The sequence below is a fragment of the Anguilla anguilla genome, chromosome 16, assembly GCF_013347855.1.
Source record: "Anguilla anguilla isolate fAngAng1 chromosome 16, fAngAng1.pri, whole genome shotgun sequence".
Taxonomy (NCBI): Eukaryota; Metazoa; Chordata; class Actinopteri; order Anguilliformes; family Anguillidae; genus Anguilla; species Anguilla anguilla.
Window position 1 is genome coordinate 16,158,127 of NC_049216.1, and position 288,358 is coordinate 16,446,484.

General features: G+C 45.1%; 7 protein-coding genes and 1 long non-coding RNA gene across 29 annotated transcripts in view; 6 read left to right on the forward strand and 2 right to left on the reverse strand.

The window, feature by feature from the left end:
• Positions 1–30,513: 30,513 nt before the first annotated feature.
• LOC118215300 (C2 calcium-dependent domain-containing protein 4C-like) lies at positions 30,514–32,332 on the reverse strand. The gene is made up of 2 exons (XM_035395943.1): positions 32,194–32,332; positions 30,514–31,977 (listed from the first exon to the last, which is right to left on the reverse strand). Exon 2 carries the CDS (start codon positions 31,954–31,956, stop codon positions 30,625–30,627), a length of 1,332 nt encoding a protein of 443 aa, XP_035251834.1. The 5' UTR covers positions 31,957–31,977; positions 32,194–32,332; the 3' UTR covers positions 30,514–30,624.
• A 4,981-nt stretch (positions 32,333–37,313) lies between these two features.
• LOC118215298 (talin-2-like) lies at positions 37,314–164,559 on the forward strand. Of its 3 annotated transcripts, XR_004762803.1 has the most exons (60): positions 37,314–37,426; positions 72,418–72,464; positions 95,419–95,571; positions 97,153–97,250; positions 97,769–97,898; positions 98,587–98,739; positions 100,557–100,699; positions 102,717–102,844; positions 103,345–103,408; positions 104,579–104,683; positions 106,165–106,320; positions 108,650–108,751; positions 109,223–109,299; positions 111,026–111,206; positions 111,810–111,923; positions 112,514–112,622; positions 113,529–113,737; positions 114,677–114,775; positions 114,892–115,059; positions 115,431–115,725; positions 119,493–119,659; positions 122,101–122,229; positions 123,998–124,111; positions 124,612–124,725; positions 124,904–125,038; positions 125,378–125,506; positions 126,895–126,997; positions 129,285–129,493; positions 130,655–130,774; positions 131,352–131,549; positions 132,924–133,063; positions 133,462–133,555; positions 134,702–134,791; positions 134,898–135,020; positions 135,292–135,435; positions 135,706–135,867; positions 136,038–136,178; positions 137,527–137,708; positions 137,876–138,008; positions 138,585–138,686; positions 138,931–139,101; positions 139,374–139,520; positions 140,919–141,020; positions 141,841–141,960; positions 143,324–143,470; positions 144,694–144,860; positions 145,306–145,489; positions 146,018–146,143; positions 149,586–149,702; positions 150,339–150,524; positions 151,072–151,179; positions 151,353–151,458; positions 151,931–151,936; positions 153,735–153,859; positions 157,911–158,036; positions 158,374–158,436; positions 158,779–158,961; positions 159,354–159,479; positions 159,951–161,061; positions 161,220–164,559. XR_004762803.1 is itself a non-coding variant. In XM_035395941.1 (59 exons), the coding sequence occupies exons 3-59, from the start codon at positions 95,436–95,438 to the stop codon at positions 160,077–160,079; spliced, it is 7,635 nt and encodes a 2,544-aa protein (XP_035251832.1). In that variant the 5' UTR covers positions 37,314–37,426; positions 72,418–72,464; positions 95,419–95,435; the 3' UTR covers positions 160,080–164,559. The 3 variants fall into 3 exon arrangements, 2 of the variants coding, with proteins under 2 accessions (XP_035251832.1, XP_035251833.1); XM_035395941.1 differs by having other exon boundaries at positions 159,951–164,559; XM_035395942.1 differs by lacking the exon at positions 151,931–151,936 and having other exon boundaries at positions 159,951–164,559.
• Positions 164,560–178,755: 14,196 nt separating this feature from the next.
• LOC118214796 lies at positions 178,756–180,362 on the forward strand. The gene is made up of 3 exons (XR_004762684.1): positions 178,756–178,971; positions 179,349–179,435; positions 179,727–180,362. It is a non-coding gene; the product is annotated as an uncharacterized LOC118214796 (long non-coding RNA).
• Positions 180,363–188,189: 7,827 nt separating this feature from the next.
• tpm1 (tropomyosin 1 (alpha)) lies at positions 188,190–205,668 on the forward strand. 17 transcript variants are annotated; one of them, XM_035395459.1, is made up of 10 exons: positions 188,190–188,413; positions 188,951–189,076; positions 189,238–189,363; positions 194,194–194,327; positions 195,583–195,700; positions 196,460–196,530; positions 197,925–198,000; positions 198,907–198,969; positions 199,074–199,143; positions 204,466–205,668. In XM_035395459.1, the coding sequence occupies exons 1-10, from the start codon at positions 188,300–188,302 to the stop codon at positions 204,546–204,548; spliced, it is 981 nt and encodes a 326-aa protein (XP_035251350.1). In that variant the 5' UTR covers positions 188,190–188,299; the 3' UTR covers positions 204,549–205,668. The 17 variants fall into 17 exon arrangements, with proteins under 17 accessions (XP_035251350.1, XP_035251335.1, XP_035251338.1 ...); XM_035395444.1 differs by lacking the exons at positions 189,238–189,363; positions 204,466–205,668 and adding exons at positions 200,165–200,243; positions 201,292–202,017; XM_035395447.1 differs by lacking the exons at positions 189,238–189,363; positions 197,925–198,000 and adding an exon at positions 196,970–197,045.
• Positions 205,669–210,815: 5,147 nt separating this feature from the next.
• On the forward strand, positions 210,816–215,070 carry lactb (lactamase, beta). 2 transcript variants are annotated; one of them, XM_035395882.1, is made up of 6 exons: positions 210,816–211,502; positions 212,601–212,667; positions 212,762–212,952; positions 213,441–213,753; positions 213,931–214,096; positions 214,362–215,070. In XM_035395882.1, the coding sequence occupies exons 1-6, from the start codon at positions 211,125–211,127 to the stop codon at positions 214,882–214,884; spliced, it is 1,638 nt and encodes a 545-aa protein (XP_035251773.1). In that variant the 5' UTR covers positions 210,816–211,124; the 3' UTR covers positions 214,885–215,070. The 2 variants fall into 2 exon arrangements, with proteins under 2 accessions (XP_035251773.1, XP_035251774.1); XM_035395883.1 differs by having other exon boundaries at positions 210,817–211,496.
• Positions 215,071–215,366: 296 nt separating this feature from the next.
• fbxo22 (F-box protein 22) lies at positions 215,367–224,374 on the forward strand. Of its 2 annotated transcripts, XM_035395884.1 has the most exons (8): positions 215,367–215,552; positions 217,043–217,175; positions 217,398–217,485; positions 217,756–217,776; positions 217,941–218,036; positions 220,737–220,889; positions 221,412–221,577; positions 221,973–224,374. In XM_035395884.1, exons 1-8 carry the CDS (start codon positions 215,422–215,424, stop codon positions 222,364–222,366), a joined length of 1,182 nt encoding a protein of 393 aa, XP_035251775.1. In that variant the 5' UTR covers positions 215,367–215,421; the 3' UTR covers positions 222,367–224,374. The 2 variants fall into 2 exon arrangements, with proteins under 2 accessions (XP_035251775.1, XP_035251776.1); XM_035395885.1 differs by lacking the exon at positions 217,756–217,776 and having other exon boundaries at positions 215,368–215,552.
• A 2,582-nt stretch (positions 224,375–226,956) lies between these two features.
• LOC118214986 (pro-neuregulin-4, membrane-bound isoform-like) lies at positions 226,957–231,817 on the reverse strand. The gene is made up of 5 exons (XM_035395304.1): positions 230,762–231,817; positions 229,939–230,006; positions 229,251–229,344; positions 228,583–228,735; positions 226,957–227,964 (listed from the first exon to the last, which is right to left on the reverse strand). The coding sequence occupies exons 2-5, from the start codon at positions 229,946–229,948 to the stop codon at positions 227,895–227,897; spliced, it is 327 nt and encodes a 108-aa protein (XP_035251195.1). The 5' UTR covers positions 229,949–230,006; positions 230,762–231,817; the 3' UTR covers positions 226,957–227,894.
• A 5,012-nt stretch (positions 231,818–236,829) lies between these two features.
• Positions 236,830–288,358, forward strand: part of LOC118215483 (transmembrane protein 266-like) — a 61,961-nt gene continuing 10,432 nt past the window's right edge. Inside the window, exons 1-7 of one of the 2 annotated variants that reach the window (XM_035396343.1) lie at positions 236,830–237,764; positions 240,712–240,868; positions 257,056–257,244; positions 277,772–277,926; positions 280,725–280,798; positions 282,792–282,848; positions 283,423–283,561. In XM_035396343.1, the coding sequence (XP_035252234.1) occupies positions 240,855–240,868; positions 257,056–257,244; positions 277,772–277,926; positions 280,725–280,798; positions 282,792–282,848; positions 283,423–283,561 (628 nt within the window). In that variant the 5' untranslated portion in view covers positions 236,830–237,764; positions 240,712–240,854. Of the gene's footprint in view, positions 237,765–238,115; positions 238,515–240,711; positions 240,869–257,055; positions 257,245–277,771; positions 277,927–280,724; positions 280,799–282,791; positions 282,849–283,422; positions 283,562–288,358 lie in introns of those variants that run through there. The other variant, XM_035396344.1, reaches the window with a different exon arrangement.

A 288,358-nucleotide genomic window follows, 5' to 3' on the forward strand; every position in this document is an offset into this window, starting at 1 on the left:
CCATATAGCTGTATTACCGGTTGCTGACAGCAGAGGAAGCATGTATTGCATTTTCCATGAGTACCTCACTCTCACTTTCTTATGGCCACTTACCGGTCCTGGGGAGGAGTGAACAAGGCGGAGATCACCCTGTCTTGACCTGATCCTGGACATGGTGAGGTGAGATGAAATGCTAGATGCTAATGCAGTCTAGAAACAAATTACATGGTTCATCACTTTTTTATTTTCTGTAAGTCCAACAGGGGCCAGACTTATTTCCTGTTTTTACTCACTGTGGGGCAATACTTGCACCCATTTCCACCAGTACAGATTCCAAATGATAACTATATTGTGTCTATCCAGTGCACCATTGTTGTATGGATATGCATGAGTGTGCATGAGCACAGGTGTGTAGGTGTCTATGCATTTGTGTTTGCATAGCTGTCAATCTCTCTGTATTTCTGCACAACAGAAGCCTGTTTCTAGAAGTGCCGTTCCAGCAGGCATTCTTTAGTCTTCACATATCACACGGGAGTCTGGCTGTACTCTGTTTATTTTTCCATTTTCTGCTCTCGACATTCCTTTGATTGGAACCCCTCCATTACTACAGCAAACACTGGGGTCACACTGAGCCATGTTTACACCAGGTTATCACAGCAGATTTGGTCCACTTCATTCCCTGATGGCAATGTGTGGTGCACACTGCAGACAGGGAGTGTTATTATTATTATTATTATTATTATTATTCAGTTATTTTCTGAGTAACAGTGGACCTTGTGGCTCTGAACCGCTGTACCCCACCTATACCCTTGGGGAGTTTTGGCCTCTACTTCTGTGTCTGTGACTCATTTGTTTGACATACTTCTGGATATCGGGCAGCACGTCAAGGTGGCACAGCACTCAGAAAAGTGCTTCTATCTTTAGATCAAACTGATGGAAATAGAAGAAGCCTTTCCATCTGTAAGAGTACGGCAGTACGAATGCCAATCCCATCAGATTTGGCAGCTCTTTAGTGATTCATCTGCTTGGGTATTCCTACCTGTACAAATGTGATTGTGAGAAATTAACTTTGCTTCTCAAACAAACAAGTGAAAGTGAAACTCATAGAGAAAGATCGCATGTGTGGTGCTGTAATTTTGTGTTTGCCATCACAACAGCTTGGCCTTGCATGCGAGGCAGCTGTAAGGTAGAACGCCAAGGCCCAAAATGGCTTTGAAGAGCTGATCTCTCGCCCCGTTTTAATTAAAACAAGATAAAACATTGTGCTCGGTGATCTGAGGTATGCCAGCCTTCAGCTTATCGTTCAGTGCAATAAAGCCAGGTCAAGGTCTTCTGTGTTTGCATGCAAATTCAATTTAGCCTTACTGACATTTGATAGTGTTTGATGTTCTGAGCTGCTGTATGCGCTCAGCGCCATATTACAATATTCTTTTTTGTGGTGAGGGCATCTTCATTTCAGCTGCAGTGAACATGTTGATAGCTCTTAAAACGCTGTGATGTTTGCAGTGCCATCTGAAAACAGCTACAGGCCTACACTACACTATATTCTTTACTGTACTTATTGGTGTCTTACACAGCATTTTTAAGTCATCGGTTTATACAGCTGTATGCTTCATGATGCAGTGCAGGTTAAGCAGCCTTGTTTGACGTGACGGCAGAGATGCAGCTTCAGCTGATTGGCTGATCTTCTGCTATTGCGTACCTGAAAGTATGCCCCTTGGTAGGTCCAGGAATGGGGAACATTGTCTGGGTTGGGGGGGACAGGTGGTGCATGATCAACCGTACCATCTCCAGACCAAAGCCCCTCCCCCTCTGAGGATTCATTTGTGCCACCCCCACAGCAAGCCACTCCCCCAAAGTTAACAGACACATTACACTGCAGTTAGACCCCGCAGCCTCTCACCTGTGTGCACATGGACACTCGCACGCAGATACACAAACACGCACGTACAGACACGCAATCTATTCGCAAAGACACGGACACAGGTACACACACACGCACACACAACAGCTAAGTGAATCTGTTCGGCTGGCTGCTCACACTGGGTAAACCTTAATGGCTTTGGAGGGGGGGTACTAATAATGGATGCGGAAACCTCAAATTATGTAACCTCGGTGCTAACGAGCGTGAGCACCAGCAGGTCCCAGGAGATTGTTGTCGCCCTCAGACATTAGCCCAGGGTTCGGAGAGCGTGGGCGTGGCAAATACAGCAAATGACTGCGATTACATCAGCAAGCCATGGACCTTACCTGGCTCAGCAGGGGCACATGGGGGCGACTCGGTCACTTCCTGCTCTCCATCCTGCTTCAGCCAGCCTATCAGGACCGGACCCTGACTGCGCCTCCTGCCCATGCCTCACCAGCATGACAGCACACCTCAGTGACCTTCTCAAACACTGTTCAGCAGACGCTCTTACAAGTGTAGGAAAACATGTTTTATGATGTAACAGGAGGACATATGAAAATCTTGGGGGGGGGGGTATTTTCTAAAGGCACCACAGTTTTCTTTTTGGCTATTCCACATCATGTATACAAAACGCACGAACATGGATGCACACACACACTTACTGAAGCATACAGACACAGAAACAACACCTGCCCCTCCCCACACACACACACACACACACACACAGAGTACCTCAAACATATCCACTCACACACGCACGCGCGCATGCACGCACTATCCAGGAGACCCGAGCCTCTTGCCCTTTGTCGGTGAGTAGCAGCAAGTTTATTTCTGCCACCAAATATAAAATGCATTGAACAGCCTAGAAAGGCTGAAATTAGATACTGTGGAAAGAGCACTGAAAATACGAGAGGCAGGACCTTTGTGGCTCAAACACAAATGAGCAGAGAAACTGAATCCAACATTTATATAAAGCTCTCCTTACATCAGTATCAGACTCAGCCTGGCTAAGATCATTTTATTACAAGTGCTCCAAGGGCAGGAATGGGTAGACTTTTGGCATAATGATAATAGCAGCAAAGAGGTGCCAAAAAGCTGATTATGTATGAACAGGGGTCGTATAGAAATGAAAACAGAGCCCCTATTTCATGCAATAGATTTCAGGGTTGGTTGAGTATTCTGCGTTGCTAACAGGCAACACTGAACTAAACAACATTGAATAGGTGAGTAGGGTGCCAGTCCATGGGTACTTTTGACAAACTGTGTGCAGTCTTTCATAACCTCTAAAGAAGGTGTTATCAAGTTGGGATGCATCACTGATAAAACTTTAAAGCCGTAAAGCCTCAGTCCTTCCTGCTGTTCGTACCACTTATGTACCACAAGTTACATATTCTATGGGCTAATGCATCCATGTGCAAATGCCTTCATAGGCTGGAGAGTATTTGGGCTACATCCCATTCTGCTTGGCATTCCGTCCTCCCAAACTTCACTTCATTGGAGGGAATTCCTTTCGAAACTCAGATGTACATTCAGTGTCAAATGTCTCCTTCTAATAGAAAACCACACCGCACAGAGGAAATACCACAGGATCAGTTCACTCACCTCAAACTAGAGGAGAAGCAGAAAAACCTAAAAAATGGTAGTAGACTGAGACTGCTAAGACCAATGGGGAAATCATGTCATTGGATATTAAAAACAGCAACACAAAAACGCAGTTGCAGTTCTGTAAACAGTCATTTCATTTTAAAATTGCACTAAAATGCCATAGGCTCCTAATATAACAACTAACACTAGAGAAGCGCTAATAAAAGACACAAAGGGTCTGAACACGCTAGACTGAATAGCTACTGCTTGTCCTCATTTGCGCAAGGGTGTTAATTGGATACAACAATGCAAACGTCCCACAGTGGAATCGCTGATGGTTAAGATGTAGTTTTAGAAGCACTCTCCTCCACCTCTTTGCCATTTCACCAGCGCCTATACAACAAGACTGTGTTAGTATTCCCTAAGAACTGCTGCCACATTTTGATGATCTGAGCCTTTCATTTCCATTTCACACCCACACACATAACTGACCTTTAATCAAAAGAAACGGTGTTGTTGTCAATCAAAGGCCACAGCAGATATGAGGACACAAATATGAATGAGGATTTTCAAATATGCAAACTAAGATCAACAAGCAGGGTGACCTGTACAGACATGCTTCTTTTATCCATTTAGGAAATCAATTAAAGGGCTCCAGTGTTTTATTATGGGCCAAGCACCAATGGTGTATAGGCACCTATTATAACTGTTATAATTTTTCACTATTATAGTTTCTACCATGGGAGTCTATGAACTGAACTGCTTGGCGGATTTTTTTTAAATTTCCCACATTAATTGAGGAAGGGCCAAGATATCAATGCGCCAAGTTTGGGGTCAGTTAATCCACCTATCTAGCACCACCAACACGCCAAATTTGATGTGAGATTTATGCCTATAACTGTTTGGAATAGAGTCATGATTGTTTTTTCTCAATGATTGTTAGGTCCTCCTGCGTTGAACACACCCAACCCCATCATTATTGGACTGCCATACTGGATTTTCCACAATTTTGTTGCTGACATTTTGAAAACAAGGCAATAAAATAATCACAGGGATCGTTGCACAGTCTATAAGCTCACTTGCACTCATAAGGAAGACTCAAGCAATCCATAAACACACAAATCAGTGGCTGGACTTGGCCGCTTTAATGCACAGTCATGCCCTGCATACACTGTCATTAGTACCAGGAGATGCAGTAATAAACACTATAAAATCTGCCCAATGATGTGGCACTTGCTGTCGATATGCTCAAAACACATCTCGCCATATTGCATTCTCCAAACAGAGGCAGGGATCCAGCTGTTCAGAATTAGAGAACAACCAACCAGAAGCCAGCCATTCATTCACTCATAGGATCAGTTGTCATCAGTACCCAGGACAAATGCAAAGGAAAACCTGTACAGGCATGCTGCATCTCAAACATTGTAAAGTCCTAAATCATACTGGATACATCTGTAAACTCAGCGCTGCATCTCCTCCACCACATCCATAATAAAAGCTTGGATAAAATGGTTTAATTGGTTTACTACGCATGTTACCTTACGTGCAATTCTCACCGATTCAGTCTGGCAAAGTATACCCCAGTGACTGTACAGTACAATATGTTAAAATACAACAGTAGACATTAGTTGTGCAAAGAAGGCCAAAGAGTTAAACCATTAACTGCTGAAATATGAAAAAGGGTAAATGGGATGTCTTCTCATTCTACCCATGCATATTAATTTTTAAAATGGTGGACCTTCTTGGAACACTTAGGGCCAGTTCTCTGAACACAGGTTAAGCTTAGTTCCAGACTAAATAGTTTTGCATGGATAATCTCCATTCAAAATAGACTAAATTCTATACTTTGTTTCTAGAAAACTGGCCCTTAGAACAAATTTGCTGAGGCCCATGGAGTGATAAAGCATATAGGCCTAGTTATTAAAGATATGGCCGGACAATACAACAGGAAAGCTCTTAAAGATTTATAATGGGGAGTACAGGAAGCCTCCTCCCCACAAAAACGGAAATAATAGCCATTAGTACAATGTACAGTGTAAAATCGAGTGGTTTATTTTAATCTTGGTATAATGTTGAGTAGCATAGGCTGGGGAAAAAGCCATCTGCCATCATTACTTCTGTGACATTCAACTAGCTATTAACCTTAATAAAAATCAATGTGTACTTTATGGAGTCAGACTACAGTTGAGTTCATAATTTACAATTACAGCCCTCTATCAATGGGATAACTCAGCAGACTAAAGAAAGGGCTATTTGTGGTTACGAAAACCAATTGACCAAAATTCAGGCCTTGTGTAACTCAACCCACATTTCACCAATAGGAATACACAGTAACTTACACTTTAGGGGAAGTTTTGTACTACTTGGAAAATGGCCATGAAACAGTTCAGCAACTTTCCAATGGAAAATTACTTTATCTCTCTGGAAGTTGTTAGCATTTGTAGGGCATCAGAAAGGAAAGCTCGCTGACCCACAAGGAGATAGGTAAAGAACATTTGCCAGCAAAAAACAAACCGCTAGACTGCAATCTAGTTCAGTGGTGTGTCCACAGTTACTATGGAGACCAGAGTAAAACACTACCACATTTCCCTTTGTTTGTTCAGTGTTATCAGAGTTTGAAAGCTTGACCCAGTCTGCTCAGCCAAAAAGAACAAATGACAATGCATTTAATAATACTGTACACTTACCATTTGAAATGTGCACGCAACGTTAACACAGAATGTGAAACTGTTTGTGCACAACCTGTACTTACACATTACATAATTATAATACAAATACAAATAATGATACACAATGATATGACATCTAGTTAAAAATTGCTCATGAATTCCAAACTGTCATGTAATCTAGCCTGAGTTCAAAGAAAGCAGAGTAGACTGGTGGTTAGAACTGAAAAAGTGCCAACCTGCTCCACGTGCAGCAAGGTCACATTACTGATCCGCTGGCCTTTTTGTTTTAATCAACAGGCCAGTCTCTTTAACATTTCCATAGCGTTTGTCTACAGCGTGCAAAATCTTTAATCTTGCAATCGAATAAGCTTTCATGCATATTACAAATGAAAGAGCCCAGATTACACAGCACTCACAAGCATTTTAAATGAGGCTGACCTTTGGACAGTACCAGGATGCTATGTTTTCCAGCAGCCCTGAACAGCTACAAACAGTGCATCACGTTTTAAAACAGACCTTTGATTAGTGATGCACACAAGATTTTGTGAGATATTTTTGTTAGCTATTATTATTATTGTTGTTGTTATTATTATTGGCTATTCAACAAGTTTATAAGCTGTTCTACAGCCAGTATTTTCATTACATAGTTGCCGATATAGATCGCTAATCATCAGTAAATTATCCCAATTATTGATGCTTGAAAGAGACGTTGGTGCCAAGCCTACCGTTTACTACTCCACTATGCTGCTGTAACCTCTACTAAACACTACAACCCTGGTCACTGCTCCACACCAATGCTCTACAATGCTGCTCAGATCTTTAAAAAAACTCTCTGCAAAAACTGAGTGCAGAAACATATTGTACGCCTTCCACCATGTTTAATTCACATTCCATGTCTGATTCTTACCCTCAGTCAGACATTTACATTCTGTGTCCTGCATTAAATTAGTTTCTTTGATAATTTCTCTTCCTGAGAACTTTTATAGTAACACTTTATATTAAGATCCCATGAATTAACCAAAGAAACACTTTGAACTTAAAAAAAAACATCTTATTTTATTAACATTCATTTAGTAACTTCATTTAGTTAGTAACCAGATAATAAATTGTGTGGTGGTAAAATAGACCTGACCGTCTATTTTTGTTTTTTTACATTAGCTTTGAGTTGTAATAATATTTACCACGTGTGATGGTACCCTTAAACCAGGTACTAGTTGATACTACCTGTTCGCTTGCTGCACTCCTATTCATTTCTGGACTTTCTGAAGGTGTCATTAATCATAAGCAGATCTTAAGGCGGTGTGTCCCATCAAAAAAACAGAGGAACCCTTCATGATGTAACAACCGGTTTTCTGCATGATACACAGCAAATGCAGGAATTCCAGCTGAATAGAAGCACCAGGCAGAGTGTAATTCTGATTATGTAAGGTTTCCTGGGGGAGACTAAGCAATGGGCCACTCAATCTCTGCCAACGCTACAAAAACAAAAAAAAAACATGAAAACAAAAAAATTCAAAGAAGCGAAGCCGGCTTTGGGCCTTTAATCATGAGCTGAAGCCTGTGAATCTTTATCGGGGCCTAATGGCTTTTCAAAGCTTTAAATCAGGCTCTGTAGCATTCAGAATCTCCACAGAAACCACGCTCAGGAAAGTTCAAGATTGATTCAATTTCAAATTCAAATACAGTATTTAAAATTGAAATGTCACGCTCAGACATTATACAATGGAGCACGCTGGTTTTACTTTCCATGTGAGCACCACTACAGCCACTGTCAGATTCACTGCACAAACCCATCCAGGCCCCACGGTAGCTGGGCAGTAATAATGTACATTTCCTCATGTCACAGCTACCGTAGCTGGTTCTAATGTATTATGATAATCCAAATATTGACAATCAATTTTATAGACAGGTACTGAAAAAGACAATCGCTCACAGAATGTTTCGAACCTGATAAAGATTTTCCCTACATCTTCACTAATTTATGCTTTCCTCAGACCTCCTGGGTCTTTGCTTTCTGAATTTCAACAGATAATCCCGTCCTGCAATTTTGGGGAGTCCATCTGACAGTTGGAACTGGCAAAGCCAATTGAATGGCAAGTGTAAAATGTCACATTGTGTCCCCGAGACTGTGAACCTGTGCTTTGCAGAAGGAAAGAAGACGGCAGGTACGGAGGCTATGACACACAGACAGTGAAGCGAGGCCTATTTTCCTCTCCCGTGCACAATGGTGCAGGTTCACGCATCAGATTCATATTCACCGTGCTCCCACTTCATTTCCATTCAAGACTTGATTGTTTGAATGCAAATCTCAAGAGCTGATTCACAGGAGACCAAGGACAGACTGGGACCGCTCCAAGAAAAGACCGCACTAATACCAGTGAAAAGCAAAACGAACGTCACAGAAAGGCTGCAGCACACGCAGATATATACCGCATGCTTTTTATTTGAGTATCACTCGTTTCAACAGCTTTCGGAACGCTGCTGTTGATTCTCTAACATAAACTTCATCCGTTCACTGTGCATTATTCAGCATGCATGTCGTGGTTTTTTCATGAAATGCATTAAAAATACATTGGTCGCTACAGATTACCGTTGTTTCTCTTTACAATTAATGCTCACTTCTCCTACTAAACTCACCTAACAAGCATCTGAATACAATTATTCAATTTCCAGTGGAAAACTGCTTTATCTCTGGCCTTGTGAAAGTTTTCATATATAATAATAGGTTTTAATTATAATAATAGTTATAAAATATATACTAGTTAAAAATTGCTCACAAATTTCAAACTGAGGTGTAATCTAGCCTCAGTTCAAAGAAAGCAGAGTAGACTGGTCAGACACCGTGCAGCTGGGTCACATTACTGATCCGCTGGCCCTTTCTGTTTTAATCAACAGGCTAGTCTCTTTAACGCTGCCATACTGTTTGTCTACAGCGTGCACTTGAAAACATGCTAAATGAGGCAGGCTTGAGGACAGTGCCTGGATTGCACATTTTCCAGCAGCCATAAACAGCTACAAACAGTGCTTCACATTTGAAAACAGACTTTCAACTAGTAGTGCACACAACAATCATCACACATGTTGAAATTTCAAATCAGTCCTGAGTTTATCATTTTTGTGAAAAAACAAAACAAACAAAAAAAAACTTTCTCTTGTGTTTAGCCTGGATGAGAATTTTATTTATTGATTTATTTATTTTAAAGCAGTTCTTCTTTTCTCCTGCAGAGGTAGCTATTGGATTGTAATGACTGTTTTCAAAACATGTGCAATGCTTAATATTCTGTGCTTGTGTTGATTAGTATTTGCAACTTACAGTAAACATCAATTGACAGCTGACATTGGAGTAAATTTTAAAAAGTGAATATAGATGAAAATAATTTGTGGTTTAGTGTGTCCATTTCCTCCGGGATGGTTAAAAGTTATAGGTTAATGGTTCAAACTCAGAGTCACTGACAAACTCATTACAAGTAAATTATCATTTACAGACGGAGCCGTTGAACCATACTGATTCTCTGATTACTGCTCTTTAATGATCTGACCACTGCTAAGCGCTGCTACCCTGATCGGTGCTCCACACCATTACCCAGATCACTGCCGCTCTGAACACTCCTAAACATTATTGCCCTGATCACTGCCGCTCTGAACACTCCTAAACATTATTGCCCTGATCACTGCCGCTCTGAACACTCTTAAACATTATTGCCCTGATCACTGCCGCTCTGAACACTCCTAAACATTACTGCCCTGATCACTGCCGCTCGGAACACTCCTAAACATTACTGCCCTGATCACTGCCGCTCGGAACACTCCTAAACATTATTGCCCTGATCACTGCCGCTCGGAACACTCCTAAACATTATTACCCTGATCACTGCCGCTCTGAACACTCCTAAACATTATTACCCTGATCACTGCCGCTCTGAACACTCCTAAACATTACTGCCCTGATCACTGCCGCTCTGAACACTCCTAAACATTATTGCCCTGATCACTGCCGCTCTGAACACTCCTAAACATTATTGCCCTGATCACTGCCGCTCTGAACACTCCTAAACATTATTGCCCTGATCACTGCCGCTCTGAACACTCCTAAACATTATTGCCCTGATCACTGCCGCTCTGAACACTCCTAAACATTATTGCCCTGATCACTGCCGCTCTGAACACTCCTAAACATTATTACCCTGATCACTGCCGCTCTGAACACTCCTGAACATTATTGCCCTGATCACTGCCGCTCTGAACACTCCTAAACATTATTGCCCTGATCATTAGCATGGTATGAGGCCTGATGGGTCACGTATGCTAGTCATGGTTTTCGTTTTTCATGAGATGCATTAAAACACACGTTTCATCATGTAGAACAAATTGTCACAACCTACTAAAGAAATTAGTCACATGCTCGTTTCTTTCCACACCTTTTCTGTCACCTGTGCACCTTCGGGTGGTGACCCTGCTACCCACAACACACTGGGCTTATACAAGAAAGCAGTTATTTAATTATTTATTTATTCTATCAGTCAATCAATGCAATAAAAAGGGCAATTGCTTGACATAAACAGGTCAGAAAGAATTGGCCTATTAATACCTGTGCCTTTATCTACCTCAGTGGTAACAGGCCTCAAGTCACAAACATCAGATGAGAAACTCACACACTGAGGCCCACTCCCACTCATGCCCAGCTCAATAAAACTGATGCATATCAGTGGTTGAGATGGTGATTTTTATTTTTTAAATGGAAAAGTGTTATGCAGACATAATGAAACTTAATGGAAGTTTAAAGATGTCATGCTTGAATGGATTATAAGCTTTGCTTCAAAAGCCACTTGGCATCCATATTTCCTGACATACTTCACGATCATAATTTCCTGTGAAAAGCACAAGCCCATTTCCAAAAGGACAAAATGGAAATAACTGCAAGCATGTCTTACACCAATAGTACCCATTAACTATGAGGCAAATAATGTTTAATGGCTTAATTTTCAAACTATAGTAAAACTGCCAAGCAAAAATTGGTGGCAATTGCACAAGATATTTTTGCAGGTGCATTGGGTCTGAGATATAAGACAACGGTGTCTGAATGCGATGGTACATAAAGGAGCACTCACTGGAGTTAGAGTAGGTGTGAAGATGAAAGTCCGTCGTAGATGAAAGGGAGGATTTCCATGGTTTCCCTTGTAGCTTGGCTTGGTTGCCACAGAGACAGCAAGGGAGAGAGGGAGGGAGCGAGGGAGAGAGAACGAGGTAAAGAGAATGAGTGCAAGAGAGAAAGACAGAAAAAGATGCAGAAAGATCGTGTCCCCCATTCTTGTGCTAATTTCAAGTGACTTTGTGTTCTGATCATTTTAATAGCCTTTGAGCTATTGGTCTTTGGTGCTGATTGCTGCTTTAAGCTCAGCTAGTGAAAAAAGGGATCAGAACATTTAACTGTACCTTTCAGAGCCCCGGGACAGAAGCAAGCAAGATTTTGTTTCTGCTGTTTCTTCTTCATTTTTAGAGCTATAGTAAACCCTGGTTCATGAGGATTTTAGATCACACATTTTTAGATATATTCAGCGTTTGCACGTGGTTGTGTTTGTTGAGCAGCCTTAATATGATTGTTCAATTCTGATTGAGGTGTTTATCCAGGGGGCATTTTATTCCAATCAGGCTATTAGTCCAACAACATAGGCTAATACTAGGCTGTACTTGAATGCAACCAGTCACTGTATAGCATTGTTTCCCAAGAAGCACTGATCCACTGCTCTGTTTTCTAAGGTAAGTTAGCAGAATGAAAGGCTCCTCAACTGAGTAAAATTTGTGTAGCAAGCGTTGTGCGTGCAATGTATCAAATCATTTACAGTAGTTGAACTTAATAATAAAAAAGTAATCCCATTTGCTAAGCAGCTGTTGTATTGCTAACCATGTAAAATAAACTACATCTCAATTAGCAACTGAGTCAACTAGCTTATCTAGTCAGTCAATTAGCTCTGTCACCTTCATCATGACTCGAAATGTAGGCCTATCCATCTTAATTCTTAATGTGTTTATTTGAGGACAGATTTCATAGCTTTAGTTAATAAATAATTTTATTTGGCTATGTTGCTTACGATTTTGAATAGTATCATCCAGTGAGCTCCATAATATCTGAGACATAGATAGATTTCCAATCAAGTAATTCACGTGTGGTTAAAGTGCACATTCTCAGATTTTATTGAAGGGTACTTTTCTACATTTTGGTTTCACTGTGTAGAAATTACAGCACTTTTTATACACAGCCCCTCAATTTCAGGGTACCATAATATTGGGACAAATGTATTTCTGATTAGTCAGGTGTGTTCAGTTGCTTCTTTGGTGTGTGTGTATAAGACAGTCTTTAGTATCTAGCCTTGATTCTTGACTTTTGATTGCCTTTGCCGTCTGTCATTGGCATTTGTTGACATGAGGATGACAGCTGTGCTAATGAAAGTCAAGGAATCCATTATTACATTACATTACATTACAGGCATTTAGCAGACGCTCTTATCCAGAGCGACTTACACAACTTTTTACATAGCATTTTACATTGTATCCATTTATACAGCTGAATATATACTGAAGCAATGCAGGTTAAGTACCTTGCTCAAGGGTACAACGGCAGTGTCCTTACCTGGGAATCGAACCTGCGACCTTTCGGTTACAAGCGCAGTTCCTTACCCACTGTGCCACACTCCGTCCATTATGAGGCAGAGAAATAAGAAAAAACAGTCGCCAACTTAGGCAACAGTTTGGAACTTCATTAAAAGAAGAAAGAGCACTCTGCGAAATGATGAAGGGTCTGGTAGACGCAGGAAGATCTACTCAGTTGATGACCAAAGAATTCTTTCTTCACCATAATGAAGAAAAACCTCCAAAGCACTTGTCTGACAGATCAGAAACACTCTTCAGGAGGAAGGTGTGGATGTGACAGTGACTACTGTCTGCAGAAGACTTCACAAACAGAACTACAGAGGCTACACTGCAAGATGCAAACAGCTAGTTATCTCCAAAAATAGGACGGCCTGGTTACAGTTAGCTAAGAAATACCTAAAACAACCCACAGAGTTCTAGAAAAATGTCCTGTGAACAGTGGACACCAAGGTTCACTTGCATCCGAATGATGACAAGAGCTAAGTGTGGCAGCCAAAAGGACCCCCCCCCCCCAATATCTCTGGAACATAATGGTGGGGCTGTTATGGTTTGGGCATGCATGGCTGCCACAGGCACTGGCTCACTAGTCTTCTATGTACAAGCATGTTCATATATGGGAAAAGCCGAAGAGGAAATGCTGAAGTCTAGCATTTGTAACAAGAATTCAGGCAACCCTCTGTAGACTTGCACTGTATTAGGAGCTGTAGCATATGACAGATTGCTCTGTTGCTGTATTAGTTTACAATTTAAACCTAATACATTCAGTTAATCTATAATATGGGCATGCATAATAAGGAACCCTTTCATGTGGATAAGAAATTGAGCAGATTCTGAAATCAAGTAACTTGATGAAGGCTGACTGAAGACGAATGTTGTCCAGAAATCAATTAATTCATACTTTGTGCTTGTGTTGTTTTTTATTTAATATTTTTAAAAATGCATAATGTAGGCCTAAATCTGCCATTAATATCTTGTAAAATTCACCTTTGAGTTTCTAGCAGGAAAACGTTTCGTTTACATCCCTAATTAATAAGACGTGTGGGTGACCTATTGTGCATCATATATACCAGATTTAAGCTGTGCAAACAGTCTTGATCCAAGTTTCTTCCCTCATTCTGACGGTTCCAAACAACCTGACAACTCACACCAAGCAGGAAAAAATCATAGAATATGTGGTGTCAAAGGCATCACTGTTTGTAATGGATTACTTATTTTAATAAAGCGGTCGAAATTTGGAACTGACATACGGTCAGGTTCTCCCTTTTATTTGACAATCTGAGCCCAACCCTTATCCCTACCCCCCACCCCACCCCTCCATGTGGCCGTAGCAGGCATGCATTTCAGCTACGTCAGAGACTTCTGCCATCGACAAATGGGCTCTGTGTACCCCCCTGGTTAATAGCTATTAGGACAATATTGCATAACCTCCTGTAGTGCAATTAAGCCGGGTTATCTGCACACACCGGCATTCATAAATCTCGCATCTGACGCAGGCCGAGGCACAGTGCACACCAGTGCCGCTGTAGGCCTGCTGCTTTTATTAGCCGCCAGCACGCTGAAACTCACTTCTCACCGGGCTGAAATTAAAAGCAAATCCGCTGAACAACGGCTGATGTCCCAGTTGGGAAGCAGAGGCAGATGGCCTGGAGGCCGTCGTGACACAGTTGCCGTTAGGTAAGAGAGTGCAGCACATCCCACGTTACCAGATCAAGGAATATTTCTGGCCTGATGATTGGAAACGAGGCCAGAGCAGAATTGTCAACTTTGCCGGTGAGGTGGGTCAGGAATTGTCTACTGAATGAGAAGCAGGGGTTCTGAATGAAAGCTTTTCCCAGCTTAGTGGATAGATACCCAACTTCTTGCGCTATACATGGTGTCCTCCTATGCCACATAGTACATTGTGCATGGTACACCATTTTTAAACTGGTGATTTCTTCTTCAAAGTTGCCCAAATAGATTGGAAAACCATGGACCTAGCAACACTGAGCAGCGAGCATGTCCTCCTTATCAGCTGGAAACAACGTGCTTACAGTAAAAGTCAGAGGAAATCATGCAATAGCCCATTCAGGAGTGTCCAAGACGCCTACACCGATAACATCTGAGAACTCCTCTTGGTGTCTCCCTTATATTGCTTTAGTTCAAACAGGATGGCCTCAGCCCTTAATAATATCTTGCACGTATAAGATGAATTGGATGAATACTCTATTCAGAATCACAGCACTGGGTGCTGTCAGTTGTAACTTAAAATACTGAAGGCGATTGAATGCTGTTTAGCCAATGAGGAGAAGCTGACAAACCTTGAAGGGAGAGTTGATTCCCTCAGCAGCTTCCAGTTAACCACTGGTCCCAGTATTTGTGGTTGACCATAGGGCTGGCTGTTAAACTTCTCCATATACTCTAATGAATGTTTCAAGCAGTTTTTTTCAGCTGGGAGGCTTCCTTCAACAACATTACCCTGATTAACATTAAATCCTTCTTTCCTGTTAATGTCAAACGTATAATGTTACCTGACGGTAGGCGAGCGATTACAGTCATTGCATTTTACAGTAAAACGTGGCCATTTTCAAATGTCACCTCTCTTTAAAAGCAATGAATGCAGCACGTGCACTATTTAAGCTACCCTAGTGTGATTAATTATTAAGTAGCTTCACACACTTTTTTTGTCACGCTGGGCTAGGTTCTCTTTTATTTGTAGTAGTAATAATAACAATAACAATATTTACTATGGTAATTCATGAAGTATACTGATTATAATATTTGTATTTTTGAATTGTTTGTGTCCACATATAATGCCTAGCTGGTAGGAACCAACAGCAGACATATGTAACGGTACAATGCTAGTGAAAGGAATACTTTATCATAATTAGTTACTGTTTCCTTAAACAAATTGTCCCATTTTGTGCACAAATTGTAGTTTCTTAGTTTTTTAATCAATTCACCTCTAGTCTTGTTCAGTGATGGGAGAGAGGTCCTGTCTGTGATTATATCACACAGCATTCTGCTAACACACCCACCTTATTACGTTCCTGGCTGCAACATTTTGCTTTAGATCAGAGGTCCCCAACACTAGTCCTAAGACACCACAGCATGCTGCTTCTCAGTCTTACTCAGCCCTTTTGCCTGAATGAGTTCTTTACACAGTTAGGTCACCACCAAGATTCTTGGGTCTGAGCTGGTGGCTGATTTTAAGGTTTACAGTTAAACCCAAACTGAAGGGCTGCAATATGTCTTACTTGATGGAATTACTGTGAGGTCGTTGGGTACAGCACAGAGCAGAGATGAGGCTGACGTCAGGCCACGTGTGAAATGTCAGGTGGCTGCTGTGGCTGCAGGTGGGAGGGTTTCAGACCGGTCTGGTACGTGCCAGTCGAGCACGCTTCCTGCTCTCTGCCACGTCGTCACCCGCTGGCTCCCACAATGCTTTGCAGCCCCGAGGGGGATGGGGACCAACTCTATTTACAGAAGCTGAATAGATGCCAGTATAGCCTGAGGAAAAGCAAGCGGTGCTGAGATTCTCCTGAGCATCTGTGTCAGTCCTCCCCACGACAGTCTGTGATTACCAGCGCCATGCTGGCCAAAGGAAGTACGCTGTCAGCCACACTTTCTATAAGTGTGCTGTGTACATATAGCATAGACTGACATGCTTGGATGTGCACTCGGATGTATAGACCAACTGTACACTGCCAGGATCATTATTTTAGTGATTTCTCTACTTATTTCAATAAACAAAATGAGTTGTGCAGAATTTGCTGACTATGCACACATCCAAGTTTTGAGTTTTTATTTTGAGTTTTTTTTTTCTTTCGAAAAATGAAGAACTGTGATGTACACGGGTCAGTGCTTCTTCAGTTTTCAGTAACATGACTCAAGAGGGTCATTATGTACGGTTAATAAAATGGACGATCATAACAGCAGCAGCTTAGAAGGAAACCAGAAAAAGACTTTATTTGCCTATTAGCTATCCATTTATGTATGGGGCGGCCTGACTCAGAGGTTGAAAACATTATTAGTCACATCTCTGAACCTTGGTCACATGTACTTTCCATGAGCAAATTTGTTCCAGAAAAGCATTTGGTATAAGAGGTTAAGAGGATTGCATGAGCATGTAGTGTGCTTGGAAGCTGAGCCACGGGTCTTTTTCGGAAATGAGTGAAAAATGGTGACCATTTCCCCCCGAAACCCGTCCATCTGCTCCCAGGTATATTTTACGGAAAACCAACACCTGTTGTGGAGTGAAGCCAAAAATGATATGTGTATCGTTTATCAGATTAAGTAAAATGCATTATTATTATGTTAGCATTGTATCATTAGCGAATAGCAGATGGCTATAAATATCCAGACCCACTCAGCTGCCATTTTATCAATGTTTAAATATATTTTCACGTTCCTACACGTCTTTTGGCTAGAGAATGATTCTATTTCAAATGAATTAAAAATCTGAATACCCCATTTGGTAGATTAAATTTCTTGCACACGTGCACACATAAATTGATAATTGTGTACTGAGGGGATTTCATTTTGGCCTATCAGGAAAAAAGAACAATATGCAATCACAGGGCTATGTGGAGACTTAGCTGCCCAATTATTTAAACAGAACAGCTCGATATAGGAAATAGTATTCTTTTATTGTAGTTTTGTTTCTTGCAGAAAGATCCCACAATGTCTGTCCCATTTTTTCTTTCTCTTTGTGTTTTGCCTACTTGAAACCTAAAGTGAAAAATATATCAAGAATGAATGGTCAGTTCTTGAGAGGGACGGTGCAGTTATGTTTTTTGTGTGCAGGAAGTCCGGTACATAGCCCCATGAGGCATTCTCAGGATTGGTGAGGTAACTCAGACTCTCGGTTACAGGAGGCTGTGTGGAACCATGAGGACTTTTCAGAATAAACAAGGGTTTGGAGCAATGGTGACATCACCCCATCCAGACTTGTGGACATCAGAGTGGAGGTGAGATGTGCTCATCGGAGGAGATGCGTTGGATGGTTGATCCAAGCCTTAATTACATGCATTTTAATATTTACACTCTGCCTCTGCTTCCGGTAACTGAAAATGAAACACAGGGCCGTAGAGATATCAGCATTGTACGGAAGGCCGCTGAATGTACTGTAAACAGAGGGCTGGTGTGATGATGGCGCAGTTCAAATCAGGACAACTATGACTCATGCGAACTCTAAGGACTGAGGTCATGCCGTTTTGTTGGTCAATGAGGACTTATTTTGCACCCAGTGTCCAGTTATTTTAGTTCAAAAAGGTTGCCAGTTTAAATGTTGCGACCAACTGATAGCCCTATTCACTGGCTTGCTCCGGGTCAGATCAGAGTTTGCTGCATGCAATCAGTGTTCAGTCCCACAATTAGAATTAACTTCAACTGGAAACACAAGGAACAGTGTTGGTTGGGAAAGCCAGCGGCCAGCTAGCAGGTAGCTGAAGGCTATCCACCCTGAGAGGGTGATAACAGGATTCCCCCTTCCTTTGCATTAGTTTCTGTTGTCCTCAGCAAACCTCAATAACACTTGGGAATTACCATGGGGCCAACAGCCAAAGGTGGTAGCCTGGCATAGGGAGATGCCAGAGAGCATCGTGTGCAGTCGAAGTCCCTCACAGTCTGTTCCTGGGATCAGGTCACAACTGTTCCAAAGGAGCTGGCAAGTTTTCAGGCCTACCTGGATGCAATTGGTCCATCCAAATATCACATGTTTGGCTGCGTCGCGGTTGATGTACCATGGTCAGAATTCAACATTCTTTCTGGTTAATTTCATCATTGCCCTGTCGTGTGGAAGCATTATCTTGGTTATCACTGGATTAACATTACTTTTCAGATGAATACTTTTGCAGAAAGACTCGTGAACTTGTGCCAGGATATTGTCATCTTTATGATCGATACTAATTTAGCACACGCAATCACACAAAATGCATCCATTGCAATTGTGTGATGAACCTGATGAAGACTTTAGGGTGGGGATGAATAATTGTCGGCATTGTAGTTATAGAAATTATATAAAGATACAATAAATAACGTTTCCAACAGATTTTCAGTTTTTAACTGAAATTGAGACTCTGGTAGGGTTTGGACTCTGTGCAGGTGACAATAGGCTGGAGAAAGGAATAGGCTCCCTTTGACATCATCATGTTGTGCCTCAGTATTGAGGGTGTAATAATGACGCAGTTGCACAGTTAAATATTGGAAGCCTCTGTATTTCTGTGGGTTCTGGTAGGAGAGGACAAGGGGAAGCCTAGTGAGTCATATTAGATAAGGTTGGGTAAGGTACTGTCCAGGGCTTATACAAGGTCAAGCTGAATAAACAAGTTCTTCCTGGAGTTCCACACAAATCACTCCTGGAATACATTGCACAAACCCATTTGTGTCCATAGCCACAATAGTGTTGGTTTCCCAAGGACCAGGGTATTTTCCCTTTGTTGGGGGTGGGGGGGTATTGTCAACTGTAATATTATGTTTGGGCTGTCCAGATGGCGATAACGAACAGGCTGTGTCACTGTAAATCTAACGTGCGGGGGGACTCCAAACAGCCCAACAAAGAGGGGAGTGTAGGCGGAGGAAAGTGGAGGTTGGTGTTGGCTCACTTTTAATTGAACACTCAGTGCTCATTGAAGGGCAAGCCTACATCCTGACCTGAAAAGTATCTCAGGCCCACACATGGCTACCTGCCATGTGTTTGACTGAGAATGTGCCACGAGTGAAGAGACGAACAAGCAAAGCCATATTATGGATAAAAACAAGGCGGTATCCATGACTGCAGAATCAGGATTCATATTCATGGGGCCCACCTCATTGTAAGCTGATATAAGGGACGGAGGGTGAATAACATTTAATATTTCATTCTGCAGTTTTGCTGTCGGTTGCTCAACAGCGGCCTCTCAGCCCGCCCTGTTTGGATGAATTGTTCTGCCTTGTCTCCCTGCATCTGGACATCCGAATGGTAAACATAGCCAGATGGCTTTCACTAGGAAAAACAGCCTCCCTGTTCTCCGCCACTTTCCAAAGCCTGCTTCAGCCACCGCAGTGCACATTGCATCATACTGCTATTTCTCTTTTTCAGCAGGGCCTGTTGGAATGCGCTCATACTTTGACTAAAATTTAATTTGAAATAAATTATTTAGCACCCAATTTTCATGTAAGTTACAATGATATTATTATTTGCAATTTGATCTTTTTTCTTTGAGAGCGTCTTCTCAACGTTCGCTATTTTAGCATAAGTAGCCTGTGCTAATGTTGTTTGTTACTCATGTCTCTTCCCACTTAAGCCTATTTTTGTTGGCGTTTTAGGACCTCTTAGTCTCTCCACACATGCCCCCTGGGCTCTGTGCTTGGTTCCCTCCCTTGCTTTTGGCATTTCTAAAAATGGCTTGTTTATTGACTCTCAAACATCAATCTCCTTACCTCTGTCTGATGCCAAAGCACTAATCTCAGTTTGCCAGAAAGAAGGTCTGAAGCCAGTTGTTAGATCGGGCTGTAGTGTTTAATCAGTCTTCTGCCATGGCTGGACTGATTTGGGATATAGATTCCGGTGTTTCCAATACACCGACTTTACTTGGGCGGCCTGCCCAAAAAGATTGTATTTAGTTGTTTACTTCTGTAAGCAACGCCCACTACTCACCGTCCCCTTCGCCAACAGTGTTTAGTTTACAGCAATGCAAATGCGCTTCAAAATGAAAATGCATAGAATCAGTGGTTTTTGAGAGAATAATCTGAAGCCCTCCTGTTGTTATTTGTCCATGAAATGCAACTTTATATCATAATAAATCCACCCAGAGATTGTTGTTACTATTGATAGCTTGGATGTCACCTCTGGTCATGTTGTTCACCTGACTGCAGTGGACAGCTGAACATGGTGTTTTAAATTCAATATTCTTTTTCTCTGAAGCCAGCTTTACATTCCACATAATTTAACAGCTAGTTCAGGCCAAAGATTCATGACGCGAGGAACTGCCGAAAACTCAAGGTTGGCAACATTGTAAAACTGACCTGTTCACATCAAAGCATCAAGATTGGATGTTACATCCTTGTTGGTTGCAGAAGTCGCTCATCTGGTGAATAGCATGGATCAGCATTATGTAAATCTTGGGTTCCCCATAATAGTGTAATCATGTTTGGCGTCGTTGGTAAGCCGATGTCATTGAAATTAAATTGCACAATTGTATACTGCCATTATTGATCACACTGTAAAATGAACTGCATTCCCTTTAACCTGGTATTCCTTTTTGACTGTTACCGCTGCACACCTCTCAGTTTCAGAGTCCTAACACAAGCATAGAACTCTTTATGCCGCTGTCTTTATGCAGGCTAGTCAGGCCAGAGGCACATCCGCGTCTGCCAAGATAGATAGCAATCCATTTACAGCCTCACTGCTGGCGGATCACTTGCAGTCTCCTTCTATGCATAACTGTTTGCACAGAGGAAAGGTTATAACATTATTTGTCAGATAACAGAGATAACATTAAATTAATCCCGTTCCAGTAGCACTGGGTAAGACTGGGTAATGTGTTCCTCCACCACTCAGATACTTCGCCATTGCTGTTTGGTGTATTTGAGGGGTTTTTTACACTTCTGTCAAAGTGCAAAACGATATTGCAGCTATTGAATATGCCATGTTCAATACTCGCCTGTAGAAGTTTATACATGCCGCTGAAAATGTGAAATTAGAGTGGCACATTCTTGTGGTGTCCTTATATTCAGTTAAATGGACTGCACTGAGAAATGCTGCAGGCTGTATAAAATATATCTCAGCCTAATGAATTTCGTTGATGGGAAGTTTGCTGAATATATCATTAGACAAGTGTTAGCTGCATATACATGCCATAATATTTATTTAACTTTGGCTGAAAATATAAATGTGATTGCATATGAAATGATAATCCATGCAAACATGATTTCTGTGAATCAAATGTACTCATGCTGGGATGCATGCCCCTAATGGAAGAGGAAGGAACTATGCTCTGCATGTTGCCATTAAGGGGCAAGATGGGAAAACAGGAAAGGGCAAGTGACAAAAGGATGGAAACGCTGTACTGTAGAGACCAGTGGCACTGAATTTCCCACATCCTTCCTCCTCTCTTTCATGCAAACAGCTGACTGCATGCGGTCGAGGCCAGGTCCACAGGCCAGGTCCAACAAGGGCAGAATATAGAATATAGATATGAATGATGAAAATGATTCAATACACTTTCAAAATGCAGTCACCTTAACACAGTACTGATACGATATCAATTTAGAAGAAAACTAGATATCAAAGTTATAAATGATGATAAGCATCGTCAAAAAAGGTTACAGAATTTAAAATTGAACCATGTCATTAATGAAAGCTAATCGTTTACATAATCAATAATATTATTTTCGTGCTACATAACGTGTTTATGACCACCGAGCTAAATGGGTTCTGGTCCACGGGTCAAGCCAGGAAAAGCAAGATGCGTCAGATAAAAACAAACTTGGCTCTGGATGCCGCTGATTAAGTGCTAAATTTATTCGCCGCTCTGTTTGCCAAGCCTTTATTGATTCCACGGTATATCTTTCCAACTGTGGAATAAGCATTGTAAAAGTAAAAGGACATGGTTGCTACGTGACTGGCACCTTCGACATGCATCGATGGCCATTTTGGGCTGGGGCATAATAGTAATGCATTTGCCTCAACAAACCTCACAGGAATTCAGTTCTGGGTACACTGGGCATGCACAAAGCTGCAAGACAAACACCTTTGGAACACCCAGATCCCAGGAGTTGTGCCCCTACCCCATTAATGTCTGTTACGTAAGCAGCAGCCCCTACTTTAAAGTAAACAGCTCGTCGGCTTTTGGAACAAAGGGGGATATTATTGGTCACAATCAAAGCCACGAGGAAGCCGTCTGCCGCTGGAACAGTCTTCAAATGAACCGTGAACATGAGACGGCACTGCGCTGTTCATGAGCACTTGTTTTGATATTCACAGTGAATTGTGTGTGTGTGTGTGTGCGTGCGTGCGCCTGTGTGCACCTGTGTGTGTGTGTTTTGCAATGGAGGCATGTGCTATGTAACCTGCAATGTTTCCCTGTATTTGCTTTATGGTTAAAGATGACTGGCATTCATCCACGGCCAAAGTGGACACACTGTGGCCGACTGTTCTGACACAGATGGAAAACGGCATGGAATCTAATGAAAATGTGACGGAGCTTGTGTTGAAATACTACTGGGTGGTTTGGAAGGCCTTTTCTTAGTTTTTATGCAGGACAGTGCAACTTTCAGCTTGCGTTCCCCAATGCAGTATCAAATAGCACCCTGCATTACGCACAATGTGCCAGTGAGGGGCATCACTAAACTGAGAATCGGTACTTTAGGAGGACTGGCCACCTGACATTTGAAAGAATTCTGGTCTAGCAACTCGCCCTGTCCACAGCTAGCAAACTTGACCCCTATCAGTTTTCAGAGAATGCGGCAGTTATGTTAACACGCCTGATTGTGAAACATCTTGAAAAACCTAGAACATTTACTGGGGCTCTCTTTGAATTTTTCATAAGCATTTAATACTATACAGCCAGATGTCCTGCTTACAAAGATTATTCAACTACAGGTCAGAGGTGGGTAACCCGGCTTCAAAGAGTAAAAAGACTGACCATGTATTTGCTCCACCAACATGAACTAAACCAGCTTATTACAATAATTAGTTCTCCTATCATGCTGAAGAGTTATGCTAATTAGAATCAGCTGGTTTAGTGCATGGTGATGGAGCAAATACATGGTCAGTCTTTTTACTCTTTGAAACCGGGTTACCCACCTCTGCTACAGGTCAACCCCTGCCGATTCAGTGGTGTCATTCATTTCTCACGAATAGACTGCAAGTGGTTAGGGTCAACCAAACCTTTTCAGACCATATTATTACCAACTCAGGGACGCCCCAGGGCGTGGGTGCTCACCCCTGCTCTTTGCACTTTATACAGATAATTGCACAACCAATAATTCAAACGCATTCATAATTAAGTTCTCTTATGACACAACATTACTGTTCCTGCTTGAGAGAAAAGATTATCCCATTCGTCATCAGTGCAGCGTTAACAGATTAGTGGAGTGGTGTGACCAAAATTCTCTTATTATTAATTTAGAGAAAATAGAGGAAATTATTTTTGGTATTCCATTTAAATCTTATCCTCCACCAGTCACGATTCATAATATGCAGATTAAACAAGTTACTTTCTATAAATATTTAGATATATATGTGGATGCTATCTTGTCTTGGAAGATGCATGTAGATGACATCTGCAGCAAGGTACAGCAGCACATCTGTTTTCTTAGAGGGTTAAGGTCATTTGGGGCAAACAGGCAGATTTTATTTTTATTTTTTTCATCCATAATACAGAATATCATGCAATATGGGTTCACTGTTTGATAATGTACAGCTGTCTTTCTGTACAGCTTAAAGTTAGGTTGTCCAGACTTTTACGAGTATGCTTAAATATTGTCGGTCAAACACTTCAGCCAATATTTCAAGCTGCATACATAAAAAGAATGTTAAGTGTAGCTGGTGGTATTTCATTGGAGCCTTCCCATGTTTTATTTGGAGAATATATCTTATGCCGTTTAAGAGATGCTATAGGGTCCCACAGGTTAGACCTAGACTGAGGAATGAATGAGTTCCACTATCAAGCTACTGAACAAACGCATGGGCTCAGGATAGGCCATGGGCAAGTGCATTTTGTTGGGGAATGGCTATGAATGGCTTACCTGTGTATGTTTTATAATGATCTATTATCAATTAAATGTGCTACTGTACAGCTGTTTGTATTGTTTGTCTTATTTTACTGTATCAATGTATGTCTGTTCCTCTGTACGTGAGAAGGAGTGCGGCTTGTGACGCAAGACACATTTCAGAGAAATCTAACAATAAATTATAATCTAATCTAATCCAATCTAATGTAACCCAATGGCTGGCTTTCCAAGCAACTCTTAAGTCCATGGAAATGAGAAAAAGGAAACTGAGTGAGGAAGGCTTTGGCTGCCAGGCATTCATTTACAAATGGAAAAAGTGACATTGTGATGATTACACATTGTGGCGCTCCTTGAATTTATTAAAACACGATATTTGTTGCTATAACGAACAGTAAACTAAGCCATGTCATGGAATATTTGCATAAATCAAATACAGCACTCAGCAAGTAAAACTCATCAGAGCACTAGAGTATGTCCAGACAAAGTATGGAGCTAAACAGAACAGTAAATTTGTTTCAGTGCTCTACACAAATTGTACGAAGCCGTATTGAATAGTGAGAGACATCAGTGCTGTAGAATACTGGGAGGCGCACTGTATGTATACTACACAGTGAAAGTGATCAGTGCCGTATGAGGAAACGCTGTGGCCCGGCCTGCCACCACCTGCCACGGACGAGAGGGATTATCGTCCAGGTGTCGCTGAATACAGGCAGTCAGCTACACAGGCACTTACCAGCCCGGTACAGGGTAACTAGAAGCCACAGGGTAAGCCATCTTTCCCCACCCTTTCGACCGTGGAAAACGATTTTAACAGCAGCTCTATATTAGCCATGCCAAATTCGGCTTCTGGGGACACTGAAGGCCAATCAATGACTTCTGAGCGAGGGCACATTACCATGCTAGCAGTGAAGCCAGTGAGCGGGGTTTTGCTTACTGTGGTTTTCACTTACCCGTGTGGGTTGTTATCATTTAATGCTAAGCGCTACTAGACTGTTTTCCAGTCCAATCTGTATTCTAGCAAAATACTTTAAAGAGCCTGGGGCATGATGGACCCATACAGTGTGGCAGAGACATGCTGTTAAGGTTCACCCTTATGGCTTCAATCTGATATAAAGAAATAAAAAATGATTAAAGGCTATCTTCTCTGAAACCAGTTTGTCTCATAAAAAATTGGGGGGTTGATATTGCAATTGTGGACCGGAGGGAGGGATTTCTGATCAAGGACCCCCTTTCAGCCGCTAAGTCCGCCCCCCAAATCTCCACCAATGGTCTAGATGTGCAGTACCTCTAGTACTCAGTGGATGAGAGTCACACCAGACATTCCCCTTTAAATCTATGAAAATTCCCATGGGCTGGAATGAAAAGGGTGCATGTGTCACTTGTTAGTTGAGAATAGAGCCAGACATCAGAAAGAGCCATTCATTCTGTGTATGTGAGTACAGAGAAACCGGATTAAGGCAGCACCTGTGTGAGGGGGAAGCATTCACAAGCACAGAAAAAAGGGATTAACGGAGAATGGCTGTTTATGGGAATCATTCACCTGTCGCGTTGTTGTCAATGACGTGGCCTGGCGGTCTGACCGCTTTGTCACCGCGGTCACATCGATGCGCAAACTACGACACGTCACGTGCTGTGGTTTCCGTTGACAGCTTTTACTTTTCACCTGGGCTGCCTTATTATCCATAATGCTTGACACGTGGTCTGATTCATTTGTGATGTCATCAGACTGTGTCAATGACTGATGAAACTTCATAAGACCTGGCTTCATGCTGATCTGTCATGGCAGAGCGTTCTGTTTCTGGTGTATCCAGACAAGCATACCGTGTGAAATTGTACACATGATACTGTCAGCAGCAGAATCATAGAGCTACGGATGGTGGGGCCATGTTCTCTGCCGTTGCCTTTCCTTGCAGCTCTCAAGGTAAGCATGAGTTGCTTTCTCCAGGTGAGTACAGTTCCTAATGACATGATAGGAAAGGCCATATGAGGCAGCAGAGAACAAGGGCTCCCAGGTACTGTAACTGGGGTGAACATACTACCCCTCCTCCGCTAACCAAAGCAATAGTAACATCGATCCTGGTGTCCTGAATGTTTTTACAAAGTAATCAGTTATATAATTTGGACTTATATGGACTCTCAGAAAAATGGAAAAATCAATAGTGTAGGCAATCAGCATTAGGCAATGTAAGCTTACAGAAAATGAGTGGAGATTTGGGTGTAGGGATGATTAAAGCATCACTCAATCAATACAGAGGTTGGAAACACCTAATAATATATGAATATCAAGTAACTAAAGAGTAGGGCCACCCTTCACTTTCAGAACAGCTTCCTTCTTGGAATGCTGTTGTACAAGTTCTGAACTGTGTGCAGTGGGATATTGAACCATTCTCCAAGAAAAAGGGCCTCAATTTCTTTGAGGTGGAAATCTTCCTCACACTCTCCAAAAATTCTCAAAAAGGATGAGTGATTTTTAGATCTGGTTCTTGTTTGAGCCCTGGGTGATGCTTGACTTCATCCTGCTCATCATGAAACAACTCTTGAATTTGTTTAGCTGTGTGTATGGGTTATCATCTTTAAATACGGGGGCAGCATGAGGGAACAGTGTTTGTACAATAGTCTTTTGTAAAATGGCTTTATATTTCTTGGCCATTAAGCGACCATACAGAGCAATCATCAGGCCCACCGATTCACAAAAGATGGCAGCCCACTCCATTACAGTTTCACCACCATGTTTAACAATTGGCAACAGACATTGTGGGCTGAAGGCTTCTTTGGATTCATCCAAACATAAACCTGTCCAGATGAAGGAAAAACTATAAAAGATGACCGTATAATTTTTTCCCATTACTTCAGATTTTGTGCTCCTTATAAAAAAAATAGCTTTGGAGACCGTTATGACCCTTGTCGTAAGTTTGTGTCTACTGTTGTCTCTGCGTGCGTTTCATCTTTCTGGTTCGTGATCTGATTGAACGTTTCTGTCTCTGGTTATTTGGATTGAAAAAGACACCATTTGCCATTACCAGTGGGGACTATCTCTTTGAACTTGTGCTTGTGTGTTGTGCATAGTGATTGCTTCAACCCTATTTTTGTTTGTTTTTTCTTCTGGTTTGTTTGCTGATTAGATCTTGTGTATGTCCACTGACTTATTCCCTTCGACTCTGATTCTTGCCTTAGCCCATGATTTTGTGTGTTGGGGTAGCTTTGAACACTGAGCCGAAGCTCAGTGTTCAAAGCTGCCCCCTGCCCAGTAACCTTCGAAGACTAGCCAGCTTTCAATTAGATTTGCATAGGCAGATAGGGACCGGAGTTACATTTCCCTTACCCATTCCCCACTCATTTCCCTTATCATTCACCCTGTTACTGTCTGGCCCTAGACTGGGTCTTAGCAATAAAAGTGGTTTCTGAATGGCAGCCTTGCTCTAAATTGCAGCTTTGTGAAGCTCAGTTTTATGTTGAACAATTCCTAGCAAATGCACAAGATCACAAAAGAACACTTTGTTGGCTTGAACTAGATGTAATGCCACACATCTGGATTACACACCTTCGCTTATGCAACTCTCGGCTCATGATTACATTTCATGAATAAATTGTTCAGCCTGCAGTACATCAATATTCACAAGAGAAAATTAATTTCTAGGCAACCTGTAGCATCCATTAGCTCCTCCACACCCTGGTGCTCGGGCTTGTCCTATTAGCCAGATCTGAATAAGTAAGAAGCGGTAGCTATGGTATCAAACTAATCCTTTCAGATTATGTACTAATTTTGGTTGCAACCTTCTTCTTTATTGCAGAGGCCAGTGGAGGGAACACTTAATTTGCCTTTACATCCATGCAAACAGCAGATTGCTACAGGCCCGGTCAAATTTGTAAACTATGGCACGTCCAGCCCCTGGGCCTGACCAAAATGAATGGGGTTGCTTGGCAACCACACGGCCTGGCTCTCCCAGAGACCTAGGTTTAAGAGTTTTATCTAGTCGCTATGTTGCAGCTGAACAAATGTACTCATTGCTGTTTAATGTTTCTGAGGTACTGCGAGTGCTGCTTCAGCCTTGCTCTGAGAGGCCTTCTGTACACGTGCAGCTGCAAACAGGCCCACTGGACCTGACGGCAAACCTAAGCGAATTTGGCCTTTGAGGATCCCTGGGTTACATTTTCCCAACATAAAATGGAGGGTGACCATCAGGGGTGTAGCACAAAATTCTGGACCCTATGCATAAGCTGTCTCTGTGGGCCCCCTTCCTCTCTTGATCCATGTCTCTCACGCATCATTCCAGGCTTTTCGAGGGCCCTCCCCCTGTTTGGGCCCTGGGTAGAGTATTTGCTCTTCCTGGAAATATCTCTTTTTTCAGACATTACGAGGCAACACCAATGCATCGTTCTTTCACTCAGAGGTCTTTCGACCACAGAGACAAGCTAATAAACAATGTGCAGCTGTAGCCAGAAAATTGCTACTCTGCGCCAAAAATAATTTTCTTAAGTTTATAGTTAGGTTTCCTGCCCTTTGCAGATGTAACATGTACAGCAGCTCGCGCTCAGAAAACTACTTTTAGCGGCATCTCCCAGCGCTGGTTTCCCGGGAGAGCGCACGCAGTACCGCCGCGCGCGATTACGCAAGCATCATTAAACCGGTACAGACACGCACCACAGAGAGGAGCTCCTAGCCTCCCGCCAGCCCGTTTCAGAGAAGAAGAGAAGTCTGTCCTCGCGGATGAGTGGAGGGCTACATTTACAGGTAAATTAGTTTAGAAAAGCACGGGGACAACAATTATTTATCCGGGTGGTTGGCTGTTTGTTTTAGCGCTTCTGACCTGCAGGTGTGAAGCTCCGAGATAGGCATTATGGAAAGACCATGGCTTGCATTCAATTCACACCTTAATTCAGGTTCGTTTGATGATTAAATACAAGTGTTAGTTTTTTTCCATCACAACGTGTGGTGTACATTTTAGCCATTTTAACTATAGCCCAAAGCTATACACTTTAATTTAACTGTGAGACAAATGTTGATTGAACACATGGGATTGCTTCCCACATTGATTTTTGCCTTGGCACTGATGAGAGGCCAGTGACTTGGATAAAAGACAACAGAAGACAGTGCATAACATTTTCCATGAACTAATTGCACCCAATATATAATACATGTATATTATTATATATTATATATATATTATTAAATGAGTCTTCTCAGGACGACAACAGAGGAAGCTAGAAACACCCTGGTCAGCACAGAACATTGTGAGGGTGCATCAAAAATAAATGCACTCATTATTTATCAGATTAGGCCTTTATTTGGGTCAGTGGATAGCCAGCTGGCTGGGACATTTTAATGGACCCGTGCTTCTCCTCAAGCAGTCTACTGTAACAAATTTCAGGATTTGATATTTAATTTAGAGTGTAACTGTGTTGTGACACTGTCACAGGGATATTGTTGCTTAGTAAGTGAATAGCTCTAAATTTGAAAACATAGAACGGCTTGTAACAAGCTGCATAAATGTACAAGTATAACAGGTTTAAATGTGCATTGTACCTGGGCCACTGTGCCTGCAGTCCTGTGTCTCCCAGATGGTGACTAACACTGTGAGAGTAAAACAGGAAATGGGGCACTCTGGCGTTCAAGGGAAACGGTCCATTATCGAACATGTTCTTGCAGACGTGCTGCTTTTTTATTGTGTGTGACTTTCAGAAGATCTTACATAAGATCCGCGTGGTCGTGAGTATTTCTTGAGGCATAAAATAAGCCTGCTGCGTCTGTGCACCTTCTTCACTAGAGGTTGACATTGCTGACATTTACCCTACGTAAACCCATTTGATTTGAGGTGAAGGGCATGGGATCCCCTTACATGAAACACTCTGGTCTACAAAGAGCACAGTACACAAGATGCTCCAATTAAATGAAAGGGCCAACATTTGTTCTGACCCTGGCACCTATGGCACCAATCTTTATGGATGCACTATGATTCTGAAAATATTTAAATCAGTTTTAAGTTGGATCCATTATTTTCCTTATTAGGAACAAAACACCAGGGAACAAGGGAGTTTCTGTCATGATTTAATCAACAAGAAAAGGCAGTATAAAAGTACAAACAAAACAAGTTTACATATTTACAGGGTCAAATAAATAAAGGGAAAAGTCCTGAATCCTGAAGATTACATGGACAGTATGCTCGTCAGAGGAACTTCACAGTCTCCCAGAGTGTAGTCTCTCTTCATGGCGGACATCTTGTTGACCACTTTGAAGTGCAGCGTCCTGAAGCAGAGGTCGTCCTCCGAGACGCCGTCGAAGAAGAAGTCCTCGTTGAAGATGGGGTTGCGGCTCTTGCGGATGACCGTGCTCCGCTGCTTCTGCGCCTTGCCGGGCGCCATGGCGACGCTCACGCTGCAGTTGATGCCCTTGGGGTCCACGCCGGGCGCGTACAGCCCCTCGGCGCTGATCAGCCGGACCCGCAGCCTCTGGTTCTCCGGGCAGTACTCGGCGGAGAGCCGCAGGGTCCCGTCCTGCCCCAGGGGCACCCGGTTCTCCCTCAGGACGCGGTCGCGGTAGGGCACCAGGTCCATGGGGAAGATGGCGGGCGGGGCCAGGCGGGAGCCGCAGGGCGGGGGCTCCAGCAGGTCCGCGGAGGCCCTCCTCAGCACGTTGGGGCTGCTGTCCGTGGAGCTGCCCTCGTCGGTGGACAGCGAGTTGTTGCGGGACACGGCCGTTTTGCGGGCGCCCCGGGACAGCAGCTTCTCGTGGCTCAGCGCCTTGAACAGTGAGGACCTGGGGGGCGAGCGGGCCAGGAGCGGGGAGCTGAAGGGGGACGACTCTGCGGAGGAGGTGGTGTCGCTGTCCAGGGTGCCCTGCCGGCTGAGTGGCAGACCCCTGTGGGAGAGCCGGGAGCTGAACGCGTGGAGGCTGAAGGAGGGCGAGGAGGGCGAGGGGGGCAAGGAGGACCTGGAGCAGGTGTTGGACCTGCTCCGCGGGACGAGCAGCGGGGTGGAGCAGGAGGCGGGGTCGCTGTGGAAGATGGACTCCTTCCTCCGGGTGTTGGGGCTCTCCAGCAGCGTGCAGAAGCCGTAGCAGGTCTGGGCCTTGGCCAGGTGGGGCAGGGAGAGGGCGGCCTGGCTCTGCGGGTCGGCATTGGTGCTCTCCTCATCACTGAAGCCGCTCTCCGAGGGCCCGTCGTCCACGCTCTCCACCTGGATGATGTGGCTGCTCCCCAGCTCCCCCGCCGAAGCCTCGCCCCTGGGGAGGGGGTGGGGGTGGGGGGCGGCGGTGGCGGGCCTGCCGGGGTCCTGCAGGGCGGTGACCCGGGACGGGATGCAGAACTCTGGGATGGTGTCCGGGGTGATGATGTTGGGACAGAGGGAGGCCCTCTTGCTTTTTCCGCAGGCAGTTTTATCCCCGAACATGATGTCTGCGATTTTGAAGCTGTATTCTGCCACGGGGAGGGGCAGGTTTGTCCTCTCCACCGACACGCGGATCTTCTCCACCACCCACATGCCAGATGCCGATTAAGATACCTTCAGAACAACAGTGGAGGGAAATGCAGTTTAGGATCACATACAAAACTATACCATCATCTCCAAAGCAAAGAATCTAAGTGCACTGTATCCACTGTAGTGTTCAAGGCAATGCATTTGAGATTAACATAAAGTGAACAAAAATTCTATGAAGAGACGACAGAAAATGAAATGAGTAAAGATCTTGTCTCTAGTCTGGACAGCACATATGCTTACCTTGTGTGCTGGGCTTTTGCAAATCCAGCCCTATGTCCTTGGAGACAGGACTGTGTGGCAGGAGACGGAAAGTTTCCAGGATGTTCCGGGGATAGCGGAGCTCTCTCAGTGACAGGCTTAGCCTCTCCTCTCGCAGAACCAGTACAGTCTGAGAGCACTGCACAAGCCACTCACCGTTTAAATAGGGCCTGAGAGCCCTGTGGGGGCGGAGCCAATCCGGCGCTCTGTTAGGAGGCCCCGCCTCTCCTAGGAAGGTCTGCTTCCATGGAAGCAGCCAAGCCACAACACTGCACTCTGGGGTCAGTCAGCGAAAACACACGTGTCAGCAAACTCAGGTGCGAAAGATGACTCAGATAAAAACCTTGGGACAAAGGGAGAGTGAACTTATTTGGCTATTTGTTTTTCCATTCGTGTATGTGGACAAGGCCTTGCTTATCTGGCTAAGCTTCAGCTTGAGCAAAGCAGCCGGCAGAAGGGCAACTGCTGTTTGGTTTCCAATTCAATCATGTTCCCTTTTACAACTTTTAATGCAACGCTGCCAAATCTGATTGTGTGAAAGGGACTTGATGAACTTTGGTTCATGTCAGTGTTCACAAAAAGTTCTAATAACAGTAATCAGTCAACAGTGTGAATTAATAAACTTAAATTACCTTTGATGTAAATAAATATTCTTGAACTGAGGTTGATAATGAACAGTTTTTACGATTGTCAGTACTCTTTTTTTACTATATTTATTGAATGATGCAGAACATATACTTTTTTAACTTTAGTTTATAACGCAGAACTGTATGGAATTCAGTACTATATTCACCATAGAATGAGCATGGCACCCTCGTGTGGAAAGAAAAGGTAAATTATCATTTTCTGGGTCTCAGGGTCTGCACAAAGTTCCTCAGATGCACTTGGGTGTCAGCCAAGCATAAACAACACTTTATTAGCAATACCACATTGTCAATGCAACAGTGCTTAAATGGGTATGCATGTTCTTAATATGTACACAACAACACCTCAACTGAAAAATATTAATATTCTTTTCAAGAATAGAAACAGATCACTGAATATTTGTTTTTTTGGCAGCGTCGGTCAAATGGGGGACTGGAGAGTGACAAGTGGCTATGAAAGCATCCTTGCCTGTCCCAGCAAAATGGCAACTTATACTCCCTTTAAGGAAGATTTTGTATGTACTTCCATGATTCACAAATTTACATATTTAAGTCTCACAGTAAAATAAGAAATTTGTTTTATACATCATTGGTAATGTTGTTATCTTTATTTTCTATTTTCATTATTATCTATACTGTACTAAGAGGTTGTGTGCCTTAAGTTATATGTGATCTAAGACATGATCCCACCTTCTAGTATGTTTGATAGGCACTGCATTATAGCCTGTTGAGGGTGCTGGATGAAGGTGTCTTAAACATGTCAAAAATCAAAGGTATCTGCATAACACTTCCCACAATCCACTGCAGTAAAACAGGTTGGTGGTCACAGGCACTTCAATAGACGTCTGGCGGAATCATGATTGATGGCTTCCGTTATGAACTAAAAAAAATAAAATAAACTGCTGTTTTCTGAGAAGTGGACTCTGCACTAAGTCAAAATGGTTGGCTGGCAGTTTGTTATCAACAGCAAAGGGGGTGGGGGGGTGTGCTTGTAAAGGGTTTGTTATTTTCAGAGGTTGCACAGACAGAGGCAATTACCAGAGGCAAAGAGGATACCTAGGAGATGAAAACACGGCAATAAGGCTTAAGATCACAGCGATGACTCAATCTGCTCACTCATTTCTGCTCTGCAGCCTGCCAGCCGTGCTACTTTTAAAATGCAAAACACATGCTGTACTTCAAAAGTAATTATCAGGAAAATGGTCAAATGATGCTGAAAAGCCTTCTTAAAACACTTTTATTTGCTAGGCAGGAGCCCATAGAACTTGAACCATAGAACCTGATGCTCACCTGGCTTTGCACTCTTTGCATCTATAATAATAATAATAATAATAATAATAATAATAATAATAAATAATAATATGAAGAAGAAGAGGAAGAAGAAGCCTAACATTGTAATTCAATGTTGTCATTGCAGAAAATTATTCACTAAATGACTCTTGGATCTTGAATGTCACTGTTGGGTCAGTTGTGGCTGAGCTCCTGCACACCTATTTTAAAAATTTAAATTATATTGTAATATCATATTAATTTTTAATAATGCTTCAAATTTCTGTGTCATACAGACTGCCCAGTCAACAGAAGGAAGTGTCCTGTTTTCTGCAGTGGAACATTTTAATTGCAGTGCTGGACTTCTTTTTAAACAGGTGAAGTTTATTGTTTGCAAGATATCTGTAGTCTCCTCTAAAATCCACAAGAGGGCAGCATTTGCTAAGTTTAAGAATACAAATTCATCTCACTTAGGCAGCAAACGCCGAAAACGTCATCTAAAAAAATGAAATAAAAGCTGCCTATAAATATTTAGACACTTGCATTGTTAAATACACGTTTGCATCTAGCGATTGCAGCATGGTTGTCTTTGTGTGGCTGTTATGAGCCAGAAAATTATTTCCAAATAGAACGATTTAAACTACAGGAAGCCTTCAGTCAGATTTCCCACTGAGCACTAAACGAGGATCTGTTAACCCAGTCTTGCTCCAAACATGCAAAAAGCTGATAATAACCTCCAAAAAACAACAAAACAAAAAAAAACACAAAATTCCAAAAAAATTATTTTGTAATCTATTTAAAAATGGTCAGACTGGCTGAAAGTCAGTAGAAAGCCGCAACTGCTCACCTGATCTAATTTTATTGGACACCTGTGTTACTGCTTGCATCAAGTTTAAAACCTTGGTACATTGTAAGTCTCTCTGGATAAGAGCATCTCCTAAATTAATGTTATGTAATGCCTTTACAAAAGTGAAGAAACTCTATGGACACGCTTGACTTGATTTAAGGCCTGTTTTTATGGAAAGTGCCTCTATCCTTATCTTATTATTATAATTATCAGTTTGTTTGTTTGTTTGTTTGTTTAATACCTACCATTATTCGCAATTTTTTAAGAGACTATCTAATTCATGACAATGAGAAACAGAGAGGAAAAACAAATGCTTAAATTCATTACCAAAGTAACAAGTTGGACTGAAAATAGGCCACATATACACTAGCCACATACCAGCACTATAGGCACTGCTACACTGTGACTATGACATGATTAGGGTTCCAAGACTGAAGAGGTACAAAATATTATGTGTTATGATAGCTTTTTTCTCAAATAATGTTGTCAGTGATTGCACAGGCTTAACACTGTCAGTCCATTGGAAGACTTATTTTCAAATTGCAAAAGAATAAAAAATGTGCCTGCTCTTTGAAGGCCACCCCCCTAATGTGCATACAGCGTTGAAAATCGAGGCTGTTCCATGCCTCCCTCCAACGCACAAGCCTCCTATGGAAAAAATCACAGGGCTATGCTTAAACAACACCAGGGTTCCCAACCCTGGTCCTGGAGAAGCCACATTTATGTTGGTGTTCTTTCCACTCTGATGTATAAAGAGCTGTTCATTGGTTTTAGTGAGAAATTGTATGTATATTGAGCAATGATTTACTCTTAATGCCACATTATAGCAGAAACAGATAGACAATGAACTTATGGACTTAATGAGTCAGATCAATCCTCAGACAATTGCTTGAATTAAATGTTCTGCAATGTACTGTCATGTAATGTACTCATTTTAAAAGATGTTACATGTTGTATTGCTTGATTGGGGGGATCTGCAGCTGAGAATAGTGAACTAAATGCTGAAAATGTGGACAGCTGATCCCTGAAGCTAAACTGTTTGTGGAAAGTGAAGAAAAAACAATCGGTAACAACCCAAACCTGCACAAATGTATGAATCTCAAGCCCCCGTTTTCAATAGCCTTAATTAAGAGATTGGTTGGAATGAAAAGCAGCCGACACAGGGATTTCTCAGACCGGGCTTGGGTAACCCCTGGGCTACATGTATGGGCCCACTTAAATTCCTCAGTGTTAGTTTGCATCTCCCACAATCACCCTGTCATGAAACTCTTTGTATGCCACTTTGGTTATTACATACCCCAAACCACATATTTTTAGCTATTGCAAGCCTTCATAAACATACGATAGATCACAGAGTTGTGTAATAACATGATACAAGCACCTTATGTAGTGAGCTATTGGAATTGCAATGGCGTATTCCATGCCAGCTTCAACCCCTAATGTTTGCCATGCAAAGGCATGAATGTTAATTGTTTCCTTAATTTTTCTGGAATCCACCCTGTCCCAGTAAAATGTTGCGTGCTGATATGGCACCAAACGTGTCAAACTTGTCTTAATATTAATGCTTGTTTATTATCCCTTATTCATAAACTAATTATTTTTTAAGCACAGTTATTTGCAAAGAATTTAATCTAAAAAAGAAAGAAAAGGAATGGTAATGAAGTGAAAAGGAACTGGACAGCAGCCAAATAAACAAGCACCTGCACACGCAGTAAAATTAAACATTAATTAGAAGGTGGCAAAACTATAATATCTACCAGCTAGGCCTGTTTAGGGGGGTCGTATGTTTTACATGCCAGAAATAAGAAACCCGCATTAACCTGTTTTTCGAAGGTGGGCAGCTATGATAAAACCCCGCATCCTCGAGTTTTTAACCTCCACATTTATGCAACAGACATCTTTCTCCATCTGTGGCTCATTTCGTGGTTGACAGGCACCCTGGGATACTCAGGAGCATTGCAATCCTCTCACATGACAACAAGAGCCTAGCCAAAGATTAGGCTAAACTCAAAATTACTGTACCCCTTTTAGTTTCAGTTAAGTGCACAAGGTGCAATTGGAATTGACAACTAGAATGTAGGTGCTGCTAGAATGTAGGCTCCATATATTCGTTGATCTTGAGGGCATTTGTAGAATAAATGTATGCAAACTGGAGGATCCCATATATAAACGAGTCTATGACCCAGTCACATACCGGGCACATTTATGTTACAGTGAATCGGAATTCGGCACTCAGCTGTAAACCGTAATGGACTACAATGTGTGTCCCTGGATTATGACGCGTTTCCTATATTCCCAGCTCAGGAATCCGTTCCTTTTTTCATTTCTCTCTCACCATTAAGGTTGAGAATCTCTCGGCGAGGAGGGGTTTGACAGTGGAAAGGCAGGACTGCATCTCGGCTACGCTACACATCCAAGCCTGGCAGCTTGCAATGAAACACTAGCGGATTGTCAGGTAGGATTCCATGTTTATCCAAATTTTTTACTGATTAATTCCAGGTAGACGCCGATTGTTGCATGCGCCCTGACAGGGATATTTGCAAATCATGCATTTAATGGGTGTCTTAAGTATGTGCGAACGTAGGTAGCTTAATGGCTTTCAGATGAATGAGCGCAGCAGATAATACCATGTTTTGCAAGCCATCTAAAATGGTTTGAGTTGCACGTTTGGTCAGCATTTAATTATCTGCAGCTGATTCTAGATGCGAGTTACCATCCATCTAACGGTCTTCCGCCAGTGAAACAGAGACGTTTAATTTTTGTTTCTGACATGTTATTAGCACGTACATGTTGCCTGTTGATTCATTCCGGCAATGACGGATAGCGCATAAATAAGAATAATTGCTATTCGTACTGAACATGCTGGGGGAAAGTAGGTGAGCTCAGAAAAGTGCTGGGGTATTTGACTTGGATATTGACTTGGAATCTAGGTGGAACTGCAAATACACGAGCGTTGAGTTGCTTGATTTTTACATGCTGGATTATGGCACACAGCATAATTGCTACAGCGATTCCTAACTTGCTTAGCCATAATTAAATGTGCCTTTTTGTTATTGCTAATAATTAAATGTACAGTTCTCACGGGTGAGTCGCTACATGGGAGGGCGAGATGTGAAGCCGCCATATTTTAACATTATACTACTTCCATTAACACGGGATATCACGACCCAAATTCGTCTTAACACTTGTTATATTAACAGACATATATCGCCAGATGTCCTTACATATTTCAGTTGAAATGCGTGGCTGCGATGGGGTTTTTCTTTTACAACATCGCGCAACGTGCATCACTAAATCTACTCCGTACCGGTGGTCACATGCATTTCTTAATTAATAACTGCACATTAGGTACTGGAGGCTTTCGTCGGATAACAGATCTGGGTACTAGCTGTGTTTGGAGATGATCCATTTTAAAACAATAGCATGATGAATCTCATCAATGTATATTGTTTAATTTCGTTTCATTGATAATTTCATGTTAATTCTTGAAATGTAAACTTTTGCGACACTGCGTGAACTCCGCGCTGTTTAAAGTAACATTGCATGTTCGGTAGAAACGCTGTGATCAACCGTACTCTCTCAACTTTTAACAGTACCAATTCTTGTCCACTGTAAAGTGTTTGTTATTAAGGAGCTTTGAAGCTACGCGACGATTCCCGTGGCTGACATCAATATTTGAATCCACACAGCTGTTAGTGAGAGGAAACGTATACATTGTATCTAAATAGCCGTTTAAATTGTGTAAATATTGCGTGCTGCATTCCGGTTGTAGTAGTAAAGTGGCAGGCATTTACAATGTTATTGCTGGCGGACCATGCCACACCCCTCGAGAAATAGTAGATCGCATGCATTTCGAAAAGATCCGGAGATGACTGTACTGATGTGGATACGGTGGGGCAATTTGTCCACGGACGAATTTAACGTCGAGGGAAATCCGAAAGACGAACCATACTGTAGTGAACATGTGTAATAAGGGATGTCGTCGCTGATAACTGTGATCTACCGTCTGGGAGGAGTTGTTGCTGAAACCGCTTACCTCTATATCACCCCTGAGTGGAATGGTTACATATTGATGAAGGCAAAGGACAGGTTATCATCTGAGTATCAAGGCGAATGTTGGCCAATGCTTCAATCAGTTGGGAAGAACGTCCTGTGCGGTGATATTTGAAAGGTAGTAATGTTTCTCGTAATGGCGTCCTTTAAATAATGATTGTATGACAGTATACCAAATGATATACAAATAAGATTGAAAACCTGTCGTGCATGTGTTTTAAAGACTCAATTAAACATTTCACTGAATGTTATAAGTGATGTTTGGTTAAGAATTTGTTTGCTTCTGGGCCATTCCATGAAACCTCAATCATAAGTTGATTACACCCTCTGTTATGATCATAACTCCAATGTCCTTAACATATTTCTGAATACAAAGAAATAATGCTAATGGAAAAACAAATCAATAATAGAGAATAACAATCAGCGTTTGACATCATTTGCGCAATTATAGAAATCTTATGTTAATATGTGATGTGTCCCAGCTTGCATGAGGTGAACAGGCTGGAACTGCAGGTCTCCCCAAGGTCCCGAATCCATTGTAGGAGCAGTGCCAAAATCTTTTCAGAGAGTGTTTCTCTGTAGTGTCACCCAGGGAGGGATCCAGTCAGCAGGGTTACTCCTTGTGGTATTGGGAGGGGGGGTTGCTCTAAACAGCCAGTCTGAGGACGATGATCAATAAAGAATTAATAAAGAATTTCCTTAACCAGGCAACTTTTCCAGTGGGTGAGACTAGCTGAGTAAAAGCTGCACTCAAAAAATAGTTACACATATAATAGGAACATGGACCAAAATAAGTCCAACATATAAATCCAAAGTGCCTCCCTTCACAGTAATTTATCCACCAAATCACCACCCCTGGCAGACAGAGTGACCTTCTACTGTAAGTGCCTCAGAATTTAAGGGTAGCTGCGGAACCGCGATTGGTAAGATGGCAGTCACATGAATCGCAGCACTCCTGTTGCTGATGGTGGTCGTATGTTCAGCAATGCAGCTTTAAGGTTCTGTTTGTCTGTCCAACATTACAAGGCCACATGGACATTTAGTAATGCAGCCAATTGTATGTATATTTTTGCCTGACACTGGGTAGTGGGAAAAGTTTATGCTGCTTGTATTGGAGCAATGTACACAATGGCCGCAGCGGTAGAAGTCTGTTGGGAGGAGTGACAGGTAACTAGGTTGTGAGTGTGGGTGTGGGATGTACACAATGCACAGCTCTGTTTCTACTGTTGCAGGGTCTCCTGAAAAGTACAGGGGTGACATACGCAAGACGGGTCACTTTGTAGCACATGCTAATGTTTCTTAAGCTGTATACATGCAATTGTGTTTTGAATGCTCCAGTTTTTCTCAGCTGGTCGCACCCTTTTGAGAAGTTTCCTGAGTAAGGAAATTCTCGAAGTGTTGTCCTCTGTTGCCATGGCCACACTGCTCAGTGAGTGAGCCGCAGAGCAAAAAGAAGCGGCAACAGGCTGCACGTGTTTTGGAGGTTGTGCATGCTTGCCTGTGCACTCTCAAATCGAGAGAAGCCATAACAGCAATCTGATGGACCTACAAGTACAGATGGGCCTGCGAGTATTTGGAATTTCAAATTGTGAGAAGCCTTAAAAACACAAGGGTGATAAGAAGGTGTTTCTAAAAATAAAGTAAAATGTATTTGTATATATTTGACATCTTCCGAGTTGCTAGGGAGATGACGGAGGGTCAAATGACAGTTCTCCAATGATGATGTAATTTACTGTATGTGTTGGTCTCAGTGACATACCTGAGGACAGCAAGCACAGTTTAACTTACGGTAGTCAGTGCATGACTAATGAAAACCTACCAGTGCGTGACTGAACTGCATATCTGCAATCTACAGCCCCGAGTTCAGTCTCATGTCAGTAGGTCTGCATCAGTCATACTGTAATCGAAAGGGCTGCAGGTTCATCTGTGTTTGCTGTCCTCTGGTATGTCAATGAGACCTTCACGCACAGTAAATCATTCTGTAATTACAGAATACAGACAGGGCCGTCATTTGATCCTTCGTCATCTCCTTGGCAACTCAAAAGATACAAAATATACACAGACCCACGCATGACACGTTACTGTATTTTTTGGAACACGTATTTGCAAGTTGCTCTGGATAAGTGTGTGTCCTAAATGGCAGTAGAGTATATTGAATGCGCCTTAAAATAAACTGAAACAGCACAAGTGAATGACATTGATGGATATGAAGTATCTGTCAGCATATCTTGAATAACGAGTGCATTTCCAAGTGAGGAATTGATATAAATGATATGAAACTGATATGAGAATATGCTGGTGTACATACTGGTTACATGCAAATTCAAGTTATAGTACTTAATTATGTCTTGCATTCACGTATTGATGCTGATATAAGCCAAGTCTGCCTGAAGTAATAGGTTTTAACCTCAACAGGGATGATGAATGCAGAGAAGGGACTGGATTCCTATAGCAGTGTTCTGAGGCTTCGGTGGGCATGTGAACATCCACTGCAGAAGATGACATCATCGGCCAAAACTTTAGTAAAAGTGCTAAGTTCCCTTGGCTGGGTACCTTGGTCTTAAGCATAGCAAAGTAATAATACTGCTTGCCATGAAATGTTGCCAGTGAGTGCTGTAGTTTGAAACCTGCAGTAGACCTGGCCCAATGTACTGTGTTCATATATTTTTGATAATAAAACAGAGGAGACCTGCTCGCTGAATGTAGTGTACATTTTCCCAGTTAGTGGCCTTGATTGTTTAACATAGTTTGGGATGGTTTGTACTTTTTAAATTTGTCTTCCATTGCAGTCAGTGGTGCTTTCCACCATATTTATATTTCAGCAGAATCACTTGGCAACTTTCACTCCTCAACAGTAGGAAATCCATTGGTACCAACCCACGGATCAACCCAAATGTTTTTTCCGCTTGGCATTTCTCGTAGGTGCGGGCTGTGCAGAAATCATGGCCGTGCCAATGAAATTGTCACAATTTGGTTTTGGGTGCCAGGTTTTGCGTAAACTCCTGCGTGTGGATGTGGAGGCATCCCTCAGTGAGATGGATGAGCTGTACCGTGTGAGAGATGAGGTAAGTAGGAAGCTGACACCGTTATGTGGCAGCAAGCGACGGTTTGTGCGAAATTGCCCCGCTGGAGTTTTGGCATTTTTATGAGGAAAAGTAAATCGCCCCCCAAACTTGGTGCCGTGCGGTCCTTGGCGTGTCAGAGGGAGACGCATGGCCCTCGTAGCGCGGGGATCCTTGATGCGATGCGAGCGAAGATGCACCGCTCTGTCCCGACGCGCGTCTCACTCAAGACGAGTTTGCTTTGGCCCGTGATGCTCCCGGCTCTGTCGGACCGCCGGCGTGATTTGTGCGGGGAGGAAGGAGACCGCTCTCCGCCTCGCCGGTCCGCTGCTCCTGCTTCCCCACTCCCTGCTGCGTGGCGCACGCGGCCTGGCAAAGAGACAAACCTCACGCATGCTAAATGCTAATGTAAATAAAAACACTTGCAATATAAATGGGAAGAAACGAAAGGTGCAGATGAATTTATGTTGTTTCTTCAATTCATAGTGGTTTACCAGAAACGACAGTGGTGATCTAAGTGCATTTCAGTTGATTTTGCTATGAAGTGTTTTGTGGCTTGCCAGGTTGAATTTTCAAACGATTAAACTCCTCTGCAAGGAGACCTGCATTGATGTACTCTTTCGGGCAGAAAAATTAATATCAATTACTTACCTCTTATTTCATGCCGCTATTGTGCAGGCTCCCCTTTATGAAAATTAATTACAGGGAATATGACTGACTTTTTTCATTAATTGAATGTCATTTTAATTCAGATCAAAGTAAATTATATATAATCTCATTGTTGCAATATGGCCTGAATTGTGAGAATATTTGTAGCTTATCTTTACCTTTTAACCGATTGTTTCCCTGGAACTCACAATCCATCCGTGGCATGTATTACATTAACAGTACTGATATGGAGAATATGTACATAGAAACAGAGTCAGTCTTTAATGATAAGAAGCCATTGTTATTATCAGGATCTCTTTTGACCTTTCAAAGCATGTCTGGCTGTGCATTGTGCTGTTAGTTGTTTGAGTGGCATCTCTAATAGTATGATAGAATATTATGCTTTGTACTGCTTCAGTGAATCTGGATTGAATTCTCAGTGTTTGGACTGGTACTGTACCATGAAAAAAGTGAGAGTTCAGAATTACAAATGATCCTTCTCAGCCACCATAGAGAGATTCACTTTATTAAATGAAGACCATTGAGTTTGGCTATTTTCCATAAATGTTAGTTGAATGGGAAAAACTGAATTGACACAATGAAGCATGGAAATAGCACATTATCATATTGTGGGAAAGTTAGGAATAAATGTGGATTGCTTTAGGGGCTGTTGGGAGCTATTCAGGAGCCATGTATGGGAGCTCAAGCAGTGAATTTTGAATGAGGAAACATTTATTTCTGCTTTTGTTTTCACGGAAAGAAGTCAGTTCCACAGCATCTCAAGGGCCCGTTAAATTCACTGTGCCTCCCAAGGCCCGGCTGACGAATCACACCTGATCGCTGAGGAGTGGCACTGTGTCTCTAAAGACACGGCTGACCAATCACACACACCTGATCGCTGAAGAGTGGCACTGTGTCTCTAAAGACACGGCTGACCAATCACACCTGATCCCTCAGGAGTGGCACTGTGCCTCTAAAGGCCCGGCTGACCAATCACACCTGATCCCTCAGGAGTGGCACTGTGCCTCTAAAGGCCTGGCTGACCAATCACACCTGATCCCTCAGGAGTGGCACTGTGCCTCTAAAGGCCTGGCTGACCAATCACACCTGATCCCTCAGGAGTGGCACTGTGCCTATAAATGCCCGGCTGACCAATCACACCTGATCCCTCAGGAGTGGCACTGTGCCTCTAAACGCCCGGCTGACCAATCACACCTGATCCCTCAGGAGTGGCACTGTGCCTCTAAAGGCCTGGCTGACCAATCACACCTGATCCCTCAGGAGTGGCACTGTGCCTCTAAAGGCCCGGCTGACCAATCACACCTGATCCCTCAGGAGTGGCACTGTGCCTATAAATGCCCGGCTGACCAATCACACCTGATCCCTCAGGAGTGCCACTGTGCCTCTAAAGGCCTGGCTGACCAATCACACCTGATCCCTCAGGAGTGGCACTGTGCAGCTCATGGGCAGGCAACTGCATGGGAGGACCGAGGGGGTGAATCCAGCCAAAGATTCTATACACCCACCAGATATTTGGCTCCATGATCATAACAGTAAAATTTATGTCTCCCTACAGTTGAAGCCTCAATATTTAATGAATCTTATGAATATTCATGAACAGGTGCGACCAATGACAGTACGGCAGCCATAGATTCTTGAGCATGCCTTTTCATGAATATTCAGAACTAGTTATGCAGCACCAGAAATTCAATTGGCTCTGTTGCCAAATCAGAACCTCCTGTAATTAGGAAAAAGACAGGATAGAAGGAATGTGTGACATGACCCATTTGGTTGTTGTTAACTTTGGTTAACTTTTTTAATTTTTATGAGGTAGTTTGCCAGATTAAAGGAATGACATTGACTAAGTAGCCTAATTGGTTTTTAAAAGTCTCTTTTTTGCTGTCATAGAAGAAACCTCAGTGAATCAGCATGGCTAATGCTGGATGTGTTATAGTCCAATTAAAATAAATTCAAACTCAATTAAAATAACCAATTAAAACTAAATTGAGCTCATTAAAAACTACTCAGATGGTCCAAATAGGACTGTGAGGTATGCCGGTATCAGTTCTCCAAGCATCACATTTCACAAGCACACATAATGGCCCTTTTAATATCCATTTCATTTTTGGAGGTTGGATTATGTCATCCAAGGGATGTCATTCTAGCATGACAGTCCAGAAGAGTCAACATAGCGACTGGCCCCTCCCCTCCCTCGCGCAGTGTCGCATTGTGAATGCTCGTGTCCTCATACATCAGGGTCACAGATGTCCTGCGTAGCGCAGGTGGTCCGCCAGCCCGCGGCAAGCCATAACTCGAGGGCAGATTTTACGCTCGCGACATTAACCCTCACGTCCTTATCCAGTCAGAGAAAGTGCGCCTTCAACCCACTGACCGCCCCCTACCCAGGCTCCGCATTCTTCACAGCTCCTCGTACGTTATAATTAGCGGCAATTCGTCCAACAAGTTCACCGTGCGTTTGCCACAGACTCAGATCGTGTGTGCCAACACCAACTGCTAAAACTTTACACCGCAGGCATGAATGGTATCTGAAATTTCAAGGCTCTATGCCAAAAAACCTTTGAGTCCTTGTGATTCCAAGGCTGTTTTTGGTGTGTTTGTTTTGTGAAGTGGGCAGCTGGGTGAACAGTATCGCTGTACCAGTTGTGCGACCGGTCCGCGAGCGCGCAAGGAGACGGAATATCTCTGGCTTCTCTGGTCCATAGTGATTCGGACCGTGGCCGGCTGCCAGACTATCGTATTGTTGTTTCTGCTCGGGTAGCCTCCGAAAACATTTTTGCTCAGGTACTCCACTCAGGACAGGTTAGACGGTGGGCCGGTACCCTGCCACTGTTTTGATATGACGGGGCCGGTAATTAACGAGGAGCGAGCTCGAAATAGGAATTCTTTCAGCTTCGCTCTAATTGCCTCTTCAGAGCGCGAGGCGCGTGCTCTCCGCTGAACTGCCCGCGCAGCGCTTTCGCAGTAATGTGAGACAGTTGCCCTTCATTTCCACTCTTTGTGCACCGTCTATAATCACGGGTGCTTAATAATTTAGACTAGCAGCATCATAAGCGACAGAATCCGAAGCATACGACCTGGGTAATTATAACGTGTATAAATAGTTGCAATTGTTTTGGTAAACAAACCAGGCTGAACATCAGTTGAAAAACCCGAACCAGCTGGCAATATGTAAGTGTTTATTTAAGCATGAAAAAACCTTTATGGTCTTCATTGTTTTAAAGTGTTTATCTCTCTTATGGAGAGTGGAAAGTAGTATATTTAGAACTCATTCCCTGCTAATTATCTAAAGCACCTCTTGGCATTAGGTTGTGGTGGATGGAATGAATGAGTGAGTATTAATATGAATTTGAATGGTCGGATAAAATGAACTTAACCAGGACTCATCACTTGCTGTGGTGGGCATTTCTATTCCTTAAATATGCTATGGGACTGACTGGTGCTCCTGTTTCACTTTTTTGCTGGGAATTACTTCAAGTTTATATTGGCTGAGCGTTCAGTGTCTCCAGCGGGTTATGTACTTATGCCTGAAGTGCAGCAAGCAGTTTGATCAAAGTGAATTGTCGTCCAATTACACCAATCTCCCTCTTGCTCTAATTTTCCCAAAATCTGTCTTTGTTATGCTTGGTTAATTTCAATGTAGCCAAGTTTCACCATTTTCCAGTATTTCTCATTTTATAGAGCTTGCATTAAAATGCTCCATTAGCTAAATTACAGTTGACAATATAAAGCTATAAAGAAACAATTTTGCCTAACTAAATTCAGTTTGTGTCTTCCCCTTTATAGTTACTTTAGTTATATTTTTTAAAATAGTGGACGGGGAGTAAAAAATATCAGATGTACTTCAATGCATAGTATATGCCAGGAACCTACGTGCAAATGCATTAACTCTGACCTACCCTTTGATAAATGGTAGACTAACCTATTCATATTTGGAATGAATAGGGTTTTTTTTCTAACACATTGCACTGTATCACACAGTGCAGGGTTTATTTTATTGGTGCGAATGGTTATTTTTGCTCGAGGTTCCCCCCAGGCCTAACCGCAGTCAGCTGGGCAGAGGGGGAACATTCTGAACGCGTTCTGAACGCGTCAGACAGAACCGTTAAGGAGGATCCTGCCCGCGCCGCTGCTGCTGTTTGGCTGCACACCTCTCCCACTTCCCGCCTTAACCGCCAGGGCAGAAAGGCGAGCGCGTCTTTTTCGATGCAGACGGGCGCCGAATGATCCTGAGGAGAGACCCGTGCCCTCATACCTTCATTCATGGGTTTACCTGGATATTTATTTATTAATATGCATCTGTTTAATGTGAACCCAGTTAGCATCTACCGTGCACTGCTAGCAACCTGGGACTGTCCAGCAGACTGTAATATTACCGGGGTTTGCCAAACCAGGAAACCATTGGCAGGTAATGCACAGCCTGTTGGGATACGGTATAGCGGGGTTAAAAACCAGGTTCACCCGCTGTGGACTGGAGTGTGGCCTGCATTGCTTGGGCTTTGGGTCTTCCGTCAGTAGCACGTGCTCACAGATACCCAGTTACCCACTGGATTCCCTGGGAGGCCTGAGACTGACACAGAGTTTTCTGTGTTGCTTCCTTCCGGTTATCACTGAAAAAGGACAGAGATGGGAATTCGGGGCCTTCCATTAGTTGAGGGCTCCATTAGTTATTCACAAGCTACATTATTTACCAGCTACTTCCAGCATCACAGATGTTGAGCCTGTCTCTGAGAGAGGAGGATGCAATTACGCCATCGTCCATTAAAAAGTGATTTTCTTCTTTGTCCGTGCAGTTGTTGCTACACCAGAAATAACATTCCTGCTTGGAATTCCCCAGGAAGCAGACAGCCGGAGAGCTTGAGAGCAAGGCTTCTCCGGTCGCCAGAGACTGGTCGTATTGAGCGGTGCTGTTTGTGGGTGTATTGGAATGGGAAAATGGCGGGGGGGGGGGGGGGGGGGGGGGGTGGATGGATGGATTGAAAAGCAGCCTTTAGCTCTACCCCTTCCTGTATCCCTCCCTTCAGGCTTTTCTATTCTCGGTTTTCCCAGTAGGAGAGTTTTTTTTTTTTTTTGGGACACGCGTTGCTCAGCGTTGCGTTCTGGGCCTCCATTAGCCCTGAAGCCAGGTCTCCATGGCAGTTATTAATATCATTATGATTATTATTCATGTTGCTGACACTTTCTGTGCTAACCCATATTCTTACATTATTATCCATTTATAAGGTTTCACATATCCCGAAGCTGTTCAGGTTAAGCGCTTGGCTTAATGGTACAATGGCAGTGCTGTTCTGACCAAGCGGGATTGAACCGGAAAATCTTAGGCTCACAAGCACGGTTCATAGGCCTACCAGCACCGCTCTTACAATAATAATAATAATAATAATAATAATAATAATTGCATTCATGTAATGCCTTTGTGGATTTGAAACACACAACCACCGCTAATGTGCGATGCGCAGCAGCCATTAATTGAGGTGCAGAGGGAGGGGAGTAGCAATAAGAAGAGGGACAAATCTTTATGTCCAAAGACTGATTGTGGGCCTACTGGAGGTATGCAGTGTGAATTCCAGTTTAACTCTCCAGAGTATTCAAAGGGCATCAAACAAGTGATTTTCACCACATGGTTGAAAAGCTTTCCTGCTTGTGCAAGGAGAAAAGTCAGTAGTATACTGTAACACACATTTTAGCTATTTGTCCATCCTGTCTCAAGGACTCATGTAAGTAATCTTACAAGTTTCCACTATAAGATGATTGAATATCACCGTAGCACATATTTAGAAATTAATAAATGGGTATTTTTATAAATTAATTAATTGAACTGGAATTAATATCCTGAACTGAAGCAAAATGGAGTGGGCGTCAGTCCTGCCGGCATGTACTCTCATGACTGTGTCCTGCGAGCGGAGCTGAAGGCACGAAGTCTCGCTGTTTAGATGCGTTCCGGTTTGCTAAAATTTCCCAGCCCTCAGTCCTGTGCTCTGACAGCTTGTCCGGGGAAATTTACTGCGGGTGTGGGAAAGCAGGTAGCGAGTCTGTGATGCGTAAATGCCAAGCCGAGGGGATGTTTGGCTGCGTGATGAAGCGCTCCCCGTTTGGGGGGGGGCTCTACTTTCCTGCCTCGGTCTGTGACTGGAGCTTTATCTCTTCTGGCTCAGTCTGGAGGTAAACGGCCCATTCTCTGTATTTCGTGGGAGGGGGCGAGTTGTTAATAAAAGTGTTCATTTGACCGAAAGGTGTAAATGAATGGACGGAAACATTTTTATCTCCTTCAAAGGTTTTTTTTAACGCTCTGAGCTGTAGAGCCTTTCGGTTGTTTATCTTGGCCTTGAGTAAAATTAATGATCTTTGTAAACCTTTAAATTGGCATGCAAATGGGGAAAAAAGGCAATTGTTTGGATTTCTACTCAGTAACCCCGTTTTCACTCAAGGTTAATTAAGGGCCCGGTGCCGGGCTGTGCTTATTGAGATGGCGGTGGAGGAAAAGGAGGGTAATGTGTGGCCTTCTGCCTGCTCTACTTCAGATGCTATCATACCAGAGCAGTTTTCTGCATTGATCTTCTGACAGCACCGCCGTCAAGACCGCTGCCATAACCCTGATGAATGACATTGTTGAATGATGTCATTTAAAAACAATGAAGGACTACTGATTTATTTATTCAATGGCGCTATTGAAAGGGCACCTTGGGTTGTTCAATAAAACATTGATGCCTGACCTGTCATAGTATTCTATTGCCAAGCTGTCTTTAGTAAAAGGAGAGAGACTTGAACATTGACCTTACACTGTAGAATATCCAGTGTTAAATAAACTGATGGACGCAGATCAACTCCTTAAGGGTTACATTAACAATGATGAGTTTACTGTGTAGGCGCACCACTGAGTGGCTTGTCCTTCTGAAACACTGGGGTTCAGTGCAGCGGTATGCTCCATGGCCTGGACTCTGAACCGTGCCAATGCAGACTGTTTAACAGTAACACTCAGCCAGGAAGGGAACAGCTCTTTTTACCATGTTCCAGATTTGGGGTGGTTCCAGGTTTTACTCAGTGCAGTTATCCAGCTAGCTGAGTAATCCTGCTTCCTGAAGCAGGGCCCTGTATACCTGCACTTAGTCTGAATTGACTGCGCGTGCGTGTTGTGTACTCCTCCGGTGTGGTGAGCTCAGCTGGTGAAAAGAAAGAAAAAGACCTTAGAGCTTTTTTACAGGGAGCTTGGCATGGCCGTTAGTCTTAAGGGTCGTCCAAACAAACACGGTTTGCATTTTTTTTATTCTCATAGAACCAGCGACGGTGGCTTCTATACAGATTTCAGTCCTGTACAACCTCAGACACTGACCCAGTGAGTGAAAGGCTAATTTTATTACTGCTGTGAACCACACTTAGCTATTCAGGGCCATGTTCCTGTAGCAGCACTACTTGTACGGCTAAGCCTGTTTGGGTGAAATGTCCACTCTGCGTGTTTCTGAAAGAGGCCATATCACATTCTGTAATGTATGCATTTTCAAAGTTATCTCTGTATCTACAATGGAGTTTTTATGAGAGAATGTGCACTTTGTGTATTAAAGAGGGGACAGTGGATGGGAGAGAGGCCAAGCTATAGGGAGATAGGGAGGGAGGAAGAGAGGGAGGGAGAATGTGAACCTGCCCCTGAAGCTTGGCAGCTGGATTGCATTACACGCGCACGGCTCAGCGCTAATCGAATGTCCAGGAATAACCTTTTATTCATACGGCGTGCGATGAACACGGCTTTGCTGATGCAGCCAGATGGGCGAAGTGTGGCTAAGCGAATGCTACGGACAGAGGCGCACCTGTCACCTGCACAGAGGCGGGGAGGGGGGGGGAGGATGGGGGGGGGCACCGCAGCGTCCACGCCAGTCTCTGAGTCTGCTTTAAAGTCACTGTCTGTTACAGTCAATGGTGGTCCCCCCAGCTGTCAATCATCCAGTTGGGTTTTAATTTTGTTTCATCACCGGGTGAGATTTTTCATATTTGCCTAGAAATCCTTTCATACTCATGGACAGACGGACGCCCGCCTGTTCAGTAGCCACCTGTGAAATCACTAGTGTTTAAACCGATTCTGGGCTGGATGCACTATGTGGTAACTGGCAGTTAAATAGATATGTTGCAGGTGACCAGAGCAGAGATTTCATGGAGAGTGCAGCACCTTAGTACACTACAGCCTACCCAGATCAATACTGCGCACTGTACTGTGGGTTTAGTCTGTGTCTGTTCATGTAACCGGACAGGTCCCTGCTGCTGAAATGCAGTGTGCTTCGGCAGACACAGCTGCCCTTTTCATCTTTGTAAACACAAATAAAGAGCCTGTTTTTTACTTTTGAGGAAAAAAAATGTATGTATTTATTTTTATTGAAACTGTCGACATGACATAACATAATGAATGCAAATGCCGTCCTGTTTTGTGTCCCCCGTGTCCCATCTGCACTTGAAATAGCTCCGCAACCAGGTGCATGCTAAGTCACTCTTAAATTGCGCCAGGTTATGAAGCGCAGTGTCTACCAGAGCAGAGCCATGTGATTGGGGATTGTGCCCAGGGTGTGTGGTACCCCCCCCCCCCCACCCCAAACTCCTGCTGCTTCTCTCTCAGTCACAGCTTTTTCCCATGGACATGAAGTGCCACCCTCCGGGAAGTTCTTGGCATCTGCTCTCCCTCCATAAAAACTTCTCCCTCCTCAGGGAAAGAAGAGGAAGTCACATTATTCAGGCCTAAATCATGACAATGCGATGCTGCTTCTCGGTGAATTAACTGCAACTTGCTTTTTGCACAAGGCCAAAAAGATGACTCAAAAAGTAAAAAATGTCCAGAAGTTGTGTGGCACTGTATATTTTCTGTTGAATTGCTCAAGAAATTCTTATATTTGAAAGTGCATTTCATTAATTTTCTTGATTAATTGCATGTTACGCTTGTAGCGTATGATTCATAGTGCGTTGTACATTGAGCAATTAACTTTTTTTTTTTTTTGCCTCAATTTGGATTAAGCTATTATAAAACATGGCCTGCACAGGAGTGAAAGTAAATAATTTACAATAACTTAATTGAACATGTGTTTTATGGTTTAAATATATTTGTACTGTGACTTGCTGAAATTGTAGTTATTTGATGCAATGAAATAGCATATTTCCTAATCCAGCTGACTCCTAATCAAAGAAAACGCAGATTTCTCATTATATTAGCTTCAAACAGACTCAGCTTTTGACTTACACCACTTAGATTGCTGCTTACCACTAGATTTTGTTAGTCATTGAACACGCTATTCATGTTTTGATTGGCATGAATATTAAGCATGACATTTTCTTCACTGATTATCATTTTATTTTACAGATGCTGATTTAAATGCACGCATTGGTATTTCTCCGAAAATTGGGCTGAATCTCAAACCATTTGCGAATCCCTGGGGGTTTGATCCCCTACCATGGTACTTTCTGCCCTGAAATCACTTTTCTATCTGTTACCCTCTCTGCTTTCCCCCGTCTCAGAAATATGAGGTTGGCACTCCTTTAAAAACATAATAAATATATATATTTTTAAATGATGGTCATCTAAAGATATCCTGAGTGTGCCTTTTCTGGCTGGGCTGGAGCTGCAGGGCAGTGTGTGATTGGAGGACAGAGAGTGTGGGAGTGTCCTTGTGTCACTGCACTCCTACCGTAAGCCCGAAGTTGGCCTGAGCCAGGTGCAAGTGCAGTGCGCATGAATCAACGTGGTGTGCCCCCTAGTGTTCAAGCAGTGATCTTGCAGAGTAGTAAGACTTATTGGGATGAGAACTTCAGCCCTTTGTCTGGAGAGACAGTTCATCCTACCATCTTGATTTTCAATTACAGTAGTTTTGAGTTCTCTCATTGTTTCAGACACCTGGCCTCTGAAGCCCCTTCAGCCACTGACCCTGATAGCTTTGTGCTTCTACTCCATGTCACCACCCCCCCCCCCCGCCAGAGGCTTGTCTTGCATGGTGCATTCATTACATTCATTACTCGTGCCCTTGGGAAACTTTGGGTGGTGTTTCCCCCCACCAGTGTGCTGGTATTCAAGGGCAATGCGTGAGTGAAAATAGAAATGGAAGAACATGAAACATTCAGCATTTGTCATGCCAGACCCCTCCCCATGCTAGAAGAGGATCATGCAAATGGTGGAAAGCTCTAACGGGTAGTGGAGTGATGAGCTGAACAGGTGACAGCTGGGATTGCACATCGCTTTAATGAAAGTAGAGAGAGAAGGAGGGAGATGGATGTGATGAGGGCCACGTCACATCTGCTGCTGGGTGTGTCCCCTTCGGCTTCTGCCGCCGAGTGGATCTCGGGGGCATCTCGGCGCACATGTCCCGGGGCCTCGGACCCCGCGGGACTCTGTGGGAACCCTCGGTGGCAGAACCCGAAACCCGGACTTGAGGTTGGCATTGCTGGCCTGGTGGCAGGTGGCAGGGACGTGCTAAATAAATCCCTGCAGATGCTGCTCTTATGGAGCTGCTGAGCTAATTGCTTGGGAGGGTGATGGGTGGCGTTTCCCATGTTGCATTTGACAGAGCTGTTAAGGTGGAATGCAGTTCTTCCTCCAGGCAGTCTCCTCTTCCTCAGCTTTTATCGCAGCTGAGCTGACTGTGGTCCGCGCCAGGTGAGGTACGCGGTCATTGCATAGGACTAAAGGCGGCAGTGCAGTATAATGGGTGAGGAGCTGGTCTTGTAACCTAAAGGTCATGGGATCAATTCCCTGATAGGAGACTGCTGTTAACCTGCATTGCTTCAGTATATATCCAGCTGTATAAATGGATGCAATGTAAATGCTATGTAAAAAGTTGTTTAAGTCACTCTGCTAAATGCCTGTAATGTAATGTAATGTAATGGACTACACATCATACATGGCTGTCTCAGCTGCAGGTTCGCTGTTGGTGTAAGGTAGGAGGAATGGTCTGCAAACTTTTTTTGTTTTGTGCCAACCAATTGCGTTACTTTTAGTGTTCTGACAACTCTAAAGTATGCAAGTTCTCTCCTGTACTTGAGCGCGGAAAATCTTTTGGACACACTTGCAGAATGTGCCTGTAGCTGGAGCTCATACAATTGTCTTATCAAGATACTGGATAAATGAGCTAGTTAAATAATTAAGAGCAGAAGTTGGCACAAAATCCTGAAACGGATTGGCTCTTGGTATAAGGAGTGCAAAGACACTCCCACAAACTGAAACCATCGCTGTCCTCCAATCACATGCTGCCCTGCGGGGGTGCCGGCCACAGTCGGCACCGGTTCGGTCATGATTAGTCACAACACTGAAATCCAAGGGCTCCATTTCTTTTTTTCAGAAAAGGCTTAGCCTTAGACCGCTGGCAAAGTCCAATCTGTCTTGATCTGGCCAGAACTGGATCTCGTCATATCTAGAAAGCATTGACTGTGACAGCAAGTCCAACAGTCATAGGGGTGTGGGCAGCCTTGACGGGCCAGGCTTTTTAAAGAACTTGGTTGCGGATATGAGACCGGGCTGTAAAAGCACTGTGTTTGGCGTTTAGTTTGCCCATATTACAGTTCATCCCCTCTTGTCAATGATCTAATATGATGAATCACAATCTCTTACTTCATCCGGGGGTGGTAAGTTCAGAGCTGTTACACTGGTAGTCAGTGCCAAACCATTGTGACCATTAACTGCAGATGCTTTACAAGTTTACCAAATCTTTTAAAGACGTGTTGAATTTGTGGGGAAAGTTTTAATAAAAACAAAAAAAAAAACAATTTGCTCTAGGGTAAATACTTATCTGGGAAGCCTGACTTCATATTTACTCTGGAGGAATTAACATTACTCACATTAACATTGCAGAGGGAGAGGACCTTCTGAAGACTGTGTTTACCTCTGCAGAAATATTTTTCCTTCTCGAGCCCGATAGCACAGTGCTGGGTTTGCGGCTGACCTCAGATTTATTGTGCTTTGTAGTGTTGAATGGGATTTAAGGATGTGCTGGAATTAATGCTGATGACAAACAAATGGCTAACAACTGAGGTTTTCAGATTCATCTCTCGTGTAGGGTGGCGATAATCCGGCTCATTAGAGCGGAGAACACCAATGAGCTTTCGGCTGAGACGCAGGAGGAGGGGCTTAGCGGTCTGGTGCTTGGGTTAGAAATGAGGCCTGAGCCCGCCTAAGCCCAACGTCTGTATGTCCCGACCCGGACCAGCAGAACAAGCTTGAGCCAGATCCTAAGCCCAAACCCAACGTCTGTATGTCCCGACCCGGACCAGCAGAACAAGCTTGAGCCAGATCCTAAGCCCAAACCCAACGTCTGTACGTCCCGACCCGAACCAGCAGAACAAGCTTGAGCCAGACCCTAAGCCCAAACCCAATGTCTGTATGTCCCGACCCGGACCAGCAGAACAAGCTTGAGCCAGATCCTAAGCCCAAACCCAACGTCTGTATGTCCCGACCCGGACCAGCAGAACAAGCTTGAGCCAGATCCTAAGCCCAAACCCAACGTCTGTACGTCCCGACCCGAACCAGCAGAACAAGCTTGAGCCAGACCCTAAGCCCAAACCCAATGTCTGTATGTCCCGACCCGGACCAGCAGAACAAGCTTGAGCCAGATCCTAAGCCCAAACCCAATAGAGCTCGATTGCTTAATTAACAAGCCATCAGTGTCATACAGCACAGCAGAATGTAATGCAGTATTTCTCACAGGAAAGCTGCTCTCTCTCTCTCTCTCTCTCTCTCTCTCTCTCTCTCTCTCTCTCTCTCTCTCTCCCCCCCTCTCTCTCCCTCTCTCTCTACCTCTCTACCTCTCTCTCTCTCTCTCTCTACCTCTCTCTCTCTCTCTACCTCTCTCTCTCTCTCTCTCCCTCTCTCTCTCTCTCTCTCTCTCGCTCTCACACACACACACTTATTAATCTTGAATAAGTTGCTGTGCTGAAATTGACTGTTTGTTGTTCAATAAAATAATTCATTCATTTGAATTCATTACAAGACGCCTGTTGTGTGTGTAGCTTGTAAACTGTTTGTTTTTTATTTCTGTTTAATTTGAACATAAAAATGTTAATAAGGCTTACAAATATTTATAGAGACCTCACTGGAGTAAGTAAACAGGCCTTTTCAATGTCTCCTGGAGCATTGACCAAAAAGTGCCCCACAATACCTGAATTCACCCTGTGTGTTTGCATACAGCATGTTTGTAAAATGGAGGAATAATTTGTATATTTTTTGTGACCATATTTTTATTTTATTAGGCTATTATAGCAGGGAGGACAGGATAAAATATTCATTATTCATCAAAAAGAAATTATATAAAGGCCCATCAATCAAAGTGAACGCCAAGAAAAGAAAAAGGAAACTATAACATCCTCTTCCTCTCCCACTCCCACTCCCCCACACCCCACTGCACTTACTGAAGGACCCTGCGGGAACCCACACACTTCCAAGACATCAAAACAATCATCTTAACTCAGCAGCAATATCAGTCCACATCCTGACGCTCTTCCCTGAAGCACCATGAGCACGAGCAGTAGATGACTCCATATGCAAGACATCCTAAAAGGAAAGAGTTCATTGGAGAAGAGAGAGAGAGTCTGACGGCTTCCATTGCAGAGCGGAAGCCATTTTCTTTGGCAAAGTCATTCCGGCAAGAAAACATACGTAACTGACACATTTACAAACCAATGGACGAGATCGAATTTAACAGCAAAACCTCAGGTGTAAGTGGAATGGTTATGGAGAGAATTGTAGAGTGGCTTCCTGCAACGCGTTCCCAAAACTTAAATACATGTGGGCACTGCCACACCATATGGAAAAGGGTGCCAAGGGTGCCATACAGTAAGTGGACAAGCTGTTATCTTCATGGTAAATTATGAGGGGTCAGGTTATTGTAAATTATAATGAATCACCCTGTGATTAGGGTTTCTCGAAATGAGGATTGTCAGACCAAACTGTGTCCCAGTCAACAGCAGGATTTCAGTGTTGGGATGTCCCTGCCCCAGATTATGCTGAAGGCCAGAGGCTTGTACCAAAACCTAAGTAACAGCAGTCTAAAGGGATAATTAATATTTTAATGTTTGTAATGATAAGAACAGGCTAGCCTGTTAGCTTTAGTGCCATTTTTCTTTCTGTAAAACGTGACATTAATACATTTGCTGCTGTTCATATTGATCAGAACAGGCTAGCCATTTAGTGCCATTTTTCCTTCTGTTGAATGTTCTATTAAGAAGTTAATCACACCGGTACTGTCTAATATGGCTGGTTTAATGTGCTAGTTGAGCATAACGGTACGCCAGAAAAACTGGAAGCTTTGTGCCATTGTTGTCAATCATTGTTAACAGCTGGCGGAAGTGTTGCTATGCTCAACTTTCGTGTTGGCAGTGGGCCTGTACCCGATCTGACCCAAAGTTACAGAGCTAAAAATAGGCCCAGTGCCCGGCCCGTTCGCAGCACACCTTTGGGCCCTCGTCAGGTTTGGGGCAGGATGCGGACCTCTACAGCCAGCCAATGAAAAGTACTTCAGAAGTCCTGAAGCGGGAAACGAAAGCCATCGGCCTTTTCTCCATTTAATCAGACCAGAAGCCGTGAGCCTGGGTCAGGGCAATGCGGCAGATAAACGGGTCCGGAGAGCGCGGTGCTTTCCCAGCTCTGTGGGGAAAGGGATCGGCGGTACGAGGGGGGGCGCTCTGCTCTAGAGAGGCTGGGGCTCTGTCGTGCACAGAGGGGATCTGACTGGCTTTAGCGGCGCTGCTGTCTGTTTACGGTGGGAAGTGGGGGTCCTCAGGGTGCGTCTGCTGTTCTGTCACAGCCTTCCGTTTTTCCACCCCCCCCCCCCCCCGTTGCTCCTCTCGGCCCCTCCCTGGCGGCCGCTCTGCTTTGGCGTTTGACTGCATCCCGCGCAGGTAAACCCACCACGGCCGACAGCCCGGCCCAGGATTCCCCCGCTTTATAAAACCTTGCTTTGACAGATGGGATCTGATGCTAATCTGTATTAATTGGTTATTTAGTAGCTATACATTCACCCCCCCCACCCCCTTCTCCAAATGGAAATGAATTTGCTCAGCTGCCTGTCTTAATCTTATTAGTTGGTGGATGAAACCTGCCTGCAATCTGCGCTCACTTGTTCTATTTGGTCATTTGTAAAGTGTGGCACCAATAAAAACGTGGTTGTGTTTAACATGTGGTGGGGTGGGGTGGGGTGGGGTTGAGTCAGAGGACAGGTAGGCGGGGCCAGCCCTGCCTCTTTCTCTGTGTAGGGGAGGACTGGTGTGCTGTTTTTCTTTGAGGATTGAGGAAACCTAGTAGAAATGTGCCAATATCTTAAAATCTCTCTCTCTCTTTCTCTCTGTCTCTCTCTCTCTCTCTCTCTCTCTTCATTTCTTTCATGTCCATGCCTGTGCAGTACCAGGGCTTCTTTTTTTTCCGCCTGACGCCTGATTTCCACCCTCAGTCCTTGGCGAGGGGACCTGATGCAGCATTCATGAGCAGGACGAGCCACCGTGCCTCTGAGCTCTCTGGTTGTGAAATATGAAATGAGAGATTCCTCTTTGTTGTCTGTTTTCTTGCTGTCAGAGCAGTGGTGCGTCTCAGGCTGCTTACGGAGCTGGATGCTGACGAGCTAGCGGAGGGTGTGTGCTTTTGCACGGTTGCCAGTGTTATGTCATGTGACTAGCACATCAAAAAGTCACAACTGGTTCTGGTCAAGAGGCAAATTATAGTAGGAGAAATATCCCTGACACTGTTTAATGCTACCCAGTAAAAGTACCTGCTGAAGACCTACCTGGTCACAGTGTCTTTTGTATGCAGCCCATGCAACTGTCTTCCTTTTAAGGATTTGGGAGCCCTCAGCAAAAATAATCCTGTCTCAAGACGTGATTGGCTGTTTAATTTGTCTCTTCAGTCCCCAACGGTGTTTGCACAAAGGTGCTGTGGCTTGTGGTGACATCGCTGTGCTTGTTGTGTATTCCTGTAGTGCCATTACTTTGTAATTTACCCTTGTTTGTGTGCCCTGAGAAGCACATAATGTACGCCAATTGCACTTTAAAAAATTAGCTGTATGAAAAAGCTGATAAAAGCCTTTCAGTATTGCAATTACAGCTGTGCCTGTCTCAATGTCTGTCTCAGGATCTCTCTCTCACTCGCTCTTCCCACACACACACACACACACACACACATACTCACACACACGCACACATGCACACGCACGCACACACGCATATGCAAACGCACTCACATAGGCTATATCTCAATATGCTGTATATATGTGCTCTCTCCATCTCTCTCTCTTTCTGATCCTGAAGATGTGCCATGTCGCCTTTTCAAATTTTGAATGCCATTTGTTGAAGGTTACTTGGGAACCTCTCCCTTCTGGATAAAGCCCTATTTCTGCAGTCTGCTCGTATCTCTGTGCTTTGGACGATGACACAGAGCGACTTTCCACGCAGAAAGACTGACAGCTTCGGAAATGCGCCGTGCAGAATCGGATTCCTTCCGACGCGACGCGAGAGCCGAAGAGTATTCGAAAGCACGAGAAGCAAGCGCTGTCGCAGTGCCCAATCTAATTTTAAAGGTTCCTTAGTGTGTCGCATCATCCTATGAAAGGAAATGCCAAGCACTTCTTCAACCGGTTAGCCTTGGCACAGCGAGCGCGTTAAACGGTGCCCTGCTACCCGGAGAGCGGGCTGGCTCTGCCCAACACGGCTGTGCCCTCCAGCCGCTGCGGGTTCTGAGGAGCCGCTGGGCTTCTGTGTCACGGCGGGTACTTCCCGAGGGCGGGGCTCCAACGGTGGCGGGGGGGGCCAGCGCGCGCGGGTCCGAGGGCGGGACCTAGACCGGCAGGCCCCATCACCCCCGATGGTGCGGTGCCAAACCATTTTTAATTTCATGTCTGAAGAGTCTGGCTATGCTCTACTGTAGGGCAAAGCTCCCATGAGCGTGTCCTTTTCCCCTGATGCACCTTTCAGGTGATCCGCCGCTCTGACCCCAGCGCCGACCGTGAGTGGAGGTTATGGTGTGTGTGTGTGTCACGAGGCTCCCCCGTGCGGCTGCCTGGCCTTATCTGTCAGCGTGTTCCTCGCGGGCAGGCCTGCGAAGCCGTTTGGAAACCGTAGCCGTGTTTACGGCTTGATTCGATTTGGCCGTGCCCCGGAAAGAGCCGGAAATGAATTAGAATTACAGCAGGCCGAGACATGAGAGCCGCTGTTGTGACTGCGTATGAGGGCAGGGGAGTGGGGGTGGGGGAAGTGGTGCCAGCTGATTGGAGGTGTGGGTGGGGGGTGGGGTGGGCAATAGGGCTCTGTTGTTTTTATGCTACGACCTGATTGAATGAAGTCATGAGGGGATATTCCTCTCAGACAGACTAGAGTCTGTTATTTCCCAGAATCGGAGATGAGAGAAGAGAGGTGGGGAAGGAGTTTTGAGGGGGGGGGGGAGATGGGAGAGGGGGTCTGTCATTCAAGTACCAGAAAGCCTCAGAACTTCAGATCTGCTGGGTGCTTTTTACCTGAGGTACCTGCCTCGGTGTCCTCCAGGCGCGTGCGTGACTCGGCAGCGGAGCGTACCGTGACTCGCGAGGCTGCCTGGGAGCCATGAACGCAGCGCAGGAGAACACCGCTGTTCTGGACGTTTCCTGGGGAGTCTCAGTCCTGCGTGCAGCCCCCTCTCGTGCTCCAGTCAGGCAGACTTTAGCATGCGGCGCCCCCTCCTACGTGCTTGTGTAACACTCCAGTGCCGCCGTTCCCTCAGACAAATAGGTTTTATTCCTCTCTGTGGGTCTGCTTTGGAGGAGTGCTTGAAGGGACTAATTGAATTAAAGGGCCGAGCTTCCCCCCCCTCCACCCCTACAGGATGGCTTGACAAATCACCCCCCCCCCCCCCCAGAAAGGGGGTGAGGCAGGCTGGTTTATTGTAACCACGGCGGTGGATTAATCTTCGCAGATCGGATTAAACAGTGCGTACCCCCCTCCCCGAACCCCTCCAAAGGGGCTGCCTGACCCACTGGCCTCCGGGGGGGGGGGGGGGGGGGGGCATCAACAGCTGCTGTGCAGATGTTGAGAAATGCACAGGAACTCACACTGAGGGCTGCATTGTGTAACACGGGATTTTGCATATTTCGAAGCTTTGAACGCAACTGTGTTTGCAGTGGTGCGTCTTACCCATTATCACGTCACAAATTCCTGTCCGCATACCTGTACTGGAACGTGAGATGGCTTTGAATCTTACTGTAGCCTGCATTCAATCAACGTCTGTCCTTAACTTTAGATTTAAGATTTAGCTATGCTTTTTTTTCAATGAACGCCATTTGGCAAGTTCATTTTAGTGATTATTGAACTATGAACAGAAAAAGTCTTGTTTTTAATTGTTAGTCAAAGTTAAGGACAAAAGTTCATTTAATCCTAGCCTGTGTGTTTGTGCATGTGTGTGTATTTATCTTCATACTGGTATGTGATGTGGCTTTGAATGAGCAGGTTGCATGTGTGTGTGTGTGTACATGTGTATGTGTGTGTGTGTGCGCGTGTGTGTGTATGTGTGTGTGTGCATGGGTGTGTGTGTTATGTGTGTGTGTGTGTGTGTGCATGGGTGTGTGTGTTATGTGTGTGTGTGTGTGTGCATGGGTGTGTGTGTATGTGTGTGTGTGTGCATGCATGGGTGTGTGTGTATGTGCGTGTGTGTGTGTGTGCATGGGTGTGTGTGTAGTCCTTGTAATGTGTGTGCATGTAGTGTGTGTGTGTAGTGCTTTAGTGTGTGTGCATGTAGTGTGTGTTGTGTGTGTGTGTGTGTGTATGGGTGTGTGTGTGTGTATGTGTTTGCATGGGTGTGTGTGTATGTGTGTGTTTGCGTGGGTGTGTGTGTATGTGCGTGTGTGTGTGTGTGTGTTTGCATGGGTGTGTGTGTGTGTGTGTGTTTGCGCACACATGCATATGTATGCGTTTTCTGAGGCTCTTTATTTTCATACTGGAATGGGATATGCTTTTGAGTGATCAGGTTATGTGTGTGCGTGTGTTTGTGTGCGTGTGTTTTATGGTGTGCATAGCGTGCTTCCAGCAGTTGTTTACTGTTCTCATTCTGGTTATGTGCAAACAAAAGGCCTAAAGGTTTAATTTATGTGGTGGCACAAATCTTACCTGGAGGATCCCTGCTCACTGAAGTGTATTAATTTCCTCCTAATTTATTCATTTGTGTTTTTGTGTGACAGAAGCCCTTAGCCAGCGTGACTTACTGCAATAATAACCCCTCCGTACAGCTGCAGTTTTACCGGAGCTGTTGTTGGCCTCGACCCACGGTTTTGATCCGGTGACCTTCCGGTGCCCTGTATATTGTGACCGACCCCACCGGTTTGTAACCGGACACCTGTAAGACCATTAGCATGCACTGGGGCACGAGAGCATCGCTCACTCGGCGGACCTGGCCTTGTTTTTTCCGCTGGCTTTTGATAAACGACGGCCGAGTTACGGCAGGGAAGGAGCTGAGATCGAGTCTTTCTGGAGTTCTCTATTAGTCAGGGGCTTTTTTTATTTCTGGTGCTGCCGTAAATCACTTTTACGGCGAGGCCTCGGAGCCCACACTAATAAAGCGGGAGCGCCCGGCCGCTCGAGAGGAGGAGCGCGCGCTGATTTCATCTCCTCGCCCGCTGCATCGCTCTTCCTGGAACCCGAGGGGCCCGATCGCGCACGTTTGTCGCCTCCCAAAACGCAGAGAATGAAGGAATTTGGCTCTGGAGGAGAGAGGGTCTTTTTTTTCCGGTCTGCGTCGTCGGACGACGTGCGGGGCCCGGGGCGGAGGGGGGCGGTTCGTCGCCCTCATACGGGCGCGCTACAGAAGACCCGGCCGTTACGGCGTGGGCCGTGGGGCATTGAAGGCGTTCTTCTGCTTCTGGTCTCTGGAGTAAAAATGGACGTCCTTTCATGTAACGTGCATCAGGGCAGTTAACCTGCTCCTGCGACCTTCGTTTTGGCAAAGCCTCGCTCAAGACTAGCTCCCCGACCATCAGTCTCTCACTGTGAGTTTTGCAGAGCGCGACGCCCTCAGACATGAGCGACATTATCCCTGCCTGTGCCGCTACGGGTCGTTGGTTCAGTGGGGGCCTCTTAGTCGGTTGCTGTGTAAGGGTAGCTGGCAGCTATCCTCTAATTGTGCCCAGTGGTAATGCCTGGTTCCAGTGCTACAGCTGTTGCAGTTAGTCATGGTATAAATGACTATGGTATATGGTACAAGTCAGTAGACCAAATGACATGGCATTACATGATAGTTAAATTCAAGTGAAGTGCTATAATCCGGGCTGCCTTTGCCTTTCAAGAATGTCACATGAAAAGTTTTGCTTAAAATAATTCACTAATTCTTTAACGTACAATTTTCTCCCAGCTCACTGTGTTTCTGGGATAAAGGCTTTCCTGTATATTCTGTTTTATTCTTCACCTCAGTTGTGGTTTTTAATGTGAAAGCAGGTGTGTAACGAACCTGGCCCTCTTGACCCCTCCCCCTGTTCCATATTACCGTCATGCATGCTGTGGATGTGTTTCGTAGCGGAATCCGTCCCTCAGAAATCAGAAGAATGGAGAGGAGATGCTCTCTTTACGTTGTCGCCCTGTGTGACTGTACCCACCGATGAATGTCGCAAATTCCTGTCCTGCGGTTTGCATTGGAGGGGAAATAAGCACGCTTATCGTCTCTGCGTCCTTATGTGGAGCAGGGGATGGCGGACGGGCCTTGTCCAGTTTTTCATTTCCTGTTTACTACAGTGAGCAGACTACAGCAGGGCACCTTCACCTCTCTCTCTCTCTCTGTCTCTGTTTCTCTCCTTCTCTCTCTCTGCCTCTGCCTCTGTCTCTCTCTCTCTCTCTTTCTCTCTCTCGCTCGGTTTCGCTTCCAGTCAGCTTTAAGCAGAGTGATGAGGTATGGCACTTGTCTGATGAGGTATGTCATTAAGCGAGGACGTCCTGCATTCTCCTGATGATTTAAAGCATCTCATTTAATTGAATGTATGTTTTCAGCCTCAGCAGTGGCCGAAATGGCTCATTTGGATGAACCTGTTTTGCAGGTTCCTCCCATTGAAGTGTTTAAACAGAGAATGTAAATGGTGGCCACGTGAGCATCGTCTAATAGTTTAAACTGTAAACACGTAGGCCTCTATCTCCCGAGCAGACGGTTAATGGCCAGTTCACTGAGCCTACACACTGTACAGAGCACCCCATTTACTGCGTCTTATCATACAGCTGTCTCAGCATTATTGAATTGGGAAGTTCAACCGGGCCTGGTGATCTACAGCAGCAGGCCTCGTAATGGCAGATGAATGGGAGAACGCCCGAAGCCGGATCGAATGACGAGCATCGTGGAGCCATCATGGTGCTCTTTCCTCCATTGTCTCAAATGGCCATAATCTGTGGACACAGAAGCCTAGCATCTTCGATAACTCTGTTCTGTAATTTTACTGTTATGTTTCTTTGTTCCTTTCTCCGGTAGGAACCCCAGTTTAATCTAAAACAGAGCATCAGGCTTGAGCCCAGAGGATGGCAGGCTCAGAGGGATATTCCTTCTTTCTGATTTCTTTTCCATTATCTTCCCGACGAGAAGGCTTAGTTCGCCCAGCCCAGAGGGCTGAGATGATTAGGTTACCCTTGCGAGGAATCAAGGACGTATGGAGAGCTCGTGCCGCTCGGATGAAGCCGTGTTCGCCTGCGTTTGAGTCCTCCCTAACGCGGACTAATCAGATCACGTGCGGAGCGGCCGCCTGCGATACCTGCACATTCATCCCAGAGTCTCCCAGTAGGCCCGTGTGGGATCTAGGCTAGACCCGCAGTTTCATCTTACTTCCACTGAAGGTGTTCTTAATATCTCTGATGTGCTAAAGGGGATTTTTGCTTTGTACCTCATACTGGAGGATTTGTAATCACGGGGCGGGTGCAATCGCAGATGTACCGGCTAATGAGAGCCACTCTTTTGAGTTCTCTGTTAAATCCCCTCTACCTAGCCGCCTCAGTCAAATCTGAAACCATCAAAGCGTCACACAAAGCAGCTTTTTTAAAAACATACGTATACCATAGAAGGCTCTAGCAGTAATTCTGTCTCCGATAGACGAGTTCGGTTCAAACGTAATTACCGTGGCGCGGCGGTGATTATCGGCGGGCCGTCGCGGGCCTGAGCGGCGGCTCAGCCCGTAGCTGGTCGGCGCTCGCTGCATCGCCTTCCTCGTAATTCCTTAATTGGGGTTGAGTGAAGGAAGCGAGCGCTCGGGCGAGGGGGGGACGGCGTGGGGGGGGGGGGGCCCGCCGCGGTTAATTGGCAGCTGCAGATCCAGCTGGCACCGAGCCGTCTGAACGACGCCGTTCTCCCATCCCCCGGCTGTGCAGGGGAGCGGTACAATAGGTTAACGATGGACACAGCAGAACCCCACGCAGACCGTTGTGTTCCTGAGCCGTGTTCCTACTGTAATATCCAACCATACATAAATATTTAATGAATGTCAATGAATATCTTAAAATGACTGCCTGACAAGCAAATGCTAGTATATTATTATTTTTATTTTTATTAACTCGACTCAGACTTACAGCTGAGCTCAGAGATCGCAGAGGAGAGCTGACTGAATGAGTGTATCTCAGCAGTAATGGCTGTGTCATGCTGACCCAGCGCCAGGCTCACACAGAGGTTCCCCCCCTTCCCCTCGCCCCCGAATCTGCTCTCTGGAACCGCGCGCACCGTACCCGCGCCGCATGTGGCCTGCACCTGAGCCGGAGACCTCTGCCTCCGAGACGAGGTCGCGCTCCGGAAAACGTGAATGAGCCGCCCCCCCTAAACAAGCTCCTCTCCCTGCTCCTGTCTCCCAGCGAACGTCCCTATGCCTGAGTCTGTGAGCTAATGCAACCCAGAAAACGTGTGTGATTGGACACACGGCGCCAGGCTTTTACGAATCTACATCATTTGATTGGTTCATTGGCCTCCTCCGTCACACTTAGCATGCTCTCTCTCATTCTCCCTGTTTGTTCTAATATAATCATGTCCTTCTTCTACAAAACAAATTACAAGCTCTAAATTAGAGCTTGGAATAACTGAAATACTGCAAATGATAAGTGTTTGGTTATCTACTGGCTATATTTAATGCATATGTTTTAGATTTCAGGCTTTCGAATGACATGTTAAAGATGTCCTGCAGTATTCCAAAAATTGACTGCAAATGCTAATGCAAAACGCCAGCATTCAGAATGAATGGGTTTTTAATGACCGGATGGGGTATTCCGGGTTATCTCACTCCGCGTCTAATGAAACCCTTTTTAAACAGGCTAATAGAATGTGTGCCTTCATAATCGAAGGGTCTTGTCTGAGTTAAAATCAGTCTGAACTGCATGCTAATTTTGTAAGCTTCATGATTGAACATGGACCAGTAGCTGTTCCCTTCAGTCTGCCATTAGTCACCGGCAAATATTGCTGTAAACACAAAATACAGTAATCATAGCAGAATCATATTTCAGCCGTTTCTACTCTAAAATCCAGAAATAGGCCTCAATTTTTTAACATCTTCCAGGTGCATTTCTCCTACTCTGCCTTCTTTTTTTGAAAGGTCATAAAAATTAATTCAGGATATTTATTGACAGGATAGAGCATTTTTTGACAGCGAACCCTAATTGAAACTGTTTGTCAAAGTGAGGGGGAAAAAAAGATTCATGGCGCTTGATAATTTTTATTTTATTGTATTTTTGTTGATTGCTGCGAGAATTTCAGAGCTGGTGAGTGTAACGCTTTGAAGATGCACGGCAGTAATGATGGATTCTTTTATCCATGCCGGGGTGGATCACTGAGAGTAATGAGAGTAATACAATGGTGCAGGCGATTGAACTCTCTCTCGCTCCGGGTTACCCTGCGCTGCTTATGCGAGTTTCTCATATGTTAGCAATCCCCAAACCTGCGCCGTTATTGTTAATGTTGTGTTTTATTGCTTAAGTGTCGGCTCTCCTCCAGGTAATGTCAGTAGCTCCTCCCCTGTTTTAAGGCTGGATAAAGATGATATGGAGGAGCCCCTGTAACGCAAAATAAGCGTTGTGATTGAGTTGTGCATGCCATGGACATCCTGCTTGCGTTGCCTTGAGCGGTGAGAGAGAGCGCGATCAAAAGCCTTGTTGGCTCATGCTGTGAAGTGTCTGATCGGGGTGTGTGTGATTTTAAAGTTTGCGGCAGAGGGGAGCAAAGCCGTGGGGAAAGGCTGGCGCTCAAACTTCATGGGCGGGGAAGTGATGAGCACAGGGAAGGGGGCGTGGCCTGTCTGGAGGATTTGTTGCACTTGTTGTAGAGAATTCCCCCTAAAAAATGGCAAGCTTTTCCCATTAAAAGTTGCCACTCATTTGCTGAGGGTTAAACTCCTCCCCCACAAAGATGCTGTCAATATCTGAGGTTTAATCTCCTCCCCCTCAGTCTTTAGAACTGTCTTCCACTAAAACATCTCTTGTGTTACTGTACCTATGTGGATACACTTTCAGATTAAATTCCTAATGTGTTTAACTGAAGAGTTTAAATCATGATGTGATGAAATCTGTATGTCAAGTCTGTGTATTTGTAGCTGCAAGAGTGTATAGATCTCAAAGTTGGCAATGCCACGAAACTCTGCGCATCTCATTACAGAAGTGGGAACGATTCCACTGTTATTCTTCACTCCACGGGTTGTTCTCCGAGCTTCAAAGGCCACAGTGTAATTATCTTGAACATTAATATGGGCAGTGTAGCAGATGAGAGGTTTAAGACTGTAAGGTAATCTCACTAAAAGGTGAAATGAGCATAAATGTGTTCGCCAGTAGAATTTTCACATGCTGATTTTGTCGCGTTTTCTTTTGGATTAAAAGTTTCACTTAAAGTAGGCTAACTTTAACTTTATGTCTTGAGCTTTGATAGCAGCCCCTGGGCTGTGTACAGGGTGGCTTTTACTGATTTGTAACGGATTTCATAAGAAGCATGTTATACATAAAAATTATATGCCGAAGTAGCCGTTAGAGGACCTCAGCTGGAAACGGTGGTCGTTTTTCCGGAAATGTTTGAGCTTAATGTGCTGTTATTCTTCTATATGCATCATCAATTCCCTGTTATGGTCATTGAACACTTTTTTCATGGGGTTTGCTTTCTGTTAGCTCTGGGAATTCTATGAACTGCTGTGTGATGGCTTATGATTCGCACTATGCAACATAAAGATTGATTGATTTGATTGGCTGACATTCAGCTGTCAATGAAACAAGGCTCGCAAAGTATGTTCAGTCAGATGCCCATTAGACAGGACCTCCCCAAAAAGATTCACGATTCACGCTCCCCTGCTACGTCGCTATCGTCAACCCTGCCCTGATGATGTCATTATGTTTACGTTATCCTTCCTTTGTTTCAGCAGTTATGAGGGCTTCACATCTGCCCTCCTGTTAAAAATAGCACTTCCCTAAAAGGTGGTCTCCACTCTTCCTTCCAAGCACAGGGCCTCAGGCCAAATTGTGTTTTAGGAGGCATCTCCAGGGGAACCTTCCGCGGCCCTTTGTGGGAGCTGCCTGGTTCCGGGCGGCTCGGTCGTTCGTCATTTCGTGTTCATACAGTGTTCAGAGCCTGTGTGAGTGAACTGTGCGCGCAGTGTTAGGCCTACAGCCTGGCTTTCCTGTGAACTGGTGATCTCAGACCCTCTATACTGTATGTTCCCATGGAGACACAGCAGGGGCAAGGCAATAAGAACTCCAATGAGCGCTCCACAGTCAACACTCCGGTTCGCATTCCAAGTTCAGAGAGCCGAAGTATCGAATGACTGAAGGTTAGAAACAACTGCGGAAAGTCAGGAACTGAAGTTTCTTACACTTTGACTAGATTTGTTCCAAGTGGAGTATCAGATATCTTGGATGTTTTGAATGTTGCTTAATTTAGCTTTTTTGAATACAACAGCGCCTCACAGCAGGAAGGTTCTGGTTTTTGATCCTGGCCTGGGCCTGTCTGTGTGGAGTTTGCATGTTTTGGATTTGTAGTAGGACTACATTACATGACTCCCCATTCACCCTTAATAATATAGTAGTATTGGGCACGACAGAGTAAAATGGACAACCACTGAACAAGAGAGCATCCATGTATGAGGCTATACCTATATCCCACATTTAGCATCTATGCATATGGCTATATCCATATCCCACAGTTATCTACCCTGTCCACGAGACCTATGGGGGGTTTTGTGGAAATGCCTGAATGCGTGCCTATGTACACCTGTGATAGTGTGTGTTTATGTGTTAATGTTTGTGTATGTGTGTTTGGGGAGGTATTTTCCCTTCACAGACTGTGTGTGTGGTGCTGAAGACCCTTAGATCTGGCTAAGGGGATGGGCTGTTTTTTTACCCTCTCCCAGTGTGCACAGCTGGTTTGTAAGCTTGAATAATATAAAATATGAGAATAAAATTCAGCGGCGAAGCCCTCAGTATATTGGCCTGGAGGCTGTGGCCTGAGCCTGCTGGAGAGGAGTGGTTTTCTGTGTGTGGGACGACCTGCTGCGTGGGCAGAGCATAACTCTCTAAACATATCAGTAAATAAGTAAAGAGGGCAGCCTCCTCTTCACTCCTGTCTCCCCCCACACTTAACCTCCTGAACTCTCCCCAGAGGAGCTGTGATTGAAGTGGGCGGGGGCGGTGCTTGGGGGGTTCCCAGAGGCGGCTCCGGTTGTTCTTAAGGAAAACTTGATGTGCTGGGGGATGGTGACTGAAGGAAAGGAGGACCCGGGTCTCTACAGGTCAAATCTGTGCAATTTCCGATGCAGTGGCATTAGAAATGCAAACCCCGGTGTCGGCCTTTTTCCCTGCCGTAGGAAGCACTGAATTTCAACAGCACCGATCCATCCTATTACCAATCCTACAAGGTCGTCTTCTGTCTGAAATATAAATGATTCATTTTTCCTTGGCAAGGTCCAAATTTTGATTTTGTTCCTTTCACGCTTGTCACAGAGGTCCCATGCCCTGGCTCACGGTGTGATGGGCAGAGGGGGCGGGGGTCCCAGCGGGAGCGAGGGCCGGGCCGTTTCTGTCCCGTGTGGACACACACGCGGAGCGTGCCGGTGCAGGCAGGCCTGCGTGCGCACGTTAGCATTGTGCGCTCTGCCTCGGGGCTCATTACCGTAATTGGGTTAAAGACGGGGGTCTCGGGGAATCCATCTCCTCCGCCTTCCTCTGCGAGTCTGCTGATATCTGCCTCCGCTGCTCTGCAGTTCAGCGGCTGCTCAAATTACCAACAGGCCCGATTCTTTATGTGAGGGGGGTGTGGGGTGGGGGGGGGGGGGAGATTTTCCTCTGTGCCCCCCCCCCCCCCCCCCCCAGACCTGACCGCTTCCAGTGATCTCTGTGAATGACGTAAGCGGGCGTGCGGCTCGCTGTGGATTTTAATTGCAAACATGCCGTCGTAAGGACTCGCCTCTAATTAATGTCTGGGCCCCCTGCCGTTAGGCGCTCTTTCACATGCCTGTTTGTTTTTCAGGCTCTCTTTCTTAAATAGAAAAAGATTTACTTTCAGATTTACTGCTCAAATAACACAGGCCTTAACTAGACTTTCATGTAATTTAACGGGTGAAATTCAATCACGCTGAGTTTTTTATGCATTTATTTGTTTCTGTTTCTCAGGGCGGTGATAAAAGACTCGAATGCTGATGAAAAATTAGCCTTGTTTTTTTCTGGGGGACGGGTCATTTTCTCAAATTTAGAATCACCATTGCTATCCTCTTAGTTCACAGCTATGTTACCTGTACCTAAGCAGTGAGCACTGCAGTTGAAAGAGTGCAGTCTCTTCCAGTACGCTCCCCAGGTGGCACCCTACAGGCCACACGGTGTACTGCAGGAGAGCAGCATCTCTCACTGGTGACTATTGGTCAGGCACCTGCAGGTGCCTGGTGAATGGACAGGAGGTGCTTGTGCAGTCATAAACTGATGAACCGTGGCCAAATGAAGCCTACTGTACCCTGGCAAGGCAATGCCAGTCAAATCGCACTTCTACACACCCCCGGCCATAGATAATTAAAAACATAAAGTAGTCTAATTTGAACCTGTGATGTCTAAGCAGTAGGGCTCCAACGGTGCTTATTTAAAGTGCCTTTACTCTCTCAGGAGCTCACAGAAATTTACTGTTATCCTCCCACCCACCAGTGTCACCAGAAATGATTCAGCAAAGATGGTAACAGGAGAAGATTGGAAGATTGAATATCTTCTCTGGGCTTTGTGTTTTGAAAGAGATTGCAAGGCATGACTGCTGTTTCTGTATATATATATATATATTACATGCAGCATGTGTGGTACTGGAGCGGGGAGAGAAAATGGTCGACAGCTTGGAATGCAGTCTGTGGGATGCAGAGCTCAGACTTATCCATAATTAAATTCTATGTCAAGTCTCCCGATACCTTGTCCGTCTCAGTTATATATGCTTAAGATGGGAACGGCATCCACAGCTGCCCCACCCCTCCGTGTCGACAAATTCTTCCAGCTAAACGGATGACGGTCAACTGCTTAACCCAGCCCAAATAATGTTGCCTAAACAAGGCAGTCACCGCCCATATAACCAGTGATTCGTCAAAATGCTCAGTACTCACTGAGAGTTGTTGCTGTTTTTTTGTATATTTTTTGGAGTAAAATACAAGTGGATAAATATTATATGAGTGATATGCACCAGCATGGGGGTCTTGTCCTTGTGTGACTCATCTGCGGTACATCCAGGCTCATTTTTGCTCTTTCACCCTGCTTGCTGTGACCTGTGGGGACGACCTGTCTTTCTGCTGACCAGCTACCATCTAGATAAGAATGGCTGAAGTGGTTGCTCATTTCTATTTCCTAACAAATCGGAAGGGCTCTGTAGTCATTTTGGGCAATGTACAACATATATGACATTCTTAATCATCATGGTAAATTGTATTTCTATTTTTGATATGAAAGGATGGAGGGTGAAATTGGCAACATAAAGTTTCAGATGTTTGAGCTCAGAAATGCATTCCACTCTCACAGGCAAGCTATCCAGATATATGGAGGGCTGTGTTGTCTACAGTCAGGAATACTCAACCCTGATCCTGAACATCTGCAGTGTCTACAGGGCTACTCAACCCTGATTCTGAATATACAGTGCCTACAGGGCTACTCAACCCTGATTCTGAATATACAGTGCCTACAGGGCTACTCAACCCTGATTCTGAATATACAGTGCCTACAGGGCTACTCAACCCTGATTTTGAATATACAGTGCCTACAGGGCTACTCAACCCTGATTCGGAATATACAGTGCCTACAGGGCTACTCAACCCTGATTCTGAATATACAGTGCCTACAGGGCTACTCAACCCTGATTCGGAATAGACACAGTATATACAAGGCTATTCAATACTACTTTAAACGGGCCCCACTTTCTGAAATGTATAATTCCCCCAGTCCTTTCTCAAACACAGTGATGAAATATTTGTGGTGAATCACACTGTACAATTATAAAGGGCATGAAAGGTGTACAGTATATTCACATCTCTTCCACTGCCCCAGCACATTTTAAATTATTCAATATTTTCTTGGCTGACTGAGCATCTTTGATAGGGCTGCTTAAATGCATTTAGAGGCTTTTGCTCTGTATTTGTCACCGAAATAAGCTGTAAAGTTGAAACCATAATGGCCTCTTCCCTTGCAAACCCCGATTAAATGTCGTGATTGCAGAAATTTCCCGCACCTCCATTCATTGCTATTCTAAATGGGCTCCTTTGTCTTTTTGCAGCTGAAAGTATCTGCAGATATCCCAGGCTGCTTCACCCCAGCAGAAAGGTAAGACTATTCTTTCCCTTATTCATGGCTTCTCATTGGAAATCTTTAAGTGCTGCCGTTGCAAGGTTGCATTGCCTTATTTGGAGATAGAGTTATAAAAAAAAACAATAACAGTACGATTGTGCTGATTTAACCTGTTTAGTCAGTGCAGCGCATTTGGGTTATATTTTCATACAGCTGGGGTTTGTGTGCCCTTTCAAACGATGTGCCGTGACGTTGCAGTGTGTTCAGCTAATGAGGCCTGTGTCTGCAGTGAAGTGCGATGGTACCCCACAGCTGGTGACCACTGGCTTCAGCCAGAGCCTCTAATGAAATTCAGGACTCTTTGTCGTACTTAACACCGTGTCGGTACTCTCTGATGGCGTTCCTCTGCGCAGAGAGGTGGGGTGGGGGTGGGGGTGGGGTGGAGCCTGAAGTGTCACATCAGAGCTGACAGAGGCGTTTGGGGGCCGCTATTGGCCCGAGCGGCGGTTGCCGGGGAGACCCGTGGAAGTGGAGCGTGTAATACCGAGGCCGGAAAAAGGCCTTAGCAAAGCGCGGCGGAATCCTTCGCACGCTCCGGCCCCTAATCCCGCCGTCCCGCTCTCACGGCTCTCCGGGGGAGGTGAGGTGTGCTAACGGCCACCGGTCCGGCACACCGGCTCTCTAAGCCCCCTCTGGCTCCGGGCCCCGCTGGTCCGGCACACCGGCTCTCTAAGCCCCCTCTGGCTCCGGGCCCCGCTGGTCCGGCACACCGGCTCTCTAAGCCCCCTCTGGCTCCGGGCCCCGCTGGTCCGGCACACCGGCTCTCTAAGCCCCCTCTGGCTCCGGGCCCCGCTGGTCCGGCACACCGGCTCTCTAAGCCCCCTCCGGCTCTGGGCCCCGCCGGTTCGCCGTAGCGCAGGGTCCCGGCGGCTCCGGCGGCAGCTGTAATCGGGCCGCTGGCTTCTCCTCGCGGGGCTGTAATGCCTCGCTGATGTGATCAATTTCATCTGAGGCTGTGCGCTACATTTCAATCTGTGCACAAAGAATAAAGATCAAGGGAACAGCAATATCAAGCTATTATTGATTTAAATGTGACATTGCTTGCTTTGTGTGTGTGTGTGTGTGTGCGCGCACATGTGTGTGTGTGTGTGTGCGTGTGTGTTGTCTTACATATAGAAACAAGGTTGTTTACTTTTGACTTTTTCAATAAATATTTCTGGTTGGCTGTGGGAATATTGCTCACATAGGATTCATTAGTTATACTTAAAGAGAGCAAGACTTGGTTCTCAGCTGAAAGGCATTGTTGCCCTACTTTATTGAAGAATGTGCCAGTGTAGCCCATATTGATTTTCTGTTAAAGTGAAGTTTCACACCTGTATTGTCTGTTGAGGTAATAATCTCTGCTACAATGACCTCTACCTGCCTGTTTGTGTCACACGTAAAAAACGTTCTGGATTGTACTGGTGTCAGGCTGTTTCCAAAAAATGTTCTGTTTAATGAAACCGGGCTCGTGTGTATATTTAGTCATCTAGCCCAGAGGAACAGAACATGTCTGATTTCACCTGAGCTCTCAATTAGCAAATTAAATCAAATGGTGGCTTAATGAGGTGGAAAACTCTACGTCTCTGATTGCACAATAATTTTTGTTCTCGCTTGGGGGTTCTTTAAGCATCTGGGGACTTGAAGAGGGTTTAAAAACATGCTTGGAGAACGCCTTGCTGTCTGTGGCCTTGCGCCAGGTTCTGTGAGAACCATTTAGGGGCGCGTATGAGAAAAGGTGATGCGTATGAGAGGCGGGTGGAGTTTTACAGCGTGACTCTGCCCACTTTGACCCACGTCACTGTTACCTAATGGAACCTGATGTTTTTCATGTGCTTTTTCTGCATGGAAATCCTTGTGGCTGTCTGCTCACACTGCTTTTTGAGTTATTGGGTCATGTCTCCTTCGCCACTACAGGAAGCATGATCTACCGCACCGCCCCCCCCCCCCACCTCACCTAACCCCACCCCGACAGAATTATTGGATACCAGCGTCTCTCCAGTTACCGACCACCAGAACTCCCTCATCTCCCACGCTTTGGAAATAAGCCCTACACCACCTCTCCTCCTCCACCCTCGAGGGTGCAGAACCACGGGCGATGTCCTTTTCATCACTGCATGCAGTCGGCCTCCGCCTGCAGGTCCGATCGCTCAGCGGGTGCTCAGCGCAAAGATAAAAACCTCGGAGAGAAAGATACACAGCTTGATACCCTCGGATCGCGCCGTAGACGCAGGAACGGTGTTTCAGAAACAGCGCAGTCGTTTTGTTCTGTCAGGCCGGAGGGGCCCAGGCGAGGGAGTGGATGTAGAGGTGTGGGGCTCTGGCTGTGACGGGGTCCAACACAGGGGAGGTTAGGCTGGGGGCACAGCTGGATCAGTGGGCGTTTTGGTAAAAAACCAAGAGGCCCGTTTTCAACATGCACAGAAACTATTTGCAAAATTTCTCCCTGCATTCACTGATGCACTGGTTGAGTAATGTAGATCTGATAATTGAAATCATGTGCGAGTAAATGCCGTTTATTGTGACTGATAGTGCATGGAGCCTTTCTTTGATTTCAGTCTTCCAGCATGATTGGTGTTAGGGTGGCCCTGGGGAATGCAAAGACTGGAATCCATGCACAGCTTGTGCTGGCAGAATTCTATGTTGTCTCTTGAGTATTTGTGCTCATGCTGTGTGTGTGTGTGTGTGTGTGTGTGTGTGTGTGTGTGTGGGTGGGAGGGGGGGTGCGCACACACACACACACACAGCATGGTCAGAAATGCTCATTTGACAGCGCTGAATTCTGCCGTGCGTATCCCCGTCTGTTGACAGGCCTCCGATGAGATTTTGGAGGGAGAAGCTGATGTTTATGGCTTTCCTTGCCACCGTCCATGAACATTTGGAACCTTAGCTGTTCCAGTTTGCATTGTAGAGAAAACAAACCCCCACCAAACAACAGAGAAAGCAGACTGTCTGTTCTCATACGCCTCACAGTACCACTCTCTCAGGCCACTTGTGCCCGCTGCAGGAGCCGGGCGTCTCCCTCTCTGGAGCTGGGCGCAGGGCCAGCGCCGGTCACCCGCGGTGGGGCTGCGGGGCGACCGATTGGGTGCGCAGGCATGGAGTCCTGCTGGCCGCCTCGCCTGCTGGCCGCCCGGCCGCCTGGGTGCTGCTGCGCTGTGCGGTTTCGCCCAGACCGGCCGGGTCTGGTTCAGGAGCCCCTAATTGGGAGTTCTCCGCGGCTAGCGTCTGTAGCAGACCCTGAGACGGCTCCGCTGCTCCCGGATCAGAGCGGTGTGAACCTCGCGGCCGATTGGCCGTGCGTTCCCGAGACGGCCCTCTCTGTGAGGCAGCCCGTAGCGTCCGCTGCACTCGCTGAGAGAGCGCACACGTATGGGCGTGGGGCTTCCTAACCTCTGCTTGTTGCTTGCCTCACAAATGGTATTGAAACTATGGGATGATTATGAATTCTTAATATAGCATCATTTACTGCATTACAAATCCTTAAAATTATTTTTATTTTTTTTAGTACTGTTGTTATTGCATGCTCATAACTGAAATATTTTGTTTCAGAAAGTTACAAAATATGCTTTTTAGCTGTGCCTCAGACAGAATGCAGCTGCCTCCCTGCATCCTTAGAAGTGAGCTCCCTCTGTAGGTAGCGTCCTGACGGAAAAGGTACCTCAAAAGGCAACAGATTTGAGATGCACTTTGAAAGCAGGATGACGTAACGGGAAAGTAACGCGATTACTAGTGATGTGGCACAGCAGAGCAGAAGGCATCAGTGAGATCACCTTTAAAAAGAGCCAATAATCCAATCCAAGGATGAACAAAGGGCAAGAACAACAACAAACAACAACCCCCAGATACCGGATTGCAACAGCTAGCTAAATCAAGAAGTTTGAAGTCCAAACACATGAACGCTGATCATCATACTTACTCAAACTTTGTACTGACCATTGACTGAACTCAACACTCATTGGCTATCAGGGAGCACAGATCAGCAGGCTGGCTTCTGCAGGTAGCATTTCCAGGGCCCTGTTATGCTGGTATATAATGCCTTGTGTTTTACATCCTTCCTTCAGTCTTTATTTCCATTATGCTAGCAAGTTAGCTGGCTAGTCCATGGAAAGCTCACTGGGGATTAAAAACATTACATACATTATTATAGTGGATTAAATAATTAACATGTATTTTTAGATATACAGTAACTACAACACATTACCAAGTTCACACTCACACTTGTAACCAAACTTCTCCACTGCCATTGCAACTGCTACTAGCCATCTTATCTTAAACATTTTCTTGAATTATTACAAAAACACATAATTTGATTATTCATTATTTGTTAATCATTTATAACTGAAGTTGTAAGTGACAATTCAAACAAAACAGAAGTCAGGTTACTAGCTGAGAAGTGCAGGGAATATGCTGACTATATCATGTACACTGCAAGTAAATTTTGGTTTTCTATTTGGATTCAGTCCTGGTTCACTTGCAGGAGCATACCATACAGAACTGCAATCTTTGCAGTAATCATTCTTTGGGCCTTTCCAAGTACTGTACAGAAAACACCACTTCTATCTCACAATCCTGTTTGGGGTTGAATGCCCTCAGGATGCCCTCTTACCACGAGGGTGACCCCAAGCAGGACTGTGTTTCAGGACTGAAAACTGAAATAACTGACAGAAATCCTCACACATCTCTTTTGTTCTCTCTTCCTGTCTCTTTTAAGTCCTTACAGGTGCCGTGTAAATGTGATCTTTTGGCTTTTGTATTTTCCTTTTTGGCCATTTTGAATTCCTGTCATGCTTCCGGGGCTTCGAGGCGAGGCTGTAGATACTCTGGTCTGGATTACCGCTGGACAGGGTCGGCCAAGAACGCTCGCTGAGGGTGACCCGGCCCGTTTACCGCTCGTTACGGCTGGGGGAAGCCCGTACGCCGTGTCGCGGTCTTGGCAAATCTACTGAGACCCGCCGTATGGAAATACGGAAACATGAGGCCAGAAACGTCAATTCAATCTCCGCTGAATGTCTTAACCTTTTTCAAATCCCCTATCAGAGGAGGGAGGATTAAGGTGAAAGTGTACGGAAGATGCTGAGATGGGGCTTGCGTGGGAGAGCCCGCTGTTGCTCAGTGAACGGGGTCCATCTTGAAAGGGCTTCTATGACTGCTTTTATAAGCATTCCAGGGTGACACTGGGAGGACTTATATGTGCAGCCTTTTGACACCATTTGCCCCTTCATCCTTTGGTAGAAATGAATTGAAAATGTTCTAACGAGAATCTTCCATATATTTTCAAACTGACCTAAATGCTTTACAGGTAATTTCTCACAACAGATTTCTAGAATTTTCTTCTTCGTAAATAAGGACATTTAGACAGATCTTTCGATTAGCCCGTGGGGTAGACTCTGCACACAAAGGAGCACACACAGCAGACTTTGGGGGAGAAAAAGGAATATAAAAATATGTTGACTTAAGGACTTGTAAAAAAATATAATAAATGGGGAAAAAATCCTTTAAATTCAAATTCCTCTTCATATTTTATGGATGTCACACAGCTCCCACAGTGTTTCGCAAGGTGACACAGAGCAACATCACTTTGACACCTGACTCCTCGCAGCTGCTTTCCAATTTACAGCTAGCGCCTTTTTTTTTATTGGCCACCGATGTATGAAGGAGCTTTACTGCCTGGAGAGCAGCCCGGTTCTGGTCATGGAGGTTCCAGTCACCTGTTTAATCAGACCAGGAATACTCGGCTTGGCATTATGATTAGCACTCGCAGAACTGAGTGTTTCTTGTTTGTGCATCTGTGAATTTACGGCAGGCGAACCCTGTCTTTCCGACAAAGATTCCTCTGTGGGTTGGGCACAACAAGCTTCCCTTTGTCAAGCACGGTAGTCATGTGAGAAGTTGGTGTCTACTTATGTGCATTTTATCAGTCTGATGCTTTTCTGTGAATTTTTGAATAAATGAACCCGGATGCAGGCCTATGTGTGTGGGGAAAATACTCACTTTAAAGATCTGCAATCAGTCACACTTTCAGCCAGGAAATTGAATATAATGATGTTAAATGTTGTTTTGTTCTGGTATTTTGGTATTCCCTAAATGTGTATTAATGCAGACAATTTTCAGTATTTTTCATCAATTAAGAAGCATTGGAATTTTTTGCCCAAGCAATCGAATACCACTTATACAGTTGCATACTGGAATTATAGATTATTCAGTCTCATCCATGTGTTACTGAGTAAATTTTTTAAACTGAGTCTTGATTAGCTTATTTTACCTGCTGTATGTGTACATTTCTATGTATTTATGTGACTGTGTGTGTGTACATGTGTATGTGTGAGTGTGTGGCATGCGTCTGGGCATGCGTGGGTGTGTGTGTGTGTGTGTGAGCATGCATGTGTGCATATGTGTGTGTGTGTGTGTGTATGTGTTTCTACAGTATGCATGCGTGTATGTGTTTGGAGAGTCAGCTGTGCCTCTGTGTCATGCTGAATGCATCTGTTAGGGCAAGACTGCTAACTGTGCTTGAAAGGCAGTGATGTGTGCCATATGGAAACCCCCTTCCACCCCCCTATTCCTCTAATCACTTATTCATTAACACATCTCAGAAACCCTCTCTACCTTCTCCACACTCGCTATTAGAATCTCACTCGGGAGAGTTTATACATTCCCCATTCCTCCTGGGGAAGCACTCTTAATATAATTAGAAACATATCTATTTCGTGCATTTATTTGATAGCTTTACTCTGTTTTGGCCCGTGTTTTTAGAATGGCACATTGAAAAATCAAGACAGACACATTGAAGCGTTTCATTTTCGGCGCCACGGTACTTTTGTTTCAGACACCCCCCCCGCTCCCCACCCCCCCACCCACACATGGAAGTCACCGCTGTCCCCGAGAGGTCCTGAGTGGAGAGGCCGGAGACAGAGACCATACGTTTTTTATGTCTCTAACCCTCACAGTCACAGCAGCCACAGTAAGCTCCTGTCACAGATCATCATCTTAGTTATTCTGCGCCCCTCTGGCCCCCCCGCCCCCCTGACATTTGATGCTGAAACAAAGTATTGCAATTATAACCCCAACCACACTGCAGGTTCCCCTACCAGTCAGAATCACTGGAGGTGGAGGAAAGGAGAACTGGGACTGCACTGCTGTAGCACAATCTGGTGCACAATCGTCTGTGGTGGGAGCGAACAGGAAATGGGGCAAATCAGAACTGTGGATAGAGGTTCTTTCTACATCGCTTGATTCCTCATAGACTATGTGTTTTTGGGTACGGTTTCCCCCTTAATGATAAATGGGTCGTCCTTGACTGGTGAAGCTCCTCATAGTTGATGACCGGAGCTCTTCAGCACGAGTCCGGCCTCCTCTTCCTCGCGGAGAGCGGTGTGCCCGCCCCGCGTTGGTAACCGCTGGCGTCGTCAGGCAGCTGCCGGGGTAACGTGGGCCATGATGCGTGGCGCAGACGAACTCCGAGCCCAATTTGCTGTTCCATTTGCATCCAGGCCGCCGGGTGTGCTTTTTTAGTGCAGCGGAGATGGAAAAGCTCTCCTGGTGCATTAGCACTGAGTCAGCGCAGGGCTTATGAGCAAGCTAGCGCACTCTTCTGTGACGCCTGTCCTGATTCTGCTAAGGGACTGATATGCACCAGCGGCGTTATTTCCACCCCGTGTTACGTTTTACCCGCTGGGGTTGTGGGGTTTGTAGACGCTGCGGGTTGTGTGGGTTGGGTCATTTTGTGTGACCTGGGAAAAGGGTGCAGGCTCTGGCTCCTGCTTCTCTACTCCTACTCTGTTCCCTCTGATAATCTGGGAGAACTCGGAGGACTGCAAATGTGTGTGTTTGTGTGTGTGTCCACGCTTACGTGCGCACGCACATTTGTTAGTGTGAGTTTTTGTGATAGGCCAAGTGTGTAACAGATAACATCTGTAATGCTACTTTTCAGTTTTGCAGGGGATATTTACCGCAAATTTTGTCAGTGTTGAGAAGTCCTTCGCTGCTTTTATTGATCACACAAGCTCATTTTTAACTATTTTGTAGTTTCAAAACTTATTTCAGGCTATCCAATCCTAATATGTGGCACTAAATGAACAGGAAAGACACAGCCAGCTAGTTTAGCAATAGTTTTGTTTTATTTGATAGCACTATAAAAGGTTATATTCACAAACGTGAGAAGAAGCCAAATGCTTGTGAAATTTCATTGAAATAATTTAAATGGATTATAGACACACTCTCAGAAACACCATGCATCATTTTGAAGCCACTTCGTTATCTTTCAGAACATCCACTTGTAAACTGTTAGGAACAATAAATCTATTTTGATGTAAGTCCTTCTTTAAGAACCTTGACCATGAGACGGACTTCCTGCTGTATAGAAAGCGAGGCCTTGGTGAAGTTATCTCAAAATGCTGCTGTTTTTGTGCGCTCTGTAATCGGCAGCCTGCTCCTACACGGGCCTTCAGTTCCTCTGGATGGACTCCGCCCGTTACCATGGTGAACCCCAGCGGTGTTAGAGCACCTGCAGGTGCATGGGTCAAGCTTTGATCTTCTTTGGCCCCCCATCACAGCACCAGCTTTTGTAAAAGCATGTGGAGGGACGTGGAATGTGTTCTGAAGCAGATTTCAGGGACAAACACACTGTCATGAGTTAATCAGATATCAGGGCTGTGGACAGGATTTGGGGAGTTTGTAGTTAGAACTGGGTACAGCGCTTAGAACAGAATTGGGGGTACAGTCCTGGGTCAGAGCAGTAGACAGGGTTGTGGGGTCGTGGGGTACAGTCCTGGGTCAGAGCAGTAGACTGGGTTGTGGGGTACAGTCGTGGGTAAGGGCAGTAGACTGGGTCGTGGGGTACAGTCCTGGGTCAGAGCAGTAGACTGGGTTTGTGGGGTACAATGAGAGCATCACAGCCATACTGACAGAGAGACTACAGCCCAGCTCTCCTCTGCAGTGCTGAAAAGCACATCACCGCACAGCTTACAGCAGGATAATAATACCCAGCTTGACATATAAACCCTCTTCAAATCCTGCACACACAAGCACACGTCAGTGCATAGACATACGCACATCCACAGAGGCTGATATACTGCTGTAGTGTATGCATACACACATATGCGCCTGCTTACTTACAGAGGCGCACACAGACACACACACACGCACACACACACACACACACACACACACACACACAGGCCTCAAAGTGAGAAGACCCCAATGAAAGGAGCATGTGAAAATGGACACACGGAGCTCTATTCTTTCATTATGTTTCAGAGGAATGTGGCGGCGGAGGCTAATGTAGAGCTGTTGGTGTTTATGATGGCTGGATTGCAGGGCAGGGGCAAAGCCAGTCTGCCCCCAGCTTACTGCCTCTGAGGGTCCCCTGAACTGTGCGCTGGGGCCTGAGAACTCCAGCCCGGCTGTGTGCCTGTGAGCCTGGCTCTGAACCACATCGGAGATCACCTGCACCAGCAAAGCCCCTTCTGTGGGGTTTTGTATTTTTATTTTTTGGTTGGGGTGGGTAGGTGAGCCGTCATGTCTCGCTTCACTTCCGGGTTATAGGGCATCTGTGAAATTCATTTATGAATAGTTTGTCCATGGCAAGACAGCAAGATATACCAGCTGTTATGTCTGGAGAGGGGTCTGTGAGTTTGCCATGGTAGATGTGTGCTATAGTAAGGTAGAAATCCCCAGGAGATTTTACCTGAGCTGACTTTTGCGCTGGCATAGCATGGAGCGTCAGGAGAGAGGATCTGGTAGGTAAAGCTTGGCTGCAGTGGAATGCAGTTCTTTTTTGTTTGTTTGTGTGTGTTTCTCTAAACCCTGTGCAAATTGGTCATTGGTGTTCCAGCAGCCCTGACAGGAATTTTGAGGCTCATTCTGCTGAATTGTTTTCTCTTCTCGAAAAGTATATATTTTTTAATGATCTGAAAATTGTTTTTAATATAATACTGCATGTTTTCAAAATGGATCATTTTTCAGTTCTTTGAAACAGGGGCTCCGGAGTGTGCATGTTTTGGGGAGGGGGAGGTTAGGGGAGGGGGAGACAGAAAGCTGTACAAACTAAAAGATTCCTCCTAATGAGTTGCATGTGATTCTAATTAGTTACAGAGCTGCAGAGAAGGGGAAACTTCCCATCCGTGTGAGTGTGAGTGTGAGTGTGTGTGTGTGTGTGTGTGTGTGTGTGTGTGTGTGTGTGTGTGTGTGCAAGCAAGGACATAGATTTTATTTTAACTTTGGGGGAGGACAACAAACAGGAAGTTTTCTTCAGGTTTTTTTTTTTTTGGAGGGGGAGGAGCACTAATAATACAAACCTGTACAACTGTGTCCCCTATCCCCCTGGGATCAATGTGTGTGTGTGTGTTGGCAGACCAGTGGGTCTTGATTTTGTATGAGTAGACAGAATTTGGTGTTACAGTCCTTTGGTTGGTGCAGTAGACAGGATTTGGGGGTACAGTCTTTTGGTTGGTGCAGTAGACAGGATTTGGGGGTACAGTCCTTTGGTTGGTGCAGTAGACAGGATTTGGGGGTACAGTCCTTTGGTTGGTGCAGTAGTCAGGATTTGGGGGTACAGTCCTTTGGTTGGTGTAGTAGACAGGATTTGGGGGTACAGTCCTTTGGTTGGTGTAGTAGACAGGATTTGGGGGTACAGTCCTTTGGTTGGTGCAGTAGACAGGATTTGGGGGTATTGTCCTTTGGATAGGGTAGTGGACAAGATTGTGGGGTATGATCCTTGGTCATAACATACCTGGGTAATATCATGGGATAATATAATGGAGCCTAATATACAAACAGTCTTTTTTGGCCCTTTTCTGTTGAAACTACCATTTTCCATCTTCTAACCTTCAAATCCTATATCAGTTGTTACTGTATTTTTTGCATAATTCAACCAGAGTTTCAATGAAACAGTAATACTACAGTTATTACTGTTTGCGTTTCAATATAAGTTATTCTACATTGTAAAGTATGTCATATTTTGTTTGTACACAGGAACATGTGCCTGTGGGGCAGGAGGACATATCCCAAGGGCTTTAAGCGGTTTTTGTATGACATCATGGGAAAGCAGAAAACTTGATTAACATCCCAACCCACTTTAATTATCCAGATTAGTCTGTAATACAATGGGATCCTAAGGGAGAGTTCATCTTTACCACAATCAGAAAAGACATTTTTTTTAATCCTAATGACTTTTAAAAAATAAATAAATAAAAAACCTAAAGTGTATACTTAAGTTTATTTCCATGAGTATAGCGTTTAGTCGGGGCTCTACAGGGGGGACTTGGGGATTTGAATTGGAATTTCCCACCTAACTCAAAATGTTGTCACAATGTTACTGGAACGTTTTGTCAGTGTAATAACATTGCCACTACGTGGCGGCAACATTGTGAGTACGTTTTGCGTTGGCTGGGTTTCGCTTAAAAATCAGCACGGGGAACTGGAGCACGGGACGGCGAGGTGGCGAAGCGCTTCCTGGCGAAGGGGCGGGGGATAAAAAGCGCGGTCTATTTATCGCCCGCGCCGCATCTCAGAGGAGCCGCGCAGAGCTCCGGTGGAGGACGCTCTACTTTGCCGGGTATTTTTGGAGCGACCTGAAGGCTGATACACCCCCCCCCCCCCCGCCCCCCCGCCCCAGCCCCGCAAAGGAGGAGAGGATTGATAATTTGTGTCAGGAAATGGAGCGCAGCGCAGCGCGTGCAGGAGTGAAGGTCACAGGTTTGGAGGCCCGAGCCTCTCTCTGTACTCACTCAGACCCGGCCTTTATGATGCTGCTCTGTGCTTTACAGCCGTTGTGCTCATTCTGCTCACCGGTGGTGGACCACGGGCTGTGGGCTCCAGGAAAGGGTGTTTGGAGATCTGGCTCTTTATGTTCATCTAGGCAGACCTGAGATGGATTATGGGATGGAAGGGGTCACAGGCCATCAATTAGCCTGACTGTACCACCACCTCAATTAGCCTGATGTACCTGTAGACCGATCCTTAGCTGAGTTACTTCAGGAGGACTAGCACATTTATTAGGGTGCCTGGCATTTCAATGTCTGAAATGTGTTTCTCGAACTTAATAGAAAATATTTGGTACCTGCCCTGTGTTTGGTGCACTTGACTATTGCAGGTGCTGATGATTTATGCACACACTGCATCAGTCCAGACCAGGTTAAAACAATTAATTGCAAGATATTATTTTAAAATAAACACCTACCTTGTTTCACCAGTACTGAGATCAAAACTCTTTCCTATGATTGTATGCTTTTGTTAGTAACATTTAGTTGAATATTTTAACAGATCTGCAGCATTGCCAGAATGTAACGAGTTAAAGCGTTTAAGTGTATATTTGATCCAGGTCTTATTAGCTGTCTTTTCCCTGCCGCGTCCCCCTGTTATTAGTTACTGCTTCCTTTTTGCCACCACAGTGCTTTCAAAGAAGTGAAACTCACCACATTGCTTCTCTGTGGTATTGTCCACTGCATTAGGAAATGAGTCTGATACTTAAAACTGAGCAGTGATGCGTGACGAGAGAGAACCGCCTCCTCTTTTTCTTTCTCAACATTGTGTGCGCGTGTGTGTGTGTCTGTGTGTTTGTATGCGTGTGCACATATGTGTGTGTGTGTGTGTGTTTGTATGCGTGTGCACATACGTGTGCATGTGTGTGTGTTTGTGTGTGCACGTGTTCATCCATTTGTATGTGTGTCACTGTATGTGTGTTCATGTGCGTGCGTGTGTGCGCGCGTGCGTGTGTGCGTGTGTGTGTGTGTGTGTGTGTGTGCACGTGTTCATCCATTTGTATGTGTGTCACTGTATGTGTGTGTTCATGTGGGTGCGTGTGCGTGTGTGCGTGCGTGTGTGCGTGCGCGTGTGCGTGTGTGTGCGTGCGTGCGCGTGTGTGTGTGTGCATGTGTCCCTGAGTGTATATGTGCATGCCTGTGTGTGCCTGTCGTCACTCACGTGTGTGTGTGTTTATCTCAGTGTGTTTCCCCGCAGCATGCTAATTTGTAAATTGGCTGGATCGTGCACTTCCTCTGGAGCTCCTTCCATGGTGCTTTTTATCTCCACCATTTGCTGCAACACCGTTTCGACCACTCAGGCGCTTCTGTAATGGTCCTAATGAAATAATCAATGTGAATATACGCTTATAAGTTAGTTGAATATGCCATTTCCCACAAAACGGTCATGAAATGAGGATTCCAAATGGGTGTACAGTCGTTTATTTTGTACATGTAATGCAGCTATGCGTAGGCACCGTGACACAGGGTTCAGCCGGGTTCAGTCCACAGAACTTTTACTCGTGTGATGATTTCCTCACATTACCTCACAGGACTGACACCTACTGTCTCAGAACCAGCAGTGCACATCAGGAGATAATCTCGCAGTTATATTGGAAATGTTCCACGGTAACATTTCTTTTCAGTTGTGCCCTAGATACTCATTTGTGAGATTCACAGCTTCTACTTTTTTAATATCGTTTATTATATGTAATGTTTAACGATGTTATTAATGATAAATAAGTATGGTATTTCAAATCCATGTAGGTGCCTTTTTATGAGCATATTTGGCTAATGGACCCAAAATCTAATTTTGAAAATGGTGACCTATAGTGCATGACAGATTAATTAATAGTGTTTTGCTTTTTTATTGAATTAATTAATTGTTCGTTTAAATTGTGTGTGACCGTGAGCTAAGAATCTTTCACTGAATTCTGCTGGTGAGTGAATCGTTTTCACATTACCAGATGATTGACTGCAGTCAACCTGTCAATCATTCCCTCCCTGACTGGCATATCTCCTTGCACACTCGGTCAAAAGACACTGCACTCTTTCCTCGTTTTAAAACCTTTTTTTCACAGAATGAAAAGCTGTATTACATCTCTGTGAAAGCGGCCGTCACTCGTTCTGGGTGTTCGATGAGTTCGGATTCGGATCCCTGCTGATGTTTCCATAGCGATGCCGAGGGGTGGCTGGTTCTCTGTAGAAGCGGGTCGTTCTGCGGCACTGTGAGTGGTTCCAGGTGTCCCGAACGAGGCCCTTCACAAAGGATTGTTTCTGCGGCGCACTTCCTGACCGGAAGGCCGACCGCGCGGACCGACGCCAGTGTGCCCAACGCTGGCACCGCCACTCTGTGACCATGGGCAGGACAGGAGGAAACGGGGAGAGAAGCTATCTGATGAATGGCGTATTATTCGAAGCCCTCTTATCAATTTGGGGCCTATTCACAGGCCTGTGGCCTTCATGAAAGGAGTCAGGCAGACCCTTAGCGCAAGGACGCCCTGGACAGGAAGGACCCCCGGGGCCTCGTGTCTGATCCCGCGTTCACCCCTGGCCCCAAAACAGGCCATTAGGACGTTGTTTTCCCTAAACAGAATGGCAGCCCTTATCTGGGCACTGCTCATATACGTGCCCATGTTCAAGATTGAGGTTGCATTGTCTTCGGCTGGTTGGTTTTAATGTTGGTATATCTGAGTTAGTGGAAGTGGTTCTCTTTGTAGTTCACGTCAAAGCTCTTACTGTGGACTTCTTTAATGGTTCCCCTTCAGTAGGGTAAAGTCCATTTCTGGTTTCCCTCTAATCTGGTTGTTTCCACCAACATGTATGTCCCTCCATACAAGAGCATCTGCTACGTAAGAATGTAAATGAGCACGACAGAGTTCATTTCAGCAGGTGTTCACGTCCCGCAGACATTAACGTCATCATTCCTTTTAACGTCCACGACGTCGTTCCTTTTCACCTTTGCGCATTCTGCATTTTTTTCTTCACGTTCTCATCCACCACCAACCTGTCAGGCCTGAATGTATGCGTTTGGGAGGCCGGTGTCAAGCAGAATATCATCTAATGCGACTTCGCCAGCGGTGATGTCATCTATTTTCCGTGGCTGGTGTTAAGGCTGTCACATCTGCGTCGTTGGCTTAGCGCTCCTAAAACTGATGTATCGCTCCTTCCTCATTCCTATTCAGCTGCCGTTCGTGTAAAATAGATGGAGAATAATCTGTTACTCCTTCCTGGAAGGAATAAATGATACCTCTTTTTTTCCCCCAGGAATGTAGTTGTGATAGGTTGGCGCCAGGAATTCAGGTGCTTTTTGATCGATTTAGTTTTTCAATCAGATGGGTATTCGTCTGAAATTTGCGACGTGCGTGTAATTAGATCCTAATTATTGCCGCCGCTTATAATGAAGTATGAAATCGGAGAAATGGGAACGGAATTATCGTATTTGCTGATTTTGCTGTGGCAAATTAATTTGACATATTGTATATGTTGTTAATATGAGCGGTGTGCACTTATATGGGCACAATAGAAATAATGGCAATACTTTATTACCCATGCCTTATAAGGCGAATGCATAAATCTACATCATGGTTGTGTGAATTCACAGGTTTCCTGGCCAGGCTTGTTCATTTTTTATTTTCTCTCACTGCTGTAAACAGGGACATGTGGTAAGAGTTAAGGGCTCTCTTTTGTTAAAAGTTGTGTAAGTCGCTCTGGATAAGAGCATCTGCTAAATGCCTGTAATGTAATGTAATGTTACCTTTATCTCTTTTCTCGTTAATGCGAACCTGTGACTTTAAGAAAGTCAGTATTTTTCCTTCAGGGGACCACCAATCAGTGGCTGTCTTTCTCACACTTGCGAGGGCTCTGCTCTTTTTATGCAGGGCTCACGTGCGTTTGTTACGTCCTTTATTGACTATCCAGCCGCTGCTGCCAATCCAGGTCTGTTTTGTAGTGCTCCAGTGGGTCTGTGACTGCTTTACTGAACCGAACACCTGCGAATTCCCAGCAGATTGACCCGGTCATATATCGCACCTCCCCTTGGCTATTGCCAATAAGAACCTCTATGTGGATTTTAGTAATCCAATAAATAAATGGTTGTCTTTCTTTCTTCTTTTTAAATGATGGATCATTGCTTGGTAAATGACACGTGGGGTAATTTTTTGTAAGCGCGCTCAGATACTCAGATGCTGGAGATTCACCCCTTCCTCCACTTAGGTGCAATGCTCACGTGATAACTGCACATGTGTACCCATGCTGTGAAGGGTTGCTTAGGAACGACATGCAGCCACACCAGGGTGAAGTGGATGCACTGAGACTCTGTGGAGAGGCGTTCTCTCTGTACGGTGGGCAGTTATTAAAGAGTAGAAGCATAGGGGCGGAAGAGGGGGAAGAGTGATGGGAAGGCTCTGCAGGATGTGTAGTCCTGGGGCTGTCTCTGTCAGACAGCTCATGTGACCTGATCACATGACGGCCAGCCATTGGTCTTGCACACAGAGGGGGCGGGCTTTGCACATGCTGTTCACTGAAAAAGTATCGGAACGAGTGATACAATTTTTATTCTCCGTACTCCAGAATAACCATTTTTGTTATTTTGGCTCTGTACTGCAGCTCATTGGATTTGAAATAATATAATATGTGCTGGAGTACCGAGGCAAAACAACAAAAATGTTCTGTGTCCCACACTTTTGCATTTATGTGCACATACACAAAAGACTGGAGAGGCGTTTTGTATGTGTGTGTCTATGTGCATGTGAATGAGTTTATGTACGAGTCTACAGCATGTTTCTATCAGTGCACGCCCTATGTGTTTGTTTATATCTGCTTGTTTATTTGTTTTCTGTGTGTGTGTGTGTGTGTGTGAGAAGCCAGGAGTGACCTTGAGAGAGGCGGAGCTGGGAAAGCACTGTCACGTGTGGCTGCATGTGCGCCCCCCCCCCCCCATCCCACACTGGGGGCTGCTAATTGAATCAATAAGGGCTGGAGGGAGGCGCTGCAGATGACAGGTGGATTTAGGTGTGACTGAGGAGACGCGTAAATAATGGAGGCGGTAGCCACGGAGACGGGGGAGTGGCTGTGGCCGGCTCCACTCGGCTCTCTCAATCCCTCACCGTGACTCACACAAATGAGAACTCAAGCTTTCCCACGGACTGCTTGGTTCAGTCTGCCTGCTTCGCCACGATAGTTAAGCGAAAATCTGCCCCTGTATGTATTAGTAATGGTAAAAATTCTGTTTTACACACAACCTGTGCTCCAGCTTCGGATTTGCATATGCAGAGATTAGTTCAGTCGTATTAAATCTCTTTCCTTTTTTTTGCCCTAGGGTAACGTAAGAGAATGGGGAGATGGTGCATTAATCTGTTTTCAGTCATGAAGTGGTGTAATTTTGCTTAAACCATCGGTCTTCCAAGAGGCCTGCTTCACTGTAGTCAGCCAATAAAGCCAAAAAGCAAGCTAATTCTGGAACGCTGCGGTTTTAATTTTTTGAAGGCCGCACTGGGTTTGATTGAGAGCTTCGTAAGGGGGATGCTGAGTCATGCTCATCAGGCTCTTTCCGCCTCGGTTATGCTGTTGTTTTCTCCTATTTAACCTTGTCCAATGGCCAGTTAGAGTGGAGAGAGAGATTCGCCGATGCGTCCCCCTGAGGGGCTCGGAGCGAAGAGGGAGCCTTGGAATCGATACATCATACCTCCATTATCATCTACAGTACCTCACGAGCCCTCCGCTTTATATCAGCACTTTTTCCTGCTGCTCTTCCTCAGATTTATAGTCATCACTGATGCCAATAATAATGTGGAGGTAATATACTCGTTTTTATTGCTATGTATAATGTTAAAATATTTATTTTGAGTGTAATTAGTGCTGCGGGGCAGCATCAGCTCTCTGGCGCGGGTTGGAAAAGTGAGCTTTCGTTTTGATATTAGCGGTGAAGTGCGTGTGTGCGTGCGTCGTATCGGGGAGGCCGTAATTACTGCTTGTGTCCCCACATGTGAGAGAAATGAGAGGAATGTGTGGCATTCGGACTGAGAGGGGGTCTGTGATGGAGTGCTTCAGGATTAGAGCCTCCTCACGCTACGCCTCCGTGCCGACAGTCAGCACCTCCTGCTGCTGCTGGTCGCCTCTCTGGGAGCTGCTTGTGCGCCCCTGCTCCTCCGGGGAGCGCTTTATTCCACGAAGGGCGAAACTGGATTTGGAAAGGTTATAGCTGTTGTTATGAAAGGATAATATGAGCATAGGCTGTACATTTAACATATTTGCTGTAAATGGTCTGAATTTGGGTTCTGTGTCTGGCCCAGGCCCACGTAATTAGCGTTAGCGTGCAGGAAGTGGCCGACGTCCGTGTACCACTTCAGTGGCCCCCCCACCGCGGGCAGCGTTTGCATTTCACAGCGAGTAGCTCAGTGTTCCCTTAACGATTCTGAAAAGCAGTGTTTCAAGGTGTGTGTGTCTGTGTGTGTGTGTGTTCGTTCTGTAGGAATGGCCTTTGAACACTCTGCTTGTAGACTCAGAGCATGGCTTTGGTCTACACTGTGCTCTTAGAAGTATTGCAGAAATTTACCAGCACTGAATTCCTTGTAGATTGTTAAACATCTATTCTCTTCAGTCGGGGAAGTGTGAAAGACCTCGGCTCATAACCCAGATGTGCCAGGTTGAAGTCCTGCAGTTGTGCTAGGTCTTACAGTTTTAATGGCCCAAGACCACAGAACAAAGAGACTGTTGCCTGTAAATGGTATAAATGACATGATGCACTTGTTCATTTTTCCTTAACAAGATATCTCAGAAAAAGAAACCGCTGACAGGTTTTTGCTTTTCTTTACTGTTCGAAGACATCTTTCAGACAGTGTCTAAAACATCCCTCTGGTTGTGCTACTTGGCTCCCTGTAAACGGAGTTTGATCTCTGCCTGAAGTAGGCTGAGCCTCCAAGATGAATAAAGTTCTCTGTGATCTGCGTCACTGCTGTCTGGGGCTCAGGATCAGCTGTGTTTCGTATTGTACGGTTGGCTGGCCCTGTCGACCATGGTGCACATTTTTAGAGCTGGTGAGGAATCTGGTGGCTTTGAAGCATGCTGGCCCCCCGGTGCACATGGACGGGGTTCCCACGGGTCCATGACGACTGGAAAGTTCATGTTCAAATGCATTGTTCTGTTGGTTTTGAACATGGAAGATTCAAGGGATGTAAATTTCTTCAATTGTTTGAATTTTTTGTACGAATGTGCTTGATTTTCTGTTGGTCTATCCATTTTACAAAAACTCCCCCGGTATTTGCCATAGACACACAGTCACATGACCTGTATAATGAAAATCAAAACCGATGTGAATGCAGGGACTCAAGAGTTCTGCTTTCAAAGCATCTAACATCCTGTAAATACTAAACTAGTGACTATGTGAGGGAATAATTTAAATTTGAAAAGCTTAACCTTCTAAGCCCATCATACTGTAAATCCTTGCATAGGCAGTACAGTCTGCAGGACACAGCATAGACAAAGAGTCTCTTTGAAACCTGACGTCCCCCTGGATCCCAGACCACTCTCTGTGCTGCTGGGGAAGGCCATAAAACAAAACCACTCCTACCTTTCATCTGACAGAGCCATCCTGATTAAGCACTTAAATTTGTGTGTGTGTGTGTGTGTGCGTGTGTGTATATACGTGTGTGTGTATGTGCATGCATGCATGCATGCGTGTAGGTTTGTGTGTATGTATGTGTGTGTGTGTGTTTGTGTGTGTGTGAGTGCGTATGTGCATGTGTGTATGCTACATGCACCCCTAGATTGCAGTGACCAAAGGCTGTTAGCACAGAAGAGTCTGTTAGCAGCGCATGTAATGTGTGAAAGCCACTGAGAGCCTGGCTGTGCTGAGCGCATAGGCACATCTGGGCCTGACAGGGCCTGACAGGGCCCAGCAGGGCACAGCGGGCACAGCGGGCACCGGCCCTCCTGATGGCTGTGGGACGTACAGGAGCACGCACCAGTCGTTACCGCCGAGCGGAGACTGGCCTCGGCTAGCCGGGGGACGGCCGATTCCGCAGGGGCGCGCTTCCCCAGCCCCTCAGCAGGGGGCGCCGCCCTTCTGTTTTCAGCTTTGTGTTAATCGCTCGGAGGGTCGTGGCGAAGGTAACGCTCGTTCTGTGCATTTGTTCCGCCGTCCAGCTTTCAGAGCGGCTGATCTTGCCGTGGTCGAGTGGCGCATGGGTTGGACGTCAGCTTGAGTGGCGTACGGGTTGGAGGTCAGCTTGAGTGGCGTACGGGTTGGAGGTCAGCTTGAGTGGCGTACGGGTTGCACGTCTTCGCCTGGTTCGTCTGCGCAAAATGAAGAGACATGTGATTCGGTTTATTCTCCCCGCCATTTTTTTTTTCCTTTTTAGATTTCTTAGGCTGGAGATTATTGTATCGATCCCCTGGAGTGCTTGCGTTGGCAGTCGATATGAAGAGTCTACCCTTTTCTTCTTCTGTCTGTCCTGTTCAGAAACGGAGCGCTGAGAAGAACCGCTCCATCGATACCTTCGATGGAACATTAAAGGCAACAGAACTACTCATAAAATCTCTCATTTATAATGGATGCCGAATATCAAGTGCTGATGGTGCTTCTCTGTTTATCCTCTGCTGCCCTTTGCAGGCATGAGACCTGGGAGGGCCTGCTACAATGTGTGCTCTCGTGAAGCTTTGTCATTAAAATCACGTGCAAATGGGATGCATTTGCAAATTCATTTCGGAGTTATACTTCTTGGTAGCCTAAGTGAGGTCATCACTAATAGTCCTGTACAAGCTCCTGATTCTGTCACCATCCCTTAGAATACCTGACTCCTCCCCCTATTTGAAGTGACAGAGATCCAGCCAATCATTCATTTGTATATGTAACATGGCTGGCGGTTGCAGCCTGATGTCTGCATGGTGTGCTTCAAGCCCACAGTGGTTGCTGTGCTGCCCACAGTTTTCAGAGGTGGGGCTCACAATAATGACATCATTTACATGGGCCAGGCCAGTGGGTAAGGCTCCCTGGCCTTCAGCTTGGCTCTGCATCAGCAACCTACTTACCTTCATTTTCCCACCTGCTTCTCAATTTGCATACTTGTTTCGGCCAATTTGCAAATAATTGTCAATTTAAAAAACCGACATGAAAATACATCAGGCCAATTCTTTTCTTCCTTGTATTGGCAGGAACATAAATGGGCTTTATTAATTTGCGAATGAAGGTGCAAATTCATAGGTTAAGAACCACTGGTGTAGAGCCTTCCTGTTAACAGCGTTTTGACTAGCTTTGTGTCCATGTTTTATGCACATTTTGCTCTAAGAAACTGATTCTGGATCAGAATTCACATTCTCATCAAAATTGTTTGGGTTTGGATTGTGGTTGTGATTGCTGATCCTAGGGCAACGTAAATTTTTTGTGATGATGAAGACACTGCTCAGTTGCTTCATTGATGGTCTGGTAATATAGCCCTCTCTATAGTTAATAGGGGACTTAACATTTAGGGAACATCAGTGAGCTTGGATTTTGAATGGTAAGCATAGGTCAGTTTAGGAGCCCTTTGTCAGGTTCGAAATCCCAGGTGAAGCATTTGCTGTTAGACCATGTTAACGGGAGGCCATGTGTTCAAATACTGAAACAGAATACTGATCTCCTTTACATTATGGGCAGTCACTGAGTGGTGATGGCACTATTGTATTGATGTGGCACAATGTGAGGCTGTCTAATATGCTGCTTCGGTAATGATCTTCTAATTGGTAGGACTCTGTTATGTTATGCCCTGCTCTGACAGCTCCTCTGTCTAATGTAATCTAAACTGTGGCTTTGTAATTGCCCGTATCCCCGTGTTAAGTTATGCTAAATTATTCTCTGATTTGCGTAATAATGGCGGACGCGGTTACACTGTCATGCGCGCCCTCTCTCGCCGGAGAGCCGCCCGTGGGACCGCAAATCATCTATTACAGATTGTGTTTGCTGTAAGCTCACGGGCTACAGCCGGGGAATTAATGCGTCCCCTTGTAGCTGCCTCGACCTTCTGTCACGGGCCGAGCTCGGTCGCCGCCGGCGATGAAGACGTGCGCGCTCAGCCCGCCCGTTACCGTCGGCTCGCTGACGGTGCCTTCGTCGTCTCCCGGGAAAGGGAACCGGGAGAACGCGCTTCGGCGAAGAGCATACGTCTTGACCACGCGGTTCAGAACAGGACACTTCTGAAGGATCTGCCATTTCGATTGATTCACAAAGAAGGCATTGGTGGTATGGAATGTTGGGACACTAGCAGCTTGGTGCTACTGTAGGGGAGCATTCAGTGTGAATGAAAAAGCCTGGCTGGTCTCTTTTTATTTGCTGCTGGCGGTAGGGTAAATGCATGTGAACCATAACAGGGTAGGGTTGCAGTCAAAAAAGAGTGCAACTCAGAATCACCAGCGCACTACCAATAGGTCACAGTGAATGGCCCTGCTGTTGACCAAATGAATACCTGGCTTCCGACCCATTTTGAAAAATGATCTTTGCCTCTTTGCTTGAATGCACATGCACCTTGTGCCCCAGTAACCCTCACGTGCTGGAAATCGCATTAGATGATAAACAGCCCAGTGACTGGCCTAACCGGAAAACCAACATTACAGTACGGGCAGCATCCTGGGCTGCTGGCTGGTTACCGTAAATGGTCGCAGGGGCTTTGGATTTTCCCCTGTAGAGGTTACCCCTCTGGCATCGGCCTTCTGCAGAGAGTGTCCCAGCTAATGCTTCTCGTCTGCTGACAGACGGAAGATCATTTTTCCACCGTCTTCATCTTTAAAGGCCTATACCTGCGGTCTTCAAAGGTGGCGATTGTTTAGATTCTTTATGCTTTGTAGACATTGGCTTACTGCATTTCACTTCTTTCAAGCTGCAACAGATGATGCTCGACGCCAATTCTTAGAAGCGTGGAACAGCATGGAATTCATTTCCAGATCTCATTGCGTTTATTCACGGTTCAGAGCATATTAAAACATTTGGAGATCTGTCTGCTGGTGCTTTTGAAGAAGGGGGTAGCCTGTCTCAATACACTTGAAAGAGAAACCCTTTCAAAGCAAGCCCTGCTCCTAAAAAGAAATGTGTGTAATATATTTAAATGGTTGCAAGAGAGCAATTGAGATAAATGCAGCGTCTTACGCCACACGCTCTCTGTTTTTCGCCCTGGTCTCCAGTGTTGTTCAGGTGCGGTAGAAGACTGATGGCTCTCTGCTCTCTTTCCCTCTCCCCGCAGGTGTAGACGTCAGTGAGATGGTGGCCCTGTCGCTGAAGATATGCGTGCGCCAGTGCAACGTGGTGAAGACCATGCAGTTCGAACCCTCGACTGCGGTCTACGACGCCTGCCGGATCATCAGAGAGAGGGTACCAGAGGCACAGACTGGACAGGGTGAGTGAGTGAGTGAGTGAGTGTGCAAGTGAGTGTGCGAGTGTGCGAATGTGTGAGTGAGTGAATGTGCAAGTTTTCAAGTGTGCGAGTGAGTGTACTAGTGTGTGAGTGTGTGAGTGAGTGAGCGATTAGGGAGACAGTTAAACCAAAAGAAAAGGACAACATGAGCTTGGGAGGGAGGGAAGAGATGGAGAGCAAAGATGAGTGAGGGAGATGGGGAGAAAGAGCAAGGGAAACCCAGAGGAAGAACGGGAAATATAATAGAAATATAATAGAGTCAGAGCAGGTAAAAAGAGGGATTGAGACTGGTGGAGGGAGAGGGAGATGGAAAATAACACTGAAAAAATGAAAGTGTGAGGGGGACAGAGAAAAAAAGAAAGAGATACCCCTCCCCCCACGATTTCAAAACCTGAAACTGGGGTTAGTTAGAAAGATGGGCCCTCATTATTTAATTTTTTTGCTTCAGTGAGGCGCAGACCACAGCGTTTGAAATCCATTTTCGCAGAGACGAAGGGCAGCTGTTATTTGTTACGAGCTGATTGCCTTTCCCCCTTCATCCTCAGCAGTCACACGCCTCAGAATCTTTATACTCTGAAGTATATTTGCATTTTATTTTTATATGACCACATTGAAGACTCGGGCGTGCTGGCTGAATAGACGCTGGTCTGTGCACGGTTCCGCACCAGGCTGTCCCTTCATTGCTGTCAGTCAGTTTCTTATCTCCTTGACTCTTTTCTCTCAAATCCCCTGCCTTTAAGTCCACGGCGAGGGGAGAAATGTACTGGGTTCCCGAGGCCCAGCGGTGGCTGGAGCTCTGTCACAGAGCGCGTGCGAGCTGCTGAATAATGCTCACGCCGGCGGGGCAGAGAACAGATCTGCATCGCGCTCGCCTCCACGCTCCTCTCTGACCGAAGTCTCCAGAATGCACTGAAGTCAAAGACCTGACACTCCCTGTTTTGTTAAACTCTTCCGCTTTCGGATGCGTTGTTTTCTCCATGCAGAGGTTGTCATTCAGACCGTTGTGGGTCCTCTGCGGGTTTCACCGTTACTTGTCCCACATTAGATCAGACTTTAACCCATCGCACGCATCAGATTTACGACTGTAGTTTGTAGAAAGGAAGCGATGGCTGTTTCACTGGACAGACAGGAAGTGGACATGATGAATGGATGTTAGGATACAAAAGGTCTCTTCTCTTGCAGGAATGAATGGCATGTCTTGTATTTGAAAGATTCATTTTCCTTCTTTTTTCTGTGAATGAATAAGTGTATCTGTTAATAATGGCATGCTGTATTCATGCATTTATGATAGAAAGAATAAGATGTTACTGTAAGAATAAAAATGATGTTGTGACCGACTTGAGACCAAGTTGTGCAAGAAGGAGTGTGTGGCTGTTTACATTATTGATGCCACTGACAATTCTGGAAGACTCTTTTGGAACTTTTTATCGGTAAGATTAATGTGAGACTTCTGTTTATAGTCTGTTGCTTAGCACGGTCACCATTTGTGTTTGTGTTCCTGAGTTGGTTACCTCATAAGATAAAGTAAATTAAAAAACAAAAAAACATTTCATCCTGCTGCAGCCTCTGACTATGGCCTCTTCCTTTCGGATGACGACCCCAGGAAAGGAATCTGGTTGGAGTCGGGAAGAACCCTGGATTACTACATGCTCCGGAACGGGGTAAAGAAATCACAGTCCGGTTCCGTGACCACCCGCACGACCGTGGGCCCTCCTCTCTGGCTGTAGCCATGGCGATGACACGGATCCCTTTGGGCCGAATGCTCGTCATATTAGCACGTCCCATAATTCCTTGCTTTCCTGTCATTGAAAGTCAGCCTGATGTGATGACTGATGCCACTCGCAGGTCAGGTCCAGGCAGGCTGCGTGCTCCGTAGTGATGTTCAGAAGGAATGTTTCCAGTGGGCAGAAATGTTAGCGCATAATGCTAAGTTACCCACAATGCCATGTGCACAAAGAGACTGACATGTAGCAAATGACGAGAGAGGTCTAATGAGGCATTGATGCTGGAAATTAGCTCTTTGGGCGTACTTCAGTGTGTTTGTACTTCCTGTAAGCGAGCATGTGTGTGTGTGGGCGTGCATGTGCATGTATGTTTGTCTATGCATGTCATACGCAATCAAAGTTAACCGCTCCTTTACCCCTCCTCCCTCCCTCCCCCCCCCACCCTCTTCTCTCAGGACATTCTCGAGTACAAGAAGAAGCAGAGACCGCAGCGCATCAGAATGCTGGACGGCGCCATTAAGACCATCATGGTGGACGACTCCAAAACCGTGGGCGAGCTGCTGGTCACCATATGCAGTAGAATAGGTGCGTGTGAACCCCCCACCCCTGTGGTCAGGATTCACTGTCAATTTCTGCTTAAAAAAACACAACGGCTCTAAATAAATCCGCCATTTTCCTCAGCTCTGAATTATTCATGCTTCTCCTTTTAAGTCTTGTTTAATGATTTTTTTCAGGGACTGAGCAGTCGAAACTGTTCATCCTGAGTCGATGTTTAAATCACAGTGTGTCTCCCCCCTCCCCGAAAAACAACAAAGGGTTTTTAAAAGCTAATAATGATCGAAAACGGTATAAAATAGACGATCTTAAGCGGTAAAAATGGGAGGTTTTTCTGCGCTGAGGGCTCATGCGGCGCGAATCCTCGAGCGGCTGCCATTTCCCGCTGTCGCCACGGTGATGCGGGAGCGATACATCTCAATTACGGCGGACGGAAGCCCGAGTGAAACTGAGCGAGGGCGCAGGACGGGTACCTGGCAGATCTCCGCGCAGGCGGGCGGACGGGCCGACGCAGGGCTTCCAGACTCCTGCCCGCTCTCTCTCCCCTTCAGTTGAATTCCAGTTTCCTCTTGTTGGCTCCTGGGAGCTGGAGGGATGGGGCTACGCGGCCCTGACGGCTGTTCTGAGATCAGCTCTTCCTCCCTCACCATTCAGGGACTGATAAGGCACAGAGCCAACTGTTCTGAGGTCAGCTCTCATCCTCCCCCTTCCCATTCAGGAATCACCAACTATGAGGAGTACTCGCTGATCCAGGAGCAGGTGGAGGACAGGCGGGAGGAAGGCTCGGGGACATTGAGGAAGGACAGGTCCCTGCTGAGAGACGAGAGGAAGATGGAGAAGCTGAAGGCCAAGCTGCACACGGATGACGATCGTGAGTTCCCGTCTGCCTCGCCCTGTGCTCCACGGTATTATCCTGCTGTTACACCTCCGTGCCACTAGAGGGCATGAAAAAGTGGTACGCTGTAACATCTGTGGCTGCAGTATGGTATAAAATAGTGGCATCAGGGCTGTGAGGAAATAACTGCATAGTAACGGGCACCCAGGCCCCCTCTCCAGCAAAGGATATCACAACCCCTCTTTGAGTCAAAGTAAGGGGGGGGGGGTGGACAAATCACAGTTGTCTCGGTGGTTGGTCATCTAGGGAGTGAGTTTTCGATCGTCTCAGTAGTATTCATCTGTAAGGCCTTGAACCCTCAGAGCCCTCACCTCGAGGCCATCTCTCCTGCCTTGAAACCCCTTTGATAGATAAACCAAAAAAAAAATGTAATTTAATTTTTCACCCCTGGAGCACGAAGCAGAAGTAATAGTCATAGGCCCTTTGACAGCGTGAAATATTTACTGGTCGCACCCCGGAGGCGACGTCCAAGGTGAGCCGTCCGTTTGTTTTTCCGGCCTGACCTGGAGACGCATTGTTTCCTGTTGTGTAAGCGCGCAGATGTTTGTCAGAAGCTCGCTGATCTCCGTTGCCATGGATTTTAAGGGAAGGTTGATTGGCCGGAGAGGACCTCTGGTGAGAGGGAACTTTCGCTTCTTGCTTTCCCTCAGTGGAGCTGTGAAGCAGTGCTGCCACCAACTGACCCCGACATCGGCATCAGTTTTGCCACAGTATCACAATGAACGGGAGTGTGGCAGCGAAGCGTTTAGAATCAGAAGTTGACCAGACGACGCCATTTGAATCAGTTGACCTCAAATATTACACACCTTGGAAATTGTCCAGCCGGATTTTTGTTCTTATACACGTGTTTTTTCATCAGCTGGTTTGCATGTCACATATGTAAAACAGCATTGTCTGCTTATCTGCTTCTGAAAGTTCTTGCAAAGCGCGATTTGGTGTTCAGTGGGCTTTTAGGAGGTCGTGGCACGTAACCTGCCCCCCTGAGTTTATTCGCGCGTCAATTTAATAAAGAGCCAAAACTCATTTCCCTAATGATTTGGGCGGGGGCGGCCCCCCCCCTTTGTCAGCCGCTTGTGTTCTCCACCAGGGTTAATTATGTAAGGACACACGACAGGAAATTTTAATTAGTTGAGTCAAGAGGAGTTCATGAGTATCAAACTGATTCCCAGTGGTGTAATGCTGTTAACCTTATTATCTACAGCCTAGGGACTAAGGGGAGCAATAACCTTCAAAGCATTATCGCTAAACGGATTCATTTCGACTCCTTTATCTGCATAAATTTTGTATCAACTGCCAATACTTAAAAACTATTCACCATATGCGGCAAAAAAAAGGATGAAGGCACAAAAATATTTCAGGTGCCGTAAATGATGTTTTCACACGGACTGAATTTGTACCATTTGTTTGTCAGCTTTCCCGTTGGTAGCTTTGAGTGCATGGTTTGAGGTTGCAGGCCGTAATTCGGAGGCATGGCAGTCGAATGAGTGAGCATTTCAGAGGTGTTGTACAGCCCTGGTCGAGAGGTCCAAACTTCTGCGTGTGAAGGGGACACGTTTTTCCCTGCAGAGAAGCAGGTTTCCTCTGGGCCTGTAGAAATGGCCACTGTGGACTCCTTCCTGTGGGGGTAGCCCACCTTTGATCGGAATGTGTGTGCTGTCTCAGTTCTTTCTCTCAAATTCAATTCAATATATGTAATTTTTCTCCCTCTACTTTTCTCTGTCTCCCTCTATTTTTCTTTCTCCCTCTAATATTCTCTTTCTCTGCTTATCTCTCTCTCCGTCTCTGTCTCTCAGTGAACTGGCTGGATCACAGTCGGACATTTCGGGAGCAGGGCGTGGAGGAGAGCGAGACGCTGCTGCTCAGGCGTAAGTTCTTCTACTCGGATCAGAACGTGGACTCCAGGGACCCCGTACAGCTCAACCTTCTGTATGTGCAGGTCAGCAGGTTCCCTTCATACAGCTCGCTATATTCACCTTTACACACAGCACATCACCTGGACCTCTAATATTTACCTTTATACACAACACAGCAACCGAACCTCTAATATTTACCATTATACACAACACAGCACCTGAACCTCTAATATTTACCATTATACACAACACAGCAACCGAACCTCTAATATTTACCATTATACACAACACAGCACCTGAACCTCTAATATTTACCATTATACACAACACAGCACCTGAACCTCTAATATTTGCCATTATACACAACACAGCACCTGCACCTGTAATATTTACCTTTATACACAACACTGCACATGAAGCTCTTATATTTACCATTAAACAGCAACACAGTACCTGAACCTATGTGATATTTTCTTTTATATGTGCAAGACAGCTAGCCTTTCTTACCCGTTTTATGGACCTGCACGGGAAGAGTTGTGCAAATGCACCATTGTTCTCTTAAAGGACTTGTGCTGTCTATGAAGAAGTACTTGAGTAATCAGGACTCTGGGCATTGTGTCTGCAGCATAATGAAAATGGAGAACGGGTGCATGTTTAGTGGCGAGGAGCGATTAATCACACCTGACGCAGCGTGCGGCTGTGTGGGGGTCTGAGTCTCTGGATGAGTGTGAGGTTTGGGCGCTGAGAGATCTGTCTTTAAGCTGCCATAACCCCGCCCACTGCCGCTCCCTCATTGGCCGCTGCGCCCTGAAGTCAGAGCTTTCACCTCATTTGGCTCCGCGTTTTCCTGCTCTGCTGATCTCGCTTTATCACTGTGGTCATTAGAGTAGGGCTAAGAGTGCCAGCAGAGCTGTGTGTGTGTGTGTGTGTGTGTGTGTGTGGTGTGCGTGTGTTTGTGTGTGTGTGTGTGCGTGTGTGTGTGTGTGTGTGTGTGTGCGTGTGTGTGTGTGTGTGTGTGTGTGTGCGTGTATGTGTGCATACGTGCGTGCGTGTGTGTGTGTGTGTGTGTCTGTGCGCGTGTGTGTGTGTGCTGTGAGTGTGTGTGTGTCTGTGCGCGTGTGTGTGTGTGCTGTGAGTGTAAGTGGATTTGATGTGTTTTTGTGAGCTGCTGAGAGAGAGGCTCTATTAGAATAACATGGGCGCGTATAATTAATGTGCCTTACATCACTCAGGAGAAGCAGGCCAACCCGGGGACTTCATCAGCTTCATCTTCATCATCATTACTTCCAGTACCTTTCCCAATATTATTGTCAATATCACAGAACAAAATGATGGCCTGTTGCATAGCTCTGTTATTGATTTGTGTGTGTGTGTGTGTGTGTGCTGAGGGCGGTTGATGTTGCCCTGACACTTATGTGCGTTTGTTTAATTTTCTGACCTGTCTGATGCACGCAGTAGAAGCACGGGATTATTTATGGAGCGGTTTGCGCAGGTCTCCAGCGTTGCTACAGGTGTCTTGCCTGGAAGCACGGTCTCTTCATCTCCACCGCAGAGGACAGCCCTGTCAGATGTGCTGTCTAATTGCGCGGAGATTAATATCTCCCCCTGGGAAAGGCCAACTGTCTCTAAGTGCAGGAGAAGGGATGACATCATGTCCAAATGCGCGAAACGCTCTCCATCAGGGGGCCCTCCAAGAGTCATTAGCAGCCTGTCTTCCCCTCTAATACCCCCCCTCTCCCCCCTCGCCCCTCCTGCCTCCTGCCTCCTGCCTCCTCCTCCTCCCCATCCAAGGACACATGCTGTTTCAATTCAGAGCCTGCGCTCTCTTTTTAGAGCCTAGCCAAGGTGAGCGAGCCCGCGTTCTATTTAAAGTTACCTCATCGCCAAAAGCCCAGCGCTGCGTTAACGCTTTAGTGCCGCGCAGGTGTGGAATCAAGCGCTGCGCAGGTGTGGAATTAACCCTGTAGGCGGCGCTGTTATAATGCGTCACCAAGGTACATGCAAAAGAAATGCATATTATCCCGTTTCCTCATTGTATTGTGTGGCAGGAGTTTGCATTGTATATGCTTCGAAATCATCGAAGCCCCCCCTCTCCCTCAGGCGCGGGACGACATCCTGAACGGATCCCACCCCGTGTCTTTCGACAAGGCCGGCGAGTTTGGCGGGATCCAGGCCCAGATCCAGTTCGGACCGCACGTGGAGCACAAACACAAGCCGGGCTTCCTGGAGTAAGTGGGTCTTCGTTGTACCAGAGCGGCTGCCCGGGCACATGACATCCTGGCTGAGCCTCAAATGGTCCACTAGTTCCCTGTACTGTTGACTAACAAGGGTGTCAGCCATTTTCTGGAAATCGGCTGACACCCCCATTAGTCCAGTATACAGGGAACTAGTGGACCATTTGAGACTCAGCCCCTGTGTTTTGCAGTAACAGAAGCGAAAGGAAATTCCTGGCTACGAGATGGAACAAATTGCTCAGCAGCTAGAAAAATATATTCAACAGTTAGAATGTGGTTCCAAGCCTGAGATTCATCATGTGAAATGTCAGTTACAGAGCAGAATTATTTATCCGTAAATGTTTGGTTGAATTATTTAAAATTCCAGAAATGATTACCACTGTCAGTTGAGAGTGATTTTTTTTTCTTCCCAATAACATAAAATTGAATGTGTTTTTGCTTTGCGAATGCGAATGCATAATGTTTCATTGCATAATGTTGCTTTGTTTTTCCAGCCTGAAGGAATTTCTGCCCAAAGAGTACATTAAACAGAGGGGGTCTGAAAAAAAGATCTTTCAGGTACAGCTTATCTCGTATATTTTTAGACCGCGGAGTTAAGTTCGAGTTCAAGTATTGTCGAGCCTCCCCCTGCTTGTGACTCATTGGTGGATGTGTGTTTTTGCGTACAGTAGAGTGCATTGTTTTAGCGCTCTGACGATCCCTGTCCCTTCGAGCTTCATGTTTTATCCTCGACCGCAGGACAGGGTTCCCACGGGTTCGTGAAACACTTGAAATGTCTTTACTTGAATATGGAAAGTTCAAGGTTGTGTAAGCGCTTTGGGTTTTGCTCAGTGCTTGAATGTGCTTTCTGTTGAGTGCATTTTATAAAACCCCTTCATTCTTTGGAGCTACTCATATCTACAGTTCAAGATGGTGTGAATTCGGTGACATTGGGGATGAGTTTATAAAAGCAGGCAGAATAAAATGGTTATTCTGGGATAGAATTTTCCATTAAAAACTGTTTTACCCTTTTAGAGAAATGGTAAGTCAGTTGTAGGGTCATTCACTTGAATAAGGTCTTTGAAAATTATGAAAAGGTTCCTTGGGGTTTATTGAATCTTGCATTAGAAGTGCACAGTGTTTGGAGAAAATCAGGTAACCTGATACTAATTACAAATTCCATGACAATATCTATTTAGTATCTTAATCTGTTGGAGTACTCAAAACATGCTATGTAATCTGATTACTTTTGATTTACTTAAAATTTAATTAGCTAAGTAAATGTTAGAATTATTTAATTATTTTTTTTAGCAATATACATTAGTTTGTGTTTCTATCAAGACTTTGGTTTCATACATTTTCTTTAAATGTGCAGATACAAACATACACCCACTTCCTGCTCATCCTCTTGTATGTACATGTGGTTTGTGTAGTTGCGTGTGTGTGTGTGAGATTGATGTCTGTGGTGTTAGTGTGTGTGTATGCATTGTGCTTTTGTGTGTTTGCATGTGTTTGTACAGGTTGTTTGTGTATGTGTGTACATGTGTGCGTGCATTGCATTGTAAAGCAATCCAAAATGTTATCTTCAGAAAAATCACTGCAATCAGATTGTGCACATTTTACAAAATCTCATGTGCTGATTGCAGGTACTTCGTTTTTTGTAATCTGATTGCGTAATGCAGATTACATGTAATCCATTGCTACCCCTGAGCGGGCCGGACTCGGAGTGTGTGTTTCTGTGATCTGCAGGAACACAAGAGCTGCGGGGAGATGAGCGAGATCGAGGCCAAAGTGAAGTATGTGAAGCTGGCGAGGTCCCTGCGCACGTACGGCGTGTCTTTCTTCCTGGTGAAGGTAAGCGGTGAGCCGCCGGAGAAGGGCCGAGGGAGGCGCGGCAGAATGTACGCCTCAGCGCCCGGGCGATCAGCGAGCGCGCGCGGCGTCGTGAAGAAAGGACGCGGTTCGGCTTTCCACCGCAAGCCAGAATTGATGAGACGTTTTAGTGCCGCGTGTCGCTGCACCTTCTGCTGCTGCAACAAGTGGACACGCTAACGGATTAGCCGCTCAGCGCCGTTCCTTTATTCGTTTATTTTTGTCATTTGATGTGGACCCACTGTATATCAAATTTCCTAATGGCCTCCATAAACAGCCCGCAGATATTACAATTTCTGCTTCTTTTAGGATGGGTCTGGAGACACGGCAAAGAAAGCTTCTCAAAAGAGCTTAAACTCCACCTGAGCGGTGAATTTAAGACCGCCAGATGTCCCAGATGTCTTCTTCTGGCGTGTGCGGCAGGGCTGAGAAACGTGCATACCTGAGTCCTTAGATTTAGGTCTTTTTTTTCCCCCTGACCACATTATCTATTATCTCGCTGATTAAAACGCCGATGAAGTGTTTAATTAATTACAGCCGAGCGTGCAGCAGTTCATATCCCAATTGCTTCTCCTCGGCTGGTTCACCCGGTGAGGAAATGAACTTGATTCATGACGGTGAACTTGATGAATGGAGATTTCATCGGAAGGCTCTGAGTAATGAATCGGACATGTTTCAGGCCCCGCGTGATGAGCTTTGTGCGGCAAGCGCGCTGTTATTTTCCTTCTCTGCTGTTTAAACCCTGGGCCATTTAACGGTTTGCTGAAGTCACTTCAGAACGTTATAAAAAGCGTGTAAGGCAGGCCCTTGTATTTAATGCCTGCTGAAAACAGTGATTGATGGCGAGCCGAGCGTATTAAAGATAAATTTGATGGAAAGAGCTGGTCTCATTAGCCTGGCATTTATGCTTGAACAGTAACGAGCGCTGCTCAAATATTTATTCTTTGCTCAGATGAGAAGCCACTCTTTCGCCGAAACACTGATAATCACAGACAGCTTGGTGGACCAAGAGATTAGAAGTTTGTTTTGTTGTTTTCTGATCCCAGTGGATGGGAGGGGGTGTCTTTTATCTAAATCTGGAATATGAAATACTTCTATTTTTAAAGTATTTTTAACCGGGCACCCCCCTCCCCTCCCCCCCACCAATGTCCGTACCCCACCTTGCATCTCACCACCTCACCACTCTCTGAGGTCTCCCTTGAGATAGCCAACTGTTAGGATGAGGGAGTTAGGGGCTTTGCATGGGAGGAATGCTGCAGACATGTTAAGTGAGTCTTGGTATCTAAGATGCAGAGATACATCCGCTGAAGTGCGTTTTGCTTTTCTGCTGTGATTGATAGATTATTTTGTGGCTGTAAGAAAAAAAACAACCAGGCTTTTAAGAGCAGGTTTTTCCCATATTAAAAATGAGCAGTTTCCTCATGAATCACATAAATGTGTTATGCTGCATTTTTTTTTTTCAGGAAAAAATGAAAAGCAAGAATAAGCTCGTCCCGCGGTTGCTGGGCATTACCAAAGAGTCCGTCATGCGCGTGGAGGAGAAGACCAAAGACGTGGTCCAGGAGTGGCCGCTCACCACCGTGAAGAGATGGGCCGCCTCCCCCAAGAGCTTCACCCTGGTAGGGTCCGCCTACACACCTCCGCCCTCCTCGCCCACCCATCCGAACATACAGCAGAAGCAGGCACGGACTGAATCTCTGTCCGGTGGCTGCACCCCCCATTCTCAGTACAGGGACATTCCCTGCCATTTAGTCAGGGAGTCCACACTATAGGCTGCAGTAGAGAGCACAGGAGAGCTGGCAGAAGTCGCGGGAGAAACGCATCGCTCGCTGGTTGTTTTACTTCCTTACTCTGTTATTTTATGGTAATTTCAGCAAATGGCCTGACTCTACATAAATACCAGAGTAACGAGGAACACCTGAGTTGTAAATTATTTTGTGCCATGTTTTTACTTTGTTAGCTACTCCTCTCATCTCCTGTGAGTTTTCTTTGAGCCCTCTTTATTGATAGAGTGCTCATTAGCGGTGTCTCACAACGCCAGTGTGATTCTTTATGCAGTCATTGTTAGCTAACGAGCATAAGGAAATCTTGCCAATAAGAGCAGTAGCTTCATTCCGAATTATGTATTCGGCCTTTTTTTCAATGAACCCGGCTTTGAAGTTCAGATTTTGGTATTTTTTTGCACTCTGTAGCCTCTTTTATATTTTATCTGAACTTCTCTGTGAAGTCTGTCTTTTGAAGAACACAAAAGTTGTAACGGAAATGTAATATATATTTTTTTTCCTCCCAAAACTAATGAGTAGAGAGGGTGCCATCTTGTTATCTTCTAAAAAAAAAATATTTATCCCTACATTTAACAAACCAGCAAACACAGGGATCATTTTTCAGAGCTCTATGTCTGGTCTGTGTCTTGCCTATAGCATACAGTTCTTTCCAGTACAGAACTCCTGCTAATCCTATCTTGGCTGTATGTACTGAGGGTTTGAGAAGCCTTGCGTAGTTTGGCTCTCATCTCCAGTCATGCAGTGACGCCTCGGCCTCTCTGTCTGCACAGCAAGACCAGAGACCCCGCTGCCTCTCCTCGCCGAGCTAAAGACCAAGGTGTCCGGCTCGGGCAGCCAATCACACTCCTGCACACGCTCAGTGGGCCTCCGTCTCTCTCTTTGGCACCACCGCGGGTCTCGGCTGCACCGGCAGAGCGCTCGCGGCCGTGGAGAGAGAGAGAGAGAGAGAGCGTAATGGGTCTTGATCTTTGGTGTGTGAGTGGGGCTATTTAGCAATTCCCCCGGCACCCGCTCGTTCACAGACGACCCTCTTAGCCGACGCCCAGCGTGGTGACTACAAAGGCCTGGCTCTCTCGATGAGCCTGACGTATCAGGTCCTTTCAGTGTCTTTCCTTTTTTTGAGTTTCACAAGGCCTGACATTCAGCAGTGTAGGTCTTCTGCAGCCCAATCAACTCTCTGACTGAAGGCTCATGAACAGATGTTGCGCTTCTGAAACTTTCAAAGCCAACTCAAGCCACAAATTATCGTCTCATGAGCAATTCAGTTATCTGCATGGATACTAGTTTTAGAAAATAAAAACCTGAATGGTGTAATTTAAAAAGTGTAATGTCAGGGCTTGAGAATGGAGAGAGAGTTTTTTAAACAAACAGCACAGCCAGAATGTGCATTGGGTACTGGGAAGTCACATGGCACTGCAAAGCACTGTGGGTTCTTATGGCACATCCACAAGAACAATTATACACAATCACTGCTTTCTCATTAAACAGCAGTTACATCATGACATTTATGCTGATACGCTCCTGACATACACACACATAGCTAGTTTGTCTTCAGGATCGTTGTTAGGCTCTCTATTTTCTACACATTTTAAGCTAGGGTAATAACAGCTGTTATATCCTGTGCTGTCCATATGTATTTTTGCTGTTTTGGCTCTGTACTCCAGCACATATGAAGTACATGAACTAATGATGCAACAACACACAACTGGCCAAAAAACAGTAGGAAACCAATTGTGCATTTACTTTTTGCTCCCTAACATGTGGGAACTATGTATAAAAAGGGCTGTAATTCCAACACAGATTACCCAATATGGATGTAAATGCCCTCATAATTAAGCTCATATTCATTGTTTCATTTCAAACCCAATGTGCTGGAGTACAGAGCCGAAACACAAAATAGTGTACTTACGCACTGCACTGTATTTGTTATTTTTCAGTCTTTCGCTTTTTCTCCATGTGCCACTTGTTCTGTAGCCGTGCCCTTGGTCTTAACTGATGTTATGATACATGCTATATTTACTTAGCCCTGACAGCCTGGTAATTTAAGTCACTCTGGAGAACAGTCTGTCAAATAAATAAGCGACAAAAAGCAATGATTTGTGAAACTCACCCTTTGATCGAGTGTGTGATGCAAACTTCCCCTAATTGACCCTGCTTTACGTAGGATTTCGGGGAGTACCAGGAGAGCTACTATTCTGTCCAAACCACCGAAGGGGAGCAGATCTCCCAGCTCATTGCGGGGTACATCGACATAATCCTGAAGAAGGTGAGAGGGACAGTTCTGTGGAGGGCTGGAGTGCCCGTGTCCTGGTCGGTGCGTAGGGAGGAGAGGGAAAGTGTGATTGAATGATAAAATGTAGTAACTCTCAGAAGAGTGTTTCTGATTGTTTGGCTCGGCCATGCAGTAAATGATTCTGTTTATAATTACAACATCAGAAATGAGTGAAGTCATCAAAATGCAATGAGAGCCATTTCCATTGTCTTGTGCTTAAGTGTCTTGGTGCATCTCTGGCTCTCTCTCTCTCTCTCTTTCTCTCTCTCTCTCTTTTGCCTCTCTCACTGTCTCTTCTTATTTGTCTATCTCTCACACAAACGCTCACTCTCCACACACACACTTTGTGTCTGTCTATTTTTTTCTGACTATCTATTTATCTATCTGTGTGTCGGTCTGTCTATCTATCTATCTATCTATCTAAATCATTCTCTCTCTTTCTCTCTCTCTCTCTTTTTTCTGCAGAAGCAAAGCAAGGATCGTTTTGGCTTAGAGGGCGATGAAGAATCTACAATGCTGGAAGAATCAGTCTCGCCCAAAAAGTACGGGGTGTTTGTATTGTATGCTAATGTTCATCATAGGGTGCAGAGCAGTAGGCAATGCAGACAGTGTAAATGGGTATTTGCATTACAGTCTAATATTCTCTCTAATGTCTCTGTGGAGACAGTGCCTTCTGTCACAAATTGGAACTGGCACAATTGAGAGCAAGTGCATGTACAGTAAATATGCATCTGAGGACTGGTTTTGCATATCATAATACTTGTGTGTGTGTTTGTGTGTGTGTGTGTGTGTGTGTGTGTGTGTGTGTGTGTGCTCGTCTGCACTTGGAGGGTAGGGAATGTGGAAATAGCGAAGGCACATCTCGAGAAGAAAAAAAAGAGGACATCCTTAACTCGATTGGTGTTTTTTCTTTTTTCACCCTTCTCTACTTGCAGCGATCATGATATAATGAAAACGGTTTGTGTGCAGGGTGAAACCATTCTCTTCATATTGGTTCTCCCGAGCAAAATGTAATTTTTTCCATCTCTGCTAAAATATGCAGCTCGAGGACAGAAACAGAGACATTATTACATCTTGAAAAATATCCAGGTCATTAAAAATCTTATGATCTAAGAAACACCCCCCCCCACCCACCCCCCATCCGTCCCCCCACCCTCCCTTTTTCTTCTGCTTCAGTGGTCATTACCTCTCATTGAATCAAATAGGAGCCAGACCATAATACTACAGGACTGCATTTCACCCCAGTAGTGCATAGCAACAAGTTGCTAGTTGGTATATATAAACCCTCTGATAAATATTGAGTATCACAGCTGTGCTGTTTATACAGTAATTATCTCTTTGTCTTTGCTCAAAGACACGAGACAGAAGCGAAAGCGCTGCCTCGTGTTTGGCAGCTTTAATTATCAATCGGATGCTGAAAAGGCTCTTGTTTTGGACTCTCCTGAAGTGGCGCGCTCATTGCCTGCTGTAATTTCGAGGGCAGCGGAGCGGCGGACACGGAATAGGAAGGAGGCGCCGCGACACGATTTCACAGCGGCCTGTAATCAAACAATCATCACAACAATGCAATCATCAGAAAATAAAACGGCTCTGTGCGGAGAACGGGTTGTTTAGTCCGTCGAGGCACACCGTTTTTCCGTCTGTCTGGAGTTCGTTAAGTGCTGTGTGAAGCCTGGTTTTGAACGGAGAAGAAGGGTCTGCTTCAAGTACGTGGCAAGCTAACCCATGAATTACCTTAATTTATTTTCACAACTGTGTGGGGGAAAAAAAAATTTGTGATATTAGTGTGATATTCACCCCACTGATTTCCACTTGTGTTCCTTGTTCTGCTATCATAAATCATCTGAAATACATTCTGCACCCCACTATAAAATCTCATGACTCTATTAATCCCTTATGAAATCACACCACTCTACTAATCCCTTATAAAATCATACCACTCTACTAATCCCTTATAAAATCATACCACTCTACAAATCCCTTATAAAATCACACCACTCCATTAATCCCTTATAATATCAAATGACTCTATTAATCCCTTATAATATCACACCACTCTATTAATCCCTTATAATATCACATGACTCTATATCCCTGTTTCTGTGAATATTATCCCCAGTTGTGTGATTATAACCCGTGGCTGTGCTAGTACCACCCCTGGCTGAGTTATTATTGCCCCAGGGTGTGTGATTATTGCCTCAGGGTGTGTGGTTACCGTCTGTCTGTGTGCAGGGCACGTATGTATTTCTCTCCTCCTTTTTCCGGCAGGTCCACCATCTTGCAGCAGCAGTTTAACCGGGTGGGGCGGGTGGAGCACGGCTTGGTGGCGCTGCCCGCCGTCATGCGCTCGGGTTCGGTCGGCCCCGAGTCCTTCAACACGGGCACCATGCCCACCGCCCAGCAGCAGGTCACCACGGGCCAGATGCACAGAGGACACATGGCACCGCTGGTGAGCGAGTCTCCTCGCCCCCCTCACCCCCACAGCAGGACGTCCTGGCAGCAGAGACAGCACTGCCCCCCCCCTGTGACTCAAACTGTAGGCCCTTTAAAGGACTTTTATATCTGAAATAACACCCCAGTCAACATGTTTGGTTGAATCATGTGCTGGTTTATTTTCAACTGCTTACTGAGCTTGACACTGTGCAGAAAAACCTGTATTCATTTCAAGGCCCAGTCTGATACACATGTTTAATGATAATTGTTATGGTAAAGCATGGGTTTTGGCTTTTCACAGGGGCCATTTCAGATAGAAGCCCTTCGTCATTAGCACCATTAGTAACACGGTGCTTACCTCTCAAAATGGCTTCCTGTCACGCTGGTGCCAAGCTGTTGTGTTTGTAACGTACCTGTCGGCTGTGCATTGCTCTTTCTTCGGGAGGTTTTTCATTCCGGAATGACTGTCTCTGAGACGCTGTGCCCTTGGGATGAACCTCTTTCTCTGCTCCCCGTCCCTCCCCATCTCTCCCTGTCTCCCTACATCACCCCTCCCCTTCCTCCCATTCTTATTCTCCCTGTCTTTCCCCCCCTCCTTTGCGCTCTCTCGCTCTCTCAGAGTTCAGCTCAGCAGGCTCTGATGGGCACCATTAACACCAGCATGCAGGCCGTCCAGCAAGCACAGACCGACCTGGGGGAGCTGGACACCCTCCCCCCTCTGGGACAGGACATGGTGAGCACGCCTCCCTCCCAGCAGGCCTGCACCACCCCCACCCCCCCCCACCCCCCCCCCCCCCGGGCTTGTGTAGTCTGATATCTAACCTTCCTCCATCCATCCTGGAGTCCATATGCAGCTTTTATTGTGGTCTTCATTTACGTTCATGTTTTCATTATGTTCAAGTTCCTGGATGGACTGAATGTGGTAAGAACAGGTATGTTAAGGCATGTTCTTCAAAGATATCTTTTTTTATCTGTAAAAAACTGACAGACCCTGTTTAAGATCATTGATCATTGTCTGAGCACAAATATAACCAATCCATGTTTTAATTCATTTAAGTTTTGTGCGTGAGAATATATATTGTATATTTATACATCTATGTATGTAGGTGTTTGCATGCATGCTGTATATAGTTATATAGCGGTGTGAGTTTAGCAGGTTTCCGTTGGTGTGGGAGCATCGGCTGTAAGCGCAGCAGCAGGCCGTAGAGCAGGCATAATGAGACAGTAGATGGGCTCTGGGGTTGAAGTGCTTAAGTCACGGCTATTCAATCCCCGCTGCGGAAGTGTGACTCATCGCGTTTGGGCCTCCCCCCTCTCCGACAGGCGTCCCGGGTCTGGGTCCAGAACAAAGTTGACGAGTCCAAGCACGAAATCCACTCCCAGGTGGATGCCATCACCGCCGGCACGGCGTCCGTCGTCAACCTCACCGCAGGTGGGCGTTTCCCGCGGCGACGGGGGAGTGGCCCGGCGCCGCGGTTAGACGGTGAAGATGATACAAACCGACGTTTTCCGCGGACGGAACTCAGATATGAGTCATTGTGTGCACCTACATAATTTGGGCCTGCCATTTGCTTCTGGAATCATTGTGTTGTGGAAAGAACGAACAACATTGAGGAAAAAGAACAAACAAGCTACTTTGGTCCCTTTAATTACTACGAATGGTTTAGGCTGCAGATAATGTGTCTGGTGAGGTTTTAAGTAGGTCTGGTTTCTCCTTTTAGATAGTTGAAAGCTCCTACTTTGTCATAACCCTTGTTTCCGTTAACAAATATTCAACTTTTTGTTCTGGAGCAGAACTGGTGTGTTTTCTAGTTAAGTTTCACTTGGGTGATGCCGTACAGGACACAGCAGCCAGAAGTGAATAGCCTCAGCCATCTGCTGTACAGCACAGTCAGCTTCACAGCCGCCCTGTTATTGTCGAGCTGAAACCGCGCTCCTTTTTTATCGAACCGTTGTTGTCCTGGTTTAGCCCCTGAGTCACTCTCTTTGTGGAGACGTAGCGAGAAGCAGATTTAGGCTGTTCGCCTCCAGGTAACTAAGCACGCTCAAGGCCACAAACCGAGCGGAAATGCAAATGGAGGCTCTGGGGAGAAACGAGTCTCTTTTCCGTGAGCAATGGCCCCATCCGGCAGTCTGACACCTCGTAGGAAAACACAAGTCTTACATTAACTCAATTATTATTATTATTATTATTATTATTATTCAGAATTTAAAAAAAAAATTTTCATCCTCCTGATGGATTTTGCTTGCATACATAGAATGTTAAATGGTGAATAAGGCTGACTGATACTGTATAATTGTATAATTTTGTTTCTCTGGGTGCTCTCTGGCCCTCCAGGGGACCCCACAGACACTGACTACACGGCAGTGGGCTGCGCCATCTCCACCATCTCCTCCAACCTGACGGAGATGTCCAAGGGCGTCAAGCTGCTGGCGGCCCTGGTGGAGGACGAGGCGGGCAGCGGGCAGGACCTCATGAGGGCGGCCAGGACCCTGGCGGGGGCCGTGTCCGACCTGCTGAAGGCCGTGGAGCCGGCGTCCGGCGAGGTGAGAGGCGCCACCCCCCCCCCCCCCACCCCTCGCTGCCCTGACAACCCCTCAACCCCCCTGCCGGTCGAGGGACTGCGCGTACCCTTGCCAAGAAGAATGTCCCGCGGTTTCTGCAGGCTCGGTCTCTCGATGTGGGGGGTCGACGGCCTGACCGGATTCCCACTTACATGCTTGATTTGATTAGCTAACGAAGCGGCAGAGAGCGGGGCGCGCGTCGATTCTGTAGTGGAATTAAAGATGGCTGCCGGCTTCTGACAACATCTTTCTTTTTCAAGAAAATCTAGTTTTCCTCCATCTTAATTAGCCAGCCTTTTTTATAAAACAAGTGTTGCAGCATTGCACTTATCCCAGGAATGTGGGGATTATTCAGTGAATACATTGCTTGCGGTTTCTGAAAGGGGGTGTCACACTGTGGGTGTATGTTCTACCACAGAACCACAAAGTTATGGACTGCACAGTCAACTGATAAGATGTAAACCTGAAAGTAGAAAGTGCAGTCAGCCCTCATCTAGGTCCTTATTGACAATGATGCAGAAATAGGAGCAGTACAGAAACGAGTCACAATTTCTATTGACACAAACCGGAAACTTGACAAAGTAGGTCTTAATGCTATTACTAAAGAGTACAGCGTAGGAAGGCCATCAGAGTATGATATTAAGAACTGAGAACTAAATCAATCAAAAGAGCTTACAAATGAGGCCAAAGGTTGGTAAAAAATCCATTGAGCAAAAAAATGTTTGCTCAGTGGATTCATTCAGTAGTTTGAAAAATGTTCTAATAGTTTATGTCCTGCTAAAGTGATAGTTCTGGCCTGTGGTTAAGTGGTGATAAGACCAAAGTGAATAGTGTTGTGACTCGTCACCAGTGAAGCTACAGTGATCGTGCAGTGTCCCTCCCCTATGGTTGTTGAGTAAATGCAGTGCTATTGCTCTGTAGCCTCGACAGACGGTGTTGACTGCAGCAGGCAGCATCGGCCAGGCCAGCGGCGACCTCCTGCGGCAAATCGGGGAGAGCGAGACGGACGAACGCTTTCAGGTGCGAGCCTCTCTTCTGCTCCATGGGCATGACGTCAGCACTGTTGGAATCTGGTCTTTGATTTCATCCGTTTATCCCTCTATGAAATGCTCAGTGCTTACGTTTGAATTTCTCAGGACGTCCTGATGACCCTGGCCAAAGCGGTGGCCAACGCCGCCGCCATGCTGGTGCTGAAGGCCAAGAACGTGGCGCAGGTGGCGGAGGACGCGGCGCTGCAGAACAGGGTGATCTCAGCTGCTACCCAGTGCGCCCTCTCCACCTCCCAGCTGGTGGCCTGTGCCAAGGTACCGTTCCACCCGCCTGGCACAGCTCTCTGGGGCGCTGCTCTGTGGCACAGCTAGAGGGCGCTGTGAGGTCATGAGAAGTTAACAGTAATACACATTGTGTCCACTCATTGGTCTTGTTTCGTGATGCATTTTGGGATATATTACACCTGAAGGCACAGAGGCCCATTTATAATCAGTTAGTCTAATATAAATCTAATAGACAACTATTGTAACAAAAGGTATGACTAGACATATATCCTATCTTTGCTCAGTTATACCAAGAAAGGCAGTATGGCATACGGTAGAAGTGACAGTATGATGTATGTGCCCTGAGGGATATGACTTGGAAGATGTTTCCTGGTGCATTGTGGGATTTGGTGTTCCTGCAGGTGGTGAGTCCCACCATCAGCTCCCCGGTGTGCCAGGAGCAGCTGGTGGAGGCGGGGAAGCTGGTGGACCGCTCGGTGGAGGGCTGCGTGAAGGCCTGCCACTTGGCCACCGAGGAGGCGGAGCTTCTGCGGCAGGTGGGCGCGGCCGCCAGCGTGGTGAGCCAGGCGCTCAGCGACCTCCTCCAGCACGTCCGCCACTACGCCAGTCGAGGGGAGCCCATCGGCCGCTACGACCAGGCCACCGACACCATCATGACCGTCACCGAGAGCATCTTCTGCTCTATGGGGGATGCTGGTGAGTGGCGGGAGAGGTAAGGGGAGTTGGGGGGGGGGGGGCAGAGATTTGGCGGCGTAGGCGCAACAGTGGACCTCGTGCGGCACTGCTGCCTTTCTTACACCGCTGACCAAGCTCTGGCCGAGTCTGACCCCACTTTGATTGATGTGCATCATTGTCCGCTGGCTCAATGGAGATTTGTCTCCATGGTGACAGCTGAGGTTGTGAGTGAGGATGTAAACTGTGTTAACTCTCATGTTGTGGCACCCCTGACAGTTAACTGCACAGTGTTTAAGAGATAAAATCTTGAATTAAAAAATGAAAAATTTAAATAATCAAAAAGTATAACCAGGAGACGTACAAAAGATTTTATAAAGGATTTTTCCAATATAGGAAATACAGTAGATTTTAGATTGGCAAAGGATTATAATGTCCCGTTTCTTTTACATTTCTTCTACATTTCTTTTATAATAGGCCAAGTAAAACATAGCTACAGTGTATATGAACATCCATAAAACTGCTCATGTGCTGGACAACTTCACAACCTCTATGAACCTTCCAAACTCAGTTCATAGAAAGCTGTGTAAGAATTAACCAACGCTCACGCCAGCGCATGGAATGGAGCATCTTTGAAATCTTTCAAAATCTGAGTTTGACACTATTTCACTTAGGTTGTGATAAAACTATTTTTGCCATAATATGTCAGATCACAATAATTACCCAATATATGTATGCTGTTCATAATTTTATTATCAGACTGATAATATTGAAAAACCCGTAGGAGCGAGTTTTATTTTATTTTCTCATATTGAGCAAGCTAGCTCAATGAGTGCGACATCTTGTTTTCATCTCCCCATTCAAATTAAGCGCTTTCTTTTTGAATTTCGTAATGGTAGCAATGGATGTGTAAATATTATGATCAATAAATGATGCAAATGTCAGACACCAGAAGATGATCAAAGAAACATTTTTTCTGCATAAAAATGCAGAATCCTGTTACTGTATGCGACCACTAAACATATTATTGCCTGCAACGTGATGCCATAAATAGTAGTCCCATTTTCCTTTGTTTTGGTATTAATTGCTGTAAAGGTAGTCTGTTCGTAGTTCTGCCAGTCTTTGTGTACAAGAAAAATGACAAGTTTTATTCAATTCTACGTAGAGCTAATGTAAGCATGTATGGTAATTTAAGCTGCAGGGTAATTTTTCAAGAAGGCAGAAATAAATAAGCTAAATTCCGGATTTCACTGACTGCTCTGTGAAACTTTCACATGGAGGAAAGAGGCTGAGGAAATATAATCAAGGGAACCTGATTAACCATCCGGAGATACATCAGCTCTGCCTGTCAATCCTGCCGCATCTTTAAACACTGACTAAAGGAGAAAGCTTACCTACCTGTTCACAGAAGAGACTGAACTGCATAACAGATGTGTCTATGCAGTAACCACAGTAGAATTTTCATAAATTACACTGTAGCAATAACAGGATGATAGCAATAACATAAAAGTGGAATTTATTGCATTGCATGAGCGGTAAATTTCTTTCCTTTTTTTCTTTTTGGGAAAAGCCTTTTATTTATACTTGTCATTTTTGCTACATTTAGAATGCCCAAACATAGCTGTAGACCTGTCACGTCACTACAGTGCCCTGTATTAAATTGGGCAGGTGTGCCACTGCTCGACTGTGCTCCGAGGACTGTAGTTCTCCTCGCTCTGCAGCCCGGAGGCTAAGCTGCGCGGCTGTCGCTGACCGCAGGTGCTCGGTCAGCCAGGGGAGGCGCTGTTGCGCGCTGAGATGGCCAAAACCCTCCTGACCGAAACCCTCCCTCCCTGGGAGACGCAGCGGCCGTTAACGCGTCGGCCCGCAGGGTTCCGAGCCGCAACCGCCGCCGGTGCAGTCGGGGTTCTAGTTCGTAAACACGGGGCCCATCGATTCGCAGACTGCTGCTTTTGCAGGGCGTACCACCCAGGAACCAAAATCCATTTCCATTGTACGTTTCGGCTTATTGAATTATTTGATTTAGTGCCGCCTCTATCAAATTCAATGAACCCCTGCGCGCTCCGTAGCTGGACGGCTGTCTCAGAGCGCGCTTCCCCCTTCGCGAGCACGTCGCCTCCCCGCAGACCCATCCAATAGCAGATATCTGAGGCTCCGGCGCTGAGCTTTAGCTACAGAAACAGTTTGGAGCGCGGACGCGCGGCCGCGCCGGGCCGAACCGCGCGCTCGAGTGGTGCTGATTCCAGTTTGCAGGACGTCTGCTTTCTTTGCCTGGAAGTTCAGCGGCTGTCACACAGCCCCGGCCCGTTCCACCCTTTCACATTTCACAGCGTGCTTGAGATCCCGGAGCTGGAAGCTCTGCTTTTACTGCTTTTTAATTACCAACGAGTCGTTGATTCGTTAATGATTCAAGTTCTAAATTGCAAAGATAATGTCACAAAGTGAGCACGATATGTGTGCTATTAACTATGTGTTTATTTGGCTGACATTATTCTCCTGTTTTGTTTGAAAATATGCAATATGTTAAGTTAACTGGAATTTTCTTTTTGTTTTTCCGTGGGTTTCCTGGCAATATGTTGCTTGAACAGGTGCATCTTCTGGCTTGTATTTTGCCAACTAATCCTTAAATGGATTTTTAAAAGATTATATAACAGAAGGACATACATATTCCAAAAATGTTTTTCACATCAGGTCTAAGCTTTTTCTCAGGAATATCTACCCTGACCATGTGTGTGTTCTGTTTACTGACACTATAGTCAGGGAATGGACATTTACCCAAAACTTACATTAGAAAAACAAGCTTTATGTTGTGCATCCTGCTAAATCACTCTCAGGCAACAATCTGGATAAAATTCAGACCATACCAGTGCCAAATGTGGCACTGCAGAATGGTCTAAGGTACTGTCACCCAGAGGTATTTTTGGTTAGTTGCAAGTTTTTATTACTGTAAGTGACCTACTGATATTTAATTTCGGAAAGTGCTGAAAGCCAGAAGGTCTTTGTTGTGATCCTGCTTTGAGTCAGAAGAGTTAAGCCTGGCTGTCGACAGAGGAAAGGTAGCAAAAATGTCACCTGAAACCTCTACAAGAGCAGGGAAATCTGCTCCTCATCAAGACCGGCCCTCCTTTGACTCTGAAAGAAATCATCTGGCATGAAGCTTTAGCTAAAGCATTTAGAAAGCAGGAACCTATCACTGTGTAAACTGAACAAATGTGTTGTTTTAAGGAGCATTGACGAGTCTTCTTGATTTTCATGTGAATTCCTTTGTAGTTTTCAAAGCGTATAGAAGGTAGATAGAAAAAAGGAGTGCATTTCCTTAGATGAGCCCGGCGGTGAAACCGCTCTGCGCTGCGTGTAGGTGTTTCATGTTTTTTATTGAAGAATGTGGGCGCTCTCCCAGCTCAAAAATGCCTGCTGCCGGGAAGGAATACGGGGTATTTTTTTTCATCGGCCCTTTTGATTTGGACTGAGAGCCAGAATAGATTGCAGAAAGGTTGATTCTCTGTTCAAACCTTGGGGGGGTTGGAGGGTGTGGGGGGGGAGAGGCGGGGAGAGAGGGTGTGCTGGCCAACTGTCTCCCAGAACAGAGGAATGCTGTAAGGAGGTATGACTCCAGCTGTTTATGAAATGTCCAGCATCCACTGTTAATGGAGAGCTCCTGTAATGAACTGATGGCCTGTAGTTCATTAGCTGCTTTAATGTTGTTAAGGTGAGAGAGACCGGGGAGCTGGCGTCTCCCAGCTTCGCTAACACGTCCGTGTCGTGATCATATACGTCTCTCTCCCGTGCAGGTGAGATGGTCCGCCAGGCCAGGGTTCTGGCCCAGGCCACCTCCGACCTGGTGAACGCCATGAGGTCGGACGCCGAGGCGGAGATCGACGTGGACAACTCCAAGAAGCTGCTCGCCGCCGCCAAACTGCTGGCCGACGCCACCGCCAGGATGGTGGAGGCCGCGAAGGTACAGAGGCCAGACGAGTCTCGGGTGTTGTTGTAACAAGCGTAATGGACCTGCTCAACTGCGGTTGTATCCGGGACTTCTGCTCATAGCAAGTAGCTTAAAGTCCAGGTGCTTCATATATCTAACACTAACACGACCAATCTATATTGTGCCTGTCCAAAAAAATTTCTTTAGTTGGACTCATATCTCCTTCTTTTCAGTACAGGCAGGGCAGGGAAGGTTTGGAGGTTATCTCCCAAATTCTAAGGAAGAGTTTTTAATCTCCCTGCAGGTGCTGTAGTGTCGAATTTCCATAGTTTTTGTGTAAAGTGTCTTTGCCCTGGTCTTGTCCCGTGTTTGAAGGACAAGGCCAGGGCAGATCTATATCATAGAGCATGTGTTGTGCTGGCTGCGTTTATGATCACCTGAGTGTTAGATTGATGCTGACCACATGTGACCACTGTGGACCATACATGACCACTTTTGACTGCACACAGCTGCTATTGCCCACATGTAACTGCTGTCCAGGGCTGTCTTAGGTTCGTGCTACTTGTATTTGAATGCCTCTGTGATCATCGCCGGTGTCTATTTCATTTGAATTTCACTGACCGTTGACAGAAAAATGCTTTTTTCTGAAGAACATACAGAAATCATTTGAGATGGGGCTTTGAAATAGGTTTGACTTAATATCAGGCAGTGACACAGATATATGAATGTATATATGTGTCTGTGTGTGTTTCTCTGTGTCAGACAAAATAGCAGTGTAATAATTTTAGAAGTTCCCATTTAATTAAATTGTAGTCTGATTCATTTAGAAAGAATGCATTATGTTTATCGGTTGCCTTGTGGGTCAAGACGTATGGACATCATTCAGTTGGAGTGAAAATTGAAAGTCTTTGATTTATAGCTTAGAGCTTTCCGATTCCTCTCTTGGAGAGAGGAATATGCCTCCTCTTCCTGCACTTATTGGTGGTGTCTTATTAGAGCAACAGAAAGTGCTTCTAAATCTTCTCTCTGCACGGCACACAAATAAAATAATGAGGGAATTATTCATTCGAAATATCCAGGCAAATGAAACGATAGCCGATAGCTTGTTAGATGCTTTTGATCTGTGACATATTAATCATGCTATCGCTGCCTTCATCAAGGAGAAGTGGGAATCCTGCCCTGGTGGTTACCTTGGCAACTGTCAAAAAAAAGCAGACTGCACTCCATGCCTGTAAGTGTAAAGCACATTGCTTTGTGGTGCGTTCGGCGTGATGCTAAAGGAGGGTTTATTGTCTGCATATGACAGCTAATCCCCGCAGTGCAATAAGAGGAAACATTGTCGTTTTCAAGTATGAAGGGAGATCTGGCTGGAGCCTGTAATTTCTGCATGTGGGAAGTTTCCAGTCAATGGCTGCTTGAGAAGGCGCAGAACGCTAATGAACCAAGTAAGCCATAACATGGCTTTAATTTCTTTCTAGCTGTCTTGAGTGCCGTTTCATCGTATGGAACTGCACACTGCCATTACAGCCCAACTCTTCTTATGTTCATTTTGAGCCAATTTCGCTTTTCCTTTTTTCCTCCCAAACCCGCTCTCCCAATACAGGGGACCCTATTAGATGAGCAGGCGTCTGTGTTTCTCGTACACAATTTGCAAATGGCCGCTTCAACACAGTACCAGGCTGTGTCACTTATAAAATCTCAAGTGATTTTCGGATATGAAATTGTGAAATTGGAGGCCTTCGAATTACCTGCCAGAACCGCTAGGACGGAAGCAAAGTTTTTCATGAAGCAACTTTAATGTGAGGAACTCTTTTAAATATTGAACCTAAACAGCCCAAAGAGTTGCTGTAGCACCTGAATAAGGAGGCTGCTTTAGTGGAGAAACAAGTAATTTGGTATTTTAATGTATGCGAATGTGAGGCATGCCCGGATATTAAATGCTCTAATTAACATTTGTCAGTTTATATGCATCACCTGAAAGCATTGGTGGTATTAGATTCATGCAGAATGTTTTTTTGGTTTCTCTCTTTAGTTGATAAGATCGGGGCTGTTTTGCCAGTTAGTTACACAGCTGCCAGTTAATTAAGTGAATGGGATGGGGCTTAGCCTCAATGAATGCCAGCTAAAACAGAAACAATGGGCAGGGGAGCCTGCTGATGCCATTGGCTCGGGCGGATTTGTCAAGGCGTGGGGCCTGGCAGAGGGCTCTGGGCGACTCCCGCTGAGATGTAATTGCGGCTTTCGGAAGGGAAGAGAGGAGAGCGCTGTGTGCAACAGGCGGAGGTTAAAGAGCGGCGGAAGAGGTTTCTCAATACGAGGAGCGTAGATACCCGGGAAACAGGACAAAAGGGAAGGGGAAAACGTGGGTGTGGCACCATAAACGTTCAGGTCGCGCAGGATGCCGCTCGTGCTCTGCGACGCCCCCTGTCGGCGTGTCCGCCTTCTGCTGTTGACGCGTGTTTCCGTCCGCCAAGGGCGCCGCGGCCTACCCGGAGAACGAGGACCAGCAGCAGAGGCTGCGGGAGGCGGCCGAGGGGCTGCGCGTGGCCACCAACGCCGCCGCCCAGAACGCCATCAAGAAGAAGCTCGTCAACCGGCTGGAGGTGAGCGCGTCTACCTGCCTGACTGACTGACTGCCTGACTGACAGCCTGACTGCCTGACTGACTGCCTGACTGACAGCCTGACTGACAGCCGTCCCAGCTGCTGCAGCACTGAGGGGGACCCCTATCTCAGTTTAACGCTGCCCGGCACCAGATGGGTCTGTTCAGGCTGTAATATTGCCTACAGAGATCCCATAATATTTCCAGAACCTAGGTCACAACATGGTATAATGAGAGATACTGCCTCTGGGCTGAATCTCATCAGAGGTTTTAAGAGCTTGGAATATTTTTACATCACTAACATTTATCCGGCACTCTTATCTACATCCGACTTACACAGCTTTTTCTTTTTTTTATAGCATTTTTATGTAGTTTCCATTTATGCGGCTGGGTATATGCTGGAGCCAGACAGGTTAAATACCTTGCTCAAGGGCGCAACAACAACGTCCTACCTGGGAATCAAACTCGCGACCTTTAAATAACAAGCCTCGTTCCCTGACCATTATACCGCCGTTAAAAGCCGGTGCGCTTTCGCCGAGCGCTCCTGTTTTCGCCCTCGACGGCGGGAAGCCCCGCTGCTGCGGCGCATTGGCTGCGCGGAGGAGGAGCCGGCGTAGCTGTGAAAAGCGCTCTGGAACCACTCAGAGACGCGCTCCGGGTTCAGCCTGTCTCCACCAGGGGGATCTGGGCTCCTGCTTTGATCGCGCGCTGTCCTCGTCCGCCACGCAGCCCAGGGGGCGGGAGCGCTCGTGTGGGGAGACGCCACGAGCGCAGCCGACGTGCGTGCGTGCGCGAGGCTCCTCGGCGAAGGGGGGCAGAGCGGCGCGAACCTTTAATCAATGAGGAACCAAACAAAGGCTGCTGACTCGTCCGTTCCTTTTCACAGAGAATTACCTTCGGTTGTTTTTAAAAGAATATTTAATGCGCTGTTTGTTGTTGAAGCAAAGCTCTCTCTCTCTCTTTCTCTCTCTATCTCACTCTCTCTCTCTGTCTCTCTCTATCTCACTCTCTCTCTCTGTCTCTCCCCCATGCTCTCTCTCTCTCTTTCTCTATCTCACTCTCTATCTCTGTCTCTTTCTCTCTGTTTCTCTCTCTCTCTCTCCCCCATGCTGTCTCTCTCTCCCTCTCCCTTTCTCTCTCTCTCCCTCTCTCTCTCTCCCCCCCATCGTGAGATCACTGGCGGAGTACTGATGTGTGTTTTGCTTTCTGAAGACAAAGATATTTCTGTTATTCAGGGTTTTTTTCCCCTTCCCCCAGAGCCTGTCCACCCACAGAACATGGAATGTCTTTTTTTGCCCCCCACTTGAAAAGAATGCTGTTGGCCTGTCAGTGGAAATGTAATTGTGGGAGGGGGGCTTGCATTTCAAATTTCACATTCATTTTTTGGTGTTATTAACGATTAGGGGGTGAGAGGTCTCCATGTTCAGTCCCCCTTTGAAGAACAGGGTCATTTTGGGTTCTGTGGTTTTATTAGCAATGCAGGAATGTGAGTGAACTTCTGCCCAATTTGTAAAAATTCATTTTTCTTGGTTAAATTCATGAATAATAGCTGGGCCTTGTGATGTCTGTCACAAACTCTTCTAATGGCCCAGTCCAGCTGTCAGACAAGCGGGTGCCGTCTAGGTCACAAAGCCACTCTTTGTTTCTTCTTTCGCCTGAAGATCTGCGAACATCAGCTCTAGAATGTTCTACACACAAATTCATTAGTATTTATTCTGTGATCCATCTATTCGCTAAGTGCCCGGTGTGCCGTTTGTTTACTTCCTGCAGAATGCCGCCAGGCAGGCCGCGGCCGCAACCACGCAGACCATCGCCGCTTCCCAGAATGCAGCTGCCTCCAACAAGAACACCGCGGCGCACCAGCAGCTGGTGCAGAGCTGCAAGGTAGAGAGCTGTGGGAGGCCGTGTTCATCCTCTGAGCTTTCTGTCTGCAGTGGTGATGCTTTATGAACCGGTCCTTACTAACATATACCTTCGCTGTTTTTTACATTTTTTATTGATATTGGACCAGAACATGGCATTTGGATGACGGTTGTGTTTTCTTTGGTCGAAGTGTTATTTTATGCATGCTGAGTAGTTTCTTTTGTTTTGCATTTAAAGCTACACAGGGAATGGTGTAGGTTAGTGGTCCTGAACGCAGGTTATGGAGAGCGATAGGTCTGCTAGTTCTCATTGCGACTCAGCGTTTAATCGATCAGGTTAAAGAAGTTGAGTGTACAGTTCGCTCGCTTCTGTCAATTTCTTGGGGCTGAACAGTGGCAGCTCGTGAGCTGAAAATAGACGAGGCCAAAACTTCCACCCCGTCAGTTCTCAGCTCAGCAGCTGCCGCTGGGTCTGAAGCAAGAAAAATAGCTTTATGCGTGTGTGCGTTCGTGTGTTTTCAGGTAGTGGCAGACCACATTCCTCAGCTGGTCCAGGGAGTCCGCAGCAGCCAGGCCCAGCCTGAGGACCTGAGTGCCCAGCTCACGCTCATCATTGCCAGCCAGAACTTCCTCCAGGTAACAGCTCAGGGGGAGCCCTCCACTGTTAAAGGCACTGAATGAACATTGGCTTCAGTTCAAATTCACCACCTCCGTCACGATACGGCTGTGACTGTTTTTTACCAGTACTTTTCATTTCTGTGCGCTCGTAAATATTTCTAAATCCTGTTGCTAATCGTGTCGATTCCTCTGAAAGCCTGGAAGTAAAATGGTGACGTCGGCGAAGTCGGCAGTCCCCACGGTGAACGACCAGGCGGCGGCCATGCAGCTGGGCCAGTGTGCCAAAAACCTGGCCACCTGCCTGGCGGAGCTCAGGACCGCTGCGCAGAAGGTATTCCCGCCTCCCTTTGTGGCCGTGATCTATGTGCCATGGAACAGCGTGAGCCCTTTGTGCAGTTTAGCACTTCCCTGTAAATGCAGATGTTCTTTGAAGAGCGCGAGTCTAGTCTGCCGCATACGGTATTGTGGTCACTGGTCCTTATATTTGTGAATCGTGGAAACTCAAGCCAAACATGGCTGCCCTTTCTTGGTTTTTTTTTCTTTTTGTTTGTTTGTTTTTTTCAGCTACGACTATTCATTACAGCTCTCAGCTAGGATGTACTTTTTTTCTCAGATTCAAAGAGTCTGCCAAAAGAGTGGAATGAGTATGCGGTTTCTTTTTACCTTTTAGGCCCACGAAGCCTGCGGTCCCATGGAAATAGACTCTGCCCTTACTTCGGTACAGACTCTGAAGAGTGAACTTCAGGATGCCAAGATGGCCGCCGCTGACGGGCAGCTTAAACCACTGCCTGGAGAATCGGTTAGTGCTGTATTTCCATAGGTGCGAGGAGAAGGTCTTCAGGAACAGCGAAATTTAAAACAAGTATGCTCCATCTTTGACACTTTGGTAGTAAAACTAAAGAGCTGAAATTAAAATTAAAGGTCCAGGAATCTGAAAGCTGTAAATTCTTTGCTGATGTGTTGTTTTAAACCTTTTTTGCATTAACAAATGGGCCAGAAATATTTCAAAATGATTCTTGCAAAAAAATATGTAAAAGCCTGCGCCGAGATTGGCTTGTTTTCATCCTTGGCTAAATGGCAGGTTTTCAGTGGGTGGGGATTGCTGGGCACAATGTACCTCACTAAAATGCTGACCAGTGAAATCCTTTCTACTTGTAATATGGAAATGATGCTCTTGCCACTTTTGTGTGGGCAAGTTGGAAATGCCTTGTACCTTCACTGGATGCCGAAAAACAATTTTTATCAAAAATGATGGAACCCACAAGAAAGTATTTCATTTCTGGAGGCCCCTGGGCACAGCAATATTGTAATAACCCCATCAGTTTATATTTGTAGTGCACATTTTTGTGAGGACTTCACCATCTATCTGCAAAAACAGTGTGGCTTTGCTAGATGGCTAGTGCTGGTGCATGTTGCAGTGCCTTTCCTCCCTTCCCTCCCAACTGTTGCTGCTAAGTACTCTCCCCGTTTTCACAGAATAGACACATGATGGATCATAAGTAGGCCTACCTTTAGCTAGAGATAATTAAATAGCATTCAAGCTCAGATACGTGGAATCAAAGCCTTTTTTATTCAGGTGTAATGTCCAGAGTTTGAGACTGCTGTTGAGTATAATGTGTACACTAGCTTGATGTTACAGCATTATTACTGTACACATATTACACATAGAATGATATGCAGGTTTAACTATACGGTATTGCCTAGCTTATGTTGATTTCTTTCATATTGTCTGGTAGTCTAATGTTACTGCTCGGGACAACCTGCTCTAACCTAGCTAGCGATGAAGAATGGTTTACGTATGACATGTCTTACAGATATGAATATTAATTAGTGCAGGATATACGCCTACCCTGTCTTCATCTGCTGAACAGGTCACGATAATCTAATACTGTTTATTACAATTTAATGGTTAAAATTAGGTTAAAAACTTAAAAGAAATATTAAGAAGGCAATCGATTATCACTTCTAGTGAATATAACCACAATTTGAATCCTGTTTCCTGGACCTTTAAAGTACTTAAAAAACGAAAGCAAAATATGTTTTACAAGAAATCAATTCAATGCGTAATTTACATGGTTTGTATTTGGTCTGCCATTGATGGAGGTAATTACTATTGCTTACTGCATGCTACACTTTATGCTGTAGGGTTTTTAAATGTTACTTTGTTTACCTGTATTTCTCCTTCAGCTTGAAAAGTGTGCTCAAGACCTGGGAAGCACATCCAAGGCAGTGGGCTCCTCCATGGCCCAGCTGCTCACCTGTGCTGCACAAGGCAATGAGCACTACACAGGTACTGTACTATACTGGGACCTACACAATTACTGTACTGCACTGGGCCCTACACAGGTACTGTACTACACTGGGCCCTACACAGGTACTATACTACACTGGGCCCTGCACAGTACTGTACTACACTGGGCCCTACACAGGTACTGTACTACACTGGGCCCTACACAGGTACTGTACTACACTGGTCCTTACACAGGTACTATACCACACTGTTCAATACACAGGTACCGTACTATACTGGGCCCTACACAGGTACTGTACTACACTGGGCCCTACACAGGTACTGTACTATACTGGGCCCTGCGCAGGTACTGTACGACACTGGGCTCTGCACAGGTACTGTTCTTCAAGGCAATGAATACAAAAGAAACCCAATATATTATAAATTATTTGCTGTAAATGAATGATTCAGAATCTGCACTCGGGAGATGCACTTTACATTACATTACTGGCATTTGGGAGATGCTCTTATCCAGAGCAACTTACAATGAAATTTATTATGTATTATTTTTATATTTTTGGGATGGATTTCATTCTTTCTTTGAAAGGGAAACACCCTTGATGTTTATTCAGTTTTTTCTGATTGTGTGTGGGATGTTTTGTTGTAGTTAATGTTTCTGTTGCTCTGTATAAATTTGCAAAGGCTCGTTCACAGAAATTACAGCACCCACCTAAAAATCATTCAGAGCCCATTTTTATTCTCATTTCGGGCGGTGTGTGCCTCCTGTGGGTGAGCTGTGTTGGATCCATTTCCGAAAGGCAGGGCGTGGGTGGGAGTAGGTGGACGTGGACTGAGGTCTCGATGAATGGGTCTTATTGTTCACAGCTGAGCAGTTCCCTGGTAGGGGACTCCAGAACATCGGAAAGCACCGCAGCTCTCTTTGAAGCGAGCCGTCGGATGGCGGCCGGCAGAGGTGGTAAATTTGGGAACTGACACCTCCGCAGTGGGTACTTCTCCTGCTGAGCTTGCAGAGGAAGTTAGGAAATCCCACTCTAGAGGGCGAAACGGCATCAGCCACTTAGTGCTAACCGCCAGCCAGTACTGACATTGACTCATTTGTTCACCGGTAGCAAAGTTTAATAGAAAGTCAGTCGTACCCATTTTCGTTCTGGCAATATTGTCATCTGTGGATGTAGAATGATGACAGAGAGTGCGGGTGCTAATGATTTCAGTGCCCTGCCCTGGCTGATTAGAGTCTCTCAGAGGAATGGACGAAGATAGATTTGAATATTTTATTCTTCGTAAAAGAGCACCACTGATTCATCAGCTGACCTGGGTGCAGTTTTTTCTGCCCATTAATCTTGTTTTCAGTAGATTAGCGGGTAAATGCAATTTGACGCCATTTTCCAAATCCCCTCCTTGCACTGTGTGTAAAAATGAAAGGTCAGATTCCCTGTGGTGCCTAATTTGATCTATCCAATTCATTTGAATGACATGGTGGGTGCTCTTTGATATGTCGTACCTTGATCTTCTTATCGAGTCTTCGTGTAAAGCCTAAGGGGGAACTATGTTGTTCTTTTTTCAGACATTTCCTCCCACTGCTCAGATCATGAAGGAGAGAATTTGTGTCTTCTGTTCTTAAGTGTTGGCTGCTTGATTTCTCACTACACTACTATTCATGTGGGAAAATTTATTCAATTTATGGATCCCCTGACGTTATTATCAAATATAACCCGACCAGCCGTCTTGAATCTGGTTGTCCATTATTGAAGATGACAGAGAGGATGATTCTAAAGCAGAACATATTCTCCCCACAGTGAACTGTGAGATCACTGTGAAAGAAACTATTCCTTCTTTAATTTTTTTTTTTTATTTCACCAATGTCAAATGAACCACTATTGCTGATTCTGGAGCGCCGAAGACATGCATGTAACATGTCTCCACAGCTCCATTCCACAGTATGGTTGATAAGTCAGGTTTGTACAGACGAGCCACTTAATATGCAGATCAGTAGGCAAACCGACCAGCAGGGGTCACTGGTGTGCAATGAGACATGCTAAAACGGTCCCTCTCTGGGTGAGGCTAGCATCAGTTATGCATGGCTGGCTGACATCTGCAATGGCATGGTAGGAATTCAATACCGGACTGCGGGGTCCATCTATGCACTGGATCAGTGCCACAAAAGAATGAGTCACCTAGCAGTTCCTTTTCCAGAAAATGTAAAAATAAATGATTGCTGCTTTTTGATTTTTCATGCACTCCATTACAGTAAAACTTCTGGGAAGTTTTTCAGTAAATGACATTACGGACCTGCCTCATTTCCTCCAACCCCTACTCTTTTGCACAGGTGTGGCTGCCAGGGAGACCGCCCAGGCCCTGAAGACCCTGGCCCAGTCCGCCCGGGGTGTGGCTGCCTCCACCACCGACCCCCAGTCAGCGGCGGCCATGTTGGATTCAGCCCGCGATGTCATGGAGGGCTCCGCCTTGCTGATCCACGAGGCCAAGCAGGCCCTGGTTGCCCCCGGCGATGCAGAGAGTCAGCAGAGGTTGGCGCAGGTGAGGAGGTGTGCTGTCCTGCCTCCAGCAGCCAAGATGGCTGACATGGGCTCCAGTCCAAGATCTTTCAGTTACCAAGCCATATCCCCACTTACTGTATGCCTCTGCTGCTTCTCTAGTGTAGTCCCATTGTTTCTGCTACTTCTCGTATGTCCAACAATTGCCCCCCGCCTTATTCTCATTTCATTTTTATAAACCACAGCTTCCCAGACTCTGTGCTGGAACCTTCCGCATGCTGATTTTCATTCCATTCTATCAATCGATAAATGTTGTCTAAAACAAATAGCTTTACTCCTTATAGATTCATTTTTAACATAAGTCAGGGTTGGCTCATTGTCATTTGCTTTGTTTTTGAACTTCTCGCTCTCCATTATCATTGATGACCTGTCCGAACTGCGAACGTTTACTGTAACTCTGAATACATATGTCACTATCAATTCGTCACACAAGGGCAATGTCTTTCTGAAGCAATGATTTGCCTCAGAGTAAATCACATAAAATGAATGCATTAGTTGAATTAATCTGCCTGATTAATTCTCAGATGAGTTTAGGATATTAATTCTTCATGGCGCGTGTTTCTCTTTCTGACATGTTTGTAGCCTGAGGGGGTTAATCATCATAACTGTGTCATTCAGAATGCCAAACAGCATGTTACACTGGGGGAATCGTGATTACAGTTCAGTTAGAATGGAAACAAGCATCCACAGAGGGGTACAAGGACCGGGGGTTTTTGAGAACCTGTTTAACATGTTCCTGTTTCGCTCCCCTCTAGTCCAGGGGTGTCCAGTGCTGCTCGTTGAGAGCCGTGGCATCTCCTGTGTGTGAGTTAATTGTTATATTCCTGCAGACCCTGTGGCTCTCCAGGGCCGGAGTTAGACATCCGTGCTGTAGTCTCCTCAGGTGCTCGGTGTTGAGCGTTATTCCAGAATGTTATTACCGAATGTTATTCCATACCACTACAGCGTTCCCATTTCTTCCCGCAGCCCTCAACCCCGTTATGGATTTGACAGAAGCGAACGTTAGCCGTTTCAGTTACTGTACTTGATTGATTTTCCTCTCCTCGGCTGATTTGTATTTGAAATGTGACAACACCCCTAGAGGCCCGAGGCGGAAGTGCAGCGGGGTGAGCCGGCTCACGTTCCCCTGCCCTCTGGGTTACAGGTCGCCAAGGCCGTGTCTCACTCGCTGAATAACTGCGTGAACTGCCTGCCGGGACAGAAGGACGTGGACATGGCCCTGAAGAGCATCGGGGAGTCCAGCAAGAAGCTGCTGGTGGATACTGTGAGTGAAGGAGATGGGGCGGGGCTCGAGCGCTGCTCCGTTCAAAAACTCAGCATGAAAAATTCACGTGATGGAGAAAACCTGGATATTATATCGTTATCGTTATCCAACTTTATGAATCCAGTTTACGGAACCGTTTTGTCATATTTCAAATATGTTTCCCATCAGACTCAGCCTGTCGGTCTTGTATCCAAGTAAAGTGCTATTCCATGGAGCGAAGATTAGTATCAAATTCTAACCGTGCTAGTACCGTCTGTAGCAGGCAGTCGCAGAGTGCAACGGATAATTGTGTAAAATGGTGTCCCAGATGGAGAGGTTTCATTTCGCAGGATATCCCCGCTGCTCACATAATCGGGATCTTCTGGTCAGTCACACACCTGCAGCCTTCTGCTCTAAAAAAGGACTGCACAGCTCAGTAGGATAGCGGACAAAAAAATCATGGTTCTGCAACTTTGTGGATCAGCAAATAAAATGTACATTCCAAATCAGATGACAGAGGAGAACACTACAAAGTCCATATAACCTAATGAATCTGCTGGCACTGATGTAACGCGGGCCCGCCTTTTTCTGTGTCTAGCTCCCCCCCTCCACCAAGTCCTTCCAGGAGGCCCAAGGCGACCTCAACCAGACGGCCGCCGACCTCAACCATTCAGCCGGGGAGGTGGTCCACGCGTCCCGGGGCACCAGCAGCCAGTTGGCCGTGGCCTCTGGGAAATTTGGGGAGCACTTCGACGAGTTCGTTGACGCTGGCATCGAGATGGCGGGCCACACCCAGGTGAGAGCGTTCCTCCACCCTTCTGGGCTCTAGGTCTGTTGCCTGCTGTGCCATCCAGTGGATTGTATTTATTTCTGCTTGGACTAAGCTCCTGCTCACATCTCTATCTGGGTGGTGTTTTTCATTCAAGCTCCCACACCCCTCCCCCCAACCTTTCTTTAGATGGTCTTTGTGTTGATGGCACGACTCAGCAACACATGACTGCATCTTGGATGGTATTTGGGGTCAATACCTTGTGCATATCTGTACCAGAAGGTGTTTGGGTTCAAGTCCCCTTAAATATTCACGTCCAGATGGCCTTTCTGACTGCTGTGGGCCAAGTTGTGATGGCTGTGTTTATGTGCCTTTCTAAGCCCGTGGCGGAGCAGCTTGCTTCTTTTGAGCATTCATAATTCATGATTATGAACGTGAAGAAGCAGGGGATTACAAAGTCTTCATATCGTCGACGCTTTTCTGGTTTCTGATTCACTGGATCGTCGGACGTTTTTTGGTGTAATTGACTTAGACGTCTGCGAGTCCCTTGGAGCATGAGAAAAGTGGGTTATAATAAGATCGCTGATGAAGTTCCCCTCATGGCTGGTTGCTAATTTGGGATGAGCGTCTGGGAGGAAAGCAGATGTGGAGTGACACACTGATCAGCAGATCAGTCATCGGTGACTCCTACTGGCAGCACTGCTCCATTAGAGCAGTAATATGGACTGAGTGATGGAGGCACCAGGCATTGGCACAGTCCTGATATATAACCCTACACCAGCATTAAAGGGGCTAATGCATTAGCCTACAACAGCATTAAAGGGCCTGTGCAGCATTATAGGGCCTGTTTCAGATGACATCACTCCTCAAATACTTTCTCTGCTGTTCTCTTTTACCTTGAATTAGGTGGTGAATTGGGGGGGGGGGGGGGGGGGGGGCGTGTTCTATAATGAATGGCTAGCCTGGGTGTCTTGAATAAATATGTCTCCTGGTTAACCCCAGCCTCATGTTGATAGGGCATCTTGGTATTAGAGTACGTTCATATGGGCGAAGTGTATGTGCATTATTGTGGTTTTTTTCCAATAATAACTATCAAAATAATGAATGAAAAACATTTTGCAAAGCGAAGCCAAATGGTTCGCCCAAAGTGTTTGTTGCAACCCAGTTAGCCGAAATCAAGCAAGAAAATGATGAAGTGACAGCCATACCTCTGAGAAACACACGCAATATCCTAATACCGACTGACCTGCTTTGATTTTCGCCATGAAAATGCTCTGTTCTAATGTCTGTAGATCTGTTAGACTGTAGGCTAATAGCAGTGAAACAGCCCATGGGCTATGTGTGTGTGTCTTCAGTGCCCCTGTGCCGTCGGTAAATGCTGGTTGTGGTTTACCTTGGTAGAGCACAGAGGACCAGATCCAGGTGATTGGGAACCTAAAAAGCATCTCCATGGCCTCCAGCAAGCTGCTCCTGGCTGCCAAGTCGCTTTCAGTGGACCCTGGGGCAGCCAACGCCAAAAACCTGCTGGCAGCTGCTGCCAGGTGAGACGCTGGGCAAGCCATGACCCCTGACTGACCCCTGTCTGGCCCCCGTGTGGCCCTATATGGCCCTGCATGGACCTGTATCAGTTATAATTCAGAGGTTAAGTCTCACCTGTTAATGATAGTGGGATGAAGTTGGTAAGAAATCTATTTGCCCAAACTAAATTTACATTTGCCTCGGTATGACAAAGTTAACTGTGATATGAAGTGTGTAAAATTTTTTTAAAAACCATAGCATTTAACTTATTATCTTGTATTGTCAGAAATCATTTTACTAAGCATTGGATTAAGATTCAGTTAGATGTGTGAGCGAGTGTGATGCAGATATAATGTGATATAATATGTGATGCTGGTTCAGTAGACAGTAGCTGATCAGTGCTGCTGTGTTTGTGTTTCAGAGCAGTGACAGAGAGCATTAACCAGCTCATCACACTGTGTACCCAGCAGGCCCCGGGGCAAAAGGAGTGTGACAACGCCCTGCGAGAGCTGGAGGTACGGTACAAACACGTTAAAGATGAACGTCACATGCATGCAACATGAAGCTAACGCGCGACTCTACATGTGCTCACAGCCACACGCACACACAAGATGCATAAAATACAGTGTGTCTCTTATACCCACACACATACAGTAACATACACACACATTCCCTGAGCTCAGAATAGCTTCTTCCCACACCCTGCGTACGCAGGCTGTTTTCTCCTGTGAAGAGAAGCTTTCATCCGGGAAGAGTCACAGGACTGATCCGGCGTAATGAAAAAGATTTTGAGCAGACGTGAGAATTTCCTGTTCAGACGGCGCAGGGCTCTGATTTCCCAGCTCTGGGCTCACAAGTTTATTTTCTGTGTTTATTTGGATCCCCATTATCTGTTCCACATGCGGCAGGTACTCTTCCTGGGGTCCCCGGGAAACATAAGAACACACAACATTTTACAGAACACAACAGTAATAGCCTGCAGATATGTGATGATGTGGGACTCGGTTATATTAAAGCAGACCAGGTTAAAACATTGTGTAATTTGTCATGGGTTGTGTGTGTTTGCTTTGCTTTCCTGTTTGTGGACAGTGGGGCTTTAGCCACTTTCCAGGCCAGTGGGTGAAAGCTGCTTTGTAGGCTGGCCTTTAATAAATGGTAAATAGGCCTGGGAATGTAGTCAGCTACCATTCTCAAAAGCTTCCTATTGAGGTTGTCAATACTTGGCTGTTTATAATTTTAATGGACAACAATGAAAATAGTAACTTTTATCCATTACATTTTTTAATGTAGGGCTCAGATGATTCACTCTGCTGTTTTATGAATGTATTGCCTTGGTTTATGTTATTAGTGAAAAGAAGCCATTGAATTGATTATTGGTGTCAAAAGGTTTTGTATTGAATGAGCCATCAATGAAGATTTCAGTTTGTGAGATTCAATGAAATGGCAGTCTGTCACACATTGACAGTGAAATGGTTACAATGAGGGGCCACAACAGTTTTTAGTGAGTGTTAAGTGTCAGTGATAAGTATTAGTAGTCCGTCCTCACCATGGTAGGTGTTTCAAATTGAAGCGGGAAAAGAGCCAGTCTGCTAGTCTTCACACATTTCTCATTGTCTCCTTCCTCCACTCTCTCATTCGTCCCCCTCTCCTCCTTTCGGCAGGCAGTGAAAGGGATGCTGGAGAACCCCAACGAGCCGGTCAGCGACCTGTCCTACTTCGACTGCATCGAGAGCGTGATGGAGAACTCCAAGGTACGGGCGCCGAGGCCGAGCGTGTGCCCCGTCCCCGAACGAGGCACGGTCGGGGGGGGCGCCTGGCCCGTGAGCTGACCCTGTCCCGTTCCGTTTCGCCCGCCAGGTGCTGGGGGAGTCCATGGCGGGCATGTCCCAGAACTGCAAGACGGGCGACGTGCCCGCGTTCGGGGAGTGCGTGTCCGGAGCTTCCAAAGCGCTGTGCGGACTGACCGAGGCCGCCGGGCAGGTGAGGCCCGCGTCCCGCGCCCGTTTGCCGCGGCAGCGCCGGATACGGCGAGCCCTGTGGCTGCCATGAAGCTGAAACGCGTAGCCATCGTTTCTGGTCAAGTTCCCCGGCTGTGTTATGTTCCCAAGCTCCGCCTTTCATTTGCGGTTTATTTTTAAGACGAGCCTTGTTTGTGCAGTAGCTCGCCGTATCCCCACATGCGACAGCTTCTCTCTCTGATTGGTTTGCTCCACCTAACCTCTCTCTCCTCCGTCCCCCCAACCCCTCTCAGGCCTCTTATCTGGTGGGCGTGTCTGACCCCAACAGCCAGGCGGGTCACCAGGGGCTGGTGGATCCCATCCAGTTTGCGAGAGCCAATCAGGCCATCCAGATGGCCTGCCAGAACTTGGTGGACCCCGGCAGCAGCCCGTCCCAAGTGAGTGCGCACTGGCAAAATGGCAACAGCTGCAATTTACAGGTTCCCCGTGCACTGTCCCTCTGAAAAGCTGGGACCGGGCTGCCTCATTATGTCCCCTCATTACGGCAGTCATGCAGTGCGGTCTGCCTAGCGCTCCAGCCCTGCTGTAGGGAAGTGAAGTCGCAGCGCGTGGCGGCCCATCTCCCCTGTTATCCCGCTGTCCGCACGAGCTGGAAGCCTCTCGTTAGCGCTGCATTACGGGAACGGCGCTTTTGTCTGTGCTCTCAGGTGCTCTCCGCGGCCACCATCGTCGCCAAGCACACCTCGGCCCTGTGCAACGCCTGCCGCCTGGCCTCCTCCAAAACCACCAACCCCGTGGCTAAGAGGCACTTTGTCCAGTCCGCCAAGGAGGTGGCCAACAGCACCGCTAACCTCGTCAAAACCATAAAGGTCAGAGTCCTGCCCAAATGCTGCCGTCGCCATGGTTTCCCGCTTCTATCAATGTTTCAGGATGTTTCAGTGGTAATGAAATGGGCACTGTGTGTGTGTGTGTGTGTCTGCGCGCGCAGGTGTGTGTGTGTGTGAAATCTGTGTGGCTCATACTTGTGTGTCTTCTCCAGGCGCTTGATGGGGACTTCTCAGAAGAAAACAGGGACAGGTGTCGAGTTGCCACGGCACCACTCATCGAGGCTGTGGAGAACCTGACGGCTTTCTCCTCCAACCCAGAGTTCGCCAGCATTCCTGCACAGATCAGCAATGAGGTAGGTGCCCTATTTGTGTGTGTCTGTGTGTGTCTGTCTTTCTGTCTATAAACATGCATGCGAGTGTGTATGTGTGTCTGTACATATTTCGCCTAAATGCGGTCATACAGTATGTATGTGTGTGTGTGTGTGTGTGTGTGTCTGTCTGTCTGTCTGTCTGTCTGTCTGTCTGTCTGTCTATCTATAAGCGTGCATGCGTGCCTCCGTGTGTGTGTGTGTATTTTGCCTAAATGCGGTCATACAGTATGTATGTGTATGTGTGTGTGTGTGTGTGTGTAGGTTGCCTAAATGCGGTCATACAGTATGTAAGTATGTGTATGTGTGTGTGTGTGTATGACAGATATCCAGGCCCAGTGCTAAAGGGAATTTATGCCCTGCCTTTCCCGTTCATCGTCACAGTTAGTGGCTGTTTGCCTTTATTAGCTGCTGCTGTTTGTCTCAGGATTAGTTATCAGGCTTGTTTGTATTCGTAATGCTTTGTTGACACTGTACCATAAAACAGACTCTCAAGCAGCTACCAGGGGTTTCCTTCATGCACTGGAGCCTTGCGAGCATCCTTTGAAGTGGGGATTCTGATACAGAGCCAAAGTAAATGAACTTGTCGTCTCATTTTGAAAGTAAACTGAGGAATAAGTTTGTCCTCTTAAGTTGGTTGTAAGTGAAATGTGTATAGTAAGGCAGGACTGAGGCAGATTTTGCAGAGCAGTGTATCTTAGGTATTCCCGTAAAAAAAGGTTTAGCACCTTCTTTTAATTATTGGCCTGTGTATACGTGCGGCGGCTTTTTCTCTCCTGCTGCTCGTATTGCGCTTGTTAGCGTAACCGTTTGGCGAGTCTAAGTTCATCACCCCGGCAGGTCTGGCGTGGGGAGCTGGGTTTTTAGCGTAGCTCTGTGCATTGAGTTGCCCGTTATGTTCCAGTTTTGTGTTGCTTTGGCACATTTAGGGGAGTGCTGAGAGAAGCAGTCCCCAATCTTTCACTAGCTAAGTTAATTAGACGTGTGCACCTAGCTTTGGCCAGTGAGCCCATAAATCACATGTTGTTCAGGAGAACGATTTCTTTTTCTGGCCCAGGAAGTTGAGTTCAACTCTGTAAATGTGATGGAAGCTGTTGATGCATATTCTTTCAGCCAGTAGTGCTCTGCTCATTACTGCACAGATCAGGAAGGAGGTAGTGGGTAGGATGTGTGAGCGTGCCTGCTTACGTGCATGCGTGCGTGCGTGTGTGTTAGCGTACATGTGTGTTAGTTTGAGTGTATATGCATATGTGTACATGTGCATGTGTGTTTTGTTTCTGCTGCAGTGCTACACAGTGTGTGTCCTGTCCCCCCCCCCCCCACACCCACCCAGGGTTCAGCTGCTCAGGAGCCCATCCTGCGGTCGGCGTGTGCCATGCTGGACAGCTCCACCCAGCTGCTCGACACTGCCCGCTCGCTCGTCATCAACCCCAAGGACCCGCCTACCTGGTCCGTCTTGGCCGGCCACTCCCGCACCGTGTCCGACTCCATCAAGAGCCTCATCACCGCCATCAGGTATGCACAGCGCCCCTAGTGGCCGCCTGGTCTCCCTGCATTTGTCTCTCCTGTTAAACTTGGAGATATGGTTTGGACAGGGAACCTAGTGTTATATAAACACACTCTCACTCTCACACACACACACACACACACAGCCCATAATATCCCCATCCTCCTGCTCCCAGGGACAAAGCCCCAGGTCAGAGGGAGTGCGACTACTCCATCGACAGCATTAACAAGTGCATCCGGGACATCGAGCATGCCTCTCTGGCTGCTGTCAGCCAGAGTCTGCCCACACGAGATGACATCTCGCTGGAGGTAAATCTCTCTCTCTCTCTCTCTCTCTCTCTCTCTCTCTCTCTCTCTTTCTCTCGGTCTCTTTCTCTCTCTCTCTCTCTCTCTCTCTCTCTCTCTCTCTCTCTCTCTCTCTCTCTCTCTCTCTCTCTCTCTCTCTCTCTCTCTCTCTCTGTCTTTCTCTGTTTTTCTCTCTCGCTCCCTCTCTCTCTCTCTGTCGCACAAACCAGCAGCTGCTGTGAAAAGCAGCTTTCACAATAAGCTTCATCATCGAGGAGCCGTTGGCACTCGGACATGTCTGTGAGCCATGAGTGCATGGTGTTCATTTCTTAAGCGGTATAAAACATGACAGCTCAATATTCGTAACCAGACAACATCTGCATGCCGGAGAGAGGCTCCGTGTTTCCGCCAGCGTCCAAATAATGGCCGTGTCAGTCATCCCACCCTAAGCCTCACTTCCTCGGGCACCAGCCAAGGCGGGAGTGCAAACACCTTCATATTTCCTGTCATAGGAACTTCCGTTCCCTTTAATCTGCTCTGGCGATATGTAGCGCTGCAGAAAGGGGGTTCTCTTTCTTTAACACCAAGCTATCCCATAAGGCTTTGCAGGACCAGCTGACATCTGCAGTGCAGGAGATCGGCCATCTCATTGACCCCATCATGACAGCCGCAAGGGGCGAGGCCGCCCAGCTGGGGCACAAGGTAAACACGGTGTTTTACGTTAAAATAGAGTGAGAGGGTGTATATGTGTCTGTGTGTCTGTTTGTGTGTGTGTGTGTCTGTGTGTCTGTGTGACTGTGTGTGTCTGTATGTAACACTCAGCTGATGCACAGCAGCCATTTTGTAACACTGTGGTTGGGGTGAAATGTTAAGCACTGCCTGGTGTCCGGCTGCAGCACATATCAGTGTGCTGGGTGATTGATTGGCGGGTGTCATTGCGCCCCAGGTGACTCAGCTGGCCAGTTACTTTGAGCCCCTGGTTGTGGCCTCGGTGGGCATGGCCTCTAAGCTCCTGGACCACCAGCAGCAGATGATCGTGTTGGACCAGACCAAGACCCTGGCAGAGTCCTCCCTTCAGATGCTGTACGCTGCCAAGGAAGGAGGGGGTAACCCAAAAGTACGGCTGCCACCCTCACCTTACTTACCTTATCTTAAAAACTACTGTCTGCAACTGACATTAGTCTCAGTGTTCAGTAACTAACGCTCAATCATGTGCAGGCATTGCGTAACCTACATTCAGTCTCAGTGTTGAGTTACAGACACTGAGTCCCAGTCTTCTGCAGATGTGGAGCAACAGACATTACGTCTTAATCATGTGCAGGTGTTCAGTAACTGCCATTAAGTCTCAGTGATGCACAGGTGTTCAGTGACGCCCTTCTCCCCGTCCAGGCGTGCCACACTCACGACGCCATCGCCGAGGCTGCCCAGCTGATGAGGGAGGCGGTCGATGACATCATGGTAACCCTGAACGAGGCGGCCAGCGAGGGCGGCATGGTGGGAGGGATGGTGGAGTCCATCGCAGAAGCCATGGGCAGGGTATGTATCCAGCCCTGAGAATCACTGAGCCTATCTGGACCCACTAAAGCTGGTGGGATGCAGAGAAGATGAACACAGCCAGTTTCAGTGTGTAGCGCCCTCAAGAATGAACATGGCTCACTTGGCCGGTGTGCAGACAGAGTACTGTGCAGGCCGATGTACTGCACTACATGTTCCCTGAAAATTCTCACATTTGGAAAAAAATCTATATCAGGGTTTCAAAATTCTTGAAAAATAGCATAGTATTTTCAGGTGTTTTACAGCGTTTTAATAGACGTTATTGGCAAATTTTGGTCATTATCTTGAAAAGCTTTCTCTGTGTGAATTATATTAATCATGAAACTGGTCCTGGGTTAGAATACTCTTTCTGCTGAAATGTGGTTTGGATTGCTGGGGGGCAGCATTTGTTTTCAGGAATACTGAGGAATTTTGGATTGCTCTATTTGTGAACTGCAATACTTGTGATGTACCCTATTGTAGTTTTCACTCATCCTTGAATTTGTAGGGGGGGGGGGAATTGGACCTTGAAAGAATTAGATTTTGTGCTGTTGGTAAGATTGTTTAACCCAAGACTATTTGATGCATTTGATAAGCCTCATCATGCCAGGAGGAGTTCCTGTTAGTGGTCAGTCAAGCAGAGGGACACTGGCAAAGCATGTTTTTGAATGAGGCTAAATTAATAGCCAATTCAAAGAGCGCACGCAAGCCTGAACGCTTAATTTCAGTCAAATTTAGACATTTTCTCTTTAGCTCCCTTCTGAGGTACATCAGGCACAAATCAAAATATTCAAAAATGAAAGAAGTCATTAAATAACTAATTGCTTGTAAAAGGACTTCAGCAGCTCCCACTGGTTCGTTTCCTGTATTAGTGAAGGACATTTGTCCCGTGTTTAAAACACAGTTATCTGATTTACATTAAGAGAATTTCTGATGCATGCTTCACTGATGTTCATTTTGAAAATTAGGTGAAGAGGAGAGTAAAATTCAGTTTCATTAATTTGAGTAATCGCCCTACAAATCAGACCTCAATAATGCATCACACATCTAATTTAGCCTCCTTCCTGCTAATAGCTACTCATAGGCTAGTTCATATTAAGCCAATGGTGCAGCTCTAACTGAGTGATACATATTTACCAGCATGCATTTCACCAGGAGAGGAGCTGAGAGACATGTTCAATCATAATTTGGTCGGTTATTTAGTTTATGAATGTGCTGTTCTTCTGCTGTGCTTCCCTTCTTTTTCCACGTTACCCCTCGAGGGGGGGTCGGGGAATGAATTTCCAGTCGCGCGACGACCTGGTTGTGAAACGGCACTGTAGAAATTAAAGATTGATTGGTCGGGCGGCCGGTTTATTGATTGGTCAATTAGCCGATTGATTGAACGTCTCTCCTCCCCAGCTGGACGAAGGCACGCCCCCGGAGCCGGAGGGCTCCTTTGTGGACTACCAGACGACGATGGTGAAGTACTCCAAAGCCATCGCAGTCACCGCCCAGGAGATGGTGAGGGGGGGGGGCGAGGAGAAAGCGAAGCACATAAACACACAGCTGAGCTAGTCTCAGGCGCACGGGGAGTAAGTCATCTGTGAGGAAACGGTGCCTCCTCTCTGCTGCTCCTCCCTGGAGACAGAGCCTTCTGCTCGACTCAATCACTGAGAGCGTGCGCGCGTGCATTCAGGAACTGTGTTTCGGTTCTGTGCTTCACACGGGTAATTTACGGGTTGTATTTACCTCTAATGATATTGAGTTACATATCTGCTCGCTGCTCAGGAAATGATGTTGGCCAGGTCTGCCACTATTACTCATATAAATCAGGTGAACGCACGTATTTTCTCAGAGAAGATCTGCTAAATAAATGTAGTGTAAGTGCGGGGGGACTGAGGACACGTTTGTACCAAGTTCTACTTCAACCCGTGATAGTCTTTATTCGTGGTGGCTTACAACAAAGGTTCCCACATTTTAATCTCATGGCCTTCTGAAGCAACCTGGTCACATAGCTCACTCAACCTAAAATGTTTAGCATTCTACACCTTTACCTAATCCCCACTACAGGCTGCAGTGCACTGATTATTTAACACTCTAGCACATGGAAACATGTCTGTATTGTGATAATTACATTGTGGGCCTATAGAAGATATACAGCTTCGTTTAGTTTGTATACCTGCATTTCAAGTACAATTTCAATTAAAAGTTTAATTTAAAAAGTCCTAAATTAATGTTTGAAAAATTTAACATGGAATTAATGAGTGCAATCATATTATTATTAGCAAAGTTGTGTAAACCAAATTTCGCAGTAATGTTTTGCGCTTTTGACTTGGCGAAGATGGCGAAGTCCGTGACCAGCCCGGAGGAGCTGGGCAGCCTGGCCTCTCAGGTGACCGCAGACTACGGCCAGCTGGCCCTGCAGGGACGAATGGCGGCCGCCACAGCAGAGCCAGAGGAGGTGAGCGTCAACGCATCAGCTCGGCCTCGCTACAGGAAATCTGTCTTATTTAGCTAACGGGTAAAAAGCACACCCCCTGTGCAGACTCCTAGGGGCAGTGGTGCACACTAGACGTTTGTTCTATTTATTGGAATGTAGATACATTACAAAGCTGTTTAAATACAGATTGCCAGATTTGAAGATGCAGCATGTGAATACCTTTCACACTTTTTCACATGCTTTTTTCACATGTACAGCAAGGGAGATAATTATTTTTATTTTTATTTTTTTTTGCGGGACCAGAGGAACTGAGAATCATTCACTGATATTAGGTGACTGTGACAAACCATCACCACGTGGCTAGCATGCTCCAATATTCAACATGGCCTTGGCAGCGTAGTGTAATTAGTGGCAGTATTGCATAGTGGTTACGGGACTGGGCTTGTAACTCCAAGGTTGCAGGTTTGATTCCCAGATGGCGAGAGATTCCTCTGCTCTTGCACTCTGGAGCAAAGTTCTGAACTTGAATTGCTTCAGTAAGTATCCAGCTGTAAATGGATTGCATATAAAGATCGTAAGCTGTGTTAGTCGCTCTGGATAAGTGTAAGTGCGTCCGCTAAATGCCTTAAATGTAAAAAATAAATAAATAAAATGGCCAGAAATTCCAGTGGGCTTTATAAAAGTAAAAAAAATCCCCAAAAGACACATCCATTTCCACTTTAATGAGCAGCGCTTCTGTGCTCATGCACTCCCAGCTGTGGTCTACATACCTTATGCAAGTACCCAGGGGGGTGCCATACGCTTCCATTTCATGGAACTGCCACTTACTGATTTGTTAATAAGAAGGTTTGTCTCACCGCGAGCAACTGCAAAAAAGCGTATTTGACGGAACATTGTGCCCAAGTCTGTTCCAACACCCCCGCAGTCTGCGCTGTAGGTGAAGAGGGGGTGGGGGGTGGGAGGGGGGGCGAATGCGCGCGTGGAGAAAGCTGTCTGATAGTCACAAGCCTTTAGCAAAAGGCTTTTACATAAGACTGCTTTAAAGACCCTGTTACCATAGCGACTCCATATTCCAAACCTAGACTGTCTATAGTAGCGTTCGCGGCGAAGAGACACCTCACCCACGATGCCTCTGTATGTAAATGCGTGATGTGGTGGCGTCAGTCCCCTCTTATGAAATGCTGGAAATACATTTCGTGAAGTACGCTTCTTGCTGCTGATGAGGTGCTGTTGATGAGGTGTGGAGGGCTTGTGAATCAGGTGCGGGCTGGTCGCAGGTCGGGAAGAGAGATTCTGAACGTGTGTGAAGGTGAACGGTGAGTGGAGGAGTACATTCTGATTGGGTGAATGGACTCAGACCCCGGTCGCTGGCTCCATTTTGCAGATCGGGTTCCAGATAAAGACTCGGGTCCAGGAGCTGGGCCACGGCTGCATCTTCCTGGTCCAGAAGGCGGGCGCCCTGCAGGTGACCCCCACGGACAGCTTCACCAAGAGGGAGCTCATTGAGTGCGCACGCGCCGTCACCGAAAAGGTAGGCCTGCCAGAGCGCCCCCTTGGAGAGTGGAGGACTGATGACGAAACGCGTTAAAAAATAAAGAAGTCATTTTTCTCTCGTTAAGATTAGCTAAATGCCTACCACTGGAGTCTCAACTGATACGTGTAATTGGGATACGCAGCCTGATGAAGCTACAAGATGTACTGAACAACCGGCAGCAAGCTGAACGGTGCTCCACTTCAATTACTTGAGCAATTACTGTAAAAAGTATGTTTATTCATGGCTTTTTTGTGTTCATTTCTGAGGATGCTTGCGCGCCGGAACCTTCCGGGTTTCTGCCGTCCATGGCCTGCCGGCTTTCAGCGCTTTTCCGGGTCTCCGTGGGCCCCATTAGCATTTCCCTGGCTCAGTCGCGCCCGGTGCTTCATTTGATTTGGGGCTTGTTTCAGACGTGAATAATTTGTAGGATGGCGTGTAAGGAGAGCTGAACCCTGAAGCTCTGCTGAATGCTTTTCTCCTTGCCCCTCGTGGGCTTTTAGAGATGGCAGATGTCGGCTCTTTGTACGTTTGCTTAGCCCTCATCCTGGAGGACTTGCGTAGCATTGCGTGTTATCCTTTTACGCAGACAGATATGTCCTAATGCAGTTAAGGTTAACTGTCTCACTTAAGAGCTGCTCAGGTGGCACATCCAGCTAGAGTGATTAGAGTATTAAACCCTGACCATGGCAGCGTGGACCTGGAACAGGTGTCCCGCTAACTGGCTCTAGCGTCGCTCCGTAAGGGAGCGGTTCAGTCGGCCGGTTAACTCCAGCTCATCTCGCGCTGCCTGCACCAGCCGCACAGATTCAGTGATTACACAGCTCAGCGGGTGCCCTGCAGTTTGGATAGAACCTGTGGAAAGGCTCATTAGGTGACACACAAAATTCTGGAAAAAATAGGGGTTAACTACTAAAAGTATACAACATAACCTGTGAGCTGAACCTACTTGAACTTTTACATCATAATGGACAGTACATGTTACTTTTTCAATGTTTATTGTTCTTGTTTATTGAAGTATTTTCATGGCTTCAGTCTGTTAAATATAACTGCTAGTGCAGTGAAATTTATTCAGGTTGTTCCAAAATGGAGCTATTAGATTAAAGAGGAGAGTGTGGGCTATGAATTTGGTCTGGAAAGTAATGGGGCCCATTTGGAAATGACAGAGAGGCAGTTACAAAAAGAGCGCGCTCCATTGTGACATCACCGCACCCCGCCCCCAGGTCTCCATGGTGCTGTCGGCCCTGCAGGCAGGGAACAAGGGGACGCAGGCCTGCATCACGGCCGCCGGCGCCGTCACCGGGATCATCGCGGACCTGGACACCACCATCATGTTCGCCTCGGCCGGCACGCTCAACGCCGAGAACAACGAGTCCTTCGCCGACCACAGGTGACGGGACAGAGAGTTTGAGTGTGTGTTCGGGGAAGGGGGTCACCATGTCACAACTTACCTCAGAGGGGTATGGCAGGAATTATTTGACAGTGAATTGTGACAAAAATTAGTTGTAGGGAAAGATAGGAATTTTCAACATACACAGTGTCCCTATCACCACAACAGTTTTTTTGCACAGAAAAAAGGCTGCCCCCTGCTGGTCCATCAACATAATTTCCAACTACCTCATTCATAATGTCTAGCCTCATTTATAATGCCCAATAAAATAAATAATGTTATGAAAATATCTCCCCCTAGCTCTAGCATTTGTGCTGGCCACAGGTTGGCTTGGGTAGCAGTGTGGCTGGAATGAAAGGTGGAGGAGGTGTTCATGTCTGGGTTCATGCGGCCGTTTCCTGTGGAAGGTTTTTCTTTAGGGAATTCAGAGCCTCCTTTCCCACAGGGAGAACATCCTGAAGACTGCCAAGTCCTTGGTGGAGGACACCAAGATGCTGGTGGCGGGGGCGGCCTCCAGCCCGGACAAGCTGGCCCAGGCGGCCCAGTCCTCCGCCAAGACCATCACCCAGCTGACCGACGTGGTGAAGCTGGGCTCGGCCAGCATCGGGTCCGACGACCCGGAGACGCAGGTGAGCGCGCTCGCTCGGAGGACTAGCCGCGCTGGGACAGGGGGCGTAACGGGTTTTGGGATCCCCCCTGTCATTCATACTGTTTTTCAAACCCAGCTCCACGTGCCTGCCCTTCCCAATCACATCTCTGGCCCACTGGTGGAGAAATCTTTCCATGGCACGGACCCTGTCCATCTTCTGATGCAGACTGAAGACTCACCTCTTCAGACTGTACCCTGGCTCTCCTGGCCATCTTTAGCTCACCTCTGTCTTTTCTCTTTTCAATCTGTGATAGCATTTCTATCGGTATAGCTATGTACAGATAGATTAACTACAGCGGTATCGGTATTTTCTTTTGTTTACAGCCGCTAAGTGTTGGTTTGTTCGGCCAAAGTCGCACCTATTAATTATAAATAAGGCCTTCAGTGTCTGTTATATCGCACGTCTGCACTAATGCTCCCCACTTTTGTAAGTGCCTCTGGATAAGAGTGTGTGCTAAGTGAACGCACTCTGAGGCGCTGATGTGAGTGTTTTATTCCGTGTGTCCAGGTGGTGCTGATAAACGCGGTGAAGGACGTGGCGAAGGCGCTGGCCGAGCTGATCGGGGCCACCAAATGCGCGGCGGGAAAACCGGCCGACGACCCGTCCATGTACCAGCTGAAGAGCGCCGCCAAGGTAGGGGGGGTCCCAGACAGCGCTGTGGGGTACGGCAGGAGGGGTCCCAGACAGCGCTGTGGGGTACGGCAGGAGGGGTCCCAGACAGCGCTGAGGGGTATAGCAGGAGGGGTCTCAGACAGCGCTGAGGGGTACGGCAGGAGGGGTCTCAGACAGTGCTGTGGGGTACGGCAGGAGGGGTCCCAGACAGCGCTGAGGGGTACGGCAGGAGGGGTCCCAGACAGCGCTGAGGGGGTACGGCAGGAGGGGTCCCAGACAGCGCTGAGGGGTACGGCAGGAGGGGTCCCAGACAGCGCTGTGGGGTACGGCAGGAGGGGTCCCAGACAGCGCTGTGGGGTACGGCAGGAGGGGTCTCAGACAGCGCTGTGGGGTACGGCAGGAGGGGTCCCAGACAGCGCTGTGGGGTACGGCAGGAGGGGTCCCAGACAGCGCTGAGGGGTACGGCAGGAGGGGTCCCAGACAGCGCTGTGGGGTACGGCAGGAGGGGTCCCAGACAGCGCTGTGGGGTACGGCAGGAGGGGTCCCAGACAGCGCTGTGGGGTACGGCAGGAGGGGTCCCAGACAGCGCTGAGGGGTACGGCAGGAGGGGTCCCAGACAGCGCTGAGGGGTACGGCAGGAGGGGTCCCAGACAGCGCTGAGGGGTACGGCAGGAGGGGTCCCAGACAGCGCTGTGGGGTACGGCAGGAGGGGTCCCAGACAGCGCTGTGGGGTACGGCAGGAGGGGTCCCAGACAGCGCTGAGGGGTACGGCAGGAGGGGTCCCAGACAGCGCTGAGGGGTACGGCAGGAGGGGTCCCAGACAGCGCTGAGGGGTACGGCAGGAGGGGTCCCAGACAGCGCTGTGGGGTACGGCAGGAGGGGTCCCAGACAGCGCTGTGGGGTACGGCAGGAGGGGTCCCAGACAGCGCTGAGGGGTACGGCAGGAGGGGTCCCAGACAGCGCTGTGGGGTACGGCAGGAGGGGTCCCAGACAGCGCTGAGGGGTACGGCAGGAGGGGTCCCAGACAGCGCTGTGGGGTACGGCAGGAGGGGTCCCAGACAGCGCTGTGGGGTACGGCAGGAGGGGTCCCAGACAGCGCTGAGGGGTACGGCAGGAGGGGTCCCAGACAGCGTCTCGCGGCTATGCATTCAGAACCATACTGTAGCTGTCTGACGTGAGAAAGGTACGGCACCGTGGCTGTCTCACAGTTATGACTGCGGTACTGACAGGGTCATAGCCGTGAGCATGGCGCTACTGCAGCCTCTTTGGTACTCTGCTCTTACAGCAGCCACCGGAGTTAGTGGTGAATGGCAGCCCGAGCGCTCTGTGACCGCAGCGACGTGACCGTAGTGCCATGACCGCAACGGTCTGAAGCCCCCAGTCTCAGGACCAATCGGGCTGATTTAGGGTTCCCTCTCTCCTCCATCTTTTTCCGCTCCATCCGTACTCATACTCTGGGCGTCAGCATAGTCACAGCGCTGTTAAAATGAAAAAACGAGGACATTCAAAAACAGTCCGGCCAATATATTTATATCACTGTTTGCTGTAACTTTTGTGTGCCCCATTTTCATTATAAGGCCGTGGTCCTGTCGTCCGTCCTGATTGGCTCCCGGCAGCGGAGCCGGCGGCGTTGGGAGAGCCGAGCGCCGCGTCTGCGCTCGACGGCGCAGAGAGCTGATTACGCTCGCCGGCTCCATTCCGCACACAAAGCCCTTCTGGGCACGAGCGTTTCGAACGGTCCCGGGCCGTGCAGTCTACGCGCGATGCATCACAGTCTGTTTTTAACAGCGTGTCAGTGTTTCTCCCTGCTTGTTCCCAACAGATAAGCTAATGGATGAATAAATGTGCCCCGTTTTCCTTCACAAAGGCAGGCGGATGTGCGCTGTGTTCAGCCATTAGTTTTTTTTGGTTATCAGATCCCTTTTAGAGAAAGTTAAACTCCGGAAAGGAAAAGATAAGAAACCCATTCAGCCATCCATACCCAGAGGGACCAACAGAAAAAGAACTCGATTTGTTAGAGCTGATCCAAAAAACATACTTTTTTTTACCTTTTTATTCTCATAGCTATATATTTTCTGATACAGTTTTGGTGCAGTATATCGCCTGAGAGCATCTGAACCTGCGAACTGCCGGTGTTTGCCTCCCTCTGCACTTCTCATGTTGAACTGCTAATGCTATGCAGCTTTGAACTTGGTTAGAATGGGTTTTGATGGGAGACAATGGAATACTAGGTTGCTGCTGGTAGAGGTGTCATTGAGCCAGTAGGGGGCGCACTTCTCGCTGGGCCAGATAGAATTCCATTGCCCAGCTACATTACTGTAGATGGAGCCATGTTTCAGATGAGATGTTTCGCTGAGGCCCTGATTCACTGTGGCCATGACAGGTCCCATGGCACTTTTCAGTATAGTCGAGGTGTTAATGTTAGTGTCCCTGTCAGCGAAACTTTCCAATCACCGAATCATCCCCCTAAAATCTGATTGTCTGCATAATCCCTTGTGTTCCCAACCCACTTTTAATTTTCCAGGTCATCAATGCAAAAGAACTCTTTGACCTGCCTGGTTAAAATCAAAATGGCAGCAAATAAGCTTTTTAAAAATCCTGTACCCAAATCCATATTACTCTGTGTAGACCTGGAAGAATTTTATGACACCACCATCTTCCCCTACATTTAATGTCACAGCAGGATATGGGATTTTTTATTTCAGACATGAGTGATAACAATAACGTTTTAGTCAGTGGTTTTATGAAAGCATTTATATTCTGTTATGTCCAGAACAGAATATAAATAACATTTATATTCTGTTATGTCCGGGTTTTAAACAGCTTTCTTTGATGCATTTTATCTGATTATACTGGATGTACAGAGAAGCAATTCAGGTTAAATATCTTCCCATGGGCATTGAACCTGCAACCTTCTGGATAAAAACCCAGCTCGACATGCACGTCCGTCCCTTCCACACTAAGCAGTGCCTTGGTGCAGCTTGAGGGCGGGTCACGTGACTGGGTGATGTAACCTGTTTTCTCACCCTCTCGAGCCCCGTGAAGGAGCTGTGGTTTCCTGGATGGGTCCTTGGTGCTCTCTCCTCGTTTGCACATCTCCGAGTGGGCACCAGCCCGCCCCGGCCCCTCGAGTGCCTCCTGGCTGAGTGCCTTTCAGCCCTGTGGAGTGGGCCACCGCTTCAGGCGCCACACAAAAGCGCCGCGCTCGCCAGCTCCCCGGCTTTCAGTCCCGAGGGCCCTCGTCCGTACTTCAGCGCTGCGGCGGGCTCCCCGCCTGAACCGGGGACCCCTCTGTATCTGCACCCTTAGCTCTGCTGGCAGCGGCTGTATTTGCCTTGGAGCTCTCCCCATTACAGCTGGTAGGCGCAGACAGCGCCCTCTGGTGGCAGCTGTCTCTGTGCTCCGCTGGCGGTTTTTTAAAGTGCCCTCTTCCTCACGCCGTCTCTCCTCCTCCTCGGCGCAGGTGATGGTGACGAACGTGACGTCGCTCCTGAAGACGGTGAAGGCGGTGGAGGACGAGGCCACTCGCGGGACGAGGGCGCTGGAGGCCACCATAGAGTGCATCAAGCAGGAGCTAACGGTAACTGTCTGTAGCCATGACGAGAGGGGGAGGGATGTGGGTGGGGCTTGAGGAGGAGGAGGGGCGTGGGGCGTTACAGGGGAGTGGGTGGGGACAGGTGTTTGAGAAATGTAAATGACTAACATGGTCGGGCTTAACAACACACAGTACCCCCCCCCCCCCCCCCCCCCCCGTAGTTTCCCGTGATCCTCTAGTTTTTCTCCTCTGCCCTAATAAGATGCTCTGTGGTAGTTACAGTGAATGGCACAAATCTTCATTAGTTTTATTTTTATTGCAAATTGCTCTAATCCTTATCAGCGTCCTCTCAGGAAGATATCGAGATCTGAATCGCCGGCGTACTGCGCACAATTAAAAGGGGTTGGATAACACAAACACGGGCTGCACTTGATAACAGGAGTCACTGCGCTTGTAAAACCATTCTCCACTTGTTTCATTAAATAAGCGCTGTTAAATGCTGTCTGTGCTAGCTACCTAATTTGGAAATGTACTGCATGAGCCTTATCTACTTTTCTGTGAAACAGAAACCGTTGTGTGTCCGTAGGTCATATTGCTAATTGGCTAGGCTTTAGCTAGTTAATTTTCAGTATCTAAGAGATGGCCTCCTGTCTTTCTTCCTTTGGGTTCTCTGCCGGGCAGTTGTTCCAGTCCAAGGACGTTCCGGAGAAGTCCACCACCCCTGAAGAGTTCATCCGCATGACCAAGGGCATCACCACGGCGACAGCCAAAGCCGTGGCGGCGGGCAACTCCGCCCAGCAGGAGGACGTGATCTCGACGGCCAACCTGAGCCGCAAGGCCATCTCCGACATGCTGACCGCGTGCAAGGTGCCGGCCCGTCGCCACGGCCCTCTTGTGCCGGGGGGTCACTTCGTCACGCTCCGCTACGGAAGCGCATAGCATCGGCAGGCTCGGGGCGGAAACCTTCTGCAAAGCCTGCTTCTTATTTTTCACATTTCAATTTGCCAGATCAGTCCTGTCAGAGAGCAATATGATCTGTATCTCCCATCGCCATGGAGACGTGTCACCGCAATACTGTTCCTATTTGCGGCAGAACCCTCCAGGGACTTGTTTTACATAATCTCTACGGAGTGCCCGAACGACACACTGATAATAACATCTATAACAGTAATATAGTAACTGTGAATAGACAGTTCAGGAGTTCAGCATATTGGATTTTTTTTTACACGTGCGTTTGCCTCGTGTGTGTTTACCCCTGGTTGTGCATGTGAGTGTGTGTGTGAGTGTGTGTGTGTGTGTGTGTGAGCCAGAGAGTGATTGTGTTTGCAAATGTGTGTGCATGGGTGTGTGTGTGTGTGTGTGTGCATTCGTCCTGCTCTGCATTAAGAGGCTGTGATGTGTGTGTGTCCTCCAGCAAGCTGCGTACCACCAGGAGGTGAGTGAGGACGTGCGGGACAGAGCCCTGGTCCTGGGGACTGAGTGTACAGCAGGGTACCTGCGCCTGCTGGAGCACGTGCTGCAGGTGAGACTGGAAAACCTTCACCTGTGTCCCCTTAGAACAGTACCTTTCTGTGTGTGTGTGTGGGTGTGCATGTGTGAGGGTGTGTGTGTGTGTGTGTGGGTATGTGCAGGTGTTTGCATATGTGTTAATGCATGTGCTAACGTGCTAATGTGCGCTCTCTCCTCCGCTCTCAGGTTGTGCAGAAGCCCACGCCGGAGCAGAAGCAGCAGCTCCCGCCGTTCTCTAAGCGCGTGGCCAGCGCCGTCACCGAGCTCATCCAAACGGCGGAGGCCATGAAAGGTGAGGACGCTCACGGCTCCACGCTTCTGCCCAAGGATGGGCTTATTTCAGCTTCCTGTGACATCACTCTGCGTGAGTTCAGTCTGTGCCCACTTCAGGGAACACACAGTATGTTTGCTTTAATAGGGTCAATGCGGGTTCGTAGTTCTTTTCACTTTTTTATAGGACCACAATTCCATGGAAACCTCTTTCAAAACCCCTTTATATGTCTATCTACAGAAACATGCAGGATTTCTATACTTTCTACATTTTATTACTCTGCAAATAGACTGCATGTGATGTCACCATAATGCTGTATGACTATAAGTGGAAGAAAGTAGTGATTCAGCCCGTTGGATCTGCTGTTGAGCACATGATGCTGCGTTATACAGTGTAGATGTGTAGAGACTGCAGGTCATTGGTCTCTATGGGAATTTAACTGTGGTGCTAAATCCTATAACGCCCTCCTCCCTTCTTCCCTGTCCTGCCTCAGATGGAGGTAAGTAGAACACTTATTGTGTGGATCATGCAGGCCACCTTTCATGGAAACGGAAGTAGTGAGAGTGGAGACACAGCGAGGACGAGAGAGAGAGAGTGAGACAAGGAGAGAGAAAGAATAAACGAGAGAGACAGGGAGAAAGGGAAAACAGAGAGGGAGCTTGAGTACATTTCCCCAGAGTTCCCTATAATCAGTTTAAAAAAATATATTATAGATATATATATATATATATATATCACTCCATCTGTTTTGCAGGCTCTTCCAAATGCACACACTTTATAGGCACTTTAAATCTCTATAAAGAGAAGGCGAGCCATCAGGATGCGCTCTTACTAAAACACTGAGGCCACAAGGGCGCCCGGTCTCTGTGTACCCCTCACACTGAAGGCGTGGTGTTTCTGCACGCTGTACCTTTATGGCGTACTTGTTAATTGTACAAAATAGCCAAATACGGTTCCTGGGTGATTTATATAAATTGTCTGCTGTTAATGCTTGGGTGGTTCAAGTACTAATTGCTTGTTAATAATCTTAATTTGCTCTAGTGCACTTACTGTGGGTTGTGCCTATGGATAAGCATTATGCTGTGGTGCATTGTGGGTCCTTTTTGTGCCTGTTAATAAGCACGAGGTTGTGGTGCTTTGTAGGTACTCTTTGTACCTTTTAATATTTGAATAAGCATGATTTGGTGCATTGTGTGTGCTCATTGTGCATGTTAATAAGCATAATATTGTGATGCATTGTGGGTACTCGTGTCTGTTGATAAGCAGTGGTCATTTTAATGCAGGATTCTGTGTTTTTTACTCAGAAAAAAGCCAAAATGAATGAAAAAATACACTGTATTCTATAAACACAGGTATTACTATGTCTTTTATAAGGCCACAACAAAAGAATTACGTCTGTTTTTTTCTTTTTGAGCCAGTTGTCTTTTGGCGTATGACATTTGTGTTGTTCATTGACCATAATATTTACATAGCCATTGGTAGCATTGCAAAAGTCAAAGAGAAAGCGTTTAATTTGAATGAAAAGTCAAAAACAAGATTCCCAAGTCACACTACCTAGCTTGTTCAACATGAGTGAAGTAAAACCGAAACCACTCCTAGGTTTCTAAAATATTATTAGCCTGTGTGGCAAAAATTTGTTTTGATCAGAATGCTATAGAATTATTTGCCAAAGCTTATTTCATTCCACTAACCACACTATTTCATCAATTTAATTATGAACAACAGGCAAATAGTTATGTTTATCAGAATGCAAGTGAATTAGTGTAAAATGCAGATTTTTAAATGTCCTACATTCCTAAGACACAGAATTCCTTGGGCTAGCGCGACCACTGAGTCAATAAGCATGATGCTATTTTGCATGGTGGATGCTTACTATGTCTGCTGATAAGCATGATACTGTGGTGGATTTTGGGTACTCAATGTGCTTGCTACTGTAATAAGCATGATTAAGGCTGGGTGCTTTTCACTGAAAATACTGGTTGAAGTTGTGGGGCAGTCAAGCTTTATTTAAATCACAGAGAACTGAAAAAAGCAGAAGAAATGACAGATTGGCTACGCTAATGTTGACAGTTACCATCCAGAACTGCCAAAAAAATCACAGAGGGCACTAAAACTAAAGGAAATTTCGAAATGGCAAAAATGGGGAAAGTCACTTAATCCATGGCACCTGCAACTTCCGTGACAAACACCTTGCCGTAAGCAGGACTCTGTGGTGCATTGTGGGTACTCGCTGTGCCTGTTAATAAGCAGCATGCTGAGGTGTGCTGTAGGTTCTCAGTGTGTTGGGGTTGTTTCAGGCTCGGAGTGGGTGGACCCAGAAGACCCCACTGTGGTTGCGGAGACGGAGCTCCTGGGGGCGGCGGCGTCCATTGAGGCCGCAGCCAAGAAACTCGAACAGCTCAAGCCAAGAGGCAAGCCCAAGGTACGATGCCTGCCCTCCACCTATGTACCCCCGAGAAGCACCCAGCACCCTATGCCCGTAACCTTTATACACCTAAAAGCACCCTTCAGCTGTCACTCTTACACCACCAAAACAAAGCTACACCTATGACCCTGCTACCCCCTAAACCTCACCTCTGACCTGCTATCCCCTAAACCTCAACTCTAACCAGCTATCCCCTAAACCTAATCTAGCAATGTACCTCACTACCTTTCTACCTCCAAAAGCTGCTCCCTTCTGCTACCTTCAAACCGACCCCAGTATCCTCTGAACACCCCCACACACGGAATTAGAGTCTCCCTAGCTCCAGCTCAGTACCCAGTGTGTTCCCCAAAGATATCTTACATTTGCCACCTGTCATATATACTCAGAAACGTCACTTATCCTGACTTACTGCTTGACTTATTCTGCATCTGAGCTGAGACTTGTCAAAGATTCAGTAACTTAATCAGAGCTTCAATTACATATTTTGAGTCTGACTGGCTCATTCTGGGCACAACTTATTTTTTGTTTGGGTGATTTATTCTGTGATTTATTGACATATTGCAAGCTTTGGTGACTCATTTTAACAGGGATCTATATTTAGGGACAGCGACTTATTCTGCACTTCAGTGACTTATACTAAGCTCATGGCTCAGTACATAATTTTGGTGGCCTGGACCATCTGTATGTCTGATATAATGTTAGTCAAGCTGTTTTTATACATAATTCTGTCAGTCTACAAATCTCTGCACCTGTTTGTAGAGATTAAGTAGTCAAGCCAGGAAACCATTGTGCATGACACATCTGTGCTGTGCATGGACTGTTAATGTTGGTAGGTTTTATTGTGTGATTATGTCATGAATTTATTGTGGCCATTTTGTTTATGGGAGATCCGGTTATATTTGCATGGTACTCTTGAGGTTTATCTTGGAAAAGGTTCATTTTGGAGGTTAATTATCTGAAACTCATGACAAAAAAGTGTACTGATGCGTATAAATGGGAATACTGTATTTAATTTTCTATGAAAATTATTTACATTAGGGTTTTGCCAAAAAGCAGCTCTATTTTCCAATTTAGAAGACGTGTGTCTGTGTGTTTGAATATAGGTGTTTTATGTGTGTACGTGAGCATGTATTTCCATGTTCACACATTATGTGCGCTACGGAGTATGTATGATTGCATATTGCATATTATAAGTTTGTGTGGCTACATTTCAGCTGTTTGTGTGTGTGTGCGCGCGTGTGTGTGTGTGTGTTCCATTTGGGGCTCAGGACTTCTCTGTTTCCATGGCCCCAGCATTGGCAGAGGTCTTTTTTAATACTGCGGAGATGTCCTCATGTTTCTGAAGGGTGGAATTGGCCTGTCAGATTGCAGTACAGCTCATCTCTTTGGGTGTACAGTGCCTTGACTCCACCCCTGCCTTCAGCTGACCTGCCAATCTCGCTCCTGTAAGGAGTGGCTCTGTCCACCGCACAGGGAATTCTGTCATTATAACCGCTGGACTAGACCGTGTGCATGCGTTTGGGTATGTGCGTGTATACACGTGCATGCATGGGTACCTGTGCACCTGTATGCTCATGTGTATGTATGTGTGTGTGTGTTCAGATTGAATGCCTGTTTTTTTACGGTGGAGCTATAACCTGTGGTAGAGCCTGCAGATGTCTTGTCTTTGTCAGTCAAACAAAGCACACAGTTACAGCAGCCTCTGTCTTTTTCCCCCTCTCCACTCTTCTTCCTTCACCTGCTCCCTCCCTCTGTAACCTCCACACACACACACACACACATGCACACAGACACACACGTATGCACACACTCACACAAACACACACAGACACACACACACGCACTCATCACACGCACAAAAACACAAACACGCACACACTGACACACACACAGAAGCACACACAGTCACACATACACACACACACACACACACAAGTGATCACAGTTACACATATGATAAGATACACACACAAGCACACAGTCACACAAACACACACACACACACCCGGTAGACATCCCTGGTCCATCCCAGCATGGCTCACCGCAGTTCTCTTAAGCCGATTTAAACCTGGAAGCCTTCTTTGCAGGGCTCTGTCTGATATGTTTGATATATTAGGTTGTTATTCAATCCAACTATATATCAAACATATTCCTACAGTGTCCCGCTCTGTCTCCAGACTCATGTGATATGTGTGTGCTGTTGTGTGCTGGAGAACTTTGTGATGAGGGACCTTTATGTGTGTCTGTGTGTGAGCCTTTGTGCATGTGTGGGTGTATGCGTGTGTGTGTGTGTGTGTTTGCGTGTTTGCATGTATGTGTGTCTGTGTGAGCACGTGTGCGTTGGAGCTGATGTCTTGTTTTCATTTATTTTTGTTTGCATTGTCACTTTGCAACTGAGTTGCTTGAATCTGCTCCAGTGTGGCAGGATAATTGGAGTCTATCAACCAAGGCATTTTGGGATGAAATATTTTGTTGGCTGAAGGCTACAATGCAAACCAGTTTTGAGTGGTGTTTATTGTGTAGGAGGGCTTGCATGCAGTTCCATTCTATCGCCATGAGAGGGCATTCTATCACTCGTGAAGTGTTGTCTAAGGATATTTTCATCTGGTCAGCTTCACTGCTCAGTGCGCATCTATGTTTTATAATATGCACTTGTAAGAAGACTGACTTGTTAACAATGCAAAAGCTTTGCTACTCCTTGAGCTGTCCCCGATGAGCTCTATACATAAAACATCTGTGCTTTGCATTTAACATGATACAAAATCTGTGGCAATGACATGCAGTATATATTATATAATGTGGAAATTACATATATTATATGCTATATATTAATTGATTGTGTTTATTTAACAATTTATTAATTTGACAAGTCCAGTGTACAAATACCAGTGTGGGAGTTTGTTCCTATTGTACTCCGATCAAAGGCCTGTCTGTGTCTGTTGCCCTGGGCTGGTCTGAGCAGTGCCACAGAAATGCAAAGCAAACTCAAACCGAATGCAAATACCGTTCATAGTTTACCTTCTAAATTTCTGTTATGCAAACATTTTCCTTTACAGAGTGTTTTGTTTCCCGGGTTTATTTATTTATTTGTTTGAAATGGCCCTGAGTGGCGCTGAGTTTGATCTGTGCGGCGGTGCACATGCGCTGGTTCCTGTTTTCCCGTGCAGAGTAGCTTATTAGCACGCGGTGGAGTTTACCCATTCCGTTCGGTTAGGGTTAGGGTTAGGGTTAGCGTTAGGTCTGCTTTTGCTCTCCCGGTGGGCTGAGCCGCTCTTCGAGCTGTGTGACGGGCGTGAGGTTTCACCGCTGCGGGGCGTGTCTGAAGCCGCATCACTGTGCCACGTTGTCGTCATGGCAGGGTTTCCGCTGACGGCGGCCCCAAATTGCGAGCGTCTCTCGGCTCAGCGGTCGGCCTTCAGAGAGAGAGAGAGAGAGCTGCGCAGGGTTCCCTCACTACCTTAAATACCTTGAATATCAACTTCAGAAAAAATAACATCTGTCACCTGAAATGTCCTTGAAATCACAGCTGTCAGAAGTACTTTAAAGTGCTTAAGTTATTTAAGGGATAATTCCAAAATGCTAAAGATCAACGTTTTATACAAATTGTGCCGTTTTGAAACAACATATTTGGAATCAGAATCCATACTCTGCTAAAATAGATTGTGATTAAAAGCTGATCCTTGGACAGTATTTGTTTTTAAAGGTATATAGATGGGTATATGGGCACTCATGACGTAGCCTGGTTGTAGTTTTGATGGATCCTTGAATTTTGGGCAACGGGACATTGAATGGGCATGAATTTGCGGTATTGGTAAATGTAGAAACTGTCTGATGACAGTAATGACAGTGTGGGGGGGACCTCTGTACCAGAACACATACCACAGCTTCTCCTCTACGCGTTCACAGGTATTACAGTCTGTCACATTAGCCGTTAGCTGTTGCCCTTTCATTAAATATGGTTTCTTGTGTTCATGCTCATGTGTTGGTTTTGAAGGGTGATGCGGGTTAGTGTTATATCTCCTTTCTCGCTGACTCTGTTGCTTTTCAGCAAGCAGACGAGACCTTGGACTTTGAGGAGCAGATCTTGGAGGCGGCCAAATCCATCGCCGCAGCGACCAGTGCCCTGGTGAAGTCGGCTTCGGCGGCACAGAGGGAGCTGGTGGCGCAGGGCAAGGTACGGACTGACGGGCACAGAGGAGATGGAGAGGGAGAGTGGCTCACAGAAACTGCCACTGTCAGGAAGAGTCAGAGAGGCACACTGAAGATAATATCATAGCGCTGAGGAAGATGCCTGAAGAAATGTTATTACTGTGCGGAAGACTGACAGAGGCCATATTTACTGTGATGAGGAGTCGCACACAGAGGCAGTATTATTGAAGAAGAAGAATAGAATCCTGACAGTGAGATGGAAATTCTGAAGCTCAGTCCCAAGCTGCTGGTCATTTTCAGTTTCAGATTCCTGTTTGTAATTACATTACTCTGTGTGTGTAATACCTGCCTCTCTCCTGTAGGTGGGGTCTATCCCTGCTAATGCCGTGGATGATGGCCAGTGGTCCCAAGGCCTCATCTCTGCTGTGAGTCATACACACAACCTGTCAACACACATACAAATATACACACAAACATGCGCTTGCGTGCACATACACATACACACACACACACACACACACGCACACAAACAGAAACACAGACACACACAGAAGCCAGATATGCAAAACACACACACAATCACACCCACACTCACCATGTAAGTGTGGCTATTTGAGGAATGGCATTCTGGTGTGGGCTTGCAGGAAATGAAGAAGCCGTGAGTGAATTTACTGGCATCAGCACTACTCTCTCTCTCTCCCCCTCTCTCTCTCTCTCTCTCTCCCCTTCCCTCTCTCTCTCTCTCTCTCCCCCCTCCCTCCTTGAAGGCTCGCATGGTGGCCGCGGCGACCAGCAGCCTGTGTGAAGCGGCGAACGCCTCGGTCCAGGGCCACGCCAGCGAGGAGAAGCTCATCTCCTCCGCTAAGCAGGTGGCCGCCTCCACCGCCCAGCTGCTGGTGGCCTGCAAGGTCAAAGCTGACCAGGACTCCGAAGCCATGAAGAGACTGCAGGTGACCTCACAGGCTCAGCTTTCACCAGCCTGTCAACACCTGTTTATGAGATGCACTTTCTGAGATGCACCTCAGTATAAATTCTGACTGGGGTTCTGATTGATGGTTCCCCTGTAAGGAAAACACAGATATTGGGGAACGTTAGGTAATGTTATTAAAACCAACAGGACACAAATATTTAATTAGCTTTGAATCCTTTAAGAGGTTACTAATTCAATGAAAACAAAAATGGCAACCGTCAGAAGTAATATCCTCAAGTAAACATGCCCAGACCACTGTTGCTAGGTTTCAACCAGATGAATCAGGTGTGCGTATAGCGTCGAGCCTTTGAGAGAATGCAGCCGAATGGGGCGTGGGCGGTCCCTGCTCTAACGGAGGCTCTGCTCCCATAGGCTGCAGGGAACGCGGTGAAGAGGGCGTCCGATAACCTGGTTCGAGCCGCGCAGAAGGCGGCCTTCGCGAAGGTGGACGATGACAGCGTGGTGGTCAAGACCAAGTTCGTTGGAGGGATCGCTCAGGTGAGGCTGGGCCGCGGAGTGCCGGACAGTCACGGTCCTCACCGGGGTCTGGAAAGCAACGTTTCCAAATCCTTCATAGTGAAGGCTTAAAAATGGCTGTCAGTTCACATGCAGACCTTCAGACTCAAAGGAGGCAATGGGCTGACCAGAGCCCAGTTTTATCAGGCCTTCTCAGCTGTTTAAAAACTTTTCTGCAAGCGTTGGAAATTAATATCTTTTTTTCATCTACGTCCACATTCAGGAGTAATAGAAAGGTAATCTGCACTCTCCCAGGTTCTGAGGTTCACCTGAAAGGGTGACTCAGCATCCAAGAAATTGCAAAGATGCTGTATGACTGCCGGTCTGTTTGTCTGTGTCTCTACATTTCTGACTATAAGCCTTATAATCATTATACGTGTAACTATACACTCCTACCCCGGAGACATGGGTGGAGTTTCGCTGACCCCAGTCCCTTCGCTCTCATTTGCCCAGATCATTGCAGCGCAGGAAGAGATGCTGAGGAAGGAGAGGGAGCTGGAGGAGGCCAGGAAGAAGCTGGCGCAGATTCGACAGCAGCAATACAAGTTCCTGCCCACAGAGCTGCGGGAGGAAGGGAACTGAACCTCAAACTCCAACTGAACCAATCTTACCCAAGCTGAGCCAACCCAACCCAACCTAACGTTACACACACTGAACCAACCAAACCTAATCTTACACACGCTGAACCAACACAACTCAACCTTACACACACTGAGCCAACTCAACCTAAACTTACATGAGCTGAGGCAACCCAACCTTACACATGCTGAACCAACCCAAGCCAATCTTACACATGCTGAGCCAACACAAACTAACCTTACGCAAGCTGAACCAACCCAACTTAATCTTACCCAAGCTTAACCAACCCAAGCAAAACTTACATGAGCTGAACCAACTCAAGCTAACCTTAGCCAAGCTGAACCAAACCAGCCCAAACCTGACCCAAGCTGAACCAATACAACCCAACCAAAGACAAGCTGAACCAACATAAGCCAACCTTAACCTAAGCTCAAACAAACTAAGCCAACCTTAGCTAAGCTCAGCCAACCGAAATCAACTTCACCCTCGCTGAACCAACACAAGTAAACCTAACCAAGCTGAACCAATACAAACCAACTTTACCAAACCTGAAACAACCCAAGCCAACCTTACCAAGCTGAACCTACCCAACCATGCCTGACCTAGACTGAATGGCCCCTATCCAATCAATTGTACCTGACAAAGACAAACCTACCTGACTCAGCACTACCCAACACAACCTTACAAATACTGACACAACCATTGACCCAACCTAACCTGATGTAACCCACACCAACCTGAACCGGACCAGCCTTTCCCGATCTGACCCATCCCATACTGCACTGATTGTGTGTGCGCGTGCGTGTGTGCGTGTATTTCTGACTGTCTCTGTCTTTATGTGACGTGTACAGGCCCATTTTACAGGCTAGCTCACTCAGTGTGTGAGCCAACAGAGCTGGCTGGTGTCAGCTTCAGACAGCCTGTGAAAAAGAGCTCTGTTCCTGCTTGCTCTAGAGTCAGAAGCAGCAGCGAAAGTGTGAAGCAGGTACCCAGTCACACCATGTATCACACTCATTTTAATCATTGAAATGACTGTAAGTCTAATATTATAAACACTTCCAAATGTTCATATTGTCTTTGTGAAGGGGGTTGTTTAAAGCAATTGTTTCAAGCCTCTGATAACGTGTTTCTTTCTACCGGCAGGAAGGAATTTCATGATCGACAGAGAGTATGTGTATGCGCAAACACACACGCAAAATCTGTTGTTTTATATCTTTTCAAGAAAAAGAAAATTGTTATTTTAGCCTTTTGAAGGCAAAACCCACACAGTAAATCCACAGCAAATCTCTATAGGAGACTGGAGGTGTTCCTCAAAGCCCTGTACTGCTTACTCCCTCTCCAAAATGTTCTGTTCCTATGATCTTGTATGTCTAGAGTATGGTGTACCGAAAGGCAGGGATATTTGGACAGTGAAGGATGATTTATTTTTGTCTTTATTTTCTTTGGATTTAATCCTTTCAATCCATTCTTCCAATGGTGTGGAGAGCATCCTTTTAGCTACTGCAACAGAGCTCCATAAGGCAGAAGCTCAACAGCTTTCTGAGCCCACAATGCACCTTGTGTTTGAATACGTTTACTTCTTCTGTCCTAAACATTTATCTGCTTCTATCTAAATTCAAATATGGAATCACAATGTTAGCATATGTCAGAACAACTGCACTTACGCTGTACCCGAGATGTTCTGATTTTCCTCCATGCTATAAGTAACGCAGGACATGAAGAAGGGCGGTGTTTCGCTTTGACTGGCGTGAACGTCAATGCATTTGTTTAAATAGCCTGTTATTTATCTTCACTTTAACACTTCAAGGCCTAGAGTTTGGGAGTCCCTGCTGTAACAACACAGAATGCAGGACTGCATGGGATATGTCTTTATTTAGTCGGTCATGTTAACATGGACACCTGTGACTCCCATTGGTAGCACCAAAAGCTTGGGTGCCCATATTATCTATGGTTAAGGTAAAGAAAGTTCTGTGAATGTGATCTACTTTTACTAGAATAGAATGGATTGTTTCTTCTCCATCTCTCAAACATAGCCCGTTGGAGCACTACATTTTAAGAAAGTATTTAATGCGTATGCCTGCACAGACTGCACTTGAGAGTGCTGTAACTATTTGTGCTGTACAGTACGTACTGTGGTATCTACAGCCTAGTCCGATTCTTGTTTTTCTACATCTCTGCTACATGTGGAGCCAGCCATGTTCTACAGTAGCTGGTTCTCCAGGCATTTAAATAAAACGTTAAAATGAAAACCGGCACATAAAATAATAAAATAGGTAACATTTGACAACTCTTACTCAATACAGATTTAGCATATGAGTACATGGAACCATGTCTAAATTTGTTATGTCACTTCACTATGGATCTATATAAGATGTTATTTTGCAGTAGAAACAAGCCAGACGGTGTATTTTATTGGTTACTCAATAATGTATTATTTTTCAAATGTGAAAATGTAAATGGGATAATTTAGCCCTCTGGGTCTCCTGCTCTGTGCCTCTGTTCTGCCCTGCTTATTCAGTTACACAGGGTATTATGAATAGTGACAGCCCTGGATGCATACAGATACTCCAGCTCTGGATGTAAGGCTTCTCTCCTGCCATTGAAGGCCACAGAGAACCCGGACCAGGGAGTCTTATTTCCACTTACACTGAGAAATCAAGATGCTTTGGGCGATGGCTGCTGAATATGTAGCACTGTTGTGGTTCAAGGTGTTTTTCAAGGCGGCATTTAAAAGTGGCCAATGTGAAGATGTGCTTCCTGACTTTGTACCACCCAGGTTACGGGACGCAAGCTGTTTTCGCTACAGAGCGTGTAAGCGCTCCAAGGCACCAGCAACCAGAGTAGACACGTTCCTAACGTGAGCTGCATTTAGTGAGTGGTCCTTCATCGATGGAATCACCAGCCCAGAATGCTTTAGAACATGGAGCCTGCATCGGGGTGGCATCCAGGTGATGTCAGTCCTGATGACCCATCTGTGTTTTTAGATCCTGTTGTGAAGAATGCTGTTTAGTTTAGTCATTTAGCAGACGCTTGGCGCTTCACTCCTAGTCCCGTGCACTGTCTGATGGCCGACTTTTCGCCAACTTCCCCCGTAGATGAAGGCTCCAGTGGTTTCTACTTTAAGGGCTTTTGAGTTTTTTTGCTTTTTTTAATAATTTCATTGCATTTGCATTTCTAGCCTGGTTCTGGCCTCAGCTTTGGGCTCAGGAGTTCTGTCAGAGCAGGTGAATTGATTTTGAGACCTGAAGCAGTTCCACTTCACTTTTGGGGGACGGCTGAGACAGACTTTTCTTCACGGTACCATGTTTCTGGTTGTATTTCACGCTTCAGCCAATTGATTCCCTGTCACGGTCTCCTGACAAACAGAACTGGCCTCGCCTGGTCATTGTGAACAAGTTTGTTTATAGATGTTCTCAGTGAATACCCCCCCCTCCCCCACCATTGAACTCCCCCATTCCAAGTGTGAGAAGATGACATGACACCCTTGCTGCATCGAATATGCAGATGTACAGACGATTTTGGACGTGACATAAATAACCCCTCTTACTCTTGCAGTGCTGTAGACGCTGTAGGGAGCGGTGACATTTCTCATTTTGAAGCACTCTGTATTCTGACCACGTTTCCGCTGACTCCTGCAATATTTCAGCCTCAGCCCGATGCTGAATTACGAGAGCCAGAAACCCCGACACCTTGCCGTACGGCGCGTTTAATCACCTGGTCGCGCACCGCTGCGCGCAACGTTTCACAAAATGAAATCTCTTCCGTGCGCCCCTTGTCCCTGGAGAGTTTCTGGTCCGGGCTGCGTCGCGTATTAGTGCCTTAGTCTGTTTGCTCTCAAAGTCTTTCACTTGTAAGAACTGCAGCTTGTCCGCCCCAGTTATGGGGGCGAGGGGGTCTGCTACCCTTCAGTACTCTGCTCAGACCTGGTCTGACCCTGTCCGAATGGGTCAGGGTCAGCCTGTCACCCCCACTCTACTCTTCCATATCAGCGCCTTCATCCCCTGCTTATTCAGCATTGCCTTGGAGGACTGCAGAACTGTCTGCTGGTCTAATAATGTGCAGATATGTGAGACATTGACTCTGGACCGCATTTCAAGAGCACGTGCTAAGATGCTTTTGAGCTCCGACAGGTGTGTTTTTCAGTCTTGCTTAAGTCTCAACAAGACTGTAGAGTTGATGTCCTGTTCTCCTCGGTCTTTCTGTTGCCACTATGAATATTGTTTGTTTGTTTTTACTCTAATAATAAATGTAAGGAAGATATAAATCTCAATGATACAGCTTATCGTGATGTATTTTACTGGAAAACTATAAGACTCGTACCTGTATTGGAGCTGTTGTTGTTTGCTGTTCCATTGAAGGAATGAAGTAGTTGTCAGAGAACCACAGTGAGAGGAGACATAAAAAATAATCTGTATGTAAACTATTTATCTGGCCACAAAAAAAATATTTTTTGTATTCACTGAAAATAAAGGCTTTCAAATTACACTGAGTCTTGTTCTCCTTTGTGAAGATGTCACTGGTGGTAATTTGAAGTTGGATTTATTTTGTTGTAGCAGTGCTTTTCCAAAGACTACTGCATTTCTATTGGAATTTAAGCTTCACCAATTCTAATTATTATACTTAATACAGCCAAAGTCTGGTGTAAGGATTTTTTGGGGGGGAATTACATACATTTTATTTGAATTTGAAATGTGCATTTAGATCAGTTTTCGCATTTTCCTGAACATTTTCCAAAATTTAATCCAGAGTCATTATTGTTGAACGTTGTCCAATTAAATCATACATCAACAAATGCACTTTCTTGGAGAAAGGTTCACCACCGTACTGACCATGTGAATTAGGCAATCTGCTCTCTCTCGCTGACCATGGACAAGATAAGATGAAAGCAAGTAAAGTATGTTCTATTGATGTTTGTACTCAAGATAAATGACCCAGCTGATTTGTTTTACTTGATTGAATGAACTAATGGCATGTTTAACAGCTATAAAAAATAACAATCTTGCAATTTCAGTCACTTGTGCAACTTTACCACAAAATAACACTGCATCACAGTTTCTTTTTTAAATGCCACTTCAAATGCAGTCATTCTGGGCTGCAATTATTGTTTTTTTTTTTGTTTTGTTTTTTTAAAGCTCATCAAAATCCTGGCAGTACTGCAAAATCCACAACAGAGCTCAATGCTGTGGCTATATTAACATATTTGTATGTGGAAGAATATCCAAATAGTTAAGTCATTGTATCATGGAACTATAAAATATAGCTATTAAGTAAAATATAATTATAAAAAAAATCATGATCATATTTTACCATGGATTTGTAAACCAAACAATGCTTTTTGGCTTTTTGAAATCACAATATAGGCGATATTTAAACCGAAAAGTACTTTCACATTTTCTGAGGGTCGTCCTGTGACTCCTTTGGGAACAAGTGTGGGTCCCAGGACCCCAGTTTTGGAGCCTGTTTTACTGCTCCACCTAAACAGGATGCCAGTCCTTCTGGAGTCATTACCCACATGTCATTTGTTTTATTGCAGAGGGGGAGAGAACCCACATCCTTCTGTACTCCAGACCATAACCACAATGCCAATGGACGGTTATGAAAAGCATGGCATTCAAAACACACAGAATGCCACTGTCTGAGTGACTCATGTACTGACCATGATCAGTGGGCAATGATTCTCTAAAACTTAAATACATGGCTTACACAATATTTACATAGCTGCAAAAATCAGATTGTTTCGGTCTGTGATTCCAAAAATTCCAAATATTTGCAGGATTTTTCGGTTTTTGAGACATTCCATCCAGCAGATGTCACTGTTGTGTTTCTTAACATGACAAAGCTTGGTCAGTTTGCGGTGTTGAAAAATATGCAGCGGCTAGCCAAGTCATTACAAATTTGAGGTTTTCTGACCATATATGGAGATGGATGTAGACAGTGAAAATAGCATGACTGGAATATCTCCCAGATGTAGGGAATTTGACGGTATGCTGTTCTCAGACGTGACATGGAGGGCTCTCGGTATGGAGCTGTGGTGATTACTATTTGAATGGTTTGGAGGGACTGTGTGGTGTGGTATCACTGGCACAGAGGTACTCACTGTTAGGTGGTTCTCTGCAGATGGACCCAGTTCTGCTGTCTTGAGTGGAGCTCAGCTTCCCCATAGTGTCTTCAGATGCTACTGAGAGGCCAGCCTATAATTTGTGCTTGGACAGCAGACTGTAACAGTGACAGATCACTGAATACAGTATGTGTGTGGGTTACTGTAAAGCTTCTGTGTACCTGCAGGTAACTAAAAGTGAGCATTCGACTATAGTCCTGACAGGAGACTATAAAGACAACATGCCAACGATAGACAGGGAGTCACCATTACAGATTCTTCCGGAGTATTATTTCACCTGTAAGAAACTGGATAAAGTTTTAAAATATTTCATGCATGTTTCCATTCATTTTTACTTAGTGGGTGGTCAAAGTACTGCATGTACCTCTTCTGACATGATGTTTACCGGAGATAGGAAACACCAGTTAGCGGACATAGAGAGACTTGGCAGGAGTGCAAGAAGTGAAACTGAATGCAAGATTCACAAGTACAATCACCTCCCAGCACAGCAGAAAGACTGTCTTTTTTTTACTTAAAAAAGTATTTGCCCAGACTCTAAGGTGGAATTATATGTTCCAGGATCGGCATGCTTAAAAAACTTCTTTATTTCATTTGAAAGAACAGCCGGGTTCTGATTAGCAAACCGCAGCAGTGTTAGCATACAGTCACGCTCCTGCTCTGCTCCTCCCAGTGTTCAGGGGGAATTGGCTGACATGGCTGGAGAGGAGAGGAGTCTTGCTTCGAGGTTTTTGTGGATTCCGCAGTGCCAGTCTGCCAAGATTCTGTTAGCGTTGTAATTTCATTTCTGGTTTTCACCATGGAGGACAGCTTTGCTCCCTGCTTACTCCTGTTTTTGTTGTGATTGGGAATGAAGGGATAAGCTGCTTTATTGCAGTGTGTTGATGTTTGCCCTAAGTGCATGCTTTTCTCTGTTTGTGTGCTGTTTTAATGAACGTCTACTCTTTTACTTTTATCTGGAAAGTATCCTTGGGATCTGAAAAGGAATTATATAAATACAATTTATAATAATAATGATTATTATTATTATTATTCTAAATTTTCTTAATTTCCAGATTGTGTCTGTGTTTTCGGATGGTGGTCATGATTAGTGGAACTGGCTTCCCATGAGCCTTTGCAACCGGCGCTCTGTTTTGTATGACCGGCTGCGCCTCGCCTGGAGGACGGCGGTGCCCTGTGATCCGGTACACAGGGCGCTATGCCGCTAATAAGGGCGCCGCTGCACGCCCGTGTTCTCTTTCAGGCCTCTGGGTAATCACCGTAAACACGCCCGGGTCTCCCAATGTGTCAAATGAGCAGCGCGGTGTTTTACAGGAGTCTGAGCCCGCGCTGCACCGCGCCTAATCCCTGAGAGAGAATTACACACCGCTTTGTTCTGTGAAGGGGTCCGGGGGTTCGGTGGGAGGGGGGCGTCAAGCTGCCGAATAGTTTGAGAGGAGAGGGGCCTTTTCTCTCCCTCTCCCTTTTAGTTTCGTGTCAACAGCATGAACATTGGCGGCCGTGCAATTGGGCACGGGGTGTAATTCGGCCCGGTTTTTACCAGCGCTTTGCTCCTGGCGGCACGCGAGGGCCTGCCGTCCGGATGGAGGCATATGGATGCTATTAAGGAGGGACGGCAGCAGCGTTTGATGTGTTTGGAGCTGGGAGGGGTCGTGGCCTTGTGAGGGGGGTTGGGTCACTGTGCTTGATCCAGCTGCGTGGATTAAATGGAGAGGTATACGCATTCTCAGCATGCCTGTCTCCCAGGACGGCGAGGGCTCTGATTGGCCAGCTCCCCTACCTGTGAAACCTTTTATTCGTTCATGAGAGCAGGCCCTTGGAATAGTGTCTGTCATAGGTTTGCTTTGTCCATTGACCATCTACAGTATATGGTTTCTGTAAGTGCTTGGCACCCTGTGAAGTAGGAGAAAAGCAAGCTCCTGTATTAATCTATATAAAATAATATTAGTTTATGTTCACTGTGTCTTATAACTTCTATCCGATCCTACATACAGGATCTTGAATGTTTGTAAGGGAAGAGTGAGGGCACCACATGCTGCTAATCCCTGCTGTGAAAGAAGTATAGCGAGTATAGTGATTTGTTCAGATTCACATGATTCTAGCTCCACCAATTCCAGTATTCCTGAAGTATAAGTCCACCAATTTGTACTGAATGTACACTGTATGGCCAAACGTATGAGACACTTGAAATTCAACATCTCATCCAAAATTATGTGCATTCATATGGACTTAGTCCACCCTTTTCTGCTATAACAACCTGGAGCGTTCTGCAGGGATTTGCTTTCATTCAGCCAGAAGAGCATTAGTTAGGCTGGGCAATGATTGGGCCATTAGGCCTGGCCACAGTTGACTTCCAGATTGATTCAAAATACGTTGGATGGCGTTGAGGTCAGGGCTCTGTGCAGGCCAGTCATGTGCTTCCACACCGTTCTCGTCAAAACCGTTTCTGCATGGACCTCGCTGTGTACCCGGGGGCATTGTCATGCTGAAACAGAAATGAGCCTTCCCCAAACTGTTGGGGAAGCACAGAATCATCTAGAATTTGATTGTATGCACTAGATTTGCCTTCACTGGAACTAAGGGACCTAGCCTAAAGCATGAGAAACAGCCTCAGACCAAGGGGTGTCCAGATACTTTTGGTCATATAGTGTGGAATGATGATTGGCTTTGCAGTGTATTCATTTATATTTACACTTCCTGCCATTTTACTTCCTGCTTCCTTGGATGAACCCAATCATAATGCATTGGCCATTAGACTCCTGGTTAGTTCAGTAATTGGAATGACACAAAGCTGACGCTATAAACTGGTGAATGTTCTTATAAAAGCATAGCACGACACTTCCAATTAGGCCACACTGTTTCTAAGGGACAATCATTTAATTTGACTTTAGAAAATCGACTTTGTTGGTCTTGTGAAAGCTCGACACTTAGTGTAGAAGAAAAATTGAATGTGAGGGCTTGAATTGCTCCATCTCTAATGTGAGGAAACTGAGATATTTGAAGGGAGCTGTTTTATTACTTAGATGATCTCTGGGCTTTTGCTGAGGCTGCCAAGAATGTTGGTTAGCTTTTTAAAATAAGCTGAAATAACCATTCAAGACCATTCAGCAGAAAGCGTCTCACACTGCCTCTCACTGGCCTGTAAATCAGATTAGAAACAGCCATGCAAGACTGGCCGTGTGAGAGAGAGAGTTAGCGTGAGCGTATATGTAAACAATTTTTATAGCGTTTCTAAAATACAGGCTTCAGAAAGACCATTAGAAAAAGTATAATTCTTTTTGTACAGTAGTTTACTGCACTATGCTTTGGTAATGATGTTCCATCACAGATTTCAAGGGGAAGCAGAGAGGCTCTGAATAAATGTAGGCGCGAGAGGGGAAGGAAGTCTTCCTGGGCGGAATTGTTTTTTATTTATTTTTTTGTTTTTTGTCAGTATAACCTGCACCTGCAGAAAGTAATTATTTTGGTTACTGCCTAAAGATAAAGAGACAATAAGATCCAAAAAATAGGGACTGAATTTTGTGAGAGAGGTGAATTTGAAGAAAATGTGTGAATTATGTTATTCTACTGGTACAAGCCAAATAAAACAAATAAATTACGTTCTGAAAGATACTTCATCAAATTCTGGCACAGAGGTCAAACCTATTAAAGACTAATATTGTTTTAAGTTAAAAAAAATGTATTACAAAATACTTTAAAATAGCTTTTTATTATTATTATTTGTTTTTGCTCACTGCAGTGCCATGGACCAGAGCAGGTCCAGTAAAAAATTCAAATAGGTATAATGGTTTATTTTAGCTGCCTTCCAAAAGTCATTTATCACAGATTTAATGCTGAAAACCTCTGACACATTCTGAAAGCCTTGGAAGGAAAAACAGAAAAAAAATTTTAAAAACCCCAAGAACACTTTTGAAATCTTTTGCATATGTGGTTGCAGGAGAGGCGTATCTTCGTCTGAATGCGCTCAGGAAATGTTTTCTCCACAAGTTTGCCAAGATCAACCTGTGTTCCTTTTTTTCCCTCCTGTAAAATGTTAAGTATAAAATGTCTCCTTCTTTCAGATGCCACAGCGACAAAGTAGAAATATCACCCGCAGCCAAAAACCAAGTTTTCAACCTTAAGTTCAGGGTTTACAAGTTTAAGTTCAACAGGAAGAACGAAGCAGTCAGCGCATAACTATGACTGAATCACTGACCTCTCCTTCTTGTTTGTTTCAGTGTCTGTGCCCCCCCCCCCCCCCCCCCCCCCTCCATTTAATCCATTCCAATGTTTTGGGGTTCTTTTGGTTGGGGGATTGACCACTTCCAAGCTGTAGGACAAAGACCCAAACCAAATACATTGAGTCTGCCAGTTTTTCTGTCTGCTCAACCCCAGACCAGAACAGTCTTCCAGCTCCCTATCATTGGTTGTTGTTGCATTTTTTTTTATTGTACACCCATTATTATTTTTTCTTGTTTTCTGCTCATCAGAAGCAGTAAAAACCCTAAATGTTTGCATACATACAGCAACATACCAGCTGTAATGACGTATGAGTTTGCGACATGTTAGATGCCTGAGAAGGGCTGATCTGTCTTTTGTGTACACACAGAGGTATCTGCTTTGAGAGGGATGTATACACACGGGTCAGTCACTGATGGATGAGTGTAAGGTCTCGCCTCCAGTGCAATAGATATGAGTGCTTTAGAAAGGTAAACAGTAGAAAGTCCAAACCTGTTGCCCTATGTTGATAACTGAGGTCTCAGTTCTGATGTGTTTCGCTGTCATAGCTTGGATGGTTTTCATTATTTGAGTCTTAGATCTTTTTTACCGAAAGCTTGGGTGTTGGTTATAAAGTTTTAGCTTTTTTTGGAAAATTAGCATTAATTTTAATTAATAATTATTTTCTTTTAGTGGCCAGTCCAAAATCTGTGAATGCAGTGCGCCTTTTGCCTGAGTGGCTTTGTGGTGTGCCCACATTCGTGGAGAGACAAAGGGCGTGGCTTCCTGCCCTCCACTCTCCCAGCATGCTCCTGCGTCACGTCCCTGGATTTTACAGATGCTTGAGCAACTGCGCAGGGAAAAGAGAAACACGGACACTTAACATGTGAAGATAATGTGAAAGACTGAATACTTACACGGCACGTAAAATGTGGCGACATGTTTGTGGACAAAGCCATTGGATGCAACCTTGATGGGTCCCTGAGGAATGGAGGGTATGTCTGAGCCCTGGTGGAGCTTGTCTTTATCTCTGTGGTGTAGACTCAGTTCCTGGAGAGGAAACCAGTCCACCACAGGCTCCTTTCCTCAGTGTGACTCTGTAAATGACGGTGTCTCAAATGGTGCAGTAGTACCCTATATTGTGGACTGACTAGAGTGCTGCTAGAGCTATAAATTGGCTGACACATTAGTTAGTCCACTACATAGGGAACTAGCGGACCATTTGAAATACAGCCAATGTGCTTGTAGACCCTGCCCATTTGTGTAATGTATCAATCAAAGAATTTACAAGCCAAGGTTCAGGTTCTCTGAAATGCCTGAAGCTATTCAATGCATTCCACTCCACCGCACCAGTTAAGTTGTGCTGTTCTTTCATTAAAGAACACTTCAAATAATTTACACGGTGTGTACACAAATACTAGAGGGATCACTTTTGAGCAATGAGGTGGGAAATGCCAACGGAAAGCTTCGCTTGAGAGTTGGCCAACAACGACTCTGAGACTGACACAACCATGGTTCGAAGGACACACCACCACAATAAGAGTTGGTTCTTACACAGCAAAGATCCTATTTTTAAATCTTTTTTTAAAGCCTCATGACTCAGCTGAGCCTTGAGCCCTAATACACCTGGGTGGCAGGGACAGTAGTCTAGCCTGAAGACCATAGAACCTGTACACCCAGCTGAAAACAGGGTGAACAAAGATCAAATGCTGATTTTAATATGTTGGAGCACCCATCTGACGGTTAAGGTAAATTCTCCAAGTGAGATAAGTGATGTGTTCCGGGGTGAGCGTGACATGCTGTACACTACTGTATATCCCCCTAAGCCCCTTCACGAAGACAGGTCTTCACAGGGAAAGGCAACGTCTCAAAATAAATGTTGCCTTTATTTTGACGTATCAGGAGACGTTCCCACTCTGGAGAATCCTCCCCAGAGTGTGATTGGCCACATCAGTGGTGAACGGAAAACCCATATTTATATTCACAGAGCCAATCACTACAGTTTGAGAAGAGGCAGAGGAGGAGTCCAGACACTGCATGTGCATGTTTCCACTAAGCTTTGTTGGACTACAGCAGAATTCTGCCCAAATGTAAGTTTTCCATGACAGTTTTGCAGACCCAAACTCGAGAAGTGCCCGGGTGCAGGCGGTATTTCTCATGCCAACCCCAAATCTCCACCCGTGCTGTACAAAACTTGCTGACTACTGTTAATTCCCACTTCAAGGTTTCTACAGCTGAAGTGTGAAGAGAAGTCATTATCAGATTAATGTTCATTATTTGAGTTACAAAAAATGTAAAATTCCGCTAGCATGCACCATGCTCTGAATATCCTGGATGAGAGACGTCTCTGGTGTATCATTATCTCTGGGCCTTTGCTCAACTGTGCTGAAAGATGAGGCTTTTTAAATGCTCCACACAGGGCCTCCCATCTCAGTAAAGTATCGAAAGTATGAGACAAACCCATGGAAAGGATGAATGTAAGAACTATTTAAGTCTGCTTAATTTACCAACTGTTTAATGGTACATGGTGGCATGTCCAAATCATCTATATCATGAGCCTGTATGTGGCATATTGCAGTTTAGTACAGTATGTTTCACAATATCACATTGTAAACCAGACATGGTTAGTTTTGAAATGAAGTCTATAATAAGTTATTTATAAAATATAAAAATATTAACAAGATATTATATGGGGAAAATATTGTTTTTTTTATTTTGTTGAAGACCCTGGCCTGAGACTTATTCACAGTGTCCCAGGGGTCCCTAAACCCAAGTTTGGAAGTGCCCAAACAGTTCTCGATGCTGTTCTCAGATGAGCCAGGGGAACCTTCAGCCAAGTCAAATATAGTAAAGAGCAAGAAATGGGTGTCCTGAGTCAGTGCAGAGTGCTAAGCTATGTATGGTCAAAATCTGAGGGGCGGGGTTATTTTATACAGCAGGTGATGTCAGTGTACACCTGCACAGCTGGTGTGGTATAAATAATAATAACGGATCCCTTCCTCCGCCCTGGTTGGTGTTCTGATTCCTTTGATGAGATTAGGGATTCATGTGATATGCAATGCTTATCCCTGTAATGGTCGTCTGCACAAAGCATTCCAGGGACCACTGCAGATCAGTACTCTGTAAGAGAACTCCCCTCTAAATCTATCTTGCAGTATAGAATGTCTTTTTTTATACTAAGAAAGAAACCCACATTTTATGCACAAAAATTCTCTAAATGTCTTTTGCAGACATTTTCCCCCTTCAGAGCAGCAGTATCCCCTCCCAAAACCGCGAGAAAGCTGAACAAACACGACAGAATATTTTCAGCTTTCGCCGGCGTTGAGTGACGTTCCCGTTGCTGAATGGAAGGGGAATCGCGTTTCAAAGCGGCTAGCGGGACCGCGCAGGAGTGCGCGAGCTGCTCCATCAGCAGCTGTCACTCTCGGCCAGTCTCAGAGGCCCAGGATGGCAGTGAGATTGGGGTGATTAGGAGCAGCGAGACCAGGACTCACCCACAAGGAGGGGAGGAGGAGAAGAGGGGAGGAGGGGGGAGGGGTACTACACATGTTTACTAGGCCAGGTGAGTACATTTATCCGGATCATTTATTATGCTAACAGTAAAGCTGATTCTAGCACTTCTTGCTACACTTAGTGTCTCCAAGAGTGTTAATTAGATTGGACTGGTTAAAAGAGCCTGAAAACAGTGATGTAATGCTGCAGACTTCAGCTCCTCTCTTGCCTCCAAACGAGAGGAGACGGCAGGGACACGATGTGGAAAACACGTCCACCGCCTGAATGTGACGGCCAGAGTCTAATTTAGAACTTTCCTCCCATGCTGGGCTATCCAATACCTTTATGTCTATCAAGGTTTTGTATCTTCCCTGGTAGAAATCGCTGCTTTGCTGTTCACTTATATGAGGGCCATGAGTCATTTTAAGTATGTGGTGCTGTTCTGCTTGTATTTGTAAAAAAAAAAAAAATACAGAATGAAACTCAAAATGCAATTTCACTGTGAATGGAGAGTAGGCCTTGCCTCAGTTATAATCCCTCAGACTGCCAATGCTGATGCTTCCTGCGGCCCTGGGCTTGTTTATATATATATATACAGATGAGTGGCGAGTTAAAGAAAAAACCTGAATAAATGAGTGGAGAATGAATAACGAATGTAGATGTACAGCATGATACAATTATACTGCATGTACTTCATGATACAGGACATGATCAGACTGTGTCAGCAAGAGCATTCCATAGAGAGGGATATTGTATGGTTTCAGTACATAAACCCCTCATTACAAAGACAAATGCACATTTGACAATTCGGTGCAAAAACCATAGGCACTGGTCTACAGAGATGTGGAAGAAAGTGGTATGGTCCGATGAGTCATCCTTCACCATATTCTCGAGTGCATGTGGCGTACACCAAGACAATGATGCAGGCTTGAATGTGTGACCCCGACAGTGAGGGGATCCGATAGCTCTGTTATGCTGTGGGGGGCATTTTCCTGGCATGGTTTTGGTCCACTTGTTTCCTTAGAGGGATGGGCCACTGTAAATTGATACAAAGTTATTCTGAGTCATCACCTTTCCTATGATGATGATATCCTATGATGAAACATTGCTATCCTGATGGGAGTGGTCTCTCCCAGGATGTTAATGTGTACTTCGTCTTTCATTGTTAAATGTCTTTTCTCTTTGCTTATGTTTTTAACAGCTGATCGTGATAGACAGCTCTGTAGAATCCAGAGCTGTAGAATCCATTTTCTGTTTCCAGAGGAACTATATTTCGCTATATTATAATAATTTTAGTTTTGTTCTTGATTAAAGTTTTTAAAATACCATTTTACTAAAACTTTTCCCATGCATTTTAGTTTCAGCCATGTTATAATGGACAGAAACCACTCTATGCCAGTGCATATACAACAATATATGGTCATTCATGGTGGTTAAAGATCACCTGAGTATTTTCTCTTTTTTTTTTTCTTGTCCTCCATCTCTCTCACACATCTGTGGCAGGGTTTGCTCAGGGCACTTCTGAGAAAGGAGCCTAAGGCTGGGTGGGCTTCGGGCCAGTCATCCAAAATCCACCGTGCTGGACTGGAACAAAGCCATGTGTTCCCGGACTCCTAAACACAGCTTTACTCCCTTATAACCACAGAAAGCCATTATGTTCAGTTTTGGATCTTCAACCCATGTGCATTCTTCTAGATATTCATTTTCTGGTATGAAATTCCTTTTATTAATTTTCTGGTTTCTTCTTTTTTGTCAAATTGGACTGTTTTTTCAAGCAAGAGACCATAACTGAGGTTTTTGGACTATTAATGTTGGACTGAAATACAAACAATCAGCTATTGCTTTGTTTTGTTTCTGAGGGTTTTTTTAGGTGACTGTCAATCCCTGAAGTCTTTTTCTGTGGCACTTGTGTATGTTGAAAATCTCAAGCATTTTTTAATGCTTTATTTTTTATTAAAATTTTTCTTGTGAAACTGTTCCATGAGGATGAATGCTCTGTGCCTTTCTACCAAAAAGCTCTTGTTGTAGTTGCTCGTGGTTCTCGTTCATTTTAGGGGGGCTCTTTGTGCCAGCTGGTTCTGCTTTGGTGAACTGAACACAACCCTGTCAGGGGAGACTTTGGGAGAGAGCAATGGGGAGGACACTGCCAATGAGGTTTACAGTATCTTTGAATGGAAAAATGTCCTGTGGGACTCAGACCCTCACAAAACGACCCGAGGTCTCCCTCCCTGCACCTCCCCCTCCTCTGGGACTCCTTATAAGGGCAAATGTGGAGATGGAGCTTTGGAAATTTTCAACCTCCTGACATTCAGAGCCCCGCAGGCAAATATTGTTGCAGCCCAGTCAACGCGCAAGTCCACATACGGAACATCCGCAGCCGTACAATGTGTACATAGAGCCTTAGGTTTAAAAAAATAATAATAATAATAAATTCCACCAGCTGTCTTTGGATCTGTCTGACGATGTAGTCTGGCTGCGTGTGTCCACTCAGGCCTGCTGACGTCATCCCCCACATCCACACCCGCTCCCACAGCCCTTCCCCACAGATTCAGGCCCCTGCAGCCACGTCTGTTGTCGGGAAGTTTCTCTTGCCATGCGATTGTGAAATTTGCAGGGTTGACACCCCCCTGGGACAGAGCGAGGCACTTTCGGGGGGGGGGGGGGGGCGGTGACAGTAACCCAATAGGCAGCTGTTTATCTAATCTTTTAATGTCGGTGGATCAGCGTGTTTTGGGGAGAGCCTCAATTATTGTACATCATCTTCAAAGTCTGTAGAGTCGGCATACTGTCCCTTCTTATAGACTCTCTGCATCTCTCTTATGAGTCTAATCACAGCAGTTAAGCCTAAACAAATGAGTTATGTCCAAGGACAAATTAAAACTTCGACCCACGTGTAAATCAAGTCATAACAAAGTTACATCTGGCCCCTGGTAATAAGCCTTTATCACATAAACTAACCATAATAATTTGATTAATTGTTATCATAATCATAATCTGTTATTGTGGGAATGATGATGATTATTATTATTACAATATATTATATATATACTTATATACAGTTGCAGTTTAATTACTGAGGAAATTCTGGTTACTTGTGTATAACCTGAATAATTGTCGGTAATCCAGAGTATTCTAAGACTCGGGTAGATGCAGTGGTCTGTATTGTGTATGCCTCCTGTGCTTCTTTGCTTACATTAGTAAAGATTTAAGCAAAGTGAATCTTTCTGGCAGAGAGCAGGGGTGTTTTCAAGGGCAAATGCAGTGTAGCAGTGTGCCAAAGACACAGGGCACCTTAGTTTAAGAGACTCCCCCCCCGCCCCCCACCTTGCTCTGGGAGCGGTTGCTGACTCATAAGAAACATCCCCGCTGGCAGATATGAGATACGACCGTCAGTGGCTCATTGTTGGGGCGCAGGAGGATCACGTGCTCCCCGGCAGCAGGGAGTCATGCCCGGGTCTCCTCGGTGTCCTTCACGGGCCAGAGGGTTGAGCCGCGCCCGCTAATCGAGCGGAGTTCGGGTCAGCGGTGGGGCCGCGGCCGTTCTGAAAATGCCTGGGATTTTACTGGGCGCGTGTGAGCCTCCACGCCTCAGAGGAGCGGACTGGTCCTTATCTTCTTTCTTCCAGTGTCGAAATCATGGTGTGGGGGGGGGGGGGGGGTGGCTCAAATAGAAAACCCTTTGAAGGTTTGACGTATCGCTGTTCTTAACCTTTATCCTGCGGTTACTCACATAACTCTTTTGGGACACGTATTCTTCTTAAACTGCTGATATTTACAGAAGGTGTTCGGGTTAAGCCTGCCGCTTTGCCAGTTCTGTTTAACCTCTCGGTCTGGGAAGCGAACCCGCAATGTTCTGTTGAGACGGCCCAGCTCACTAGCAGCGGTGCCAGCTTGCTGTTTTTTTGGGTTTATGCACCGTGCTCAAGTATATTCTATCACAGCTAGCTGAATACATTTTTAAAAACTTTTTTCCTGTCAGGTCTCAAACACATTCTTAAAATGTTTTTTAAATGTTTTCCTGCAGTGCAAAAATGAATAAGTGTTATCGAGACTCATTAACAAGATACTGTAGCTGGATAGTTGTCGTTTGGAAGTGGCTGATCACCACCAACCTTACACAATGGCATTGAAAAATTGTGTAGTTACAGAAACTTTTTTTTTGCTAGCTGGGATGAAATTCTGAAGTCATTAACCTTCGATTGAATGCATCAAACAGCACAAAGCTGCTTGTGGGGGAGTGATGGTATCTCTTTGGAGCAGCCTGTAATGGCTCCTCCTATCAGAGCTGTTCAACAGCTAAACAAGATGCATCTGGAGAGGAAATGGCTCGGATGCTGTTAAGGAATCTCTTATCTCAGGCAGAGAATACCGAACCGCCATAAAAGTGTGGTAAATTGCCTCCTCTTCTTCAGATTTTCCCTGGCTATGCACACAAACAACATGGCAAACCTCTTCACATTGCAGGGAAGGAATTTGCTTTGCCAACTGAAGCACAGAACCGTGAACACTTTCAGCATAATAAAAGCAAGGGATCGGACCTCCGTACATCTTTAAACTTTCCAAACTAGTCTAGTTTTAAAAATCTATTCCGTGTTTTTTTTGTTTGTTTTTACACTTGGGTTAAAACTTGGCACTCGGGGGGAAAAGGGCTTAGCTTCCCCCTCATTAATAACCCTCCCTGTGTCCATGGCAACGGCACCATATCAGATACACGTCATGCTCAGCCTGGGCCAGTCTATCTCCAGATGCGTGTCAGGAAAAAAAAAACAAATAAACATCTCTGGAGGACTTCCCACAGGCCCACTTCCAGAGCCATGGACGGACAGGCCACCCTCCCCCAGTCCCTGTCTACCTTGGATATATTAAACTTCATGCTTGCAGACGGGGGCGATTACTGATTACATTCTTCAGCAAATCAGCATCAACTGAGCCACACATTTGGAGTAGGTGTGTAAATGCCAGGTCACAGTGTGAGCGTGGAATTAGGACAGAGTGGCAGTGCAGCGATGCAGACTTTGTCCAGGCCCTCTCAGGCCTGTCTATAGGGCAGCAGGTGAGCATTTCTCATGCATGGACAACATACAGGGTCATGTAAGTCAGAGCTGTATTTGTTTTTTATAGTCCTGCTTACTAAAGGTTAGAACATATGATAACTGAATATAGTGCAATAAATATCACGATAAATATATTCAGCTGTAAGAGATAATTTGTCATTTATTTGCTATGTGTTGTGAAATTTTACAATATCTCAAATTTTTTTTGAGATTTTGTAATATCTTGGTCATTTATTTTATTTCCACATATTTGTATGTATGTCAGTTCTGTAAGGGGTCAACCCGTGAGCTCTTAGTCACCCAAAATGTCTCTGCAGCTCACGGGTAATCTCTGTAATTGTTTTTATTAGGCTCTGGAACTGACTGAGATTTATTTCCTGCTAAACTAATATTTGCGGTTTGGATTTTTGGCAGATTGTCGGTGTTGGCGTTGGAGGGCCTTTCCTGACCTGACAGGGGCTCCTGTCCGACGGCAGGAGTTGGCAGAGAGATATAAAGCATGTAAGGGTCAAATGAGGCAGCAGCCATTTTTAATCTGTCAATGTCTGTATCGATCAAAATATCTGCTGTTTATATGTGTGTATAATATGTATGGGTATGTATGTTTTCCTGTATGTGTGTGTGTGTATATATCTACATATATATGCATATATGTATACATACATACATATATATACATACACAATATAAATTTCAATAAATTTTTGCTGAAGTAATTGAGGTTAAGTGCTCTGCTTATGAATAGAAGCTTGTATCTGACCAGATTACTAAACCACTTTTTTCTTTTTTTAGCTCTACTACTTCACTCCCCAAGTTTCTTTCCTCTCAATATGGAGTGCTCAATGGCAATCACAGGCCCGCATGTAGGAAGCAAGCGGAATTTACCGTTACACGTTTACACGGCACCGTAAACCAAGACCCAGGACCATATCTAAACACACTGTATACCACCCCCCACCCCCTTCCCTCCACCACCAAACCTTCACACCTCAAAGCTTTCACGTTGCCGTCCACGTTTCTCTGTACAAGCCGGACAGAAAGACTAGAACAAAAACTGTTGTTTTGGAGGTGGGGACGTAGTTGGTACAGAAAAACATCTGTTATGAATATACCTGTTATAGAAAGGGGGGAGCGGTGTTCCTTCTGGGTCCCTGCTTAGGCCGGGACAGGAGGTCGGGGGGAAATTCAGGGGTACCCTGGTTGTGCAGAATTAAAGGTCTGAAATATTCCTCTGTATCTGACTGCGTTTGCGCAGCGTTGCCAGACAGCTCCTGATGACGGGGAGAGCTCTAACGGGGATTACATGCAGCTGTTTCAGACATGTCCAGCTTCGTGTTTCATCGGTGTGAGAAGCGCTTGATATACATACCAAGGATGAGCAGGCCGCTGACAGGGAGATGTGAGAGTTAGCCACACCATGTTCTTATTTAAAATCTGCTCTCAGTGCACCCGGTAACTGTCATCTGTGTTTTGTACAGTTTCGTTCTGTTCATAGTCACCCTTGGAGGAATACGAGAAGGGAGAAACTTATGGGGAAAATAAATTAATCAGTGTCAGTGCGGGGGCTATTCGGTGACTCTTCCTGCTGAAATACGTGATACTAACTGCACCTGTGGTGACTGTGGCTGCCACGCCCCTGGATGATGGCACATAACTGGCCATACCATTGTCCAGGGAGGACGGGATTGTCCCGATCTTATCGTGCAAGACCCACCCATCGGCATTTCTCTGCCTGGTCAATCAGGTGCCTGAGGTCACCCTGCACTAGCTGGACATGAAGTGTAGTCCTTGTGCATAGTGCTGTGGAGGGCAGCTGTTGGTCACTGAAACTAGCAGCACCCTCTCTTTTTTTTTTACATCCCTGAAATATAATGGCAGGAACCACACAGGGAAATCCACTCCAAAACTCCTACTGTGGGACTCTGCCCCCGTCGAAACGTCTCAACCAGCTTGTCATGCACAGCAAGCAAGTGAACATAGGCCAGACCACACTGGAGACAGCCAGTCTCTACACATTCAGAGACCTTTCTCTGTGCTCTTGACAGACAGTGAGGTTGAGCTGAGAAGGGTGGTTGTTGCCACGATGACAGGTTGAGCGTAGCCGCTGGTCAGGAATATGCGGGTGTGCACTTCCATCATGCTAACAGATGGCCCAGAGTAAGGCAAGCCCAAAAAAATCATAGTTCAAGGGTCCTTCATCTCTGGTCACAGCTACCCCCTCAAATCCCCACCTCACCTCAGGCACTTGGGCAACCTTCTCCACTGGTATTGGGAGGGGGGGTCACCACAAAAACATGGTCATGCCATGGGAGGAGGAAGGGGTGAGGTGAAATCGTCATTAACGCTGACAAGGACGTTGGGTATCAATGTGACCCTTTCATAATGAGAGCTGTTGACTGGGTGACATTCACACGGTCATCTCCCGTCCTCCCATCCCATGTCAGCAAATGCCACCAAGTCTAAATATAAGAACGGAGTCATATTTTTTCCTTGTGCCTGTTGAGCAAATGTAAGTTTGTTCCTTTACATCAGTGTTAGACATGTAAATGCACTGTACTCTGATTTGACCGCTGAAAATCATGGAAAAAGATGGACCAATATCTGTGAAACATCCTTAAAGCATTGATGAGACACATCGATCATGAGGGCATACTCTGCCATTTCTAGACTGCTGTCTTTTATTAATTTAATTTGGCATAAATTTCAAAAAGCCACGCTGCTTATACTAAATACAAAGTGCTTCTATAATGAGGTGATTGACACTGTACCATGGGTGCTTCTCAAACAGACTGTCCCTGCCCCTCCATTCCATTTAAATCTTTCCAATAGTTGCTTGCTTGCTTTCTCACCACACGTGCTTTCTCACCACGCATATTTGTAATGTGAACAAGTCCATTTTTGTTTCTGCCTTGTCTTAATTTTTCTTCTGTCAGTAGGAAATGAGCCAGATGGGTATGTGAACCCCTGGTGTCCTCTGAATATTTAAAAGATGGAATCTTGATTGATCAGAACAAAATTGATTTAAAAAACTCTATTCAATAGAAGTTTTTAATTGGCTTTTTTTGTAACCCTGTGAGCTGTTCAGAAACAGTAACAGTGACAGCTGAATATCTGCAATCAGATGACTCACCCTACCCTGGTTTATAGGATTTGAATCCTTCAGCAGAATCACACAGGTGCTGTTCAGTGGCTCTGAGCATCTCCTGTTCACTCATTCCTGAAAGAGGGTTCAGCATTGCTACAGTTATGATGAATGAGACAACTATTGCCAATGTGAACTTCACTGATGTGGAAACAATGGAATAACCAGATTGATGGTTTTAAAAAATCTTTCGGAAAAAATCTCTTAAGGAAATAGTCCTTGAACATTTTTGTTTACCCTTTCTGTAAGAGTACAAACTTCTGAGGTGCAGAGTTAAGGAAAAAAAAAAACTTATATAATTGTGAACAGGCAAAGGGCAGCCTGACCCATATGAGTTTGGAATGCACTTCCTGAGTGAGAGAGAAAGAATGAGAGTGAGTGTATGTGAGAGAGAGAGAGATAGAGAGAAAGAGAGTGAGTGTGTGAGAGAGATAGAGAGAGAGAGAGAGAGAGAGAGAGTACATTCACAGATTTTTTTTTTAATCAGAAAGTGGATTTTGAAAATGGGACTAGATAGAATTGGGCTGTAGCTGCTCAGTGACTTACTGTTTGTGAGTTCAGTCAGAGCTGGGAGCATTCTCAAACATGTCCCATAGCAGTTCTCCCTGGAGCTTTGGGACTCAAATAAACAGACTCAAGGACAGGGCCTTAGCTTCGGTGTGGCTGCGGACGTTTTCTGGACGTGCCCTAAACACAGGAAGCTCTGGCCTCCCCAGATCAGGGGGGGTGATAGACACTCTCTGCCATCCTCAGAATTCACAGGGGTGCAGACCCACAGGCAAGGCTCATGTAGAAACACCTCCCCATTGCTGGCAGCTCCCATAGAGCAGAGCGATGCTTTTTAAATCTTATTTTCAACCCCTCATTTTATGTTTTTATCTTGACTTAGAGACTTGGTTGTTCTCCCTGCTAAATTGACTTGTAAAGCCAACCTCACAGTACTGCATAAAGTTTTGGGGGCTAAGAGAGACTAATAAAATATCAGACTGTCAACTGAGCTTGTATTGGCTTTGGCTCTGACATCACAAATACACAGGTCATCAGGTACCTCGTTCCCAGCGTCTGGCGAACAGGCTCGCCCGGATTGGATGTCTCACATGCATGCTTTCTGGGCTGCGCTGTTATGATTTGAGCATGTACGAGTCCCGCCATGCCAGAGCTAGACAAAACAGTGCTCAAGCAAGAGGCCAATGGTTCTTTTTCCACAGATAAAGTGGAGCCATGTTGATTCATTTGTGAATGACTACGCGTGGAGGGCAGGAAGTCTTCAACTGACACGAGCCAGCAGCTCACCCTTTGCTCTATTTGGACCAAAGACTTGGGAACCATTTGTTAAATGCATTTGCCTTCCAGGCAATATATATATTTTTTTAGATTTCCAAGGCTTGACAGCTTGGATTGTCTTCAGTGAGACTTTTTTCTGCTGAAAGGAATTAGATTTGGAAAATGACTTGAGTGTTTAGGTATACACAGGACCCCATATGACTTATGAGCTCGTGCCTATATACTAAAGTGGCATTTATGAAGATGTACACATTTTATTCTTGTCCACGACTGCTGAACTTTCAATGTGGAGCAAGCAGCAAAATCAGAAAGCAGGGTGACTTGTTTTTATTTGTGTACCAGTGAGCATGTTTGCTACTGAAGTGAAAGTATTTTCACATGGCCTTAACAAACTGATTAGCATTTGTGCTGCAAAGTACTGGATGAATAATGAGCTGAGGCCACAAAAGACAGCTTCATTTCCCTCAGAGCAGATGCAACAGCCTCGCAAATTCTCCTACAGTTTGGTGGTGCATGAAAGTACCCAATTATCAAGTGCAATTTGAATTCTTGGATTTCAAGCGAACACATAATTATACACGATCAGAGATGAACAGATACTTTACTTAATTTCTGTGGCAGGAATACAAACATATATCATTTTGCATTCAAAAAGATGACAGAGCTGTCAAGTCCGAGATGGTGAATAATCTTAATCACACTGAATAAGAGGAAGAGGGAATTTCAAAGCAAAAACATTCAGGTTTTGAATTTCTCGGATGCCCCAATATTCCATAAAAATGTCCAAATGTTTTTCACTGATGGCACAAATAAGTCTTTCCACTGTTGCTACATTAAATGGCTAATTTTGATCTATAATTTTAACTCCAGCAAATAAGCAACTATAACTAATTCGTTTCATCTTCATTTAGATGAAAATACAAAAATATGAAGCATTTTCTTAGCTTCTCTACTGGTTACCGACACCTTGGCACGATCAGTAGGTGACATATGTGAGAACAAAATGGCGATGCCATCTAGACTTAAAAGGAACTCGCTTGTGGTTTTGGTGCACTTCAAAGCTGCGCTTGTTAAGCCCATGGCTATTTTTACTGTTTCAGTATGTTCAATCAAAACATTTACCGATATCTCATAATGGAGCTTATTTTCATTCCCAGAATTCCACTGCAAATCCGGCATACCACCACAGACAGATCTTGCCACTCCAGAATTAGAATATAAGGAATCAGGGGCTGTGAAGATTGGTTCGTATTACAGTACAAAGGCTCATGGGTACTGCATGGATACCAAGAGCTTTGTAGGAAAATTACAGTACTCTCTCTCTACCAAGGCAATACAAACATGGTGTCGGTGTATAGTGACAGACTGCATTTTAGTTTATGGGGGACTGGAAAATACAACTTTGCCACAAGTTCCTAACTTGTGGCGGTTCTTCCCTCATTTATCATTTTGATAGAAAAAAATATGCATGCACATTTGAAATGACGTCTAAGTCACGGGTGCAGAGGAAACACAATAACTAAACTAGAAAAGTTGAAAGGGTTACTGAACACTGTGTAATACTTTAACTTAAACTAAACTTTTATTCAGGTACAAAATTTCAGTCAGACTTAAAACATTGGACATGAAAGCGGGATATATAGGTCTTCATGCATGACAAATGTGTATGAGACAAAAACATTATATTTGAATAAACTTTTTTTCAAGTATTACACAGTGTGGAAGTTTTTTTTTTTTTTTTTTTTTTTAGCCTTGTCATCATTTTAAATATCAGGTTAACCTATGGGTAATGGAAACTTGGGCCTCCATGTGTGGTCAGTATGGCCTGTATGCATTGTGGTATCGAATCTACCAGTGTCTGGAGTTCTGTGGATGGAATTCAACACCACTCTTTCTTGAGAAAGTCCATCCACTCACATTTAGTTGAGTGAACTTGAAAGCACTGTTTAAGGCATCATTCCAGAAAATTCCATAAATGTTTGATTGTCCAGGTCTGGTGACTGAGAACGTTGTGATATGTGGCTAATGTGAGCATCATGCGGCTCAACCCACTGGGAGACTACTCATCTTCAGTGGATGGGGGCTTTCTCATCTTTGAAGACACCACTCACTGCAGGAAAGAAATGCTTTAACGTGGAGTTAGGATGATCATTCTGTATGATAAAGTAGTGATTGCTATTAACATTGCTTTCTAAGAGTATGAGTGCACTCTAATCATCCAAGTGAAATGGGCCCTACACCATCATGGAACCACCAGGACCCTTCACCCAAGGAACACTGATGTTTTTCTGTAGTTTATCTGTAGTTGAGGATTTATTCTAAAATAAAAAATCTGCACAAAGAATACACTTATGTGACAAAATATGGCCTAAAATAGTAGGATGGCTTATTGAAAGCTTAATGTTATTGGACCCAGTGACACAAAGTTGTCCTCTCTCAACCAGCTTTAAATGAAATCAAGCAGTGACAGATTCTTGGCAGGAAAAAAAAATTACTTGGAAAGATTAACATTTATTTGAGCCCTGACTTTAAAAAATGTGTGCAGTCAAACTAATATGTAAAAAGCCCTGACCAGAAAATCCTGTTGTTATTATTTTCACGACACATTATAATTTTACCAAAAAACCCTGTCGCTCCAAAACATAACAGGCCTTCAGACCGCATACATTTAAAAAAAATAAAGTGTCCTTCTGCTGAAAATCTCAAATGGGATTTGTCTCGTCTAAGCAAGAAAACTACACAAGGCATCAAAATGCAGAAGTCCCCAGTGTAGAATAAACCAATCTTTTTTGTTTATCTATTCATTTGCTCCTGGTTTCTCTAAGTAGCTTATACCAGATTAGGTGAATGTTTTATTACTTTGATATTAGACCATGAGAAAACAAAGCTTTATGATGAGAACAGGAAATTTGGTCCACATAGGCTTGCCATTTCACCCACTATCCAAAGATAATCCAGCAGTGTAGGCTGCAGTATGAACCCCGGGCTTGAAATCCCTAAAGGTCTTTGGTAGTTCATGGCTAGACAAGCTATTCTATTAACTCTTACTTAAAGGGGGGAAACCCCTTCTTCATATTTCTATTAGATGTATATTTTACTCATTTGCACCTCTAGCTCCACTCTGGGGTCACGGTTTGGTAATAAATATGTGGTTGTAATAAGAAACAGCCTTAGGAGTCCAAAATGTACTGGGGATACAGTGTGAATATTATGGTGTAATGACCTCATGGCCATCAGCTTGCAATGTTTGGTGTGACACCCTAGAAGAACTGTAAAGACCAAGGCAGGTGTCGCCAGTGTAAGACAATCCTAAAACCATCCTGCTAGGGACTTTAGAAGACCAGGAAGGACAAATAAGTCAAGTGGAGCCCTCAGACGGTGAGTTCCTACCCTGGACTTGCAATGTTGTAAATACTTAATATTAAATTTACACTGTTAAATTTCTCTGGTTGGTTTCAAATATGCTGGGAAAGGAAAACAAGATGATGATGGAGAATTAATTAATATAATTTTTTTTGACATTTAATGGCAGACTGATTGCACAGTGCACATGCATTTATAGCTATGACAGGTATTCATGGCAACAGTCTGTAAAATGTTATACAGTAAACTTTGTATTGGTAGTTGCATCATTTTGATCACAGTTATTTGAATTTCACATAGATGTGCACACTGAAACTTGCACACTGTGCCACTGTGCAAATCTCCGCATTCAGTTCTATCGTAAATGGATTCTTTGAAAATGCACCGTGAAATTCAATATGAAAACATAAAATTAAAAAACGATAACACCGAAAGGGAAGGAGGGAGGGTGAGTATACTCCTGACAGCTGTCCTGTGTTGTCTTTTGGCTGACCAGGAGAAAGGGCTGTTAAAATGCTGAAGAGCTCGCATCTCCCTCAGGGGCCAATCTGATAGCGCTGGTGGGCAATGCAGCTACTTAGTAGAAACCTGACGAGCTGTGTGATAGCACATCCCAGTCGTGTGCTGCACAGATTGCAACAATGCCTGAGGGGGCTTTGCAGACATGATCCTTTCCCCTAACAGGCCTACATCGCTGACAATGTCCTTGACCACAGCTGATAGAACGGCACTCTGGAGGGCTATAACTTTCGCGGAGATTAGAACACTAATGCCTCTTTGCATCACTTCTAATTCACTTTGCTTTTTTTGCAATAGGAAACCGCACAAGCACCGACGCTAACGGGATCGCACTTTTTCCGCTGTCTGTAGGGTGTTTAAACCTGAAATCCCCTGTTGAAATTACCTGCAAAGTATATAACGCACACCTTAGAAATGTCCCCGTATGTGTACATGTGCGTGTATGGTTTACGCGTGAGTGTATAACAAATTACGGTTTTAGTTTTAGCGATTGCAAACACGGTGAAAATGTCTGTAAAACTTTTAAAATACAATATTGTGCCTGCGTGCACAATGTCTCCAATATTGCGCTGTGTGATGTAAATTCATTACAAGCAATCCGTTTGTTAAATCCATCCAGAAAACTTCAGCGTCCTCCACTAATTTATTCGTATCTCCCCGACGAAGTGTCTTCCAATGGATCCGATTTAACAGCGCAAGGAACACACGTCTTTGTGAAGGCTGTCTTTAAGCCCATCTGATCCCTTATATAGTCATTTTGGCGATTATATGTGTGGGAACAGCGAATCGCCTCTCTTGCCCACGGGAATGACAGAGCATGGGGAAGGACCGAAGTTAAAGTCGTTTCCAAAAAAGTATTGGATGTCCAAAAGAATTTCGTTCTGCCCCCCCCCCCCCCCCCCGCGAGAGTACATATTTGACGGGATACAGTCAGGAAGAGCTCACACTCCAGCTTGGTGTTCTGTTCTGCGCAGACGTAAGGCTTCCACTGACACTTGTCTCTTTAATTCAATTTCTCGGGGCGCACTTCGTGCAGCTGAAAGAAAAATAAGCAGCCATGGATGCCATCAAGAAAAAGATGCAGATGCTAAAACTTGACAAGGAGAATGCCTTGGACAGAGCCGAACAGGCTGAGGCAGACAAGAAGGCAGCTGAGGACAGAGGCAAGCAGGTCTGCATTTTTTTTCTTCTGGAAATAAAATGTATCGATTTCAAACTACGCGCTTCTGCGCGGCGCTTGAAATAACCTGTAAGACCAAACTTGATGGATCACCTCTTTGGAATGGATTAAAACCGGTTTCACAAAATGAACATACAATAAGGAGCGCACCAAAGTATCCTTCTCTTGTTTTTTTTTTTCTCAAAATGGAAACATTCTGAGTCTTTCCATCGAGTTTGGGAGATAATTTAAAATTGCTCGAATACTCCCGTAATTATCACAGAAAGATTGAAACAATCAATTGAAATGTTCACGCGTTCTTCTATTTGTTTATGTGCCAAAGTATAGTTTTTGGGAGTCGTGTTAATTGCAATGCATGCATCGGTAGTTTGTGGGATTATACCACATATAATCCAATAATATTAATTATGATATATTCTGTTGAACTAAATTGATCATATTTATTACTGCATCATGTTAATTATTTCTCGTTAAAATGTATTCGCGTATGATTTTTTAAACCAAACTCTCGTTTATATGCATGTGTAGTTAGAGGATGAATTAAGTGAGATGGAAAAGAAATTGCGCGCTGCCGAAGACGAAAGAGATAGAGTGCTCGAAGATTTCCAAATCGCCGAAGAGAAGCTGCTCAACGCCGAAGAGGTCGCCTCAAAGGTATTTCGCTTGCCTGGGGAAGCTCCCTATCCTTAACTTCTCTCTTGTGTCTCTCTCCCTCTCTCTGTCTGTATGCGCCCCCGCGCTCCCCCGTGCGCGCTCACGCATCCAATTTCCCGCTGCACACCCTATGAAAACGATCCTCTAAAAACAAAACTCAGCTCGAGGATGATTTGGTAGCTCTGCAGAAGAAACTCAAGTCCACTGAGGATGAGTTGGACAAGTACTCCGAGGCCCTTAAGGACGCACAGGAGAAACTGGAACTGGCTGAGAAGAAAGCCACAGATGTGAGTAAAAGGTGCTCTCACTAACCGCACCTTTTCTGCAATTCACAGCTTACCTAAAGCCTTGCTACCGTGGCCTGAGAGTAAATATGTGAAATGACAGTGGGTTAAGTGCAATGTGCCAATTACAACATTTACACTTTCAGAAGATAAACTGACCTATATTGAATAGCTATGATTAAGATTGAGGCTGTACCATACCTTATCTTCATCCTTCCAGAATTAAAATATTTCGATTGCTCTCGCTTTTATGATAGTTATAGCAAATTAACATAGTAAATATCTTCTAATCACGTTTTCAATAGCAGGTCGTGGTGCATGTATAATAACTGTCGTTTTACATATTTGCATTTTTCTTGACTGTTGTCTTCTTGTAATAATCAATGTCCTTAAAAAATAAGCAGTTCATAAATAGGTTACATTCCTGGTAATCCTTTATGACCTGAAATAACAAACGTCTAATATGTCAACAATAGATCTTTGTTGGGCGTTGTTTCTTCTCAAAAGGGGTATGAATTTTGTTTTCATAAATTTATTCCAAAGGTAAGTACATCATATAATGACCATTGCTCAATGCTAATAAAATGAATGATGAATCTGGAAATTAATTTTTTATACTTCCATACTTGAGTCTTTCACCTACTCCACTATCTGTAAGCTACTTCAATCAGCAATTTATGTAAAATATGTAATATATAACTATGCCACAATAGTGCCAGGCTTTGTAGCCACTTTCATACAATGCTGTACTTTCTTCTGATGGTTCTATATGGCCAATTTAAAAGATATGCCCACAAAACAGAGATTACAGAATGAAAAGTAGACTTCCTGGAATGTGTGTCCAGCTACAGAGGAAGTGAGTTAAAACAGTGGTTATGTATAGTCCAGTGCTTTATATGGTAAAGTTAGAGTTTAATTGTTTTAAACTGTGCCTCAGATAAGTTTCAAGTAGGTTTGTCAGGCATTAGGAATGAAGCTGTAATTATGGATAATTTAAACTGTAACATTTAGCTGTGTTTTCATATTGTACTACATAAACCAACCCGGTAAGGAAATAGGCTCAATATCAGTTTGGGTCTGCTGCACACATGATCTTAATTCATGTGACTTCTTCTCCTTCATGAGCTAGCTACTCAATGTTTTCAGATTTTCCTGTCCTTTCTGCATGTCTCTCTCTCTCTCTCTCTCTCTCTCTCTCTCTCTCTCTCTCTCTCTCTCTCTCTCTCTCTCTCTCTCTCTCTCTCTCTCTCTCTCTCTCTCTCTCTCTCTCTCTCTCTCTCTCTCTCTCTCTCTCTCTGTACGTGTGTGAGAGACAGTATGGAAACATTCACAAACTAATCCAAGATAAATTATACTTTGTGTGTAATCATGCAGAATGAAACACGTTTTTGAAGAACAAGTACCATAAAAGGAAAACTATGCCGACTATTTATATACGGTAGGGTACAGTATGTCCATGACATAGGAGGATGCACTGCAGCCAAGTCTGCCCTAGGCATTAGCTCAAGGTAAAACAGTGGTCACAGGCTGATAAAAATGCGGACAGTACTTTTTTCAAATGTATTTATTTATTTATTTACGTAAGTTAAACTGATCCCTGCTTATTTACATAGCATGGCTGTTATTGTGACTGGGGTTATAGCAAACAATAAATTCAACATTAATCATTACACAGACATACATTTGCACCGTAGTGACACAATGTTAGTTTATGGTCAAGTGATGTGTATTGTCCGAATTTTACCAGCAGGTGGTGGTCCATATCAACGCACCAACCTCAGAAACGTGACATTGGAATGTTAATAGCTAGGCGTGACCATCGTTATGATAATACGCACTTTGAGTAGATACATAGTTTTTCCTTGCCATTCATTTCCTCATGCTTAAAGTTTCAAAATATTGCTTAAATTCCCTTTCGATGGTAATTCCGTTCTTGGCTGAGGCTGGACAGGGTTATGAAAACAGGGGTACTTCCGGGTTTTATCGCAAACGTTGCTGTGCGTCTCTAAGCTAGCACAGAACGCTAGTGCTGCTGCTTTTATGTTTGCATCCACAGGGCGTTAGTGCGCTCGGTTTAAATTTCGAGGAAACCCTACATAGAGGTACATAGCGATTAATAGATAGAACAAAGCGATAATGGCTGGATCATCACTGGAAGCGGTAAAACGGAAAATAAAGTCCTTGCAAGAACAGGCGGACGGTGCTGAAGAGAAAGCCGAAAGACTACAGAGAGAGCTGGGTTTGGAGAGAAAAGCCAGAGAATCTGTAAGCCTTTAAATAATATGATCATTTTGACATCAAAGCTTAAGTATATTTGTTTGAACCGATCTTTTTTCTCCGACGCAAACATGGTCTCATTTAATGCAGTCGTTTGTTACAGGCACTGAGTATTCAACTCTTGCCGGGAAAATGAGGATGATGATCAATGTGATGCAGCTATAATAACGGAATTACCTTGGGAGGTAGCCACCCTGTTGTGTTGTTCACAATGCCATACACTCACTTGCAGTGGATAGGCTATTAAATAACCTAGTTATTGCCTAGTTATTTGTTGTCGTTAAATGTTTGCTACCATGTTACAGTTTGGCAGCGGCTGTATTAGACCAAGTTGTGGAGGCCTGCTCAGTGCAGGATAAGGGTTTGCAACTATCGATAAATAAACTCACTCCAGGCACACTGGGGGGAGGGGGGTTCATGATGACAGTCTAGGATTAGTGAGGTTATACATTGCTATTTGATGGCGTGTGAGACGACCAACTCTCCACGCGTACATTTTGTCGTTATTTCTTAAAATGGGAAGGTATGGCTTTACTGTTTTCAAACTTCTGTGTTTGCTTGGAGCCTATCGTATCGATAGTTCTGCAACCGCTTAACAGAATAGGTGCTGTTAATTGAACACTCCCATTGCACCTGTTCCGTTGAAGCAAGGCAATGAATGGCTGGTCTGGAATTTGTTCACTTAAGGGTCAATCAGTGAGTTGGAGAGAACTGCATATAGATATTGCCTGAAATGCGAATTACCTCAAATGCTTTAGCCGTAGCATACGTTCTTTTTTAACCTTAGAAGTGAAATCTCATAGCCGGGATAATTCTGCCATCGCAGATTAAGCGGCTGCAGCTCCCCAAACAGGAAGTACAAGCTTTACCCTTTGTCATTATTATGTCCCTCTACCTATGATCACAATAAATTCACATGCAAATAATATGATTACATTGCTTGTAGATAATTAGCGCAAAAGAAACTATATTGTGTTTTAGAGCGGCATTGTTGAATTAGGTTAAATTTGTAAACGTGGTTTCACATTCTTATTTGCGGTTCCCAATAACCGCAGTGACGGCTAAAAACGGACTTTGCCCGCTTAGCGCACTGTTTGCGCACCTTGCTTGAATTGAACACGTCCAGCACAGCAGTGGTCCTTCCTGTTTGCTTTGGCGAGCGTCTTGCCAGGCAGGCAATTTGGGTCCGATGCAGTGACTACGGGAACATGCAAAGCAGGCCATGTTTTGTATTCGGGATCTAACACCCAAATGGGTAGTATTAGAAAGGAGCTGTTGGGACAAATAAACGTGGGAAATGTTGTCTACCTTAGGCCCTGTGCAGCCCCACCAGATCCTGAAGTAGGAGTGGCCTGCTGAGCTGTGCCACTTCTGAAAAAGGTCTTGGAATTCATTTCTTTGACATGAGGTCAAAGGTTATGGTTTCAAAATGTGCTTGTTTCTGCTCCAGATAAAAGAGAGTGCTTAAAGCGCCCAGCGTGGATTTATTATCACCAGGGAAACGCTGGCATGTATGCTTTAGATCTGTGGCTATGGGAGTGGCTTCTCAAACTAACCTTTCTTTCTTAGTTTGATTATTGCGGACTATGGTATCAGGAGTCCTGAAGTGTTTGAAGAAGCACAAACAGGTGTACATTTGCACTTGACTTAAAGACATTTGGAGTTTCATTATTGTGTAGATGTGACCATCACCCTTGCACTGCTGCAACATTTGAAGGACATGCCTTACCTTTGAGTTCCGAGTGAATCCATTACTCAATAAGAAAATTGTGATCAAGTTTAGGTTTCATTTTGATCAATGCTTATGGCTACACTGGGTCATGGCTAGCTGGGCCTTCCTTTTAGTCCTGTTTCCTGGCACTCCTGTCTGCTTTGCCACCACATGCTGTCACAGAAGTCCTTCAGCATGGCCCTCCCACCCGTTAGCGGTGCTGCTGTTAGGAGAAGTATGACGTGAGTCTGCTAGGCCTCATGGGAAATCTGCCGTCTGCTTTCTGCCGAGGCGACGGCTGGCTGGGCTGTCTGCAGCACACGCCCTGCTGCACGTCTCAGACATTAGCGTGTTTTAACCCACAGCCGCGCTTACACTGGGCTTCTTGTGACTCCGGTCAACTGATTCCTTTTAGCCTTGTGTTCAGACATTATATGTCTAATTTTAGCTGCAGTGTTTAAGGAAGAACGCTGATGTGGGGCATGTGGGAGGTTTTCCTTCAGTTCAGCTCCACTCAGCCCCGACACAGCAGGAGAGAGGGTGTGACCTGGCCGCCTTAACGCTGGACAGGGCGACTGGGCTGACTCTGTGTGCGCGCGTGTGCGTGTGTGTGCGCGTGCGCATGTGCGTGCATGCGTTTTCGTGTTTGTGCCTAAATCTGTGATCTGTGCATGTGTGTGTGTGTGTCTTGTGCATTGATTTTTATAAAAATTCTTCTGCCACTTGTGTGCGTTTGGTTCCTGTGCTTTTCTTGTGTATATGTTGTGTGTGTGGGTGCATGTGTGTGTTTCCCTCTGTATTGAACGTGCTGCAGTCTGACTCGGGGCTGATCTCCGCTCCTACAGGCTGAGAGTGATGTCGCCTCCTTGAACAGAAGAATCCAGTTGGTGGAGGAGGAGCTGGACCGCGCCCAGGAGCGCCTGTCCACCGCTCTGCAGAAGCTCGAGGAGGCAGAGAAGGCTGCTGATGAGAGCGAGAGGTGCGTCTGTGTGTGTGTCTGTATCTGTGTTTGTGTGTCTGTATCTGTCTGTATCTGTGTCTGTGTGTGCGTCTGTGTATGCGTCTGTCTGTCTATCTGTCTGTGTGTGTCTGTATCTGTGTTTGCGTCTGCGTCTGTGTCTGTGTGTGTCTGTATCTGTGTGTGTGTGTGTGTGTGTCTGTATCTGTGTCTGTATCTGTCTGTGTGTGCGTCTGTGTATGCGTCTGTCTGTCTGTCTGTGTGTGTCTGTATCTGTGTTTGTGTGTGCGTCTGTCTGTCTGTCTGTGTGTTTGCGTCTGTGTCTGTGTCTGTGTGTGTCTGTATCTGTGTGTGTGGGGGAGACACGCAGGGATCGCCAGGCGTCAGGACTCGTCTCGTCTCCCTCGTCAGTCCTGTCCTGACTGCTCCGAATTGGGCCCTGGAGCCGGGCTCTTCTGTAGTGACCGGCTGCAGCTCCGTCAGCCTGCTGACTGGAGAATGGCCACTTCGGCGAACGGCTGTGTTCTGAATGGCAGCAGCGGTGCCACAGTGGCCACATTTCACACGAGCCTGTGTGAAAGAATGCGGTGTTGCTTATTTGTTATCACACCAAGCACAGTAAATCAAATGTGTCAGGTTGCCCCCATTTGCAATGCGGTTATGAAAATTTGAGGCATTTGCAGAGACCCTTAAATCATGCCTTTGGCGGAGCTGCTTGCGGGCACACACAAATGGGGATTGTTTTAGGAGAAAAACATGGTTACTGAACAAACAGCGATTCACTTGATATAAGGATTTATTCCTTTGTTTCCTCCGTAAACGGACCCTCTGTGTTGCAGCCTGTAATGTTAACACAGGCTGGATCAGACTGCTTGTGTGTGTGTGTGTGTGTGTGTGTGTGTGTGTGTGTGTGTGTGTGTGTGTGTGTGTGTGTGTGTGTGTGTGTGTGTGTGTGTGTGTGTGTGTGTGTGTGTGTGTGTGTGTGTGTGTGTGTGTGTGTGTGTGTGTGTGTGTGTGTGTGTGTGTGTGTGTGTGTGTGTGTGTGTGTGTGTGTCTCCCTCCTGCCGTCAAGTTGACGTTCAGAAGTGCTTTATTGGCATGACAAGTTTACACTTATATTGGCAAAGCATTTGAGATTAAACTATGAACATTTTAATGGAATGGGCAAAAAACTTTTGAAAAAAATTTGAATGCATTTTTGGGGACATAGAGTGCTCCTGTACTCTTCTAGCTCTGTATTTTTCACGTTCTGACCCTCTCTCTCGCCCCGGGGCAGAGGCATGAAGGTGATCGAGAACCGGGCCGCCAAGGACGAGGAGCGGATGGAGCTGCAGGAGATCCAGCTGAAGGAGGCCAAACACATCGCCGAGGAGGCCGACCGCAAATACGAGGAGGCCAGTGATCTCCCGCCTCTCCGGCTCGGCCAAGCGTGACGCATTCCTGAGTTTGGGCCTCCTCAAGGGACGGGGGACGGGGGGGGGGGGGGCTTTAGTTTTGAATGACAGATGAGCACGCAAATTATAATCAGTTTAGATTCCCTTGAGTCTCCTGTAGATACTGTGCATTGCACTATCGATGCCCACACTATTTATAGGTTAAGCTTCACATCATGTATGTGCAGTATGTTACATTTGCACGGAGCTTAAATGAGGAAAAGGGATTGGGGGGGAGGGGTTGGTGAAATCCGGTGTTGTAATGTGAGGTCATTAGGTCTGTGCATGTGATGCACTGCTCCAGCTTGTAAGCCTGGCGCTCTGTGAGCTCAGGGTTGTGCCTGGTGGTGTATGAACTGCTGGCTTTCCTCCCATCCTTCAGTCAAAGAGCTGGACACACTGGTATCCCTCATTAACGCGACATGTATGACAGGTCATCTATGGCTTTCATTTTGTGCATCATTCTATATATGAATGTCTTGAGTTACTCAAGATGACCTTATGCTTAAAATTTCACTGCAGTCCATATAGGGATTTTAATTTTTTTTAATGTAAAATTTTCCATGGTTTTATAGGTCGTTGTATGTATTTCATGATTACGCTGCCAATGCATTCAAATTTTAGTGGTTGTAAGCAGCTGGTCTAGGCATTCGTAGAAGTGGGCGTTGACTGAGGAAGCTTGCGTGTGATGTCTGACACGCCCCCTTTCCCTCCCTGCAGGTGGCACGTAAGCTGGTGATCATCGAGGGCGACCTCGAGCGCACGGAGGAGCGCGCCGAGCTGTCGGAGAGGTGAGGCCTGTACCGCCCGCGCTCCGCAAACCGCCGCACGGCCGCCATTAACGCGCATGTTCCGTTTGGCCCCCCGCGGGGGCGTCGCGTTCGTGCGCCTCTGTTCAGTCACACCCCCATGTGCTTGGACCTTAACGCTGAAGAACAAATTTACCTGAGCATTTTTCCTGTTTCAACCCTTGCACAACGTTTCTTTGTCATTTCAACCGCAGTCTCGGTGTTGTGTGCAACGTAATGCCCTTAAATGATTTGTTAGTCAAAGTTAAGGTCGGAGCGTGTTGCGGTTGCATTGAATGGAGAGGCCTGCATCTTGTCAGTGTGATTAGCTTTCTGTCTGCCTTGCCTTGCATTGCGTTGCATGTGTGGCTGTGTTGAAACTGCATGTTCTCCTGTGTTTTATTTTTCCAATGGCCTTGCGTTTGCCACGTACCACTAACAGACGAGCTCGAAGAGCAGAGGAGGAACTAAGAATTTTGGACCAAAGCTTAAAATCGCTAGTCGCTGCAGAGTCAAAGGTACTATGACCTAACACTTTATGAGGCTGTATTGCCCCAGCCAATGGCTGCCCACCCCTCCCCTCCCTCCGGTCCGGCCCACTCACCCGGCTCGGACGTTACTGGCTGTCCACCTTTCTCACTCCTCTGTCTCTGTTTTTGTCCATTTTCTCCTGCACTTTTTTTGTTTTTTTTGCTTGTAAGTCACTCTAACCCAGCAGGAGTTCTCTGCAATGCACGTCACTTAACCACAGCAATAGCATCGCAAAAGTTAAAGGCACCTTGACTGGCTATGTGGGGAAATGAAACCCTTGGGAAAGTTTATTGTTGGATGTGCCAGGAATGTGGAAGTCAGCCTAGTACAGGCACATCAGAGTAAGCAATTTATCTGCAATTCACTCTCAAATCAGTACTGGCTTTTTCAGGCAATCGGATCTATAATGATGTATAACTGTCTAATGTAAAAACACTGGGTAAAAAGTCAAGTAAAGTACTTCTGATTGTTCATAGAACAGCCTATGGTGCCTTTACAGTGCAGGGCATATTGTAGTACCTGGAACAGGTTTTTAGTAAAATTGAACAGAGAGGCTGGCTTGTGGATGTTCCTGCTGCGTTTGGTCTCTTTCTGCCCCCCTCCTTTGATTCCTGTGCTTATTATTATTTATTTTTTTTATCCCCCCTTCCCCTCATATGTGGATGTCCTTGTCTGACCTTTGTTTTTCATTGATATCCCATCTATCCAAATACTCCCGCTTTCCCTCCACTCTGTAACTTTTATGCTCTTCCACACCTTTCTTTCTTTCCTCCCTCCCTTCTAAACCTGCCTCTGCCCCCTCCCCCACACCCCCCCCCCCTTCCCATCTCCCCCTCCTCCCCCACACCCCACATGTAAAACACCAGTAAGTGTTCTGAACTTGAGGAAGAGTTGAAAACTGTGACCAACAACCTGAAGTCACTGGAAGCGCAGGCCGAGAAGGTAGGTCCCTGACCGGTTCTTTGTCCCAGTGTGGAAAATGTGCGGCAGACCAGAATGATAACTGACACCAAACGACATGTTGTTCTCACTTAATTTCACACTAAAGTATTACCAAGGATGATCTATCAGTAGTAACACAATATCAGACTCCACGCATTAAGCTTTCAGTGTTCTGTCCCTGCATTATTGAAAATAAAAGGTCCACCAACAGAAGTAGTCAGGTCAGCCAGACCACTGTGACTGTGACTGATCCTTGCATTGTGTTACCAGAAGTCAGTTTTCCCATCCTTGTCGTAATAACCCTGAGCAGAACTGGGACAGAACATAATGTGGTTTTGGTGATGAAAGGTCCCTGATATTACTTGGACCATTGTGAGATTAGTGTTCTTTGGTTCTCCCTTTAGTATCTCATAGTAAATTTAACAGATCCCATGGCTGATGTTATTCGTGTTTAAGTGGACTTCTAAACAGATTATTCTGTTTACTGACCTAAACAAATATTCAGCTCAGTAAGCTTTATTGTGGTAGGTTCTCTCTGTCATTGTTGGAACCAAGTGTCCTCATTTGAAAGCTCATTATGAATATTTATGATGGGGCCCCAGTATGATAACTCATTATGAATATTCATGATGGGGCATGACCTAGAGATGGAATGTTCATAGCCACATGAGCACAGGAATTCAAATTGCACCAAAATCTCCTGTTGCTGACTGGAACCTCCTAGCCACATAAGCATGGAGGACAGAAGAAACACTATCTCCATATCTGTTCAGTAAATGGAATGTGTGTGTGCTTGGGTGGGCGGGGTCAATGGACTCCATTTTGAGAGTTCCCTGTTGCTTTGTGGTATGTACATTTCTGGTCAAGTGCACGATGGCAACTTGACATGTCGCTCTCTGTCCACAGTACTCACAGAAAGAGGACAAGTACGAGGAGGAGATCAAAGTCCTCACTGATAAGCTGAAGGAGGCAAGTCCCCTCTGCCCGTCCATTGGACTTTGCCCACAGCATTGCTTAGCTTTCTCGTCCGATTTGGACGTTTGATGTCTGTTCATTTCTCCCCTTAACCACAGGCTGAGACTCGGGCAGAGTTCGCAGAGAGATCAGTAGCCAAACTCGAGAAGACCATTGATGACCTGGAAGGTATGAGTCATTTTGATCCCATTTCCATGCACTTTACTTTAAGCTGGGCTTCTCCATGTAGGGTGGTTAAGGTTTGTCACTCAGGCAGGGTAGTCACATGTCCTAAAGACAGGTCGAGTAGCAACAAAACCTGATTAAATCCTTTCCCTTAGGTTTAATGCTCAAGCTATTTTCTGCTTCTTTGCTTTTAAACCCCTTTCTCTTCAGTCTGCTTTTTTTTCTTTGACCATTGCTTTTGCACTGCAAAAGGATAGACCTGGTATATTGAACTACCACCCAGCTAAAATTTTAACTTGTTTATTTTGAGAACCCTTTACAGTGCTATTGCTAGGGTCAGAGTATTGCTTTGTGTGGTGGGTACTTGACTTACCTGTGCAGAAAGTTCTTAATTTTGTTGCTTGGTAATTTATATATCCCCTTCTGCAATACTTTTGTGTGCTGACGTAATGCATTTATACATAGGTCAAGTTGTGCAAATGTTTTTTTTTTTTTTTTTCCTCACAGAAAAACCTTTTTTTCTCCCCTAGATGAACAATACGTTTGTTGTTTCTGTCGAAAGACTTTTATACATCTGAGAGAAAATAATCTGTGTGTTGAGCGGACTGAGGAGTGATATTAGCACTGATCTAGTGTTCATTGTGCACTCTGTGGCACTTTTCCCTGTTGATTACAGTAACGGTGTTTCAGATTACTGCAGGATTTCCCATAATGCTATTGGGGTGGATATGGTGGTTGTGGAAGGAGCTGTCGACGGTGTGGAGGCTGTGCTGTGTTTGCTGTACACTTTAGGAATTAGATGTTGCATCATCCACAGCTTCCATTGCTGCCAAAAACTTATTTTTCATTCACTCCTTCCTTTCTCTCTCTGTTTCTGTCCATTTCTGGGCTTGGTTTGTCTGCTCCTGCTCTGTTACCGGGTATCTTTATGGCCTGGACACTCTGGGATTGTTCCTGCGTACCCACAATTCCCTGAACCTTCTGGCCCCCCCTCTTCTACCCCCACCCTTGCCCCGCCTGATAGACGAGCTATACGCACAGAAACTGAAGTACAAAGCCATCAGTGAGGAGCTGGACCATGCCCTCAACGACATGACTTCCATGTAATGTCTCGCCCGATTCCCCTGCTCGTACCTGTAACCCCTCCCCTAACTGACTTCCTGTGTGCTTCCCCCTTTCATCTATAGTAATCATGCTGCTTCTGTGAAACGGTAGTAGCATTTATGCACCCGAGGCCTAGTCTGTAGTCAGCTTTTGTCACCCCCACAGTCTGTATGAATTTCTCACCTTCACAGCAAGAGTATTTTTAGTGAAAGGACTGCCTTTCAAATGATAGTTTCAGCCATCAGTGCGACTCTCCTCTATAACAGACGAGACTGAAACAGTTGGCTGCAGTCTTTATTGCCATCATCTATAATGTATGAAAACGATATTTTATATGAACTAAATGTGCAGCTGATTTGACAGCACAGGACCAGTTGGTCACTTTTTTAAGGACTGAAAGAAGTGTTTCAGCTCGTTATCTGCCAGGCTGCACATACACTCATTTGTAAAATATGTAGACAGTCCTCTAGGCGTGCCTGCGGTTGAGGTCGGCCTAGAAGGAAAGGCTTTTCAGTGACCGCATTTCAGGGTGCGTTTACCTGGTCCCTTTCATTGCTGTGTGATAGCAGCTCTATCAGATTTCCATCTTTCCCACTAACAGTTTATTGGAGCTGGAGACCCTCAGCAACAGTGCAAAACCTGACAAAACTTTTCAAGCACAAGATTTCCCATTCATCTTGACCCTTATTTAGTCTGACCAGGGGGAACCGAAGCGGCGTATATGTTTGGCAAAGGCCCCCTATTTCCATGAGATAAGATTTACCCGAGGAGGTCCTGGGTGAGTGTTTCGGTGCACATAGGGCTAGTTGAGCTAACCAGTTAGGTTGTATGTTGGAGGCCTAGACCCTGTGGCTCACTGGGAGTTTTCAGTGTCAGTTTCTCTGCTCTCCAGCTCTCTCCCCTGGTTGGTCAGTGTAGTTGTAGCAGTTGTAGTGCACACCCCCAACCCCCCGCCCCCCCTGCACCCCCGTTTGCTGTGCTGTGCGTCATGCCATCACTCTGCTCTTCCTTCACGCTGTGCTGTTTTTCTTTTCTTCTCCCACACAGATAAACTGTGTTCTCTCCATCCCGCCAGACGCCTTCCATCAGCCGAGTGGCTTCTTCTCTTGAGTGTGCTTTACGCAGCATCGGTCTCTCTCTCTCTCTCCCTTTCCCTTTCCCTCCTTTATTTCCCTCCCCCCTACTATGTTCTTAATTTACCACTGAGTGGCTCAAATAAAATCTGGAAGCCCCACTCAGCCGCTCCTGGTCTTTTCATTTTCAAACCGGCGAGGTTTCCGCCAGTCTCGTGATGTCACGCGTTGTGGCCGCTGGCGTCGTTTGTTGCTTTAGCTGCCGGGCCTGTGTGCTGTTCTGCTGCTGCTTTTTGATTCTCACGTGCACTGGAGGTGCAGGAGAGGAAGGCGGGCCACACCCAGATGCTCAACGCTTTCCGCTTTATGTACAGTGATGATGGTCCTGGCTGTGTTTTAGGAAAATGTCATCAGAACATCGTTCATTGCATTTTACAGTTAACATTACGTTTTACTCATGTAACTGTTTTGAACTGTAATGTACACATTACGTATCGCATAGGAAAATCGGAGACACAGAGATGAGAGTTTGAATCTGAGGAGGCTTTGTCAGCGCATTCTGCATAAATAAGTTTATGTGGAATGTGTACTTGCATCCTGGTCTATGCACTTAAACATTTTAGTTTTGGAAACGTAAAAAAAAAAAGAAGATATCTTTATAACCAACTCAAACAAAGACAACCAAAAGGAGATTTTTCAGTAAAATACAGTTTGGAACCAACCAGGAAAATCTAGTACATAATTACTATTTTAATTCTTTTACCTCCCCAAGTTCCAAAGTTTTTATCGGTGTCTAAACATGACTGTTTTTCAATGGGAGAAGCTGTAGGGATGAGGAAATGGGGAAGTTGTGTAGGAATGGAAGTTGAAGCTCCAGTGCTTGGCTTTTTGAGCCAGTCCTGGTCTTGTTGGAAAACGGGTTCCTGTACCTTCCACTTTTCTGGTTTGTAGGTTGAGTAATATCTAGAACGGCTTAAATGGTTGTGCATTTAATTTTTCAGTTTCCTCCATGTTCATACATGGTAAGCACATAAGACCCTAGACATACCTCACAATCCATAACTGTGGTCTAATTGTCCTTCAACTTTTGGTTCAAATGAAATTTTTAAATTTAGATAACACTTTTAATCCTCAGGGCCATGAATGTCAGTTAGCAATCTGGCAACTAAAAACATGGTTTCTTTTTTTGTTTTTGCTTTTTTGCATAGTAGCATTGTCTGTATGCCTAGTTAAATAACTACAAATCCCCTGACCCCGCCTTTCTCAGTTGGATTCGCAAATTGGCTTGTTTACCAAAATGAAAAGATACAAATGTCTTAAAAGCTTGGCAGCCCAGCAAGTTATCATAAAAGCAGAAAGCACTAGAAGAACTTATGTGGTTATTGCATGGGAATGAAAGTTATCAATTGAGCTGAAGTCAGAATAGAGTATCTTTAGAACGACAGCCAGATTAAAAATGCGTTTAGCGCCCCGGGGTGGGGGGGAGGGGTTAGTGTCCACAGTTTCCACTGTTTCAGCAGGTGGGGCTATTCACAGTATCGCTGAAAAGCCGCCCTCCGCACCCCCCTCATCAATCACCCGGAGACACTGAGGGAAGGGAAACCAGAGATCGTGTTCTGCTTAACCTGCCATGGAATGCAATTCATTTTTTTTCTGACAGGCTGTTGACAGATGATGTTTACTGTATTTACAAGGCCTTGCCACGGTTTGAGCCAGACGACCACCACAGCTATGCTGTTGTTTGGAAATAGAACTTTGCGATGCCCACTGTTTCTTCAGTTTTTACTCTCACTGCAGTGAGAGTAAAGACCAGCGTTTATTCTTACTGCACTGAAATTACATCAGGGAACCAAACTTTTGAAGACATTTGAATCTTTTTATTTTGGTAAACAAGCCAATGCCTAGACTGAGCCTCTGAACCCTTCTTTTACACGTGAGAGGAATTGATAGTTATGGTAGTAAAACTCTTGCTTCCTACTGTATGTGTAAATGATTAGGAATGATCTATGGATATAAGAGGAAGGCATTTGTAAGGTCATTTTTCTACTTACACCTTTCCTGTCACATGAAGTTTCACGATTTCTACTCCGTAGTTCTAATTCCCAAAGGACTTGGCCTCTGTTCAGTCGGCCTGCAATGTCAGTATGGGTATAGAGACAAAGGCGATGTTTTGTGTCTGGCCACGTTTGTTCTGGGTGGATTTAAGAAATTCTGTCAATCTAATGCTACTGTATTTCTCACAGAGAAGGTAGAGTATGATCAGATATGCCACAAACCCGTTATCGCATGACATTTTTGACTTGGTCTTCATTTCTGTGCTAACATTGCCCTGATCTCTTCTCCCTTTCTTTCTGTCTCTCTCTTGCTCTCTCTCTCTCTCTCTCTCTCCCTTACCTTAACCTGCTTTCTGGCTGTCCAGACCGGCTCTACCAGCAACTTGAGAAAAACCGCCTTCTTTCTAATGAACTAAGACTGGCCTTGAATGAGGATTAGTCATAGTGTGGATTTTATAATCTCAGTCGTGTTACACATGTACACTTCCTTATTATGGCTTAACGGTGCCCAAGGAGGGGGGGGGGGAGATGCAGGTTACTGTTTCGGACAAAACAAAATGTCCGAGGGAACCAAAATAACATTGTCAATCCAGGGACAGGCATAATAAGGATGTATTAAGAATGTTTATTTGTAGTATATAGTATTGCATACAGATATCTGTGCTGTTGTATAATGCATGCTCAGAATGTATGTGCCGTTGTGCTGTTAGGCTTGTGTGTGGTGTGTGCAAGAGGTGGGGAGGGTGGCTTTGCTCCAAGGCTGCGTAAGGGCTAACGCTTGCCATTATAAATATGTACTCTCACTGTGATCTGTTCGGTTTGCATGCAGGTTTGAATATGCGGGTTGTGTAGACAAGACTGGCTGTGTCATTGTTAAGATTGCTGTGCGTGCGCGTGCGTGTGCGTGCTCGTACATGTGCGTGTGTGTGCACGTGCACGCGCCACTGATGGTTCTAGCAAAAGTTGCAAAATGACTTAATCTGAAGCCCTGAATGTTTGGTTTTTTTGTTGTTGTTCTGCATGCTGTTGATTTCTTTCTACCAGGGAATGTTCCATGATTTGTTTTTTTAACATCTTCTTTGGTGTTCTGACAGACAAACTTGCACAAGCTAAAGAAGAAAACCTCGATATGCACCAGATGTTGGATCAGACTCTAATGGAATTAAATAATATGTGAACAAACCTGAACCCCTCTCCCCCTCCCCTTTCCCTTTTGAGAGTTGTACCACGCTTGCCATGACCCCCCAGCCCCTACCAAGCCCCGCCCCCCTAAGCCCCCGCCACCCTGCCGGCGGAACATGAAAAACCAGAAGCTTCGCATTCACACTGTCCGGCTTTCTGCGGAGCTCAGCGACGGGACGAACCTGAAGTACTTTTCTTAGCCAGGGAAAGGAATTCACGAAATGCTAGTTTTCATCTGGACTGATTTGCCATTTTAATGTGTCAACATTTTGTAATCATTTTTTTGTTGTTTTTTTTTGACAATTTATCAGGTGGAGCATAACTTGTGCCATTTTGTTACATTAGAATTTTTGATGTGTAACGTTCTGGAGGTAATGATTGTGGCATCTCCCTGTTTCACTCTGGTCATGCATTGTGCAGATTGTCTGTATTAATTTACCTTCGGAGAACAAAATTGGCAGATTTTGCACTTAATTGTAGCCTAATCCTCAAATTATGCACATAATTAGAAATCCTGACTAAAGCCAAGGTTTTGTTTATTTAAGCCAACCTTTTTTTATTTATGTTTTGTACTTTGTTTTTGACGTTTTCTTTTGAGTGTGTGTGCGTGATTAGGACAAAATAACTCCTTTGTTTCTCCTCCTCTCCTCAAAAGTGATGCTGGTGCTACTGTGAAGGCAAGCAAAGTTAAGAACATGAATCTTCGGAGAATTGCATCTCGAAGTGCATACAGATAGGCCAATGGTAATTTGAAGTCTATATTCACAATTTAATCGATTTATTAATTTTATATTTTAGTTTTATGTTTGTCAATATTTAGTTGTGGTTAGAAAGGGATATGTCTGCACTCCAGCATATATTTATTTTACTTTGAAACCAGAAACATATTACAAAATGTATGGCAACATTAGCTTTCAAATTATATTTTATTTTGTTCAAACTTTTTTTGCCCTGTTAAATCTGTGGTTCGCAATATTTTTCATTTTGTTATAATTATGACTAAAAACTTAGTAGTGCCTCGTTTATTTTTTAATTTTTAGATGTTTTAAATATACTCCATATGAAAAGTATGTAAGGTAATAAATATAAATAAAACCATGCAGTTTTGCGATTTTCTAAAAAAAAAAAAAAATTACTTGATTTGTGGTTTGTTCTTTCACATTTTGTTTCAGTTTAAACCTACATAACTCATTCTTTACTTATTTTGCGAGGAGATAATTTCATGTATTTCACTTAATTTATATCTTGGAAAAATATTCCTTTGTAGAAAATAAACAGGTAATGAGCTATTCTCTATGCTCAAAAATATAGGAAAGAATTTACCCTTTTATACCAATATAATTGCACTTTTTAAACAAGTAAATTTACATCCCAAAAGACAGGTGTAATAATGATTGGCACCTCTGATTTGAGAACTTTCTTGCACCCTCTCTTTGTGAGTATAATCCTACTGGGTAGTGTTCTGTAGCATGTTATGAGATTGGGGAACATATTGAGGGGATTTTAAAAATCTTTTTCAAGATCCTTCAGGTCCATGTTGTCTGGTGCGTCTTGCTCTCTTCAGTGCAAGCTTTCTATATTCATGTTTATGTCTGGAGACTGAGATGAACATTGTAGAATAGTGATATTGTGGTCAGTTAACCATTTTGCCAAACTCATAAAATACCATAGAAGACCACTTTGTAGTTTTATCCTTGTGAAGGGAGGTTGCACAAAATACTCTCTTAGGGGTGCTAATCATTTGGCAAATAAGTTTTTGTTTTCAGCTTAACTGAGAAATACATATTTTCAACTGGGTTTGTATTGGGAGAAAAACGTGCCGGATTTAGCAAGACCCTTGTTGTCTCTTGGCTTATTTACGTCATTTCATTTCTATGTGGTCACCTGCAAATGTCAAGCTTTTGTTCAGCGCACAAAACCCAATTCCACAAACATGTTGGGAATGTTCTCTCGTGATTGTTCTGTCCTGTTATCGTTTTTTATGTATATAACACTGGACATGAATCTCGGGCTAAATGGTGTCAACTCAAGCGTTTAATTGAAATGAAATAGAAGAGTCGTGCATTGCTTGACGTTTTGACCCCTTTTCATATCGTTTAAATATTTTGCTAAGTTTTTTTTCTGTAAGGCAGGAAGCAGGCAATTTTGTGTGCACTGTGCGCGGCGGGACAGAGAGTAATCTCTCTCCATCAGGGCAGTGTTATAACATTTCCTGTGTGCTCGTGCTGGCCCTGGCCTGGCTTTCCCCTGCTCTGAGAAAATTTTGTCAAGAGTTTTTCAACAAAAAAATGTTACTTGGCACTCACAGTATGAGCACGTATCTAGGTATTTTCAGTTTTTGTATCCGTGGTAAAAATAAAAAATGATCTGCCACTAGACAGAAATATTTATTATTGGGCATGTTTAAACAGTACATCACTGAAGATACACTATTATTCACTGTTATTGCTTCCAGTGTCAGTTTTAGTTGTTGATTTGGAGCTCAGCAGGCTCCCCTTCCTAATGTTACTGTCCTTGTGAATTGAGGGAGAATAGTTTCCGTGGCTAGTGATGTTTGATTTAACAGCATGTTTGGGTTTCTGCTTGCCAAATCTTTAGACTACCACCAGCAGTCACTGTTGGTACATGTGTAGATAAATTCTGCTCTATTCGATTCTGTAGATACTCATGATGTTGTTTTTAGTCAATACATTCCTTAACTGAAATTACATGAGCACCCTATTTTTGGAGATGACTTGCATTAGAATAGGATTTCGCTTGCAGTAAAGTTCAACTCAATATTGATATTGTAATCCAAACATTTATATAATTATATGATTTTAAATTGAATTCAGCAAACAATGGCATCTCAACAAAAACGTTTTCAGTGTACAAAAATGCACAAAAAGTACTGTCTAGAAATCATTTATTAAAACTTATAAATGTAGGCCTGCTGTTAAAACTATTGATATCAAAATGAGGCCTAGTTACTATAAACAATATTGCCTATCTTAGCTCACACAAATGAAATGAGCTCCATTCCAAAGGACTGCAGCCCAATGTTTCCTAAATGATTTCATGTAACTTGGCCCTATGTTTTCCATCTTACCATCTGAACAGAATGTCTTCATTTAAAGTTTTTGTGCTTGGGTGATACTGGAGCATTTGTGATGATGTAATCAGCAGGAAAACAAACATTTTGCGAAAAAATGCAAAATAACCAAAATTTGGGGCTTTATCGTGTGGACGTTTGTGAATTCTGTGTGTTTACATGATATCAGTAGGTACAACTTAATGTTTTTAAGGGCTGAGAGTCTACGGTCGTTGTGGTTATTTCTGTAGGAAAAAACTGAAGTGCCAAACTGTTGGTGCTGTATAGGTATGGGGCATGCTCTGCCAAGCCGTAACTTGGCAGATGGCATACCTGCCATCCCAACATAAACCAAGACTGTTATGTAGTAGACAGTTGTTTCCTTGTGTCTTCAATGTAACCACATTGTCTACATTTATAAAACTGAGTTGTATGGAAATCATATTCTCAAGCACAGGGTTGTTTAACACAAGGTCCCATTGACTCACATTACAGCAAGCCAGCCAGTCCTGAAGTCCCCTTTATTAGCAGTGTTGACAGTTCTGTTTGTGAAAGCTCAAGGCCAGGTCAGGGTTAATATGGCTGTGGAATCGGAAGACTCTTTTCTGTGTTTTGACTGCTCTCTTGACGCCGAACGTGTGAACATGTCAACAAGCCAGCATACCTCCCGTCTCTGTCTGGTGTAAGTGTGGGCTTGAGCCACCTGTTGCCTGGCAGCCTTTCAGGAGACCATCGCGCATGGGAAGAGTTTTAAATGAAAGCAAGTGGTAAATCAGCATTTGTTATAAACTGTGAAGAGAAAAGGAAAAGTCGCATTCGTGTCAAATCCATAGCTGAGGATAAATGTTGATTGAATCGAGGACTTAGTTCTTACTGTTGCTACATTAATCTGTATGCGTTTGTTAAATCATTACATACGTGCACACCTGAGCTGTTACAACACAACACTTTAGGGGAAAGCAGCACATAGATAAAATCTCAGAACCTGTCTTTGTTTGACCTTGCCCTGGTTTTCCTGCAGATCTTCTGGTGTTTTATAGAAGGGGGAAAACATTTGCCATTGTCTGGATGTATAATGGAAGCACTGAACTGTGACTGATGAGACATCAATGTCTTACGCTGGCATTTCTCATCAGCCAGAGTGTCAAAGGTATTTGTAGTATTTGTCCGTGGTTTGCCACAGTGTATATTGCTTGTTGTGATGTAACAATTTCCTTTTGGCAATGCTGTTATCATTCTGCCTTATTATTTCACATTGTGAAGTAATCTTTAGAAACTGGCAATAGGGCCACACTGCAGATCACTGCAGTTGCAGGGATACATGTACAAAGGCTAATTACGTAACATCCTGGCATTCATTTTTAGTAGGAGGGAGCGGGATAGGATTGAAGCGTACATTTGTATTATATTTTAACAGGAATACCTCCTGTATGTGCCACCTCAGGCCTGACAGCTAAAGCTAAACTGAGCTCCTGATTGAGTGCAGTCACTAAGGATCACTTCTGCTTACCGTAAAAGCTCAGGTGGATTCCCCATTGTTCTGGACATTTTCCCAATCTGGCTCTCCCTGCCTGTACAGCTAATCTTCCTGCGGTTTATTGGCTAAATAAATCCTTCCCTCTCCACCTGAGCTGATGTGTGGTGAGCTCTGTCCTGAAATGATTGACATACATCGTGCAGGTCGCTGGTTGGAGTGGAAGGATTGCTATCCAATGGAAAACTTTGGTTAACACACCACAAGAACTCCTGAGAATTAGAAGGAAACAAGACGAGAACAGGACCCACAGAAAAAAAAATAAAAGAAAAAAAAAACACTACAGTGATTGTTCTACTTATTTGTGCCTTTTTGCCATCTAGTGTAAAAGAAAGGTACTGTTATATTATTGTTACATCGAAATCACTGTCTGAATATCAGAGCCAAGCCCCAGCTTACCATCTGATTACAATCATGATTTTTTCAATTGACCAGGTAACATTAAGAATAGCTTTTTTGGCAATGACACAGGCAAGTGCAACTCTGAATTAAAGATATTGGTTGTAGGTTGTGAAGGGAAGGTTCCAAGAAAGAATTTGTGTTGTAACCAAGTGAGCATTCGTGCATGTGAGGGCAGCAAAAATCTGGCAGGGTGTGGAATTTTGGCTCACGATAGGAATGCTGCTGCTAACCCATATGCTAAACACCCACAACCTAGCACTGACCACAACATCCCCCATAAACTAGGGGAGCCTCTATCCGCCCCTCAGGAACCGCCTGAAAGACATTGCATCAGCTTAAGGATGTTATTGCTCTTTATTTTTGGTTATGCGATCCCAATATTCCAGATTAAAGATTTTGGTCTGTTTCATGGTTTACTCTGAGTTGTCGGTAAGCAGTGCTGGTATGAAGCTGGTCTGTGTTTTGTGTTAGTTGGGTTAGTGACTTAGTCAGTTTCATTTCCAGTTGACCAAGGGGACTCTTTTTATGACTGGGCTCATGAGCTTTCATTGCCTTAAAGTGTGATGTGTCCTGAGGGCTTGAATTGAAGTGCATCCTGAATTTAAATGCTCTTTTTTGGATATGAATCATTAAAAGATAATGCACTAATTCTGCCCTGCATACATTATTTGGCATTTTCCTCTGTATTTGTGGAATGGGGTATCTGTTGAAGACTTGTCCCCTTTAGAATAGCTCTGCTGGCTGAGTGGACCCCATACCTCACTCCATACAGTGCAATGGCCTGGAAAACACCATTTAAAAAATTTAACCAGATTTGAATTGGTGTAACAATTTTTAGAAGTTTTCTTTTTATAGTATAGAGTGCTATTCACGTTTTTTGTTTTAATGCAATCACTGCCTTGCTAAAGCTCCCTGATGCTGTAATTGTCAAACCAAGATAGGTGTAATTCAGAGTGCATTCTAAGGCGGTGTTGTCTAGAAAAAAAACTGGAACCTGTTTTCCTGACATCTGGCTTTTTTTTTTGAAAGATCATTACTTTTGTCTTTTTTTAAGTTTACTATCAGGGCCCAGTTCTGACAGAAATCCTTTACCAGAGCTAACAGAAATCCTTGCATATGCCCTAAAATTTAAGTGTTGTTTCAATCATAGGATGTTAGTGTTCTAGACTTTAATTTATTGCTATGTCCACAAGATGGAGTAGTGGGTCCTTTACATGCAAATATGTTACATAATAATATGGGTCACAGTACCTTGGATTTGGTTGAGCTTTTGAGTAACAAAAACCAATGGGAGGTGGTTAGTTTGCAATTTAATTAATATAGGCTACAATATAATATAGGCTCATAATTTGTTTCACAGTTTCATTCGAAAGAGTGTAAAAGTATCTTCTTTGCATCAATCAGGATTCTTGGACTCAGCGTTCTACATGTGATGTCTGAATCTGGTTTGATTATTGAAGCCTGTGTTATTGCTTCAGGGAAACTGGTGTGCAACGGAAAGCTGAAGGATCCGTTAACTTGTTTTAAGTCTTCTCTGAAAATTAGTCATATTTTGACAGTCGAAAATGTCACGATTACTTTCACGTTCAGCGGATCTTCTAAGCATTAGGTGTAAGGACACCTCCGCGCATAAAGTGCGTTCCTACTCTTCCTTGTGGACTAATAATAAATGTACACTCCGTAAACACTTTGTTTACGAACAGAACCGAGCCATCTTCACGTCCCAGAGACAACGGATTTTTACATTCTTCCGCTCAATGCGTTCAAAGTTTTGGTTTTTAGGGCTTGGCGCTGGGTTTGCGTTGGCATTAGGGTTAAAGGACCGAGTGTACTTTTCTGAACGTTGTGAGTGCAACAACACAGAAAACGATCGCTCAGTATCTGCGAGTTATAGCACTGCCATAGAAACAAGCAGAGACCTACTCCAGAGGATAAAGGTACAGGTATTCAGAAAGGTTTTTTCTTTCGTATCGTTATCATTTTCGATTGGTGTTATTACGGGGGTGATCTTGACCATCAGCTAGGCAAATGTAGCTTTTGAATTGACACAGATTTTATTATGTCATTCAGATTATTTTAATTGACCAGTGTCACTGGCACAGAATATATTTGGTAATATCGGAAATTTGCTACAATAGCCCATCAAAATTGTATTAATGATCTTGCTATTAAGTACATTCTGTATCTGGGACATTCCGTGTGAATGTGGACCGAAAATTACCTTGATGTTAACTTAAAATGTCCTTATACAGATAGGATATTTGACTCATATATGAAATTTGGATAAAAATAGTTTTGCCACTACACGTGCCTCCATCCACCCCGTGTAATTTTAATCGTACATTGATATCTTGGTATTGTTTGTATGAGTTTGTTTTATATACGTGAAAGGTGATAGTCCAACCGGATGGAGAAAGCTCACTTTCACTTCACTTCAGATAGCCTTTGTTAATCCACTCAAAAAACACCAGGGACCCCACTCTATATATGTTTGTGTTTAGGCAGTACATTTTTATAAAACCACATATTTAAAACAAGCAGAATAAAAACTGGTACCTTTTTTTTTTTAATATATAAAAATTGCTCAGTGAAAATAACATCCAGAATCATTATTAGCCTGTCCTGTAAGGATTATAAGAATACGAAGATGTTGTTGGTTCAATGAACAGTTCATAATTGGTGTCTTAAATGAGTCACCAAAAGTGCTCTAAAATGCTTTTGTATCCAAAACCTGAAAATTTCAGTTAAATGTAAGATTTCAAGGGACTTTTATGTCCCAAATTCACGTGGAATGTCCAATCTCAGAATTGTACCTGAAACTTACATTTTCTGATAAATTTAAGTCATCAAGTCAGGACATGTTAAACAGTTCTACCACCTACCTTGGAGCAAAATAACTTTTTTTTTTTTTTTAATTATTCACAAACCTCTCAATCACATGTTTTTTCTGTCCATAATGTGGTGTTCATAAGAGTAGTGCATATTTTTTTATAAATTTGGTCTGACGCTACAGTCCTCTCTCTTCCTTTTCGTGGGAAAAGGATGAAGTGGCAGCTCCGGGGATAGTAGTTGGGGTGTCTGTGGATGGGACTCCGATATGGCTTGAAGGTTGGTGTTGTATAAACTGTAGTATGTATATATGCATTTGTTTGTGTGGCTGTAGGGAGGTATTTTACTAATGTGACACTTTGCATGCTTTAAGGTCTGGGCTACGCTGACCTGGAGAACAGAGTGGCCTGTGGCCCACAGACGCGGATGCGCATCGCTAGCATTAGCAAGCCCCTCACGGCAGTAGCGGTGGCCAGGCTCTGGGCAGAGGGCCGGCTGGATCTCGACGCCCCTGTGCAGAAATATGTTCCAGAATTCCCAGAGAAACAGTTTGAGGGTGAAGCCGTAAGTCACAGTAACATGAAATGTTTCCAGAATGTCGTTTCTTACGTTGTTTGGCTTCTGGGCTGCCATACACCATGAAAATCATTGAAACACTTTCAAATTAGAGAAACAGAATCAAGGGTTTGAAAGTTACTGAAATAATGTCTAACTGAGGTGGTATTTCCTCCTGGTTTGACTCGGTATAGGTTTGGTCAGAGTAATATTTACTTTGTGGACTGGACTTGGACTTGTGTTCATGGCTATGAGTAACTGTACAAAATGAGCATTGTTGTACCTTATCGGACCTGTGTTTTGTAGTTGCTCCAATGACCTTTGGAATGCACTTACTGCACGTCGCTTTGCATTAAAGCGTCTGCCAAATAAATGTAATGTAATGTATTTTGAAGTGAGAGATTTCAGCCATATTGAAAATCCACATGTCCATGTTTTATATGGTTATAACTTATATCTCTGCGCCAATAGGTTTTTTTTTTGGTGTGAATTTTCAGGTCACGATAACCCCACGGATGTTGCTATCCCATCTGAGTGGGATTCGTCACTACGAGAAGAATGCAAAGAAGGTAATAGAGGATAAGGAAAAAGCAAAGAGACTTTTGAAGCCACCAGAGAGGAAAATCAAAGAGAACGAGAAGAATGTTGAAAACAAAGAATCCCCTAAAAACAAGGACAGCGGCACCAAGAGTACGGAGGCCAAGCAAAAGAAGGAGTTTGAGCATGAAGAGTACTACCTGAAAGAAAGTTTTGAGAGTGTAATTCATGCCCTGGATTTGTTTAAAGATGACCCACTTATTTTCAAACCAGGTAAGATTCTAAGCAGCCAGTGACGAAAGATTCACACAGCTGAAGTAGAGACATCCCTACAACTCCTTGAATAAAAATTAGAATCTGCATCCATTATCTCAAATCTGGCAGTATTATGACCAAATTAGATAAGTACTGTGTTCCTTAAAAATGGTAGGTGTATTTTGGTGTCTGCAGGCACCACCTTCCTGTACTCCACCCATGCCTACACCCTGCTCAGTGCAGTGGTGGAGAGAGTGGTGGGTCAGCGCTTCCTGGATCACATGATGAAGGAGTTCCGCGAACTGGGCATGCTCAACACCGTACCAGATGAGAATGACCCCATTATATATCACCGCTCAAGGTACAGTAAAATAAATAATCTGTGGCTGGCCCAAATACATCTGTTTCTACGTTACTGTGGGTCAGGTATGACAGTTCAGGCAGATTACAGAAACTACTTTGTACTTGATTTAATGGTGAAAGATAAGTGAATTAAATTAAATGATTCTTCTTACAAATTTGATGCTGATCAAGATACACTTCATTCACTTTGGCGTGACTTATGAAATTTAAGAATTAAAAAATTAATTACATTTTTAAAAATTGTATGCTGTTTTATGTTTCAGATTTTACCGTTTCAATAAAAAGGGCCGTGTGGTGAATTGCCCCTACGTGGACAACTCCTATAAGTGGGCGGGAGGTGGGTTCCTCTCCACTGTGGGAGACCTGCTGCTGTTTGGAAACGCCATGCTCTACAGCTACCAGGTGGCTCATGTGAAAAATGTCAAGGGCCTCCTGCCAGGATTCCTCAAGCCAGAGACTGTCAGAGCAGTGTGGGCCCCTGTGGACAAAACTGAGGGATCATGGGATAAAGACGGGTTATATGGCATGGGCTGGCTGGTGGTGGAGAAACAGCAGAACTATGGGCATTGCAGGAGTCGCAGGCACTATGTTTCACACACGGGGGGTGCTGTAGGGGCAAGCAGTGTCCTTTTGGTGTTGCCAAGTGACCCAGTGGAGCCACGAGGGAACTCGCCGGTGCCGCCTAAGGGAGTCGTGGTTACCATCATCGCCAACATGCAGTCTGTGGGACTGAACAGCACTGCATTAAAGATTGCTCAGGAATTTGACAAAGCTAGAGGGGTCTGAGAACAGTGTTCGAAATGGTGTTTGTGTGTGTGAGTACGTGTGTTTGTACGTGTGTGGATGGATTTTTGCGAGTGCTTGCCTTTGAACCTGTTATGTGTTTCTCTGTTTAATTTGTTAATACCACTGTGGCAATTGCCAGCTTTAAAAATAAATTTTGTAGCATTAAAAATGAATACAAAAAAATTCCAAACTTGAGTGTGGGTTTATAGGTAATTTATGGTTTTGTGCATTCATATGAAAATCCTGATAATAATTTCAAAAGCCTTCACGGTCGAAACTCCTAGCTAATGAATAAACATTCTTAAGTAACGATTCAATTAACATGATTGGCCCAAAGCGAAGAATTGACGCAGGATTAACTTCCACACTAGCCTCATATTTAGAGAAAGCGGGACGTTGGAGGACTAAATATGATACCACTAGGTGGCAGTGGCCAAATGTCTTATAACAGACATTTTCCTTTTTTTGCAAGAGTATAGAGTTCAAAGGTTAAAAGTTTTTAATAGCCACCATTGGGTGTCCTTTTTTTAAGAAAACATGGATGGAAATGATGAAAATCCATGCACAGCTGCTGCAAGCCAGGCTGGTTACGTTCTAAGTAATGTGGCTGAAGTGGTGGAGAGAATTTTGACGTTTGTTCCAACCAAGTCATTGCTTCGCACAGCTTGGTAAGTGGCTAGCAATTTTAAGTAGCGAGTTAACTGGCGGCTATTGATTGCTTGCAGTGCTAGCAAGCTAACTTGGCTAACGCGATTTGATGTAGCTAGACCTATTCTTAACTAACTGTATCTGGTTGACTAGCGATTCTTACTGTATTTACAGATAAGTCCAGTTTCATTGTTTGGTATGTAGTTATCATAAATGTCGATTAATTTCCGTGAACTGCTCGCTCGCTACACCCAATTTCCTGTATTTTAGATTTGCTTGTTAGATGGCCAACTTGAAAGTTGAAACTGAAAGTATAGTTATCTTCTTAACGTAGCCATCGATAACAAACGTTAGTTATGTAAGAATGTAGCTAGTGTGTAGTCTTCTTAATTCGGTAAGGTTCTGCTCTGGCTAGTTGGTTAGCTTCATTTACCAGTGTATAGCACTGCTAGATAGCTAAAGTTATGGACAGTGGTTTGAGATGTTAGCCCGTTAGCTCGATGGATGTTTACATCTTTTCAAGCCGAGGGATGCTGCTTCTGGCTACTTAAATTGTGTGGATTTATTTCAAAATTAAAGTAATGATCAACGCAAATAGGCATAGTACTGCCAATTTCCTGGTTTGTCCACTCCAAGAATCCACCATTCTCTTTTTTTTCTTTTTGGGACTGGGCCGGTGTCGGGTCTCAGTGAATGAGTACCCGCCTCACATTCACACCCCGCTTTAAAACCAATCGTAAAGTCGCAGTTACAATGCCCTGTTCGAGCAGTGAAATAACACTCATTTATTGGCCAGTGGCCTGTCATTTACAATAGCTTCCCCGCCTCCGTTCAGTCCCGGTACAGCTTTCCTTGCTATCCCTGCAGCATCCAGCTTTTCAGAGTGAATGGTTTGCAGCTCCAGAGGTGTGTTGGAAAGCTGATGGTCCATCTTTTTTTGATACTGGATCATTGGATTAAAAATAAAAAAAAGTTAATGTGCACCTTCGTAAAGTTACAATTGTAAATTCATGAAAAGCCAATCATTTGAAAATGCCGAGCCTTTTCCAAGTTTGCAAACTGACTCCCTTGCTAGGCATGGAAATCACAATCTCCTTATTGTACAATTTCATATCACTGAACAACATTTTGACATGGTGTGTGAGTTAATGTTGGCATAACCAAATTGATATGGCTAATTGGTTATGTAGCTCTCTGTGTAGCGCAAACATTTGGCACACCCGGTCGATACAGGCGTGGACTACATTTACCATCATTGTCTTTGTGAAACATAGTTATTTATTTTTTATATACATTAATGAATCGCATTACTCTTGCACTGCTTAATCCATTTGTCAGCAATTCTTCTTTTTTTAAGTGTGCCTTTTTTTAGAAGGGATGGGGTGTGTTTACTTGTATCATAAACCAGTAAAATCGGTCTGATATTAGCAGAAGTGGCGGTTTTATAGGTTAATAGAGTAAAATTGAACGGTTCCCGCCAGTTCTGATCGGTACTGTTATACGGCGGCAGCGTTTGCAGGCTGTGGAGGAACTGCGCCCGGCGTGTGTTGAGGACGCAGCAGCGGGTTGCCTGGGTTTCGGCCACGGGGTGCGGCAGCGACAAAGGCCATGTCTTGCACAGGAAGTTGGCGGAGGAGCTCGAGGTAAGCTGGAAGCTGACCCATTTGGCTCCGGTTTGAAAGTTTTTTTGTTTACATAAAGGCAGAGCACTTGGGGACCTATGCACAGCTGAGAGTGGCATGACTGTTTTTCGAGAGAGGCTTAACTTTCAAGCAGAACGTGCATGCAATACACAAAATATGTATCCATTGTGTGCTGCTTCTCTTATGTTGAAAAGTGTCCTGTGTGTTTCCTGAACTCTACAGAACATGTACTTGCTGCCTCAGACAGTTTTGTTAATGGCGGACTGCGAGACCATTAACGGACAGGACTGTTGCTACAGGCAAAAAAAAGGTATGCCCCTTGCTTTGAGTTAAGACACTGCACCATCGAGTCAGCAGGCCACTGTGTCTTCAGTGCATAGGTGGTGTAAGGTGGTGTAGAAAAGTAGCATCTGTTGAGTGTGTGATGACGTCGTTTAGGGTCTGAATGAACAGTTTTTAAAATGATGCTGTTTACAGGGGGCTGGTTCTGCCATAGACCAGTCTGTGGGTAGACCACACCCCCAGCAAGGAACTGTGGTCTCTAATATTTCATTTTATTTTTTTATCTTTTATTTGGAAGGTGGGAATCATGAGGCCACAGGTAACATTTAAAATAACTTTTAATATTTAATTTGAAATGAATCGAGCCTGTTATTGATCTGCATATGAGGAAAAGTGCAGTAGTTGGAAAGCACAACCTTTAACCTGCTCCACACAAGTTCATCCCTGTCCCCCCCCACCCACCCACCCCCACCCCGCTTGCAGTGAGGAAGACGGACAGCTCGGAACTGGCGTTGGAGCTGAATGCACTGTTCCCCAGGGACTGTGAGATTCTGGGTATCGCAACATCAGGAGTTGTGTGTAAGTTTACCCTTCTGTCCTCTTTGGCAACTCCCCTGTGTCAGATATCCGCTTATTTACATGTAAAGATACATTCTGAAAATGATAAAGTGAATTCACAGAGGCTAGTGTGCCTCTGCCGTTGGGAAGCAGCTCAATAGAGTCTTAGGTCTCAGCTGGGTGACTTGCTCTGTCAGAACCAGTTTCAGTGGATAGTCACCTATGTCTAACCAATTAGAAGACATCTCACTGATCAGTAATGTAATTATAAGCCCGCTCAATGAAAAAGAATCCTCGATCTGTAACTTATTAGAGGCTAACTCAATGAAGAGTCACAGTCTGTATAATCTGCCGGAAGCTAATCTGTCTGAGGTCAGAAAGTACCTCTCTTTGGCATTGCTGAAATGACCTACTGTAGTAACGTATACTGTATATTATTATTTTGCATACTTTTTATTTTGTCCTTTTTTTTATTGCCGGAGAGCCAGTGTCAGTTTTTGGCAGTTTACCAGCACGTTTGGAGCTGCTGAACACCGCGTCAGCCGCCCCGAGGTTCTCATTTAGCTCAGGCATTCAGATCTTTAGCAGCTCTCTTAGCTGTGTGGCGGAGGAGCGAGCTGCCTGCCTGCCTGCCCAGGCTCCCGGGTATAAATCTCCCACCCGCCGGGCCTGAGGGGGACGAGGCTGGGCTGCCGTTCAGATGGATTGTCTTTCAGCCCTGTTTAAAGGATGCATGTTTTTACCGCCCCGTATGATATATGTACCCTGGAGAGGGCAGTGACTGGCCTGTTGGCAGAGATCTCTCTCTCTCTCTCTCTCTCTCTCTTTCTCTCTCTCTCTCTCTCTCTCTCTCTCCCTTTCCCCTCTTTCCCTCTCCCTCTGTCACTCTCTTCTCCCTCTCACCCCTTCTTTATCTATCTCTCTCCCCTCTCCCTCTTCATCTCTTCCCCCTCGCTCTTCTTCCTGTCTGTCCCCTCTCCCTCTCTCTTTCTTTCTCAGTCACATGTTTCCTGGAGCTGACGGGCAGGTGGCTGCTCCTCTGCTCTGAGGGGAAGGCCCATGCAGGAATGTGCCGTCTCAGCCACCTCCCCCACGCAGTTCCCGGCAAGGACAGGGCAGACCGGGTCTCTTTAACTGTAATTTAGCGAGAGCTGGTATGGAGCCCCGCTCTGGATGTTAAGATACAATCTTAAACATCGGTGTTCAGGCCTGTGAGGGGGAGGAGGGGCGTGCTCAGGAAGCAGCTCGGTAGTGAGCGAGATTTCTGGAGATGTGGGGTGGGGGGGGGGGGGGCGTGAGCCGGCTAACGAGCAGTCGGCGCACGCACTTTGGGTTTCCGGGGGGGTGGGGGCGGAGATGGCCGGTAAAGATGGAGGGAAGCGAATTCGCTTCAGTCACCGGGTCACCTTGGCGATAACGGACGCGGCCGCCGGAACGCGCCGCTCTCCCGCCGATACCGAGCCCCTTATCTTTAAACGGAAGCCGCTTCATCGCCGGTCGAGGTTTGCGGGAATCCGGCTGAACAGAATTCAGTCAAAGCTGGGAGCACTAAGAGGAAGCTGGGCTGTAGCGCACTGCCCAGGATGCAGGAAGCTGCGGCTGCACAGACATGTTTGACTTGCTTTGTAAAAGCACAGTCGTCTTTGTATGCATGGTCGGAAAAATAAACTCGTTTCTATTTTCAGATGTACATGGTGTTCAGTCGTGTTATGTGACCATTTTGGTTTTGGCAGGATTTAAGTTTAAAATTAGAATATTCGTGGAATTGAGAAACGTTTTTTGTGAATTGTTAAAATTTATGCTTGAATGTCTTTTTTTGTCCCAAGCATTTCTTCTTGCTTCTGAATGAAATTTTCCCTCACTGTTGTATAGCCAAAAAATTAGCATTGCTGATTAATGTTCTGAAGAGGATCCTGTTACAAAATGAGTATTGTACCTTATCGGACCTGTGTTTTGTAGTTGTTACAATGACCTTTGGTGTGCACTTATTGTACGTCGCCTTGGATAAAAGCGTCTTCCAAATGAATGTAATGTGTGGAAAGAGAGCACCACTACCAGGTCCTCAGAATCCCAGAATCCTCAGTGTGTGGGGCGCTTTCTTCGCATTGCACAGCTAGCACAGAAATACCTGAGCATTGCAGGCACTTCTGTTCAAGCTAAGCCTGTTTCTTTCTCTCATCGGGGAACACTGTAATTAGGAAACATACTGCGCTCTGCTCTATCCAAGTGGATCGTCTTGTGTTTTAGGCAGATAATCTCTGAAAGACTCACACTAATTATGGCTGCCAAACTGAAAATAACTTTTTTCATTACATTTTCACTTTTCAGTGTAGCCTTCTTTGCCAGGTCATTTTTACTGCGTAAGAATAAATTATTAGATTTAAGGTTTTTTTAAAGATGTAAAATTGTAAGTCCTGAGTATCACCCAATGTCAGGTTCCCAGGTCAAGTTGAGATGGAAATTACACTTTTAATATGCTTGAGCAAGTGCAGGTCTTACCACAAGCGGGTTAGCCTAGTGCCAACAGGCGGATTCCCCTCTGTACACTAACCTTCTAATAAAACCAGGTGACCAGCTCAAACCGCTGTACGTTAACAGTGTTATTCCTCCTCTGAGTTGGTAGTGTACCACAACGCAGGGGCAGGGTGTGGGTTGGGGTGGGGTTGGCCCCTGAGGAAGCTCAGTCAACGAGGACCCGTCTCCCCCCTCTTCCTTCCTCAGTGACCCCCAACGCACCGTGCCCCAGCGCCCCCCAGGAGCACCAGGACGGGGAGGCCGGCTTCGCACTCATGTTCCCCAGCATGGACGGCGTCACCGTGCGTCCCTTCCACTTCTGCAAGCGGAGCCTCTCCCAGGCCGCGCTCGAGGAAGCAGGCAAGTGCGCCGTGTCACTGCGCCTCCTGTGGCTGGGGGTGGCAGTACCCAGCAAATGCACAGTCAGTGAGAGGGATGATTATTTCTGCCATATTTCGTATGCAAATGAAAAATGAGTGTGGATTTATTTGGTGGCTTTTTCTGTAGTGTTGTTGTAGTATTTTGTCTGCTGTGGCCCACAGCACCACCTGCTGGTTGCAAGGTGTCTCTACACAGTCCTGCCATATGTTGCCCTTGGCTGTGTCTAATATGTCTTTAATCGTAATGATTATCTTCACATTAGGTTGGGTATTATAGCGAGCAAGGCTGCAGTTCTTATTGATGTCAAACTGTTAAGTGTCAGCAAGTCTAAACATTGCTGTTAACCCTTCTTCAGCAAGCCTGCCCACAGCAAACGGTGGTCAGATATGTTGTGGCATTTGGGGCAGTGTCTAACGTGTCAGGGATGTTTCTGAACGTCTTCAGCTGCTGTGTGATTTTTTGGGTTTGAACGAACACGCCATCGTTCTTTCCCCCCCTCAGGGCTTGTGGGTAACCCGGACCTGCGCGTGGTCCTCCTCTTCGAGTACGAGGTCTTCAGGTCCAGATCGGCGCGCTTCCTCAACAAGGTCCTGGAGCCGCTGGCGCAGAGCAACGCCCTCATCGCGGGGGGGCACGTGGAGAGCGTCTTCACCCACTCCCGGGAGTGGTGAGTCCGCTCTTCTTCTTTTTGAAGCGCTCGTCATCCTCTTCTTTTTAAGTTCTGAATAAATTTGGAGTTCCCAGTCCTGTTCCCCGGCACCCATTTTGAAAAAGTAGCTAGATGCAGAAGGTTCTTTGAATCGCGCAAACGAAACTGAACCAAACACGGGCAAACCGAACCATGGGTGGTCAACTGAACAGTTGGGGTTTTAAAATTTATTTATTTATTCATTTTTGTTATATGACCCTAGTATACTTGCATGTGGAGAAACCACAATGTACATCACATGGCTCAGGAGCAGTGTGTGTGAACGTGCTGTTGGATGTTGTGCGCGTCCTCATAACCGCTGGTGTGTGTGTGTGTGTGTGACGCGGCGGCTCTCTCTCTCTCGCCCCTGCCAGCTGCGGGCGGGGCTCGTACGGCATGGCGGGGCTGGCGCTGAGCGGGGCGCGGGTCCAGGGGGCGTCGGTGCTGCTGGAGCAGGACGTGGTGAGCGAGAAGTCGGCCGAGGCGGCCGTCCAGCGGCTGAAGGCGGCCAACCTGCCCGAGCGGAACACGCTGGGCCTCATGTTCGCCTGCCTGGGCCGCGGCCACAACTACTACGGCGGCAAGCGCAACGTGGAGGCCGACGCCTTCCGCAAGGTCTTCCCCAACACGCCGCTCTTCGGCTTCTTCGGCAACGGCGAGATCGGCTGCGACCGCATCGTCACCGGCAGCTACACCCTGACCGACACGGACACCGACAGCCTGCAGCACACCTACACCACCGTCATGGTCCTGGTGCACCTGGGGTGACCCCGCCCCACCCTGCGGCTGAGCGCAGCGGAGGCTCCCGGGTCGCTCCGGAGGGGGACCGTTTCTCTGCGGTCAGCGTGCGGTTCAGCTGCATCGCCGCGACCCAGACTCCTTTTCTTTCTCGTCTGTGAGATCGCATATTGAAGTAATCTCTCAGCCCCTGAGGTTGTGATCTTTGGTGCGTTTTGATTCGCTTTCACAAAGTCAATGCAAAACTGTCGCCCCAACATTCTGCCCTCCTCAAATTACTGTAAATTGCCCCGAAATCAAGACAGGGGAGGGTGGCGTTAGATTTTTGAGCAAAAAATGAAAAAGTTGCTCTTGACTAACATTAAATCATAGTTCTTTCATGGCTGTATTATTGCTGTAACACCGTTTTGAAAGTGGGCATAAAGGACCAACTGAAGAAAGAACAACCTGTTCTGACTGCGAATATACCAGTGTTACTGTGCCAGCTGGGGCATTGTACGCTTTTTTATGAGAGACATTTACAGCTGTTGTGCTATTGGAAAACCAATTGCCACATCGCTGTTTCCCAAGGAATGCGTCAGTCTTCTTACCATTTTAGTTTGAACATGCAGCATTCAATTCAGTTTCCACTTAGGGTTTGAAGATAAATTCCTCCCAATTCGGTACACGGATACACACACACACACTCAAACACACACTCGCACGTAAGTTTGATTTCTTGGAACCATACTGATTTGTACGATTAAAGCATTGCATAGTAATTGGTGTTTTACGTACACAACACACCTTACAGTTGCTGCTTGCTAATGTAAGATCATCATGAGATCAGCATAAATTTTTCTCCTTTGTTTTGGTTCATCTGTATGCTTCTTTCTGGTCGCTGATATTAGTTCATTTGTTGATTGGGTTCTCCAATATGTAACACCATTAAATCCATTTAGACTTCTTATTTGTACAATGAGTTCTTCGGTTGACATTTTCCATTTAAGGCCACAAAGTACTGTGGTAATTACCTGTCAAGGTAGTTAAATGTATCACGGTTACAATATAGCTATAAATAATAGCTAGCTTTGGGCATCTGGTTTATTTATTCACCTGGATTTAACTATGTGTAATTTTAAAGACTAAAAGAACGTGTTTATTTAATTTGGCCTAAATGTTTTATTCAACAAACATCCTGATCAAAAGTGCATTTCCCATTGGTGTGCTTGCACAAGCAGTCTGATTCAGTGAGTTAATTTCCCAATAAACGGACTCTTTCTCAGAGAGTTTTACCTGGGCCAGACACGATGGCTGGTCTGTGGATTTGGATATTGTGCCTTGACAGTTTGTGTCTATATGTTCCTGCTTTAATTCAGTGCAAGCTCTAACTCTTTCTGTAGTTGATCTGATCCTTGAGTTATTTCAGTGGGCAGCTACCGGCTGACCATGTGACCTAGTTGAACTGATTTATGGGTAATGACTAACATGTAATCAGTAACATGCTGTTGCTCAGTGACAGTGGCTTTTGTGCAGTGGAGTTTGCGGTGTACGACCAGCCCGTGGGATTCTTCAGTCTAACCGCAGTGCGCTTTGGCCTTATTAATGAGTAACAAATATAAATCAGAAATTTAAAATCTCTGTTGATTTGCTTCTGTTGTTTCTATTCCTTTTCCATATTTTTGGCCATTTCTGCAGGAATCATACTTGTGATGTCGCTTAAGTAGTGGAAAGCGTGCTGAAAGGATGTGACGCGTTGCGGTTAGATTGAATAAGCCTTAGACGAATGCCTTGGTCATGTGACTTTACTCAGAAGTCTGTGGTGTTTTAATAATGGCAAACAAACCTCAAACCTCACTGTGGAGCAAGGAGGAGATTTAAGAGCTGAGGTTGCAGATCTGTGTTCCAAATTAAATGCATACAAAAAAGCGCATATAAATGTCAGCTAGCCACTTTCAGTGTACGTCTCATGTTTTTACACACAACCATTTGTAGTTCCTCTGATACTGTCTCCTATCACTCTGTCTGGCTTTAATAAACAGGAATGCTTCATGCAGTGTGTCGTTGTAAATTCTGAATCGTTTGTTATTTTGTCAGTTAATTTTCCATTATAAAATGTCCCTTTCACCCTAAAGTCAGTGTAATGGAGCGTTTTGCTGTTGCAGTAGATTGAATGTGCATTGGACGCGGGGCATTAAATTTCACCACTCGTTCCTCCTCTCGTTTCTGAGCCCGGGCTGCTCTGAAGTGTGCAGAGGGGACTTGAGTTTGTCACCGGAGTCTTAATTTGGCGTGGAGAAACCCTGTCGCATACGAAGCTGGCATTACCCAGCCCCCTGACGTGTTTCCAAATGTGAGATCTGGCTTATTTGCACCACTGGGCCCTTCTAAACTTCTGTATCCATATTAGCATTTGTAAAACCGTATGCAAATTCACTGTGCAGTAAGTGGTTCTAGATGAAAGCGTAGCTGAATTGGTTCGTACAAATTCACGTGTGGCGTTGGCGCGGAGCGGGACAGGAAGTGATGAATCCGGGAGGGAGTGGACTGATTCGCTGCTTCCCCTCTGCCAGCACGGACGCTTGGACCCTAGGTACGCTTTTCTCTTTTCTTTAGTTATCCCCAGGATCGCTTGTATTTTATTTCCTTCACGTTCTGGTAGACAGACATGGCTGTAGGGCGCAGGAAGCCCGCGGTTGACCTTGGACACGAGCTCTGAGAGAGACAGACTCGCCGCGGAAGCTGGAACCTCCACCGTCGTGTGGAAACCAGCACTTCTCCATGGCAACGGGTCTCCCGGGCGAGCCCTGGTGCGTGGTCGAGAAACGGAGTTGTTGAGCGGTGTGAACTCCAAACGGGTCAGAGGTCATGTGGGGGTGTCCTTGAGCTGTATGATCCCTACGGGACCGGAGAATATAAACGAACCCTTGACGGAATGTTGGGTGGGAACGCCGTCCGATTGGCCCGTCGTGTGGACCGGACCGTTTAGAACTGGGATGGTTGGATGAGGAATTCCTCTAATTGCAGCGCTTATAGGAAATTAGCTTGGTGTGTAGACACTACTATTCTCCAATGTCCACAGTGGGCTGTGCAGGGCATTGGCGACTTTATTCTGCACCTGGCAGACCTCAGTGGGCTTCCATTCTGTGGTCCCCAGTTGTGCTTCGAGTCGGTGCTGTGCACGGGCCACCCCAAAAGCTAGCTTACGCTCGCAGGCCGATGCGGTGCTGCTAGCAGCGGTCGGAGCAGCGGTGGGTTTCTCTCTAATGGCGGCCGGTAGCCCGTGTGAGCGTGGCGGGTCACTGGGAGGAGCCAGCGCCGCACTGGCCTGGGGAACGCTGGCCTGCTGAAACCCGCCCGAGCCCTGGCAGGGCGGGGCTGTCGAGGCCTGCCTCTGCAGGCTCCTGACTGTAGTGTGTCAGTTTTCAATGCGGCCTTCCTGTAGGGTCCTGATCGGCTGCTCAGCGAAGCACACAGCAGGGCATGGACAGTGCCTGAGGTGCGTCTGTTCTGCCTTTTTAGCATAACTACGCTACGTTAGCTGAGGCTTGCCACCCGCTTGTCTGACCCCCAGGTCTTCCCAGCCCCGTACTGGCACGCGTGGCCACGCCCGGGCCTAAAACAAACAGAAACGCGGTGCTCTGATTCCGTCTTTCCCCTCAGCGTCCCGGCACGTCCGGCCGCCTCCGCCGCGGGCCAGCTCCCCCCCGCCCCCGGAGCTTTCTGGCCCGTCGGTCGGGCCGAAGCGCGGCTGTCACCTCCTCATCGATCGGTCGCGGCCAGTCAGCCGCGGGGTCTCCCGGGGCGGGGGCGAGGGGCGGCGGCGTCCCCCAGGACGCGGGTCTGCCGAGCTCATCGATCCGCCGCAACCGCCACCGCAGAGCGCGATCAATCCGCCGCTCCTGCTCTCCAGCTCAAGCCCGTTTGTGCTCTAGTGGAGATGCGAAAGGGGCCTCTCCCTCTCTGCCCCCCCCCCCTTTTTTTCCCCTTGTAATTAATTTATCTGGGCTTTTAATTGTGTACTATTACATTTTACTGCGGCAAGATGGCACAGTTGCAACACATTTTTTTTTTTATGTGATAAAATCAACATGTGCTGTGTAACCGTCCTTTAAAAGAGGGTTAACTGAGGTGAAAGCCTGCTATCGCCGAGCACTGAAACTGTGTTTGTGCGCTTGTGCTGAAAGTCTTAAGCAATTTGAGCAGGTTAAAAGCAAGGCTTGGTTTATCTGTAGTGGGGTGAGTTGGTCCCGTCATGAGTTCCTGCTAAATACTCACACTGCTTGGCTTCTTGTGTTAGAAGTTTCATGGGAAACCTCTCCAGCGCTCAGCCTGACTGCCACGTACAGGCCCAGGGACCTGCACTGGCAGATTTCATCCACTGCACTTTCAGCAGGTGGCTGTGGTATGTGCGTGTTTGCACAACAGGGCTTTGTCTGATCAGCTCTGCCCTTGGTCTACTTAAGCACTCGATAAAACCCGCTTTCATGAGTGAAACCCCGTTTAAAATGCACATCCTTTTTTATTTTCTTTTGTACAAAAGTGTTTTCTTTGCAGCGGCTTCCTTTTAATCTTACATGTGTCTGTCTTTACATAATATCAACATGACTCGTCTCCGGAATGATTTCAAAGGTCACCCTAAGCAGGAAATCCGTGTTTATTTAATAATCTCAAGTGTCAGAAAAGTATTTGAACTGTGTCCAAGAAAAGACAAATTTTTTTCTTTGATTTCTATTAATAGTCCCTCTACCGTGTCTCAATTGAAAGGCAACTCAAGACTGAAAGGGACGTGTCACGGACAGGGCTGTACATTCTGTGTCTAACTCTCAAGAAAAAGGTACATCGAGGTCCACATTAGGGATAGGAACTATAAATATGAGGAAATGTTTATCTACACTTTACACGTGCTGTTATTCGGCTTCCTGCATTCCATCAGACATGAAAGATGAACGGTTCCACTGCAACCACATTCTACATCCGCCAACAACCCTGCCGGACCATTTATCTTACATCTGATTTAACGGCAAACATGAGCATTTGCAACATTTTCATGTGGGTAAAAATTCCATGATTACATTTCTATGTACACGAGATGACAGGCTATTTGAAATGTTTTTTCTCTCTCAGGTCTATTAAACATTTTAAAGAAAAGGTGACCTACACAGAACCACAGAAAGACCGTATGCTCAGGCCACAGACTTTGGACTTGGGGTACCAGATGAAACTCTTTTGGCTCCGCCTCTCCGGAATGACTGACATGTTGGTTCTTCTCTGGTGCTGTTGGAAGCAGAGTTCCTGGGTGTGGTCTGGCTTGAGGTTGGGGGGGTGGTCTGGCCTGAGGCTGGGGGGGTGGTCTGGCCTGAGGCTGGGTGTGGTCAGGCCTGAAGCTGATGTATGTGGATCACTGAGGTGGAGATGGGGCAAGGCTGTTGGATTTCCTTGCCACGTCATGCTTTTCAGTTTAGAGGGGACAGTTCCTCATGGCCGCATCGTTGGCAGCATCCGAACTGACACAAGGGGCTCAGTTCTGCCTGCGCGTCCCCAAAAAAGGATATCCCCCCTCCCTTAAAATTCTAACCTTATACCCGGCGTGCAACTTTCCAGTACTGGTGACTGTTCTGGGGTTCCTTGGGTTTTTGTCTCCACTTCCTGAAAAAGAATAGAAGAGTGACTGCAGTCAACGTCACTGCACTTTTTGCACTTTATTTTTTAATCTTTGTAAAACGTCCTGTTTCTGTTCTGCTGTGGTTCACCGCAATGTGCTTAGATATGGGATGAGAAGTGTTCAGACATCGGTGTTATGGAGCTGTAACATAACTTTTAAATGTATGGTCTCCTTCAACATTTGTCCTTAAATTTGACTAGCAATTAAATGCAATTCTGCATCTTAGAAATAACTAAAACTAACTTGCCAGACTAAGTCTATGAAGAAGTTTAAAAGCAAGCAGTACATCATTTTTGTTTTTTTGGGGGATGAGTGTTAATTGCCTGTTGCATGCTGGGAATTGTGTATTCCCTGCTGAAAGAGCCTTTAGCTTTTCCATAAAGGTTCCTTGGAGGACGTGTCAAAGAAAGTAGCTGTTATATTGCTAAAATGAAGTGCATCTAAACATTTAGAGACTGTGACTATGATTGAAATCCTCAAAGGTGAATCATCGTAAAGGATGGCAGTGGAAGAACAGACCTTAACTGACTGCATGTCTTTCAGATGCTCACTTCCGCGTTTGCCCCTGTGACGTATGGGGAGAATGTTTCACATTTACTCACTTGCATGTATAGTAGATGACGACGGCGAGGACCATCAGAATGAGGAGCGCCACGATGACGATGGCGGCGATGAGCCCCGCCCCCTGGGCGTCCGGGGAGCTGCTGGGGAGCTGCAGTTCGTCGCACCTGCTGCCCTTGAAGTTGGCGGCGCAGCTGCGGGAGAGGGACAGGTGCCCAGGTACCGTGAGCCTGTCGTCACTGGTCCCTCGCTTAGAGACGCAGGTAACAAACGCCCCTCGGCCGGTGTTTGCTTACGCATAGTGACACGGCACATATTACACATCCCGCGTCATTTTCATGCAACCAGCTGGCAGCAGGTTTGGCCTTACCTCTTCTGTTCCATTTTTGTTTTGATGCCCATACAAAAGAATTGTATTATTGTTTTATTGTGACTGGCTTACATTTGACGATGATAAAATGTTAACGCCTGCGTAATTGTATAAGGATAAAAGGCCTTAGTGGTTGGCTGAGGCTTGCCACCCGCTTGTCTGACCCCCAGGTCTTCCCAGCCACGTACTGGCACGCGCCAGCCGACCGCGTGGCCACGCCCCGGCCTAAAACAAACAGAAACGCGGTGCTCTGATTCCGTCTTTCCCCTCAGCGTCCCGGCGCGTCCGGCCGCCTCCACCGCCTCCACCCCCCCCCCCAGTACACAGTGCAGGACTTACACACAGTTGGGTGTGGACACAGAGGGGATCCTGAAGCAGGTTCCTCCGTTCAGGCAGTAGGAGGCTTCCAGGGCTACGCAAGGTTCTCCATGATCTGTGAAACAAAACCCTTCTCATTACCCAGCATGCAACACGCCTGCATACACCAATCGCCTTTTAGCTCCCTGAGACGAAAATAAGTCCTTCGGTACATATGTAGTTTATGGGAGCGAGAATAGGCAGGAATCATGCCTCCGTCACCATTTATCCCCCCGCAAAATGGTTTTTGAATGCCAGGCCCCTCCCAATCCACTCTCACACCCACACACACATTTTACTGATCACTACCCTAAAGATGATGAAATTACAAATTTAGAAAGCCTTTAATTATTCTAAGGAATATACGTGTGTTTGCTTATGTATTTTTCAAGCCTTGTCAGATATTGTAAGGTATCCACGTGTAACCTTTTGGCAGAATGAAAGCGAAATTCTGCTTCCCAGCTCTGTGCTGCGATTGGACAGGTAGTTTATTTGGAGTAGTTGAGAGTTATAATTTTTTTCAGGCACTTTGTGGAGTGCTGAATAGGTGTGTGTGTGTGGAGTGTGTGTCTGCAGGCACACAGCATGTAGTTATTAACGTGTGAACGATGGATCAGAGGTCAGAGGGAGGTGTGGAGTGGAGGATAGAAAGCAGGCCGCCTTTCCTTACCAGCCATCATGACAATGTGCTTTTACCCCTCTTGATTCTGGAATTAAGAACTTGCTTCCGGTTCCTTCCTAAAGAAAGAAACTGAAATAAATGAATAGTTGCCACATCTGACGCTGTGGGGGACTGTTCCAAATTCCCCTCAAACAGTGAAGACAATGCAGCCTTTCTCCGTGAAGAGAAACTATTGACATTGTGACAATACAGCACATGCACTGATTTCCTTCTTCTTTCAGGCGTTACACATTAGTGTGGGTCATACTATCCCATTCAGCACAAATCACAAATAGTATAATGGTACACATATTCCAAGTTTTATTATGTGCCTGTTGTCAAACCAGGGAACTAAATGGGTCATCAGCTCCAAGTCTGTATCACACTGCTAAAACAAGGAACAAATGTAGCCTGTATGTGGTGACCATCGCAAACTTCCATCTGTAATGTATTGTCGATTTAGTTTTTTTTCCCAAGCGCAATTCCTGCTGCACACATTTATTTTAAACATATTAGATTGGTTGAACTCATAATTCTTCCTCAGTGATTTTTTTTGGAGCAGGTATACAAGTCAGATGCCCGAAATTATTTTTAATGTCCAAATGCCGTAATAACAATTCTAGCCAACTACGCTACAGAATCCAAAATGTATAATGTATGTAATGGTGATGTGACTGAATATCAACAGTTGTTCAAATAATCTAGAATCAAAATACAAAATAGAGTTATAGCTACCGTAAGGAGCACCATAATATGTATACACTTTATGTTCCAGTTTAAAATTAAGAGGGGAAAAATAGGAGCATATTTTAGAGAAAGGCTGTGTACTTACCGCAAAGGTCCAATAGTGAGTTGATGCAAGTCGCTAGCAGTTGTCAGTTGGAGTGCTCTGTATGAGACTGAGCTGTGCAGGTGGGAATATTAGCGTCAAAAAGGCGTGTGTGCATCCCTGTGAGCTCAGCAATGTCACGATTGCAGTTTGTCCACATTGTCAGGTGGCGCGGTTCTCACTTTGCATTCTCGCAGACCGATGAGGCGTGACGCAGTGAAACTTCAACCAAGAGCGGCGTCCCACGACCACACAGCGTTATTTATAACACTGAGCTACGACTGAAACTCATTAGGAGACTGATAATGACACCTTTCTGTGCTTAATTCTTTTCTGTGGTCAATTTCAGAGGGCCTGGAGAATTTGGAGAGTTAAAGGGCTGTATGGCATAAAGTACTGCTTCAGATTTTAGTCACAAGCTTGCAGATAAACTCAGAAGTACATTTCTAGAACGGGCTGTCCTATGCGCTTTGGAGACTACAGTAAAAGTATTGGAAACATCTTGGTATAGGTCCCAAATTCAGGTGTGTACTTGAGACAGTTTCAGGAACATGCTCCTACAAGAAATTAATTCTTGGCATACAAACAAGTTGCTTGATGCAGGAATAAATTACTGTAGCTACAAAGCTCACGTTCCAGATTGAGGAATAAAATTGGCCAGGGCACTCTGCTTGTTTAACAAACTAGGTTTACAAGCTTTCCTTCCCAGTGCTACACGGTTTGAAAAGAGCGGTTTATATCATTTATACTTCTGTATAAGTGCTGGTTGACAATTCATATACATAATGAGAGCTGTCCTATCTTTTTTTAGGCAGGAATCATTACGGTAAAAATCTTGATTGTAGAGGCTACTCGGTAGCTCATCCTAAGACAATGTTTTAGTGCATGGATGGTCCCCACGGTTTGGTATTAAATCCGAACTGTTCCAGGGCTGACTGTGGCCAGCAGTCTTACAGAGCAATGCGGAGATGAGAGCATCGGCGGTCCATGCTAGCCAATCAGGCCAGTGAATAGTCTTCCTCCTGCTCATGTCCGCATGAGCCTGACTTGCAAACTACAGTGTAAGGAGAAGCGGTGGCTAGCATGCTTCACTGGGGGGCACGTCGTTCTCTGCCCTTTCCTGATTCGACAGCAGCGGCTGCGCCGAACACTGCAGTCTGAGCTTCACTATACATTCCAAAAAAGGGGAGAGAACAGAAAATGTGAAGTCTGTTGTGCACAGCTCGCTTTATCAGTTCAAGTCATGTGACACCATGTTGGTTTTTTTGGTAGATATTGGTAATGATAATTTTGGGTGTCCCTTTAGATGATCTCAAAATGGACACCCAGAGTTAGGTGCTTTACTCAGACTTTACACATACACTAATTATAGAGGTGGGAATCCAGTCTAGAAATTGAACTGTTTTAATGTTATTATAACCAGCGAGCCCACGCATAATTTCACTTCCTGTTTTTTTTATTGTGGGGAATATGTCGTGCCATAAAAGGTCTCTCCTGTTTGTCTATTGCCTAACATTCTGTTACTGCCAGTTACTGTGCAGAGATACTACAGGTCCTCTACAAGTTAATGGCCACTTTCGAGGAGGTGCAGACAGAGCAGTATTTGTGGAATGAAAAGATTGAATTAGCAGATGCCAAAGGTATGAGTGGCATCGTGGGAACATTTTTTTTTTTACACTGTTTACATTTTTTTACTGTCTCACAGCTGAAGCAGTTATCCGAAGAACTTTGAAAAGTGTTCCAAGCAGCGTATAAAACACCATTATCTCATTATAGTTTTTTACTGATGTCTGTCTATTTAATTTGCTTTTTCTTTGGATTTTTGCCAGGGTTGTTGACACAAGTGGTTGAGCTCAATCAATAGTTTTTTTTTTTTTGTTTTTTTTTTTTTTTAAATAAATCAATTTGCGAAATTACGAGTTTGAAGATTAGCCAATGCAAAATTCTCTCTGTTGGCAACATCAAAAAATAGTGTATGCCAACTTGTATCTGTACTGTTATTTTTTTAGTTTTAAAATTTTTAGCTTTGTAAGATGAATTGGTGATGTCAAAACTTCTAATTTAATTAGAATACACAAACTTTATCATAAGCGAATTTCTAATGTTAATAGCTACAGTAATATCACACATATATTGTTGAGATTTTTAAGGTGTTCTGTAAACGCATGTTTATTGAGTTTACTGGCTCATTTCTTGCTCCAAGATGCAACAGCATTGCTAAAACCTCGAGCTATGATGTACATTATATTTGGTGCTCCAGCTTGAATCAAAGCGTTTTGCTGTAATGAGTTATGTAAATGAACTAAAAATCTTTAGCTTATGATCATTCCCAGAATATTTAAACTGTACTGTCTAATTAATTGTGAATGATTTTTAAGTATATCAAGTTCAGTAGGCATGAAAGAGATCTGCATCATTTTTTTTGATTGCAGCATCATCTTAAATTGGGTAATGGATAGGCCAACAGCTTTTTCCTCACGGTAATCTTGGCTGCTTTATGTGGCAGACCTGTCCTGATACAACTTTTTGTGTGACACACTTACCTTTAGACCACACTGCTACATTATTGTATTAGCACAAATAAACACTTTTTCACCATAAAAAAATAAATTACTAAGGTGTTGTAAAGGTAAATCCATGAATAGCTTCAGATTTCATTGTATCAGGTTATTATGTATTAAGCATCAGCAACAGTATAAGAAATAAATTGCATTACAATATTGACTTAAATCAGTCTTAGCATGTCCATTTATTCCTATGTGGGGATGAAATGGGTGGAGTTCAATTTATTACCAGGCTCTGAGCTGTTGGGTCCAGGTCCTGCATGACATGAAGGACCTGATGTAATGGCCAGTAAATGTTTTGGTCTCATTACATATGTCCTCCAATAGTCTGAGGCAAATAAAAAGATTTTTCCCACTAAAACATCCTTTTTGAGTTTGCGTGAAACACTCTTTGCCATAGAGAATCGTTTGCATTATCAATACAGATTTGTAATAGTTAGCTGTAGTTATTTTGCCATTTTTCCACTCTTAATCCCTTTACCAGCATTATCCCTCTCCCAGCCTCCTTCTTGTCCAACCCATTCTTTCTCCCACCTTCTCCATTTCCTTTGTGGGGGTGCTAAGCTACATAGCCGGCTGGTTAGCTAGGCTAGTTGTATTACCCCTAGAGCTGTAGAGCTATAGATTTAATTTTGTTATTATTTTGTTTTGTTTCCTTAGCAATCCTCTGTTTGCATTGCAAGCATTACTCTGTGTATGTGCCCTCCCTGGAAGCACAAACAGAGGATGGGGTTGAGGGTAACGTTATATATAGCCTTATTCGCCTGATTGCACTTGCAACCGTGAAGCTCTCTGTCATTCTCGTTAAATAGATGTAGCCACGTGTCTTTGCTTACTTGTGGGTTTTAGATTTTGGGAAGAGTTGAGGGGACAGGTGGGGTGGTGGGGTGGTCCTGATCCCGCCCATACAATCCTGAGGTTTACTTAATACAGATTTTAAGTCTGATTTGTGTGTTTTTATAGTTATTATTATATTTATTGTTATTGACATTACTATGAATATATATTTGGTGGATGTGTAGTGCACACATCCGTCTGTGGTAATTAATGGTTATTTTAACTAATTACAGTCCCTTTACAGTCACTTTAAAGATATGGATCACTTTCAGATGGCTAACCTAGAAGCTAGAACAGAATAGCAATTTCACATTGGGAAATTCTAAAAATGTCCCTGTATTCAGAATGAGGCTAAGACATACGATTTTTGTTCTACAAGATTTTCTAATTAAGTCAGTAGCGATTCAAGAAGAATGCCAATAGTGTGATATACGGTGTCCATGTGTTGGACAAAGGTGTATTTTTTTTAGTTGGATCAGTAATCCACAATTTTAGATTTGTGAATAAACCTTTCACATCGTTTTTATTAAAGGGTATGTTTGTACATTTTGGTTTCACCGTGCAGAAATTATTGCATTTTTTAAATACGGAGCCCCCAATTTCAGGGCACAATAATGTTTGGGACCAATGGCTTCACAGGCATTTCTGATTAGTCAGGTGTGTTCACTTCTGTCCGTAGTTTAGGTATGATGGAGTTTTAAGTATCTAAAAGGTTACAGTTTGCTAAGAAATACCTAAAAGAGCCCAGCAGAGTTCTGGAAAAAGGTCTTGTGGACAGATGAGATCAAGATTGACTTGTAGAATGATGCAAGTGATGCAAGAGCTAAGTGTATAAGCCCAAATGAACATCCCAAGATCTCAAGCATCCCCACATTTATGAAACATGTTGGTGGGGGCATTATGGTTTAGACATATATGGCTGCCACAAGTACTGGCTCACTTGTCTTTATTGATGATGTAACTACAGATAATAGCAGCAAAATTAATTTTGAAGTGTACAGAAGCATATTCTTAAGTGCCAGAAAATCATTTTCATTGCTTCATCCAACAGCAAGACCCAAACATACCCAGACATGATCATAAACATACTGATAAGCAAGAAAGATGTCTTTATAAGCTAAAACTGGAAGATTTCTGACTGGCTAAGTCAGTCAACCGATCTGAATCTAACTGAACATGCATGCCATATGCTGAAGAGAGAAGGTAAAGCAACCAGGCCCTGAAACAAGCAGGAGCTGAAAATAGCTGCTGAATGGGCTTGGCAGAGCATCACCAGTGAGGATACTCACACAGTCATAGACTTCAGCGGTCATTGCACGCAAAGAATGTGACCAAGTACCGAACATGACTACTTATATTTACGTTAAATTAATAATCCCAAACGGTATGACGCCCTGGAATGGGGGACTACGCGTAGAAAATGCAGTAATCTCTACATGGTGAAACCATGAATCTACACTTTAACCACTTATGAATTGTTTGATTACAAATCTTCAAAATCTGTAGTACAGGGCCAAATCAAGAATAAGAAAAAACGTTATGCAGGGCACAGTAGCAGCGGACAGGAAAGCGAGGCGGATTGTCTGTGTAAAGGAACTAGATGGAAGTCTGTTCCTCGGTAATGAGAGTGAAGTTTAGCTCAGGCGCCAACAGAATATCGGGACACACTATTGGAGTTCTCGTTCCTTCAACTTAGCAATATCAAACCCCTCTTCCCAGGAACCAATATAAAAAGTAATTTACTTTCAGCGGCGTGTTAGTCTCCAATTCACTATTGCCACTCCAAAGGTAGCCAGAGGTTGTCACTCATTTTAGCTGTAGTGTGAATTTTTTTTTTTTTTTTTTTGAATTTGTGTTTGATTAAATGCAATTCGGTATTCGTTGTTCCAAATTAAATGTACGATGTTGTACACCAGTGATGCTTTATGTATTTTTATTGCCAATGAAAATATAATGGAAATGTCAGTGTACGTTGACTAAAACCAGCGAAGACCCAATATAGCACACGGTCTTGCGAGGCAATCAGAATGCCAGTTCCTTGGAAACCTATGGGCAATTTACCTTTTGAATTTATGATGAATTCATACAGTTACTATGCAGCTTCGCGTGGTTACATGTTGTTATTAATTATACGATAAGTACACATAAAAAAACGCGTGTTGGGCTAATTCCTATCGCGACCAACAAATATATGGAAATACACCTATTTAATAGCCCATATAATATATGCAGTTAAGAAAATAGGATCGTCCGTTGGCTAAAGGTCCTGTTAGAGAATTTTTTTTTTTAAATAATGCTTCCTTAGTCGACTGTTTTCTTGTATGTTCAAAAAATCTATCGCTCAACGCGCAAGTGCCGCCTTTGTATTCCGTCGGAAAGCTTGGACGGATAGGCTAATGGCAATGACTGTATGTAATAAATCGTGACCAGATTATACTACAATACAGTCATCTGAAAATGGTAGAAGCAAGTCGCGCCGTAATGGTAGATCTCGCTCCCCCAAATTATTCGAAATACAGAAGCGTTGCGAGTTCATGACCAGTAGCCTGCTTCTCCTTCAGTCAAACAGTACAGGATACTGTCGACTGCACCGCTTCAATGTATATTCGAATAGGTTACTATGATGATGTTGTATGGACTGTATTCTTCAGCAGAATAGCCCAATGGTAGTCACACACTGGGAAAGCTCAACCCCTTCAACAGACCATGGACAGCCTTGTTTAATTAGAAAGGGGCTGCGAAGACGCTCTGAGATTGATTGATGTGTGCGTTAACCATCGAGTGGCTAATCCGGTTGAATGACAAACGGTTAAGCCAATTGCTACAAAGACAAAAAATATATTCCCTTAACATCTTTATATCGCTAAACCCTAAGAAAAAAATTAGTTTGGACACAGAGAAGCCACCCAAACGTAAGGCTCACAGAAACGAGGTGACTGGAACTAAACTGTCGTTCGGGGTCACCGTGAGGTATCAGCACGGTTGCAAGTTTATTAGGATAAACGCAAGCGTTTATGCGCCGGAACTCCAGCAATGGCTGTAGCTACTCTGTGGCTGTATTCGAGAAATTTGATCGTTGCTTGTGCTGTACATGCAGACCTCTGTGTTGTTTTCGATGGCGTTTTGTCGAATTGGATTTTGATTCGTTTGTAAAGTCGGCTTTGCTTTGCTGCTCGCTCTCGGTGGTTAATAACATTTTCAGCACCTGGACAGCTCCTCACCAAGAGACCTATATTCGGTGTTAGGAGTCCCTGCTGTGATCGTGGGGGAAACCCTCTGTAATCTGGAACGTTAGCGGTGCGTTTAACGTCCTCTTCAATATAGGTATAAGAATGGTGTTATCAAGTTATTTGGTTAGACGGAGAAACACTTAATAGCATATTGGTGAGTGATGATGCTTGCGTTTCGGATCGGGTTTTTTCGCTTTGCCCTGTCTTCTGAAAAGCAGCGGGGGTGCTTGTCCAATGCAAAACCGCTAAGGATAGCAGCCTACACACTGCGAACCCGGAGCTTCACTCACACTGATCCTCAACCAGGGAGACATTATCATCATCACGGGGGCAAGGGAGGCACGATTAAACGGTCAACGATGTAAATCAACAAAGGTAGGTTTGCTGCTCCGAGTGAATAATTTAGTATAGGTAGTTTATGGGGTTCCCCTAAAACCCCAGTTTATGGGATTATGGGGGAACCCCGCACACATTCACCCCCCCCCCCCCCCCCCCCCAAGAAAAAAATAAATAACATAAATAAATAAATTCCAATCTCCGCTTTATAATTGATTATCGAATTATCGCTCAAAGGTGAATGGTTGGGTGGCTGTACTGGAGTAAATGGTTAATTGCATGTGCATTGTCGCTGGATTGCAGGTCCCGCGATAAAACCCCTGGTCTGCATTTTGTAATCTGCCGGGTTTTACTTGATTACTGAACTGAGTTATGCCTCGAGTCAGTATGTGCACGGTTACTGACGGAGCTTGGAGGCCTGGTAAAACGAGGCAAGAGAACGGAATAATACGGCTTCAAAGGGGTAGACGTGAACCGATTCTAGAAATAACAAACGACACACACAGTCTACAAAACAAGTTGTTAGGGAACACGGGGAAAACTTAAACGATGTCCAGGAGACTCAGAATGTGGGGAAACTCCATTGCTTTACTGACTAATGGGACATAGTTGTGTAAAAAGAAAAAAAAACACTGAGGAAGAAAATGAGGACGTGCAAGCCTTTGAATTGGTTGCCTGGTAGTCTGTAGTGATTTGTTCAAGGCTTCTTCAGAATCCAGTACATCTGATTTATGCTTTGATCCTTGACATTCTAGCCCGCTGAGGCATGCAGGAAAGGCATGTGTAATGGTGAGTTTGTTCTGTTCTGATTCCTCGTGGGCTTAATGTGGGTTTGAACGGGGTTGGCGCTGCAACAGCGGACGTGATTTGTACAGTAAGTGGAAACGGGGTAGGGAGGACTGGTTCAAGTTGCTTTTCAGGTTATTTCATAGAAACGTAGCCTAACCAAAAAGGACTGTCATTAGCTACTTTTAAATAAGTTCTAAACGATCAAAAAACGACAATGTGCTTATTAACCAGTATGTTAATCCGTTGCCTTCAGTTGGCTGACCGTGGTGGCTTTTGCATTTAAATGGCTATGTAGTTTATGCTGACTTTTTTGTCTGGTTAAAACTATCCACTGCCAATGTAATGGTAAACTTTCCACTTTTGAGGCACGCACCACCGTCTTCGGAGTATGCTTATTGTGCCTATTTCCTATTTAACACACACCATTCATTGTCACTTATTTTCTGTAGAATGTTATTTGTAAAAGTTGAAAACGTTTCATTGACCTATTTGCAATTCTTCGATACATCGCAGAGAAAATAACTATCAATATCGCTTGACAATCGTTACATTGTGCGCTTCCCCTCGATATGTTAGCCTCTGGCTCCCAGTGGCAGCAAAAAGCCTAAAAGTGTGGCATATAAAGAACCTGCCGTTTTAAAGATAATTGTTCTTAGCCATGTTTTTAATCGTTTTCTATAATTACCAGCTTTCGGAATGGATCGTATATTTAGTCTACCTACTAATTGTTATTTTACTTTATTCTGACTGATGTTGTACCATGACAGCGTTTGTGCACGCAGAATTAGATCATTTAATAAATAGGCGACCGTGGGTATAGGCCTATTCACCTTTTGACTATAACCAAGATATTCCGGGTCTATTTTTGTGATCACTAAATTTAGCTTTCTTATGTGGCGCGTGGAAACTGTTAACACTGATACAGTTGGATATAATGAATGGTCAGGTACTTACATGGTGGGTTTTATTTGAATTACACACTTAACCATGCAAAAAAGGTTTAATATTACATTAGTTATAGATAAGATCTCTATTTTGTCGTTTAGCGGTCTCCCAGTCTAATTCACAAACGCTTCAGCAATGCAGAACTACACTAACTGATCTGATCAAACCGCTTGTGTCTGGCTCTGGCACTATTTTATACCTAGTTTGAGTTGATATGTTATTGATGTATCATGTATTAGGCTACTTTAATGTAATTCAGGATGCGTCTGTTCTTGTGTGAAAGTCATCCTCATCTTTTTACATGCTACAATTCTGTGCTTTATTTCGCTACGGCCTTTAACAGATTGTAAAAGCTCCTCGGCACAACGTCCTTTATGACAGAAGCATTCTACGCATGCATTTGTTTGCAAAGCGGTTTATACAAACTGTGGCAAATAAACCATGCGAGCTCAGTGCTGAAATGATTGAGGTGAGAGGTAAATGATCGCTACAGCTTGTGTGGGTTATTGATGTGTGTTTATATCGATGTAGACAACTTAATCAGACCACGAAAAGCGAGCCATAGGAACGGTATGTTTTGAATAACATTTGCCCAAAGTTACAGGAATGCACTGGATGGAAGGCTTCTTTAAGATTTCTTTCAAAGCGTCGTGCGTCGGTGTTAAAAATCTTAAGAACAAGCACTTCCCGTGATGTCCACTCGCCCGCATCGTATGCAAAACTGTATGATCTCTAAATGATTTTTTTCCCATTTGACTCCAAACCTTAAAACAGTTCAAAAGACAGCCTGGGGTGATTTATTTGTATTGTGAATGAATATAAACACAAAAAGTTTGTGTCTGGACTGTCCGTCAAATTGAAATTAACTGTGGGCTCATTTGTATTTCCATCTGAGATGGCAATACAATCTAGTGTGTAGCCTATTCCACCTTCTAGGCCCTTGAGTCAATGTAGATTGGAGGTGATGGCAATATTGTGATGCAGGACTGTTTGAACGTGGACATTTATAGATGTGTGAAAGTCAGTCCTACACAGTTCTGTTTTAGCCATGTAAAGCATCACATTGAACCTCCCACTCATCTAAATATGCCGTGTTTTAGTTGCAGCATGAAAAATGAACCAAGCAGTGTTTTTGGTGGAACAACTGATAAAGCACGTGTGTCTCATAATTCTTATCTCCTCTCTCTCTGTCTCTCTCTGTCTATATCTGTTCCCCCCTCTCCCTCTCTCGCTGTCTTTTCTCTTTCTCCAGGTCCGTTATGTGTGAAGCATTTCTCCTGTACGGTGAAGGTGAACGCAGGAGTTAGAATAGGGTGACGTCCAGTGAAAGCCCAGTCCCCTCCCCCCCCCCCCGCCGGCCCCCCCATCCCCACCCCCAGCGCCACATCTCTCAGCATGACCAACCCACAGTAAGTGCAGCATCTCTCTGACCCCCACTGACCCCCTCACTTGCTTACATCCGCCGCGGAACAGCAGCCATTTTCCTGCGATCCCCCAGCATGCAGCGGGGTCCCCTGGGGGGGAGGGGCCAGTTCGTTAGGAATGCAGCAGTCCTCACCTCTCCTGCAGATTTCACTTACCTCAACGTTTTTTGATCAAACCAAATCTATATTAGTACTTGAGGAGGAAGAGAAATAGGCTGGGTGTGAGAGGCAGGACTCAGTGTTACACCACTTGCATTTGGGCCCAGAGCATTTCTCAGCATTTTGTTATGTTGTTGTGATACTGGTTGGCAGTACCTTCTTTTACTAGAATACTCCGACCAAAATGTTGTAGCTTGCTTGTGTGTGTGGGTGTGTGTGTTTGTGTGTGTGTGTGTGTATGTGTGTATGTGTGTGAGTGCTTGCGTATGTGTGAGCTGTACCTGTGTCCTCCTGGGGCAGTGTTTCATGATTGGCAGGCTGCAGCTCCTCCTCACACCTCTTAGTATGCAGGAGCGTGTCCCACTTGTCACCCTCTTATTAATAACCCCCCCTCATCCCCACCCCCCGGGTGGGACTCAGACAGCCCCGGCACTATGATAACCACACAAGGGGTGGGGAGGGGGAGGGGGTCAGATTTGGTGCAGTCTCCTGCTTCCTTTGTTTGAAGTACCACATTTTTTTAACTAATGAAAATAGTCTTTTTTTATGCTTCTCAGCCAGTGCTCGGCTACAAATGAATAATGGAGTAGTGTGTAGTCTTTATTTGTGATAAAAAAATTGTTATTGTTATTGATATACTTCTTAGAGAAAACATGTAGAGATAGAAAAGAGACATACCAATAACACAGCGACACAAATAAATCCCAATACCCTCTCCTCTCCTGACTTTAAGAGGTTGATCTAGTATAAATATAAGGAGCTCAAATAAGTGCAGTCTTATACATCACCCAGTGGATGGGGTTTGCAAATTGAAAGGAGTCCCAGGGGATCCTCAGCCAAAAGGAAACAAATACACCCCCCTTGCAGAAAATGTTGTCTGGTTTGCACACCTGTGGTAATGTTGTCATTGTAGTCACGATTGCTACACGTATATATTGTACCAGATAATGACATGTCTTACACAGATCCATGACATACTGACATTATGATTTAGATGTGTTTCCCATGAACTAGCATGCGGCATGTTACCACCACGTTTTTGTGTGCTAGCCACAAGACTATGGTTCATCGTGGAGAGCCACAAGCTCTGCTGCTTCTTGGTTTCACTGTAATTCAGACCCAAGTAACCAGGTGAGGTGAGGTAACTGTGTAATGAAGTGCTTTAACTGTTCAAGTGCAGCGTAGCAAGCAGAAAACCAGCTTCTGTGGCTCTCCCTGACCAGGCTTGCAGACCCCTACACTAGACTGTAGCCTGTGGCCGTCGTATAAAAGTGTCTAACATTAACCATTTTATTCAGATGATGTTCTCAGCTACAGGGCAGTCATTTTAAGGTGTCCCAGATGTGAAATATTTTGTCTGGGTACCATAGACCAGCTTACTCTTTCAAATCCTGCACCATGGGCTGTATGTGGCAATGGCTAGAAAGGCGGGTCATTTTACGGCCAAAAATGCTTTTGATTCAGTGCCAAGGTGGGGCGCTGCCATTTTGCCTTTGAGCAAGATACTTAACCTGAAGTATGCATTCAGTTGTAAAAACTGATAGTGCAGAATGGAGTGGAGAATTATGAGGTGTGGAGGTGTGTGGGTGCAGCTGGGAAAGTGTCAGTGCAATCAAAATATTTCAAATATTTTCAAATGTCAAGTCACCATGAAAGAGGGCCGGCAAGTAGTGTTTTTTTTGTTTGTTTTTTGTTTGTATTGGAAAATCAATTATAAAAGTTATGCATGTAACCTTATTCAAATTGCAATGATATCAAGCCCATGAATGTAGAAGACGTGCCTTCATATTCCAGTACGTTAGTCTTCCTTAAACCATGTGCATCATGTTCGAGCTACGCACACACTATTCTTGTTGCCTTTAAACAAGAGCAAGCACAACGCGATGGGTATACTTGGAGAAGCAGGTCTTTGTCTTGGCACAGTAAATACGTCAGGAATAAGGAAGCTAGACACACCGTGCACTGTGGCAGTACAGAAATAGAAGTGTGAAATGGCAAATGGAAGCACAGGAATAACTCATTACAGTGTGCCCTCTGTTTGACAGAGCTGTGAATTGTTGTGGTTTACTGTTTTGGGCTTCCATACGGCAGATCTGACAAGGTGGCTGCAGGAATAAATTATTTTATTTATACAGCAGTATTTTACCAGTATGGTCATTTCTACAGTACTCAATGCACTACTTACTAGAGGACAGCGTAGTCTTCTGCCCAGTTCTTAACCCTTTATTGCCTTCCAATTGTGAGCTGTATTCACGGGACTGTTCCGTTGCTGAAAAGTCTTTCGCTAATTCAGGGGACAGCAGACCCGGCGTGCGCCCTCATCCGAAGCGTGTCCGCCAGCTGCCTAACCCCGATCATTACCCCACGAGCCACCAGCTGCCTAACCCCAATCATTACCCCACGAGCCACCAGCTGCCTAACCCCGATCATTACCCCACGAGCCACCAGCTGCCTAACCCCGATCATTACCCCACGAGCCACCAGCTGCCTAACGCCGATCATTACCCCACGAGCCACCAGCTGCCTAACCCCGATCATTACCCCACCAGCCACCAGCTGCCTAACCCCGATCATTACCCCACGAGCCACCAGCTGCCTAACCCCGATCATTACCCCACGAGCCACCAGCTGCCTAACCCCGATCATTACCCCACGAGCCACCAGCTGCCTAACCCCGATCATTACCCCACGAGCCACCAGCTGCCTAACCCCGATCATTACCCCACGAGCCACCAGCTGCCTAACCCCGATCATTACCCCACCAGCCACCAGCTGCCTAACCCCGATCATTACCCCACGAGCCACCAGCTGCCTAACCCCGATCATTACCCCACGAGCCACCAGCTGCCTAACCCCGATCATTACCCCACGAGCCACCAGCTGCCTAACCCCGATCATTACCCCACGAGCCACCAGCTGCCTAACCCCAATCATTACCCCACGAGCCACCAGCTGCCTAACCCCGATCATTACTCCACGAGCCACCAGCTGCCTAACCCCGATCATTACCCCACGAGCCACCAGCTGCCTAACCCCAATCATTACCCCACGAGCCACCAGCTGCCTAACCCCGATCATTACCCCACGAGCTGCCAGCTGCCTACCGCCGATCATTACCCCACGAGCCACCAGCTGCCTAACCCCGATCATTACCCCACGAGCCGCCAGCTGAGCTGCGCAGTCGCTGCTTTGCATTAACCCATTTCACGCGCAGTTTTTTACTTTTTACTTTTTTAACCTTCGGTCGACTCCACGGCTCTTTGAGCTGCAGCTGGAAGTGGAACGATTGGGCTGCCCCTGTCTTGTGCTGTTGCGTGCGTACGGTCCTTAACGATCGGTACGTGGAATTTGTGTTTGTTTGGGGGTTTTTTTGTGCCAGTGAGCCAGCTATTGGTGGTATCGTGTGGGGAAATAAAGTTTTTTAAATACTTTATCAGCCTCAGTGGTGATTCTACTGTTTCCCCATCACTTCTGATACACAGCTGCACTAATCACTTTTTCCCCATAGAGACAACTTACACGCTTCAAGCATGAGGGGGAAATACACAAACATGGACAGCCAGTATTCCTGAGTGCTCCATCATATTACACAGGTTAAAGAGGTCTGTGTTGTCTTCAGGCTGTCGACAGAAGTAGTATTGTTCGTCCGTTTTGTATCTTTATCTAAACGGAAAGACTTGTGCGCATGCTTAAGCTACCCTGCTACAGGCTAAATCCCTGTGAAAAGGTTCTTTATTTGAAACGGGTCAGCTAACATTCCTCTAACCTCTCCTGTGCTGTTAGATGCCCTGTCTTTTAGTTTATTTTTCTCTTTATTGGTTCTGTGTTAAGTATTATCTCTCTCCTCAGTCGAGGAGAATTTCCTGTGTATTGAGTCTCATCGCTGTAGCTGTCAGCATCGTGTCGGTTACATCTCTGTACTGTTTGCAGCACCGTGTTGAAGCGATGTCCGCTTAGGAAGTTATGACCTTTCCTCAGCACATTAAAGTAAACGCAATGAAGGATACTGGGGCTGGTTTGCTTTTTGTGGCTTTCGAATCAATGCTGCTGGTCAAGAGCGAATGACCATTTTGCATCCTGCTTGTCTGGCAATGAAGTTAAAACTTAGCACAATGAATTTGTTTTACAGACACTCTAAATTTAGAAGCGTGCAATGCTTAATGCATTACCCCTTAATATAACTGGATATTTCCTGAAGCAATTTGGGGATCAAGTTTCCTTCTGAAGGATGCAGCAGCAGAAGTTTGAGGTGTGAAACTTGTAATCTTATGGTAATGGGTGCCTTTTCTGTTCCTGTTCAATACTGCCGTCCGACAGCTGATAGGAGCCGGTAGCCAAATAAGGTCTCCTGTCGTCTTGGCAGCTGGATCTAATCCACCCCTCCAAGATCAGGCAAGATAGGGTGGGTTTCCCATGAGTGGAATAGCATCATCCATCCATTGTCCCCTCTGAAAAGGTAGAGTGCAACATTAAAGCACAGAAGTGTGACAGCAAATGTTCAGCGGGGCCCACTGTTAGCCCAGGCCCGCTATGGACAGCGATGCGTACTCCAGCTTTGTGGGACCTGGGCCTTTTGTGAGCTATCCGTGTCACTCCTCCATGCCCGTGTGGTCTGCACGTGTGCGGTCAGTTCCTGCTCTGAAGCCCCCGGCTATACAAATAAAAGTGACTTTGTTGGGCACCAGCAGCCACTGCTTAGCAGGGTTTGATTTGTGAGGATACACAGGGTGTTGGGTTCTGAGCGTATGATCCCCAGGCAGAGGTGGGTAACCCGGCTTCAAAGAGTAAAAAGACTGACCATGTATTTGCTCCACCAACATGCCCTAAAACAGCTGATTACAATAAATAGTTCTCCTATCATGCTGAAGAGTTATGCTAATTAGAATCAGCTGGTTTAGAGAGGTGTCACAGAATTGGAATTAACCCTTCAAAAAAACTAAGTTGACCGAAAAGGTTGTTACAGTTTGCAATGTAGCATTTTTTTCATAAAATGCGCACTGAATGAAAAAGTTTTAAGGAATTATTATTATTTAAATAGTGCACTAATCATACTCTGAAAGCAGCCGCAGGCTTCCCAGAAACTTTAAAGCAGTAAACTGCAACGCAGCACGATGTGGAAAAAGTAATCCATAAGAGCTCAGAATTTTATCATGAGGCATATATTATTTAATGGCTTTTCATGATCTGTGCTATTGCACAGAAAACTCTCCTTGCCGTTTTCATTTGCTGTGTGATGTAAGCTTGCCGATTCACGACACACACCACATGTGTTGCTCAAAAGTAATACGCGGTTTAAAGCACGAATGGATCTGTCGGTAGTGGCCCTTGAATGTTGTGTGACAGCCATCTTGAGTGACATGGTTTGTTAGCTTTAGGGGAGATAAGCACCATTTATGGTTCCTTTGGATGAAATTAAGGCTAATTTTCATGTGGTTTAAACGGCTATGCTAAATGAAATGCAACATTTTAGTTTCAGTGTAATTTAAAATTTGCATGTTGATTATGCTGACTGAATTTCAAGTTAAGAATGTGGAATTTAGAACAGGTAATCAGCCCCACCTGCAATAATCCATTTATGAATTTTTAATATTGAAAATGCAGAAATGTTTTCTTTGTGGTTTTTCATACAAGCCTTTTACATATGGACAGGGCTGGTTTTGGGCATATGTGATATAAATATTTGTTGGAGAGGTGCCAACCATCTGGTAAACAAAGGGGGAAAATTTAATTTAGAAATGGGTTGCATCCATGATAGTCAGTGACTCTCTAACACCGGTCCACGATTGCATCCCATAATCCCCTTCCCCCTCAGCCTCGGTCTGCAATCTCAAGTCATGCCAGGCAAGCCTACATTTAATACTCACTCCGGTGTGGGGGAGGGGAGGCATGACCCTTAGTAGCCAGATGCGGTTTGTTAATGAAATGTAAAATGTACTTATTTTGTGTTTGCACATGAAAGACTGCTCTCCAGGACACAAAGGTCTGTCTGATGAGACTGGAAAGACGCTCTCCATGTTTGATATATTCTTTAGTGTGGGCACAATGGATTTGATAGCAAACGCACAAGGAAGATTAATTAAATGGGGTGAGCGGGGGAGATCTTAACATGTTTGCTGTTGCCTGGCTATTGTACCCATCTCGGCCCTGATATAACAGCAGTCGTGACACCGTGTACATTAGGGCTGGACAGTGAATAAGGAAAATGAACAGGTTGTATAAACTCATGATTAATATATTAGTAATTATTATGTGTGCAAGCAAGTTGGAAAGTTCCTGTTCTGTTCCATTTCGTTTGGGTGTACCTCCCACAATAGATGGTTTGCACATTATGAAATTCTCCCTTTATCTCCTTAGACAAATGTTTTTTTTTATATTTAACCATCATATGTATCCATTGGTGTGAATGCATTCTGGTGTCTGATATCGAATCAGGACTGTGCTAGCATTGGCAGGGGTCACTAGCCCAGCAGGGCGGTGAAGAATTAGCAGCAGTGTCCCCCAGGGAGGGAGGGATTCATTTTACTGGACTGTCCTCGTCTCATCGCACCGCAGCAGCTCCTCTGCTTAATCGGCTGCCGTCTGCAGCCTGCCTGCGCATAATGCGGATGGCGCGATATGAACTCCTCCCGCCGCACAAAAACTGCGCAGCTCAGCCGGTGTACTGTGGAGCGATTAGGAGGTGCGTCTGCACTATCCCATAATCCCAGAAGAGCTCAGACCTTTCTGTGCAAGGAGGAGTTCTCAGTTCCAAATCGGAGATTCCACATCGAGAGAAAAGGAAACACGATGAGGAGTTAAAAATAGTTCCCGGAACAAAATGACAGCTATGACACTCCCCCGCAAACTCCCAGGGGGCAGCGAAATTATCTGTGGATAGTTGTCCACTTAACACAGCTTAGCATCAGCACTGTTTACAGCCAAAATCTGTATGTATGAACTTATCCAAGCTGCTCTGGATAAAAGCCTCCTAAATGTAAATGCAGACCCCTTTCTGCGGCTACACGGGCTCCAAATGCTCTTAAGTCAACAATCTGGGCCCTAAAACCTTGGCAGGTTTTCAGTAAATTAAATGGGCAAATCTGACCCACTTTCCTGATGTTATCAACCTTCTAAGTTGCTGTATATTAAGTAATTCAGTTGGCTCTGCCTGTGTTTACTGGAGTGTTTGGTGGGACAGCTGGCCTAGAGAACTGTGTTGGTAAGCACATGGAATGACAATGACTCTGATGTCTAGGTCAAAGCATCTGCCAGTGTTTTCTTCAGTTATGACAGGACATTAATAACTTCATTTTGGACTTAAGGTTCCAACTTGCCACAGAATAATTTAACTATGGTAATAAGTATTGCAATGTGAGTACATATTACACATCAAAAGTCTTACTTCATAAGAAATTATAAATAGCAAGCATGTCAATGTTAATATCATTATCTATGAGCCTTTAAAATATTTGTTCAAGAAAAAAAATCATTTCAAGTGAATGTTTATGTAAAAGTTCACAGGAGGTGGCAGATTCTCCAGGCCAGTGAGATATTGGAACATTTTCTCATGCTTGGCTTTGAAACAGTTACTCTCCCTCCTCCCCACTCACTCTTCCTAGATCAGTAATGTTCTTTCAGGCTTTGTAAATCCAATAGCCCTTTCTTTATTTTGTCTCAAAGCAGTTTTAGAACTGTTGAGTTACAGTTCACGCATTTGAAGTGTAAAGTGAAAATTTTTCGAGGTGCACAAGGTTCAGCTTTTTCACCGCACGTAGATTTAATTCAGTTTTATGTTCTGTTGAGCTTGGCAGTATTTGTGGTCGGAAGTTGCTGGGAGATGAAGAATTGTACATTGCAGATTATCAGCATGTTCTGATAAATTCCTGCATGCTGGCAGAAGATGCTCATCCCTCTTTATTATGGATTATAGTGCATAGTATTCATGTATTTAATGGATAACCTCATCCAAGAGGACTCACGAAGTTGGTCATTTCTACGTACTACTAGACAGCTGGGTATATAGCCAATCAGTGTAAGCAAAGTACCTGTTTCAATGGCATAAGCACTTTACCCACCTTGCTTATCTCTCTGCACTGCTTCACAGCATAGCCCTGTTGTGTCTTATGATAGATTCTACATTCTGCCAATCTGAAAATGAGGCTCCTGGTGTGAGCCGGTCCTTATTCAGAGAGTCAGTGTGTGAGCCGGTCCTTATTCAGAGAGTCAGTGTGTGAGCCGGTCCTTATTCAGAGGGTCAGTGTGTGAGCCGGTCCTTATTCAGAGTCAGTGTGTGAGCCGGTCCTTATTCAGAGAGTCAGTGTGTGAGCCGGTCCTTATTCAGAGAGTCAGTGTGTGAGCCGCTCCTTATTCAGAGAGTCAGTGTGTGAGCCGGTCCTTATTCAGAGAGTCAGTGTGTGAGCCGGTCCTTATTCAGAGAGTCAGTGTGTGAGCCGGTCCTTATTCAGAGAGTCAGTGTGTGAGCCGGTCCTTATTCAGAGAGTCAGTGTGTGAGCCGGTCCTTATTCAGAGAGTCAGTGTGTGAGCCGGTCCTTATTCAGAGAGTCAGTGTGTGAGCCGGTCCTTATTCAGAGAGTCAGTGTGTGAGCCGGTCCTTATTCAGAGAGTCAGTGTGTGAGCCGGTCCTTATTCAGAGAGTCAGTGTGTGAGCTGGTCCTTATTCAGAGAGTCAGTGTGTGAGCCGGTCCTTATTCAGAGAGTCAGTGTGTGAGCCGCTCCTTATTCAGAGAGTCAGTGTGTGAGCCGGTCCTTATTCAGAGAGTCAGTGTGTGAGCCGGTCCTTATTCAGAGAGTCAGTGTGTGAGCTGGTCCTTATTCAGAGAGTCAGTGTGTGAGCCGGTCCTTGGCTGGGGCCACTGTATTTCTGCAGGCAGGTCAATGATTTTGGAATGTCCATCAGTGGTACTTTGGCGTGTCCTGGCTCTCTGGGAGAAATCTGCAGAGGCCAGCCGTGCTTAAACGTTTCCTCAGTCAGCCAATCGCATTCCTGTGTCACAGAGGGGGCTGAACAGTGGCATTTGTCTGAGAATTCCAAGGTTTTACTTTCCTCTTGTTTTGTCAATCATAGAGAAAGAAATCCCCTTAAATGCATTCAGTAATTTCCATCTTGGGAACAGCATTTAACAGAGAGGGCTGCTGACATTTAAAAACAAGGGGAGATCCTTGAAACTGTAGTTTAGATTTTGCTTTGCTGACTTTGAGCACTAGATTAGATTGCTTTTCATATTCTGTGTTTGGTTGGGTTTTAATTTCACTCCATTTTAATGTGTGTTAATGGATTGTACCAGTAACATCTGTTGACATGCTGTCAACAAATAATCTATGGAACTGGAACTGTGGATAAATTGACGCAATAAAGAATATTGCATATAGTACTGTATTGTGTGTGTATTGTGTGTGTATCTCACACATATAATGCAACTGTTTCTCTGAGCCATTGGTGCTATATTTCAATATGTTACAACGCAATAATATATTTTAATAGAATCAATTCTACTTTTTCCCCCACAATGCATTAATACCATTGTATTTTAATTCATGGATTTTTTTGTTTACTTCAGCATTTAAATTCATGTTTCCATCTTCCAAGCCGCACTCAAATCTGCTCTTGAGATTGTTGCCTGTATGGACTTGTAGTGTGTTCTGTGGTGTCAGATTTATTTGTATATTTCTATTGATTTCGATTGTGGTGATTTATCACCTTGCTGTGAAAATGCACCGCAGGCTTGGGTAGAGGGGGTTGGGGAGGCTGCTATTTTGAGTGGTGCAATCTTTGGGGATGATTATATTGGAAAAGGAAATTACTTTCTTTAAATAGGCAAAGCATATTGTCGTTTCGGGGAGGACACATTCATATGTCTTGATACAAAGAGCCCATTATGCGTAGTTTTATTTTTTTAAGTAGCCTTTAATTTAGAATTTATTACTAAATTATTATAAAACGGTTGCGACATTCCATGTGCATCGATAAAATCTTCCAAATATGCTCTTGTTTATAAAATTTCTCTATCTGGGTAACCAATGTTTTTAATCATTGCTAATATCGATTTTACACTACCAATATTTCATTATTATGACTACTAGAGTTGCTAGCATCGCCTAATGCAGAATTTATGATGATATGCATCATTTTTCCGGAGTGTCATGGAATTAGGCATGTGATCGAATCTTGTTTGGACAAGGTCAGTAGGATTTGCACAGTCAGAGGACGCAACAACATAAAGCTAACGCCGACCAACACAGCCCAACTGTCACTGAACCCTTCAGAATCCAAAAACCTCAACGCAGGCTCTTGCTAATCGGCCTAAAGTCACCAGAGCCTGGGGGTGGGGGGTGTGTTTGAACCATGGGGACGTTCTAAATGCAAAGCCTGTATTGATATCTCTTCTGGTTGGAAGCCGGTGAAGGAGGCGTTCATCGGGGCGTGAATGCGCACGCAGGGCTCAGACGTTTGGGGGGCTTTGGGCCGCGCGGCGGCCTCGCTCCCCGTCCGCTGTGACGCTTCCTCTCCGTGCCGGTTTCCCTCGCTGGCGTGACCTTCTCCGCGGCCGGCGGCCTGCCCTAAGCCCCGCGGTGACCTTTGCGTGTCCGGCGCGAAACGCATAATCCCATTATGTGTTAATGTGCTTCGCCGTTGTGGGGGATGAATGGCTTCAGCCCCTTCCCGAGCGCAATGCCTCCGCTCCGCTCTGGCTGCAGTCTCGCGCCCTTCGGCCGGCGCGGTGCTCCGGAGCTGTCCTGTGGAATTAGTCGGCTGGCGTCTACGAGCCAGGCCCCTTTCGCGCCGCGGCGGCGGCCGGCTAGCAAGCCGGGCTCCCGAACGCAAGCGATCTGCGGCTTTGCATACGAATGTTCTGAGGTGCTCTACACAGCCTGCCTCTGCCATGACTGATTAGCTGCCACGTGCTGATTAGCAGAGAAAGGTGCCAAATCTGCAAATAACATCAGGAGTCGGAGGGGGGTGGGGAAGATAGTACAGGCATCGTTAACACTGAAACCGCATTGCACTTTGTGTGTGACTGTGTCTGTGTTTGAGGTAGCAGTCTATTCTTTTTCCAGTTGGCAGAATAACACACCAAGGAGGCAGCCAGAAGGCTCACCCTGCTGAAGCACTGGATATAGTGATGCTATATGGTATCCCATGGTCTGGTGCTGAATCCTGACTGAGCTGGTGCTGATTGTGCCTTATACTCCTGTGCGGTAGTGCATAATAGGGGGAACACGCGAGAAAGGAAGGTTTCACGTGGCTAGCTGTCCCTGTCATCATCTTGTATAGTTACCTCTGCAGTTTTCTGATTCGGGATCCCCAGGAAAGAAGGGGAAAATGGAGAAGTAAATTGGTTTTTTAAAAAAGCATAACACACCTTTGCCTTGTGCTTAGCTTTGGCTTATGTCGGAGGCTATTCCTGATTGGTGGAGAAAAGTATGTTTGAGAATTGGGCAAGGGCTTACTGTATTAATACCATGCACTCTTCTCTCTTAAAAACCTCTCAACTTTTGTATATCATGAAGAAAATTAATAAATATCTGATATTTTGAAGGGTAGGGGGATGGAGGGAGAGAGATAAAACACTCTTTTCAGTGAACATGTTAAGCAGGGATTAGTCACAAGCTAAATATAAAGCGGGGAAGTTTTTCTGTGGCGTGCAGACTGCATTAACATTTCAGACCCAGGGTCAGTGGAAGGGTCCTGCAGCCCAACCCACAGGGGCTGGTTTTACCTCCTCCGCCCCAGTTCTGCGCTGCACTCAACCTCCCTGAGTTCCTTTGTGCTCTTCCTTTTCGTTAGCTTTTATTACTTGCCTTTTTTAACCCTCTCTCATTAGTAGTGTATTGATGTTTATTTATTGTGTGTGTGTGTGTGTCTGTATACATTTGCTGCGACCTCTGTGTAAGTGTAACGAGTGTGTGCATGCGTGTGTATGTGTGTGTGTGTGTGCGCCTGTGTTTGTGAGGTGTGTGTGTGTGCTTTGGTTAGCAATGCTGCGCTCTCCCGGGTGGGCTGTGCCTCACCTTGGAGGCTCAACCTTTACATTTTGTCATTATGGGACGGCAGCAAGGCATTTTGTCAGCGGAACGTTGTAGGTTCAAGTCCCACATGGGTCCCATTGTTACCTTGAGGGAAGGTGCTTTGCATTATTCAGGTGCCCACACTCTAGACTCTACCATAACATGAGATATAGTAGTGACTTACTGTAAATGTCTGGAATTGGCCCTTCAGGTTTGTTGCTGCATTAATGATGCCGGGTGGCTTTGCATTGAGGGAGAGCTGAGCCTTATGCTGATTCATAGCCGGTTCTACAAGTGCAAAAGCATGCATCGCACCCTCAGTTCAGTTTAGGTAAAATAATGTAGTGATCGTCATTGAGAGACCAGGTGGTTCTGGGAAAAGACGTCATAGATAAGGAGTCAGACTCTGCAGTTCCGAAAACGGAACCTTCAGTTATTTAGTAATGCAAGACACCTTTTGGTAGTATTTTATAAACAAACTGTCATTTGGGGAGTGTGATTATCAGTGCAGATTATGCTAAGGAAATCATGAAATCATGAACAAGCAAGTGTCAGAAATGTGTCTGGTTAGCCAATGTTAAGTCATTATTTATTAAAACAGAACAACGTAGCTAAGTTCATGAGAACTCATCTTGAACATTTCTCCTCTATTATCAATGTAGTTAAATGAACTGTTAACTTATGCATTAATTTTTAATGCTATTTAAAGAGGGCCTGAGCATGAAAACAGTAGTGTTAGCCAGCATCTGGAGTCTCCCATAGGTGATCTAATTTGTTTTATCATCATGTAGCTTCAACATAACGACATTTTAAAACCTTTAGTTTAGTTAACTACTTTTCTCATATTGGTAGTACCTCCAGTGTCGAGCTTCCCCAACACTGTGATTATTTGACTGTATTACAGAGGTATATTTAGATGGATTGTAAAACTTGAATGGACACTCTTAAATTGGATTTTTGTTGTAACTTTTTTTTATTGAAAAGTAGGCCGCATAAAAATGCAGTTGTATTGTACTTATTATTTTGTTACTTTCATACTTAAGAAATCACCAGAAAGCAGGAAACAAAGTCAGATTTTTCTGGGGGAGGACCCCCAAACCCTCTTTCTTTATTCACAGAATCTCCCTATTTCTCAGATTCCAGGGTTGGCAAGTATATGCTTATAAACAATATGTGTATTTTTTAATAATTAGGAGGCCCCCTGGTGGTCACGGGGCCTTAAGCATCCGCTTATGTCGCTAATTGGGTCGAGCCGGCTCTGGTGCGAATGCACCCCCATCTATTTTTAATGCACCCTCAGTGATTTTGTTCTGGAGCCGGGCCTTGTGTCGACACTCTCATACGGATCATATCATAGCTCTGTTTTTTTCTGATTTTTTTGCAAGACTGCTTTATCATACTTCTTGTTAACAAGAAAAGAATGCCAATACCAGGCCTAGAAGCTACTTAACTATGCTAACGTAGCACGTGATCTGGCTCCCAGGTTAGCTTTATCTGAAACGCTTCAGTAGAGCATCCCGCTGTCTTAATGTATAGCACACAGACTATACGCTCCGTAAGCCCTCCCAGCATAAGGGCTTGGGCTTAAGGGGTATAAATATTGATGATGGCAGGGTAGCCATGGTGCCCTCTGCCCCCCCCGTGAGGCCGCTGGGTTCGGACAGCTTGAGTAACCTTGGTTACCGTTGCTCCGGTAATCTTCTCCCCTTTGCCCCAGGGTGACGGCCCCCTCGGCCCATTGCGGTCTTGTCGAGTGACGACACGCTGCCCCCCGGCCACACGCACTATTGCAATCTGCGTATTTGTGAGAGTATTCATTTGTAAGCGTGGACCCCTGTCCGTATAACAGGAGCATTTATAGGTTTACATCCCTTGATCTCTATTAAGGGGAGATTTATGAGTCTGGAACCCCGCTCCTCTACAGGCCTGTTTATAGGTTTTGTTAATGGCGCCATCGCTTTTAAAGCTGGAGAGAGATCGTGCCTCTTCCTTTCAGATGGATACCCAGCCCTCTCGCAGAGCGCATTTAATCCAGCAACATCACGCCGCTCTTTCGCACAGAGCCTGGGCACGATACGCCACATTCATCTTCATCATCGCTCCTCTCTTCCTCTCAACAGTCTGTGCGTCTTCGCCCCCTGCACATCCCTGTATGTGAGGTGGAAAGGGTGCAGGGACATTTGTGGATTTGTGCTGGAGGGGGGGACGGGGGGGGGGGGGGTTTACCAGGACTGTGGTAATTGTATCAGGGGATTGTGATACCACCCTCTGCAGTGCTTCAAAGACACATGGCACAGGACCCAATAGGGTGGCAGCTGTCGTCAGCATGCCCTCTGATTGGGTTTCACCTGTCCCATCGCAGCCTATTGTGATGTGATGTCTCAGCTGCAGCTGGGGCCTACTGAGGACAGAGAAGTGCAGATGTCTGCAAGCGTGTCCTTCTGTAGACTGACTGACAGATGGACAGACAGACTGACAGCCAAAGAGCAAAAGCACTACAGACGTTGAGCCTTGTGGGCAAATTTCGGGTCTGTGATATGACAAATTGAAAAACTATTAGAGGTAAACTTTTGGAAATTGGGGCATTTTACCTTTGTGTATTTTTTTTAGTCCAGGTAAATGGCCTAAAAAAATGCACACTGTGTATGCTGTTGTTTTTTTTTTGTTTGTTTTTTTTTTCCCCTAACCAATTAGCCTGGTTTACTTTTCTAAACAGCTGAATACAGTAGTTCTGTTTCGTTCTCTGTATTGGACCACAGAATACTGTTTAAAGGATACATGTGCAGTTTTCCCTCTGGCAGAGATGGGAAAGCCCAGTGATGTTCCTCAGCCTGCTCCCTCTGGTCGGCTAAGGAGGCCTAGAACAGCCCTGAATTCAAAGCTCTTTCTCTTGTATGTCTCAAACATGGTGCGTACAGTGACAGTGCAGGAATTTGTTTTCTCACGGCAATTGAAATCAAAATGACAAATTTATATCATATAGCTATCTATGTACTTATAGATTAAATTGACTTAATTATACTATTAAGCAATAATATTTTGTTGGGCAGCAACACTCTCGTTTAAGGACCAGACTTAAGTGACAAAAAGCCTTTCCGTGCTACTTTCATAACCACCATATAATCATATAGTGTATACACTATATTAGCATACTTATGCCAACTGAAATGCTGTCATAGGCTGTGCTATGCCACCATTGCCATTGTACCTAGCCTGCCCTTGGCAGTCTGATCAGGTGTGCTGTGGTAATGCCACTTATGATATTGATGAAGACATAACATCCTGTAACAATCTGTCAGTTATGATCACATATCAGTGTTTATGCTGTTATTACGGAGGTGAGATTCGATACATATGAAAGCTGCTTCCTTTAGTATTTATGTAGGAGGGAACATCCACAGAATATGTCACCACTTTTGTCTTGGCAGGAAACTCGTCTTCCCTTAATATCCCTCGCTTGTATTGTTTTCTGTCATATCAGTGCATAAGAGTGGTGGGCGCTCAATGCTCAAGCAGATCAGAGTCAGAAGTGAGGTCCAGATAGAACTGGCATTTAGTTAAGTGTATGTATCATTACAGGGATCTCACATGTCATAAAAACGTATCCACAGAAACAAGAGGATAATATATGCAGGCATTTCAAATGGGTCTTGTTTTTCCAGCTGGTCAACTGGACTTTTGGAAGGTGTTGAAATATGTAAATGATCATCTTGCGTGGCCTGTGTCGGTTTGCTTATTGCCATTGACATTGTATGATTATCATACTTTATGTGGTGAAAAACATTAATGATTGTTGAAAGTGATAGTAAGATGATGGCAGTGGTGCAGATGTTCTTTGGTGCTGGTACGATGATGATGATGATGATAATGGTGTTGATGATGATGATATTGATGATGATGATGATGATGATGATGATAATGATGTTGATGATGATGATGATGATGATGTTTGATTGGTGGCGGGCCTTGCGTTAACTGGGCCGTCCTCGCTCCCTCGCCCCCTGCAGAGCCGCCCAGCAGGCCGGGGTGTCGGACCTGGAGATCATATCCCAGCAGGCGGAGGAGGAGAGCCAGTGCGTGGCTCCTGTGCAGCTGGTGGGCTTCACTTACAGGGACCTGCCATTGGCCGCCCTGGACCTCTCCCTGGCCGGCTCCCAGCTGCTATCCAACCTGGACGAGGAGGACACCAGAGAAGGGTAGGAGACCGCCGCTCTTCTCCGCGCTCCCTTTCTTCTTCTCACCAATTCTAAATCGGGAGTTGCACCTCTCGTGTTACCGCTGTGACACCTACACTGATCGCTCAGTGATGCCTGTGAGATCCCCTGATGCACCTGACTGCAAGCTGCTGACTGTTTCTCACCCTGCAGACTGTTTTACACAAACCCGAGTGGGGTAGCTGGTGGGACGTTTGATGTTGTCGAGAGGAACTAATGGTAGCAATCAGGGCTTGAAATTAACACCCGCCAACCTACCAAATGCAGGGGGAAAAATTGTCCCTGGCAGGTAACTTTTGTCAATTCACAGCCACTGTGATGGTGCTAGTTTGTGATCTAGTTTCTGTATGAAAAATGTACTTGTAGTTTTCCAACACATATAAAGTACTTAGGGTAATAAGACTTGATACTACAATTCCCTTCAACACAAATCTGGCCCAGTGCACACTTGTGGGGAGTGAGCTGCTCAGTTGCCCCAGCTGGAACTTTCTGGTTCTCTCTGCTTGTACACTGCCTGAGCATGATGGCCTTGCGATGTGGTAGTAAGTCTCTCTGGCTAAGGGCACCTTCCAAAGAATGAAATTATGCGTTCAATCCCGCCCACCCAATATGCCCCACCTCCCCCCTGCCCACTCCAAACTCCTCCCACTGTCCCCAGCCCGGCCTACATCATTTTCTTCTCGCCAATTTATTTAATTGAACACAGTGATGGAAAAAAACCAGACTGAGGATGATTGTTGACTTATGGCAGAAGGGCGAATGAATTTGGAGGCGCTGTAAATGGGGCCGTGGTTCGCCATCCGTCCTGTTCAGCGTTGGGCGGATTAAGGATTTCCGAGGTTAAGAGGTTTTTGGGGAATGTGCGTCACGGCGCGTGGTACAGAACACGTATTGTGACTCAGTGGCTTCGGTTTTTAAAACTTCAGGGGTGGTTTTTTTTTGTCCTGAAAAGGACTACGAGTTGACTGCGGGCCCCAGCTGTCCGCTGATAAGTGGGATCTCAGGCGCATCCCCGCTTCACCCTGGGAATTGATGTTTTTTAAATGACTGACATCATTCATCTGGTTTGCAATTTGTCTGTAGGGCAAAATGTTCTTTGACTCAAAGTGCTGCATTATATATGGTGTAAGGTTTTAAACATAATAAATAATAAGCAGACCTGGTCCTTGTGGTTATTTGAAATCTTAGTCCTTTAGACACCTGGAGTGGTACAGATTACACTTAGATGTTCATTTTTTAAATAAACCTTATCTGCAGGAGCCCTTTCATATTCATCTGCATTAACGGGTCTGCAAAAACAACCCTAATGGTTTATATATTTTAAAATATAGACTGATGGTTTCTATATTTCATGCCATAAAATTTAAAGTGAAAAACTGTAAAACCCTCAAAAGGTTATACATTATTAACGATCGATGGGCAATATTTTCAGTGTGGCAACTGAAGATTAAGCCAAAACTACACTTCATCATTAATTGTGCTACAGCAAATTTTATTTATTTATTTTTTTTGTTGCTGTTGTTCTGTGTTGGACAATTACATCACAAACATAATTGACATAGAGCTAGACATTATCCTTAATGCTTCCTGACAAAGAATACTTCAGCCTCAACACTCTCCGATGGTAGTTAACAGCCCATAATTGTACATGACACGATATTAAATTATGTGTGTTCACATTTCATTCTCAAACAGCGGTCGGTCATTTTGGAGGTTAATTGGTAGAGGGTGGTAATTTGTCATTTTAAAGGTATAATTTGACATGCCTGAATTCCTAGACAGTCTCGTGCCCATTTCATGCGTTTGCGCAAATGTGTGACGGCAGAAGAAAATAGAAATTGGAGCGCAGACGGTGTGCAGTTTGGACACAACCCAGAGTGTCTGTTGAGGACATATTGCCTTGTTCTACCAACACACCCTGCGGCTCCGCATTCCCACCATGCATCTCTCCGGGAGGGAGGCGCCAGCATCAGTACTGGCGTAGGCATCCGTTCCTGGAAAATGTGACTCGTGCTCTGCCCTTCACGCCAAGAAAGGGGGTGAGTAACTCGAGCTTGACTGCGCGGCCTGACGAACCTTCCCAACTTTCCGCTCGTCACGAAAGAATCAGGCCGCGTTTCGCCACCTTCGCGTCCTCTGGCGGCGTTCTTCGTCCAGAAAGCCGAGGGCTACCTCAGTTTGGGGATGGGTGTGGCGTGGGCTACAAAGTAAATTAACAGTTGCAGGGACTTGCTTGTTTGATGACTGTGGAATCACGTGCCCGTTCATCCGGCCCCCTATTCAAGTTTCTCCAAGCCTGCAAAGCTAAACAGCGCTATGAATTGGGAGCAGTCTGTAGCTCTCTAAGTAAGATCTTGGAGAACTGGACCTGCTGACAGATTCTTCTTCTGACTCTCTTCTTTTGTTCTTTATTGAAAAAGTGACTTGCTTGATTGAAGTAACTACTGCTCTTAGTCCCTTTGTCTGAGGAAAGGGGGAATGTCCTTTTTTGCAGTACATTCTACCGACTGACATAAACGCTTCCTGCAACCGCAGCATTCCACAAAGACAGTTTTGTCAGAAGTTCATTACCTGGGAGGGTTAGGCGCTTCCGCGGAGTGGGCGGAGCTTGTTTTACCGCGGCGCTCAGATTTGGATCTCTTCATTGCCCAACCTTGTTCTCGGGAGATCTGGAAAATGCCAATCATGACAGCTTCTCTAAGAAAAGCCGCATGGGTGTGGAATTTTGCGATGAAGTACACCTCGCTGTAAATGCCAAACGTGTGAACACGTCACACCTGTGGAATTCCAGGAATGGTTTAGTACCATGCCTGCATTTATGAAGCTCTAATTTTAGGATGATGAGACATTTTCCGACTTGAGAGACCTACCATAAAGGTCGTCAGTGCAGTGCTATAATGCTAATGCTAAAACTTTTTTCCCGTAGCATGAGGCCGAACCCGCCTCCAGATTTGATTAAGCCTACCACATCCCCATTTGCTTTTTATCGAGACGATACCTCTCCGCGTGGGAAGATTCTTGGCATGCTTTCAAATCGAACCACTTTGCGTATGTCTGTAACCTTCAGTTTTACCAGCAGTTGTAGTAGCTTGATTTGCATCGCTGATACCAAGGTTATTTGAGGCCAATTGGTCAATACTGTTTTAGGTTTAATGCTCTGAGGTGGAGTACTTTTGATTAAATTGTTTTACTTTAAATCTTGTCATATTTCTTATTTGACTATATTATGTCATGTCAAGCTCGTTGTAACATAGGCTATTCTAAGTGGTCAATAGCTGCTCATCTCGAAACAGAGCTCTTACCATCGCACGGTAAAACATTTCAACTTTTGAGCCTCTTTTGTGGTCCAAGCTGACTGTAACCGTGTTTAATTTCTCTTTCTAACTCTTTGGAGGTCAAATCTACTAATTTGCATCTTTTAATCATGCAGCAAAGTACAGGAGACTTGGGAGAATTAACAGCAAGGAAAATTTATAAAAAATCCCCTTGTTCCTACTGCTTTAAATTTTATACTCTGCTCCAGTGAAGTTTATGAGCCGTAGGGCGTTCCACCGCAGCATGTACTTCAGGATGGTTTTTTTATTCCATTAATTTGTTGCCGGTCGATTCCGGGTATGGGTGAGGCAGAGACACGCTGTGAGGTCCCCTGGCAGGCAGGGTGCAAGAGGAGGTTGGGCAGGGGTGAGGTTGGGTGATGGGGAAGAAGCTTGTCCTTTCTTACAGTGTCAGAATCCTCTTTACCCCAGCATATTACCATGTCTGTTTCAGCACTTTCAATGCAGCTTGTCCATCTCTCTCTCTCTCTTGCTTTTTCTCTCTTTCTCTCCCTCTCTCTCTCTCTCTCTCTCTCTCTCTCTCTCTCAGCTGTGGTGCTACCTTTCCTTTTCATTTGTTGCCATTTTCCTCTCGCTACACACACTCACACACACATATTGGTTAGGTCTAATGTCTTTCATATCAGTAACAGTGAAGCATTTGCTCTTCTCCCTAGCTGTGATGATGTTGCTCTTGCCTACTTATTTGAAGATCTAAGCAACTGGTTAGAACAGTGGTCTCTGCAGAAGGTGCTGAAGCAAAGCCAAAATTGGACTCCCTGAGGGGATTAAATGGGACATCAAATGATTATGTCATAGAGGAATGCGTCATGATTTCCGGTGGGGAGTATACTGCTTTTGGTGTATAAAGCAGTATACGGGGGGGGGGGGGGCACGCATCTGTAACTGACAGGCCTATACTGTCTGATAGCAGGAATCAGCATCTATCACAAATAAAACTGACCACAAGAAGAAGCTATCCCCCTCTCTGAGTGCAACTGATGCCATTTCTCCTAAAGAAAAAGTTAATTAACAAATACTAAATGAAACTCATTAAAATTCAATAAATTTACAAATAAAAACAGGAATTCATAGAATTTGATGTAATACATACCAAGAATACTTCATCAAATGCCCAGCAAGGACGTCAAGTAGATGCCCTCAGATTCATATTCCCTCCTCAGGGTCTTTTATGTGAAACGACAACCATAAAATTTTCTTAGATACAGTACTTAGTTTGCCCCCCATTATTTGCAGCTGTTGTTTCCTTCTGAAAGCAGCCCGTGTCACTCCAAATGATTTATTTCTATAAATATCAAAGATACACGACTTTCTGGTTTCCCTCTCTCAGAATGCTTCCGTTGTCTTTGCGAGGGGAACATAAAACAAGCCTGCGTTTACTGCGACACCGGATGAGAAATTGCTTTGAACATTGCGGTGGAACAGAAGCCGACAAAGGCTTCAAATCAAGTGTGTTATTTGTGGCCCTGCTGCCGTGGCGATGTGTTGGTTTCAGAAAATGGCGGCTCTCACAGTCAGTGTTGGGGGGAGGGGAGACGAGTCTGTGAGCTGAGCCTTCTTTCACTGTGCGGTTCAGACCCAGAGAGTGAGGTTGAGATGGACAGAGATTTTAGCCTCATCATATTGCAGGTAAAACAGAATGATATCCCATAATCTGCCTTTATTGCCGTCTCAGTCATTCTCAATCGCATGAGGAAAGTGCCAAAATGAGAGCGCTCACCGGAATACTGAAGGCTGTGAAAGTGGTCTCGGTGTGTGCGACTGCATTTCGCTCTGTAATTCAGGCGTGTTCACACCTACCCCGGCTTACTGTGACATCACACCAAGTGGCCTGACGTCACACTTTCCTACACGATGTGCCTCCACAGATATGCAAGGAACGTTCTAGTTTGCATATGAAGAGCTCAAGGAGAATCAGAACTAAAGAAAAGGAGGACCTCACTGACAGAGAGGAGGAAAGTTTCTGTTGAGTGGGCAACCCTGAAGCTGAACTGGTGGGAATCGAGTAGGGTGATCTGCGTGAGGAAAGCGGACTGGAGTGGAGTGGAGATGCCGTGTTTCAGTGTCTTAGCCAGAAATGGAAGCAGAGAGACTGGTCGGTCGTTCTGGGGTGACACAAACCTGCTTGAAGGATGACCTTAAACAGCCAGGGGGTGGAGGGGAGTTAACCAGAGAGGAAATAAATGGAAGGATGTAAGGAGTGATGGGCTGAAGGAGAGATGATCATGTCCAGGGGGCAAGTGGTCAGACGGTGGGAGAGAAAAAGTTTAGATACATCTTCATCTTCACCAGGGGGAAAGGTGAACAAACAGGGCATGGGGAGAGGGGAGGAGGGGAGGGCTCAAGAAGGCAAATGGGGAAACAGAGACATTCGACTTGCATACATCAGCAACTTTCTCCTTGGAGTAGACTGCAGAGTCCTCCACAGAGAGGGCAGATGGAGGCGTTGATCCTCTCAATCCTGCGTATTGATCCTCTCCTCTCTGACCCTCTCTGCTCTCTACATGAGCAAACCTAAGACCACTACCACAACATGACATGCTCATCAGGTGACTTACTGCATGCATTTAATCTGTATGGAGAAGAGAAAGTATATCTCATCCCTGGCTGTAGTCTAGTCTACGGTATAGAGGCCAGCTGAGTGATGTGAGCGCTTACAGTGTGACATGCAAATGGGCTGAAATAATGGCTTCCTTCCTGCTCGGTCGGGGTAGAGAGGCATTAGCCTGCTTGCGAGAGGCTCACCGGAGGGGGGTTTCAGGTCGTTGGCGGATTGTTCATATAGAGGTAGCCAGATTGGGGATGTTAAAGTCGTGGCATTAGGGTGAATTAGCAGAAGGCGTCAGATGGTTCTTTGACCCCCCCGCACACGTACACACACTCGCGCACGCTCTGGAGGCGCTCAGAGGCGTCCAGGCTCTGGGGTCCGCTCTGCTCGTTTCGCCGATGCGCTGGCTCGGCCCGTGATGATGTCACCCCCCCTTAGATCCGCGTGCATCTGCCAGGAAGCGAGAAGCGGTGGCATATGGCTCCGGTGCGCGAGTGACCGACGTGAGGAAGCTGGGTGATGCATGGCTGACAGTGACAGATGGTTCAACTGGGTCACTCTCCCAGAGCTACTGAAGATGGAGGAGGAGGAGGAGGAGGAGGAGGGGGAGGAGCTAGGTGGAGGTGGAGGTGGTGTGTGTGTGTTGGCTGGGGGAGATAGTCTCAATGCAGAGAACCATGTGTGCCAGTTTCCCCAATAATTTTGGGGTAAATGTAGCATGTAGGGCTAGCATTTATGTCTGTGTTTTCCTTTGACTGAGCTTGAGCCAATTGGTGCAGAGGATCCTAGGAGATTAACCCCACGTTGTTGCTTTTTATTTTGTTCTTTCTGAACTGTGCATTAGCGTTTGAAGTGCTGTGCGGTGTTCAATGTGGTTAAATGCGGTCAGGCCAGAGTGAAATCTTGTGTTTAAGTAACACTTAGCAAAGGGTGGGATATCACAGCAGATATGAAATAATGAAATAAAAAGACACCTGGACCCAGATTCAAACAAACTGTGGTGCTCTTTATCATTCAATTTGAATATCAACCTTAACTGAATTTAACTGAATGTATATACTGTAAATATACCTATAGACCATCATGGCATTACAGGTTCTGCAACTGCCTAATTCTTCAAATTGTTTATTCTGCCTATTTCCCCCTGCTGAAGCTTTTACCCATCAGTTTCTGGTTGTAAAGATGGTGTGGTGGGAACGCCACAAATATCTGCACACCTCTCCCATCTACAGGCCCATTTATATGAGTAACTTTGCCTTTTGAAGTCTGCTTACTATGTGATACTGTAACTTTGATGGGAACGGATTCTTTGAGCTATTTCCTCCTGGCAATGGCCGGTGTGAGCTTTCGAACATGGCATAGACAACAAATGACATCCGAGTTGTCTTGGGCTGTTTGCTCTGCTGACCTGCATTTGGGCTCATGTTTAGCTCTGGGACCAGCTGTGGCTTAAGTCGGAGGAGAGTGTTTTCTCTGAGTCTAACCAGACAGTTGCCTCTCGTAAGCCTTTAAACAAGTAGCCAGGTCAGTCAAGCGCTACTTATTGGTCCATTAATATAGGCCTGTATACAGCAACTTTGACTTGCAATCAAATGCTAATGCTTTACCTTTTCTTCACAAATTCAGTATGGCTAGTTTGTTTTGCTGGTCAAACTGATCAAACCGTTTCTGAAGAAACAATAATAGTTTTTGCTTTTAATTTTTCATCAAGTAACCGACTAATGTCGACTGAATCCAATCCAAAGAGACGGAGGGATTCAGCGATGCACTTTTCAGATGTAAGCTGATATCTGGAGTGGTTGTCGTGTAATAGTGATACACCAGAATGATATTTTGAGCGAAATAATGACTGTGTCTTGGGGTTTAGACACACAAGACCTTCCTCTCAAGGAAGTTAATAAAGGAAGGGGTTGGGGTCTCCTGCTCAGTCTGGCAGCCCACGTACGGACCGAGCGGGGTGCGCTCTGAAACGGCCCCCGTCCCCTCCGCCGCCGTCCCAACAAAGAGCGCTCCCTCTGGCTCCCCGCGCTGCGGTCCATTATTGCGTTGATGGCTGCCCGTTCTTCTCAGATGAGCCTAATTTAATTCCGAGCGGAAAGCGGGGCAGTGCCAAACCTTAAAGCACTTTGCAGAATTACGCTCTCTCCCGGGGCGGCTACCGCGCTACCGCGAGCAGCCATTCCGCCTTATTTAATTAGAGAGCAGAACAAGTTGTCTGGGGGCATCCTGGGAATCACTGGGTAGCTTGTTATCTGCTGGGTGAGAGGAGGGCCTATGGGGGGGGGGGGGGGGGGGGGGTCAAAGTCTGGACTAAATCTGATGAGATGTTGTTCTGTGGTTTTTTTTTCCCACTACTGTGTACAGAGAATGCAACATTTCTCAGATTCTTATTGTGAGATTAGGCTTCTCTTCTGAGATGATAAGGCTTATCTCCACTTTATTATGATTAGATTTCTTCTGGAAAGACGAGGCCTACTTCTCCTTAATTATGGCGAGGCTCCTCTTCTGGAAAGATAAGGTCTACATCCTCTTAATTATGGTTAGGCTTCTCTTCTGGACTGATTAAGTCTACTTCCTCTTTATTATAGTTGGGTTTCTGTTCTAGAATGAAGTCCCCTTTATTTTGGTTTCAGGTTCTCTTCTGGCAAGATTAGGTCCACCTCCCTTTATTTGCAGTTGAGTTATTGCGAACACCGGCACTCGCGGCTGCGCTTGCGAGAACAACCCGAGAATCATATCAGCGCTGTGATTTGAGTTTCACACCGCAGACGGGCTAAGTTAAGGTTGTCAGGGGGAGAAAAAAAAATCCTGAGTCTCCAGGAAATTAGCACATGGCGCACACTTTCAGCTGAGATGGTCACAAAAGTCAGGCGTTGCTGGGAATGAGATTTTTATGAGGGGCGCAGATTTAAGGGTCTGTCACTCGAACGGGACGCGAAGCCCTTCTCGGCGCGCCGCTCGCGAGGGCGAGACGGCTGCCCTTGGCCGTCCCTCCGAGACGCACGGCACACGCGCGGCGCTCAGGCGCCAGTCACACGGCGCACGTGCCACATACACACACACACACACACACACATCCCAGAGGTGGATCCGCACGCGCCCCGCACTTCACTCCTTTCCGTAGAGATTTGGCCACCTTGGGAGAAAAGGGCAGGTGAAGGTTTGTTAATATTCGCAGACGTGCAGAGTGTGAGACTGCTTTGCCGGCTGAGACGTGGGGGGAAGACCCCCACTGTCCGGGGAGAAGCCCGTTAGTGGGAGACCGATCTGTCAGATCCTCCACAGATGGAGAAAGATCTGTCTCCATTTCCCCCGAATTAAAAGCTAATTTTGTCAGCACAGAACAACTTGAATTTGAAACTTCTTTTTTGGCAGTGAACTCTTCGCCGCACTACTGGGAAAGGTGCATGTGGAGAGTGAGCTGACAGCCGGGTCTGGTGAGATGGGAACTGAACAGGATTTTCTTAAAGGACCGCTTACATGCTGAAGGGTAGTTCTGTTCTATATGATGTTAAATTCTTCTGTGATTTTTACGGATACAATTCTTACTTATGTATACCATCACTATATTTTAGTTGTCTTTTAGCTTTCAGTGGCGTTGAATCATTCATACTTGAATTTTATATGCTAATTGAAAACTAACCTTTGGCTCTTTTAAATGTGTCCTTTATTAATTACTACACCTTCTGTATTTATGGGGTTTTTTTCTTCGCTGTAGGACGTGTCTCTGGAAACAAATGGTTTTGTAGTTGGAAAATGCCACCCTTCCCTGGGTGAAATGTCCCAATGCTGACAGCTTATAATGATGGTTTGCCATTGAGCTGTGGTTGCCAAGTGCGAAGCTGAACCCTCTGTGACGGGGATGATCTGTCTCCTCAGTATTTTTATTTTTCTCCCTCTCAGTCTCTCTCCTACCTTTTCACTCCATTTTCTCTGTCTTGCACACACACACACACACTGGCATGCACACACACACACGCACACTCACATTCACACTTACGCACACACACTCACACGCACACACTCACGCACACACACACACACTCACACTCACACGCGCGCACACACACACACACACTCAGAGGATCCCCTGGAGCTCCCAGTACATATTTAGCCCAGGAGAAACGTATCTCCACTTAATGATCTGCGCAAGCTGATCGGCTGACAAGGGCTGTGTTCCCCCAAGTTCACCGAAGCGCGCAGTCAGGGGTACTGTCAGGGGCGGGGCGGGACGGGGGGAGGCGGGAGGAGGAGGGGGGAGATTAATGGTGGAATATTGCCTGTGTGGGTTCCATGGGGGGAAATGAGGGCAGCTCAAGGTTGCTGTTTTTTTTTTTTTTCTTCTGCATCACGCTGAATTTACGAGTATCCGTAGAGGCGGAGTTACTGCCTGCTTGGGTTTCCTCACCTTCCAACGCCCTGCCCCGGAGACTGCCCCCCCCCCCCAGCCCCCAGATCCCGCACCCTTACAGAGCTTAATTTGCTGGCCGCGTTGTCATATGAGCCAAAATGTCCACCCATGTGTTCATACAGATACTCAGCCTGCAACATTAAATATATTCATTCAGGTAACAGTAACAGGATTACAATGAGAAACTACACACTAAATGAGCAAGAGAATGGGGTTTTCTCAAGCCAGGGAACACAAAATGAACCCCAATGTGGCAAATTGTGTTATTATAAAAACCTTTTATAGTCAAAACAGTTCACATTGCAAAGGAAAAGAGTGGCCTTCCAAAGCTTTAATATGCTTAAGGTCATTTTGACTGTTTTAATTTGAGCGTGCACTTCGCTGATACATGTTCTGATTTTGCTCCCCATGCACAGTGTGTCGTTTCAGAGGACACCGTATGATTAATGATGTAGCACAGGTGGCCAAATGTAAAATTAATTACCTGCGATCCGACAGTGTCAGTAGCGTTTAGCATATATTTTCTGCTCAGACAGGTCCCCCCTCTTCTGCTCTGCGAGAGTGGTGGTTTGGCCGCAGGTTATGAATGATAAGGAGCCTACCACAGCGTTTGAAACCTGGGTGGTGAATACCGGCCTGGTGGCTGTTGGTTAATGTTTGTCTGATTTAATCATTCTCATTCACCAACGGTGGCAAACTGGGAGAGGCGGGTTTCTGCGAAACCGACAGAAGGGAACTGCGCATTCTTTTCATTCTTCCCATCGGATTCAGTTACCCTGCGCAGTAACCCAGGTCTCACCACTAGGGGTGGTGAGTGTAAGGAGGGAAAACGGTTTTAAAAGTTTCAAGTCTGGGGGCTTGGTACATGGGGAACAGGCTGTGAATTTAAATTTAATATGGAGCTAATGCAAGCCTTAGTCTGACCCTGTGTTTGTCTATAGGCAAGGAACACCCCAGTGAATAAGAGCCCATTTTTATCCATTTTGCTGGCTGTTCAATGGGACCCCCCACCCCCAGGAGTCACCAGACCACAGTTTAGAAACGAGTTCAGTGTCACGTTACTCTTGATATGTCATATGAAATCAGTATAGCTTGCATTAGCCTCAGGTTGTCCTGAGTGAAGCTGTGGGAGCCTGATAGCTGTCAGTTAGGAGAGAGGGGGAATGGAATGGCTCGGTAGCGCTTCATATGCCGGGCTTATTATGGAGCCTGGAAATTTATCATGCACGTCAGCTAGGTTTTTGAAGTGGTTCAAGGGCCCTTTATAGTGTTCCCCTCATTGAGCCGCTGAAGGCTCGTGACTATGGCACGGGTGGCGGGATCGAACCGGCGGCCGAGGGGAACGAGGGGAAGCTTAACGGGGGCTGTCCAAAATCATTTTTCAGAAGTCCCGTGCGCCGATCGTGTTTTCTGAATCAACAGCAACGGTGCGGTTCTGCCACACGGCTCTGATTACTAATGCATTTCCTTGGGTTTTTTCTTCTTCTTCAGAAGCCGGACTCAGCCTCGTGTAAAGGTGTAATAGAGCCATCAGTCAGGGGCCCGGATCAATTATCGAGGAGGTCCGCGCGGCATACCGAAATTCCTGTTATTTTCTCCTTTCGTATTTGTTATTTCTTGTTCTCCCACCGTATCGCTTCGAGGGGAAGGAATTGTTTTTGTTTTCCTCTCGCTGTGAGGAAAGGATTACTCTCGGTCAAAAAATTTTTTTTTTTTGAAATCTGATACATTTTGTCCCAGCGAAGGTGAAGATTAAATGCTGTACTTCATAGTGCTGGGTATTGAGTCAGCCCTTCCCCCCTGCGAGCCGTCTCCCTAAAAACCACTGCAGTGTTTCCCTGAGCTGGGGCTGCTCCTGAACGCTGTTTCCCTGAGCTGGGGCTGCTCCTGAACGCTGTTTCCCTGAGCTGGGGCTGCTCCTGAACGCTGTTTCCCTGAGCTGGGGCTGCTCCTGAACACTGTTACCCGGCTGCTGGTGGCTGCCAAGCTTCAGATGGGCTCAAACCTGAGACAACGATGTGGCAGTGTAGTGTAATGGGTACGGAGCTGGACTTGTAACCTAAAGCTCACAGGTTCAATTCCTAGATAGGAAACTGATTTTGTACCCTTGAGCAAGGTACTTAACCTGCATTGCTTCAGTGTATATCCAGCTGTATAAATGGATGCAATGTAAAATGCTGTGTAAAAGTTGTGTAAGTCGCTCTGGATAAGAGCGTCTGCTAAATGCCTCTAATGTCATGTAATGAAACCGGGGGACGTGTTCAGATGTGCTTCATGGCAAACGTGATGAAGGTTGGCTCATGTCTTTCCCTTTATCAACCTGACCCCAGTTCTCTATGGTGTGGGTTTGAAGCACAATATCCTCTCCTCTCTTCCTCCTCCTCTTTCCTTTCCTTCACTTTCCTCTCTTCCCCTGTCCTTTCCTCCTCTACCATCCCCTCATCTGCCCCCTCCCCTCCCCCCTGCTCTCTTCCTGCCCCCTCCCCTCCCCTCCCCTCCCCCAGCTCCGTTCCCCTCCCCTCTCCCCTCCCCTGTTCCCCTCCCCTCCTCTCCTCCTGTCCTCTCCTGTCCTCTCCTCTGGGCTGAGGGGGGTAGGTGTGGTTTGAGTGGCGTTTTTGGCGCCGTGCTTCCTGCTCGTAGTTATTGATCGGCCGCGCTCTTTAATCTTCCGGCTCTGTGCTGCTGTCAGGTGCGCTTCTGCAGTTCGGTCTCTGTCAGGCTGCTGCTCAGCCAGATCCGCCCCCCCTACAGCCGTGAGGCACACCCCCCCACCCACACCCACACCCCCACTGCTATTTCTGTCACTGTGTCTGTCTCTGCATGGATCTGTGCGTGTGAGTATGTGGGTGTGCACATGGATCTGTGATCTGTGTGTGTGTGTGTGTGTGTGTGTGTGATATGTATCTACAGATGGGTGACAAATTAAAGGAAAAACCTGAATGATACAATTAAGCAATTAACCTCCTATCATGACCTGTGGCATGGGGCGACATAGCTCAGGAAGTAAGACCCTGTGGCAGTCGGAGGGTTGCCGGTTCGATCTCCCACCCTGGGAGTGTCCCTCAGCAAGACACTGAACCCCTAATTGCTCCCAACGAGCCTTTCACCGTTGGTGTGTGAGTGTGTGTGTGCGAATGGGTGAATGAGAGGCATCAATTGTAAAGTGTTTTGGATAAAAGCGCTATATAAATGCAGTCCATTTACCATTTATGTGTAAAAATAATGAGCAGGCCCAGCTGACCTCGATTTTGGATCAAGATGGCAAGAGAAAAAGACCTAAGTGACTTTGAAAGATGCTTTCATGTGCACGTCCGTGTGTGTGCGTGTGCGTGTGGGTGCACATGCAAGTACATATCCATTCATGTGTTGTCTTTCTGCACTTGTTTTTTGTTTTCTTCTCAGCCGTGTTGGGTTAGGGTTAGGGTCCATAAGTGAATTATAAACCGCACACCTTCAGTTTTCACCTCAGAGCTTGTGGGCATGTCAGTCATACTTATTCTGCATTCTGCAAGTGAGTCCATTTAAGACTGTGCAGAAGGTGGCTCTGAAAATGAAACCCAGGGTAAGTCTTTGGTTGGATGTTAAGAGCGTTTGTAAATTTCCCTGTTGAGGGGCCGTTGATTTGACATTCGCTTGCGAAAGCAATTTCCTCAGGTGTTCATTCTCAAATACATCTTGACTTCCTGAATGCTTTTACCTCTAATTTAAGAAAACATGATAACTGTTGGATGAACTTCAGGCCATCGTTCAGAGAATAGCATTTGGGGAAATTTAAGATACTAAGTGTATCCATGGCAGAATACATGATCGCTTTCCAATACACTTAGAAATGAAAAGCGTATTATATACTCAAATGATGGATTTTGCTTGGTCATAAGTCCTCTATTGGCTTGTGTAATTTATGATGTGGTTAAAAATGTTTTGTCCAATTGCATCAAGTCTGCATTCTATGACAGCAGATATCGAGGCAGTCCCAACTTGTTTGAAGACTTACTCTTCCTGTTTGAACAATAGAATATCTCTATAATAAGGTATGTATTATATCATATTAAGAAATAGACGAAGTGTTTTTTTTAATTGGAGGACTTGGATGATTTATTGAATGAATTATATTTTACGATTGCAGCTGGATCAGCCTTTGTGAAGGTGTGGGTAGCAGTTATCAATAGCTTGATCATAAAGGATAGGCACACATTTCTGTAATGGTTATCCTGAAAGATTACCCTCGTAGTCAATTAAATTGAAACCTACCCTACCTCTGAGTCAACCGCATACATAAATTCAGTTTGTTATAACCATTACATTTTCAATTTGTAGTTTGAATGCAATAATAATTCAGTTCATTAAGGTGAATAATTTGGGTCTTGCAAGCATCAATACTGTTCTAACTTTTGTTAAAACTTCTTTGGAGTTCATATGTGTTGGTCCCTGTTGCTGCGGTTAACAGTGAGTTCTGAAGCCACTAGGGAATAAAATGCTGAGTGTGGTGGTAGTTGATTAATCACATGTGGCATCCTTGCTCCTTGTAAACCCAGACTAATTGAGTTGGCCTTTAGGTGACCTCATTTCCTCTTTCATTCTCTGCCAACTTGTACTTGACTCTTTCTGTCTCTTTCTCAGCTTTTCTTTCTCGCTCTATCTCTGTCTCTGTCTCGCTCTCTAACTCTCTCTCTCTCTCTCTATCTCTCTCTCGCTCTCTCTCTCTCTCCCTCTCTCCCCCTCTCTTTCTCTCTTTCTCCCCCTCTCCCCCCCACTCTCTCTCTCCCTCTCTCTCTAACTCTCTCTCCCACTCTCTCCCTCTCTCTCTCTTTCTCTCCCCCTCTCTCCCCCCCTCTCTCTCCCTCTCCCTCTCTCTCTATCTCTCTCCCTGTCTCCCTCACTTCCCCTCTCCCTCTCTCCCCCCCTCTCTCTCTCTCCCTCTCTCTCTAACTCTCTCTCTCTTTCCCTCTCTCCCCCCCTCTCTCTCTCCCCCTCTCCCTCTCTCCCCCCCTCTCTCTCTCCCCCTCTCCGTCTCCCCCCCACTCTCTCTCCCCCCTCACTCCCCCTCCCTCTCTCTCTCTCTCTCCCTCTCTCTCTCTAACTCTCTCTGACTGGCTCACGGTCCCTGGCTTCCATGCAAAGTGTATTGACCTGGGTCCCCGCCTGCGCCGAGCTCAGGCCTCCTTGCGGAGGTGTGCGGGCGCTCGGCTCAAGCGCGGCGTTTCGTTGGCTGTCCCTGTCACCGCGCTGCCGCAGCCCCATATTTCTCCCGCCGGAGATTGATGCCGCGGCGAAGCCGTCCTGACTGCTGAGCGCTGCGGCGACAGAGACAAACGGGACGAGCGTCCGCGTGCTTCACGGCCCGTTAGGAGAGGGCGAGAGCGAGAGGAGGGGGTGAGACCGAGAGCAGTCCGCCCCTCACTGAGAGGGGCGCCGGCAGATTGCGCTAAAGCAGCTAAAGGACCAGTACGCGCCATGTTTTCAGCGCTTACATCAGATGCTTATTTGCCCAGTGTAAAGAGTGCAGGTCTCATGCTGTTTAAGCCAGCAGTACATCACGCAGTGAAAACATAGTTCACAAAGAGTTTGCTCCAGGTATCTACGTTGCTGTTACTCTGCTCTTGAAAACAGGATTTTTAGGTATTGTTCGGAGAGTTTTCCTCTGTTTGAAAGACATGGAGCCTGAATTGACCCACCCACTGTGCACTCTGTGCATAAGCGTGAAGGACACAGTGATGTTTCTTTTTGTGTTTGCACATTTTTTGTTCATTTCAGCTACTTCCAACCTATAATGCATAACTTTCTATAAAAAGTAACATGATTAAGTTCAGTGTACAAGGTTGAGGGCAAACTGCATTGCAGTTAAAGTGTCAGTCCCTTCTCTACCCTTTCACGTACAAGGGCACTTACAAAAAAAATATACAGCAGTATATTAACATTGACTATGTTACTAACATTTCCTCCCACAGTCCAAAGACATGCAGATAAGCTAATTGGAGTCTCTGAATTTCCAGTAGGTATGAGTGATTGAGTGAATAGTGAGTGAATGGTGTGTGTGTACCCTGTGATAGATTGATGACCTGTCCAGGGTGTATTGCTGCCTCTGGCCCAAAGCACACTGGGACAGGCTCCAGCACCCCTTGCAACCCTGACCAGGATAAGTGCGTATAGATAATGGATGGATATTTCAGATATTACTTTTTTGAATAATTTTCTGTGAGATATATGTTTGCTATATTTCTCATAAAATACAAATATTTACAATATATTGTAGTTTATTCCATTTCTGAGAATTTGGAATATGTGGCCGTTTTCCTGCTATTCCACCGATGTGATTTCCATCATTGCTAGCCCCATGATTGTGTCTGCTACTGCATGCCCTGCACCCTAAATAAGTGGGAATCTTTCTCAATGGTGGGAGAGGAACTGTGAGGGTCTGCACATGAAATTCCCTTGAAGTCCTTTACGAAGAATTTCACCATTTCTGTAATGAGTGTTTAACTTGCTTGTGTATTTGTATAGACAACAGTCATGTGGCTTGTTGAGATACTAACCATATTTACAGCATTTCTGTTATTTGTTCTAAATTCATTTGCATAATGCTTATATTCTTGCGGGACTCGTGGTTGTAATACCCTGTGGTAACATTTGATCCCAAAAGATCCGTTTTAGTAGTGTGTTATAATACCGAAGTATCCTTGTTTGAGGCTCTCTTACTGGAATATCATTGTTTCTTTCGCTTGCATTTCTCCCATCCAGTTTCAGAGTACTCAGTACTCACCCAGTATGTTTATGTGCTGGTTACCCATCCAGTTTCAGAGTACTCTGTACTCACCCAATATGTTTATGTGCTGGTTAAAACGTGTCTGGTGCAGTGCTTTGGCAACCTGAAGGAAACCGTACAGATTGAAATTTACTGGTTTGTGAATTAATCAGTGGATGCCATTGAACACTGTGTGAGTGCATCCTGTTCCCCGCAGATGGCCTTACTGTTGTTTCCAGGCCTATAAAATGCTTGTATTAGTGTTTATTTTGTAAATTTGGTGGTGTCGGAATGGGGGGGGGGGTCGGGGAGCAACGCTATCTGGACCTTACTCTTTGAAAGTTGCCGGATTCCATGCAGGTAGTTTCTGGAACTGGCACTCTAAATTCAGAGGTCACGGGTCCTATTCCGGCAGGATCCGCCACAAATGAAACATTATTGGTTTCATTATTGTCTCAGTACTGGTCACACACCCTTGTGGGAACTAGAGAAGACTTTGACAAAATGCATATAGTGGGTCCTCATCCTTGCTTCAATTTCTTTTGATGTCACATTTTGATGAAGCCCAAATCGCCCCCGCCCCCCTTTTTGTTTATTTAACATATGCGTGTAACATACTGTGTTTATGCGGTGTAGGAATTGGCGAGGAATATGGAATATATGGCACTGAGTAGTGTTTTTGTGCTGGCCATGCACCTGTTAAAAACAAACGTTTCCAAAGTCGCTCGTCACGGCGGAGTCGGAGCCTCGATTCCGCGCGTCGCCGCGGTGACATCATACCCAGCACGCTCGCAGCGTTGTGATCAACGCGGCATCGACACCATCTGGAGACGACAGACCCCCCTCCGCCTCGCTGTGAGCCAAGAAGAAGATTGCTAACAGCGTGATTATGCCGTCATTTGATTATCCTGACAGCGTTTGCTGGCCCTTGGCTTCGTCCTTGCTAGGATCGCCTGGGGCTTTTTTTTTTCAGAAGTATAACGGGAGTGCGCACGTTCGTGTGTCGTGTCTGTCTGTCTGTCTGTCTGTCCGTGTGTGTGCGTATCTGTGTCTGTTTCTATCTGTTTCTGCATATCTGTGCATCTCATCTGCCTCTCAATTCAACCGTTACTTCTGAACCCCCCTATGTACTGTTTTAAGAGATGTGACCTCCACACTTTTTTTATCGAACACAGTTGTTGACCAGGTGATATGTGATGCTGCTCTTGGTGAGGAGAATAAAGAATTTGGTTGAGGTTCAAAAGACAAAAAGTTGTGAGATCCAGCCAGTGTCTGTACTGGATACACCAGCTGAGATTGATGGGTTCATCTTAGGAGTATGATGCACAAAAAATGTACTTTTCTGAAAAATAGACTGGTGAAAAATAACTTAGCAGTGGCAATGCCTCAGCAGATTGGTGGAGCGTATGGAAAGGAGGGGATTGGATGAGACTGGGTCAGGTGGTGTGGTAGGCTACCGGCAGGTAGGGGTGGCACAGTGGAGAGGGCCAGCTTCATTTCCTGTTTCTGTGTTGGTCGTGGGCATTGGCCCGGCACCACCTGTGGCCCACAGCGTTGGACCGCAGCGGCGGGTCTTGGGCACGGAGACGGTTTTCCACCTGGCACACGCACGCAGGTCCCGTAATGCCAGTCAACCCAATCTGCGGTGCGAATAAGAGGGAACGACAGAGGGCGTAACTGAGATATAATCAATGTTCAATCAGTGTTTGGTAAATTTTCAATCAGCGTTTGATTGTTGCTCCTGGGTGACACGGCAGATGATCCAAACACACTACAGCGCACTGCTGAAGTGTACTACTGACCAGCTGGGACTGGCTTCAGGCCTTTTTCAGTAAAGGATCTCCAGATGCTTAGCTAAATGCTTGGGGAATTTGTAAATCGTCAGCTAATTATGCATTTGGTTGGCACATTCAATCATTCCTTCACACGTTCCTTATAAGACTCTGGACAGATGGTCGACAACAACCGCCCTAATTACCTCATAGTGACGTGTCTTGCTAAATTACCTTGATTTATATTCGTTCTGCTTGTTTATGCGCGGGTTGCCAGTGCAGTAGCGGTGAATGGTCTGATCGTAGATCCATGTGCATTTTAATGCCGTCCTTGATTAAATAAAAATGAAGAAGGCTTCATAAAGTTTAGAAACGTTGAGGTTGCTATTCTGACATTTTTCAGCAGTTTTGCGAAGCTGGAAAGATGGGAAATGTAATAAATAAGGAGTGGTATGATTGGCTGTGATTTTTGGTTAGGTTTCAGCCCTTCCCCCGCTACCCTTTCCACCCAATCAGACGGCAGTAATTAACAGAGGACCTCACATTGTGTCAGACATCAATGGCAATTTTATTAATTAGCTGCCAAAGCAAATAATTTAAATGGCTGGGGATTCTACATAATTGTTTGTAATTAATGTCACGGTGCAGGGTTCAGGTTTATTGCTTGGAGCGTAACCTGCCTTGCTTCTTTTATTGGTGCAAGCTTGGGCCAGAGAATATTATGGTTTGGCACAGTTTGATTATCATCCAACATCTATTTTTTAGCTCAGTTTTGCCTTTTGCTCTGAAATGGACTGTTCTATTGATTACGCTGTCTTTGGGGAGGGGGGTAGGGCAGCAAAGATTCTGGGGGGGCTGCCCTCCCCCACCTGCATCCACATCTGCCCTGGTGTACATCCACCCAGTGGCCACAGTGCTTCCACAAACCCCTGGGCACGGCCATGGCGAGGAGAGCATTAAGGCCTCTTTCTGAATTTCATTGACCGGAGGAGAGTGGTATATCACAGGGAATGAGAAATACTGCTTTTCTTGGCCACATTAATTTTCCTCCTTAAATTAATTCAGAGGTTTGTGAAGTGTAGGTTTTACTCAGACTACGTCGATAAAAATTGATGGTGTAATATCAATAAATAACCTTCCAGAGGGAAGAGCTGTTCTCCCGCTGCTGCACATGTCTGTGTTGCATGGAGTGTTCTAGCAGTTCTTCTCACCGAGAGAGTGGCTTTGCAAGTTTAAGGTGTTTAACTATTTTCGTCTAACCAAGGTCACTCTAGGCCTGTCTGCAATTAACGTTTTGTAGCCTGGTTTTTAAAAAGTACATTCTTTTTGTTTTTGTATTGAATAGTACCCTCTGCTGGCTGGTAGCAGGAACATCACAGCCTTTGTGGCCCTGTTTGGTGTTATATTCTCTGAAAGAATTACTGCAAGAATATATTTAGCATATAGATGTGATTTAAGTTTTTAGGCTGAGTGAACTGTTCAATAAAAAAGGTTTTTTTTCTTCTAACTGTATTACATTTGTCAGTGAGTCAGTACTGTATGGCTCAGCACAATCATACTGGTTTAGTTTTTCCTCTTATCTCATGTCTGATGAGGGTTTTTTTAAGAAAAAGGACCCAGGCTGTTTTGACCTTTGACCTCTGACCTTTGACAGCAGTTGATTTTTAAATTGTGTTTTGTTTTTTCTCCCTGTGCCTGCAGGTCGAACTGGCTGAAGCCGTGCTGTGGGCGGCGGGCAGCGCTGTGGCAGGTCTTCCTGCTCAGCGCGGGGTTCAACTGCTTCCTGGTGGCCTGTGTCGTGCTGGTGGTGCTGCTCCTGGCTCTGGAGCTTCTGATCGACACCAAGCTCCTACAGTGTGAGTCTATAATTCTCTGGCCTACTCATATAAGTTTTAAAATATACCCCATCCTGCTCATTTACACAATGCTTCTAAAGTGTGTGTCTATAATGACCTGCTCACATACACTGAGAATATACATACACCCTGACCTGCTCATTTATGCTTCTAAAATATGCATCTATAAACTCTGACCTGCTCATACACAGAGTATAAACATACACCCTTACCAGCTCATTTACACAATGCTTCTACAATGTGAGTATGTTAACCCTTGAACTCTACTGTTTTCTTCCTGGAGACATTTGATTGGCGATGTAGTGCCCATAAATGTAATCCTGGATCAGTTTTTATTGCTCATTATCAAATTATTAAAGTTGACATTGAAATTTTGCATGATTGACAGGTTGCATCACTTTATGTAAAACTGTATGGAATTCATAAGCAGTTTAACAAAGCCATGTCTACTGGAGGTTCACTGGTTCATCATATACCATGGTTTTTTGCATGAACTTTCTTTATAATAGCACTTGGCACTTGATCTAAAGATAGTGTAAACCACAGATCATGCAAACCAGTTTGTACGTATAATTGTATATATTTCAGAAAATTCAAAGTGAATACAAAACCAATATGGTTTGCACCCTTGAGGGAAATTTGTTTCTTATGAAGAGGGGGACCTGTGTAGCAAATTTGGTGAGTCAAGGTCAAAGGGGCCTTGCCACTAACATGATCCGCTTGTATTTGCTAGCTCTGTGCAGCATGTGGCTTCTGTGAAGGTCGTTCTCATTACAGGATAAAATACTGCACCTGGGGGAGACCATAAGGGGCAGATCGCTGCACATCCAGATCAAACCTCAGCTTTTTTATTTTCTTATTTCATTTTATCTTCGTCTGCACATCAGGGATTTTCTGTTTTTAAAAGAACAAAGCCAGTGGGCTGCGTGTAATGCTTTTCAATCTATCTTCTGCTTAAAAATCCCAAAATAAAAGCCACATGCTTTCTTTTATTTGTTTATTTAATTATTTATTTATTTTTGCAAAAACAGCCAACTGCTGACAGGGTGATGTTGTAAACTGGATATAAAGCGTATTCAGAAGGTTGTGATTTTAGTTCCCAGATGGGACGGTGCATTTGCAGCTTGTGCAAAGGTGCTTAGCACACGTTCCCCTCTGCAGCTAGCTGGCCGTGTTAATAGGTGCTAGGTGTAGTGAATGCTGTGCGCACAGCCCTGGACAACTAACTGCTGCCATTCGCAGATCTGTGAAGTGAAGGGTCTGTGCGTAGCTCAGGAGAAGGGAGCCAGGCTGAACAAAACCGCAGCTTGTGTCCTTGTGAGACGGGTGGGTGGGTGGGGGGGGAAAGCTGTGAGTTTTCACAGGTATCTGTCAGTGGGATACCGTGGTTGTTGCAGGATGAATGAGCCCCCCCCCAGGTGTGAAGTGCGGAGCCGAACCGTCCTTTCGCATGTGGCAGGGTCGGGAGGTACCCCATCGATTACAGAGGAAGCAGGCGAGCGCGTGCGGGGGGTGGGGGTCGTATGTGGAGACTTATGGCCTTAACGATTCCTCAGGCTTGTTGCAGGGGGTTGAGGGGCCACAAGTCACTCCGGATATATCGCCGTTTCATTCCCGCCTTCGCCGGCACCGCGAGATGGAGTGGTGACCGAGGCGAGGGAAACCAAGACAAATGGAGGGAGGAAGGATTAGTGGATGAACGAACGGCGAGAAGCAGACAGGCTGGAGATTAATAGACGAGGGGGGCGGGGTGGGGGGGAGGGGGAGAGACAGGGGGGACAAATGAACTGATTGACAGAGCGCTGAATGGAGCGGAGAAGACCGATAGACCGGGAGGGAGACTCACGGAGAACACTGCGGGAGACCAATCGGCCAATGGGCCGGGCGCGGCCCTGGAACAGGCTGATAAATAGGTGGCCGTATTGACCGCGAGCAGCGTGGGGGGAGGGGGGGGCCGTGTGCACGAGGGGGGAACGTGAGGGCCTGTATAAATGCAAATGCCTCTGGCTCCCGGGCTGATCACAACCTGAAATTGATGGAGGCTTGGGGCGGCCGCGGGCGGCTCATGATGGCGCAGACGGCTAATTCCGTGTGATTGGCCCAAATCCCTGCCTTCAGTTCAAGGTCTTAACCTGTACCCGTGATACTGTCTCTGTCCCTTTCTCCAAACCGATCTTATGCATTATTGCATTATGCAGTTATTTCTGTTTAATTAGTTTCGTACTTCAACTGCAAATCCTCACTCCATCCTGCTGAGAGCCCCACTGCCTTGGTCTGTGGCTCTTCTGTGTCATTTCTGACCTCTATGCCTACCTTATCCATTATCAGCAGACGATATAACTTGCTTATCATTTGTCTGTAGTATTTATTATTTGCCTGTGGGTTTTTAGTTGCAGTTTTGTTGCAATATTCAGTTGCGATATTGGTTTTTTTTTTCTGCCACTGTACAGGCCCAGTGAGAATGTGGGGGTTTTGCTAGGTGTTTCTTTCTGCTTTTGCACATTTCGCACCTGAACACGTCTCCCAGACAAGTGTTCCTTTAACACTAGAATTGTTTCGCTGAACGTACTTCTCCTGGGAAAATCAACTGCATTCTGCAACCTGAGCTTTCCCCACAAGTAACGACACATTTTGTGGAGGGTGTTGTTGGCAGTCATGTGATGGAATAGAGACATCACACGTCCTCCAGGTTCGTGCCGAGACGATTGGTCGAGGCGGGAGGTTTTCCGCTGGCTCCAAAGTTTAACCCTGACTTCTTTTTCCATTCTCACCTTTGACCTCTTCTCTTTCGCTCGCAGTTTCCAGTGCTTTCCAGTTTGCCAGCATCATCCACTGGATCAGCCTCGTCATCCTCTCCGTGTTCTTCTCAGAGGTGAGCGGACGACAGGCCCTGCCTCAGGCACTCCGGCCTAATTAAGCTTGTGGGGCCAATCAGAGCTGTGTGGGCGGAGCTTTATTTAAAGTGACGGGAACGTGGGCGATAACTGAAGCCGCGCCAATGAAGAAACCGAATGGGTCCAACTGGGTCTAACTGGGTCCAACTGGGTCTAACTGGGTCTAACTGGGTCTAACTGGGTCTAACTGGGTCCAACTGGGTCTAACTGGGTCTAACTGGGTCTAACTGGGTCTAACTGGGTCTAACTGGGTCCAACTGGGTCTAACTGGGTCTAACTGGGTCCATTCACAACAATGTGAGGCGGGCAGATGCCCCGCTTCACTGGCACTGCATGTGAGGGGCGTCAGGTGGTGGAGGGTATTGGGTGGGTTTTCCATGTCGTCCCTTAATCTAAATACACCTGTGAGTTGCCCCAGTCCTGCAGTCCTCAGGTTTTTACTGCTTGTGCCTGTGAACACCAGCAGCCTGCTGCTTCTGAGGAACGAAGCTACTGGAATAGGCTGAACTGGCAGGTTCCACTTAACGAATACAGGGCTATGCAATCATCTGTCTAAACACCAGACTGAGCTCCGCCCCCAGTCAGTTTATCCTTTGAGTTGCCAGATCCTGCCCATAAGCAGGAATTATTCACTGCAAAAAAAATGTCATTTTGAAAGAGAAGTGAAAACATGAAAGAAAGGTCCCAAGCCATGCAACGACTCCAGTTTTACTGCAATGAGAAAATAGTTAGCTACTGTGTTTAGGCTTACTTCAGGTTCTACATACAAGCTGAATTTTTGTTCTACTCTACAGCATACGTTTCAGATCTTTGCCAACCTTTATTTTTAGAGGGTCCTCCCCCAACTTTTTGGAATAAAACATTGGAAAATGTAGACTTGTGCTGCACTGAATGATTTTAATGAAAATCTTTAATGAGTTACACATGTTTACTTCATCTCGATGAAAGCTAGAGTGGCCATCATTCACTTTTACATTACAGTCACACACCTTGTGTCAAACTGAGTGATTTTATTGAAATACATTAAAAAGATATGTGTGCTCACTCCATCCAAATGAGCCTACAGGGCATCCATAAGTCACTTTACACTCAAGAATTTTAATCCTTTTAATCATTCACAGTGTTATTAAGAGAAATGTACAATATTCTGTGTTAGTTACTTTTTCATTGTGTATTATCTGGTGTTATAGTAAATATGAATATGTGACTTAATTTTGGCATTCTTTCAGTTGACTAAAAATCAGACATCTCCAAAGACAGTGTGCAGGAATGTTTTATATTTAAAATTTTGTTCTCCAAGTACCTGGATGGCACAACAAGACTGTCATACTTAAAAGATGTTTTCAGCAAAAGATGACTGGGACTGACCAGTAATTCCAGTTCACTTTGACCCACTTTCAAATGCCCCCCAGAATTTAGTTAATATCACTTAAAATCTGTGCTATAAAATAATAGATATTGAATATGCCTAAATCAAATCAGTCATTCCAGTTTCTGTAAAAGACCGCAGTGTTGTTTCCATGATCTGTGTAGTCAGTGTTATGAACCTTATGTTGATTTCTCATTGTTCCTTCACAAAAAAACTTCCAGGTTTATGGTCAAATTTCATTCAAATTTTATTTGAAATTTTATTTTTTTTGCATGGGATCTCTCATTCAGCCAGATGGAGGAAAAATGCCCACCTGAATTATTGCATTAGAGCCCACCGAGGTTAGAAGGTGAAATGGATATTGCTGTACTATCACTGCTACTGTAGCCACTGTGCATTTAAAAAATGCTTACTGCAATCTTACATTAAAGAAAATGTTCATCTGTCTTTAGAAAGCTGAACCTAAGGAACAGAATTCTTCAAATTTGCTGATAAAGAATTAATTTCCCTTGAGTCTGTTTTACCTTTTCTTGCTATCTCTCTCTCCCTCACTCTCCCTCTTTCTTTCTTTCTTTCTTTCTTTCTTTCTTTCCCACTCTCAGACTGTCTTCAGGATTGTAGTCTTGGGGATCTGGGACTACATTGAAAATAAAGTAGAGGTAAGCACCCCGGGGGTCTGTCTGTACTGGGTCTGACGTCTGTGTTGAGAAGTGCTGAGAGCGGAAAGGGGGCAGGTTTCACTGCCGCGCCGAGCTGGACCGGTCTGCTGCTGCTGATGTCACTCTTCGATCAGCGGGCCAGAGCTCGACGTTAGCGGTTCATTTCTGGAGATTTGTGGGCAGCGTGCTCACTGCTTTAAATAGACTCCTTCTCCTGTTTTCTCTGAGGTAGCCAGAGTACCCTAATTACAAAATGGTATCTCCTTAAAGGTGTGAAAGCAGGACATTTACATCCACTGAGGCTGCTTTGTGCCGTCAGAGCAGCATCTCTTCCAGTCTTTCTCCATTTGCGGTCTTACAGGAGAAAGAAGCAGAACAGGGAGCTTTCACAAGTAGCATTCATCCGAAGGAACAAAATGGAGACCGCAGTTTAATGGCTAAAGCAGTGCTAAATTGACAGGGTTTGAACACATGATTTTTCTCTCTGAAAAACAGCTCCGAACGCGCATACAGATGCCATTGTTTCCTCCTGACTGACGTTTACCACGCGCACTGTGTCCTGTGACCCCGGCAGGTGTTTGACGGTGCGGTCATCATCCTCTCTCTGGCCCCAATGGTGGCCTCCACAGTTGCCAATGGACCCAGCAGCCCTTGGGATGCCATCAGCCTCATCATCACCCTGCGCATCTGGAGGGTCAAGAGGATAATAGATGGTGAGCACGCGCCTCTGTTCCAGCCCAGCTGGGGCCCTTGTGACATCATCTTTGTGAGACCACAGATTCCCTACAGTAACCAGATTGGTCAGCTCCTGCATTCCTTCCATAGTCTCTGCCTCCATATTTTTCAGGTTAAATCCCATAACAGGAGTTTCTGGTGCTTAATCATAGTAATATTTATGAAGAGGCATGCACAGTGTATACTATTCATGAATAGAATATCTTTCACCACAAGTATGGTCCTTGGTCCCATGCTTTTATTTATAATAAACTAATTAAACAAACTTCATAAGAACCAAGAGAGGATGCTGAAGGCATAAGATTGGGCTTCAGTTTCCCCAGGGGGGGGGAGTCATCTGTGGAATAGAGGGTTTTGGCCAGTGATTTTTTATTCCACCCTTTGCTTCATTTTTGTCTTACACCACATTCACATTTTAGCTTAAGAAACTTTCCCTGTTTCCTGAGTGAAATCAGGTTAACCCATATTTGGCAGGTCATCTGAGGGTTGGCTACACTGCCGCTGGATTTTGTAGAACACTTAATTTACCCTCTATAATGTTGTACTTTAACTTGAGTGATTATGCGGATGATGCCAGCTTTAAAAACTTAACCTTAGAATTACTGTATTGGAAAAATCAATCTAGCATTGACAACATAATAACTCTCCCCGTTATTATATGTCTACTTACAATTCGTAACCATATATTTATTGATCATGTGAATAGCTGGTGAATTGCCAGCATTCATTTCTTCTAAAAATGATATTGATCTTTGACCCTCACTCCAAACCAATGAGTGTGGCTAATATCTGTGGTGATTGACGTTTGTGTCCTTCATTAAAGGGGCGTCATCCTAAATCACTCGAGCTGTCACTCCACACAGAGTTTTGTTGGCCTGTGTGAGGCCTGTATGGTAAACTCAGAGGTGAAACGTTAACCCTGTAGGCACCATTACACAAACGGACACTTCAAATGCAACCTTTACACTGGCTGATGCTCTACACTGGCTTGTGCTTTCGCCCTGACAGACTTGAAGCTTGCTGAAGCTTTTGACTCACTTGAGCATTATACTGAATGTATATATACCCTTATGGGCTTTACATACCAGGTTTATTTAATATTTATATATAAAATATATATTTTTTGATATTCCTAATGGGTGAATATGTCTCCCATTTTGCTAAGGATTCCCTGGGACTCCTTTAAGGGACCCCAGTGTCTGCAGTCTGCAGTTTGGGAACCCCTGCTCTAGGTTACGTGACCAGTGAAAGACATTAACAAACCAAAGACAATAGCGAAAGCTACAAGTGTTCCAATTTCTCTGCTTTTGTTTTTACCTTGTTGCAATGTATCCGAATAGCTGAATGTGCTGATTCAACACACTCAGCAAGAATGGCAAAAACAATCCAATGCAATCACAGCACTGGAACAAAGTCAATTAGCCACACTGCAAAAGGAAACGAGCATCTGTCTATCAGATCTGTGTCCTTTCTGCTGACAACTTCACCCGACCACCCACACAAGCACGAGAATGCATGTATGTAGACACACACGCACACACTCTCTCTTGCTCTCTCACGTACACACACACGTACACGCATACATGCACACACTCTCTCTCTCTCACTCACGCACACACACACACACATACTCACACACAAACACGCACATACGCACACAGACACACACCCTCTCTGCCACTCCTCTCAAATTCTTTCCTTCTGTAGGATCAATGGTGAAACTACATTAACTATTAATATTAGAGTTTGTTTACTCCGATTGAAAAATAGAACACAGTAATATTTTGTTTACTGAAAGTAAAAAAAGACAAAAATAATTGAGAAAATGCATTAATCATTTTTTTAAAATGCATGTCAAATCATTTTCTTCCAGCATACAAAATGGCATTCAGCCATTATTATGTAATACTTTAAATTAATTTTACTTATTTGTTTAAAAACAGAAGAAATAATAATTAAATGCAATAGTGTAGAACAGAACACATCTCTGGAAAAGCAAAATAGTCATTCTGGACTTTTTTCTTGCATATGCCAAAAGTCTAAATGTTGCAATGTCTGCAGGCCTCATATGAGTCTGATATTGTACTGCAGTGTCCTTGGAGGCATGAGTAACAGTGTGTCTTTAGGATTTAGAGCCCCCTAGGGTGGGGGGGGGGGGGGGCAGGTGTCGCCTCTTTGAGCCTGGCTCGGCAATGGTGTGACTGATATATTTAAATGTGTTTGCCAGCACCTGTCACAGTTTTCACACCCCCGCACACCCAATCAGGAGAGAACAGTACTCACGGCAACACTGGTCCTCTGTGTCACACTTGCGATTATGCAGACAAGGCATTAGACAGTCCTTCACTCTGCCCCCGGTGGTGAGGGAAAACATTGAACCTTCTTTCCTTCCATCCTCAGCTCTATTAATAGTGGCCGTGAACAGAGGCTCCAAGGTCCGACAGCACTTCTGTAGGAACAACACATCTGTGGCCAACTTCCTTATTTCAGACAAGAGTGACACCCCCCCACCCCCACCTGCGTGACTCGTACGTCTTAGATAGATCTGGAGAATTTGACTAAATGGGGACAGGTTTCCAATTGTGGTGCAGACACAGAGAGGGGCCAGAGCCCGTTGCTTACGCACAGAGGTCACACGCCGCGTCTAAAAGAGGAAGTGCGGCAGTGCTTGGGCTGGGGCTTGGCCAGATCACAAGAGCTAACCGGCGTGGAGCCATTTTGAGACTCCAGGGCCTTTATCTCTCAGAGTTTAATGTCCTCATAACTTACTTACACAATGAAGTCAGATCAAAGCAATCCTGACTGAAGTGTTCTGAATATACCAGCCTCTGAGCAGGGAGGGGGTTACAGTCTTAAGAATGAGTCACAGCCGTGGCCATAACCGCCATCGAGGACGGCAAGGTCGTGTGTTCAGTGTTCATTTTTAAAGACAGGTATTGAACTTCTCTCAGTGCATGGTCCAATGCATTTCGGCAGAAAGAAGCCTTCTTCAGGGCTTTAATGAAACAATAGGTTGCACATACATGTATGTTACTAAAACTGAATTCACCTATGAGACTGACAATCAAGATCATGTGACATGTACAAACCTGGATATACTCAGAAATTAGAAAAAGAACCAAAACAATTATGTTATATGACACAATACGGAAATAAATACAAAATATTTCTGGAATATATTGAATAAGAATTAATTCAGATGAATTCTATATTCTGCACATACAATTGGGTAATTTTTTTAAATTTCAATTGTTCAATTTAATAAAATCATCTTATAAAAAATTACAACTTTACATTTTTATCTTGAAACAAGAACTTCAATTAACGTTCAATTATTTTAGTTCTATTTTTGAATGCAGATTTATCTATCTAGATTTTGCAAACATCACTTAGTAATTAAATCACATTTATTAAGAAAAGCAAACTAGATTAAAAAGTGTATTGAAAAAATCTTAACATAAGAGTATTATTTATCTAAACTATTGAAAAAATCTAGTTAAATTTTTCTGACCATATTCTAAGATTATTTGCACTAAACACAAAAGCTTTATGATTTTTTTTTCCAGGGAAACAATTTGAGAAACTTCTACACCCAGATATCCTTGTATTTCTTTTGCTGACTTGATATTTAGTCTGTTTTCATCCATTTTTTTTAAAAATCATATTTTTTGTGTTATTTATATTATGTTATTTTATAACCATATTTGAGACAACCTCCAGGCCAATTAGGGTTAAGGGCCCAAACTAGGGTTAGGGTTAGAGTTAAGGTTAGGAACACGGTAAGTCTGAGGGTTGAGGCAAGTTTACGGCTGTGTTCAGCAGCTTAAAGAAAGGTTAGGACATGGGTTCGTTTTTTATTTTGGACCAGCCAAAACTTTTCTCTTGTAGCATGGGTACCTATGACCATAAAAATATGTCAAATCTTTGTATATTTTTTCAGGGAAAACATTTTTTTTTTATTGACCTCAGATATATTATTTTGCATTTGTATTATTGAATTCATGATCTTGACTTTGTTTTTCATCAATTTAAAATGAGTAATCAGGTGTTTTCAAAAGTACCTATGGTTTCAATTAGGGTTTAGGGCTCAAATTAGTGTTAGGGTTATGAAAGTTATACACTGCCAGAAAACGTGCATTTGTGGGGCAGGCAGAAATCTGAAAATGAATGCATTTTCTGTCGTGTGCAGCATGTGTTCATGTCAGAACACAGTTCTGTTTTGGAAGTGGACATAATTTTGTTTATGAAATAAGTTTGTTTTTTAAATGACTTCAAGCAGATTCCCTGGTATTTCTTTTGTTGAATTGATGATATTTATATTGTTTATATTGTTTATTATTTTAACAGAAGAATCATGCCTTTGATATACCTCTCATGCTCATCATTATGGTTAGAATTTAGGGATAGGGATTAGGGCTAAGGATGGGAAAATGGTCAGTGTTAGTATTGAGGCACGTTTAGGGTTATGTTAAGGAGAAAGGGTAAGGGCAAGGGTTAGGCCTGGATTTTTAAGTAATGGAATTTCAAAGGAGGAATATTTCAGGATCCATACCCTGAACCTTCCAAAGGTTTAAGTCTCATGACCTTGGTAATTTAAGATTCCTGGTTGTATGCCTTATGGCAACAGTTCCATAAGCTCTGACCTTGTGCTATACAGCAGTGCTGAGTGTTTCCTTCATAAGTGTAGTGTCCAGTGTTACATTGTACTTGGGAGTTATAATTTTCATTTTATTCACTTGACATTATTACGGTTATAAAGGCGAAATGCTCCACAT

Bases quoted from the DNA above. Each gene is read 5' to 3' on its own strand.
- lactb (XM_035395882.1), top strand. From the start codon at position 211,125: ATGTCACGATTACTTTCACGTTCAGCGGATCTTCTAAGCATTAGGTGT. The intron at 211,503-212,600 runs GTATTCAGAAAG...TCGTGGGAAAAG, and splicing joins TCCAGAGGATAAAGGTACAG to GATGAAGTGGCAGCTCCGGG. The intron at 214,097-214,361 runs GTACAGTAAAAT...TTTATGTTTCAG, and splicing joins ATTATATATCACCGCTCAAG to ATTTTACCGTTTCAATAAAA.
- LOC118214986 (XM_035395304.1), bottom strand. The intron at 228,736-229,250 runs GTAAGTCCTGCA...CCTCTCCCGCAG, and splicing joins GTGTCCACACCCAACTGTGT to CTGCGCCGCCAACTTCAAGG. The intron at 227,965-228,582 runs GTGAGTAAATGT...ATTCTTTTTCAG, and splicing joins GTCATCTACTATACATGCAA to GAAGTGGAGACAAAAACCCA.
- LOC118215300 (XM_035395943.1), bottom strand. From the start codon at position 31,956: ATGTGGGTGGTGGAGAAGATCCGCGTGTCGGTGGAGAGGACAAACCTG.
- fbxo22 (XM_035395884.1), top strand. From the start codon at position 215,422: ATGGATGGAAATGATGAAAATCCATGCACAGCTGCTGCAAGCCAGGCT. The intron at 217,486-217,755 runs GTATGCCCCTTG...TTTATTTGGAAG, and splicing joins TTGCTACAGGCAAAAAAAAG to GTGGGAATCATGAGGCCACA. The intron at 218,037-220,736 runs GTAAGTTTACCC...TTCCTTCCTCAG, and splicing joins CGCAACATCAGGAGTTGTGT to TGACCCCCAACGCACCGTGC.
- tpm1 (XM_035395459.1), top strand. From the start codon at position 188,300: ATGGATGCCATCAAGAAAAAGATGCAGATGCTAAAACTTGACAAGGAG. The intron at 189,077-189,237 runs GTATTTCGCTTG...AACAAAACTCAG, and splicing joins CCGAAGAGGTCGCCTCAAAG to CTCGAGGATGATTTGGTAGC. The intron at 194,328-195,582 runs GTGCGTCTGTGT...GCCCCGGGGCAG, and splicing joins GCTGCTGATGAGAGCGAGAG to AGGCATGAAGGTGATCGAGA.
- LOC118215298 (XM_035395941.1), top strand. From the start codon at position 95,436: ATGGTGGCCCTGTCGCTGAAGATATGCGTGCGCCAGTGCAACGTGGTG. The intron at 125,039-125,377 runs GTATTCCCGCCT...TTTACCTTTTAG, and splicing joins TCAGGACCGCTGCGCAGAAG to GCCCACGAAGCCTGCGGTCC. The intron at 133,556-134,701 runs GTACGGTACAAA...TCCTTTCGGCAG, and splicing joins ACGCCCTGCGAGAGCTGGAG to GCAGTGAAAGGGATGCTGGA.